We start from the raw sequence: 262,678 nt of genomic DNA on the forward strand, positions 1-262,678 counted from the left end.
GTGATCCAAAAGGTCAAAATTTTTAAAATTTGTAAATTCATAGTATTATGTGTATGGAGTGTCCCATTTGATCCAAATTTTGCACATCAGAATATTAGGCCCATCGGACATATCTTTGCCGTACATTTTCTCGCAACGTCAAACTTTTGACAAACTTCAAGCAAATAGGCTATTTGGATTAATTTGCAACTCATGTAAAAACTATTTTTTTTTTTTTGTTTTTAATTTTGCATTTTTAAATTTATCCGATTTTAACTGATACTGATTACATCTCCTTCAGTTACCATTTCTAAAGTATCAAATAACATTATTAAATATTTCATCGGTTACATTAGTAGATGAGCAAATTGTTGAAAACAAATTGAACCACTACTGTACATAGCGAACCTACCTATTCACCTTCCTACCACTGATCTTATCACTGCCGTAACAGCTTAATTATTCCCAACAAAATATCGACCAACATAACCTGGTTGTCGGTAGGTGGATGTGAGTTGCACACACGAAAATAGGTTACCCAATGAACTAAAGAAGAACGACAACGAAGCACACTCGTCCAGCCACTCACTCACTCGCTCGCTCACTCACTGCCACAATAAAACACTGACCGACGACAAACCATGCCATCAGAATTCTCTAATAAGGATGAGGGAGGGGTGAGTTATAGTAAATCGCAATAGCAACTCCGCACATCTCACCAGACGGCCGCAATGATTTTCTCATTTGCAATTGTGTTGGTGTTTGTGCAAGTGCATGTGTGTATGTGTGCAATGTGCTGTTACACTTGTAACGCAAAACAAAATAACTGAAAATAACAACAAATACAGAAAAAAAAACGTAGAAGGAAAAGAATCGCAAAAAAGGGAAAGAAGACGGCAACTGCAGCAGAGCAGAGCAGCTCAACAACGGCAATGTAGAAAAAAATGAAAACATTTCAATGCTGCTACAATATTTTATTGCACAATTTTACCGGACCGAATCAAGGAAACGAAATTGGAATGGTAAACGAAAATAAACCTTACAACTAACAGTCAATGCATGGCGGAATGAAACATTGAATTGCGTTGCACGATGAGGTACTGCAATTATTCGAATACATTTTGCAAATGTTACCCCAAATTTGTTTATGATTTCGAAGGCAGTTTGATGATCAACAATTTAAATGTCAACACCATTCGACATCAAAGTTGTATTGTTTTCTCTCCGCATAAATTAATTTCAGCGTAATATGCATCACTTTGCAAGGATGCGATGCTACAGAATTTTATTGGCAATGTTGCATCCTGCCGTGAACCAAAGGTGAATTGAAACACACACACATAATGCACTTCGTGTTCAAACTAGTTGCATGTTGGTTGCAAATATTATTATTTTTGTTCCTGACGCAACAATTGACAGGGTTGCCACATTACGATAATATCTTAAAAGCGTATATAACTGAAATGAATTGACATACATTGAAGTGGAGTTTTTTTTTTAATTCAGAATGCATGGAGTAATTATGGAATGCAGTCTCATATGAGAAATTGATAATAGCAACTTCTTTTTAATTTGTAACGCATCCATTAATTTCAAATAATATGAAAAATAAATTCCATAAAATTTTATGCATGTCGATTGGCATATTTTTAAATAAATTAAAAATGTATATTTTCCGAAGTATTTATGTATTTTATGATGATCAAATCTTTATATACTTGCATATAAGTATGGAATATGAAGTCAAATATTGTATCTGGTTATCTTTTACATTTTACGCGGGAATTTGTTTATTTGGATAGCCATCGTAGGAATTAGAGACGGAAGTCGCACAACGATTGCCCAGAAAAAAAATTAGTTCTTCACCATGCTGAAATAGACAAATTTTAACGGAAAATAGACACAAAAGCAGTGAAGTAACAAGCCAAAAACCAAATGATAAAAACCCACAAATAATAAGCTAAGTGCACCAAAACTCGTTGAAATCGCAGTGAAGTATCTGGAAAAGAAAGGTAACCCACAAATAAACAGCAGGATTTTGGTGATAGAATTGCATTGAAAAACAAAACATTCAAAAGGCAGAAAATCCGATTGGAGTTCGTTCAGGAACACGATAAAATGAGTTTTATTGTTGATGAAAGCTGTATGAGCGCTGCCGGAGTAGGAAATCTCATTTTTTATTATTTAAACATTCTAAAAGATAATTTGAAGCGTAGTGCTGAAAAATTGAGATCGGGGACAACTTAACAATTTTATCAAGGTAATGACCCCAAACACAAGTGCCAGTTCGTTCAAGAATGTATGCTTTATAATAGTCCAAAAGGTATTCAAACACTCCCTCAGTCCCCAGATTTGAATCAAATAGATATCTTATGGAGTATTTTGGAGAAAAAAATAGAAGCCTTAACATCTCAAACATATCAAGTCTCTAAAATGCTTTTGTTTAGAAACCCGTTTGTTAAAATTTTTTCTTGGTTACTTTTCACTGTGATGTTGCTATTGCTTTTCCTTAACAATCATATTTTATATCGAATTCATATACAGTTGTATTCATAAAAACAGTTGATCAAAACAGTTGATCAATTTACAAATGCATTCAAATATCGAAATAGAATACAATTTTGAAGAATGGAATCTGAATATCAAGAAAGTGAATAAAGTCCCGCGAAATTTGTTGTCGCATTCTTTAATTTCTCTAGTTTGGTGAAATTCATGAAAAATTAACTGTTCATTAAAATAGGAGTGATCGAAGTGAATTTTAATAAATCAAATAAATAAAGCCAAAATTAAGCAAAAGTAATTGTTTTATAAATAAATACTATATTGTCGTTTAATATTTAAATTAATTTCCATTAATTTATTTAATGCCCGACTGCGACAAGAGGGTTGATAATAAATGAAGGAAAAGGTACTAAGAAATATAAAATATCATTGGATACAATGCTATAAGGGTATGCAAGTCAATAACAGATAAGAAAAAGCTTGAAATTGTAGCACTAGAAATTTGGGTGATATGTGCCTAGTACCGTACAATAGGGTGAACCCTTCAGCGACCTCTGATATGATAAAAACTAATTTACATTTACAAATCCATGATATGACTGTACGCCGGAGATTGATCGAAAATAATGTATATGCCAGAGGTCCTACAAAGTTCTCTCTTTTGACATGGAAGAATGCCAACGCTAATTTTATTTTTGCAAAATCTCATAAAGGCTGGCCACAAGAAAATTGACGTAACATATTATGAAAAATTAAACAAAAATTGTCTGATATGGAAGAACAGGCTCCAGACAGTATGTTCGAATTCCCCCAAACACGGAATACCAACTTAAATACACAGCCAAAACTGTAGAGGATTATTGGTAAAATGGATAGAAAAGTGTTAATATATATGTTAATATCATAAAAATAGTATGTCAGTTAGGAAATGTCCATTAAAAGGACATTTCAACGGGATGATGAACCTAAACATACCAGCAAAATCGCAATGGAATGATTTGGAAGAATGCCAACGCTAATTTTATTTTTGCAAAATCTCATAAAGGCTGGGCACTAGAAAAGTGACGTAACATATTATGAAAAATTAAACAAAAATTGTCTGATATGGAAGAACAGGCTCCAGACAGTATGTTCGACTTTCCCCAAACACGGAATACCAACTTCAATACACAGCCAAAACTGTAAAGGATTATTGGTAAAATGGATAGAAAAGTGTTAATATATATGTTAATATTATAAAAATAGTATGTCAGTTAGGAAATGTCCATTAAAAGGACATTTCAACGGGATAATGAACCTAAACATACCAGCAAACTCGCAATGGAATGATTTGAATCCGAAAGAATTGATGTAATGCCACGGCGTGGGCAGTCACCGGATCTTAATTCGATTGAAAATTTGTTGGCAGATATAATACGATGTGTGATCAATGCCAAACCAACAACAAAAGCCGAACAGTGGGCTGTAGTTCAAGAAACATGGGTCCAGACAGCAGAACAGCGATACAGGGACCTTATCAACTATATGCGTGCCGTTGCGAGGCTGTAATTAAAAAAGCGGTTATGTGTATCGTGTATTGCTTTTATCCAAAATGTTTGTGTTATTTTCGTTTGAAGTTACTTACTACTATTTTTATAACAGCAAATTTGACTATTTTCTTTTATTTTTATTTTTTAATAGCAAAAATAATTTTCCGGAATAAATGTGTTAAAAATAATTAGAAGAAATAAAACTATTTATTTGTGTAATTTAATTAGAAAAAAAATGTCTTAGAACCAAACTTCACTACTATTTTGCATTAATTTTAAGTTAGATCTTCATGCTTACATATCAAAAATAATAAAATTTAATTCATTGATTTACATGCACTTATGGTATTCGACTCAATGTATATTTATAGAGCAAAGAGGCAGGGAACTTAAAAATATTAAAGAATATTAATAATTTGGTAATATTTGTCACTGAACACATGTTGTGCCTAGATTTATATAGCTTAATTGCTAATGCGGACATATTCTCACCAGAGATGGTTCGCCAGAAACTGTGACGTAAATGACATACATTTTCGGCGTATAATACATACGTCAGAAACGTCGGAAACCCACCCAAAACCATTAGGTTTTTGACAAAATAACTATTTCCATTAATGAATTTGGAAATTACGTATGCTTTACTGAAATCCATATCAAATTTCAAAAACTTTTTCTCCAAAAAGTTTCGAATTTTGTATTAGTTCTAGTAAGGAATAGACAGATATATGTAAAAATAATATATATTCTTGAAAATAACGGTATATGGTAATAATATTCGAATAAATGACGTTTTCTACATTTTATACAGGAATATGACGTTGTCGACGTTTACACCTTTTTGACAGTCGAAAACCTAAAAAATCTTCATACGGACCATCCCTGATTCTCACAAATTTCCATACGTCATAGTAAAAAATCGTTGAAAATAACGAAAGCTTAATATTGGGCTATGCCTTAAATATATCATATAATTACTATTTTTCTCAACCATTGATAACGCAAAATAGGAAACTAGACCCTCTTCGAGCGGAAACTACGGCAGTAACCATATATATAAGAATTTACATTTTATTTTTCCATAATTGGCAACCATGACAAAAGCTCTTCAATTAATTATCATCATACCACATAAACATTATTAATGTTCCAAACCAACATGTTGTACGTTGCAAATCGCCGATTACAAAAACCAAACAAGTTTGATACTGATACTGATTGTGGGGGAATAGAACATACGACACATTCAAATCAAACATAAAGCACACTACCGCCAGCATTCGCAAACACTCACACACCCTGCCAACAGTGTGACATTTCAACACTCGCACACACATTACCCAGAGAAATGAAAACAAAACAAAAAAGCACACAACCAACAACACACCAACGCCAAACACCGCAGTCAAACGACCACGACACCAACGATGGCGATGATGATGACGACGATGACGATGGTAACAACAACAACGCAACCATGAAACGGTATGAGTGGCATTGAAACGGGGGTTGGTTTTCGATTGCTCATGCACGGCGCGAACAGTTGTTGTGTATCCTTCGAAGGGTGAAAAGTTTTCGTTCATATGGAACTTTTGCACCGCATTTGTATTTGCCAGCGGCCGAACGTTTTTTAAAAACATTCAATTCATTCTCTTGTTCTTTGAATTAATTTCTTCCTTTCTGCCAGTGAGCGCGAGTTAACGTCTTTATTTGACTATCGAAAAGCCGCCGTTTAAGTTCTTCATCCCCCCTCGCCCGTTCCCCTGTCCATTGTTAAACAATATTTGTTTACATCGTTAACATTATTTTTGTGTCATCAACATCAAAGCTAAAAAATAACAACAAAAATTGAAAACATCACAAACCGCCACAAACAAACAAAAGAAGATCGCGCGAACAGTGAAGAACAAAACAGAAGAAAAATTAAAACAATTTGCAATTGTTAATCAATCAGCAAAGCGCCCAAAGAGCTGGGAAGCTAAGCGAAAAAAATGCATTGAAGCGAGCTCTTGCGCGGTGCAATTTGCAACAAAAAGTGAAAAGTAAAAACAACAACAGCATAAAATGATTGCAGCAATGACTGCGGAAAAAGTGCACTAAAGAATGCTAGCGAAAAACAACAGAAAGAGAGCAAATATACGAACAACGGAAATACAAAAAAATAAACGAGTGATAAGAGTACAAGAAAAATCCAATCTCAATAATTCCCAAAAAAATAAAAAAACAAGCAAACATAAAAACATACTTTAACAAATATATCCTTTGGTTGTTAACATTTTTTGTTACAACAGTTTTAGTTTTGTGTCTGTTTTGGAAATTGTCAATACCTGCGGCATTTTTGTTTGAATTCCCCCATTTGGATTATGAAAAAAATCTATTCAAAAATTTACGTTGGCTCAAAATTATTGGATTAATAAAAAATGAACAGATTCCGCATACAAATTTACAACGGTTAGTATTTTATCCATTTTTTTTAATCATATATGACATAAGAAAAAAGGTGATTATACATTTATACGATCAAATTGGGATATACCCGAAGTCGAAAACAGATTTTGAAACTAAATATAAAACATAAGTGCAATCTCAACCACAACAAAATGATCAGTTATTTTTGCATAAAATTGAATTGGCATTTTTAACTTGGAAATTATGATTTTCTTAATTTGGGACTATTTTAAAACAAATGATAATCGACATCCATATTAAAATACTTACAAATATCTATTTTTTTCATAGTAGGTTTTTTGCATAACATCACACATTTTATTTAAAATAATTACAAATGATTCAAAATTAAGATTTTGTAAAAAAAATAAAATAATAAGAACACTTGTTACAGAATTTACAGAATCGGGATAAAGGACTCAATCATAGAAGTTTCTAGATTGGATTTCGATGGAACGCTTTAACACGCATAACATTGCTTGATCTGTGATTACGATATATAAACGACGAAGCGAATGCCTTCTATTGGCAGCGTATTCCTGTTTTTTAAATAAAAAACAGTAAGGAAAGTCGGATTGGGCCGACTATATGATACCCTTCACCGCTTTGGGTATATTCAGATGAATACAATGACGATTTTTGACGGACCATTAACAAAATATGTATAAACAATTTGCGAAAAAATTTGGTCACATATATATATATATATATATATATATATATATATAAGCTATATCAAAATCTAAACCGATTTCAACGAAACTTGCCACAGGTTAAGTTATACTAATTTCAGTATGTTTTGTGCATATCGGCCACATTTTGAGTTCTTGGTGCATCATTTACTTAAAATTCGGAGAAAATATATATGGTATCTGAACCGATTTCAAAGCTTTCCACACGCTATGTTATATTAACTTCAGTGCGTTGTGCAATGTTTTGTGTAAATCAGCCTACCTTTGGGTCTTTGGTGAAATTTGGCAATCTAAAAACAAATGGGTATGCCACATTTGCATCACCTCCTTTACTAAAATCTGACGAAACTATATATAGGAGCTATATCTAAATCTAAACCGATTTCAACTAAACTTGCCACACGTAGTACGTAGTGCAAAATTTTGTGCCGATTGGACCCACCTTCAGTACGTTGTGCAAAATTTGTGTGAATATTGTGTAAAATCGGACGAAAATGTCTATGTAGAAGCTATATCAAAATCTGAATAATAATTAATAAACTTAATTTTGCATTAAATGACATTTTTCATAAATTGATGAATTTTTTCTGTTATTCTTCGATTTTATTAGAGTTTTGCAGTCATTTGGTGTGATAGAATTCCATATGTCACTAATTTTTCTTCCAGTTATTTAGCATTTATTTCCTAACCGCCTTTTTATTATAGCCCATGCATTTCAAGTGGATTTATATAGACACTTCCCTTTACAAGTGGATTTATAAAGACCAATAGGTCTGCAGAAAGACCACTGGTCTATATAAAGTTCAATTTGTCTGTATAGAGGCCAGCTCTGCAGAGTGACCCCAGGTCTGTACAGAAACCAAAGTTGTGTGCGGTTTATATAGTCGAATTAGTCTGTATAAAGATCACAGGTCTTACAAAGACCAATAGCTATATAAACAAACCAATCGAAACTGCATAGATACCACAGATCAGCGGAGAGGGCATATGACTGCATAAAACACAATTTGTCCGTATAAAGAGAACAGGAGTTTTTAAGTACCACTTGGTCTTTCTAAAGACATGAGGTATCTATACTTACCAATTGGCCCTTATAAACTCCTCTGTTCTCTAAACAGACTATACGGACTAATAGGTCTTTAATTTGGGCCATTTTTGTTGGAGTTACAGAGATTTGAACTTTTAATATTTTATTGACGAAAATTGTCGTATACGCATTTTTTGCTTGATTTGCGGAAATAAGAAGTCATTGGGTGCCTAGTCAGGGCTACACGGCGGATGACCTATGACCGGACCAGAAATCGATGGTGTGACTCGATATTAAAAAGCTCGCATAAAACTCTCCGAATACTTCAGGCAAACCAATTGTCGTATATAACTCAGAATTAATCGACCAACATTGCTCACTAGCAGTATTGCCAATTTAGCATTTTTTCAAATATAGATCTCATTGTAGCCATTGTAGATTTGGCAACACTGCTCACAGCGTAACAATCGAACTTCCTTTGAAGCAAAGTTATCGTATTTTTTTCAAGATGTCTTTGTAGCAGTATTTGTGAGCGATTATCAAATTGTTTATAATCTAACGTATTATTATGCAGATTTTAATATGTTTTATACGATCCTTTTTTTAAATTCACAAATTTCTACCGGGTTTTTATTGCTTCTTAAAATGTTATAAAATAACGCAGATTGTTTCCCACTCAAATTTGTCCGATCCGTTTTTTTAGTCTTTTATTTTTATTTTAAAGTGGAATTTTGTATTCTCCACACTACAGGAAAAACGTAAACCTTTCAGAATAGGTCAGCTCCAACGTGGCCGATAAATAGGTATTCAATAAAATACAAAATCTATAATTTCCTACAGAAAAAGTTTCATACAAAGAAGAGCAGTTCTGTCAGAACGTAGACCCATAACTGAGTTCTCTATTTTGAAAGTGGTTTAAGTCAATTGTTTCTTATATTGAGATATTTAAAGGCTTGGGTCATTTGAACAGGTCACACACAAAAAGTGCAAATTATCTAATTATACCCTTCACCACACTGTGGTACAGGGTATTATGTCTTTGTGCATATGTTTGTAACAGGCAAAAATAATCGAGATAGACCCATGGTTCCTTTTGAGATTATGCATAGAATCACTTTCTAAGTCGATTTATGCATGTCCGTCCGTCCGTCCGTCCGTCTGTCCGTCTGTCCGTCTGTCTGTCCATGTTAAATTGTAAACAAAGTACAGGTCGCATTTATGATCCGAATTGGATGAAATTTGGCATAGGTCACTTATTCGGCCCACGGACGAACCCTATTGAAATTGGGAAAAATCGGTTCAGATTTAGATATAGCTCCCATATATATATTTAACCGATTTAATGTAAACGGTCCCTATATATCTTTCGATTTGCACGAAATTTGGTACAGGCTAATCATTTAGGCCTATAATGATGCCTGCCAAGTTTCGTGAAAATCGGTCCAGATTTAGATATAGCTCCCATATATAGTTTCGTCCGATTTCAGGTAAATGGTGCCCCAAAGTCCCTATATATCTTTTGATTTGCACGAAATTTGGCATAACGTACTGAATGAGGCCTAGAGTGATGTCTGCCAAGTTTCGAGAAAATCGGTCCAGATGTAGATATAGCTCCCATATATAGGTTCGTCCGATTTCATGTAAATGGTGCCCCAAAATCCCTATATATCTTTTGATTTGCACGAAATTTGGCATAACGTACTGAATTAAGTCTAGAGTGATTTCTGCCAAGTTTCGAGAAAATCGGTCCAGATTTAGATATAGCTCCCATATATAGTTTCGTCCGATTTCACGTAAATGGTGCCCCAAAGTCCCTATATATCATCCGATTTCCACGAAATTTGGTACAACCTAATCATTTAGGTCTAGAATGATGTCTGCAAAGTTTCGTGAAAATCGGTCCAGATTTAGATATAGCTCCCATATATAGTGTCGTCCGATTTCATGTAAATGGTGCCCCAAAGTCCCTATATATCTTTCGATTTGCACGAAATTTGGCATAACGTGTTGAATTGAGTCTAGAATGATGTCTGCCAAGTTTCATGAAAATCGGTCCTGATTTAGATATATCTCCCATATATAGTTTCGTCCGATTTCATGTAAATGGTGCCCCAAAGTCCCTATATATCTTTCGATTTGCACGAAATTTGGTACAGCCTATTCATTTAGGTCTAGAATGATGTATGTAAAGTTTCGTGGAAATCGGTCCAGATTTAGATATAGCTCCCATATATAGTTTCGTCCGATTTCATGTAAATGGTACACCAAAGTCCCTATATATCTTTCGATTTGCACGAAATTTGGCATAACGTACTTAATTGAGCCTAGAAGGATGTCTGCCAAGTTTTATGAAAATCAGTCCAGATTTCTATATAGCTCCCACTTATATATAGCTCCCACTTATAGTTTCGTCCGATTTCATGTAAATGGTGCCCCAAAGTCCCTATATATCTTTCGATTTTCACGAAATTTGGTACAGCCTAATCAGTTAGGTCTAGAATGATGTATGTAAAGTTTCGTGAAAATCGGTCCAGATTTAGATATAGCTCCCATATATAGTTTCGTCCGATTTCATGTAAATGGTACCCCAAAGTCCTATATATCTTTCGATTTGCACGAAATTTGGCATAACGTACTGAATTGAGCCTAGATTGATGTCTGCGTTGTTTCGTGAAAATCGGTCCACATTTAGATATATCTCCCTTTTATTAAAGATTGATTTTAAGTACTTGACGCACCAAGGAACCAATAGGAACAATACGTTCTGAAATTAGTATAACGTATCCTGTGACAAGTTTGTTTTAAATCGCTTAATATTTGGCCCGATATCAAGTAAATTGTTAGTCAGTTTGACATCAAATTTTTCACAACGTACAAAATTGAGCATAGAATTATGTAGTTTCGTTTTCTAGAAGTACAGACATAGCCCAACGGATGACCTATTGATATTTGTTGGAAGTCGATTTACATACTTAATGGATAGATCTACGTAGATTCACATTTAGATAAATATCACATGTTTTATTTCATTCAAGTACATGCTAATAGTCCTGTTTAATATACCCATAGTGGTGAAGGGTATCATATAGTCGGCCCCGTCCGACTTTACTACTTTCCTTACTGGTTTTATTATCAAAATGCGTGGTCTGTTAAGTAAATTATCAATTGCTCGCAAATGGACATATGTTACTCAACAACGTTGCAAGATTTCTTGAATTTTTCGGAGTACGTTATAGTACGATTACATGGTACCGGATTTCGTTAACCCAGTGGGTTTAAATTTGTCAATTCCAATGTATAACCCATGGCCTATTAAATAAGGTCTACCGGGTAGTGAATTCATCACTTAGTCTTCTCTTCCTGTCAACATTTTAATCGCGAATTATCAACCAGAACAGGATAAAAACTCAAAATATATTTCAATAAAACGTAATGATAGTTATGTGCACAAATATTTTGGTTCGAATAATTTTATTTTGTTCATTAAATAAATTTGACAGTAAATGAAGACTTCGAATTCGCCTTCCTGTTAACCTTATGACCGTTTTATATGGTCTTTTTTGACTTTCGTATAGCTCTTAAAAATTCACCATTTATGAGAAATGTAAGTGTAAGAAAAGGATAACAAATTTAAAATTGAAAATAAGGTTGCCCGATCTTTTTTCAACCTCCACCGTGAAGTTGACTTGCAAAATACGTATAATTTATTAGGGACCTTATATGGAGGCTATGTCAAAACACGGACTTGCATTGTACATTGTCTTCTAGGAAGTTTTTCTTTATCCACGCAGAAAACTGAAATCAAATGCCACACCCCCCCGGTTGGACAAATTAGCTAGAGCCTTTAACAATAATGGGTAGGACATTTATATTTAAGCTGTAACATTGATCAACAACATACAAATTCTGCCAAAAAGTTTCTCACCAAAATCCTTACTTATTGCTTCGAAGATGCGCCTAGGAGGACCATTTGGTAAAAGAGGCTAGAACCATACGGAGGCTGTGTAAACATATAGAAATATGCGGAAGATTTCCTTCGAAGAAGTTTTTAACCCACCAAACAATCAGAATGACAATTTACAAGTACTTCGGCTGAAAAATTCGCCTATTTCCAGATGATGAAAATAGTACTAGCATGTTGACAAATGCACCTATGGCAGTAAAAGTGCTTGAAATATGCATCAATATTTTTACATAGAATTATTCCACTGCACTATAGGTAATTTGCCCTGTTTTTAAAAAGAAAAAATTAATAACAGCGGTTTTAAACGATTTTTTGACTTTTTAAATGATTTATATGTAGAAGAAAGGGAAACCGCAGATTTCTACAGTAGAAACCGGATATAACGAACAACGGTTAGACGCAACTACACATATAACGAACTAAGCTAATTCTTTCGCATATTATTCCATTAGTTTTCTTAAACATAACAAACGTTTGAAAACGATTGGGGTAGTAAGATAAAAATTTCGACCTCGCGATTAGATTTTTTTAAGGAAAAACTATTAAAAAGCTGTATGTTTTTGCAGAATGCATTAATTCAGTACCCAGTTATACTCTTTAAAGTTGTTAATATGTAAAAGAGTGATAAAACCATGCTTATTACAGGCGAACACAATTATAGTAAACACTGGATATAATGAACAACATTTTTTCTTTTTATTCTGAAGTTCCGTACAAAAAACTGGCAACTTGGCAACGATTTTCATCGCTTTTAAAACACTTTTACGCAAAAAATCTTACAGAATCATAAATTTTGACATGTTTTCTTTTTAATGCCATCAAAAAAGATTTCATTTTCCAAAATTGAAAAAATTACAAACTGTCAAAATTACCTATAGTGCACTGTTCGAGATCATGGAAAGCCAAAATATAAACCTAAATTAAATAGAAAATACGTCTGAAGGTTTAATTATTTCGGTAGCAATATATATGGAACGCTGAAAAGTTCTGAAAGGCGGATGCAGACAGACTGTTTTGAGAAAAACGAGAAAGCTTGTAACAGATCAGTAATATTTTTTTAATCAATGCTCATTTTTCTTTCTGTCAAGATCAATAATATTAAAAAAATATATATACTCAATTATATTTCTTAAATCGAACATTTACTATTGTTACGCATTTTCGCGCAAATAGCTAACTATTGTAACAATTGTATTGAACATATGTTGTTGTATCCCAGCCGAAGACTTGTTAACAAATAAATTATTGTTGTTTCTTTTTCTCGGAAATGTTGTTCTAAAATTTCTAAAATTATATTGAAGATAATTTAAATACTTCATAGAGTAGTAACACAATAAACAAACATGTGCCCGCTCTGTCCACGACGGAGTCATTCTGCGCTTCATTCATTTCGATTTGTGTGTTTGCCCCAAAACCGAGATAGGAAACCCAATAAACAGATGTAGTTGATCAAATAAATAAGAACATGAACATAAATAAAAGACAACCAAAATGAAGACAGAACGTCACACATATGAGTATTTAAACAAAATATTTTTGTTAAATTGAAGGATGGCTATTTAATGATAATCAGAAGTCAAATTTCAACAAGACACACACATTTTGGAGAAATATTTCATGTTGATGTTATACAAGAAAAAAATCGCACAAGGTTCTGGGAAAAAACATTTTGACATTCGTATTGTGATGATGATGGTACTCGAAACGGCGACCGTCGGCTTAACGCACTAAATTGAACAATGCAAAGGAACTTGCGGCGCTTTAGTTACTTAAATTCCAACAGCGTGTTCAACTCGACGGATATTGTGTGAGCGTATGTGTGTCGTGATTGGCGGATTTCTCAAAAAAAAAAAAAAATCACTAACAAATTATTAAACTAAATACTATCTACGAATTAATCACAAGCCAATTAGCCACAGGAATGTTTCCAAAGATGAGTTTTTAGGCGAGTGAACCAAATAATGGTGTACCGAAGTGTAACTTTTAAACTCCGACATGTATATATGTGTAAATTAGATAAAACAGCAAAGAACTGCAATAAAAAGAGTAGTTAACACACAAAATGTGTAACAACCCATCTAACAATTTGTTCCGAGTTTTTTTCTGAATTCGGAACGAAACTCTACTCAAGTTTCCGATTCTGATGCCTAATCCATATCGAAATCGGAACTAGGTGCCCACGAATTCGCAAAGTTTTGTCGAAAAAAATCACAAGAAACATTCGAGATTGTTTACAAATTCGTAGAATGAAAAAAGGGAAATTTTGACGGAATTTCGATTTTCTGCACAATTTGGGACAAAACTCTAAAGAAACCTTCAAAAATGGGCGGAAAATAGAGAGATTTTTGGACACTTTTTCAGAAGTTTAAATGCAATTCGAGCCTTTGATCCTAAAATTGGAAAATACTCTGAATACTTTGGTACGTTTTATTCGAACATTTTAAAAAATTCTAGTGATTTTTACGAATTCACATGTTTAAATAAAAAAAATCTAGATATTTTCGAAAGTATATAATTTTTACATAATTTCCATATTTTTTATTATTATACATAAATATTTATTTCAATATATGTATATATAAATCTTCCCATTAGCGTCATTTTTGACGGCTTACTAACAACTATGTTTCAATGTCGTTTTTGTTTTTTAAACAAAATACTCACATTTAAATTTCCATTCAGAGTATGTTCAGATTACTCGGGAAATAATCGGCAAAAAAACGTTAGAAGTTTCGGAAAGAATTCGGATATAAGAGCCCTGGGCAAAAATTGTTAGCGGGGAGTCTACCGAAATTGTAGGAGAAAAATTAAAAATATGTAAAACTATTTTTAAAATGATTGAGTAAATTTGTGTTAATTGATTGTTCTCATTTGATCTATAAACGTGCTGGCCTAATTATGAAAATTCAAATTTTTACGATCATAAATATTTGTATTATTTTTCGAAATATGTTTGTCAACAAATTTTCTGTCATCCCCCAAAAACAAAACCTCTAAAATGGGACGAGTCATTTACCCTCCGATAATTGCATTTGCATCCGAGGTTGACGTTCATCTATGCAGAAAATAATCAATACATTTGTATGTTTTGCATTGCCCCCAAATAAATGTTCCCCCAAATTTTGATATTTAACATTTCGGCGTTTTGAAGGCTGGCACAAATCTGTACAGACAATGATCATTAAATAGCTCCAAATAGAGGTCCCGCCCCGTTTGTGGTATTTTGCTGATTTTAGTCGGATATTCCAACTGAAAGGGCTGTAATTTTACATTCCAGGTTTTTATTAACGAAAACTCTTCTCGCCAGTGTAGATGTACTGTAAATTACCCAAGCACAAGAACGTGCTATCATCCAAAAAAGGATAATTACGATTTTTACTTAATCGAAAATCGTCGATATAATGGCTATATATTTCATATTCTTTTACGAATAACCAACTCAGTAAAACATATTTTGTTCACAAATATTTCCAAAACAACTCGAAAAATACTGTCAAATAAACTGAACACATTTTGTTCTTCTAAAGCTTTCATTTAAATCATTCGATTGAAATGAATTGTTCACGAAACGTGCAAAGAACGTGCTTGGCATCAAGCTACATTCTCATACAAACAAAAAGCAACAACACAAAACGTATGAATCTTTTGACAGTAGAAACTTTTGTTGTCGTTGGAGTAAATAACAGTACCGTGCGTACTATATACGATATTCTTCATGCTGTACACAATGGCGGTGGCAAGGGCATGGTATTTCTGGGAAGGCATCTTCGCATCATGTCATACCATTATATTGCTGCAAACAGACAAACAAACAACAAAAAAGAAAAACGAAGGCCAACATGGTTGGATATGATGATGGACGTCTTTGGTCCGTATATTTTCAATAAGGCGAACAACAAGGAAAAAATTGTATCCAGCCATATACTCACTCACTCACAAATACATATATACTTGTATTTACTTACTAAATAAAGTAAAAAATCTATAAAACATAAAGAAAATATCTAAAGATTTTGTTCTTGTTCCGTTTGGGAGACAAATGTCCACACATTGTTGTTTACCGCCGACAATCAGCAACAAACTGTCCTGTTACAAAAGATATTAAAAAAACTGAAAAATAGAGTTACCATATTTATAAAATTGTATTTTAAGAGTCTAAACGCAACCATAGAGTCTAGAGTCAGCGACAGTCGTTTGCCGTGTGTTTCTTATTGGCAACGGGAAATCGCGACGGCTGACGTTAGAATAGATTTTATTCAATTTTGCTCAGCGTCAACAAAATTTCTCTTTTTCAATTTTAGGTAAAAATCAACAGTGCTACCAAATTTCAATGACAATTTATATCAAAACATATGACAGTGCTGTTAAAAAACAAATATTTTCAAAGATTATGGATGTTTTTTAACGAATTAATAATAAAATGGAAGAAAAATAATTTTTTCAATATTTTTATCCAAGTTCCTTGAAATTGTTGTTTATTAAATAATAAATTGATTTTGGTTTGCACAACGTAAAATTTTCTGTCAGAAAATGAAAACAAATAATTGGCATTTTGTGCCGCTAACGCTAACTCTTTCGTTTGGTTTTCACGCCGGCGAAAAAGTATGACGCTGACTCGTGACTCTCTGGTTGCGTTTAGACTCTAAAGTATCTTCCCAGCTAACATTTTTCAAAAATTTTAATCACATTCGAGTCTTTTTTAATACTTCTGGAAGACTAAAATGTTCGAATATGCACGCGTTTTCTGATCGTAATTTACTCAGTCGTCGGGAGAAAAGTACGACCCGGAGTGAGCCCTCTATACCAATCCTCTATACCAATCATTAGATTCTAGTAATTTTTAACCTCTTTCTAATATTCTTAAGGGTCTTTTTCGAATCATGTTTTAAACACTTTTTATCCATTTGTTATTAATTTGAGACTCTATTTCGAGTTGTTTTTAAGTAATTTTTTAATCTATTACTAGTCGTAATTGTGTCATTTATGAGTCTTTTTATAATCGTATATAACTAATTCAAATATTCATTCAGGAGTCTTTTTTGACCCATTTATGTTTAAAATTCGAGCCGTTTATCTGTCATATATGAGAGTTTACGATTTTACAAATCACGTAGGTGATTTGCAAATATACGGGTGTCCGTAGAATAAAAAAATAATAAATTACGATTTTAATGTTTATTATTATAAATGTTTAAATAAAAATAATTACTTTAATTCATTTTATATAAATAAATAAAAATTAATTAATTTTGTATAACAAAATAAGCAAAAAAATCTTAATACTTAATATGACAAATATCGGAAACGAAATATATATTTTTCGTCTTGTTTTTGCATTATATGGTTAAAACATTATATGGTTAAAAAATGTGAACTTACTTTTGATTGTCCTTACTATAAAACATTTTCAGATCCGGTTCCCTTCCAGTTGTATTGCGTAGCTAAGTCATCTGTGAACACCATTCGAACTGCAGCTCCAACAAGTTGAGCACTTTTTGCAATAAAATCTTTCTTGAAATAGATGATAATGAATTGCGTTAGAACAAAACAAGCATTTTTAAATCACCCATCTATACAAATTGTGATCAGAGAATACACAATTCTAATAACTATTGAAACATCTGCATGCTCTTATTTTTATTAAGGCTTTTTCAATCTTCTGATGATCAAAATATGATGATAAACAACGGAAAAAATAATCATATTTTACACACATTGATGATTGTTTTGCGACTGCTATACATTTTGTTGTTGTAATTTAAATTAAACTCTTGTTGATCATAAGAAAGACTCATTTTCGAGTCCCTTTTTGGTCGTCAAACTAAGTCAATCAGTTTTTAATCACCAAAGGACTCTTTAAAGACTCCCTACGGTGATTTTTTCAAAAATGATCTTCCAAATATTAGCTGGATTAAGAGGATAGGCTAGTAACCATGGCATAATTACAGAAGGTAGTCTCATTTGATAATTTGACGATAGCAACTCTTTTTAATTTGGAATTCATATATCAAATTCAAATAAAATGAAAAATAAATTCCATAAAGTTCTGTGTATGTCTATTGGCAAATTTTAAATAAATTAAACAAAATATATTTTCTTAAGCTGAATATTGCTCACAAAATTTAACCATGCTTGTTGCAACTTATATTTATACGTTTTAGAGGCAGAGAACTTCAAAATATTTTAAATATAAATTATTTAGCAATTTTTGACATTGAAGAAATAATAAGCGTACATTTCGCTGGAAGATAGTTTCATTTAAATTTTGAAAGTTGAATACTGTCAAGGGCAAATTTATGAAAAAGTTGGAAACATACCTACCTTGTATAATTATGCCATGGCTAGTAACCTAGCCCAGCCAAAAATATAATATATGTCGAGAATAGCTTCAAAATGTTGACTATTTGGTGGAGAAGCTACCGAGAGGAATGGCTTGATATAGGTTTGGAAAACTATTATGATGTCTAGTTTGCACTAATTCTTAGAAGGAGTATTATGAAACACAAAGCTGGTATCAAAATCGGTTGTTTGGCGTAAGGGAAGCCAATGTCACTGATAAAGGGCATGACATAAAATAATTCTTTCCAGCAAACATTCGAAATATTTCATTAAAAATCCGTTGGATCTGCTTTAATTCAAAATCCGATTAGCGAAGAGATTAAAAAATACGATCACAATTCGCAAAAGAGCCCCAAACATAACAACAATCGACAGTATGGGTCTTCGAAGATGTGTCTAATCCATAGATTTTATGTGCACCATGACAATGTTAGCTCTCACACATCGGCTAAAACCAAAACGTGGAATTTATGGTTCATTCATCGTATGACAGAAATTCACAATAAAAAAGAACAAAACCTTTTTTATACCCTGGTGAAGAGTATATTAAATTTGTCGTTCCGTTTGCACCTCGTAATATCCGGAAAACCCCACAAAGTATATATTCTTGATCTATGTCAATTAACGCACGTCCATCTGTTGAAATCCCGATCGCAAAATTTTGGTATTTCAAACGGGATATATCGGTCCACGTTTTGATGTAGCCCCATATAACGATACTCCACAGTATTCGGTATTTTGGACAAGTTTTCCAACCAACTTGGATATATTTTTGTATTTTGAGTTCTCATTGTGAATCACATTCTAAACAAAAACATTCAATATTGGCACACGTTTAACTGTAGCCCCCATAATTTTGTAACCCCAATATGTAGATTTTTGACACATTATTCCATAAAATTGAATGTAATTTGGTATTTTGTATGATCGTTGGCTGTCAAATCTCGCTACATAAAAATATTAATATAGACCTGCCCTCATATGTATAAGGGCAGCCCCACCATTAGCTATTTTGAGAATTTCAACAATCTTCTTTTTCTCACTTATTTTTCGGTAGGACCTTGAACAGTTCTATCATATTATGAGTTTTCAGATATTTTGATTGCCATCCTCATGGTAGAGGATATAAAATGTTCGGTTGGACCAAACTTAACATCGTGTTTTCTTGTTGACAATAAATTTTCATATTTTCATTATTATCAGTAGCTCTCTAATAGATCTGATTTGGCCTTATCATATATTGAACCAGTATTTTTCAGCGTTTCATATTTTTTCGCTCTGCAAAACAAACTAGTTCGATCGTTTACTGGTTCAGTTAATTAGTTCGGTCAGTGAACGTAAAGAATTAGATGAACGATTGAATCAAACAGGAACAAGGTGAACGAGAACAAAAAATATCTAAACGAACCGGATCTAGTGCCGATTGTTCCTTGGAACTAGCTAGTTCTTAGACGAACCAATAATATACAACATATTAGCCATATTTTTAATTTGCGTGCACCTCTTTTATTTTTGGGCGTCCCATATTTACATTAACTTTTTATAAAGGTACAGTCCGATTATTGCAATTTTCGAAAGTGTTAGCCATACTTGATTTGGTATATTTTGACTTCGCAAATCTTCAAATAATAATTTCCCTCCTAATTTCAATCCCATCCCATGGAATTGGTAACCCTGCACACACCAACCATAAGACGCCATACGCGCGCCAAACCACCCATCTTACGAATCAAACAACACTAAAAAGAAATTAAAAGTTATTTACAAAGAAGAAAAAAAATCCTACAAAAAAAAGAAAACTGCACTTTGTGTGTACAAAAAAAAAGGCCCCCAATGAACAGAGCAGCACACCATCATAGAACACTAAAATCAAAATAAAAAAAAAGAAAAGGCGAAGAACGCCAAAAGAGAATAATCATGTTGAAGAAAACAAGGCAAAGTATAAAAGTGTAGACTGACACACACACACAAAAATAAGTACAAACATGTGTATATGAGACTACTTCTCCCACTGTACTACACCATCACCACCCAGTTCTTATGGCAAAAGCGCGCCAAATCTTAAGATGAGCCGACAAACATTCTTGTATGGCTCCGGTTTTTATAGCTTCTGTGTCAGATATGCTTCGCCAATGACTTGTGCCGTTGCCAGTAACGAAGCCAGTGACGGCTATATATGTTAGTATGGACATGTTCGGAATGGGTGTATGACTGCCTGGCTGGCTGACTGACTGATGTGAGTTTACACAAAATACAGTAATATTCACATGAACATCCAAAAACAACAACAACAACAGAAGAGCGCCAAGCAGCCCAGAGACATGCAACAAATATTAACAACCCAAAAAAATAAAGAAGTTCAAGTTCAGCATTTATTTGATAATAACGACGAAGAGGATGATTATGAGAATAGAATTGAAATAGTTTTTGTAGGCAATGGCAAACAAAGACACCCAGCCCACTGGGAAATGGGAGTATGTGGTAGTAATTGAACATGGAAATTAACAAATTGAGAGGTACATCCGTGTTGTAAAAGATAAATAAATATGTTTGAATGTATTCTTTTTCAAATTATTATATAGTTCTAAGTAAATTTTATTTGAAAATTAAAATTGCAGGTTATAATGAGCTATAAGCAAACGACATAACAGCCTAAAGTACTCCATTAATTCATTCAACATATGAGTCGTTTATTTAGAAAGTGTTTTAAGTCCATTTTAGGTTATGACACAAATTTGGATTACAAAATATATTACGTTACATATTCTATAATGTTATATAAGTCACAAGCAAAATTAATACCACTTAACAATAGTTTTGAAACAAATCGACCCCAAACATCAGTTTAAGATTTAAAATGCTCAACATAAGAAAAAAGGACTTAAAACACTTTCGAAATAAACGGCTTATATTAAGAACCCATTATTTTTGAGTTATATCGTGATTTATTTTTGCTAGTAACTTTAATGTTGATGAAGGAAATCTTTCTATCTTTTTTGCGGCTATTGCAGATCGAGTAAAAACAGTAGGAAACGAGATAAGCCCATGGTTACTTTTGAAAATATGCATATAATAACTTTCTGAATCGATGTATGCATGTTCGTCTGTCCATGTATTCTTGTGATCAAAGTAAAGGACGTATTTATGATCCGATTTGAATAAAATTTGGCACATGTCACTTATTTGGCCGATGGACGAACCTTTGGAAAAATGGGTTCAGATTAAGATATAGCTTCCATATATAAACTTCCTGATTAATGCATGCGAAGTTTTGTTGAAATGGGTTCAGATTTAGATATAGCTCTCATATATAGTTTTGTGCGATTTTATGTAAATGGTGCACCAAATTCACAAGTTTTTTCCGATCGAGACTAAATTTTGCTCAGCTCACTGAAAATACTACAGGTTGGCGTACGATAAGAAATCGGTTCAGATTTGCAGCATACCAAATATATGCCCCGGTTGCTCAAATAGGTCCAGATTTACATATACGTCCCATATATTAGGTTGGGGAAAAATAAATCCATTATTTTTATATGAACTATAAGACTTTATTTAACATGCTTCGGAATGTCCGATTTGGGCCAAATATGCACAGTTGTGTGATTTGTTGCCATTTTAAATAATGCCTCTCTCATAGAAGTTCTGCTTGTAAAAAAAACTCTAGTAGTCGTTTTTTACAATCCTCCCTAGATACCAATTTTTTTATCATTTAAGAAATTTTGCAATGCAAGATAAATATGATAATACCCTTGGTGCCAAGTCGGGACTGTATGGCGATGCATTAAAACTTCCCAAACAAGCTCCCGAAGTTTCTGGCGAGTCACTGTAGATGTGTGCGGCCTAGCGTTGTCCTGGTGGAACACGACCCTTTCTTTTTGGCAAATTCTGGCCATTTCTGGTTATTTGCTATCTTCAAAGGGCCCAGTTGATGACAGTAGATATCAGAATTTAGCTTTTGGCCATATGGAAGCAACTCATAATAAATAATTCCCTTCCAGCCCCACCAAATGCATAGCAGAACCTTCCTGGCCGTTAGTCCTGGTATGGCCACCGTTTGGCGTGCCTCACCGCTCTTTGACCACAATCGTTTTCACATAGAGTTATCGTATATGATCCATTTCTCATCTCCAGTCACCATTCCGTTTGGCCAAGGCTTTGCAGATGGAAATTCGATCCATCCTATCTTTTCTGTTAATTGCTGTGGCACACAAACATCGAATCCAGCTTTGTGTAAATGGTTTTAAACAGTTTTACGGAGGGTTTTTAACTCCTTTGCGATGTTACGACTGCTAACAAGCCGGTCAACTTCGATAATTTCTCCGATTTTATCGGCATTTTCGACGACCGGCCTAGTCCCCAACCTAGTATTTTTTAGCTTGATTTCATACAAATTATACACCAAATAACCGAAGTCTGATATGATTTCGTCCGATTCGATTTCAATTATCCTCCAAAGATACTATGTCTGTTATATATACAGGATATTGTACATATGAGCATCTCTAGTATGTACCCAAAGTGGTGAAGGGTATCCTGATTTTTTTTATATCACCACCAGAAGACGAAGAAAGGTTTAAATTTGCCGCCTTCATATACGTTTTGATTATTATGGGTTCTTGAAATATATAGGCTCCGCCAATTTGAAACCTTTAGACGAATTTTCGTACCGAAGGAGCTGTAATTTTATTCATTGGTCAGCCAAACCGTTAGATTCGTGAGTTTTTTTTTATCATTTTAATTGTTTTGGTATCTGACTTCTAAGCCTGGTTTTTTTATTTTTTTTAATTGTGGGACAGTAAGTATCATGGAATTATATAGATTCTGCAATTTTCACAGCTTTATACTATTTTTCTAACTTCCTAATTTTTCACTTTCAGAGAATTGGCGAAAATTACGATATTATTTCTGTATTGAATCTATTTTTCCATGACCAGATCATTAGCCAACCTCGACCAAATCGACCGTGTTTTATTTCATATCGAATACATTGGCTGTTGGTTGATGTTATTGCTGTTCCTGTTATTCGTTTGCACTTAGCAACTAAAATACTGGTGGACAGGCTGGCAGATGTAGGGACGCGGTATGATTGACTATTGATATCTACATGCCTACATACATACAGACGTACTTATTTCTACTCTCACTAGTTCAGTTGGTCCGTGGCGCGTATGTGTGATATATTTTTTGTTTGCATGATTTGCAACGTATGTACGTATGTAAGTTAGAATGTGTATAGCTTGGGCTTTGTATCACCCAGCAAATGTGGAATTGTTGCTGCAATTCTGCTTGTTCTGCTAGTTTTGTTGTTGTTGTTGTTGTTGCCACCAATAGAATATGGCATAGGTCCATGTGTTAGTTGTTCGCACATGTTTTCCTCGTTTTTCTTTCTTTGTTTTTGGTTTTGTTGCTACTGGAAGGGCAACAAATAAAAGTCTGCTGTGCTTTTTTGTCCCTGCATTATTTGCAAGCCGTTGCATTCGGTAATGGAAAATGGGCACAAGAAATAATACTTGCTGGGCTATTTTTAACCTTCATACCCCCAATGAATTGAAAAGTGTGTGTCGGCGCATCGTCATCAGCTTCCTCGTCACCATCACTTTCGTTGTTATTGTCGTGTGGTCGTCACCATGTGTAGCAGCAGCAAATGGCAACGTTCAAAAGTGTCGGCACGGGTGCAGGCAGGCGCATGTTTATTTCAATATCTTCATGGATATAAAAATTGTTTAAAAATAGTCTAAGCATTTAATGCTCTATGCAATTTATGTATGTGTAATATTGCAACGCCAGAGTTGCCATAGTATTGTTGATTTTATAGATTTTCTTCCTTTTTTCGATTTTCTTCAAATGGAAATTTGATTTGAACATTAAATCAATTAATTAAATAGTCGAAGCTTTGAATAATTTTCCTTCGCACATGATATAACTACATTAAAATCTACTTCCGGTAAAAACTTGGCGTTCTATGACGTATCCGTTATAAAGCGTTGATATTAGTTTGGGGAAAAAGAAATCCATTATTTTTTCGGCAAATGGCTGATAGATTTCTCGTAAAGTATCGATCAAACAATTTCAGATTTATGCTCTTTGAAACGGTGACATTGTGCATTAAAAAAATATTTTGCTGCTTTTGGTTTGGTGCATTCAGTTGTGAGTTACAGGGTGTTAAAAATGGAAGTGAACAAAGAGAAAATTCTGTACATTTTACAGTTTTTCTTTGACAAAGGCGAAAATGCAAGCCAAGCGTCTAAAATTGTGAATGGTGTTTATGGTTCCGATACTGTAACAGCCAATTATGTGCAATTTTGTTTTCGTGGATTCCGTTCAGGAATTTTTGATGTTAAAGATGCACCTCGCACAGGTAGGCCGGTCGTCGAAAATGGCGATAAAATCGGAGAAATGATCGGATTTGACCTGCATGTTATCAGTCGTAACATCGCCCAGGAGCTAAAAATCGACCATAAAACCGTTTTAAACCATTTACAATTGACCAGAAACGGCCAGAATTGGCCAACAGTTGAGGTATCGTGTTCCACCAGAACAACGCTAGGCCACACACAACTACAGTAACTCGCCAGAAACTTCGGGAGCTTGGTTGGGAGCTTGGCACGAAGCGATTATTATCTTCTTCTTCTTTCATTGCTAAATTTCTTTAATGATATAAAATTGGTATATAGGGAGGATTGTTAAAATCGGCTACTAGAGTTTTTTTTTGAAAATAGAGAGCAGGACTTCTATGAGAGAGGCATTATGAAGTTTCCTTTAAAATGGCAACAAATCATACAACAAAACGGTGCTTATTTTGCCCAAGCCGGACATTCCGAATCATGTTAAATAAAGTCCTACAATTCATATACAAACAATGCATTTATTTTCCCCAACCTAATATTTGTTGGAATATCATAGATATTTGTCTTTGGCGATTGGATCTTTTCTAGTACGGGTTTTTATAGATTATTTCCGATGTAGGTATTTAACCCTCAAAAGCATTCCAAAATAAATAAAATGTAGAATTCGGGGGGTTTTGGAGAAATGGCTCATACAAGGCAAAAAATATGAACATCAAAAATGGATTTATTGTTTTTTATAGTATTCTCCAGCATGATTTACAGACTTTCCCCTGTGCTGTAACCAGTGGTCGAAGAACTTTTTCCACTCCGATTGAAACACCACTAAAAAGTGGTTTTAAGCACTTCATCAGCATCTTCTGGTGACGAAAATCGTCAAACAAAATTTGGTATACCAATCGGTCCTGTGTTGCTCAAATGGAACAGTCGCTAAATGACCAGATTTGTCGAAGAAAATGGTGACAATTTCACACGAAGTGCTTCTTCCATAAATAACTTTCGTTTGATTGGGTTCGTCTTCAAAGACCCCACCACCATCGATATCAGTTTCATTTCTGCCTCAAATGCATTAATCCAATATTTGTCACATATGGCGATCTTCTAAATACATTTTACAGAATCGCGGTCGTATTTTTTTAAATTTTCTTGTACCAGTCGATGCCTTTGTCTGTTCGATTCCTTTGTACCCTCGGTTTTGGATGCTTGAGCTTTAATTCCGAATTGTATATTTACATTAATTGATTGATGGCTTTCCATCAATGGCTTATGGACCATCCTTTATCTGCACGAATCGTTGTCCTCTTGAGATTATTTAATTTATAGGGCAAACTTTGTAAGGACATCCCTTTTTAGTCATCTGCATATACCAACCCATATAATTTCTTACTTAAATTTTACTCTCATCATCGTTTCCCCTACATACATTCCTACACACATATGCAATCCTTCTTTACTCACCTATTAACACACGGAAATTCTATTGACTGAATTTTTAAAAATCCTGCCCAAATATTAATGACACACAAAATTCACTTCCCCTACACGTCACTAAATAACCTCCAGTGCTCCAACTCCCCACTCAAATCACGTTCACAGTTATTTGTATTGGTCCACTTTTCGTCGTCGTTGTTGTTGTTGTTGAAAATTGGTTTGTTAAATGTTTCGCCTAAACGTTTAGAATGAGAACTGGGCTAAATATCCTTTATTTGAATACATGTCTGTGACTCTACATGTGAGTGTGTGTTCACATTTGCTGCAGGATATTTAGCACATCACCATTTCATAAATGTCACACACCTACAGGCCTAACATATGACCATGTGTGTGTTTGTGGGTGTGTGTGTACATATGAATTATGTTTGCATTGCACATGATGATGATGTTGACGATGGTGTTCATGATGACGATGGAAAGTGCATTAAAGTAGAAGTTAAATAAATGCACAGAAAACTGCATGCACATGCCTCCATCGTTCGCCAGAAAGGGAAAGGGAGTTGCATGAACGATGGTTGCAAGGTCTGTTCGATGGTTTCTGCAGCTACTGCTGTTTCTGCTGTTTTTGTTCTTGTTGTTGTTGTTATTGTATGAAATGAATCCTTATGACAGTACCACACTGACACGATGCACCACTCTCTGGCATTCTACTATTTTACACATTTCCAGTGCCTTAGTAAGACAAAAGGGAGCCTAGAATCTGTGTGTGTGTGTGTGTGTGTGTGAGTGTGTAATGGAAATTCTCGGGGATTCTCATATTCCATGCCATGCATGCACACACATACACTGACACACGCAGAGTAGATGGCAACCCAACATATAAACCTATTAAAACAGCCAGGAATGACAAGCCAACGAATAAGTCTGGCAATGCAAATAATAAAGGCTCCTGCATACAGGATTCACTCGTTTGCAATATAGTCGGACGCACATACATACGTACATGTTTATGTTCATACTTGTACATGTTGATGCACTTGTATATATGTATACGATTATGTGTGGTGGTTGGTTGTATATTAGGTTTTTGTAAGCTGATGCGTTTCTGTACATTGCCAAGTTTTATGGCATGTTTGCATAAAAAAGGACCAGGGTTAATATACGCTCGAGTGCTTGTATTATTATGTTACACATCACAACTCTCGTTCTCTTCACAATGAAACAATACTTTAAATATGTAAAATATATGTGTATATGGTTCTATAGGCTAGATACACTCTATATTCAGTTGGAGATGGGGAAATGTGTATTTTTTCACAAAATTATTGTTGCTTTCTATTGGAATTTTATGTCGAGACAAATATCCTAAAATGCTTCAAAACACAGTTCTACATTGGAAATTTTTATTGCGACTTTAATGGGTTAATGATAAAAATTGAATTAACTGATATGTGCACTTTACTCGTGTATATGTATCACATATTGCAACTATTGAAACCTGAAACTCTATATATTATGAGTCGACAGGCTTTCGGATGAAATATAATGGGTTTTACATATATACATAAAATATGGCCTATAAGGCTTAGAGACTTAGGGCACATAACTATACTCGGCTGTTTCAGATTTTCGTCCAGTTCGGCAAATTACTATCCTTCGTAAAGGAATTGTATATAAAGCGATTTGGAAAAATCTCTCCAAGACTTCACTGCTTTAAAAAAACGTACGTAAAGGTTTTCCTATTGGAGAAAGTGTCTGAAATCTTCGAAATACCGATCGAAGGTGAGTACCAAATATCCAAGAAGTAATAGTTATATAAGCAATGCTTTAAAGCTTCATCTCAAATATCGCGAGCTTAATGTGATTGCGGACTGAATTAGAATGTTATCAAGTATATTTAAACCCCAAAAGGACAAATTTGTAATGGGTCAAGTTTTTGAATTATGGCGTGATGAATTGAATAAATACTACAAAACGAAATTTGTTGATATCAAGATATTCTGCAACAATTTCGCTCACAGGATTTTAAATAGAGCTCTCAAAGACAAAACTGATATCCGTATATATGTTTCTCCTAAAGCAAATACTAGGCTTGGATTTGAACCCTGGTTCCCATTCTATATAATATAACAAAAAATGTTGTAGTCTGTATGGAAAAAAGTCCGTCCCTACAAGAAACATCTGCTTTCAAAAGGGATGTTCTGGTTAGATGCCAAATGTCCGAACCTTGACAGGGTTGAATGGAATTCGTAGATTCACTTCCGCAACAATATTCGCCATAAATACAACAAATCAAGTAACGACATTTGAAAGCCACATTGCCAAATATGCCTGATGAGCTGAGGTGGGAATGTGGTATCTATCTGGCATTTATTTTCATTGCAACTTCGATCATGTAGCTCATCTCGGAAGAGAAATAAATAAAAAAAGGATATTTATTATCGAGTTTATCATTTTTCAAAGTTAACTATTTTATGCGCTCAAACCGATCATGGAAGCACTACTTTCATCCCGATATTATTCTCGGTGTGCGGAAATAAAAGAAGTCATTGGGTGCTAGGACAGCGCTGTGTTGCGAATGATCTCTCAATTTCACGTGGACCGGAGAAATAGCCGCTGGTTTGAGCTGATATGTAAAAGCTCACAAAATATTTACCACCCATAATTTACCATTAGACGTTGCTACAAAGTAGCAGTCTGCACTGCAAGGTTTCCTTCTTCGAAGGTCCACACGGTCGATTTTTGTTCTGTTTGGGGCATGTACGCATACAATTACGATTTGTCACCTGTGACGAGTCGTATAAATGAGTCATTTATTTTGAAAGTGGTTTAAGTCCATTTTAGATTCTGATACAAATCTTGGTTTACCAGAAAAGTTTACAAAACATATTACGTTATATATTCTGTCATGTTTAAGGGCATAAAGCCACAAACCAAATTAATACCACTTAACAATATTTTTGAAGCAAATCAAATCCAAGCCTTTAAATATGTCAATAAAAGAAAAAAAATGACTTTATTCACTTTTAAAGTAAACGAGTCAAATGTCTTTTGAGGAATGTCGATCTTATTTGTATTATCCTTAGCCTTATAGCTAATGAGCGTATATAGACTTTGCTACGCCAAAAATGTGCCTTATCGAAATATTGGTTTTAGTTCCCATGTTTCTTTGGGCCAAATCCGTTTCAGACAATTTTCTGATGATTAATTTTATAATACCAATAGAAGGGATTATTTTATTGGAACCAAACTATGCACAACCTATTATCTTTACAAAGCCTAGATCATGTCCGAAGATGAGACACATTGGTCCACTTCTTCTGGTACCTCCCCCACAACATTTGTATATTCAATATTGGACGAATGAAACTGTGCACTTCGTAATATTTCTTTCAAACTAAATTCAAATTTGAATATGGGTACCGTTTTGCTGAAAATTAATTTTATAATATCATGTGTACGAATTATCCGAAAAAATGTTGAATGATTATATTTATAGGCCCACTTCTTCCGACTCCTCCAAAAAGGGGTAAACTTTTTAAAAACTCGTAAATCTCATATGAAGCGAACTGAATATCCGATTTTATCGATACCTTGCAAATCGTAATACGTTGACCTTACGTCAAGGTCGAAGATGGGACCCGTCGGACCACTCTTTTGGTAACTCCATCACAATGTATCAACATTTGGAAAATTTGTTAATCCAAAACCAATCTAATAGAATGTCTGTTTTCAACAAAAAATTTGCAAATCGTAATATTTTTAGGTGGAAAGGCCAAGTAGAAGACAACATCTCGGAACGTGGTCTTTCAAGTTGGAGGAGACGCGCTTGAAAATCTTTTTTAAGCTGGGCTTAAGGAACAACCGTTCTGTAACAAGACAGCTAAGTAAGTGATATTTTTACCAAACCTAAAATATATCTGAAGATGGGACCCACCGGTTTACTCTTTGTGGGAAGGTACGATAAGGATATCGTACCTTCCCACAAAGAGGCAACAATTTAAAAACTTGCAAAATTTAATTTGAAGCCTACATGTCCCGAAGACGGGATCTGTGGGGTAACCTCTTCTAATATCAAGCATTAATTGACACACGACTCTATTGGGTGATTATTAAATTGTACGCGATCCAATGATATCAACCCGTTACGGATATGAAGAAATGGCCAAGAATATTATATTGAGCTTTAACTAGACTATGTTGAAATATTAGTTTTTGCAACAAAGTAATTGCATTTTGTTATCAGGCAAAGTTTTTTAGTGCCTTGTCAATGCAAAACTATTCAATCACTGTTACATATGTGAATATCCCATTACCTATATTATATCCACAAAATTTTATAGACAAAAAACGTGTAGATCTTATTTGAGCATTGTTCTTGTAAAACATGATTTAACGCATTAATATGTTCCTTAAATTTGAATTTTACGACAAGACTTTTTTCAATAATTGGCTTTTTTTTAGCATAAACAAATAATTCGTAGTGCTCTCGAAAAAACAAAATCTCTTTTATGCTATCACGTTCTTGTAAAAAAAATCTAAACATGCTTCATCTTCCGTTGCAGACACGGAACATTCAGAAAACAAAAGCAACACGCGTCCAAAATGTGTGTTCTCGTTTAATAAGCCCACTAAGGAGCAACCAGTAAACTGGAAATTTCTTCATTAGACCGGCTGCTATTGTTTTTGTTGTCGGTATTGTTCGGCTCGTATTTCACTTTTACCTTGTAACACACATTCCCCAAATTCGAGGGAATGTTGGCGGAGGGGGATTTCTATACGTTGTACGCATCTTTATAAATTCTGTACGAGTGTGTGTGTGTGTGCATTTTAACCGGTAGACAGTGTAAAATTTTATGAATGAATTGTCTCAGTTGCGTTGTAAGCAATGGATGGCTAACAATCCATTCCTTCTCATATTCCATTTGTGCACACTCGTACACACTCAAATCCCTGCCAAAATGTTTAAAGCTATCGTCTTCATTTTAATGGTGAATTTATTGAATTGTAGGTCGTTTGAAGCGACTGGGAGGAGGGTAATACATGTTGCTGTCGCAATTTACTTGAAAGTAATTCAAATCGTATTTTCATTCCGCACACACACTCACACACACACATAATTATTTATAATTTGCATTTAAGCATGCAATTAAATAAACATAAACATTGAATATTTATTTGCTGAAACATTTGCAAGGGAAGTCAAAGTTGCGGGCTTGGGAGAAAAGGTGTTTTGGATTATTCGTGGTAAATTAATGAAAAAAAAACAAAAGCTGGATAAACGTGTTGATTTTACCCTTTCATTATTCGGTATTTGGCTCTCCCGCAAATACCGAATAATGGGACGAACCATTAAATGGGGGCTATAAAAAGTGGACCAATATCGATAATTGTCAGTACACAAATCAGAACTCAAAATACCAAATTGCCGACAATTCAGTTGAGCAACGTCCCCTAAGATATCGAGTATTTGGGGTATATGGGGGCGTTACCAAAACGTGGAGCGATCATAAGATTTTGGATTGGGTCTCCAAAGGCAAGAAATCGATATTCAGAAAACCTTATCAACCGATTGAAATTATATGCATATCGGCAAACCGATCATGTGAAACCCTACACAACTATCACTGAATTCGAACATTCATATGTTTCGAGCCTAGACAACATTTAGCGATATTTGCACAGACTTGACCGATTAGATGTCAACAGTTCCACATTCTTTCCCAGACATCTTTTCCGAATCATCCTTTCTCGGAGTGAACATTTAAGATAAATATTGAATAACTTCTTTCCCGTGTAAAATTTGTGATGTAATTCAACGTCTCGGGTCTATGTCCTCCAGTAGTAAATATATACCCATAGAATGCAATTTTTTTAATTTTTCACACAAAAATCCATTTGGCGCCCTACATATTCACGGATCATTACCAAAAACAATTGGGGCCTTCTTTGGCAAGAACTGGTCCTACATGCAAAATTTCGTAACGATTGTTCCATGAATGTGGACAGTAACGTGTTTACAAATTATAAAGGACATACTAAAAGGTTGATATAGGACCAATATTTCGTGGAGTTATAATAGCTATAATATCCTGACAAAACCGTGGTCCAACGGCTCTCACCCCCTTTTTGGATTTTCCGCCACTAAAATCAACTTCATTCTCATTCGGGTATACAATATCAGAATTGATGTATCTGGACAATTTTTTATTTTCCATGAACATATTTTCGTTAATTTTTTATCATTCCACGAATTTCGCATTGGGAAACTATCGCGAAATTTGCACAAATCTGTTCACAAAAAGTTGTTCACACATTAGTATTTGTATCTTTGTATGTCCCTCTTTCCGATAAGCTCTCTGATAATGATAATGATTTTTATCGAACAGATTTTATGACATTGAAACTTTATTGATAAGATAACAATATTTTTGTATGCATGTTCAATAATAATAATTATATAATTCCATTCTGTAAGTAAATGAAGATGAATATGTTCACACTTAACAATTTGTTTTACAGACGTTTAGCAATGAATAGAACTCATTGTGTTCGGTTGAAGGATAAGTTGGTTTCGACAAATTAAATGCCAACTTATGGAATAACATACAGCTACATGATCTAGAGTGGGAATTGTGCTCTTCTAAGAACCCCAATAATTATGTGGTTGTTATGTAAATATTTGTTATGTTGGGTTAGACTAGGAAAACAAAATTGAATATTAATATTAAATGTGCTGCGTATTTCAATTGCTTTCAATAGCGACATACACCATTGATTAATAGCTGGCTTATTATAAAATAATATTTAATAATTTCATAGGGTATATGTTTTTATCAAAGAGGTCTCGGATTCAACCAAATCAATCGATTAATCAAATCGGTTATTCAAAATGGGATTTCAAGTTAAGACCCTACGTAATTTGTAGGACCAGTCATGGATAACAATTAACAGTACAAATTTTTATATAAATTATGCCCAACAACCTACATACGATCATATACTGGTGTATTCTTGTGCCACAAAAAAGGCTGCAAAAACCTTAGGCTTTTAGCCTAAATGTGAAAATAGTTGTCTAGACTGCCACGAGCAAATTTGTGTGTTGTAAAAAGAAAATTCCATGTTATTTGGAACACCAACGGATTGAAAATTTAAAATATATCCTAAAAAAGACTAAATATTTTGGTGGACGTTTTTAGAGTGTGTACCGGGTTCGTTGAAAATGTTTGTTTTTATTTGTTAGATTTTATTTGTTTATTTATTTTTTGCTTTTTTACACGTTTGTATGTATGCATGTAATACAATTCAGTAGAGGAAACACTAATTGCATATGTATGGAAACCAAATTGCATATGTGTATCGTACACGAGTATTTGTATACTCACATATATACTAAATAGAAAAAAACACAAAAAATATATATTCATACATATGTAGAAGAATATATGTACGTGATGGTTGGTTGCCCCGTTGTTTGGATATGTAGATGGATGGATGGATAGATGGATGGCTGCCTGCTTGAATAGATGAGTGATGTGCGATACATTTTTTCGGGGGCTGCTTAAAAGTGCTCATAATCTACTGTTATTTTGGCTGGGCTCTCATCTGCTTGCTACTGGTGTTGTTACTGCTGCTGATACTTCTGTTGTTTTGCATTTTTCTGCCCCTCTCCCACCATATTTTCCACCACTGACTAACTGTGTTTGTGTGTGTGTCTACAATATGATGATGGTATTTCGCTTCAGTTTTCAGCTTGTTGACCTAATTTTATAGCAAGAATCACAAAAAACAAAATCATAATAAAATGCCCCCATACTCTTGAACAGACTCATTTATACAAATTCATGTATTCATCCATCCAACTATCCAAGTTGGTGTAAGAGGTTCGAATTATAATTGGGGATATGAAGACGAAAACGCCCAATCAATTGACCGTTTATAAAACAATTGTTTTATACCCTCCACAACGAGATGGGGTGTAAAATAAATTTGTCATTCCATTGGCAATAACTCAAAACTTTCAATCAGAATATAATACATTTTGTCAGGTCCGCCTGCCTGAAGTACAATTAAAGCTCGCAATATTTAAGATAGAACTTTGAATTTTTGCACATGCATTGCTACTACTTATATGTATTAAAAATAGGTGCACTTTTTAGCGTAGGCTATCCTGAAGCCATATACAACAGTACCCTTAATATTCGGCATTTTTTGGTAACTTTTTTTCACCTAATCAGGTGTAATTTTGTATTTTGGGTTCTCACTGAGTAGAAAACGGTTCTACTTAAAATTATCAATATTGATCCACTTTTTAAAGTAGCCTCTAGTTTGGGCACGTGTTTCAACCAATTTGCCCGCAATTTTATATATCCGATTCCCATCGGGTAAAAATGTCGTTTAAAATCAATGTTGAAACAAGCTTTCCAAGCTCCATATAATAGTATCTCACAGTATTCGGTATTATGTGGAGTTTGGGCTCGTTTTTTAAACAGAAGTGGCTCTAATTTAATTTTTCAGATTTTCATGTGGTATTCTCAAATTTTCCTACGAAAAAATTTTCAATATCGGTTTCCATGGCTTCAGCCGCATTTCCCACCGTAATTATGGGTACCATCTCATTTTCAGTATTTTAAATGTTTAGCCGTATTTTCCTATTTTAGTGACTGTAAATTTGCATTGTGGAATATGGGAGTCTGTACAGGTCCACGTTTTGATATAGCCGCCATACAAAGTTCCTGCCCCGTTTTTATATCCTCAGCCTTATGGCTAATGAGGGTATATACACTTTCATACGACAAAAATGTGCCTCATCGAAATATTGGTTTTAGACCCCATGTTTCTTTGAACCAAATCCGTTTCAGCCAGGCCGGCTGGTGCACAACGAAGGGAGTAACCGATTTTCAATGATTTATAAATCCAATTTCAGGCGAATGGAATGTTCCATTTGAACCAAATATTACAAAACCTATTATCACCACCAAGACTAAATCATATCCGAAGATGGGACACATTGGTCCACTCCTTCTGATACCTCCCCCACAAAATGGTCAAAATTGTGCTAAAACCGAAATTTGTAAAACCTATTATCATTACAAAGCCTAGGTCAATTCCCAATGGGCCACCCCTTCTATTACTTCAAAAAAAAAATCAATATTTATAAATCCAATTTCATATAATCTTTACCAAACCTAGGTCAACTCCCACAAATGGTCAATATTTTATAAATTCGTAAATTTAAGTTGAAGCGAATTGAATAACCGATTTGATCAACATTATTCAGGTTGAAGTTACTACCTTAGTTTTCCAACTTGAGTATCTGTAATTTGGAAGATTATGTTTTCAGAGGATTTATAACTTACTGCCACATAATGCAATCAAAATGTCCTCATATAAAGGTCCTCATCTAATAAGGACATTTTGAATGCACACAATGTGTTGGAGTGTAGAAAAAGTTCGATAGAACTACGTTTTACGTGTTTATTTTGGAGCTAAGATTTTCGAGTTAATTATAAAGTAATGTGTGTAAATTTTTGTTGAAATCACTTCAGATTTCGATAAAGCTCCCATAAATAGTCCAACATCCGAATTCCTGGTAAACCCGATGCAGTTATAGACATAACTATCATATACAGATTCGTTTGATTTTCTTTAAGGGTCGCTTTCAATTTTTCAAGATTTTCAATGGGCTGGTACATCAATAGGAATGCTTGTTAAGGTTTGTAACTGTGCACATATATATTTGTTGATGGCGGGCATGATGACTCATCACTGGAACATCGGAATCCGAAAATTCCAACGGTGTTAGAAATAGTAGATGTTTGGCCCTCGTATGAACTAGGATTATTGACTTCGCACTAAATTAACAAAATGGTGGACCTTTGAACAAATATTTTTGGAAAATCGCCAATTTTTGACCAAAAACCAAGTTAAAAATAAAGAAGACCTTCACCGATTGGCTTTATCCTAGTTCATACAATAGCTATACACTCACAGAAAAACGTGTAACATTCTTGAATTAGTGTAGATGCGAATTAAATCAAAAACAAGTGAAAAAGCGTTAAGTTCGGCCGTGCCGAACTTTGGATACCCTCCACCATAATTATACTGACAGATACATGCAATGAAAATATAGGGATCATACCAAAGAGTGGGCATATACCGATAATTCTACAAACCGATTTATGTAAACCATTATGTACACCAAATACAAACTTCAGCTATTTTTAGTGGGGATTTTTCCTAAAATGTAAGATCGATATTGATATATACCAATTTTGATATCATTATATGAGGGCTATGCCTATAATGACAGGTATATACCAATTTTGAACCCAGGAGGTATCATATATTGAGGAGATGCCTATGTCTCGATATATTTCATGTTTGAGTTTTTTTATCACAATATTTTTAAAAGGCGGAATGCTTACAACAGATGGCTAAATAGTCTTTGTAGGGTCAAAATTGACTATTCCCCGTAACGACTACCCAACCGCAACACTCGGAATAAATCAGATAACTATTTTAATATAAAAAAGGGGGTTATATGGGGACTACCCCTAAAAAGGGGTTAATATTAATAATTTTTGGTGGGGAGATTTGTTACCATATACGACTACAAAATACACAATTTCAGCGAATTCGGTAGAAAAACGCGCTCAAGAACCTCAAAATAACGAAAATTGGGGGTACCCTTATATGGGGGCTACCCGAAAAAATTGACCTATATTTATAATTTTTTGTGGAGAGGTTTGCTACCCAATAAGAACTCAAATTACTAAATTACAGCCAATTCGGTGAAAAAATCTGGTCAAACCCCCCAAAAACTGGAAATTGGGAGGTACCCTTATATGGGGGCTATATTTATAATTTTTAGTGGGGCCATTTGGTACCCAATAAGAACCCCATGTACCAAATTTCAGCGAATTCGGTTGAAAACCGCGCTCATATGGGGGCTACCCGAAAACTTGACCTATATTTATAATTTCTAGTATAGAGATTTGCTACCCAATAAGAACTCAAAGTACCGAATTTCAGCGAATTCGGTCGAAAAATGCGATCAAACCCCCCAAAATACCGCAAAATTAGGGGTACCCTTATATGGGGGCTATCCGCATATTTATAATTTTCAGTGGAGAGATTTGCTACCCAATAAGAACTCAATATACCAAATTTCAGCGAATTCGGTTGAAAAATGCGCTCAAGAACCCCAAAATACCGCACATGACTAAACGTGGACCGATAAAGCCCTTCATCGAACTTGACCTGCCTGCAGACAAAAGACGACTCTATGCAAAATTTTGGCGATCTATCTCAATACGTTTAGACGCTAGAGTGATTACAACAGACAGACAGACGGACATGGCTATATCGTCATAGAATTTTACGCTGATCAAGAATATATATACTTTATAGGGTCGGAAATGATTATTTCGATGCGTTACAAACGGAAAAACAAAACTAATATACCCTCCATACTATGGTGGAGGGTATAAAAAAAATATTGGCCCTGAGAAAGGGGGGTCCCGTTAAATGCAATCTACAATTGGCTTTTACTCCACCTTTCATAACAACCTCGTTACAATGTATATATGTATGTATGCTTATGTATATAATACAGGTATTTATGTGCACTGCACTATCATACATCAGTAAACAGTTTGTTACTGTAGATTGTTCCTCTCTTCACTTGCATTTTTTTTTTATTTTTGACGTTCATATTTTCCGTTTTCGTTTTTAACTTTTATTTTGGTAATTTTTTTTGGAACCCCTGTTTACTTGCGTTTATTTTCGCAACCATGTGCAAAAAAGTTTGCACACAATTCATTAATTAATTTATATGCAGTGTTGTTATGAGATTTCTTTTTTTCCTCATCGTCGTCATCAGTTTCGTTGTCGACGTCGTCGTCCTCTTCTGCTTCTTCCTCTTCTGGGTTTCAAGTGCCGTAGTAAGAGTAGGTACTTTTCGTGATTGTCGAAATATGCATAAGTGCGCTGGCGTCTGTCCGCCTGTCCTTCCTTGGTAGGTTGGCTGGATTTTTTTCAGTTTGGTAGGGCTGAATGGATACATGGATGAATGGCTGACTGGCTGATTTTTGGTTGGTCCGCCGTTGCGTTATTTTCATTGGTAACTGTAAATAATACGAATGTGGTGGCATGGCATACATTTAGCTGGAGCAGCTGCAAAGTTTGGTCGTCTCCAGAAGCCCATATGTGTCAGTCATAGGGTACGCTAGGGTTAGGTCTTACACTTTTTTGTTGTGTCTTCAATTTATTTTCAAGTACTTGCAAATACAGCAACGGCTAACCAATTATTGTAATATTCGAGATTTTGTGCGATTCCAAAGTCACAGCAACAAAGAAAGTTTAATTGATTTTATTTTGTTTTTTTTTTTATTCCTGACATGCTAAGATTTGTTCTTTTCTTTTAGTTTGTTTTTTATTCTTTTGGCATTGTCATTTCCGTACAATTTATAATGTCAGTGTTAAAAATTGTTTAACTGTCAGTTTGTTTGGCCAAGTTTTTGTTTTTGTGTTGCTTACTCCAAAAGTAACTTCGATGTTGTTGTTGGTGGTGTCTTTAACTTACTTCTGCTGATTTGCACGTTTAGACCCAATTATTTTCTTATTTTATTTTTTTTTTTCTCTTCTTCCAAACCCTAGCCAAAAACTTTAAAATAACAATTTTTTAGCACGTAACTGCCTGTTGTACGAAAAAAACAACTTCTGCTCCCAATGAAATCGAAAAAGAACCAAAGGAAAGAAGTAGGGGATGAAGCGGCATAGGCTGAAAAATTACCTTTATGTTCTTGTTGTTGTTGTTTACACATTCTTAGCGTAATTTAGCGGCAATGACTTCTTGAAACCCTACAAGGATAGTCAGTGAATTTACAAAGCACACCTGTGACTTTAAGTTGCTGCCACAGTTTTACTCCGTGTTATAAAGCACAGGGACTTAAATTTAAAACATGTTCAATTCGAACTTTATTTTTTCTTCTTCTCCTTCTTTTGTAATAACATACACACACTCTCTTCTTCGTTGAGCCTATGACACACACATAAAGGTTTTTTTATGAAATTGCTTATTTTTCCTACATGTGTTTTGCAGATTTTTTGGGATATTTTTTAACGATGAATTTTGTATATTGAGTAATATTGGCCAGGGGTGTCATGCTGTACATTAATGATAAATGAACTTGCCGCAAATCTAGTTTTCAAAAGAGTTCATATGTTCAATATTCATATTTCAATATTCTAAAACCATCGTAACTTCTAGTGATCAGAGAAACATTATTTGTTGTAATTTCATAATCATCCAGAAAATTGCAATTGTGCCACCAAAGATTTTCGAAAATTTCCTATATCTGTCCATATCCCTATGGCTTTCGTTCACAAACTAAAAAACAAAAACAATTCCGTCCAGATACTCGGATATGGCCTCCGACCAAATGCTGCCACCTCAACAAATACATGTTTGTGTGCGTTATTTTTGTTATGGCAGCGTCATTATATCCGGAATACTTGCTCCGAACCCTACTGGTCCGTTCCGGGACCCCGAACCTTTGTTTTGTACCAACCTATGGACAACTAAATTTACGAAATTGTTGTTTGGTAAAAACTAAAGCAACTTTTTGATTTTTTCTTATAAATAAGCAAACTTTGCTAGTAGTCGATGGCATAACCATTATTTTTCATTACGGCAGCACACTTACGAGGCATTCAATCAATAAAATGTCCAATATGATGCTTAGGTATACTATTCCTTGAACCTGAACATAGCCTCCTGAAACTGTGGCAAGAGGCTATGTCTGCTTGTTTGTGAGACTCTTATGATTTTGCTATCCATGAAACTCCGAAGGTTTTTTATAGGGTAAAGATCTGATTATTGTGTTGGCCATTATAAAACCCTGATTTTTGACCACCGAAGATTATTGTAGAACACCCAAATCAGCGGTATATTTTCTTTAGCGAAGGGAAACATAGCGATTTCCAACACATTTGTATAAACAATCCGATTCGTTACTTCATAAATCTCGTAAATATATCGAACTACATAAAAAGAAAAACAGCCCAATGCCATTATTGATCCTCCTGCATGCTTCCCAGTATCCTTGTGATGCTGTGGCATGAGCCTTTCATATTTGGACTTTCTCACGGCAATTTTTTTCATCTCTGAGTCTTTAATATTTAACTTTTATTCATCCGAGAGCATAATATTTCTCCACTGACTCGATATCCAATTAATATGAGCTTTCGCAAAAGGCAATCTGGCTTTCCGATTCTTTTCAGAAATAAAAGAACTTTCTTCATAGTTTCCGGGCATGTAGGCATGCTACCATACATAACTCGTCCACGCTCTGTTCTTGAGGTTGTATCCAACGACAACCGTCTCACAAATTCCGTTGAACTCTTAAATGGTTATTATTTTACTACTATGAAAATTTGATGATCAGTACGAACTGATGTTCTTTTGCATCCTTCCTCCTTTTTGAACTGACACTACTGATATAGTTGCATAATACCAACTTATAATTCGAGAAATCACTGATTTATTCATGGAATATCCCTCCGAAATCATTTTCTGTGACAAATTATTTGCACAATCACTGGTAATTGGCAGTTCTATCGGAATACTGTAAAAAATCCATTTGAAAAACGTAGTTATTATTACGATAAAAATAACTACAATTTCAAAGTTCATCTGTTTTTACTATAGAGTTGCTTAAGTTTTGTCCAAGCAAAAATTGAGACAATTCCCTTATCCATAAATTATTATTTAATAGCTTCAAATGTTATTTTCAATGGAAATCTGGTTCCGTTGCAAAGTCGTGACATATTTATATTTCGACCCAGATTTATAACTCGACATATTGTTCAAATACCGAATACTGAAGCAGAATATTGTGCCATCTGTCGGACGAACTTAAAATTACGCAGAAACACTCCTCACGCCCATATATCATGTACATAAAGTTTGGTCAAAATCTGTGTAGTAGTTTTCGAGTTTAGCGATGCCGAACATACACGTAATATTTTATATATACATATACAGATTTCATAATAGATTTTGCATCAATATTTTTGTTTTTTTTTAGCAAATGAAGTACCCGATTCAAAACTGAAAACCCAAAATGATATCATTATTAAAAAAAGTTATATTGCATTTATTAACTTTGCAAGATTAGTTGCTTTAGTTTTTGCCTCCAGTGTATATGCAAAGTTACAAGTTTTAAATATATTCCACGTTTATTTGCCAGCCGTTTGAACATCGCCGAAATTTCAAATCGCAGTCCTTCAAGAAATTTATTATTGATTTAGATTTTACTTTCTTGAATAAGTTGTCCAGTTTCTACTTTCTTCTCTATCCTAATATTCCCTGAAATATGCAGCATATGGAAACACACATTTATAAGTACCCACTTAAAAATACACACAAAAACTATAAATTCCAAAAAGGGAGACGATTTGGAGAGGCTGTAATTCAATACAGTAGGCAGTGGGTTCAAAATATACATGTTGTAAACATATTTTATGCTTCTTATTGATATTACAAATATTAAGAAAATATATTTGTTTCTGGAATTCATGGAATAAAACATGGGCTAATAATTTTTTATTCAACAACAACTTAAATTTATTTGAAGGTAAAAATTAGAAAGTGGCCACAATAATTACAAAATCTCGCTTTAGAGTCTTTATCCTAATAATAATGGCTCATTTTAGCTCACATTGGAGAATATACAATATCGAATATCTTCTTCAAATTGTATAAAATCATGTATACTGTTATTTTTTATTATCCATATACAGTGGTGGTCACAGAATTAAAACATTTACTGTGGTAAACATTTTTTGATGATTCGTTTGAAGTATTTTTGAAATTTTTTTAATTCAGAACACTTCGATATACTGCAATTAAGAGAATTAGTGCAAAAATCGAAAATTATTGCATGCATTTTTCCATAAATAACGGTTTTTATGAAAATACATCGATTTTGAAGTGGCCATATAATTAAAACATTGTGTGATTTTTTACTTTACTGCATTTTTTTAAATATTTTTAAAAAATGCTCTTTAATTTAGTTAAATTATGTAAACTGAGCACTGATAGAATCACTTACAGATGAAAATATCTGAAAAAATCTGTAAAATCTATCAAAATTGCCAAAAGTTGGTACAGTACACCTAACATTCAGAAAACACCCTTATTATAGAAAATAAAGGTCCGAATGCACTAAAAATTGCTAGAATTAGTAAAAAACAATTAAAATTCTCAAAATGAATAAATATTTGAAATAAAAACTCAAAAAATGGGAATTAACCTAAAGGTACGATTCAATTTCAATAGCCTTTACTAAAGAATGCCGGAATATTTTTGCAGTATGTGAGAAAATATCGATTGATACAACATTTTATTATATCAAATCGATTGTTCGAGTAGTGCAGAATATATTTCATCAAAAAATATATCAGTCACAACAGAACGAACAGAGATCAACGCCTATGTTGACGAGTAAAGATTTCTGGCACACAGCAGAATGATTGATGGCCAACTCTTGACCCTTAAAATCTATTGAACATGACAATATTTTTCCAAAATAATATTTTATGAAGAGAATAACTTCCACTTAATCTATTTTAGTAACAAATTAGGAAAAAAATTACACTTTGACAAATATTTGAAGACTTGTGTTGAACATCAAAAATGCTGCTGTGTGCCAGAAACCTTTACTCGTCAACATAGGCCTTGATCTCTGTTCGTTCTGTTGTGACTGATATATTTTTTGATGAAATATATTCTGTACTACTCGAACAATCGATTTGATATAATAAATACCAATATCAATCGATATTTTCTCACATACTGCAAAAATATTCCGGCCTTCTTTAGTAAAGGCTATTGAAATTGAATCGTTCCTTTAGGTTAATTCCCATTTTTTGAGTTTTTATTTCAAATATTTATTCATTTTGAGAATTTTAATTGTTTTTTACTAATTCTAGCAATTTTTAGTGCATTCGGACCTTTATTTTCTATAATAAGGGTGTTTTCTGAATGTTAGGTGTACTGTACCAACTTTTGGCAATTTTGATAGATTTTACAGATTTTTTCAGATATTTTCATCTGTAAATGATTCTATCAGTGCTCCGTTTACATAATTTAACTAATTAAAGAGCTTTTTAAAAAATATTTTCAAAAAATGCAGTAAAGTAAAAAATCACACAATGTTTTAATTATATGGCCACTTCAAAATCGATATATTTTCATAAAAACAGTTATTTATGGAAAAATTGCATGCAATAATTTTCTATTTTCACACTAAATCTTTTAAGTGCAGTATATCAAAGTGTTCTGAATTAAAAAAAATTTCAAAAATACCTCCAACGAATAGAGGGCTGATCACAAAATGTTTACCACAGTAAATGTTTTAATTCTGTGACCACCACTGTATATGATTTCTTAAAAAATAGCAGTCTATAAAATGTGTCTTACTATAACAAATATGGGATTTTTCGCATTCTTAATCCTTTTACGACTTTTGTACGGAAACAGGTCATATATTTGAATTGTTTTCTCCGGAAAATGTGTTTTGTTGAGGACATGTGTCATCTACCTATCCTTGCACCTCACTCTCACTTTTTGCTAAGAATATTGATACAGCCTGGTGTCCTTTGGGAAATTACCTGATGTTGTTGTAATAGGGAGAGGCCGAAAGAGAGAGAGAGAAATTGGAATAGAGATTGTGGTAGGTTTTTATGATTCGGAGAGAAAAGAGAACACAGAACTGAATTGGGCGAGTTGGCTGAAGGGAGAGGGAGAGATCATAAGGGACTGTGTGGGGAGAGTTACCAATGAGAGCATAAAGGAAAAAGAGAATTGTTTAGCCATATGAGCAAACGCACATGCTGTTATTGTAGCACACAAGTTAGTCCTTTGTCGTTGGTACGGGCGTACATACCCAACACTAAATAGACTTTAAAGTGGAAAACAAAAGAAAAATTGTTTACGTTAGTTTGGTATGTAATGACTTTCGTAAGAAAGAAATTTCTTTTCCGGTCTTATATGTAATAATTTAGTTTATTTGCATTTTTATAAATTTTTTAATAATTTCTATTTTTCTTTCTTACAGATACCAACAAAAAATAAATGAAAATTTAAAGGAATACGAACCCCCAATTTATGGAATACAAATTTAATAACAAAAAACTGCATTGAACATCAGTTTAACAAAGCCAAAAACAAAACAATTAATTTTAAGAATATTCAATTTTAATAAATAATCTAAAAATTCCAAGCAAAACAAAACAACAAACAAAAAATGGAAGACAAAACCAGTGCATAAATTATTTAAAGCAATAAATATTATTAACCAACAACAACATCAAGCAACCAACCAACCAACAAAACATACAAATGCCACAACATTAATACAAAATAAAACAAAATAAAATAATTACAAAAAATCAAATACAAATTTACACCCAAAAGAAAAAAACAAAACAAAAAATTATTGTTTAAATAAACAAAATTTACCTAAACAATATATATGCATAAAATATATATACTTCTATAGCTAAAATAAAATATATATTTTTATAAAACAAAAATAACAACAAGGCGGAGAGCAGAAAAATTAATTACTAAAAACAAAAGTACAAAATACCAATTCAAACAAATAAAAATATTTAGCAAAGCAATAGTTAAAACAAAATAGAATTTTTAAAGAAAAACAAAATTAAAAAATACGCAGCATTACAAAATAACAAAGTCTGATTAATAATATTAAAGCAGTTTTGAAATGCAATTTGAAAACATACAAATTTTTTGAAAAATCAAAACAAAACCAAAATATCAAATTAAATAATCAACAACAAATTTTATGCAATATCCAAACAAACAAAACAAAAAAAAAAGTATTTTGAAAAACAAGCCAACAAAATATTGACGACAGCAACATTGTAAACAGTTTAAAGTACAAAATAACAAATGTTCTTCTTTTTTATAATAACATACATACATATATACAAATATTGAATATTGAAATTAATAAAAGCAAATATAGTCTGCACAGAAATACAAATTTTTTCCAATCATTAATCAATTTAATAATTATTCAGCCAGAGCGTTACAAAATATTAGTAATAATTAACATTTCTTCGCAAACAATTACAAAATAAATTAACAAATGAACAAACAAATATAAACGAAATACGTACAACAACAAATATTAATAAAAACAATTCTAGACTTGTAGTGTTAAAAAGAAAAACAAAACCCATGAATTTTAAGTGAGAAAAAAGAAAGAGAAGAAACAACAAAACAAAAATTGTTGCCAAATCCATTGCCCTTCCCAAACATAACTCTGGACCCAGTGATTTTGTACAACTGCAACAAATAATAAATATTGAACAACAAAAACAACAACATAAACAAACATTTTTTGAAAAACTACCTCAAAAGTGTAAAAACAAGTGTACAAATATTTTATAAAACAAAGACGAAGAAGAAACGAAAACAGAGTAATCACAAATTTTTGCAACCTCTTACCCCCCAACAAAAAACAAACAAAACTAAAGCACAAAAGTTAAGGTACAAATTTCATACAGATTCAAATTAACAAAAACATCAACAACAACAAATAGCATCTCTTTGATACAACTTTTATTTTGCCAAACAAATAAAAACGGATAAGGAATAATCTCACATAAATATTTAACGAAGGATACACACACACACATACCCCAACTACACTTTTCATTGAGCTACTAGTTTTACACGAACGAGAGCAACACATACTGTTGGACTCTCGCACAGACAACTGAACTTTTTTATTTGTTCACCGATCCTGTCAAGGCACTTGAGAAACGGCCATGCAACAGGATACGTTTAAATGGCGTCAACAGTAGTGGCACAAACAAGCGGCGGTCCACAAGAAACGTCTGCACACTCTTTGCATCATCATAGCCAGCAAAATCAGCAGCAACAACAGCACCAGCAACATTCTGCATCTAGCCAACAACAACATCACCACCTACAACAACATCATCAGTTGTCATCGTCGTCAGCGCTTGCCAGTCCACACTTGCACAACTCACATCTGCAACACTTGAGTAGTTTGAGTCACCATTACACGGCCCACGCCTATCAAACACCCACAACTACAGCATTCGTCCCCCCACACCATCAACAATATCAACATTACCCGGCAACAACACAACAGCAGCATTCGCAATCGTTGTACCACCCCCACCAGCATCAACAATATCACCAACAGGGTCAGCAGCAACACTGGGACTATTATGCTAGGCAACCACCACCCAGTCAACAGCAGCCTCAGTCACAACAACAACAAACAGCCAGTGAAACAACCGCCAGTCAGCAGCAACAACAGCCCTTGCAGTCCTCTACGCCCACAAGTACCACAAATAATAACAGCACCAGCAACAACAATGTGTCAACAACAACTTCTCAAACGTCAAATGGTACAACAGGTGATAACAACAATACAAACAACAACGGCAACAGTAGCAGCAACAGCAACAACAACACAAATACGACCAGCAATAATAACAACAACACCAATGATTCAGTAAGCTCTCAAACAAACGGATCAAACAACTATACCAGACCTTGGGAAATGGAGTCCAAAGATTCAAATTCCAACTCCAATTCCAATCCGCCAGCATCAGCTGCGACGCAACAACCAAAGAGTGGCTTTGAGCCATTTTCAAAATTGCCCTCCTTCTCAAGTCAGTTTTATGGCTTTAATGAACTAATGGCCGACGGTACACCAATACCGCCGCCAAACTCAGCCTCGGCAGCAGCAGCGGCTGCAGCTGCGTCGGCGCCCACAAATCCCTCATTGAACTCTCTACAAACAGTGGCCATGTCACCGGCCAGTATATCAGTAAGTTCACCGGGCATGGTGAGCGTGGGCTCGCCCCTAACCCAGTTGGCTAGTCTGCAAACGAGTATAACACCGCCCTCTAGTGGATTTGCGCCATTGGGGGCGCCGCCTCCGCCAGTGCCGCCCAATGCTTTTCATCCGCACCACAGAGCCGCAACCTATCCTCTGGTACCGGCAGCATTGCCACCCAGTACTAGCGGCTATACAGATCCATTGTTATATCAACCATTGACACCGTCTTATGCTCCCCCCACACCCAATTCCCTGGTACCGCCCTCACTGCAATCCTCATCGTCGTCCACCACCAGCACCACTTTTGGAGGTGCCAAGAAGGACAATTCGCTGTCGGCATTTGATCTCAACACAAATTCGAATGGCTCACTGTTGAGTGTGCCCACATCAAATACACCAAATACCCTGGGCACGCCCATGGGCATGCATACGCCCACACCGTCATACGATGGGGCCAGTAGTTCTTCAATGATGGATATTTCTAATCATGGCGTAGGTGGCGGTGGCAGCACAGCTGCCGGGTATCATACGCCGCATTCTTCCCACACCAGTACTGGATCTCATACTCCGCACACAACCCAACCCCATACGCCGACGCCCTCCACCACCACGCCCATTAAAACGGATAAAGTTCTAAATTCGCCAGTGGCCAGAGTGGATGCGCGTAAAAAAGAACGACGGAAAAATCGGGCCAACTCGCTGGAGTCCAGTGCCGAGTCCGAGGCTAGTGCCATGGATGTGGACCCCAGCAATCCCGGCCAAGTTGATGCTGTCTCGAGTACTGCGAACTTTAAGAGTCCCATTAGCTGTATGGGTGTCAGTGATAGCAATGACGGAGCCGGTGAAAAACAAGTAAGTTGCGAATGAAATTTGTTTAGAGATATTCATGGAAGGAGTGAGGAGTGGAGGAAATGAAAAGGAGTTTGAAATTTTGAAAATGGAAGTCACATCTAATTAATTACTGTATAAACGGAATGCTCGACGTCAGTTCCTCCACTACCACCCTCCCATTGAATGGCATAATTCCAAAGGCCAACGATCATAACACGATCAACATTCTTATAGATGTCTTCTAACATTTTCCAGTCGAAAAAGAAACGCAAACGATGTGGCGAATGTATCGGGTGTCAGCGTAAGGATAACTGCGGCGATTGTGCGCCATGTCGCAACGACAAAAGTCATCAAATCTGCAAACAACGACGCTGCGAGAAACTCACCGAGAAAAAGGTAAGTGGCAAAATCCACAAATTCATTCATGAAAATTTTGCGTGCGTATGTGTGTGTTTTTTTTATTGAATCGGCCCCCAAATGGCCAACATAATGAGGCAAAACAACCTGTCCGATCGAGGCAACAAAAAACCCGTTTGTATTTTTTGTTGTTGATGATGATGGGCTGACTGGCTGGTGGACGTAGCCTTTGTGTGTTTCTCATATTACGAAGAGAGCAAGAACCCTTGATGTCTTTCCATGGACCAAGTAGTGTGAGATTTCTTTTTTTTCGTTTGAGCTCCTTGTTTGTGTTGTAGTTGTTGTACACTTAAGGATTTATGTCAATTTCATGTGAATGTGCGTATAAAAACGCGTTTTGCGAGTATTTGATACGAATGAATGACTGGCTGCAGCAGTTTTTTTGGTTTTGTTCCACTGGTCATGCCGAACAAACAACAGATGTTTTTGGTGATTCGCTTGTCCGTCCGTACGTCCATCCATCCGTCCTTCCATCGGCCCATCTATCTGGTCATCATCTTTTAAAGATTGCTTATTTTATTGTCGCTCTTTGTTTTTGTATTTCACATTCGCTTTGGCATCGCTGATTTAATTGATGTCTCTACGGTTTGCTTGGTTCCTTTTTTTGTTGTTGTCGATTATTTTCTTGGCGCGATCTGTCAGCTATGCCGTCCTGTATTTTTTTGTGTTTTTTCTTTGCTTTTTTCAGTTTCAACCAGATTCCTTTGCACCAGCAGCCAAGGAAGAGAACAAATGAACATGTGTTGCATGTTTGGTGTACACATGCTTTTATTACATTAAACACGTTTTAGCCCGTTGAATAACCTAAATAATGTCTGTGTAAATTACAACAACTTCCACGCTCCCTGCCTCCTGCCCTTTGTCTTACTGCGCGGGCTCCACAAAATGACAGACCAAAAGAAAAAAACAGAAAATTATAAAAAAAAACTTTACAAAAAAGTACAGCTGATGCTGTGCAATTAGTAGCTGCGTTTTTTTACTTTGTGAGAGAAAAACTAAAATTACAACAACAACAAATCGTACTTGCAAGCATCCTTTGCTTAAATCTTTAAATTGCATTTAGCGAAAAATGCAACAGCAAAAATAAAAAAACGATGTAATACCACCTGAGAACCTGAGTCGCATGGTGCTGGTACCTTTAGTTTCCGTTTATTCAAAGCAACAGTGGTAATGAAATCCTTTGAGCAAAGGAAAACAAAATATTAAAGTTTTTATGAAGAAGGCATTTACGCCAATCCAATATTAAATTAAATACTTTTGGTAATTGAAGCATGACCTTTGAGAATTATTTTATGGATTTCAAAAAATTAAATTTTTAGAAAGGCATATACAAATTGGCGAAAATTTAGCTTTAGTGTATTGAGCTATAATTCTCAATCCTACAAACAGTCTTCATAAAACAATTATTTAACTTTGCAGTTTCAAAAACCTATCCTAATTCATGAAAATCCCTTTAAAATTCAAATCGGTTTCAAATTTTAAAAATTTGTAATTTAAAATAGACGACCGTCCCTCATTCGTCAATTTCTGTGTGAAGTTAATAATCCTAGGTCATATCAGAACCCGCTATGTAGTCTTGCGAATTCCGCTAGATGATTAAGGTTCAAATGTTCCAGTGACCAGAAATCCTGCTTTCCGTTGAAAATATGGGCTTTTTTAATTACAAAAACCAACAACAACGAAATTATTTCAATACATTTTCTGATCCTTTAAGTCTTAAAATACTACGAACTTTAAGATTGACCTCGATTTTTACATCGAATGCCATTAACAATATCCCTAGAATTGTATTTCAAATCCTAACATATTTTTGTAATGTTAAATACAGGAAACATAATCCTCTGGGTATCCTCATAAGTATGTCATTTGCTCCACTGTTCTTCATTATCGAATATCTTTGAAGGTCTACTTGGCTCCATCCTGTATTCCCTTTGTGTTTGTTTCTTGCTCTCTCTGTGCCGTCTCCCCTTCCCTCTTATGACAGTATGGATGCATTTCCGTTTGTAATTTGTTTAAGCAAGTGACATTAATTATAATTGTCAGCATCAGTTGGAAGCAATGAAGGAAAAAACAGAAAACTCAAAAAAGGAAGGAAACAGCAACAACAGCGACAAAATCAAGAAATAATCAGGACAGCAAAGACAGGCAGTAGCAGTGAGACCACATGAAAGAAAATGAATGAAGATCGTATTACGTTGATTCTTTGGACTAAAACAAGTTCTTTTTTTTTGAATTTGTTTTTGCTTTTTGTTTTGTTTTTTATAACCAAGCCATCCATACAGGATGAGTGCAACTTATAATTTAAGCTTTCATCTAGTTTGGAAACAACAAAATAAGCTATAAATAAATTTTTGATGAAGTAGGAGACCAGGAGCCGTGATCACGCAAGTCATTCAAAATGGTGTTCAAAATGCATTATTTAAAAACAACAACAATTAAATTCGTATTTTTGTGAATGATGAGTTTTTTTTTTAATTTGAAATGACAATGATGGGTCTTTCGCAGGTGTTAGGGAGTAGTTTTTGATAATATTACTGGACAAGGATTCTGGGGCTCCATGTATTCCCTCAATTCCACACTTTTTGCATATTAACTGTAAAAATTATTTTAATGATTGATACTACACATTTGCAAAAAAACATCATGAACATATTTGCAACTGTCATAAGCCCTGCGATCGACAACAGCAACAAAAACAATGCTTGGTCTACATTTATTCTGAGAATTGTAAACTCTTGTTGATTAGCAGCCCACCCCATACATTAGAGGTTATTGTTTGAAATTCTCATGAAGAGAGTATGGCAAAAGAAACGAAATGACGAAAAACCAGCGGCAAAGAGCAAAACAACAAACAAAGTTAACAACACATTTGGCTTGGCTGCAAGAGCAAAAAAAACAACAACAAACACTATAGCTAGAGATAACGAAGAAACAGATAGAGAGCAAGCCAGAGGAATTCACATAAAAATATCACACACAAGCAAACAGACACAGTTAGCAATGTGCACACACACATGGACATGTAAAGGCAAAAAGGAAATCATTGAGCAGATGTTCAGCCATAACAAAACAAAAAAAAATACTTCAAAATGAAATGTGCGATCAAAGTAACAGCAACAACAACAACACTAACGATGGCAATGACAACGCCAACAACAACAAAGACGCACACAGCAGAAACCTTCAATGACGATAACGACCAAACATTTACACACTGACAGCCAGCCAGGCAGACAGACACACACACATGAACGCATTCCATTTGTTGGTTGCTTTGAAATGGAAAACGGAAAGAATACATATTTGGTATGTCAGTTAGTATTGCCAACAACAACAATGGCCATGGATAACATTTCACACACACACACACACACACTCGCATACACATAGTGCGAACATACAGATGCAAACATTGTTGTTGTTGCTGCTTTGAAGTGATATTAACAAAAAAAAAACAGGAGACAGCTGGTAGTTCAAATGGACTTAAAACCAGGCAAATAACCTATACAACACGAACAACAACAACGAAGACAATGTCAATATCATTTGTTTTTAGTTTTGTTTTTGTAAAAGCGGCGGCAAAGAGCCACAATAAAGCAACAAATAAACACACATATTTGAAATAACTAAGAAATATGGCAACATTACACCACTAGCTTGGGAATTTTTGTTTTTGTGAATTGCTGCGTTTTTATTAATCTACCATTTGGGTGACAGACATCACATGAAAGATTAGCATATTTTGTAAAATTATATGACCTATTCTAAAAATAGAATATGTAGTTGCTACATATATCGAAGATTTGTATGATTACCAATTAAATGATTATTGAATTACTTAAAATGTGGTTACGATTTTTATGAGATCTACAACGGCATTTGCATTAGAACTTTTTACCGGGTTAAACTATTTTATTAGGATTTATTTAGCATATATTCAATGGAATTGGCAATTTTAAACAACTGGTTAAAGAAATCCTGAAGCTTCTAAAAAATAACTAATTTAGTAGTTTTGGTGTTTCTTCTTGAATCAGCCCGTGCTATGCAACAATTTAAAACATTATTTTGCGAAAAATATATTTTTAATATATATGTATCCTGTAATATAAATTAAAAACCTAATGTTCGGAGCTAGACTTTCCTATTTTGGAATATTGGTCTGAAATTAAATTTTACAAAAACAGAAAATTAGTCCAAAACTTTCGCATCAATACCTTCATTTGTTGAGATTAAACTGTATCCTTGGTTAATAGATATAAATCCGGAAAACATGACATATCTGCGGCCAAGCTTTAAACTAGGACATACATTTTTCGACCATTTTCTCCACTAGTAAACGATTTGTAGGGATTCAAAAACTACTTTGATATTCGATGGTAATCCACCTTCGATTTACATGCCAAATTGTTTGAAGTAGCCAGACCATTGCCGTGCGAAAAATTTTAAAACTTGGAAACAACGGTTTAGGTTTACTTTAAGGGGAGCCCACCTATTCTTGATTTCAAATTTCGATTAGTTTCAAACGGCCAAAAATCAACAATAAATTGACATTTGTTGTTGATTTTTGTAATTAAAAGAAAGTCCTTCTTTGCGACTACGGGCATGTTTTCCGATCACTGGAATAACCGAATCCCTAAATTACAACGCAAATAAAAATACTACATATCTGAATCTTGTATGATCTAAGATATTTACTTCGCTCGAAAATTAGCAAAAAGGTACGCCAAGAAAATTATTTTTTGTAGAATCACCTATTTTCGGTGAAAACCCAAGTTCGGAAATAAAGAAGTTTTTGACAGATTGAATTTATTGTAGTACATACGGTGGTTGTGCAGATCTAGAATTTAACACGTTATTCTGGACTTGATTTGAACCGATTGTATTTATAGTTTTTGAGTTATCGTGCCCGCCATTCGTAAAAATATTGTTTCGGGGAAAAAACTCGTTTAAAGTTTGGGAAGTACTCTTGGTTCAAAAACAATAAAACGGCTATATCTTCACTTGAAATTGTAATAAGACATTTTTGTATGTTTGAGGCGGATTTTCAAAAAAATATTTGATATGTGCCTAAAAACAATTAACAATTACAACGTTCTCATATTCCCTGTTTTACTGCAATCTTAGAGCTAAATTAAATATTTGTTATGCTTGATGGTTATACCTTTAGACCTTGGTGAAAATTTTTGTTGCATATGGTTGTTCCCTGAATTTTTATAATTTATATACTTTGTGTCGCCTAAATTTATTATTTATGACAATTAGTAGTAATTTTTCAATATTGTCTTTTTTAATAATTTTGTTTTTTTTTCTTCCTCTTGATTGGCCCCTTAGCAATACCTCGTATATGTCATTCTTTATGGATCATTGAACGCCAATTTTTGCTCCTTTCCTTCGTCCAATTCCCTTTGCTTTATTCGCTTCACTTGATTCGTTTTAGACCTGGCAATGTGTGAGAGACCGCGAGTATTGTTTATCGTTTAAGGTTATTTTATTTATGGCCTTTACATTTTGATCGTTATTCAATATGCCTGGCCGTTTGTGCTAAAGGAAGAAAGGGTTTTTTGGTTTTCCTTGGCTTATCAACATTCGTATAGTGATGGTTGTTGTAGTTGGTTTTGAAAACTGCAGATGTTTTATTTCTGATTGTAGTGAAGATATTTTTTTGAAACGAGCTTTTTTATGAATGAAGCGGAAAATGTTGTTTACAAAACAAAACAAAAAAACTTCAGGTTAACCTGAAGATGATACAAATTGAGGTTAATGACATGGTGTAGCGTATGTATTGGGGTCAAGGAACTAGTTGTCATTTGTAGTTGTTTATATATTGTTTTTCAATGTTTAGATATTTTAAAACAAGAAGCGAATTTAGCCATGTATTTTTTAAGAAACATTTTCAAAATGCGTTTAAAAAATGCATAGATTTATATAACTCAAAAAAAATATTTATCCTGACTTTAGCTACTTTATAAAACCATATTAAATGCCTGTAATAAAATAAAAATATGACATCTTTTTTAGACTTTTATTCATATTTTATTACAAAAGATTTAAAAATGTAAGAAAAATGGGTTTTCCTTAAATTCACATTTCTGTAAAAACACCTTACCAAAATTCTCTTTTTTAAAAAAATAATATCTATTTATTTTCTGTTTTCTTTCAAACATTTTTCCAAATTTCCCATTTGCCACAATATTTAAATTCCAATTATCTGTTTAATATGCATTTGTTGCGTATATCCAATATATCACCAATACATGCATACATACATATTGACCCTTTAAAAAAGAAGAAAAATTACACATTTCATTTATCTGCATTTCATGATGCAATTCCATAATCCGCATAGAGGGTGATTGCTCATGTGTATTGACTCGTTTTATTTTATTTTTGTTGTCTTGTTTTTTGAATATTCCACATTTGCCATTAAAATAATTGCTATCAATTTAATTTATATACGAGGATAGAGTGTGTCGCCTACAAAACGTGATCGTGGCATATTACAAAAGATTAAATTTCAATAGGTGGGACTAACAATGGTCGTCAATAGAACACATGCACGCACTACACTCACACACACACACACCCATAACATTGATGAGTTACCACATCCCTATATTAAATAAAACGTGTGTATGACTGACTGTCCTTAGCGTCCTTGTTAATGGAAAAATGTCAGGGCATACAACAGCAATCAAAGCACGGCTTGGGGATTAATTCACAATTTCAAATGGGTTTCAATGGGCCTAGCTGAAAAAACCCCGGCTCTAACAATTCGACTTCAATTCAGTTCGGTTCGGTGTTTTTGTCCTATTTGCATTGCGAGTTGGTCAATATCCATCCCCTCCATTATTGTATTCATCATTTCGTCCCCAAATTAATGTTTTATTTAAATGTTCCAATGTAATTAAAAATTAATTGACAAAGGTGGGAATGCAAAAAATATGTAATAAAAATGCAAACAACTACAACAAAAAAAAAAAAAACTGCATGCAAAAGAGGAGACACAGAAAATCAACCGCATGCAAGCAAGCTGGCGAACGAACCTATTTGCATTTTGGGTGCGGCTCGGACGGCATTGGCCAACAAATATGACAACTGTCTGCTGCTAGGCATGGTACAATGCCAAGTGAATATTTATGCATTTCACTCCGCTTAAATTGTCATTGTATTGCTGCTGCCATCTCCTGGCTTTCATAACACGGAGCAAGGATCAGCCAACCAGCTCTGGTGGGGGAAACGTTTTATGTGTGGCATCAGTTTGGAAAGTGGAATTGCATAAAATTGCACAACGAAAGAGCGATGAACAAAAAAAAAACGAAAAAACGAGAACAACAGCACAAAAATTATGGCACGTAATGGGGTTATTGTCTTACTAGTGGTAGTGCTGCTGCGGTACATATGGAGCTGGAGATTTGGCTACAACCAAATCCACCAAATGCAGATGTGAAAGACGTGATAATCAAATAATAAATCCTGACAAATAAAACAACAACAAAAAATCGCGAATTGCGCGTTCTTTTACAAAAACAAGGCTTAACGTTGCACCAGCAGCGCAGTATCATCAGCAGGAACAGTCACAGCAGCAGCATCATCATCAGTGGAGGAAAAAACCCAGAGCAGATGCAAAATGTAATAAAACATTCCATATGAATATCTGTCCGTCCAGGTGGTTGTTGAGTTGGGTTTTTGAGCTCTTTCGCTCTTTGTATAGACGTACGAACGTGCGTGTGTCTGTGTGTGTGTGCATGTGAAAATGCACATGTATGTAGAAGGATAATAACATTTTTTAAAGCAATTGCACAAAACAAAAACCGGCACAAATCCGCCACACAATGCTTTGTGTCTCAGGTTAAATGAATAACAAAAAATACAAAAAAACATAACAAGGATACAGGAAATCCCAATAGCGCGCTTTACCCAAAACCTGTCCACCGAGTGTACCTGTACACGCCTCTGATCTGATTTTCTCCGTTGCCTGTTGTATGGTTTTACGATTGACGATGCTGGGAATTTTTTTGCTGTGCAAAATTGCTTTGCCGAATGGATATGGATTTGTCCTGTGCACTCGTACAAAACAAGCAAACCAACAACAACAGCAACAACAACGAGATCAAAAGTATGTTAAAAACTAGCTGCAGTAGTAGTTATTCCTTTCGTTACCCTTCCTTTGAAATGGAAATGCAAAATACAAAAATTGGCAAGCTAAAACATTGGCAAACTGGTTAAATAGCTTAATAGTAGCAATTAAGAAGGAGTTTTGTTTTTTTTCTGGTGCAAATGGCTTTCAAAAGCCGGCAGCAGGCAGGCACACAAATTCAGGACATGTTAGTTTGAGTTTGGTTTCTATGTAAGGCAAGGCAAATTAGGAAAAAATCTAAATTAATGTAGATTGAAGACATTGAAATGTGTTTTGTTAGTTTTGTCGTAGAGCATGAGAGGAGCAGTAAGTTGTTAACAAATGATACTGGAGGTCTTGGAAGTTATTTTTTTAAAGAAAAACCTGAATAGACGTTAGGTTCAACCGAGCGGAAATGTTCATATCCTTCAACATAATGTAGGCATTCAAAATACCTAAAAATAGGCTCATGGTAGAGTTCTGCCAGAACTTTTTGGGCTAGGTTCTTAACATACCGAAATTGACAATTTTTGACACTAAAATTTCGGAATGTTAATTAAGGAGGTGGGCCGTTACATGGGGGATTTGTCAAACGTGAACCTATATTTTACAGTTGCGTCGCAAATTTTTTATTTTGATCAAATTTCGCATATAGACATTAGCATTTGTTCTGATCAAGAATGTAATTTATTATGTCTAAGGGGAAAATGTAAGATTTTCAAAATATCTTATTATTTTTTTTAATTTTTTAATGCCTATTTCAAATTAAAAAAAAAACATTTTGTGTCAATATTTTACAAAAACAAAAAATTCAATACAATATACCCACAACAACAAATACTTATAAAACCAATGCAATGACATTTCTTTTACTTTTAAATTCTGTTTAGGTTTCCTTTTTCCCAATTTGTTGTTATTTCATTTTCGCTTTTTTGTGTTTTGCTTTCATTCCTTGTGTTGTTTTTCTCCTCTTCTTCTTCTTTTTGGAGTGCATAATAATTTTTACACGTTTTTTTTAATCCTCTTCATATAAAGGACCATGACGATAAATGTGAACAAGGAATTGGAGGAGAGTGCAGTATGTCACGAACGACAGTTTTGAAGGAGCAATGCACTTAATATTATTCCTTCATATGTACGGTTGTGAGCAGGAATATAATACAAGACACAGGGAATGTGTTTGTGTGTGCGTTTCTAGAATACCTTACTATCCAGTCATCCATCTATCCATGGTATCCAGGCCTTATGAATACTACTGACAATAAACATCATCAGGATGTTTTCAGTTTATTTTTTTTTTCTTTTTCTTCTCGACGCTTTTTTGGTTTGCTTCTTTATATTACATTTCATGTGTATGCTTCGTGGATGTGATGTTGTTGCTGTCGAAATGAAATAAAGTGTTTGCATAGTAGTATGTACATATGCACATACATACACATATGTATGTTCGGTTGGTAGGGTAGTTAGTCGTCGCCGTAATGCTAGATGAAAGTATTCCCTAATACACACTCACACACAGAAAAACGCAAGGATGTTTGGCTCCTTGTTTGGGATACGCTCTACGTTCCATGTGTTTTTTTTTCGCATTGCAATGCAAATTGCACATGGTCCTAGTTCTTTGGCAGCAAGAACGACAACAACAACAGCAACAACGTTCATAGTAGTAATCGTAGTATGTAGTAAAATATGACTCCATTACCCACCCCGATCTCTTTTTGTAAGGTTGCCATTTCCCTATAATATAGAATATGGTGAAACAGGAATTTCGGGGACGAGGAAGGAGGGCTTTTGCTTTTCAACTTGAAACTGGTAGCATGGCACTACTACTACTGCTACCACCGTATGATGAGAATAAAAGTGTATTCTAGCTGAAGCATAATAACCATACTTGTATTGCCCAAGCATTACGTTTGCCTGGAAAAAACATAGCAATAGCAACAACAAGCATAGGCTTGGAAATGCTTATGCACAGCTTCATATTGAGTTATCAACTTTAAACAAGACTAGGAGTTTGGTGTACAGATGTGTGTGTGTGTCGCTGTGACTTGTATACCATTGTCCTTGCAATGCAATGTTCAGGACTTGTAGATAAATATTATTACAGGTGAGAGTAGATGTGTGTGAATGTATGTGTGAGTGTGTGTTTGTTTTAAGTATGTGCCTACCTACATACACATTGTAACGGAAAAAAATATAAGATTTCATATGCGGTAGATAGGTACATCATAATGTTAATGGCATAACATGTAAGTAGCATATTCTGTTTATGTTTTGTTTTGCAAATCCGCTTATTAAATGGAAAATTTAACTTCTCATTTTTTGTTTTTGTTGGATAACTTTATTATGCGTTTTCTTTTTTCCTTTTAAGTTTTAAATGTCATAATTTCTACTTTTTTGAAAAAAATAAAAGGCCTTTTAATGCATAAATCGGCCCATTTCTCTTACTTGAGGAAAATCCACATTTATATTTATTTATATTTTTAATTAATTGGAAAATATATTTTTATACTAATTTCTATGTTTTTTTATAAGAAAAGTAATTCTAATTTTTTATTTTTTTTTTATTTTCTTTACAGGAACCCAAAGCCAAACAAGTATGTATTACTTTTATATTTTTCATTGTTTATTAAAATTTATTTTTTTTTATAAAATATAAACAAAAATTAGATACGCCTTTAGTTTATATCCCAGTATATAATAACACAACAAAAACAATTAAAATATGACAGACATTTCAATATTTGCCAAGTATAAATTTTGTTTTATAACATACACCTTTATACACAGGACATGTATGAAATTCATATATGTATGTATGTTTGTATTTTGTTTTCGAGTTTAGTTGAATATCAAGTTGTTTATGGTAGTGATGGATTTATGTATCTGTATGTGTATGTTATGTTAGGGGCAGGTGTTTTTTCGGTTTTGCTAACCATCGCTCTATGGATTCAGCAAGCTAAAAAAGTTTCACTTTATGCTTTCCATTTGCCATGCTGGGCTTGTGTTTGCCTGGGTTTCGTTCGTTATGCTAAACTTGAAATCACACTTATAAGAGTGATACAATGAAAAAATATTTAAGAAGAAAAAGAAAAAGAGAGAAACACTTTAAGGAGCCAGTAAGCAAATATCTTTAGAAATTCTAAGTTCATTAAACTTTCTTTCAAGAGATCCTTTATTTAGATTTTAATATATAGAAATTGAAATAAAAATGTAACAGTGTCTTATTGGAAGTCCTGACATCTTGAAAATATTCTCGTTTAAGAAAATTAACATTTCATATCACTGCAACAAAAGTTTTGAGTAATTCAAAATAAATGCCTCTGTCATGACCATTATTGCAGTGGTGGCATTAGTAGATTAGCTCAATGTGGCCAAAATAAAATCATCAAAAAAACTTCATTCGAAGTACAATTCAATGTGCAAAATACTTCTCGAAACATTATTGTAAATTAAATAATGAACGAAATCTCTTGTGTCTGCATAAATTTGTACGTGTTTTGGATAATGCATGAACATTTCATTCTTTCATGTGTCATATATGTGCGTGTAAGTGTTTGCTGACGTATGAACAACAGATAGGTCTGGAAAAATACGTGGTTGCATTCTATACACAATTACAACACCGTGCAACACAAAAAATAATTATCGGGAATTTCCAAAAAATTATGATTGAAGGGCTAATTTAAAAATACGTGTCAATATTTGCCATTTCCAAGACATTCGAAAATATTCGGATTAAGATTTCTCGAAATCCTTGCATTTTAGATGTATTTGGCAATTAAATGTGAGGAATATTTTTGTCTAATACGTTAATCCTCTGTCGACTCTCTGATCTATCTATCTATCTATCTATCTATCTATCCACTTTTTTTAAATTTCTCGATAATTATCAAAAAAAAATTGTTCAATGTAATAAATAATAGCTATTCGGTTGAAAAACGTGTCAAAAAATGCACCTATATATTTCTTTTTCTATTCCAAAAATTCCTCACATTCGATTTTTCGATTTTTATTCGCTTTCAACCTCACAGACAAATCATGGAATTTGTCCCATCTTTTTTTCAACATTTCTTTTATGAATGCAATAATCACATATGACAACCAGTCATTATCAGTTCACTTACGACATCAGTATTACCCTTCAATGTTCGATGGAGCGGACGTCCCATATAACCTTCGCCTTTGGGTGGGTGTCGGCCACGATGGAATTCACTAAACCAGCTTGTTACAGTTTCGTCAAAGATTTTAATTCATCGGTGTACTCTTGTCGTATTAATCCTCGTCGAAAATTGTTACACATAATCCAAATAGATTTTTGCAACACAACACATGGTCGTACGTAAAACCACAATGAATACGTTTAGGCTAAGAATTTCAAACATTCCCATTTAAATGTCAGATGACACCAGAGGACACATAGTGTTGCTACAAAAATATTTAAAAAAAATAATCTGTTCAATTTTTTAACTCAACTAATTTTTGTTCGTGAACATTTGTTGCATTCCATTCTATCACACATATTAAATAGGGAAAATATTTTTCAATTTCATTTTAAATTTATATTTATTTGCATCTGCTTCCTTTATTTAAATTTAAATGAATAATTTATCCAATAAATTTTCACATTTCACCAATAAACAAAATGCATTTTTCAAATAGTCTCTGTATATGCTTCCGAATATTATTATTATTTTATATTTGGTGTTGTTGTTGTTGCACTGCTTCCGAATAAGTTCATGGTGCTTATTATTGTTATTGCTGCAGCCAATATGACAAAAACTACTACTGCTGCTGCTGGTACTGGCGGTGAGGATGATGTACTCGATAATGATGGTGATGATGTTGATGTTGACGACGATTATAGAATTCATTTAGAAGACTAGCTGTATATAAAACACAGTTCATAACTGTCAGTTATTTAAACAACGAAATGATTGGAGGATGGATGAATGGTTGGAGGTTTGGTTTGGGTTGAATACCAGAATGCATGAATGAATGGATTGTTGGTTTGAGGTTTTGTACATCGATGGTTGTGATGGTACTACATTCATTTAGTTGATGGCATGTCAGGCCTGCAACATCATCAGCAAATGAACTGTAACTGATTGTTATGCGTTCGTTAAATGATGATAATTTGTGACATCCTTTTTAAGTGAAAAAAAATACTCACTCACAGCCACAAATACAAAAAATATAAACACATAAAAAGAATGAAACAAAAATTTTGATTGAAAGTGTTAAATTGATAAAATAAAAAAAACTACAGTCACCACAACAACTGCTAGCTAAAGAACAAAATTATTTACAATTTACATGAGAATGCCATTTTATTTTACAAAAATTATTATTAAATTTAATACTGCAGACTGTTGCTTTTGCTGCTGCCGCCGCCACTAATGGCTCAATTGGGATACGAAAATGTAATATTATCACTCCATTATCTTTGAAGCGTAGAGAATGCAGCTTCCTTCCATTGCATTTCCCCCCACACAAATATAGATATGTAAATTTATTTATTTTTCTAACCTCTTATGAGCTAAACTATCCATAGTGCCTTAGTTGCAAATTTCAATTTTCTCTCAAGTTTGTATTAGACACACACACATACACATAATCATATATCCTTGATACCTTCATTTTCTATGGCACTATCATATCCTTTTCTTATAAGCATCTGCAATATTGGCACACAATGTTTCTTGATGATGATGGCGTTGACGACGACGTCGATGATTCCCTCTTTCACAAAAGCTATTTGAGAGAGTTTATTAAACACAAGAGGGTTAGTTTTCTTACCTTTAGGACAGTATTTCTATATGTATGTTGTGGTTAGGTTACACTGTGAGAAATATGATGATAAGATAAAATCGTAATAAAAACTTCCGCCTTATTTTAGGTATTTTCATGGTCCTAGGCGTATTTTCTAATTTTTTGCCAAAATCACAAATATAAAAATCGATACCATGTTCGGTATACTGAAGGACTTATCCTTTTTTCTAACTTGAATATGCATAGTTTATTATTTCGTTTTCTGGTGAAAAAAAATATAAAAACTAAAGGGGGGCAGTACGAAACAGTGTGCAAATTATTAAGAACTGTTAGATTTAAAATAATCGATGCTAATTTTCTGTAATAAAAAATTAGTAAAAAAAAACCTTAAAGCATTTCAATAGCGAAGGAAAATTGATATTATTATTTTCCGAAAGTGTATGTCCCGAGCGACTAACAATTTTGAATGTGCTAAAAAATTCCACAACACAACATTACTTTTAAATTTTGAATTTTTTTTATTTTTTCATTAGGAAAATTCTGAAATGATTCTGCTGTATAGCCGAGCTCATGATTTTTTTACCATGTATTAGTTTGCATTGCATTACAAGTTTTTATCATACTAAAACAAGGTCGTTATTTTCTCATGAGCTACATACACATATACATCGACATCGCCAGCATAGCAACATAACTTCCACCAAACTAGACAAGGAAAACAATTAGTAAATGTTACCTTTTTTGTTTGTTTGTCCCCCGTTTTAACGTTTTGTGTGATGAAAACAACAGCAACAACTGCAACAGACTTCATGGTTGGGCAACCAAAAGCGCCGTCCGCCCATAAATATGCACGAATTCCATAACAGGACAGGTTCAATTTAACCCTTTGACTTCTTTGTCATCGATGCATGAACAATTGGCCAAAAGGTGTAACATTGTCTTGGCAGCGAGTGTGAGCCAGTCCACAAAAAAATAAAAACAACAAAAACCTCTAGATTTCCATCCAATTCAGGGAAAATCAACCCTTCCCAGTTATGACATGAAAAATTGAAATAAAGTGCAGTTAGATCCAAATGGATCCACTTATGATGGCTCTGGGCAGTATGTCCGCATGTCTGGGGAAAAGCGAGCAAGCAAGCAATTTTCCATGCAGTTACATGTCATAAATGGAAATGGTATCGACAAAGGATCATAACTAACTGCATTCGATACAAATTTTCAATTTTCTTTTCATGTTTCAGAATCAAAAAAAGGGTTGGCGTTTTTTTGTTTATTCGCCATACCGTGCGTGTATCTGTCGTTTAATTAAAGAGGGTTTTATAGACTTCAATGCAAATTGACAATTTGTTTTCAGTTTTTGTTTGTTTTCTTTATTTGTAGCTGTTGTTGTTGTTGCACCTTTGTTACAAATATTGATTGTTATTTTTTTATTTGTATAAAATATGCAAATTCAAAATAAATAAACTGTTGGTGAAAACAACAACAACAAACAAGTGGGGAAACAAGAAAAGAAAATAATATTGTGTGAAATAAACTTTAATTGGAATTCATTTTTGTTAAATAAATGCAAATTGTTGCAGTTTATAGAATCAAAAATAAACGAAACGAAATTAAAATAATTTGACCTTGTTAGATGCTTTCAGATTTACTTTACAACACACAGAGAGTTTGGTCAAGGTTTCAGGGATTTGAAAACGTTCTTAACAAAATTTCAAAAGGTCTGAACATTGAGCTATTTTTATTTATATTTTAAATCTTTAGCTGTTTTCCAAGTTTTTTTTCAATTTGACATGTCTCCAATGTCTTATAAAATTTAACGACCTATCCATTTTTTATACAAATATTTTAAATTAAACAATCCACGCCTATTTTGAGACCTAAAAAAATTTTAAACAGTCCACGCCTATTTTGAGACCTATAAAATATTTTTAAAAAATTCACACCTATGTTGAGTCATAAAAAAATAAGTTTAAACAATTCACGCCTTTTTTGAGACTTAATTTTTTTTAAATCCACGCCTATGTTGAGTTCTTAAAAATATTTTTAAAAAATCCTCGCTTATGTTTAGACCTAAAAAATATGTTTAAAGAAGCCACGCCTAGTTTGAGACTTTTTAGATTTTCTTCACAATACACAGGGAGTTTGGTCACGGTTTCAGGGATTTGAAAGCGTTCTTAACAAAATTTCAAAAGATCTCAACATTGAGTTATTTTTTTATTTATATCTTAAATCTTTAGCTGTTTTTCCAATTTTTTTTTTTTCAAATTGACATGACTCTAAGGTTTTATCAAATTTAACGACATTTTTTATATAAATAATTGTTTTTAAATCGTAAAATATGTATTGTTTGTATGCAAAACCAATTGATTACCCCCTTGCAATTATATATGTATCTTCAATTTATAACACTTTCCAAAATTCGATTACAAATCAATTTTCTAAATCGATTTTTGGTCGATATTGTTTTTGAAATAAAATCAGATTTTTCCTCAATTGATGTTTTATTTTTGGTTTCTTTACAATGTCACCAGCTATTGCCAGCATATTATTTCTGGTACATGGCCAATAAAAATAACAAAAATATGATTTGATTTCCCCAACATCCACACAAAATGTATACACTTTTCAAAACTCGTTCGTTTCTTTTTTTGTTTTCGAGAATTTACGCGTTTCTTTTCTTTATTGATACCCCCATTTTACGCACTGAGATAAAGTACTATCTAAATCCAATTTAAATAAAACGAAATCTTAGGAATCTCTCAATATATTTTATCCTTGTTTTTGGCATTTTGTAAAAATTTAAAGGTTAAATTATAAATTATATTTCACAGCCTTTTTTCTCCAATAAATGTTCCCCATTTGTTTCCAGCTTGATTGTGTGTGTGTGCGAGTTCTCTTGCAAACACTTCAAGTCATTTCATTGCATTATCATCCCTTAAAGTTGTTGTAAATCGAGAAAAAAAAAACAGAAAAGAACTTATTTCACTTTTTTCCTTCTTTCCTGTTGCTGCGAACAAGAACAACAACACCAATATGAAATCTATTACAACAGCGCCGTCATCTTCTTCAGCCAACACCAACACCATCATAAACATCATACTCGCACCAATCCATAAGTCGTACGTTTTTGTTTAAGGGTAGTTTCGCTTGATGATGCCTTGTAGTGTTGTTCTTCTTGTTTTTTTCCTGTTCTGACGTTCAGCGAAAACAACATCATCAACTTAAAAATTTATATAGAAAATGCGCAAAAAAAGTTGAAAAAAAAACGAATTAAATACACGAAATAAGCGAAAAAAAGTGCAGAACGAACAAAAAACAAGTGAGAAACGAAAGTAGCAGTAAACAAAAAAAAAAACGAAATTCTGCTACTACTTACTTACTACTGGAATAGTTACTTGCTATCGTTGCTGTTATTATTGTTGTTGTTGTTTTAACATAAAAACACAGTTTTATGTTGTTGTAGCCAACGATATTGGTGGTGGTGGTGGCGACGTTGGCAATGGAGCAAAGCCAAAAGCCTTACAACCAACGCAAGTCACACAGCTAGCCTGCTAGCCAGCCATCAAGAAAGCAGGAAGCTCAACGGTAATAGGACCTTCGAATGTCGAAGAAACCCACAAAATATTTTCAACTTAAGGAGAAGGACTCACACCAAATTACGTTACTTAGCAAGGCAGGAAGGCAAGGGGGCGGGCGGACATTGAATGGCATGAACATGACTCAGAGACACCACAAAACTTTTTTGTTTGTTTGGTTTTTTTCCTGGCAGCACAACCCACATAAATGCACACACACACAACAAGGGCCAGTCACTAACACACATCACCAACACGTTACTGCAAAACAATCCAAAAACAAAAAGTAAAACTTATATCCTGCAAGGATGATGATGATGATGACGATGTGATGATTTTGTTTGGCAGCACTCTGTGCAATTGTTGGTAAACAAAAACTATTTAAAAACATTATTTTTGGGAGAAATTTGCAATTTCTAAATTGCATGGCATTGCAAGGATGTACACGGGGAGAAATAAGTAGGTACTATACTATGGAGTTGACAGATAATATAAAAAATTATTGTATGATTATTTTGATCAATTATTTTGGGATGGTAAGGCATTAAAAATATTTTAAAAAATCGAATTGAATAGTTGGACCTTAAAACTATTTTTAAAAAATCCAAACATATATTGAAGCTCTAAAAACTATTGTTAAAAAATCATCCACCTCAATATTCAGACCTTACAAATATTTTTAAAAATCCAACCCTTGTTGAAAGCTTAATTTTCCAAAAATTCAAGCCTATGTTGGGTCTTTTTTTTAATCCACGCCTATTTTTAAAAAATAAAAAAAGCTTATGTTGAGACCTAAAAAATATTTTTAAAAAATTCACGCCTATGTTAAGACCTTAAAAATCCACACCTAGGTTGGGACCTTAAAAATTCACACCTTAGATGGGACCTTAAAAACTATTTTTACTATTTTGAGACTTAAAACAATAGTCTTTAAAAAATTCTCGCCTATTTTGAGACTTAAAACAATAGTATTTAAAAAACCAGGCCTATGTTGAGACCTAAAAGATATTTTTTAAATATCCTCGCCTATATAGAGATCTAAACAAATATTTTTAAAATATCCACGCCTATGTTGAAGGCAATAAAAATATTTTTAAAAAATTTAAGCCCATGTTGAAACTTCAAAAAATATTTTAAAAAATCCATATTTAAAAAATCTACACTTATGAGGAGACCTCAACAAATATTTATAAAAAAATGCAAAATTATTAAAAAAATCCACGTCTATGTTAAGGTCATGAACAAATATTTAAAAATCCTGCGGTGATTCTTGAACAAATATTAAGAAAAATCCACCTGGACCTGTATTTAACATTCGATTTTTATGTTAAATTGGCTAAAAATCAACTAAATCCTATATAAAGCAAGATAAAAACTGCATTGGCAACACCATACATCCCCCTGATCGATCGAGCGAGCCCCTTAACAAAACAACTCAACACAATGTTTATAATTGAAAATAAAATAGTCATTTGTTGTTTAATTAAATAAACTTTTGTTTTTAATTTTATTACGAACAATTCCTCAACACATTTTCTTTATATGCAAGTACTTATGATTCTATTCTATATTACAAAATTTCCCCCCGAAAATAAAAATTTCCTCACAAGTATTTCATAATAATATTTCTTCGACCACAATCATTTGCTTTTTCCATTGGGGGAGCCTAAAGATGAAGTATTACAACATGCATTATTGCACAAATAACAAGAACTTAACGATTACTTAACAACAACCGAAATAAACCACAACAACAACAACAACAAATTCAAGAAAACTTAAGCAATCAAATGCGAACAACAGAAACAATTTGAAAACAGAATATCTAGGGCCAAAACACACAAAAAATCCCCCTTTTTTAATAATAATAAAAAATACAAATACAACAAATCTTCTTCAAGATGATAAATAGAAATTATAAGCTCAGCCCTATATATGTATTTACATATGGAATATTTATTCGTATTCTATTGTTTTGTAAAGTATGTGCATATTCAATTATATGAAGATGTATTTATTTAACAAAAATGGATTATAAACTTTAGAAGAATATCAAAAGAAAAAAAATGCAAGATATTGGGGGGACTAGAGAGTATTTTATATTTTTACAAATAAGACAATGGTATTATGACCTCTTATTGACATAAAAAATGTGTTTTAATGGCTCACAAAGTGTGTATACAAAACTATATTTTCACACACTCATATACTTTGCAGTCGAACTTCTTTAACAAGAATTTTGTCTTTAAATGGAAGCATCTGTAGTGACAGTAGCACTAAGGAGACAAATTGCAATTAATTACATACCTCAAAGTCTCAAATGGCGGTTTTTTTTCTTTTGGGGATAATGGCGGTTCGTACTGTATATTTGTATATAATTTTTCTAAATTTTTTTTTTCCAAAAAGAAACTTATTTTCTTTACAACTTCAATTTTATTTTTCTCTACATTTAAAAAATAAAATATTTCTTGAAAAAAAAACAAAATTTCGCCCCGCAATATTATCACAAGCAAGTGCATCAAAGCAGAAGAGTACATATACAATGAGGCATATGTATATGTATATATGTATTTACATATAGAATATGCAAGTTAGTAGCATAAATTCACACAAAAGCATACATGCATATGTAGAACTTGACAAATACATTCGATGGTGTGATTTGCAACTAAACAATAACGACATTGCCAACCACCGAAAACCACGCAACACGCAATTTTTACTATATTCAGTAAAGTTAGGTCTCTGCTAATACAGCAGGGTAATTTCATGACAATTACAACATCAATAACACGTATTAAGTATAAAAGCTGTATTTGATACAGATATTCACATTTAACCGACTTTGGACGAATTTTCGAATTAAATATGTACTCATAAACAAAGTGCAGAACAAGGTCAACTTCAGAAAATCTGAATATTGGTTTGATAATTTTCCACGTCTACTACTCTCCATACAAAAGTTGTCGAAGCTTCTGGAAAGAAATTGTATAAATTTATATTTTTGCATCTCTGAACCGTAAATCAGTAATAATCTAGGAGTTCGAGTGCAATTTTCTATATATATTTGGCCTACGCAACATTATACGCCATCGGTAATTTCCATTGGAAAGTTTGACATTTCTTGGCGTAAATATACTCAGTATGAATAGACGTACTACCTTGTGTTGTATTGTTTACGTTGACTTGAAAACTCAATTTGCCAAAAATTGAATTAAATCGTGGAGATTTTTTGGTGCGACTATTTTTTACGTGTTTCGACGCGGATTATTACGACAAGAATGCATCGGTATTTATAAGCAGCTTCCTGTCACACATGAAAACCTATAAAATAATAATAAATATTCACAGTTTCATTATAAGGCCAGAAATATTAGGTTGGGGAGAAGGAAATCCGTTGTTTTTATATGAACTGTCGGACTTTATTTAATATGCTTCAAAATGTCCGATTTGGCCAAATATGCACCGTTTTGTTGTTCGATTTGTTGTCATTTTAAAGGTAACTTCATAGAAGTCCTGCTCTCTATTTGCAAAAAACTCTAGTAGTCGATTTTCACAATCCTCCTTAGATACCACTTTTTTATCATTAAAAAAATTTTGCAATGCAAGAAAAATATGATAATCGCTAGGTGTCAAGTCCGGACTGTATGGCGGATGCATTAAAACTTCCCAACCAAGTTCCCGAAGTTTCTGGCGAGTCACTGTAGATGTGTGTGTGGCCTAGCATTATCCTGGTGGAACACGACACCTCTACTAATGGCAAATTCTGGCCGTTTTTGATTAATTGCCATCTTTAGCGTTTGGCTATATTAAAGCAACTCATAATAAATAATCCCCTTCCAGTACCACCAAATGCATAGCAAAACCTTCATGGCAGTTAGTTCTGCTTTGGCTACCGTTTAAAGTGCTTCACTCTTTGACCAATATCGTTTTCGCACAGGGTTATCGAAAGTGATCCATTTCTCATCTCCAGTCACCATCCGTTTAAGAAATGGGTCTATATCATTCCGTTTGGCCAAGGCTTCACAGATGGAAATTCGATCCATCCTATTATTTTCTGTTAATTGGTGTGGCACCCAAACATCGAGCTTCTGGATTCAAGCTTTGTGTAATGATTTAAAACAGTTTTATGATCGATGTTTAGTTGCTGGGCGAACTTACGACTGCCGGCCAACGATTTTACCGGAGAAGTGATGAAAAAATAATGGATTTCATTTTCCCCAACCTAATATATAGTAGCCCTTGTAATAATAATAATAAAAATAATAGTTGGTGTTGCACCGTGTGTGCCATGTGTGGAACACTACATTTCTCCTTTTTTATTTATTATATGCATATTTACATACATATATACATTTACACATACATCTACACACAGATGTGAATGCTAATACTTCACACCACATTCTACAATTGAAAATGCACCCCATTTTTATAAAGATATTGCAAAAGACAACTATCTGGCAAATAATGACTTTTGGCATAGAAGAGAATGTCTTCTCCTTGTTCCTGTATTTCTTCTATATATTTGTCAACTGTTTCAGGGTGCAGTGAAGTGTAACAACAGCAGCAGTGGCAGCGTGTGCATGTCTTAAGGAATTTTCAAACAAATATTTGTTAAACATTTTACATTCCTTTTCATTTTTTCAGTGAAACAAAAAAGAAGAGCTTTGGCAGCAGTTATTACAATTAGGTTCGTTGGTGTATATATTCCCTGTGAACTCAAAACAGTATAGCTAGTAAAAATGCTTTTGATGTGGCCAACACACGAACACACACATGTACATATATGTATGTTGCTTTTAGTCATCAAAATAGAAAGAAGGACTAGCAGCTGTTTTTAGCTCGTTTAATACTCTCTTAGCATTTTGGCGTCATATCAAACATGGCAACGTTTTTTTTTCTGCTGCTTCTGTTGTTGTTGTTCTTGTTGCTCGAGAATTGACAAAGTTACGTCGCAAATAGTAAAGCCAAAGCAATGCCAAAGGACATGGATATGGAAAATGATCCATCCACAAAAAAAAACAGCAAGAAACAAGGAAATCGTATAGAAAACAAGTAGTAAAGAAGAGAAAGAAAATACGCATAAAACGATTTCAAAGGAAAAAAAAACAGTGCCAACAGTTACAGTGGAATATACAGCCACATATTTATTCACATACATACATACTTACTCGTATATATGAATAGTATATGCAAGTACTCTAACGTTAAATGACCTCTTCATTTCTCCAACTCTTTGGAGATGTGTGACCAATACCATCAGTTCGCATTTCTTTTTTTAATGTGAAAAATGTTTGATTTAAAAATGAGAAAAAAAACTCCGACTTGCTTACTTAAGCTGCACCGCTGCTTTTGCTGCTTTCAACTTTGATGCGTAATAAAATGAATGTTTACCAAGAGCTTGTTTTCTTCTAATTTTTCAAGTCAAAACTTCAGACACTCACACTCACACAATCACAATCTTACGCACATTTAGACAAACAGATCCCATCCTTTTGAAAAACAAAAACAACAACAATATTTTGCGGCAAGTATATAAAGAACAAAGAAGCATACGCACTTTTCTTGGTCTTCTACATGGCTTTAGCTAGCTAGTCAGTCATCCCGGCCCAGCCCATCCTTGTTACCGTTCTTGTTCTTCTTATTCCTTGCACTTTTTTCCCGTATGACTGACTACGTTTCATGTGAGTTTTGTTCACGCACGTGAGAGTCTGTACACACAAGACGCACTTTAATCCTGAAGTGCGCAAAAAAAACCAAACTGAAATATTGGAATGAGATGCTGAGGTGTATGCGTCACTTGTCTAGTTTCTTGAATGTGTGTATGAGTGTGTGTTTTTTTCTATTTCTTGCTTAGCAACTGCAATGACTGCGTTTTTTATGCTCTTGTCTCTGTTGGTATGGGGAGACAAATATAGCAGAAGGAGTGGAAAAAATGCGTACGTGTGTCTTCAAAGGATGTTATTCTCATAAGAACTTGCTGATGGAATCAACTAACATGCCATAAACGTTTGATGTTAGTTAGTTTAGTTTTTGTTGTTGTAGCTGTTGTTTCTTCAAATCCTTGTTGACATCAAATGCCTTTTAGACATACTACACAGAAGTGGTTGTTAGTCAGTCACCCATCCGCCTTCTTTTTGCGTAGAAAAATTATTGATCGAAGGGAATATATAATTTTTTTTAGTTTTGATTAATAATTTAATAGAAGATATTCTTGGTAATAAATTTGGGAAAAATTTTGTGATAGTGGCACTTGCTCGGACTCCAATAACGTAGGAAAATTTCGATGTTATGAAGCATCTAAAAATTGTGTAATTTGTCTCCTACAAAGCTATGCCATTCAACAATTATGCAATTAGGTCAATCCTGAAATTGAATAAAATCAAATTTTCCATTAAATTTGTCATTCCGTTTGCAACACTTCCAAAGAATCGCCTGATACCCCAATAGAGTGCTAGATCTGAATAATATTTTACGGCTTTTGGAATTACGATAGAAATCCAAATATATTTATGAAAAGTTCTGACATTTTGTATAGACATTGCTAATACTTCTAGGATGATTGGTGTTACAACTTGGGATATATCGGTTCATATTTTGGTATAGCCGCCATATAGAGGAACCCCCATTATTCCTTTTTTGATGGATTTTTGTTTTTCAACCTAATTTTCTGTAATTTTGTTTTTTGGATTCAAATTGACACCACCAGATGTTCCAGTTTTCAATATAGTCGCCATATAATTTCCATATTTTGTTGACTTCTACACGCTTTTCAACCAAACTTCCGTGTAATTTTTATATTTTGAATTCTCATTATATGTCAAATCTCACTACCACAAATTATCAATATGGGTCCCCGCTTTGGTATAGCACTCACATATAACAATAAACTCACTATTATTAGGATTTTTAGAAATATTTTACAATCGTCATGTTTAATTTTCCATATATTCAAGATTATTAGGTTTAGAGGCAGATCTGCAACCTTGGGGACTGAGATCAAAATATTTCTAAAGGCTCGATTCTGATTTTGACCGAAGTAAAAAAAATTTACACCGAAACTCTAAGACGAATCAAAATACGCCTTAGAATCTGCATATTTAACTATTCACAGTAGGTGAATTTGAACAGCACAGGTATGAGATCGATATGTAGTAACAAAATAAACAAAAATCCAACAGAAGTAGGTCGTTTTAATTCAAAATATACGAGACCACCGGGCTTCAATAAATTCCAAAAAAAATATTTTTTTAGAACTTGTTTCAAAAATAGTCATCTAAAAATTCCCACAACTCTTGAGAAGTGAGTAACTTGCTCTCTTTAACATTTACCGTATATTTTATAATGCCAGAAGATCTTTAAAAGTATAATTTTTAAAAATATATTTTTTCTAAAAAAAATCTGCTATCCGATCAATATTTCACAATAAATCATTCGTATTATTGTATTGGAAATTAGAAGAAATATTCAAAACTTGAAATTGTCATTAACATCTTATAGCAAAAATCTGTATTTCTTGAAGTTTTTTTCTTCTATTTTTTTCAAACATTTTTTTGATAAAGATTTTTTTTTTAATTCTAAGCTGCTTAGCAACCAGAATCAATAAGAAAACTTCTAATAAGTCGGAGAAATAAAGTCAATTCGATTTGAAGGAAGGAAGGAAAAAACTTCTGTTTCCATAGTTTGTACGGTAAACAGGCTTAGAGGGGTGCAAAGGAAAACAATTCAAACAAAAATTAAAAAAAATAAACAGAAAAATTCGAAATTCACGTAAAGGACAAAACGAGGACGAACTGTCGTCTATCAGCTGCTGGTATATTTAAAAGACACTCAACTTGTTTTGAAAATGAAAGCCAGTAAGAAAAAAAAAACAAAACTTTAAACTACCAACAGCAATAAGAAAACAACAAAATCAGCATAAAACAGAAAATTAATAGAAACTTCAACAACAACTCTAAGTAGTTTAGGAGTAAAAGAAAGAAATTACAGAAAAAAGAACAATTACGATATTCTTCTAGTGCACAAATGTACTGATAGAAAGCAGCATATACACACACACAGAAACTACAACAACAAAAATGCCATGAAAAAAATAAGATAAAAAACAAAGTTTTTCCCAACTTCTTTTAATTTTTTCGAAGGGAGAATGTCAAATATACATACAGCAGTGTCATAAGGCGCAATATAATGTGCAGTATGTATGACTGTCATTGGTATGACGACACACACACACATACATATATAGGACACATATATATGTACTTGGTAACACCGCCAGCCAGGGAGTATTCCAAGGAGTTCGTTGCTAAAGATAAAGTTTTGTTCCAAGGGAAGGAAATGCCAGCCAAACAATACAACAACTAGAATTTCCGACTCAATTCAACTTGGTAAAGTTGTGTTTCTTCTTTCGTTGTCCATTTACTTTTTTCTTCTACTTCTTGCTTCTTTGCAATGGGTGTTTTTGGCACAAATAGAAGAAAATACAAAAATAAAGGAATACATATGTAAGACAGAGAAGAGAGAGAGAGAGAAAAAACGCAAACGTTGTCATTGTTGTCAAGATCTTAGTACAATCACATGGTTGGACAAACTTTTGCCTTTGTATGGATGTCGCGTGTAGTTGTGTTTGTGTGTGCCGAATAAGTAGCAGGACTAACTTTAAGTTCGTTCTCTTTTTGCTAAGACTGTGTATGCATGTGTGCACGTTGAATATTGTATGATTGTATTGAGATGAAGGTGCATACACCAAGACGACATTATCATAGGGTTATTGTTGTAGGATATTTTGAAATTTCTAGTCCCTTTGGATGTCTGTAAATATATATATGTATAAGAGGTGATGCAAATGTGGTATACCCATTTGTTTTTAGATTGCCAAATTTTTATTTTTTATCCGATTAAATAGAAATTTTACACTAAACACGCTACATGTGTTGTCTTTCCATGTATGAATTTGAGAATAATATTATTCTAACAATTTAAGAGATATTTGAGAAAATATTTGAAATTCCATTAAAAGTGATTTTAAAAAAAGTGTAGGTAATGTGGTATACCTTCCAATTGATATCTTATATAATTTATTGTTTTTAATGAATGTGAATTAGCTCGAGATTTATGTCTGTTAAGATTTTTAACGGATACGTTGAGTGGAACTTTAATTTTTATTATATAATAATGTCTACACATGGCAATATTTAATTTTTCTACGGAGAAGTAGTTAAAATGCCATAACCTTTGTTTTTCATCCATGTTATGATGCATGGTAGGCGCTCGTAGAGGACAAATGTTTCAAATAGTATTGAAATTTTGTCTTGTGCTGGAGGCCCAGGTATAAATACCTGCACTTGTGTTCACTGATTAACGCTAAATTGATATATGGTGCAGCATATTATTTGATGATTCTGATTATTTTAATGCTTTCATAATAAAGATTAAAATAAATCTCTTGTCAATTTCATGCTTTTTGAGTTAAATAAATTATATCTTCAGAACAGCAAACTATAAACAAAGTTTACAAAAAAAGTGACTATACCACATTACCAACCTATACCACATTTGCATCACTTCCTATATATATATATATGTACTTTTTGAAGATTACCATTAAGAATTGATTTATTGTCTTCACGGATAATCAAAAAGATATATACACTTTTTCATGCATTCAACCAATTGTCAATTAACCTTCATATGTTGATCGGTCGTCACCAATTGACCAGTTTTACCAAATAAATAGGAGACCATTTGAAGTGCTTCTTCCACGAACAATTTTCGTAGCATTTGGTTTGAAGATCTATGTGATCAACTGATGTTTTCTAATCATAATTCATGACCTGTGACGATCGACACAATAGGTTTTAAACTATTGAGAAATTGTTTGAGTTCGAACTAGAACAAACCTTTGATTTTTAGAGTCCCTATAAATGACACAACACATGCTGTACGTCAAATCGTACTGAATATTATTCAGTACATAAATAACAAAAAAATTGTCGATGTAAATGTCAGATGGCGCACAACAATATATCGTAACACAAGATTGCTATTAATATCCACTATCAAATATTTGAAAAAGATCTCCTTTAGAAGTAGCGATTGTACTCTTCCGAATTCTTCAACAACTTTTTGCGTACCCCTTTTCAATCCACAGAGAAACCCCTGTTCAAGTTTTAGCTAGAACTACTTCATTTTGCAATGTTTGGTTGAACTTTTTTTCCTTTCTCTCACTCACGAAAACCCACAGCCCTAATGATAATGGGCTGGTGAGATGGTACAGGAAGACAATCATAATAATGATGGTGATGATAATATGATGCCATGCTTACCCTGCTTACAATTCCTTTGGAGGTCCTCTTGCATATTTACATTAATTTCATTCCATTATCATTTGTTGTTGCTGGTGCTTCTTCCTATCTTTTCTTTTTTTTTGTTATTTTTGTTTTGCCTTTGTTGCCCGCTGCCTGGTTTCCTTAGGTATTGCAACATTTTGTGGCAGTTGTGTTAATGCCATGGCTGTTCTTATTGGTGTTGACTGACGTTGGTTTGGTGTGGTATGTACTGTTGCTGCACAGCAGTTTATGCCATTGCCAAAGGACATGCAACATTCAAATACAAATCAACGAAGCCAAATAACGAACCCAACGAACGTACCAGCCATCCAACCAACAACATACGCAAACCCTATTTTTGCGGAACGGTTCTGCTGGTTCCCTTTTTTTATTTGTTGTTGTATTTTTTTGGGCGTGTGAGTGTGTTGCTAGGTCAACGCACGTACAACAGCCACTTCTCCACTCGACTCCAGAATGGAAAAACTGCACACCGAAAAAAAGGAACCTAAAAAAAATAAAAGTGGAAAATGTTAGCAATGAGCAGTGGAAGAAGAAGAAAACTTTAACAAAACTACAAACTAAAATGAAATGCAAAAAACAACAATGCTGCCACTAAAGCAAGTCAAGCAGCGAAGCAGCAACAAATGCCAAACTCGACCAACAACAGCAGCAGCCAACAGCATTGCATTTAGAACACAACCCAAAAAACAACAGCAACAACAACAAAAAGAAAATTGCACCAAAAAGGATGGTAACTGTGGCAAAAGGAAACGCTCACATAATGGCAAAAACGAACTATAACAACAAGCTCCCTAACTGGCAGGAGACAGTGCGAGAGGTGGCAGAAAGGAAAGGAAGCAATGGTAGAAAAGAGGTTTTGCCATTTCCGTTGAAATTCGCTTTTGGCATTGCTCTGAATTCAGTCACTACGTTTCATTTCATTTCGCTTGCCTTATTTTAAACAGTTTTTTTCCCAACTAGTTTTCAACTTTTCCTTCCCTTCCTCCCGCACTAGACCCTTTATCATCACACACACACACACAAATTATATATTTCGAGAAAACAATTTTTGTTTGTTCCTTTGTGGCGGTAGAGGAGAAAACAAGGATGAAAATGAAATGAACTTCATTATTATTTCGTTTGCTATGGCTTTTCCCTTTCTTCTCAGTCTTCAGGCTATACGAGCAAAAAAACACCAACAACAACAATTGCAAAAAATATATCACTAAAACTTTTTCTTCTTTTCACAAAAAATGCACTGAATTTTTTTTTTTTTTTTTTTGGGTTTTTGAAACACAAAAACTTTTCCTTTATTTTCTCGCTTAACAATGGCTCATAGCTCAACGCCATGCCAAAGCCAACAGAAAACGAAAAAAAAACTGAAATGAAACAAAACTAGCCGGAATATTTTACATTTGCCTAACCAAAATAGAGAAAAAAATATTAATTCTCAAGGAAAAACCGCTTTTTGAGAAGTGTGATACTATTTGAAATGTTTCGTGATGAAAAAAAAATAATATTCGGTTATAACAAAGTCGTTTGTAAATTACAAAACTTTTTTTGTTGTTTTCCAAGGGTGATGACGATATAAATTCTAGATAGGGTGAATATTAAAAATCTTTTTTTAAATTTTTCACAGTATGAGCCAAATTTTGTTTGGGCCAGCCATTTACAGCTCCGATCACGAAACTTCTCAAAAATAAGTATGATTTTCCGATTCCTTCACAAATATTCTTATATTTATTAAAATTTCTGAAAAATAAAGAATACTTTGTAATATTTGTTGGCTCTTAAAAGATATTCTATTTAATGTGCGAAATCTTTCTAAAACCCCACGAATTAAGCTCAGTTAAGTCGTTTATTTTGAAAGTGGTTTAAGTCCATTTTAGGTTCTGATAAAAATCTTGGTTTTCTAAAAAAGTTTACAATACGTTACATATTCTATTTTACGTTACATATTCTATCATGTTTAAGGGCACAAACCCACAAACAAAATTAATACCACTTAAAAATATTTTTGAAACAAATCAAACCCAAACCTTTAAATATCTCAATATAAGAAAAAAATGACTTAAACCATTTTCAAAATAAACGACTCAGATAATCTTTAATAAAGAATTGTAAAATTATCACAAAAATATATCCATACGATACCCTACACAACTACAACAGAACTCCTATTTTGTGCGGATCTATATTCCGAGCCTGGTCATCATTTCAAATATTTTCAGGAACAGCTCATTTTTCTTCTCCTGGCATATTTTCCGAACCATTCTGCTCTTGGATATACTATCAACTTCTCCGGTCTATGTCATTTAAGAGTAAATATATACGCCATAAAATACAAATTTTGTATTTTTTTTTAATTTGACCCGCTAAATATTGATCCGTCTTCATCAAAACTGTTTTGCTTATTCTATGATCAATATCCATTCTCTGATGTTCGGGTCAGAAAAACAGACAATTTCGTGACGTTTGGTCTATAACTGTGGCTTGCATCGTGTTTACTAATTATAATTGACAGACGGACGGATATACTTGTCTAGATCGACTCAGCTAGTCGAGATATGACGATCGGTATACTAAAAGGCGAGTCTAGGACCAATATTTCGCGACATTACAAACACATGGGACCACGTAACGTAGTTGTGTAGGGTATAAAAAATCTGTTGGCATCTCTCTAAACTCAAAAAAAAAATGCGGCAACTCAATTTCATTTCATTCAATTATTTCATCTTCATTTATTTGGGATTTACAAATTGGAAATATTTTCTAGAGGTTAAAGCTAAGTTTGCAGAATTAAGGACAGATAGCAAATTTATATCTGTCCTCTATTTTTAAAAATTCGATTTATTTCAACATTTAAAGTTTCATTATAAATTCCCCGTTGAATTTAAAGCAAAAATTCTATCTCACATTCATGATGTTCGGTTTATTTCTGCTTTCTTTCTTTTTTGCGTTTTCACAGTTTAATAATATTCAAAGCACAAGGAAGCAAGAACAAAAATGCAATTTAAAATTTCATTTCTTGACATTTAATTGAGTTGAAATCAAATTAAAAATAATTTATTTTACCACCCCGTTTAGTTTTGTTGTATTTTTTTTTCTATTTTTTATTCATTCCATTATTTTTTTGCAAATGCAAGGAAAGAAATCCCTGGTTGTAGTCTCTACGTTGAACTTGTTATACATGTTGATGTTGTTGTTGTGTGAATGTTCGTTCTATCTACTCCGCATATAGCAAATATTTTTTTTTCGCATGTCCTTTTAACACTCCACTTTAACGCATTTTTTCCTCTGTGTGTTTGGAAGGAAGAAATGGGAAAGGACAAGTTGGCAGCCATACTCTCTGCCACCACCACCACTACCATTAAGACCATTTTGTATGTAATTCCATTTTCTATTTTACATTTTACGCAATTCCTCTTTGTTCGGTGCTTTGGCAAAACCGTCTAGCATGCACACAAACAATCGCACACACACATAGTAATGTGCGTAACGCATTATAAAATGGAAATTAAAAAAAGATGAATGCTTCAACACGCTTAGCATCTAGCAATGCGTCGGATTCATCGTGTGTTAACGTTTGCATTCTGTACGAAGAAAGAAAAAAAGAATGCGTGGCAGACCACCAGTTAGGATTTGCGTCCTTTCAATACAATTCGAAAAAAGTTGCGTATTTCAATTACTGTAAATGTACGTGTACGTGTATTAGAGAGAATGAATCTATGTGTGTGTGTTATTGAAAATGACTGCAAAGGATAAAAGGATATGTTTTTCTTTTGCTTTTGTATCTCATGTGTCAGCGGGCAAACATAGATTTCTATTCGCCTGTCTGTCTGTTTTTCTGTCAGCCGGCCTGCCTGTGTGCCAGTTGGGTGTGCTCATCTTTCAATCCTCCACAATATACGACTACCATTGTTCGCTCTATTCACACAGATGTTATCACACACACACACTCATAAATGGCTGCAGTTTTCAGTTCTATTCCATTTAGGTTTGGGTTTTTGCAATCTAAAATCACACAATGAAACAAAAACAACAACGAAAAATCTGCCAGAAAATCCTGTAGAAAAATTGAATTATAGCATTGCATATGGCTATTTTTGTTGTTGTTGTGATCCATCCTTTGTGGAACAGCAATTTGCCTGATGGGCTGCCTGGCTGACTGTTTGTCTGACTACCTAGCATTTCGATTGATTTTCAATTTTGTTTTTCATTGTTCTATTGGTGGTGTTCGTCCATGTGCATTAATTTTTTTTGTTCTGGGATTTAGTTTGTTCTATTTTCATGGATTTGAACGCAAAATCATGGACGATTAGACAGACTATGGATTTATTCTATTGATTACAAATTGTTGTAGTATTGGATTTATTATTATTCCATGGAAGTGTAAATATGATTTCGTTGTAAGTTTAGATTGATTTTTTTAAATCGCAGGATATGTGTAAAGGGGTTTTTGAGAGATACGTAGAGCAATACAAATCAGTCAACAGTTATTGTCTTTTATTTGCAAACCCTCAAATATCCCTTTAAATTATATGCATTCAAAGTGAAAGACTTTGGCTGGAATTAGTCCATTTGTTTGGGAAGGGGGTTCAGAATAGGGATATATCTATAAATAAATAGATAATATGAATATATAAAGTGAACAAAATTCGACTATCCGTTGATTTTTTTTGTGTTCAACGGATTATAGAATCGATTTATATGTTCCAATTTTGTGACATTCAATACTCTGACAATACACATCCCCCTCCTTCTTTAAGATGTTCTTGGGCCTTTAAAGAGTATTGTAGATTATATTCTCTCACATTTTTTGGGTAGTTGATATATCCTCTAAATTATTAGATCCAAACTCATGTGGTACGACTTGAAGACTCCCTGTCGCCCTCTTCCTTATTCAAATCTATATTAATTTGCTTGTTATTCTCAATTTTCATAAAGGTCCCCATAATTTCGCAGAATAAAAAATATGTTATATAAACTCCAATTGATATCACCTTAAAAATTTCTTCCATTGAGGATTTGTTCATCAATATTATTCATTCAAATCGCTATACCCCTTGATGCACAAACAAAGTTGAGAAGCAAAAAATAAATAAAAACAAAAAACACATAAGCCAAATTGTCTAAGGTCAATGTTTATTATTCATTTTCATCACAACAAATACCACAACAATAACAATAACAACAACATCATCATCCTTAAATTCCCCTAATATTGCAATGGAAATTAAGTTTCAAGGTTAAGTGGAAAAACATGAAATGAAACCTCCCCCTTCCCTCGACTTGTTGGTGGAATAGCTGATATTTTGGTTGATTATAGCCAACCGACAACCCCACCGTAGATAAACCTTCAATGTTGAATGGACAATTGGATTGATGTCCTTTATGCTGGTTAAATATGTGTGCTTTGCTTCCTCCCTCACGCACGCACATCGCACTCGTACTCACACACACATTCATACTCACCCTTCATAAAAAGGGACGTAAAGTTGCCCTTTTGTGCTTGCGTATGATAAACGACGACAAGTTCAACTGGGCTAGCTTAACCGCTCCAGACGCAAAAGGACAAATATGTGTTATTCAGGCAGGGTGATACTACGCTTAGTGTGTTATATAGCGTAGCCGTGTCCTTGGCTGACAATTTGTCACTATACATAGTGTGAATAAAATGCTTGTTTCTCTATTTTTTCTAATTTAATTTTAAACATGTTTAGAAGAAGTATTTGTTGCATATTTAACCATACAAGTGGGGTCCTTTCCAGTGGATGATGAGGGGAATATTAATAAAAAGAAAAAATTATTTTTTATTAAACTATAAAAATTTCCAATAGCTAAGGTGTCATTAAATCATTTTGATCAGTGTTTATCTATCTAAGAAAAAAATAAAAAATAATAATTTGCTCACCACCGAACTTATCCAAGTTTTATAATTTGATATTCGCAGTGATTGGAACACACTCCTTTGGATGGCCAATGCCTCGAACTCTCACACAAACCTAATCTCTACAAATTATATAATTGGCCATGTACGACGCTTTTTAAAAAAATTTGGAACCTTTGGATGAGATTTTGTTCTCGTATATATTACGTTGGGGGAAAATCCACTATTTTTATATGAACAGCAGGACTTTATTTAACATGTTTCGGAATGTCCAATTTGTACCGTTTTGTTGTATGATTTGTTGCCATTATAAAGGTAACTTGATAATACCTCTTTCATAGAAGTCCTGCTCTCTATTTGAAAAAAAAAACTCTAGTAGTCCATTTTCACAATCCTCCCTAGATACCAATTTTTTGTCATTTAAGAAATTTTGCAATGCCAGAAAAAGATGGTAATCACTTGGTCCGGACTGTATGGGGGATTCCCAACCAAGCTCCGAAATTTCTGTCGAGTCACTGTAGATGTGTGTGGCCTAGCGTTGTCCTGGTGGAACACGACACCTCTCCCGTTGGCCAATTCTGGCCGTTTCTGGTCAATTGCTATCTTCAAACGGTCCAGTTGTTGACAGTAGAGATCAGAATGTCGTGTTTGGCCATATGGAAGCAACTCATAATAAAAAAATCCCCTTCCAGTCCCACCAAATGCATAGCAGAACCTTCCTGGCCGTTAGTTCGTTTATCTCATTTTGTTTGGTCAAGGCTTCGCAGATGGAAATTCGATCTATTCTATTTCTTCTGCTAATAGGTGTGACACCCAAATATCGAGCTTCTTTTTGAATCCAGCTTTGTGTAAATGGTTTAAAAAAGTTTTATGGTCGATTTTCAGCTCCTGGGCTATGTTACGACTGATAAAATGCCGGCCAACTTCGACCATTTCTCCGATTTTATCGACATTTTCGACGACCGGCCTAATGGATTTCTTTTTCCCCAAACTAATATATTCAGCCATGTATGACGCTTGTTAAAAAGTTAGGAACCTTTGGAGGATATATGGTTCTTCACGTATATATACAGCTCAAAATTTTTCATTTTTTAATTTCCCCGCCAAATATTGGCCAACCAGATTATATCTCATTTTCAATACCGAACACTCCAGAAGTAGTAGGATACTGTGAGCAAAAAAATTAAAACCCGACCTAGTTTTAAATTCTTATACTAACTTGAACCTGTTCGAATACTTTAAAGCTCTATTGCACAAATACATTCCCACCTATACCTTTTAATTAAGCAACAACGTAGTTTCCCCCTCTCCGAAAAAAAACTTGCTAACCCTTATCACAAACTCATTCCGGACCATTAAGAAACAATCAAAATATGCCACCGTTTGCACGCAATTTGCATTGCCAAAATGCGTCGTTGCCGTTGCCGTCGTCGTTGTCTGATGTCGCCTGCGTATTTCTGATTCGGATAATAATGGATGTTGTGTTGCGTTATGATTCGATTCTCCCCATGGAGAGCGTCAAGAAAGTGTAACATCAACAACAACAATAAGAGGGTTATCTCTAACCCCCATCGCTTTTTCTTAAAATCCATGAAACTTTTGTTCAAAAATTAACACAACACCAGTGATGAAGATGAACAAAAACAGCAAAACGAAATACCAAGCAAAAATGTGTCATAAAAATATTTATTTGTGAGTGTGTGTGTGTGCGTAACCCAAAAGGAAATCAAGCCAAGGCATTTATTTATACGTCTGTCTCTGCTCTCCTTTGCTATAGGGTTTATTGTTGTTGCGTGCTGCGTAACACTCACACATACACACACACAAATTTGTTGCTGTTGCCTTTTCTGATGTTGTTGTGCTTTTGTTTTACGTACGTACGTTATTTAGGTTCTTCATTAGTACGTTTTGGGTTAACCTAGGTCAGGTCTTTGCCATGCCACTCGGATAGCATAAAGTTTACTTGATTTTGGTTTGGCTGGCAAACAAAAGAATCAACAAAAGGTGGCAAGTAAAGCAGAAAAAAGGGTACACACGAACATTGATGATGTTGACGACGACGACGTTGATGATGATGATGATGGCGAGGACACGAACGTCACAAAATAACGATAACATTGACTACAGGACTTGTGGTTTTGGCTTATTATGCCACTGGCCACTGCTAGGACCAAACAGAGTTGTACCCTTTTTTGCGGCTAGTGAATCAAAGAGGAAAAATGAAATTCCAAAAATAAAAGGGTCGGTCCATTTGCTGCTTCTTCATGTTGTAATTTACACTTTCTTGGCTTTAGGCGGCTATTCGTTGGCTTGACTTGCTTTTCGTGTTTGTTATCCTGTTTCTGTTTCGTTTTTTTTTTCATATTTTGCTCAAATATTAACCATTGTTGTCCTATACCAAATAAAAAATGGAAGTGTTGATTTTTGTTTGTCGTTGCGGTTGCACGTTTTTGCTTCTGGTTTTCAAGTTTTCTTTGTTGTTGTCATTTTGTTGTGCCATATTCCATCCATCCATCCATCAATTGACACAATTATCATAACAATGACATGATGCTAAAGAGCCCATGGCAAACAAGAAAAAAAGAAGAGTAAAAAACTGTCATTTATTCATCTGTAAAGTAACGAAAATTTTCACTTCAATTGAAATTAATGATAAGTTGAAAATTAAATTGACATCTGCCTAAAGTTATTAATAAGAGTGCCAGTTAATTATTATTATTATTATTATTTTTTTTTTTTTTTTGATGTGATAGTTCAAATAAGATTTTATTTTAAAATAATTATTTTGGTATATACAGACGATGATTTTCGGATTGAACTATATCCGCTAATGTAGAATAAATGTTCTATGTGGTCAACGGAGAATCCTCTACTTTGAATTTTTGAAATAGTCATTCCATTTGCAACATCACGAAATATTAGGTTGTTGAAAAAGAAATCCATTATTTTTATATAAACTATAGGACTTTATTCACAATCCTTCCGAATGTCCGATATGGACCAAATATGCACCGTTTTGTTGTATGAGTTGTTGCCATTTTAAAGGTGCCTCTCTCATAGAAATCTTGCTCTCTATTTGCAAAAAAACTCTAGTATTCAACTTTCAAAATCCTCCTTAGATACAAATTTTTTATCATTAAATTCGCTTGGTGCCAAGCCTGGACTGTATGGCGCATGCATTAAAACTTCCCAACCAAGCTGCGAAGTTTCTGGCGAGTCAATGTTGGTCAATTCTGGCCATTTGTGGTAAATTGCTATCTACAAACGGTCCATTTGTTGACAGTTAAGATCAAAATTTAGCGTTTGGTCATATGGAAGCAACTCATAATAAATAATCCACTTCCAGTCCCACCAAATGCATAGCAGAACCTTCCTGGCCGTTTATCCTGGTTTGGCCGCCTTTGAGGTGCTTCACCGCTATCGTTTTCGCACAGGGTTATCGTATCTGAGCCATTTCTCATCTCCAGTCACCATCCGTTTAAGAAATGGGCTTCGCAGATGGAAATTCGTTCCATCCCATTTTTCTGTTAAATGGTATGGCGCCCTAACATCGACCTTCTTTTTGAATTCAGCTTTGTGTAAATGGTTTAAAACAGTTTTATAGTTTTTTTATTTTATTATTTATTACATTTTTCGAATTTTTTACCATAAGGTCAAGTTTTTCCTTGGTGGATAATACAAAAAATATGTTTATCTCTGATTTAATGTAAGATTATATAATTTTTTCACTCCCAAGAGGCCATTTAGTAGGTTTTCAGTCAAAACATATTTCCCTTCCTTTTCGCGGAATTTTCGTAGGAAATCCAATCCACTTCCACATTTTTCCCCAAAGTACACTGACCCTATTTCATAGAATCGGTATTATAAAATAATATCTCAAATCGTCATAAGTTCAACAGCAACAACAACAAATATTCTTTGAGCATGCATTTTGCCGCCACAATTTTCGATTGCCTTGTAGAAAGGGCAAAAAACCCAAATAAAACCTCCCACCAGACAACACAACCTACAACACTGCGGATCCATTAACTCAAACTCGCTTTGCTTACCCGGCCAGACTGTGCCATAACTGCTGCTGCTGTTGTTGGCCCAGTTACAAAGAGGACTACAAAGAGAATGTGCTAGACACAGTTTTGTGGGTGGCTGGGTGTGTGTGTCTGTCTCGTCTGTCTCGTCTGCTCGTCTCCTCCGCCCTATAAACTCTCGTACACACAAATTGCCGGCTTTCAAGTTGTAAACGAAATGTTTGGGGCATGCCGGATTTGGGGGGAGGCGGAGGTGTGGCAGAGTGCGGCGTGTTACAGTAATATAGAATTTCTACAAATAATTTTTTGTTGTTGTTACTTTGACTAAAATTGTTACGTTTGTAGGACAATGTCAATGTCCTTAGCGCACACACCGACAAAGACACACACACACAATGGCACATGCAAATGGCAATGTGTGCAAAAGTTCCTATTTATTGTGTATTGGTGTGTGTGTATGTGTGAGCCTATATTTTTTCGGTATATAAATGTGTGCGTGATTTGAGTGTCTGTCTGGCAGTCGTTTCGTTTTTGTTCGGTTACTAAACTTCCTAGAGCCTGTTTATATCCTTATTTCTCATTCATTCGGTTCATTCATGGTAGCCGTTGTTGGCTTTGTCTACTACTACGTCCCTCTATGTTTGATGGTGTGAGTGTGTGCGTATGCTCCCACACTCATACATGTGTTTACAATATTTTGGAGTGTTGTTGTTACTTTCTGTCTGTGTACTGTTGCCTTAATGGCCTGTATGTGTGCGTGCGTGTGGAGCTGGGTGGTGGTTGGCTGTTGTTTGATTGTCTGAGAAATAGGTTCCATGTCTGCCATAACTTTGAGCAGTATGACGATGATGATGATATGCGTAAATTGAGTGTGTGAGTGAAACGTGTTGTGTGTGTGTGCGTTCCATTCGCCTGCAAGTGGGTGTTATTATGACGTTTAATGTTTGTTGTTGTTGTGTTATTTTGTTTTGATGGTGACTTTGAACTTGATACCTAAACTTTGAGGCGGAAGGAAAAATTACATAAATAAGAAGTCGTTAAGAGATTTGAGAATACAAGGACATTCGTCGCCAGATATATATTTGGGTTAATAAAAGTTCATTGTGCCCATTAAGAAAAACACAAACAAAACACAAATACACACTCACGTATACACTGATTGAATATTTGTTGTGTCGGCAGACATAGGAAATTTTGATGATGGTGTTGGCAATTTGTTCGCTTTAATAAATGTTTTGGGGGTTTGTTTATAATTAATTTTCTGTGATGCGGTTGTGACCTTGAGGGAAACCCCTTTTTTGTATGGAATGGTAAAGGCTTTAATAATTAAATTGTATGGCATAAATTTATAGCAAGGGAAGTGATTAAATTGTTGGGTTAGAATTATTATTAAGTTGTTATTAAGGATATGAATTGGGATTCAGGATTTTTTTACGATTGATTTTTTAAGGATTTTTTACGACTAGTAATCCCGACAAAAATGTTGTGACCTGACCCTTATATAAAAGTCTGGTGTTGTCCATATGGAGAAGCGAACCTCTTGACAAATGTCGTAAATATTATAAAATACTTACGCCAGATTTTTTGGTAGATCGCTATACAATATAGATCTAGGAGCAAAATGTTACAAACTATTGAATATTAGTATTCTAAGAGTGAGATTTTTTAGAAAAAATAAGTATTTTCAGATATTAAATCTATGACTTTAAATTTGATTTTGACAGAACTTTTTTACTCTGGAATATTATGAAATCCCTTTTTATTAGTGAAATATAATTATAAAAGTTTAAAAATATTAAATTTAAAAAAAATATTTTTTCATTAGAATTTATCAAAAATAAGATGAAATATACAAAATAAAATTTCTTAGTGTTGAAAAAAAAATTAATAAAATACAATATCTGTTTTTAAATTTTTTTTTTTAAATCATATTGACTTCTTAATTTTTTCCCACAATGACATCTAAATATATGAAACATACATCTGTACAAATTCCATGGATTCCCATTTTAAACGAAAAAACACAAAATTTCCCATCAATTGAACTAAGTGTTTCAACTTTCGAAAACATCAATAAATGACAATTTAAAGTAGCTTAAGTACTTCCTGGAAATTACTCTCTCTAAGATAGCCATAAATTCCGTAACAACAACATCTGCCTATCTCAAATTATAATTGAAATTTGTATTCTATGGAAGAGAATTGAAATTTTTGTAATTTGAAACTTTAAGGAAACACTTGAAACATAAAAATGTCACTTAAACTCCTTAACATTACACACACACACTTACGTTGGGAGACACATAAAACCGAGACAAGTGAAGACACCCAAAATGTGACATTTAAGTGAGAGACAATGTTGTAGTTCCTCCCCCCAAAAAACAGAACAGAATGGAAAACATTTGTAGCCGCCACCACCACCACCATTTGCTGCTCTTTGAGAGGGTTTAACTCTGAAACAGGGCTTCAGAAAGAAAAATGCATATTTCATGAAAACTGAAACTACAGATACGCGTCCAACGTAACGTCCCTCTTTTGCGTGAAGTGATTAAGACTTCGAGACGCACGAACATCCATAGTTAGCCATATGTGCGACATGGTTTAAATTTAGATCAGTTCCAGGCAAACATAAGATGACATTTAAAGTCTTTGCAGTCAGTCAGACGAAAAATCTACAACAGCCGCCTTTAAGACAATAACCGTGTACTTTTGTCGTTCTGAGTGTTTGTTCATTTGAAATTTAAAAATAAATGCATTAAGTTGGAATATTTACTTATTTGTATTCGTATATATATCACTCATATAACGGTATGTGTTTCAGGCATTTTTATCTCCCTCATTTTGCCGATCTGCATCGTGTGCATCGTTGGGGTTCTAGAAATATGCACATGTTTCGTGTGGTTCCTGTTTGGTTGTTCCATTTTTACAACAACACACACACTTCCTCCCCATGGACATTTGCGTGATGCGTTGCTGCACTTCATCATCATCACCATTCGCTGTAAAGAAAAAATGTCATTTAAATGTTTTGTATTTTTTTTCCTCTTATTCTTTGCTATAGATTTTTCATGTTGTTGAATATTCACAATTTTGGTCTATTTTTATAGCTGCTAGGAATCCTCTAGATTTTGTATGTCATTGTCGACATGTGCTCAGACAATTAAAATGACAGCCATATTTATATAGACTAAGATAAGTTTTTCTAGAAGAAAAGTTGAAGTGAATAATTTCAAAGGGGCACATGCGCACTATTTTGCAAATTGAGCTCACAGAAGGGAAAATAAATAACATTTTACATTTCTAATTTATATTAAATAAATTGGATGTAGTTTGAAACTGAATATTTTATTGTACATAAAATTTGAGAATTTCTTCTCCATTCTAAAAAAATACAAATATTGGCTTATGAAAGAACTGAGTTGTTTTCTAAAAAAAGAGGCATTTTATTCTCTAATATTAATCGGTAATCAGCAAATTTTGTGTTGTCCATATCGTGAAGCGAACCGCTTAACATATGTCGTAAATATTATTAAAGGGGGAAAATCTAATCACATGTAAGACCCTAATATGATATTTTTTTTATTATCGGTATACTAAAATGTGTATTCAGAACCAATATTTATGTTACAAAATCTTAAGCCAATGTCAGAATATGATATCTTTACACCATAGTTGTGACCGATGCAAAAATATTCTGATAGCTTAAAAGAGGAATTTGCATTGTATTTTACTTTCATATTTGAGTTGATTATATTAGCCATTGTTTATGATATATTATTTGAAGTGGTAATGTAAATGTTGTGTCCCCCCGCGTTTTAAAATCCCATCCAATAGTATCCTTCAAACATTCCAAATCTGGCCACACTGTAATTTGTTATTGTCTTCGAATTTGCTTGAATTGCTATGGTTAGTGACTTTGCTTGCTCTTAAATTCAACTTCACCATGGAGGGTATTGATTTATGTCTTGACTATACACAACACTACACTTAACATTCGCACATCTCAATTTCAAGTTGGCAAGGCCGTTTCCAATTTGAACCGTTAGTGGAGTCACAAACTATGTGCTCAGTGATTGGGCGCCATCTGGTATTATGTAGTCGAAATAATGTTATGTTGAGTTTAACAACTGTATTATCTACAATGGTTTATTGTGGTGAATATTTAATTGTGAACAGTATTATCGACTGTAAACACAATTTTTTAATTATATAACAGAAAATTTGGATTTTGAATTTAATTTTGGTGTTTGATGGTTTTGTTTAAATCAAAATGAATTCAAATAAACTAAAAAAATAACTATAATTTATTTATTTATATTTCTAAATTATTTTTAATATTAATACAATTGTTTTTTCATTGTTGCAGGTTGTTTATGGACCCGATGGCCAACCCGTGCGTCCAGAGTCAAAACGTGGTCGCGGCAAAGGAAAAACTCCAGCTGGTAGTACAACACCAACAACAGGGGTAAGTTGCAAAATTGATAATAAAATACTGAAATGTATTGAATACAAATATATTGCAATACCTCCATTTTTACCATAATTAGAGCAGTGGGTTTTATGAAATAAATAAATCACACATATAAGGGTTTCAAGGAAGCTGATTACGATTCTGCAAGAAATGGAATAAAATCAATAAGATGGGTCGAAAATAACCATCATATTTTTTAAATGTTAAATTAATCAAATTATTTTGAAAACTCGTTTTGTAGAGTTATGGTTTCAAATTACAAATTAAAAATAAAATATTGAAAATCAAATAAAATGAATCCATACTGGTGGCAAACATAAAAAACTAAATGTGTCTTTATAAACATCAGAATAGCATGAAATCGTATTTTTTATGTATTATGTTCTTGAAAGTATGGCATGCCTTAATTTAAATTTGAATTTAGTTGAAGAGCGTGGTGAAAATCTCCAAACTACCAAATAATGAGTGGTCCGTTTATGTGGGGCCTAACCCGAAACTTATGTCAAAATTGATAGTTTTACATACAATCAGAATTCAAAATACCAAATTACAACATTAGAGGTACCATTATATGGGGGCTACCGTAAATAGCATGTTATGTTAGTAAAAGCTAATTTTCATTTTTTAATTATTTAATTTTTTAAAAATAAATTATATTCACAAAAATATGAAATGTTGACTTTAACATGTCATCTCTAAGCCGTAACCCACAATGCTATAAAATGTTACTGGCGTAAAGCTCAAAGTCTCTAGATATGAAATATATAACATTTGATCGGCTCTACCTGAAATGCCCTTTTGTGCAAAAAAAAAAAAATAGTTTCCTACCCACTGTGCAACGTTGAGAATTAAATAAGTTTTGATAAAATAAATCTTATCGCAATTAAAGATTTTCTTTATACTGATAATTAAAAGCATTTCCATAGAGTTTGCTGTAAATTGCCATCAATATCTTCGAACAATCTTCCTTTACTTTTTCATTCGATTAATTTAGATTTCTTATCCACAACTTTGATATTATGTTTGAAGAATATTTCCTGCCTCAAATTCTATGATATTTTTTCTTTTTTTTCATCCTTGACCTTCTAATGACAACAAACTTCTGAACTTATTTTTAGTAAAAGAAGAAAAGGTCTTTTACCTTTACTTTGATAAAAAAAAACGACCAAACAAACATTTATGGGATCAAGTATCCTAAAATCCTGTTGACAGAGTCATTAACTTTTCGCCAGTTGCCTTGACAATGAATTTCCATGAAAATATATAACAAAACAACAAAAACCGACCCCACAAGGAAAAAAATATTGCATAATAATTTTTTACCACAAAAAAGAACAAAACAAAAAAAACGATTCAGGCCGTCAGCTAGTCACTCCATTCGTGTGATTCATCATGGATTTGTTTTGTTGCCACATTCTATTGTTGTTCAAAAGTTCATTGGTGGGTTTTTGTTGTTGTTTCTGCTGTTGCCCAGACTACTACTACTACTATTGGCGCTTTGTGTTGACGGAAAGTGAAAAAAAGATCCATACAAAACGCTTTTATGCCTTCATCGCATTGCGTTGTCGTCATCGTCGTTCGTAAGAATTAACATTGAGTCTAACTGCCTGTCTGGCAAATGTCTAACATCGAACACATCTAACGTAACTTCTGTCTGGTGTGTCACAAATTCATCAAAGTCATCAAAACATAGACACGATGCCGGCAAAAAAGAAAAACAGAAAGACGTTTGAACAAAAAAACACACGAAACATGCTAGACGTTATACTTAGGAAAATATCCACATTTTCCTCACAAGTGTGTGGTGCGGTTTGACTTCACCGGCTATTGAAACGAAGCTTAGAATGGCATGAATATGAATGGTTTTTTTCTTCGGTGTGTGTCGAACACTTAGAAAATTGAAATTAATGACAGTCAAGTTTTATGATAAATTATCGTATCACTTGTCAAAGAAGGAAAACAACTTTGTTGTGGGCTTAAATGATAAGCCAAAAAAAGAACATTTCTTTGTTCCGCTTTTTAGTTACTTTTGGGTAATTTAGTCGAAGATGACAAATTAACAAATAATCACTGTAAATATTAAATAAAAAGAAATAATGAGTCAATATTTCGTTTTTGAAATTTTATTATAACCTAAGCTAATCCATTCATTACATGCCACAAAACTAAGATGGGAGACTATAAAAAGGTTTTTTGATGACTCAGGAAGCATGGCTCCTATATCCAACCCTCTAAATATATTTCTTTATAAAATCTGTTTTTTAGATTCATTCCAATATTAAAAAAATATACACAAATAAAATCTAATCACCTTTAAAGATTGACAATGGTCATCTCTTTTCCTCTACCCAAGATAACCCATCCATCTCTATACCCCCTGATCCATCACTTAACTTTTCCAAAAGCAGTGTTCTTTAATGACAACGCCAAAGGTAAAACTTGTTGACATTTAATGTATTAATAATTGTCATAGGCCATGACGATTAAAAGAGCGATAGACATGTGTGACATGCTAACCCCCTCCACAATACATAACACTTCAGTCCAACATGAAATGATGACAACATTTAGACCCCCCTTCAGACCAAAAAAAAAAAACGACACTTATTCAAATACTTTGTTCGGAACGTAATGCTGTAAGAAACCAAACGCAACAAAAAACCCAGGCCATTAAAAATGACTTAAATGACCACAGACCGTTCGAGGTGACAGCCGGCAGGCAGACAGGCAGTATTAAAACAAAACGTAAACGTAACAGTTAAGCCAGACAATGTGGCGCCCAAATAACAACAACAAAAAAACCAAATGACGGCGGTTGGCGCTTTTTGATTATGAATTAGCCGGTGGTAACCAATACCAGGCAACAGTAGCAAGTAGTAGCACCTTGGACGAACACATACACACACCTAAAACGTACGATAAGTCAGGCAAGCAAACAGGCAGTCTGGCACTGACGACGGCCTTCTTAACGCAAAACGTCACATATTCAATATGAGAAATCTACTACATGGTGGCGTCAGCCATGCCTCTGCATATGTCGGCATCGGTCGGTATAAGTTTGTGGGGACTTCGTAGCAAGCGGCCACAGTAATGGAGCAAACGTAACGTTGTTTGTTATGGCATTTACACGAAATACTATAACAACAAGCAGCACATATCCACAACGCCCGGATAAGTCCAACAGATTGCCAGCGTGCCTGGCCGTATGTCTGTCCGTCTTTCGGTCTGCCTGCCAGGCCTTTATATTTATATCAATGTCGTTTCTTGTATTATTCATTCTTCTTGGAGTATGATGATGATTTGCTAGTTAGTTAGCTGGGTAGCAGCAAACCACTAACTACCGCAATGATTGAGGGAATTTCTTTGGCGTGCGTACACTCTCCCTGTGTCCGACTGTCTGTCTGTCCATCTTTCTCTGCATCATCATGCTACAATATAAATTGTTTTGTTTGTCAGATATTATAACGTCACCAGACTTTTAACATTCCCCAGCGGCATTTAGTTCATCGTGTTCGTGTTAATGTTACAAACATCAAAAGCAACCAAGACACGAACGCATTCAAGACATTGTGGTTTCGAATACGAACTGTGAAAGTGAGACAAGTAGTTAGCAGTTCCAATCCCAAAAGACCAGCAGCGGACAGACTATAAGGAAATGATCATACTTAAAACGGGTGGTAATTGAGAACGATAATTTTTTTTCAATACTCAAAAATTATTTGTGAAATTATTCTTGGTCGGAATTTTACAAAACTTAAAATTGTTACATAAATTAATGCTAAATTTTGGTAAATATTGGAAACCATCGATTGGCTTTTCATCTGATTATATGATGAGAGAATATCGAGGTCATGGACCTTGGTGAGTATATAGAAAAACTCCACATGGGAAAATTCGTCAAAGTTCGGAGATATGACGTGCTCAGTTTCTTTATTATCCGGTTCAAATTTCCGGTCAATATTGGATACCATCGTTTGGCTTCTCCTCTGATTATATGATGAGAGAAAATCGAGGCCATGGACCTTGGTGAGTATATGAAAACATCAAAGGAACAATTCGTCAAAATTTGGAGATCTTGGCTTATCAGTTTCATATCCGAAAATTAGAAAAACCGCTTCCTCCCCGGAATTTGCTTCTCTATATTTTTTAAATTAATAATTCGGACGAATCCGACATTTCTTCATAATAAAGAATGTAAACTGAATTTTTTGAAGAACATACATATAGGGTTTTAGTAACATGACACGGGTAAAATTGAAAAAGAATCATCAAAAAGGTAATGTATGGATTTCTCGTCTTTGACATCCCACCTAAAATCGTAACATTTTTCTCAATATTATGAGGAATATATTGTGATAACTGGAGTCCGGTTCCTTAATTAAAGACGAAAAGGACACACAAGGAATCGAGTTAGAAGGGCGAAAAGTAATCTCTAAAGATACGTACAATCAAGATATGAAGTTTAAAAATTATCACGCCATATCTTCGAACATTGACCATGAGATTTTTTTCTTCTGGGATTGATTTCATACCCAATAGGAATTTTCCACTTCCCAAAATTTTGTCGCACAGAGTTATATCTCTGACACAAATCCTGATATATGCGACAGAATAAACGTTTTATACCCTTCCACCCATAAGGTCTGTTGAGAGCACATTGCTAATATTAGGATGATTGGAATTAAAAATGGGATACATCGACACATTCTCCCTTATATAACCTATAATAAATATTCAAAAATTCTGATTTTTTAATTTAGAAAATATTTAAAAATATTTATAGGGCCCATGAAAGGAGATTTATAGCTTATATAACCTACCTTTGACAGCATGTTATAAATTTTTATATCAAAAATTCTGAATATCCAACTTTAAAAACTACTATAAATATTCATCCTGATTTTTATATAACGAACTCACCTATAAATTACCGATGAATAATAAATAAAATTGAATTTGCATATCCATAAAAAATTGTCACACCTCCATCGCTTTGCTGACATTACACGCAATCAAAACAAGTCCAAATAAAAACAACAACACCAAGCAGACAACAAATGATTTTATTTTCTTTGATTATTGGTCTTCAGACGTTCTCTAAAGCCGGCAGACAGAAGACATCTTTACACTCATCATCATTACTCCGGCATTGCCTTTGGATGTCGGTGTCATTAGCCATGCGCCAACAATGTTCGTTTAAGGAAAAAAGAGAAACGACAGTGCAGTGCGTTTGTGTGTGCAATGAAACGATTCCTTCTTTTCTACTTTCATCGCAAGTAGTCGAAAGCGCCAGCAAGCCAATATACCAACCAGCCAGCCAGCCATACAGCTCCGGTTAAGCTAATCCATAATGTCTGACATGAGTTAGTGGTAGCCACTTGCACCTCATACCTAACTACCTACATACACACACTGCACATTTGTCTCGTGCTCGAATAATACCATAGACTGCATTGGCACGTACATATTGGCTACTAAGAAAAGGAACAGATCACCGCCACCTCGTAACAAATCTGAAATCTTGGTCACACACACACACACGGTTTGGGGGAAAATGTTTGGTATGTAGACATGAGTGCGATTACCCACAGCGACAGCAAAACAAAATTGCTTAACGCCAGACGAAATGGCACGAAAAAAACAAGACATACAGATACAGTGATTGGCTTCCCGGTTTATGGAAGAATGGACAATTCATGTATGGGCTCGGTTTTGTTTTTAGTTTTTTTGTTTCTCTCACCCATCACAATGATGACATTGTAAGCTTGGCTTCCACTTTATTAAACTAAGGATGGATTCGTCCGGTCTGGCCACATACATATTAGTTGCAATAAGTAGTAGCAATTGCTTGCCTCACGTACCAACAACGGTGGCAGTAGCAGCACCGGCATTTAAACATCCATCCAACCATTCATTCATCCATATGCTCGCCGGTTTATATGGCTGGCCAAAGGTTTGCCGGGTTGCTGTTGCTTCGGTTTTTGTTTCACCTTGGCGTGATTCTTTACCCAAAGTGTGATCCTCTGTTCTGCTGCTGTGGTGTAGAATGCGAAGAGTGTGTCGGTATGTTTGACATAAGGGTCCTATGTGTTATTGTGTGCTGTGTGACATTTTTTCTCTTAGCTCAGATTGTAAACCAGTGCACATGCCCACAGCCGAAGAAAGCGCAAAAAAAACAAAATACCCATAAAGACCGCCACTGTCATCGCCATCAGTGTGTGTCCGGGATTCCCAACAGCGTTAATGTGAATACATGACTGCCGTTTGCTGCTTCTGGTGTCTGCTGGCTGGAGCTGGTAAAGTGTCTGAGTGTGCTCCTAGTAGCAATGAAGATAGCAGTCAATGGCACGTGATATGTTGGTTTAATAAGGCGAGATTACAATATAAGGCACATAAACCGTTTTGTGTCTGGACCCCCTTTTGGCCCTCTTACTCTTCTCACATCTTGTTGTTGTGTTGGCTTTCATCATTTGCCGGCTGTGCAGACAAGCGGTCTACTTATTACACAAAAGGTAATGACGACAAACGACATCATCCAATGGAGGCTATATGTATGTATCGGTATGTATGTATGTGAAAAAAAAACAACTTGTCTGTTAAGTGTTTGATTCACAGACGCCATATGCCGCCTGCTTCCTTGCCATTGACGACGACGTCGACGATGTTGATGAGATGGGAACTTTCGCAAACACACTTCCTTTGAGTTCATTCACAAAAGAACTTTTTTGTGCATGTGTGTGTCTGTTTGTTTGGCGGTTGAAAGCTATTACCACCAATAGTTGTTGATGTTGCTGTGCTGTTAGTTCCTCTTTTGTAGCCGGCTGCCATTGACTTTGACCTGTTGTGCTTTCACTGCTACCACTCCACTCCAATCCACCACTGCCACTGACATTGGCCATGAACATTGCATTGAATGTTTGAACGGCTGTGTTATTCTTTAAGCGATCCCTTTGATTGGTCTTGAATGTTTCCTACGTTTTACTATCACGGTATGATGTCGTTGTTGTTGTTGTTGGTCTTTTTATATCCCACATTTCGTCAAGGACGTCTTCATCTTTGGATTGTTCTGTGCTGGAGCGTATTCAATGGATTTGCACATATTCCAAGCTCTAAGTAGAAGAAAAGTAGAAGTAAAGTTATAGAAACAACAACAACGACAACAACAAAGGGAATACTAAAACTTGTCTGAAAATGATTACTTTCCCATGCTTAGGGAAGTCAAGTGAGTCTGGGTGTATTCGTGTGTGTGTCTTTGTGCGGGTTTTTATAACAGATTATAAAGATGCTGGTTTGTTTTTATAGCGGTGATGATAATATTCATGTACCATAAGCATTATTAGTACATGTGGGTATGTGTGAGTATTTGTTTTTTTTTTCGTATTCCTAGACGGAAATGTGAAAACATATAGTTGTGTTACCATTTGAAGAGTAAAGAAATTCCGAAAGGCACGCACATCCTCAAGGTTTACAAAAGTCCTTGCAAAGTATTCGACTTGTTGCTCAACGAAAATACCTTGTGTGGAAAATGTGTTGTTGTAGATGTTTGAGACATAATGTGTAAATTTTTGTTGTAAGTAGGGAATAATGTAATGTATATAACAAACTTTGTAATATTTGAAATAATGGTAATAATAGTTCACAGCTTATAGGGTTGAAAAATGAAACTTCTCTGCGATTTCTGATAATCAGAATAAATTTAGAATGTATTCTCCCAGTTAATCGTTGGAAAATTTTATAACTGTTAATAATGTTTAAAAAATGTGGGTATAGTAAAATAATTTGGAATGGAATATTGGTATGAGCCAACAGATATGACATAAATCATATAAGCTAAAAACATTAAAATTTACCCCAAACTGCTCAGTTGCCTTCAAAAAATCTTTGTTAGGTTTTGATTGATATGATTAGAAAATCTGACAAAAATAAAGTTTTGGGGTCATTGCACCCCCTAAATATCAACTCAACATCACCTAAAATTATAGGCGTCGTCCGGAACCTCATGCACCTCTTTAAGTATTTTCGTATAACTCCCACATCCGAATGTATACAACAATATAATTGCTATCAATTTAAAGATAAACCATTCCTCTTGGATATACTATCAACTTATCCGATCTATGTCCTTCAGGAGTAAAATATAATATTTTCACACAATAGTCTGGGCTCATTTAAACCGCTAAATATTGGCCAATCTTCATCAAACCAGTCATGCTTATTCTATGATCAGACCCCTTCTTCTGTGTATAATTTCGTGATGTTCGGGTCATAATTGTGGTCTCTAGAGCGACCAGAAAAACAGACACAAAAATATTTATTCTAATATAATGCGAACGGAATATCCGATTTGAAGCAATCCATTACTTAATACATTAACCAGGTCCACTCCTTTGGATTTTGTTTAATCTTGTGTAAAGCGAACTCGATATCCAATGGTACTATTTTTACAGGACATAATATTTTTTAAAGATCCCTTTCATACATATCGGTCGGCAACACTTCTTCGATTGACACTTCTTTACTTACTCTGAATAAAATGACAGCTCTTAAATCCCTTTAATGTTTCTCTTAGTCCAAAATACGCCATTTTTGGTTATCTACGTACGCCATTAGTCAAAATCGCTAAGCGCAATTCCAAACTATTTTTTTCATTCTGTCTGTTTCTGTGAAATTCGAGTTGAAATCAAACACTTTGTATTCGACAAAACAGATTATTCTTTTTGTAATTTATCCAATTTATGAATATCTTCCAATTTATGATATCTTCTATAGAAAATGTCCATTGGCCCTTTAAAAACAACTTGCAACAGGTGTCGGAAAATGGTTGCAACATTGCGCATACCAAAATGCATTGTTGCCACTAACGCCACGTGTTCCGTTTGTTGACATAAAACGGACTACAATTTTGCTTCATTGAAGCTTCTCAAAAATAGACCATCCTAAAACAGAATTCTACATTTTCCTCCCTATTGGCCTCGTTGATGAGTTCTTGCCTGTCAAATAAAAAAAAAAACTAAACACGGGTTTTTGTATTGCGTTAACCGTGATATACCACACTCTCTCGTTAGCTTGCTCTCCCTCTCTTTCTCCTTCGCATTCTTCACCAAGCGGCATAGTTTTCCACACCATTTCTGCCAGCCACTGTAGGGAACTTAGATTTTGTATTGCCATCCATATACATTGGTATGCCACAAACGTTTGTCTGTCTCTCGTCGGTCGGCTGGTCTGTACGGATGCAGGCATCCATGGTGTCACGGCTTTGATTCATGCATCGCACCAAGTTTTCAGACATCCTGAAACGGTTACACAAAATCCACACGGAGGGAGCCTCCACCATGCCGTTGCACTTGTTGAAATAACTTTACTAAGATTTTTTCCATTTTCCACTTCCATGTTTTGCCTTATAAATGATGATGGCATGTTGTCCATGGTTTCAACTCTTGGCTGGATGTCTAGATGGCTGGCTGGCTGGCTGGTAGGTTGACTTGAATGTTGAGGATGCATGTGGAACTGTTGGCATGACATTGAATGTCGGTTATTAGTGTCGCCGCCGCGTATTCAATTCAATTCACTTTGGCCAGTTGGTGTTGTAGCTCTGACACAGTTTATCTATCTGTGCCGAGTTCATTCCCTCGTTATATTCTAACCGTTTTGCCTTGACTAAAGTTGGAAAGTTAAATTCCAAAACAGCCTTTACAAAACTAGGTCCACCATCATCGGGCCAATATCAATGAGTTGAGTGTGGAACAAAAAAAAAGCGAACAGAGAGTTACTTTGCAATTTGGCACACGGACAAAATAACGCTTTGAGCTTTAGTTTCGTGTCGGGTGTCCCTTGCACACTCACTCTCTCTCTTCCTCTCTCTCCCTCTTTGTTATCCTCGTTAGGAGTTAAATGCCCAGAATGCAGTTAGTTTGTGGAGTTTTTGGTGGAAAAAACAAAGGTTTTTTGTCGTTTGCCGGTTGTTTTTTTTTTGCTGCTTCATCTGTCCCACTGAAACTTACCCATGAAGATTCGCTGCAATGTTTTTTTTGGTATTGTGGCACATATCGCTGGTTCTCCTGTGTGCCAGCACCACCAGTGCCTGTGCTGTGGTGCACAATCAGCGTTATCTGCATTTCGCCATTAGGATGGAACTCCAGTATATCAGTGAATCTGTGTTTGGTTAGCTGCAATGGATTGAGCCGTCCTGGCAATGGTGAAAGCAAAGTTTCCATTTGATCTACATTTCCATGGCAACTGTTTTAAGGTCGTTGTATTTGTCTGTCCTTTTTGTTTGGTGTAGCTCTAGAGTGTGGCATAGGTTTTTGTTATTGTTACTGCCCGTGTATCAGACACATTGACACAGATTTTAGTAACTTTTTTGTCGTTGTTGTTGTTGTTGTTCGACTTTACATAAATTCTAAACGTAGTGCATTTCTGATTGCTGCCATGTATTCCACATTTATTGGGGGCAGAGAGATACTGTGATATTGTTTTTTCTTCCTGGAAGTGAATATTATGTCATGGGAAGAGAAAAGGTAGTATCGTTCATTTGCTGCAAGACCGGCATAAATTAAAAAAAATGATTTCGCAAAAAATGTGTTTTAAGTTTTAAATCGACTCACACCTTACAAGGAACGGAGTAATTTCTTCAGCTTCTCAATCAGAGTGTGTGAGAGGTTCTATTTTTTTAGAAAAATAATAATAATATTCAGCAAGAAAAGTCCTTTAGCCTGCTAAATACTAGGTCTAATATTCCACAGACTTAAAGATAAGCACCTTAAAAAATATTTTAGGTTATCATCTGTTGAGTTTTCCCCCCATAATTTCCTTTATATTTGTTCACTTTTTGTATCAAAAAATCAGCAACAAAAGAAAAAATTAATTAATGGGTCAATAGCGCATGATGTCCTTGACCTCATCTATTAATTCTTTGTATCTCAGGTCATCATTAAGAGGTCAAACATCCAGAAAAAATACTTTACAAAGCAACCCCAGGAACCTGTTGCCACACTTTGTTGCAAAAATAAAATTTCATGTAACAAGGACAAAGCAAACTTCTTCTGTGAAAAAAGGACCAACATCTTATAAACAACATAAAGAGGGTAATGAAACTAAGGGATGCCATTGATTTCCATGGAAACCCTTAAAAGAGAATAAAATAACGTTAGACACTTGCCAGACAGAAAAAAACTCAACAAGAAGCAACAGTAAATGAAGGCATGAAGCAAAACAAGGATTTCCCTAAAATCCTGATATAAATATCAAAACATTTAAGTACACAAAAAATGGAATAAAATCATAAAAAAGGCAAAGGCATAAAATGCAACAACACACAATATAATTGAAAAGATACAAAGCACACCCCTCCTTGCTGTCTGCCTCTGACAAATCACAAACATCATGACAGCAGCATCAAGGACACCATACAATTGGCAGGGGAAGATTATATTTTCAATTGGTTTGCCTTTTTATGCCGAAAATAAAAAAGGGAAAACGACCCACAAAAATCACGTGTCCTTTCTTTGCAATGTTGATTCCTCGTTTTCTTGTCTATCGTAACAATCCATTATTAAGGGTTAAGAAAACTAAACTTTTACGCGTACATGGAAAAAGGGTCAAAACTGCGTTGGCATACCCCTGAGGGCAGAACACAGCAAAAAAAGAGTTGAATAAACTTTGTAATAAAAAAAACACGGAACACAAAAGTCAATGGCCAAGAAAACACCACAAAATGATGTTTTGGGTTAAACATGACATTGTAATTTTTTTAGGAAAACAAGGCAAAGACCTTGACCTTGAAAACACATCCTTTTTTATCATGAAAAGGGTCATGTTTTTCTTCCGTTTGCTTCTATGTAATGCTGGTGGCAAGGAAAGCCAATAATCATAAACAGCAACAAAATAAGGGTATTTTTGCCAAAACTTGATGGGTGACAGGCCCAATTGATAACTGTGTTGCCTTGGAAGCAACAGTTTAAGTGTAATTTAATAAGCCGTAAGGACGAACGATGAAGTGTTGGTGACATTGACCTTAAACCGAAAACCATGGGGATGTCAAGGATAAATATGAAACAAAGAAGAATGAATAAAACTCCAGTGAAACCCCAAACGGGCCTAGGCTAACTGCAAGACAACAAAACGCACAGACACACACAGACTGGCAAAGAGATTGCCAATGACACTTGGCTTTGGAGACAAACGGCAAAAACATAAACCATAAAAAAGCTACAAATGTTACCAAGTCACCAGAGCCCAACCTATTCACATGTTGCCGATTTTTTTCTTTTTGTTTGCCACTGCTTGTCTTTTGGCTACAAGCTAACAACTCAACTGTCAATGACAATTGATACATAAGTACGGATTGCTATGGGGAAGTGTGCGTGTGTATGTCACTGGCGTGTCACATACATGCACAAATGTGGCAAATCTGTCTTCTGTATGCGTATTAGACGACATCATGGCTGGCATGGCAGACGCTAGACAGCCGATAGACAGATAGTCTCAAAGCTACAATGCCACCAAACGAAATGTTTCAAACCAAGCAACCGACCAACAAAAAAGGGGCTCGGCTCGACTCAAGCACATCAACATTCGTTCATACACGCACACAACATCACAGCAGATTACGTATAAGCCGAAACTGATGTGGCCATTGAGTAGGTGCATTGCGTATTTTAGCCACTAAAGAGCCCCACCATCAAATTGCCAACTACAGCTGCTGTTGTCGTTGCTACAACAATTCAGCTAGGCATCAACGCGCTTTAGGTGGTGTTGTAAAACGATGACGGCTTACGGGGCTATAAAACGCAAACAAATGGTCATAGTTTTGATCATTGAAACTTGTGTGAAAAACACAATGGTCTGGTTTGGATTTTTCGAGGAAAGTTGTAAATTAGCTGAATACTAAACAATTTAAAGGAAGATATATTTTAGCATCGAAATATTCTGCATTTTTTGTTAGATTAATCAGGATATTTTATTGGACACTTCAATTCAGCTAAAAATATTCAGCATTTGAAATATTTTATTGGATACTTCAATTCAGCCAAGACCGGTTTGATTTTAAATTTCCGGAATTATTTGTATTTATTTTTTTTCAGTTTTGCTGAATACAGTTTTCTATGTCAAATATTCGTTTTTGTATTGTATATAATTCAGCTGTATAGAAATATATATTAAAAGATATATTATACACGTATTAAGTTTGTATTAAATTCTTAATATTCAGTTTAAAGAGAAATTTTATTGAAATATTTTAAAATCTCATTCAGTTCAGCTTTGCTGAATTGAAAAGATAATGTTGAAACTTTGCTTTAAAAAATAATAATTAATAAATTTTATTATAGCCGTTTATTAAGTAAATTTGGTTTAAAATTTAATACTGTAATTCAGCTTTGCTGAATTTAATATAACATGCTATAACTTTATAAAAGTGGTAGAACCTTGTTAATTTTCTCATTGACCTACAATTCAGCCCAGCTGAATGTAAAATTTATGGAATTGTTAAATTTTATTTCAATTTTAATATTGTAATTCAGCTTTGCTGAATTTAATATAACATGCCAAAACTTAATTAAGGTGTTAGTAGCTAGTTAATTTTTTCATTGGCCTATAATTCAGTTCATCTGAATGTCAGCTAAATATATTAAACCAACTAAATTAATTTAGAAATCTCCAACTAGATCGCAGCAGATCATCTAATTTTTGTTAAATCCACTATAATCTATATTTCCTATCATAAAACTGCAATTCAGCTTAGCTGAATACAATTTTATATACAAAAACTGTCATTTAGTGGAACATTTTTGTGAATCAACTACACTAAAGGTCAATTCAGCTCGGCTGAATATAAAATCTTTTGATGATTAGGATGTTAAACGTTCGTATGATAATTCAGCATCAGTTTTAAAACGTTATAAGAAAAAAATCCATTCAGCTGAATTTTAAGAAAATAACATTTTCGAATAATTAAAAATCAAAATCTGAATAAATCCCATGCCATTGTGCAACAAAGGTAGAGCGCCATAACTATGAAATTGATATCCATGAAATCACGCGGATACTTACGCACCGTTTCTGTAGTTAGGTGTTGATTATGAATAACAGCAAATTTAACAGCATATAAAATGGCATTAACACTACTGGGGCATAATTTTTGGTGCTTAGAATTACAACAGCAGCACCACCAACAACAACAACGACAATACAATTCGCATTTACTACAATTACCAGACACGATGCCGGCTGGCAACATTTGCGCTCAGCCCGGCTCAGAGCAAACTGAAATAGACAAACGACGTTTAAATGCCACTACCAATAACAATTTGACCATGGCTATGATATGATTTCAATTGAATTGTTTTTGGGGGGTGTGTACCGAGCCCCAAGTGTTACAAGCAAACACAAATTGCCATTCAATTATTGGACAAACGGATTGTCAGTAGACTAAAACGATTAACGGAGTGACTGACTGGAAGAATGGATGACTGGCTGAATGGTTGGTTGGTTGGCTGGCTAGTTGACTACCACTTGCATGGCCTGCAGTTATATTTCTTTTTGAATGTTATTTAACGACTATTTTTTTTGCGGACAAATGCGTGAAATTAATGTGTCTCCTGAACATGTTGAGGCAATCGACGTAACAGTTTTGACCCAGCTGAATACTATTTTCATGGTCAAGTTCTTGTTGCACTGCCAGTAATGGTAATTTTATAGCCAGTAGTCGTAATTATTTTTATTACAAGGAGGCCAATGATATTCTAATAACTTGATTTGGCAAATATTTTTTTTTCCTTTTGCCACTTTTGTATGGGTTCTATAGAGACTAAGAATATAAAATCTTTAGTATTGACTCGAGGGAAATGATACGTTGAAGAAAGAGATAGGGAGAAAAATTGTTGCAGAGACTTCATAGTATTCAATATAGAGAATTCGACTTTATATAGACATTTCAAACATTTAAAATTCGGTATCTCAAACATCCATCTGTCTTAAAATGTTTAATTATAACCAATTTATTTTATTTATTTTTTGTTAATGAGTATGTAAACTTTTAATTAATTTCCATCACCGAAAAAGAGAGTTTTATGATGACCACAAACGGGTCGAAGAGAAATTAAAACCCCCAACTAATTTATAAAAATCATTTTAAAGCTTAAAATTTTTCTTAAAACAAATGGAGGCCATTAATCACAGATTTACAGTGAAATCTAAAGCCATAAAAAATACGACACGACAACAGCAAGAATGAGGAAAACACAGCATCATTCTGAAATATACATATCAACTTTACAAATACACACAGCAGGACGAGTTACCAACACACATGCACACACACACATACATTCAAAGACAAATGTTCATTGCAAAGATAGATGAGTCTCTCATATGGCAAAAGTATTATTCATAAATAATTGCTTGTACTTGACATATTCGTCAACGGGTGTATGTGTGTGTGAGTGATGCAGTTGTGTTAGTAAAAACACAAATCTTATGAGTGTGTGTGTGTGTCTTTATGGCTATTCTACTGCTGTTTGAGTGATAAATAATATTCAGACATTGAAGGGTTGAATATCATTTACCACACCCAACCAAGGCCTGCTACGACCAAACAATTGGCCCTCCCACCACCAACAACAACAACAACAATGCAAAAAAATTCTAAAACAGTGTTAGGAACCGTGTCTCAAATCTGTCAGGCTATGTTGATAACAAGGAAGTCTTGGTTTATTGGGATTTTTAATTTAAGAAAATTTGTTTAAAAAATATTTGCAAGTTGGAGAATTCAAAATTTATCAGTTTTTTCGAATATTTATTTATTAGTTTTCTTCTAAATATTTTGAAAATTTAATACATTAAAAGTATTGAATAAAAGCAAAATTTCTGCATTTTAAATAAAATAAATTAATAAATTTAAATACTTTTTTTTAATTTTTGAAAAGAAAAAAATATTTTTAGTATTTTTTTCTTTATTTTATTAAATCAATCATGACATTATTGATTCGTCTAATATGTAATAAATAATATAATTTTAATAAATCCCAAATATTTTATTAAATTTTTTATTTATTTAATTTTAAAAAATAAACATATATTTCTTTATTATTTACAACAAAATATATAAATTAGCTCAATATTAAAAAATAAAATTTTCAAAAATCTGTAATAAAATTTTAATAAATTGCAATATAAATAAAACAAAAATTGTTAAATAATGTATGATACTAATAATATTATTTTTAATTTTTTATTCAACGTTCTAATAAAATAATTCAACAATTTATATGTTTTATAATTTTGTATTAAATTTTAATAAATTATAAATATTATATTATTTTACTGAATTCAAAATGTTTAAATTAAAATACAAAATTAATTATATTTATAAATTAAAAAAAAAAATGTACTAATTACATTTTTATATATAAATTTAGTACATTTAATACATTTCAATTTTAAATTTCAATAAACTATAAATATATTTGTTTTTTAAATTCAAAATTTTTAAATAAGAATAAATTATAATTAATAATAATTATAAATTAGAAAATTATAATTTATTCTTTATTAATAAAAATTGAATAACATAAAAATTAAATTTAATTCATAAATTTAAAAAAAATGCATTTTTTATTATAGATTTTGATTGAAACACATTAAGAGAAAAATAAATTCACAATTACATTTAGTTTCAATACAAACAATTTTCAATTAAAAAAATCATTTCCATTTAAACAATTTAATTTTGTTGTTGTTTTTTTTTCATATTAAATTATAAATCAAATCTATTTTATGTCCTTAGAATATAAACAATGCTAAAAGAAACTTGAAAATTACTACAACAACAACAGCAGCCAGATGAAAACAATAAAAAAGACATTGAACTTTTCAAATTGTAATGAAATGCTGCAGTAATTCCCATTTGAATTGTGAAAAACAACCCTCCAAGGACTCATCGTATGAAACATTTTTAATTTTACGGAAAACGAGGAAAAGCAATAAATATAGAATACACACAAACAGCAGGGAATATACAGATAGATAGTGTCTATGTATACATGCACACGTGTGTGTGTCTGTGTTGATAAACAGTGAAACTTAATATTTGAAAATTGAATTTTCGAAAAAAGACGTAACTTAACAACCCCAACACTGCCAGTTATCTGATATAAGCAGATGAATATGAAATGATTTGGAAAATTTCATTTAATGTCCAAGTCGATCCTTTAGTTTTTTTTTACAAATTTGAAATTGAATGCATTAAAAAATTATTTTTTCCCGATCTGACAACTGTTTACGTTTCCACTGTATTCTCTCAACATATACTAGTATACATACACAGCAGACAACAGCTACAACGAATCTCATTTTTGTTTTTGTTATGTTTTTGCAAAATGGAAGTTTTCATTGCTTTTCATCGGAAATGGGCAACCATCCACCCAATAACTGCCAGCCAACCAACCAACCCATCCACACCCAATCTAAAGATGGTGGCTGAAGAACGTTTAATTTACTTTTACAAATACAAGACACACACACACATGCATATATATGTATACAAATACATACAGAGAGAAATATTCGCATATAACGAATATATTACTCGTTTCAAACGGTGTGAAGATTGACGAATGTATGCACGTTACTAATTTTGTATCAGGGTTCATAATTCTGAAGAAATTGAATATTTTGATTTAAAATGTCTATAAAACTAAATTGGGATTCCATATCCCGCAATTCAAAGTTGGGAAAGATATTGTTTTTAGGGTTGATATTCATATCCTACAAGTTGTTTGCCATATGTCTTGGTGGCACGCCATTAGGGTTCTGCGATAAGAAGGAGGACCCATATCATTGGACTTAAATATAATTGGACTGCACACATTGAAGATCATACGATAGGTCTTCCCTGACTTCAGTGTATGTTCCCTAGGACGTATTTTAATTTAATACTCAACTAGTTCCGTTACCCAATTGGGCTAAGCATACATTGTAGATATCTTGTGTGTGTGTAGGTTTTTCATTGCACGTGTACATAAAATATGTGAAATGTATACCTCGAAATTCACTTACTTCTCTTTATGGCTAGCAGCCAAAAAAAACTTGGCGGTTTTAATGTTGGATCAAAAAAAATCTTTTAAATTGATTAATGCGAAGCAGCGCCAAACGCAGAAGGAAAATAAGGAAAATTCAGAATATTCATTTGCCTTTAAACAACATTTTTCATTTAAGGAGAGTTTCCATTAGGTTTTATTTTAGCAATATTGAAATGATTGAGGAATTTCAATTACAAAATAACAATCAATTATAAATATATTTTATTTTCACACAAAATAATATCATGTACAAAGTAATTTCTTTGTACCAAGGTGGAAATAACACAAATATTTTTTTACTCTCAAATATTTTTGAAGCATATTAAAAAATTCAATCAAATGGAAAAATATATCAAAATTGTTCAAATATCCTTTAATGTGATTTTCAAAAATTTAAACATAATTTATTTTTAGAAAATTTTTTTAATTAAATCTTTATTAACTTAAAGAATTCAGTGATTTTTCAAAATAAAATTTAGTGACAGTTATTTTTAAATTCAAATTCGTTTTAAAATTATTTTAGTTACTTTCAAAGATTTTAGCAAAATTAAAAAATTTATTTTATCAGTTACTGTTATCAATAAAGAATATTTTAGAATTCTTATTCAATAATATTTTATATATTTTATTTTAATATGTTTTTCGAAATTTTTAATTTTACTTATTTTTAGAAAATAATTTTAAATATTTTTTTCTTTTAAAAATAATTAACCTTTTTTAATTTTGAACTAAATTTTAGTGACAGCCACTTTCAAATTTATAACCATTTTAAATTGAATTTAAAATTTATAGCCATTGTAATTTGTGATTGTAATAAAATTCGGTGTGCTTGTGTATGTGTGCGCGTAACTACGCTTGTGTGCCTTTGTGATTTATGTTGTATGGCAGCGTTGTTGCGCCATTAAGGAAACGGAAATGTAGTCTTTTTCTCTGTAATTTTCGATTCGATGTTGTTGCTATATTTAAATTTTAACTGTTCTTACCGAGAATTGGTCTTTAACGAAAATCATTAAAATGAAGTTGTTGAAATTAAATTGAAGCACTTATTTGCTTTGTGGTATTTTAAAGATTTTTTTATCTCAATTTGATCGAATGATTTCAAAATTTATTCCCATTAATTTCAACTAACTAATCGTTTTTATTTATTTTTTTTTTCTTCTCTTTTTAGGTAAGTTTTTTACAGCCTTTCTTAAGAAATCACAAATTGTTATTGACGGTATGTAGTAAATTGTATTTTGAAACAATTAAATAAAATTTTTCTAACTAAAATTTTAAATATTCGATAAAAATATCGAAGATTTAATTAGAATTGAAGCAGGATTCAATGTAAGTTTAGGTGATACAAATTAGACTTAAGACAAATCATATTTACGAAGTTATTATCATAGTGGAGGGTGCGAAGGTTGTTCTCCTGGCTTTCCTTTTCATTGCAAAACTTCGATCATTAAGCTCGACTCGAAAGATAAAAAAAAAACTGATTCAAAACTCATTCAAATGGCCAACGCCCTTACATTCGAACAAATATTTTTTATTTAACATTTAAAATATTTATTGTTATTAAAACTACTTATTTTTGCTTTTATATTATATTATACCTTTTTATATCATGTCACATATTTATTATCTTTTATTTCTTCCCAGGATTTTATAATAAATTGTATAATAATACAATTATTATTAATATTTCAATTTTATCTTAAATTGCCATTGTCTTTATAGTTATTTCATAAATATTATAGTTTTCTTTGTTCTTTTTGGGGAAAATTTTCATTAATTGGCATTGTGAAATGAAAGAAGGTCAATAAACTGAAATATTCTCCAAACTCAAAGAGATTAAGTTTTTACACAAGCACACATACACACTCGCACTCACATATTCTCATACAAGGTTCATACAATATATTCAAAGTTTACTAACTAAAGAATGAACTTTGTAATAAGTGTGCATAGCTGTGTGTGTGTATTTCTCAATATCCACATGCTGAACCTACTCTATAAATATGTATAGATATATGTTTGGGATATTACATGATTTTCATTAATGAAAACTCATTACAACTGGAACAACACAGCACTTCGGTAGCAAGCAACAACGGACGGAAGGACCGACGGACGGACAATGTGGCTGACTGACTGACGAACAAACAACAAATGGCAACGATGGTAACCATACTGTTGTTCATTGTAACATGTACCGGATAGCTAGGGCAACCAAAAACAACCATCCAACCAACCAACCGAACGAACAACAACATCAGTAGCAGCAGCACAACAGCCAGCAACATGAAATATTTAAAGCACTTAAAATTCAAATAATGTTTTTAATAAGAAAATTTAAAATTAATTGCCAGACACAAAAGCAAAAGCTATTATTTTACAAAACTCACACACACACATACACAAGCACAACAACATACAAGTCTCCCTCACTCACACATGGGTCATTTAGCATGCAAATGTGCATTCAACCTATTTTATACTGTCAGCCAGCCACCCACCCACCGATCCACCTACTTCCTCACTCGCACTCTCATCTACATTGGCATTTTTCATTTGCCATAATATATGGGCGAAAACTACTACTGCAAACATACATACACATGCATTAATTTTATATGCAGCTATGTGTGTATGTACGTGTAACTAGCAAGCTAGTGAAGTGTACTGCTGATGATAGGAGAAAGGATATATATTTTTCAAAATTAAAAAGAAAAAAGTCGACTACACTGAAAAGAAAATTTTAAACTTTCACAGAGAAATGAAATTCTTTCCAGCTAAGAATTAAATGAAAATTGCGACACTAATTGATTCAAAAATTCCAGCATAATTTCATTTTTTTATTTTGATATGAAATGGTTTCAATAAAAAAACAGTTTCTCTGTGTGCATAAATATTATATAGAAAATTGGGTGGGTTGGGTGTGAACTTTGAATGATTCGCCGTTACTTCAACTACAACAATATAATAATAATGGCTAGCAATGACGTTAGATGTTGTTGTATCTATTTTGTAAGAGGGGCAGTAACAATAGAAATGACAACATTTTGCAGATGACATCTGAGAGAAGGAATTATATTTAAAACATAATTATAGAGACAAAATAGAAACGAAATTTGTTTATTAATTAAGGCCTTATTAAAAAATAGAAAAAGAATTGTAACAAGTAAAATCGATCTTAAGTTCGTCCCGGCCGAAATTTTTATATCCTCCACCATGAGGATGACAACCAAAATATCTAAAATTTATGGCGGCTTCAAGGTTATGATAGGACCTTGAATATACCGGAAAAAGATAATTGAAATTCTCAAAATACCTAATAGTGGGGCTACGGTTATATGGGGGTATAAAAAATCGGAGATCAATATTGATATTTTTGGTAATGAAATTTGACAGCAAATGGGAATACAAAACACCAAATTAAAGCCAATTCGGAAACGTGCCCAAAATTCTCAAAATTCCGACTTGGGTCTATATTAATAATTTTTAGTGCGGAGATGTGTTGGTCCCATTATGAGAACCCAAAATACCAAATTACACCAAATTTGAATGAAAAATGTGTAAAAAATCTCCATATTGGGGGGTACCGTTATATGGGGCTACCCTAAAAGTTGGCTGAATATTAATAATTTTTGGTACGCATATGTGTTATTCAATGGGAACCCAAAATACCAAATGACTGCTAATTCGTTTGGAAAATCTCTCCAAAATTCCCAAACTACCGAATATTTTGGGGTACCGTTATATAGAGGCTGGTGTATCAATTTGGACCGCTATATCACATTTGCAATACCAAACATCCTAGGAGTACTAGGACGGACAGACAGATGGACACCCATGAATCGACATAGAATTCTTTTCTGATCAAGAATATATAAACATTATGGGATCTCTGGTAAATATTTCGAGGTGTGACAAACGGAATGGCAAAATTAATTTAGACTCCATAGTATGGTGGAGGGTATAAAAATTGAAGTTGAATCGTGATAACCATTTTTAGACAAACAGAATAGTTCTTTCAGGAGGGTAGAAGATTCATGTAGCAAAAGATTTCGTAAACTAAAAAGCCTTTGATTTCAGATGACATGTGAGAGCACGCATTGTTGTGGTGCACTTTTATTAATCATTATTTGTTCGTTTTTTTGAATTCTTCCGAAGCTTACAGGCAAACAAGCGGAATAGCAGAAGAAAATGCCGACCGACCGATTTCCACCAAGATATCAAACCTTGCTCTGTACTTAAATTCTTAAAAAACGCACTCTTCGTTCACACTTGTAAAAACTTTGATTTTTTGGAAAAATATATTTTTAATATATAAAAAATTAAAAATGTAACTCTTCATTCCAAAAATGTAATCCCCTATTTATAATTTCATTATAGCCACACACACATCCAACCTTACATAGATTGTGGTAAAATGTTGCATGGTATATCGCATTGTTGTATTATGAGGCAAAAAGCCGGGTAAATGCAGAAAATTAAATTTAATAATTCATATAAAACATACTCACACATTACATATACAGCACACGAAATATACATACATACATATGCACATATATACATACTCATGAGATTATAAGAGTCTGATGATAGTCATTACAACAACCTACACTTTTAAGCTCATATTACATGAACGATTTTCATAGTTTATGGCCATAGTTGATGTGGTATGGCGCAAAGTTTCTTTATTTTCGTGGCGTTGTTGTTGTTGCTGTTGTTGTTACTTTGATAGCCATTACGAAAAGCGATTGTTTCTGGTATTTCAAGAAATATGCACGAAATTGAAAATATTTTCGTTCCTCTTTGGGGGCAGCGTTAAAACTAAAAACAGCTGCGCTCTATTGGATTGCCAAGACTACAATAACAACAACAAAAATATTCGATGTAAATATAAAGATAATTGGTAATAATTTATACCCGACACACCGCAATGTTAAACTTGTTTAATAATATTTTATATATTATTCTCCACAAATTATTTTTTGGACTTAAATTTATGGAGAAATAAAATATAGAAAAATAAAATTATTGTTGTTAAAAAAAATGTGGAAAATAAAATACCAATAGATTTTGTAAGATATTATGTAAATAAAATATTTTAGGGGGTGTAATTAAATTGGTCAACATATACCCAAGAAAATACACACATGTTTCTTTTTTACGAATTTCAAAAAAAGGTTTTCATATACGTACATTTATGCTCAATGTGTTTAGATTATGACTATTCTTTGTTTCCCTTGTTATTTTCCGAACTTTGTTTTCTTTTAACAATTTTCATCGTTCCATTATCTTTGTATTTGATAAATATTTATATCTCAAATATAAACACAAAATGATGAGAAAAAACTCCACCTTTTATCTATTTATACATATGGATTTTATTAGCCTATCGTAAGACATTAATGGCATGTAAATAAATAAAAGGAGAAAAAATTAAACTTAAAACATGCATCATAAAAAGGGCGTACAAACATATTCACTCTCATGCCAACACACCAACCAATATTTGCAACATTTCAGTTTTCATTTTCTCACAGTCCACAAAAATAAAGAAACAAAGTTATAAAAACAAGGAACAGCAACAGTTTTTTTTTTCAAAAATAAAACAAAATAAATAAAACGAAACCAATAACATCCCAGAGACACACCAATACACACACCAACTCATACACATACACAACAAACTTACAAACAGGATAAAAAAGGCATTAAAACCCATAAATAATAATGTAAAATGATAAATTGCAAACTGCACATAATTATGCAATTAAAGTTCGACGTTGTTGCTCACGAATCGTTGTTTCTCGTTGTCTGATGTTGATGTAAGATGCGGTTGTAGGTATACATGGACCTATGTTTGTTTGTCAGTCAGTCGGTCGGTCGGGCGGTTGTTTGCTTGGTTTGGTATTTATTTAGTTTGTTGTTGTTTGTTGGCAAATGCATCATGCTGCACGTAATTTTTATTCCAACAACAACAACAATGAAATACAGCGAATGTAAAACAAATTTTCCAAATCGATACTAAGACGAATTGTGTGTATGCTATGTCTTCTTCTTTTTTTTCAAAAAGGGCAATAATTCTTTAAATGTTGTTATAAGACGAAAATTAATTTATTGATTACGAATTCCAGGATAATACATTGTATAGAGTTGATATTCCATACAAGGAGATGATAATAATGCAGGATTTCTCAGTTATTCTGCCAAATTAAAACAAATCTATTCATCGACCTGTGGAATACTTCTATAGATGATAAAACCAAATGAAAGGTGTCCTTCGACAATTCTTCCATGACTCTATACGCATACTTCTACAGGTGGAAGAAGCTTCAAGAGCACTTCAGCAAATGGAGGACACAAATGAATATATTCAATAAATATACCTTTGGCGCATTTAACAGCCTTCCGGAGGTAGAGTTCTGTATAAATGCAAGATTAGGGTTGCAAAAGATAAAGGTCGCATTAAAAGGAACCTCGCTTCATATTAAGCTAAAGGAGTATCGGCTATATAAGCCGAATGGCGAATACTGCTGCTGCCTAAAGCCTGCCAGCTTTTAATATTTATACTAGCCATTGATTAAATTCAACTATCGGATATATTGGTCCATCATCTCTGATACCTCCTCCACAAAAGCTGGGATTAGTGTAGACTACATACGATATACGGCTGACACTTTTTTACTTCTTTAACTTCGATTAGAATCTTAACACTAGATTGCCGAAGGCGGTCATTTTGACCGTTTTTCGTTTGACACAGCTTTTTATAATTTGGTGACTTTTTTTATAATAAACGTAATTGTATGTGGTACAAAAAGTCACAAAATTTAAAAAAAAGTGTCATTATATGCACAGTTGTTTTTGTACTTGAAATTGAAAAACGGCCAAAATGACCGCCTTCGGCAATCTAGTGTTAACTATCCCACGAAAATGTTTTCGAGCTCTTAGATGCATTCTGTATATATTTATTTAAAGAAGTTATTTTCATTCTAAAATTACGCTGAAAAAATCATAAAGTCATAAACTCTTTAATTGTCACTAAAGCTTCCATGCATCAAATACACCGAATTAAGGGCTCCCAAAAGGTACTATTTTTTACGACAAACCATTAGGATATGTTTCTGTATATTTATGATCTGTAGGTATATTTCAAGATTGTATACTCTATCTGATTATTATGGACGAACACAGACTACAAGAAAACAAATTCTTGCCAATATTGATGTTAACAACACACAGGGTTATTAAATAGACGGAGTAAAATTTAAAACAAAATCAAGAAAATAAAAATTGATCTGCCTGCAAAAATTATTCTCACACCGATCTCTATAATATATGTACGAATTATTGTTTTACCTAAAATTTAATTTAATTTGTATTCCAAATTCTAGAATAATAACCCTTTACAAGTAAACGAGTTGTTTGTTGGCAGCAACATGTATGGCCTGTTCATATCGGCACGCATTATTGCTAATAACAAAAAATTGCAGAGATAATGGAAAACAAAGTTACTGCCAAGTTTAAAATTATGAAAATATTGGCCCCAAAATGATGTCTAGGAATTTCCTATTTTTCCATAAACAATATTATAAAAATATACAACGTATATATTTTTAAATAAGACATATAACATTATTACCCAACAAATTGAAACTTTTGTTGATTTTACAAAATATTTGTATCGACTGTTTGTGTCAATGAATTAAATCTCTAAGATTGACTTAAATTCCAGCATCATTCTTATTTAAATCCTTCAATAATACACACGATAATATATTACTGATGTTCTGAATTGTTTGATTTTTCCTTGACAAATTTCCATTTAAATTGAAATCATAATTCACAATAAATGATAGAAAGCTAAGAAAGCAATTTACTCTGATGATTACAGCCAATTTGTATTTCGAGGTATTTTCTTCATCTCCTTCTTCCTTCCTCACAGTCACAATTTTCATTTTCATATGTTGGGAAAACACATTTCGCTAATTTAATTACTGAGATAAGTGAATAAAATTGAGATTTATTTATTTTTTCTTCATCTTCGTATTTTTTTTTTTATTTTGTGAACGATTGTCGTTAATGGTGTATATTAAACATATGCATTGAAATCATTTTCAATAAACTCCAAGGTATATCAAACACACACTCACACACTCCAAGGAATATTGGATGACATAAACTTTCATTTCACATTTGACAAAAAAGAATGGCAAGAAAAAAATATAATCAACATCATCGTCATCTTCACCACCACCACTGTAAGTTATGACAATGTTTGAATATGTGTGTATGTGTATTTCTTCCTTTTTCACCTTCTCCCCCTCGATATACATTTAACTAAATGCTGATAATGGCTTTTTATCACTAATGCAAATACACACACATACTCACATTGTTGTGTTTGTGGGGTATTTTATATTTCAAATTAAATTGACGTCACTCATAATAACAGCAGCAACAACAACAAGAATAGCAATAATAATAAAAATATTTTTCAAGTCCATCAAAATTAATTGCTTGCCAAACATAGCATTTTGCCCATATCCTCGACGAACAATTTTTCCGTTAAGAGTTCTTTGCCTCCTTTTTTTGAGTCACATATACATACACAGACAAATGCATATATAAGTAACACTCATTTATATTTTATATACCTTAGCTCACCAAACAGAATATAATAGACCACTTAGGTTTTATGAAGTTTCGAAGCTGTTTTAATGATTTTGAATATCCTTTAGAAATGAAAGAATGAGTCCATAAATGTAAAAAATTGATTTCCTGGGTGTAAATAGAATGGAAACACACTTTACAGAAAGATACACATGTTCAATACATTTTTTTTTTTTCAAAATACTTTATATAGATTAATGGTAATCGGAATGCCTACCATAAGAAGAAACCTATAAGGGTTTTTTTCTAATTTCAAGATACATTTTTGTGAGAAGTCTATATCGAGGTTTTTCTGTATGCGAAACATTTCGGAGAAAGTATTCCGGAGTTGGAAGGCCCTTTAGGAATTTTACCATCGATAAAATTCCAGATCTGAAATATCTCCATACTTAGAAGTTTCTGAGAAGTATTTTATATATTGAAGGCTACTCTGGTGATAGAAGACTTTTGAAGAGGTACTCTTTAGCAGGTAAATGGTTTCTATATGCAGATATCATTATAATAGCCTTAAAATAGTCCTCCAAAACATGGAGGGCTATATGAGAGGTCTTATATATATTTAAGATTCTGTGAGAAGCCTTCTTTTCTCGAAACTTCTTTTAACCCCTCCCACATCTGTGGTTGTCGTTTTTACCCTGCAAAGAGCATCGTCATTGTCACTCCTTAGAAAACTTCACTACTGCTGTTGTACTAATTTCGAAATAATTTTTGTGATTCGGAATAGAATAAGGACGTGAGAGGAATTAATAGAGCACACAATAGCTCTTGTCTGGCAAGTCCAATCCCTCACATGGTATTCTATATGTAAGTAGGTGAACCTTGGGCCATTTAGAAGTTACGTTTTAACGTAACTTCTATGTAAATATATAAACTTCTTTGACATAACGACTTTTTAGGACGGGTTATTGTCTTATCAGTTACTATACCTAAATAATATGGAACTTTCACCAGTCAGAATTTTCTTCGATTTTTACCTGATAAAACTTCTTATTTCTGTTAAGTATTTAAAAAGGAAAACTTGAATAAAATGTATATAAAAATATACATTATACACATATAATATTCGACTACCTTGATTTTCTACCTTTGCTGTTGTTGTGCATGGTGTGATTGTTGTTGCTGCTGTTGTATATGCCTGCATATCGGCATAAATATGCAATATATTTAAATATCTTAGCAGTGCCTGTCATATACTTGATGATATAAATATTGTGCTATTTGCATAAAATTCTAATTTAAATGCTGCTACTAGAGGTTGCTGTTGTCGTTGCTGTTGCATTAGCCTTCGGCTGACGTTTTAGTTTGACTGACAGTAGCCATCCATGGTTGGCAAACACGAGCGCTGCCACAATTTCTATATAAAGAAAGTGGACAAGGATATTGAAGGAAATGAACGGTCGATATTTGTTAGGTATTTAAGAAATATTATATATATATATATTTTTTTTTTTGTAGTTATTTTTTTAAATCAAATACCCAGTATTTATTTTTAATTTATTTTCATTTTAAATATTAAAAAAACCAACAACAAACACCTGCCTCCCGTCATTTGCCATCCTCAATAACCTTGAATTGCAATATTAAATATATAGTAAGTTCAAATTTCCATAACCTATGACTTTAGTTTTCCCCAAATATATCTCTGACACTCTACCCCCATAGAAACGTCGTCTCTGGTTTAACTCTTTGGCCAGTTTTACTAGATGTACACAGGTCTTCTTCTTATTATTTGGTTGTTGTTTTTGTTGCCATTGCTACTAGCTCGCTCGGTCGCTCATACAACATTGATTTTTCTTTATTGTGCAATTTATTTTATTTTCCAACAAATTTCTTCTATTTTGAACAACAACAACAACTAGGATGACTACCTCTACCTATTGGCTATGCAACACAATACACACACATATATATATATATATATATATATATATATATAAATATATTCTACAGAGAGTGTATTGTTTGAGGAGTGTTTGGAGGGGAGTTGGAGTACATCCCTCCCTCACAGTTCCTGTAAATATCATCCTCTTGTCCCTCCCTCCGATTTCTTCTTCTTTGGCAATGTTGGTTTAGACTTTCCTAGGTCTCCACAACTTGTGCAAGTTCTCTGGGTTATTTTCCATGTTTTCGTTTTTTCTTCTTCTTTTTCTGGCTTTTAGATGGACGGCAACGTGTGCGCGCAATCAATTTTCTTCCTTTTCTTGTTGTGTTGTATTTGCCTTTGCCAGCCAGCCAGCTAGCTAGGCTAGCCTGCTATGTTGCTTTGGGAAGTACTTTCCAACTCCTCTGCTGTTCGCCAATATTTATTTAGCATTTTTCTTGGTCGTCGTAGTCGTCGCCACCACCACCGCCTGGCCTGTTTTCCTTGCTTTTTTTCGCTGTTGTCTTCTTTTCTCTCCTTCCCCAGATTTTAAAGAAAACGCTGATATTTTCCGTTGTTGTTGTTATTGTTTTTTTTTCTTTATTCTAGCAATTTTCTCTGTTTTTTTAATGGCTACACATTATTTATATTTATACGTTATTTTTTATAGTTTATTCATGCAAATTACAATAAGAATACAAATTATATAGGATGTACGCTGTGCTGTGCTATACATTCATATAAATATAAAAATGTATGCACATATATATATATATATATATATATAAATTTGTTGTTTGTACAATAATTTAATGAAAAAAAAAATAAATAAAAATCAAAAACAGAATTTAAAGAAGGGAGGGATTTTTAAAATTAAATTTTAGAAGAATAGTTATTGGGAATATCTCCGCAATGAATACAATTTTGTAAAATGACCCTATTTTTTTGCTTTTGTTATATAAAAATATAGGTAAGGATGTAAAATACTCCCATATATAAAATCTCTTTTATTATTAAAAAAAAATAATGGTGGTATTTTTTCTATTTTTTTTTATTAAAAATCTTTATAAAAATAATCTTCCTTTATATGAATTTTATTAAAAAAATCCTTTTACCAATTTTATTATTAATTAACAAAAATTGCAAAAAAAATATATATATATATATATATTTGAAACAAAATTTTTACAAATTAAACACTTCTGTAAAAAATTGTTTTAAAAAGAACTAAAATGTTTACTAAATGAAGTTTATTTAAAAAAAATCTGAACATTTTGAAACAACATTTTATACCTTATACGTATATTTTTTTAAATAAAAAATGCCAGTATGTTTTTTACTTATTTAAGAATGCTGAGAAGCTGAAACTATTTTATATAACAAAAAATAACTTATTTCACATTTACTTTTAACTTTTAATCGGCATTTCCACAACCTATAGTCTGCTAAGTTTTAGTTTTTCTTGTACTGGGCTGTCTTTGAAAACACCAACAAAATATGTTTTTTTAAACAAAAATTCATTTTTATTCCTTCGTTTGTTGTTATTGTTTTTAGTGATGTTTTCTTTCGATTTGTTTATTTTAGGATTCAATGTAAACGAAAATATATTTTTTTTAATTTGGTACAATTCAAATTTTGACAACTATTTTTTTAATTTAACTTTAAAATAAAATTTAAAAGCACTTAAAATTAGCTTTTAAATTTTATTTTGTTCTTAAAAAGGAACAATTATATAAAACATCTTTCTATTTTCTGTATTTCTTTAGTAATATAAACTATTTATTTTTTCACTATTTTCACTATCTCTATTTATTTTATATAGAGATTCGAAATTGCCTAATTTTATAATTTATTTTTTTATTATTATTATTTTTTATTTTATTTATTTGTTTGTTTGTTCAAACAAAACCTCCTTATATTAATTTTTATTAAATTACAATTTTATTTGTTCTTAAAAATTTGTCAACTTTAATCATGTTTCTTAAAGACACTCTAAACGAAAAATTTCCTCTTCATTTATTTCGATAACATTATCACAAGTTATAAAAAAATTTCCTCATTTGTAACTTAACTTACAGAAAAATATTTTATTAAAAGTATTGCCCGAATAATATATTTGCCACTTGGGATCTAACAAATTAGTTTGTCACATTATTTGTGCAGTCACATTCCCTGCAATCTGGTTGCTGACTGTCTGTCTGTCCCTTCATAGTCAGTTTCATTGTTTTATTTTAGCGAAATTGTTGTTTTTGTTTATAATTTTCATGTTTTCATCTTTGTTGTAGTTTTTTTAATTTGCACAGCAAATAACATCTTTTTGATGTTTTTGCTTTTGGATTAAAAAACATGTTCAAAGATGTCTTTTTACGTTTAGACATTCTTGTTGGTTCGAAAAAATAGGGTGACCAGATGGTAAAAAAATATTTAAAAATAAAATAAATAATTTGAATACATTTTATAATAAGAACTGTAATTTCTAGAAATTATTAAATATGTAATCACTTTTTGAAATTCAAATTTCGCATTTTGGACTCAGTACTAAGTTTCGAGATTTGCTTATATACGTCCCCAACCTATAGTCTGCTAATTTATAGCTTTTCTTGTACTGGGCTGCCTTTGAAAACACCAACAAAATATGTTTTTTAAAACAAAAAATCATTTTTATTCCTTCGTTTGTTTTTGTGATTGTTTTCAGTGATGTTTTCCTTCGATTTGTTTATTTTAGGATTCAATATTTTTATGTTCCATTTTTTCAAGTTTTGCAATATATGGAGTTTCGCCAAGTAAATATGTGCAAATAGGCTAAAAAGCCAAATGTTATAACTTACAAAATATATTTCACAAGATTTTAATAAATATTAAAGTAATTAATAAAAAGCAACCAAAAAAAATATTGAAAAAAATGATTATAATTAAAATTATTTTTGTTAGATAGTTCATTTTGTATTTCACATCCTTTTTCTTCCTTTTTTGCTGTTTGCTTCGCCTTTAACAACAGAAAATGTCTGAAAAGAAAAAAAAAGAGATGAGTGTGTTGGAGTTGTTAAGGAACAAAACAAAGAAACGAAACGACGAAAAAACATCACACACAGAGACAAAACAATCAGGGACCGAGGCGAGGTTACTCTCCCAAGCAAAAATGGCCAGCTAGGCCACGGCGGACATTCAAACATACAAATATACATATGTACGAAAGGACAGACTGGCGGACAGATGAACTTATAAACAAGCAGACTTGTTTAGACCACATTTTTGCATCTTACTTGTTGATTTTGTTGTTTATTTAAAAAAACAACAACAAAAACAAAAAGAGAACACACAGATTCCCTCGCACCCCTCTAGCCACGTTTGCCAATCCCCACTTTTGTTTTGCCGACTTTTAAGCTGATATAGTTTTCAATTTTGTTTCGGTTTTCTTCTTTCTGGCTTAACTCCCGGCCCGGCTTCACTTCAATATTGTTGTCGTTGTTGTTGTTCGTTTGTTTATACAGCGTGGATAAATAAATGTGTCTGTGTTATTTTATAATTTTTATCAAGAAATTGCCATTTTTCCTTGATGTGATGTTGCTGGTGTTGTTGTTGCTTGTTATTTGTTTTTTGCCTTGATTCATTTTAACGTCAACATAGATTTTTAATTAAGTTGGGTATGCGGCAACAACCAACCATCCATCGCCAATAGCTGCAACCCAGACAACGTCGATGACGACGACATTGTCTTGCATTGATATCGACATATTTGCACGACTCGTGTATCTATGCCGCAATTAAAATTGCAATTTGGTTTTGAATTTCATGTATTTTTTGTTGTTGTTCTTGCTGCTGTTTTGTGGATGTGTGTCCTCTTATTCAAGGAAGCGGCAAAGCTTTCTTTAGATTGTAAGCAATTTGAAATCGTTACTATCTCTCCACAAAAGAAATAATACGATAATAACTATCTTTGTTGTTCTTTCGTTCTTTTCACAAATATTCTAAATTGATTTATAATTGAATTCCGTCTTGGAATATTTATTAGTTTATTTTTATTATTTTTTTTTTTTTAATAAAAATAAAATATTGCTTTTGTGTTAATTATTTTCATAAAAATGCTCTTTACGGTTATTTCCTTCGACGAACAACAACTGTTGTTAACAAATATTATCGTAAAAATTTAATTAGTTTTTTGTTGTTGTTAACGTTGGATAAATTGCTATTTTTCATTTATTATATGTATTTGTGTGTTTGTGTGTGTGTGCGAGTGTGCTTAAAGTAGAATACAAACAAAGTAAACTGTACAACTACTTTCCATCTCGGCTATTTGGCATACTCGGCATGCCATTCCATCAGCCAGTCAGCCATCCAGCCAACCAATACAGACTCTGCAGTAGAATTTCATCAAGCCAACCAAATAGCCTACACTGACAGCCATGCCATGCCACCTTCATCTCCACCTCCGCTACCACAAACTACAACAGTCATCAACCTACAACAACCTTCAGATGATTACAATTCCTTGTTGTCCTCCTCCAAACACTCGAATGCAAGTATTCGAATTTGTACCAAATTGAATTTTTGTTTAATTTCAATTTGAAAGTTTTCAATTAGTCCAACGTTGCCGAATGACAATTGGCGAGTAGAAATTTATGAAAAATTTTAATTTTTGGAAATTAAATAGGGGCAATAATTGGGTTTGCAACCCTGACCAGAACGTCCATAATTTTTTTTTAACGGAATCAAAAGGCTCTCTGCAATGCTGGCAATATTTCATACTAGGTTCGGCATCGCATTCGAACTGGGCGATAAGAATTTTAAATGTAGAAGATCTTATTAGGGGTAGTGACTGGCCTATTCGGACTTATGTGTCAGAAGTAAAAAATCGAGAAAATCGGGGTATGTCGTAATAAATTCTCAGCGGGTAAGCAGTATATGCTTAAAAAACAAGTACAGGCTCTCAGGATGAAAAACTGGTCCGAAATGAAGACGATGATTTCATAGGGGGGGGTATGTAAAAACGTGTTCCTATATAAAACAATTATGAGAGGACAATTTTATTCTAAATAAAACCGGGCGACTCCATTGGGAAAATGCGACACTCAGGATGAATAACTGGGCTTGGACTTCATAATACTGAAATTAAGGCTACCATTTTCTATGTAAAGCGTGATCTTATATTAAAAATGCTGAGATGACATTTTTCTTCGAATTGTATCTGACGATCCGGGGTGGATCGCAGCAGCCAAATTCATTCGAAACATCGAAAATGTGTCGAAACCTTTATATGGGAGTTATTACAATACATTAACGCAAATCGACAGTATTTGCAAAGATATTTTTCACCCTTGAAGAATCCGCAATACCAAATAACACCCCTTTCGGGTGGATAGTTTGTCTATAACATTCAAATTACGAAATATGGGCGGGAATTTTATATATCTAGGTTATGTCAAATCATGGATCAATACCGAAATTTTCTGCCCTCTAAAACTCCGAAGCCTCTTCGGTTGGATGTAGTTTAAACTTTCCAATACAGAAAATTGGGCGATACCAATTTTAAACATTCTAGGAGCAGCAATATATGTGAAAAATCCCAAGGCTTTATTTTAAATATTCCGAACTCTACAGATCTCCAGAATATTTTATTTTTTATTTATAAAAAATAATGCTTTGTAATAATTATTTCACAAAAAAAAACGATCCAATTATTTATATAAAGTCTATAATTGTGCTTTTATTTTAATTTTCATATCTTACGAACATTTTTCCTCGAGTGTATTCCACGTTGTCTACCACTATGGCTAGCACAATTTCCTCTCAGCTCATTCTTTGTAAAGGTAATTTTGCTGAATTTTTGGTTTTTGTGCAAACTAAGGTGTTTATATACATACATTCATAGTTGATGTATATATATATATATATACCCTTTATATATACACATAAGCAACTATCTATATAGAATATACAATATCATATTAAAAAGAAGGCTACCAAAGTGTAATTGTATTTTTAATGAACTTTTTAAAATGAGTTTTTTTTCAACATTATGTTTATTCTGCAGCTTGCTGCAACAAAAGTAGCAACAACAACAAAATATGTAACGACCTCATTTTTTGAGGGGGGTATTAAACATTTCAATATGCATTTTAAAGTACTTTTTTATTTAATTTCATATATTGTTTGCCAAGATGGTTAATTTTAATGGCATTTGTTTTCAATACCATTTCACTTCGATAATTGCCTTTCCTACGCCTTTCACAAAATTTACAAAAGTTCAAATTTAAAGATTTAAAAAATTAATTAAAAACCCCTTTGCAGAAAATTCTATAAAAATGCAAATTTCAAAATATTCCCAACCGTTTATTATTTGTCTGAAGCTGAATAGCTAAGTTTAGGGAGATTGTTGCGAGCAAAAAAAAAAACAAAAAATATCGCGTTCAGAACATGGTCATATTTAATGAAGTTACGCCCCCCATTTGCCGGTATTTATATGTGAGTGAGACAGCGAGTGAGTCTGCCTGCAACAAAATGTTAATGTCGTGATTTTGAGATTAGTTATTTTTTATTTTTGCCATTTGTTTTCTTTAGAGCTGTCAGCCAGACAATAGGGTTTTCTTTAGGGGTTTAATATCACACACAATGCAAGCGGGGAAGGAGGGAAATATTTTTTCTATAATTTCTATTTTTTTATATATAAATCTGTATACTGAAATAATACAATTCCAATTTTTTCCATTTAGAAAAAGATGGCTGCAGATCCGATTTTTTTCTCACAAGGTGTAAAATTATAATTCAACCAAACCTAATTGTATATATGTTTATACAAAAGTAGGGAGGACTAAAAAACAAAAAATATAATTTTGTAGTTTCTATAATTTTGAGAGATAAGACTTCCATATTTAAGTTATTTTGTTAATTGTGTTATTTTTTTCTCGTTCCACCCTATTGCAAATAGCATTTATTTAGACACACATACGTACGCACGCATACAACACACACACCAAAATCAGACAATCACATTATTGAAATATCCCTGCAGCGAGCAGCTTTAGTAAAATTGTAGTGTTTTACTGGTGACATTGTCGCTAGTACTAGTGAAAAAGTATACCACAACCAATGTAATTTCCTATGGACATTTAACATAGGCTTGTCATAGGAGAAGTACCAGTAGACCTTGACTATATTGACTAAGTAGTTCTTTTGGGACTATATGGTGACATTTGAACCAAATAGTCACTAGAAAAAGATTATATCTTTTGAGATTATGTGATGACGTGTATACCAAATAATCACTACATTATATTGGGTTTCCTGAGCTATATGTAGACATTTGAACCAAATAATCACTAGAAAAAGATTAGATCTTTTAAGTTTATATGGTGACGTTTGAACCAAATAATCACTGCATTTTATTGGGTATCCTGAGCTATATGTAGACATTTGAACCAAATAAACACTAGAAGACCATTAGTCCTTTCGAGATCATATGGAGGCATTCGAACCAAATAGTCATTTGAGATTTTTAGGAAAATGCTTGTAATAGAATAAGTATTTAACAACGTTACATTTTTAACGCAGTTATTAAGTAACAAAAACAAAAGTAAAGCACAGTTCAATCTACACACAATATATTTAATTAATCTAAAACAGTCTGCGAATTTTAGGCAAGGTAATAAATTAAGAAATGGATTACATATATAGCTCACTTTTTTCAAGGCTGGCCAAACCTTGTCTTATTTTTAATAAAACTGAATAGTGTTAGAACTAGGATTTTAAAATTATATAGTATAACATAAAAACATTCAGTTAAATTTGTGGTTCTTCATCATTTTCATCTTGTTCCTTTTCTTCGGTGCGCCTGCTTCGTTTGTTGATCTTAAAATACTTTTTCTTTTGGCGTTGGAACGCTGCTCGTAAAGTCTTGTCAGGTAATTTATTAAATGTTGATATAACTTCTGTTTTATAAACTATATTTTAGCATTACTTATTTGAAACAAAAACAAACACGTTTTACCTATTATGGCGGCAAGTACATTACCAAAATCTCGTAGACCTTTTTTCCCGAAAGTTCCGTCAACATTAAAATCCATAATAATATTTCTTCCAAATACTTTATGCAAATTACGTTCAGCGTTACCTGCAATGAGATTTTTCATTTGTCGAGTCTGCAATTGTAAAAATTGTTTTAGTTATGAATTTGTTATTCCCAAAACGCAGATACGTACATATAGATCTGCTTGTGTTGCGAGAATTCGATCAAATTCTCGAAGTTTTTCTTCCGATTCAATTGGAAAAATTGTCATAATATTGTCCACAAATGCGTTCTGAGAAATAACACGATCCAGTAAAACTTTATGCTCCGCCAAAATATCAATAATCGTGTCTAGTTTTCTGGCATTTTCTTGGCAGGAAGAACATTTTGCATTAGCTATCAAAAATATGAACTCAATTTTGTTATACTGTTAAAAATTTAGTGATAATCTTTGGAGATTACCTTGTGGAGCAAAATATTTCATTTTTCCTTTGGAAGGGTTGGCATTTTCGTTCGACATGTTTATGTGCGGGAGTTGTGTACTTAGGAGGTAAAAATTTGTGCTTGATATTTCTCTGGAAAGCAGGAATGTAAAATGGGCACGATTACAAAATCAGAATCAATTGGCAAGCATACAAATTTGAACTGAATGTCTTTAATACAAAATGTCTCTTTTTCCCCTAGAGTCAGATTCGTTTTGAAAATACCAATCTCACAAGAATTCACCGGTTCTTCGTAGAAACTTTCTAATGCCAAAATTCGACTGCCTTCAATATATATTTCGCCCTTTTTCTTTATATTATCAATTTTTATTGGAATGCATGAATTCACCGCGCAAATATTATCTGGTTCTTTGCAGGATATGTAGCAATCATTTACAAAAGCTCCAACGATAACACCTTTTTCATATTTTAACCCATCCTGAATAGTGTTGACAATCATGCAATTTTTTTCCTTTTGAATAATTTGTTGAAAGATATGTGATGGTTTTCGAACATGTTTTTTCAGTGTTTGCAGTTTATTTTCAAATGCATATGCAGAAAACGAAATAAGGGGACCATACTTTTCTGCGCAAGAAGCCAAATGAAGCAGATTATGAACGTTAAAAGAAATGCTGTTCGAACCAAATACAGTTGAGAAGTTCTCGACAAATAATTGAAGCAAATTATTAGCTTGAACAATATTTTGATCCATATGTCGTGCATTGTTAAGAAGTCGATAAGCACAATGTAAAGTTAAAAATTCATAATAAATATCTTCGTGTACATTATTATAAAGAGCAATAATTCCTGTATAAGCAAGGAACTGGTGAAATTCAGTCGCTTTCCAATGACAAAGATCATCTAAAGGCCTGGGTTTTCTTGGGAATTCCCTTGGAATGTATTTTTTAAATTTCACCAATTCAGAAGATATTTTTGAAATATTTTGTTTTGAGGTTTTCTTTTCAGTTTTATTATGCATTATTCTGGTTAGCATTTTTTTGGTGACTCCGAGGTCAATGAGATGCATGCTATCTAAAGGAGTCTGATTTATCATACCAAATCCAATTTCTTCGAGAGGAGTTTTTTCTTCTTTGAACATTTGGGAATGGTGGCATGGATACTTTCGCACAGCAAAGTCCTCATCGGAGATTAGGGAACCACTCTCGCTACTATAAGTCAAGACATTGTTTACCTTCTTCGCAATTTGAGTACACTTGGTGCAGCCATGTGTTGATGTATGTCCAGGAACTCCACAAACGAAAGCTTTTGCTGGTGCGTCACATATTAAGCAACGAAACTTCAATTTTAAATGTTTTTGTTGTATGATAAACTGACCTTTTAGTAGAATCACTTCATCAATGAAGTCTTTCAAATACACATTCACACTACACGGCTTGGTGTTTCCCAAGTATAATCCAACAACAAACGGTTTTGTTTTCTCCTGAATATTAACGATTCTGCAAAGGATTGGCCACAATTGCACACGAGAGCTTTTGAACAGTGGAATTCCATCGATATTTATATCTAGTTCGACTTCCTCATACTTTTCCAAAATGTGACCAACTTTTCGTAGTTGTGTTTCTATGCCAATATGACAATAAATTCCAGGGGCAACATTTCTCGTTAACATATTTTTTGCTCTGCCCACCAAAGTCTCTCTAGTGAGCGGAACATCTAGACCTTCTTCCTTTAATATTGATAAAAGACTTTCCAAACATTTCTTTGAAGGATTCGTTTCCATGCACCACTTTTTAAGTTTGTCCCGCAACATTAATTTCGGAACTGCAAAATCTTCCATTCCATTTTCCACGAAATCATTTATAAAATCTCCACCGTTTGACACAAATTCACTTTCACTATTTTCTTGTTCACATTGCAAACTTCTGTTTTTATACAATATTTTTTGTTTTTTAATTAATCTTTTATAATTTCTTTTACTCATTTTGTTTATATATTTAATAAATAATCACCTTTTTAACAATAAAACACACAAAACAAATTAATTGCCGATAAAAACGCGTTGTTTCGATGCGATCTACAAAAAAATTACATAAAAATGTGTATATATTCAATATGTTTTAATGACAATAAAAGAAAAGCCAACTGTCGACATTGTCAGTAGAAATACACTACAATCAGTGTCCCAAACCAAACTCTACTCGTAAATTGTTGAAATTTGAACTAGTACAATTGTCTGTAGAAATAAAGTGGTAATATAAGATACACATGGATCTTTGCTCGCAGCAGGGATGTATGTTCCGAAATTGCAAATTGTATTCGAAGTAGTAGTAGTAGAAGAAGAACAAGAAGAAGAGGAGAATGAAATAAAAGCGATTTTAATTAAATGATATGAAAATCTACACAACAACAAACAAACAAAAACAACAAAAAGTAAATATAATTAAATGTTTTGCCTGGTGGGCGTTTTATAGGCGAATTGTGGTGTGTATGTGTATACGATACGTTTTGAAAACAAAAATGGAAGTGACTATTGTCGGCCTAGCACTAGAATGCAATACTAAATGTTTAGGCAATTAGTTCGTATTATTGATATATCTTATTCAATTCATATGGAAAAAAATTTAATTCCCGAAAAAATGAATTTTAAATAAAAAGTGACTTCCAGAATCTTTCAATTTTTTATATCATAAATTGTTTTCGCAGTAAATTTTATACATTCTTATGTGACGTGGAACAGACATTGAGTAATTTGGATAATAAACTAACCACTTACACTAACTAATAAACTAACCAGATACGTGTCTGTATGCTTCATCTAGTTCCATGCCCTATAGGGTATCCCAAACAATATAGGTATTTAGTTAAATATATACTTGTATGTTTGTACGTATGTATTTATTTGCTTACATTTATCGGTCTGCCTGCATTCATTTGTTTGTATTTTTTTTTCTACAAGATCCTCCTTCGCTATGTTTGCCGCTTTAAAGCTTAGCGCGCGTTTAAATGCCGCCCGCCATTGCCATCAGGATAAACAAAAGTAAAAAAGGAAACAAAAATGTACGTTAAGGCAAAGGCCTTAATGTATTATGTTAACTATTTCTAAATATGGTCATATGGATAAGGAATCTGCAAAAATATTTATAATATTAATTATATTTTCGGATACAGTTGGCAAAAGATTCTTTTAGAGCCACTTCAAAGCCTTATTGGGTAAAAATTTACTATTTTTTATCGATTAGTCACGAGGAAGAATACTAATTGTCTGTGATAAGGTCATATGAACTCAGAACAATTTCGAGGGCGATTAAGGCCTTCAGTGACCTTCCCGTGCTGCTGGAAGATGTTTGCGAGCTGTCATTGTCACAACGATTCGTCTTCGTCAATTTTCGAATTTTGTAGATTAGCACAGACGTAAATTTTTTTTAAAATATTTTCCCTACATTAGCACGGATTTTTTAAAAATATTTTTTCGTAGAGCAGCACAGGCGGGGATTTTTTAAACGTTTTTAAGGCTTTACCTTAGGCGTGGATTTTTTAAAAAAATATATTTAAAGTTTAAAAAATATTGTTAAGGCTTTACCTTAGGCGTGGATTTTTTAAAAATTGTTTTTAAGGCTTTACCCTAGGTTGGGATTAACGCTTGGCTTGGATTTATTTAAAATATTCTTTATTTTTTTTTACGCCTGAAAATGAAAAATCCACGCCTTTGCCATAGGCGTGGATTTTTCATCCTTTTTTAATAACATTTAAATAATTCAAAATAAATTCTTCCACCTGCTATTGCAGATTTTCAATATACATATATCATTTTCACATACAATGTAAGATACATGCCCTCAAGAAATTCCATTTTAATGGTTATTGAAGTAATAAATATTGAAATATTCATTGATTTCAAACAAACTCTTCTGCATAGAAATACTACAAGTCTGTGGTCAAGTTTAAAATCAACATTCAATGCCCTCCAAGAACAACACTTTCAAAGGCAAATAACCTGGACATTGAAAACACCACAACAACGACGACGACGACAACAACAACAAACCAACAATTCAAATAAACACTAACTAAAAGTAGTAATCAAATATAATTTCTGTGGAAAAACAATATTACACTTTAGAGCAACAGCTAGCAAAAACAGGAAAAAAAAACTACAACAACAACAATTCCCAAAGCCAAAGTTCCTTTGGGTCTCACTGCTTCAACGCCTATTGAAGAGGGCAAATAACAACAACGACAAGAACAACAAAAGAGTTAGGAAAACAAAAACAAAAATTGAAAGAAAATGGTCATTAAGACCAAAACAGAAGAACCTTTTTTGTGTGTCTTAGACAATAACAACAACAACAACAACAAGAGAAACAGAAAATGCACAGCAAATGCCGACAGCCACCTATCCATCCATCTGGAAGGCTTTAGCCACAACGCCAACACCAAACGGTCATGTTGTTATTGTTTTCGTCTTTTCTTCTTCTTCTTGTACTTCCAGTCAGTCTAGGCTTAATGATAATTATAATGATGCAAATGACGTGCAACAGCAGCAGTGGCAGCAGCTCCATATGGGACATGACGGCACGTTATACACATTACAGGATATGAATGAGTGCTGGTGCTGCCACATGGATGACTGCTCATTTTGTGGCTGTCAGCAGTTGTGTGTGTGTGTGTGTTAAGCAAAAATGACTTCTTGCCTAAGACCTATTGGCAAACAGAGAGGGAAACTGCAAAGGCATCAACAACAGCAGCAATTCCAATGAACAAATGAAAAGTGATTTTCAAAAACCCTTCATCAAAGTTGAAATATGAAAAGTTGTTAAGGGTTTTTGTAGTTGTCCACTGCCATCCGTCCGACATTTAGTCATTTTGGCGTTCGTGACTAAAACGTTTACATTTTTGTTTTTGTGTTTGAAAATGCAAAGCAAACAACATCAAAAACAACGTCACAATTAACACAAGACATTGTTTGTTTTGCAAAGTACAACTCCAACCACGAATTTCGTAAGAGGATTCTTTGTACTCAGAAACCGTGAACCCCAAGAAGAAGAATAAGAAGAATTTCTTACCTTTTTTTCAAATCTAATATCGTTAATTTTTTCTTTTCATTTTTTTTAGCGTAACATTTTGTTGTTATCTGCTAGCAATAAATCTTGCCTAACATCGAATATGTTGAACGTCATTGGAAATGTGTTGTTGTTGTCGTCGTTTTTTCTTATTTCAATAAAATTTGCATTTAATTAAAAAATTGTGAAACACACTCACACACACAAATGCAGTAACACATACATATGGTGTGTGACCATTCCAAATTGGCCATCATAAATATCTTAACGAAAAAATATCCCATGAAAGAAATAAAGGAACTTGAAATAAAAAAATATGGTTTATCGGTACAAAAAAAAAAAAAAAAATAAAAACGCCAAGCATCCAAACTTTAAATCATTATGCAGCAGAATGAAGACAACAATAAATAAAATCATATGTAGCAAAAAAAAACAGAAATAAAAAACAAACAAAAAAACGACCAACAACATGTGCAGTTGTACAATGAAAAAATATATATTGTTAATTAGTAGCAAATTACATATTTTTTATTATTTATTTTCTTTGAAACCTTTATTTTTGTCATCAATAATTTCTATATTATATTTTTTGTTTAATTTTTATATTATAATTTATTCGAAATCTAATAAATGGCTAGAATTAACCTATACGTCATGATCATTAATTTATTAAAAATTTTTGTAAATTAAAAAAATTATATTTACAGTTGATGATAATTATAATTTTTTGTCATTAACACTAGTTTTAGAACTTCGTCAAATTATTTCGTTTAATTTATTTTAATTTTCTATAAAATTTATTATAATAATTAAAATTTGGTTTTTGCAAAATAGTCCTTGAATATCGAACTTTAAATATAAACCCCAAATTCTGCCAGTGTATTATAGCCACGACAACAACAAGGAACGATCGAAAATAAAACTCTCGACAACAAAACAACAACAGCAAAAACACAGCTTAACTTCAATGATTTATCGCTTCTTCGTATATTTAATGGCTTTAGTTTCGACAAAAATAAAACGACCACAAAAAATGGGCTCAAACTCACACACACACACACAAATGCACACCATACCATAGCCAATTCAGGAAATGTGGCAGTAAAAATGTAGCGCACTTTATACACATATTTTTTTATTTTTTTGGAAAACATTAAACAATTTATGCACTACAGGATTGAATTTTTACATTAAATCCAGAGATTAGTTAAACAAATTTTGTGGAATTTTTTAAGATAATTAAATTTCTTCAATATATTTGAGGCGAGTTATATGTTTGATCAAACCTAAATTATCTCATACACATTACTTACATTAACACCTTTATTTTTGAAAAAAAAAAACAAAAAAACATAATTTTGCTGCAAAAAGGTCATAAGTTCAAATCCTGCCAAGAGCATAATCACATTTACAATGATGGGTTTTGAGAACATATCAGACTTGTTTGCACACCTTTCAAATCAGCAAACAACTAAGAGCTTGTATATAATCGGAACTTATTTTTTTCCAATTGAAGGCAATAGACAAGGACTGTCTCGAGGAGGAATACATTGCTATCTCTTATATTTGATCCACGAAGTAATGTATTGGATGCATTTTCCATGACTAGGAAAAAATTTTAACCTAAAAAAGTATCGAACACTTTCTAAATGGGTTTTCAAAGTATCCTGCTGCATGATTTAAGAGCTCAAACCAATAGTCGAAGTATGTTCCCCACTCCGATTGCAACTCCTCCAAAAACATGGTTTTCGAACATTTCAACTGCATCTTCTGGTGATGAAAATCGTTGAGCACGCATTTTTTCTATGAACGGGAAATAATAAATTTATGGGTTCCAAGTCAGCCCTGTACGCCATATGACCCATCAATTCCACTTTTTGACCGCTTAGGCGCCGACTTGAGCCGAATTTCTTCGAAGGCCTCAGTCTAATAAATTGGTGTGCCACTCTCATTCGACGGTCTTACCTCGCACAAACGATACAATTGGACGAATAATCAGGGAAAATTTTCCGCTAAGAGATTCCTTTCCTATCTCGTTTTCGAAGACCCACACGGTCTATTGTTATGTTGCTTCGGGCCCATACGCCTATGTCCATGTTTTGTTAACTGTAACGATCTCATAAACTTTTTTTAAATACGGCGAGTGTACTTATTCTTTGCACGAATCGACATCTGGTTTTTGACTCTTCGAATGTTGTAAAAATTGTCACACGAAAATGTTCACGATTTAATTCCAAATTTTTTGGCTAATGAATTTTTGAAGTCAAGGTAAACAACACAACACATGGTCACACGTTAAACCGTACTAAGTACGTTTATTCCAAAAAAATTAAACTGTCCAATGCAATGTCAGATTGCGCAGGACAAGGCTTAGTTTTGCCTATTCCAGATATATACATATAATATCCCTCATACAATTTTTTAAACAAAAACTGTGTGTTCCTTGTCCTGATCTCCTTTCCCATCTAAAATTGCATCGTTTTGGAACATAATTATGACTTTGTTTTTTATGATTTTAATACACACAGATTTTCACCAAGATGACATCCTAAGGACGGTATTGAATTTCTTGTAAAATTTCGTGAAAACTTTTTCATTAGTCGTAGAGGGAAATTTAATCACCGTTGTGTGGGACAACGGGCGTTTTTTTGACAACCACAAATTCCATTGTCTTTGAACGCGTATTGGTCAGATTTCATTGATATAAATTAATCGATAATCCGCGTCGAAAGTTGAAAAAATTATCTACATCAGTTATTAAATATTTGGCACAGTGATTTTTCAAGTCACTTTATATAAATAACACATAATGTGTACGACAACCCGTATTATAAAAATGGTATCCAACATGAAGTAATTTCCAAAATCCTAATTATAATTATTTTGCATATTTGACTTATTTGTATGGAAAAATTCCCAACCTGGGTAATGAACAAGATACTCTGAGGAAAAATTACGAAAATTTTTAATATGTGAAAAGTCATAAATAAAAACAAAATGTGTGTTTTCTTGAGGAAGTTTTTATGTACTAAAAAATCTGTTTGAAATTGAAAAGATAGATATTGTTTTAATTGGCGCCCAACGTGAAGTAACTGACAAAATCCGATTTAAAATGTTTTTTTATAGGCAACCCTTGTTCTAGTATTTCTTGCTATGCAATCAAAACTATATTTAAATGCTTCGTAACACTATTTTCTAAAATCCCATTAGTAAAACAAAAATATTAAATTTGAAAGTTACATAAAAATACGTGTAATTTAAATTTTAAGCAATTTTAAAATACTTTTCTTGGGCCATTTATTCTAGTGGAAATAATTGGTTATACACGTTTTTTTTTTTATTTTTTCTTTTAATGTACTTCCATTAGCCGGCTTGATAATGCATGCATGGTGGTTATATTTTGAGTTTAGCTTATATTCCACTTTTTTTATATCTTTACCCACGCCTACATTTTCGCTACGGAAGATATTACAAACACACATATTCTACACACATACGCCTACACAGACTTTTTATCCAAAGTATAGGTGAGTCAGACACAAAGAAGAAACAACAACAAAAATGAAAACAAAATAAAACGAAAAATGTATTGAAGACTGAGAATCTCATTTAAGTTTTCGTTTATTGTTGTTGAAAAATTGCCCTTTTTAGGATGGGCAGCAGCAGCAGCAACAACAAAAATAACAATGAACCAAAAAAAAAACAAAAAAATGAAGAGACACTCAACTGTAATAACAATAAAAAGACAAAGGGCTCATAAATTGTTATATCCTTTTTTTACATACCTACATATTCGAAGGTAATAAGCATCAAGCAGATGAGGATGATGATAATGAAAATTGAAAAAAGATTATTATTATGATTATATAGCAAAATATATGTAGAATATACATTGAATATAATATTAAAGCAATATTTGTGGATAGGAAATTTATATTTATTTATTTATTTGAAATGATTAAAAGTAGATAAATAACCAGTATTAATTAAAAAGTTTCGTAGAAATCGTATTATTTGTTTAATTTGCCTGAAAGTAGGCAACATTTGTAAACAATATCGTATTTGTGGATTATTTGTTTTGAAAAGCCTAAAATTAAACACAATACTTAAATCGAAATGCAGCCTTAAAGTAGGCACTATTACTTTGTTATATCGTTCTTTTTTATAAAAGAAAATAACAATCTTTAATTTATTTAAAATCCACTTAATTCTATTGTGTGAATGTTGGTTTTTTCATAATTTCCTCTTCATTGTCATTATTGTGTTCTCCTGTAATCCTTACCCTAGTTGCCATTTGCAGTTATTTATTGTTTACGTGTGTGTGGTCCCCTTCCTCCATTTCTCCCCCTTTTTGTAATACCCAGAGATTGCCCCACACATAAATACATGTGGCATGAAAATATACACCACTACACTCACATAAAGTTTAATTACTTTTTGCGAGCAATATTTTTTCCTCTTTTTTTTTTTGCAAGTCGCTATAATGGCATTACCGTGGAAGGTAATAATAAGTATGTATATATATTTTAATTTCGGTTTTTATTTTATGATGATATGCATTTTTTAATTAAAATTAACATTAACAAAGCTTAACCAACTTACACAAAAGGTCATTACGTACTTTTGGTTGGATTTGTTTTTCTGAGAAGAAAATCTAGGATAATTTTTAAAATTTAATATTATTTGAAGGAAAAAAATTAGTTTGAATTTTAATGAACCAATTTTCACTTTTTTTGTTAAGTGAATACAAACTACGGAATAGAAAATAAAAATTGAAATTTTAGAAAAAATCGTAATTGTCATAAATTCGTTGAAGTCCATAGTTGACCTTTTTAAAAGAAGTTATGAATAAGGCGATTTTAACCTTTCTTTAATTCTTTGTTTGTAATTGATTTCCTTGTAATGAAAAATTAAAAAAAAATGCAGAAAGGTTTCTAAGTCCTATTTCTGCCATTTTGAAATCGATTTCTGTAAAAGGTTTAAGTTTAATTCAAATGTTTTGTTGAATTCATTACATATTCTAAAAATAATAATATTAAAAATATTATAATTAAAAATATTAAGATTACTATTAGGGGTCAAATCCATCAGTTCATATTGGATTTTAAAACAAAAAAATAAATGCCAATACTAGTAAATATTCGAACACAACGAAATTATTTTCACCATTAATTTTAGGATATTTTCTTCTTTCTAAGAACCTAAATAAATTCTATACTTTTAATTACAAATCATCCATATAAACCCCAAAATATTTTATAAACACATATATTTATTAAAAGGTATTTAAAAAAACCATGCCTATTTTCAGACTTTAATTAAAATATAATGCAACTCAAAACAAGTTTCATCTAATTGGTATTCATATTCCATTAAAATAAATAAAATTCATATTTTTTATTTAATGAACAATTCATATATAGATTACAAAATAAAAAAGAAGCTGCAACCACCAACAATAATCATAAATATATACAACCATACACATATAGCATATGTAAGAGGTGTGTATCCCCTTTTCCATTTATGTTTTATATGTCTGGTAGTTGTTACCCTGGCCCAGCCTGGCCAGACTCATGGTTCAACACAATTTTTCAATGTCATCATTTAACATATAAATTCACTTTCATTTGTGTGTTACCCTGGACCAAGGAATGGAGTCCAGAGATATGGTAAAATTGGCTGCCGCAACTAGTTTCCTCCCAATTAATGGCTTAAAGGTACAAAACCAAGCCACAACAACAGCAACAATAAAAAATCTAGGCAAAACCAAAAACAAAAACAACAAAATTGCATGCCAAAACGTTAATGTCGAGTATAAAAATCGTATTGAGCGAAAGAGAGGCTCGACTGTGGGTATACATATACGTAACAGGCCGGTTAGTTGGCTGACTGCCTGGCATTCAATGCTACAGGGAAACAGCATTGTAACATCAGCTAACTTCATACTCCATACCCCATCACCTCACCCTCCTTGCTGCAGTCATATTTCAGCGAACGAATAAAAACAAATACAAAAGCAAATCTCGTAAAAAAAATGTTTGTTGTATTTTTTTTCAACAATATGAACATGAAAAATTCATTATTTTTCACTTAATTAAAAAAAATGTCGAATGTTGAGAATATCCATAAAAATTATGTTCGCAAGGCAGCTACTACAGACTTAAAATCAAAATTTAAACCAGTCATGGCGGCTAGTATTCATAAAACCAATGGTTTGCTGGTTTTTTATAGAAAACGACTTAAGTTTGTTTGCTTTCTTTAGGTAGGTGTGTGTGTATGTATATATGTATGTAGTTGAGAACATTTATGACTCTTTTTGTGCCTGCCTGCATACTACAATTGGCCCAGACTGCAATTTAGGGCCAACACAAAAAAGTGAAGATTTTATTACCAAACAGCAGCCGCCAGCAAAAAAAAAACCAAAGAAACAAAAATACATATAGACAAATATGCATATATATGGAAGATATCATTACCATTCTTAGGCTTATCCATAACTCTTAACATCTTTAAGATCATAATTCCCATAGTCTTGTATATCTTGTATAAGCCAACAAGGCATATTGAGGCTGTAAACGTATGGGATTTTTATGATTTTATTTTACATATAATATAGGAAGGAGGTTGAGAAAATATTTGAATAAACAAAGAAAAAACTAGAAAATTTAATTTAATACCAACAATGTCGCAATACATCATTTTAATTTTTTTTTTCAATAAAACCCTAAAAGTGTGCTATAATTAAATTAGCATGATTTGAAAAAAAAATCAATTGTCTTTGCTTTTATTGCGCGGAAATTGATTTTCTCTTCTTCGAATGTAAAAAAATCATAGTGAAGCGGATCAACTCCACTTTTATTCAATATTAATTACTATAGTATAAACACATACGTTTTATTGATCATTTGAATACTAAAATGCAACAATTATTTAAATATTTGAAATTAGCGGTAACTTATGTAAATAGTCCGTAAATAGTACCAAAACCTACATCTCTGATATTACTACATTTTTATACAATTAATCCTAGGTTAGAATCTCGCTTCTCAAATGTAGTACTTAAGCAAACCCAAATTTCAATAAAATCGCTTCACTCCGAGTCTAATTCGTTTAAGCGAACACTGAAGGCTTAAGATCATTACCCACGCTTGCCCAAGTTGATGGACTAGATCATAAGCTGGAAGTAGTTCCTAAACATGGAGTAGCCAACATTAGTGTAAATCTTGTTGTTTCGATTTCTTCACTGGCGCCAAACGTGGGGCCTGCTTTATTGACAGCCAAAGATGACTCTTCTTTAATAGTAGATATCTCGAATTTTAGAATATGAATTACACCTAAAAATATGCAAAATATTTGAATCAGAATTATAAAAAATAAAATGCTTGCTTTAATACGTTGTAGCCCCTTACAGTATACTATTTATTTATGGCTTACTATGTATTGGTCCAAGAGTCGTATTTAACAGCTATAAAGATTAAAGGGGATCAATTTTCGAGATTTGTATTCCATGATGGTTTTTCTTCCATGGTTATTGCTTTTCACATCTTCTTCGAATTGAGAAACAAATATTTTCTAGACATCCCCTATTTTAGAATATGAACAACACCTAAAAATATGCATAATATTTGAAGCAGAATTATATACAAATAAAACAGCTTGCTTCAATATGTATCTCCTGAAAGAATGTTATTTATTTATGGGTTTATAGGGTTTGGTATATGAAATCGAACTTTATAAATATAAAAATCTATAAATATATTTTTTATTTCTGAATTTTTATGATATCGAGCATCCTGAAAGTATGCAATATTATATTATGATTAGTATTATTCAGAAATTCTGAGATAGTACACGAGAAAATTATAGAAATATGGATGGCATACTTTTGAGCGGTTATTATATTTATATTACTTCTGATGAACCAAATCTGTCTTGTAGAGTCCATGAAAAAAGAAAGAGATTTAATCACCTTAAAAAAGTGATTTAATTTGTTAAGGTTTTATAAAATTGGAGATCTACGAAAAACCGCAATTATCAACATTTTCTTTATGAAAGTTTTTTTATTTAATGGTCTAAAAAAGCAACAAACAAAACAAAATTGGTATCTCAGAACCCCTGGAGTATTACAATATAATATTGAACCCCGGAAAGTATGCTATAAATATATCAATAATTTTGTTTTTTACTGTAATCATAAATGTTAGTCCATTAATAACGAAAAATAAATTTGTTAAAATATCTTTAGGGTGCATTACCCTAAAAATATGCAATAATTTTTTTTCTAAATACTCACACATTGAAATTTATCATATAAGCAAAATTATTAAAAATATATTTTTATGGTTTTATAAAAAATTAAAATGTATTATTTTTACTTTTTTACTTTTCTTTTACATCCTCGTTAAAAAAATGCCGGCATTTATGTTTTGTTATTATCGTATTTTTTTTTTGCTTTGCAAGACACTAAACTATGTACATAAACAAAACCATAACAACATGCATATATACATACATATGAATTCATGCAGGTATTTATGTATCTATAAATGACGTTTCATAGCAAACTCAGGGAAAAAAACAACAAACAAACATAGCATCCACCATGTTGTTGTCTGGCAATTTACAAAAACAAGTACGAGAGAAAAAAAAACAAAAAACATGTACATGGCACAGACACAGTATCTCGCTATACATGCAGATTTGATTGTTTTAAATCACTTCCTCGTCCCGACTGCCGCCTGCCCCACTGCGTTTTGCATAGTGCAACGAATACTACAAAACTATTGCCAACCGGCGAATAGTAAAAATCCTTTCGCTTTCAAGCATTAAAACGTCATGTTATGCATGTAAAAACCGACTTTTTATGACTCTAACAAAACAAACACATCCCGGGCAAATGGAAAAACAACAACACTACTGGCTGGCTGGTTGTGCCAAAAATATATGTGAATGGCGCGAAATCTATGTGAGAATGTGTGGCGTATAACATTGCCACATTTTGTATTTGAATGAATGAAAAAACAAAAATCCCAACACAATTCTGTGATTCCAATATTCAACATGTCAATAGTTTTTCCCACTCATCTGCTTCTGCTTCCAATGAAAAAAAAAAACGAAAACAACAACAAATAAATCTATCGACAGATATGTACATAGGCCAAAATGCAAATGACCATGTTGAAATGCTAAGCCAAAATAATTGGTCAATTTTATTATTTTTATTACTCAATTTTATGGCCTAGACACAAAAGCCGGTTGTAAAGCTGCACACACATACACCTACGTATGGGTTGGGTATACATGTATGGGAATAATCCGTACAATGTGACGAACAAGTGACAGTAAATATTGAATTATTGAAACATAGTTTTATGACCGACCAATGACGTGTTGCTCTGATGATAGCCAAATGTCAGTTATCATGATTCCTGTTGAATTTTGTTGTTATTGTTGCTTTTGTTGTGGTTAAATGGAAAGTAAAAGTTCAAATCCTCTTTGTTTTGCATAATGTTAAAAATATATGTATATGGGAAGTGAAACTCCCCCCGCTCATCGCCATTTGGTGTTAGTTGTGATAGGATATATAAATGTTGGCCATTTCATTGAAATTAAAATAATAAAAATATATATATGAAACTACAAACATGTGTCGATACATACATATGTATGTAGTTTATTTTATTTTTTTGAATGAATATATACATGTGTGTATCTGCGTGTAATTTTTTTATGCTTTTAAATGCAAACAAACATATGTGTGTGTGCGAACTAAACTAAAAATTAAAAAAAAAACACATGTATTTGTATAAAGCATAAAATATGAAAAAATAGTTATTTTTTTTTTGCATCCAGCATCAGCTGTTGAAAAGTGAAATTCTCACTTTCAATTTTGATGTGTGTATGTGTTTGTTTGTATTTGTTTATTTTCAACATAACCCTACGAGCATATTTCCCCCCTCTGATCTTACTAACATCCATAAATATGTTTTATTTTTTACTAAATATAATAAAAAAAACCTTGAAAGTATACTCTATTATTTGAATTTCAAACATTCCTAAAAGTATGCAAAACATTTACTGCGAACAAAAGTTCTAAATAACAATAAACACTTGAAAATTTGAGAAACAATTGAAAAAAAAAACAAAATTTCAAGGTTTTCTTCCTTTCAGACTCAGTGAAATTTTTAAGGGCAATTTAGATAACATGAGGATGTAAATTATTTCGCCAGGTTAGCTACTTAAAAAGCAGGGACGGTAATTAAAAATGTAGTCACTGGAAAGTCGTTATTTAGGAATTATGTTTTTATTATTCCTAATAAATATATCATGAAATTAATAGACATTGATAATATTTGAAATTATTTTTGAAATCCAACTTTCCATTTAAAATCTTTGAGATTTCAACAGACAAATGGATGCCAAATGAAGGCATTTCCCTTTTATTGTCATTGCACAAAAAGTCAATTGGTTTTGCTTTTATCTGATGGCTATTGTTTTTCACTTTTTCTTCGAATTGAGGTAAAAATATTTCCTGGACATTCCCTATCTTTGAATATGAACAACACCCAAAAATATGCAATATATTTGAAGCAAAATTATGGCAAAATTAAATGACTTGTTTTAGTATGTTGTAGAATTTTAAAGTATACTATTTATTCGTGGCTAACTATGTATTGGTCCAAGAGTTATATTTAACACTATTAAGAATTAAGGGCGTTAAATCTTTTGCATAATGGTTTTATTCCATGGCTATGTTTTAAAATTTTCTTCGAATTTGGAAAAAAATGTTTCCTAGATATTCCCAATTTTAGAAAATGAACAACTCCTAAAAATTTGCAAATTATAGCCCTAAAAGTATACTATTTATTTATAACTATGTATTTGCCCAAGAGTGATATTTAACAGCTTTTAGAATTAATGGTGTTCACTGTTCGGGATTTTTATACCATGATGGTTTTGATTCCATGGCAACTTTTCACTTTTTCTTTGAATTTAGAAAAAATATTTACTTGAAATCTCATATTTTTTAATATGAGCAATGCCTAAAAATCTGCATATAAATTAAAGCAAAATTATACCAAAATAAAATAGCTTCTTTTAATATGTTATAGCCCCTGAAAGTATACTATTTATTTAGGTCTGACTATTTATTGGACCAAGAGTCGTATTTAACAGCTATTAAGAATTAAGGGGGTTCACTTTTCGGGATTTTATGATAGCTTTAATTCCATTAATTTTTTTTCGAATTTAGAAAAAAATTCCTGGAGATCTTCAATTTTTGAATATGAACAACACCCAAAAATATTTACTTATGGCTAGCTTTGAATTGGCTCCAGATTCGTATTTAACAGCTAACTATTAAAAATTAAGAGGTTACAATTTCGGGTTTTTTTTACAAAAAACTATTAAGCTAGTTTAGATGATTTAGAAGAACAGATATATAACAGATCGAAATTCCGATCTTCCATTTTATTTTATTGGTGTAATATTTTAAATTTGCCATTATTTCCCATCCCCCTATTTATCTTTCTCCTTAAAGTATGCATTACTTTCTCAAGGCCCTTTTTGTCTTACCTTTGTATGGAAAATATTCCGTATTTTAATTTTTTTTTCAGTCTTTTTTCATTCAGTCTTTTACTGATGCCTATCAAACAAAACTTTGCCATCGTAAAAAAACAAAATTGTTACTTTTTCCCCTTGTGACCTTTCTCTCGCTCTCTTCACATACCCCATTTTTGGTTCACTTAACTTTTTCAATAAGTCAAGACAATGTATGTGTGTATATTATTTTTTTCCTTTTGCCACAACTACCAAAAATCCTGTGTACACATCGGCTTTCGAGCCGACACTATAATATTTGAGCATTGATTTTTCATAAATTTTAATGCACCATTAAACGTAAACAAAACTTATTTACAGCAGTAACACCGAAATGGCAATAATAATGGCAACAGCAACAACAACAACTAAAATTATAACAATAATAAAGGAAATGATGGAGATAAGGGCCAAATGGGTAGGGCAATTTATGGCAGGAGGGAAAAAATAAATGTAAGATATGGAAAGGCACTGAAAGGGAGAGAGCGGGCGGTTCTTAGTAAATATCAAACACATACAAACACTTTAACATAAGTTTAGCTTATAAAAGTTTTGTAATATTTTTTATTTAAAAAAAATAAATATTTAAGACAAAGCCTAAAAGTATGCAACAAAAATTTCAACTCGTAGTTTTTCATATATAAAAATTAATAATTTACGTATTACACATATACAATTTTATATTTCCACATATAAATATATAAAAATGTAGTTGAGACCAAAATAAGTTGAGACATAAATAAGAAATTTGCATTGAGGTTAAATTTTATGTAGTGTAAGTATTTTATTGCTTGCAAAGAAACAGAATATAAAAGTAGAACAGTAATGTACATGTAAATCGCAACAATTGATAAAATAAAAAGGGAAATGATGAGACGGAAATTATATCTATAGTAATGCCTCAATGTATGCAAAGGCATTAAAAATATACAACTTATAAAACTAATAAAAAACTTATTTAAAAAATTCCGATTTTTAAATTTTTTTTAAGATTTATAAAAAGTGTGTCACATAATATCCCAAATTGTATGCAAACAAATGTTATTCTTCTTCATTAAAATTAAACACATATTTATCTCAGTTCAAAAATAAAAACAACCTCATAGAATATTTTTAGGGGTACAAACGCATGTGTACAATTTTTTTCTTTGCCTTTCCCCATATACATACAAATATTTTTTTCCATCATTTGTTTGTTCCTTCCGTTGCTATTTTTGTTGTTGTTTTGTTCAACAAATTACAACATTAATTTTCATTTTACAAGGAAGGAAAGCGGTAATATTTTAAAACAATACAAATCACCACGTGCAGCCAAGCAACCAGACCAGGCCAGACCCACCGACCAACCATCATTCCAACCAGTCGACGTAATAAAAATACGATAAACAAAAACAACAACAGCAACAAAACCCACAACACATTCAGCACGCAGAATTGAGAATAACAAAATCGCGAATTCGCGTCATTACGAAAAACCATAGCGAGGACCATGCATCCATCCATCCATCCAACGAAAATTCTCACAACCAAGCAACATCCATCCATATTCAGGCAAACCACACACACACACATGCAGAAAAAGACAAGCGGCAAAAAATAAAAAATAAAACGAAAAACAAAAAGTAGAATTGACTGTAGAAATATTTTTGTCTGACATTGAAAAATGGCCGGTCACGTTTTATGGCTTTTTTTGAGTTAAAGTTTCATTTCGGTTTTTATTGCTCGCTCGCTGGCTTTGTTGTGCAGAGAGCTCTGGACCCTTTTTAGCCGACCAGATCAAGCTCAATTTTTACTGCAGCAATTCAGAGCTGAAACAAAGGTAAATACAAAGAACTGGCTTAGTGGCAATCGTTTGGCCCCAGCGACCTAGCTGGCAATACCAAAAGACCAGAGTCCACAATCTATCTCCATGCCTCCTCCTTCTTCTTCTTCTTCTTCACAAGGCTCCAAGTTTTATCGCATTACCTGGTGAACTTCCAAGGCCTTGTTTGCCCGAGAAGTGGAAGGAAGGTAATGTTGTTAATGATGATGCTGTCGTTGCTGTTGCTGCTGCTGCAACAACATTGGATCTTGTTGTTCTGATGTTGTTGTTTTCTGTTTCGTCTTCTTCTTCTTCATGTTTTGTTAAACATTTTTAAAAATTTATTTTATTTTTCGTTTTGTGCTCGTGTCTCGTGTTGTTATGTTCTCTGCTGTACTACGGCGTTGCAATGTTGTTTTTCACTTTTTTCGTGTGCGTGTGTGTGTGTTACTCCTCCCAAAACATTATTTCAATTTTGTTTTCGTTTATATCCTGTTTTTCGCGAAATTGAAAAGCAACTTGAAATGACTCAACAACGGCAGCAGCAGCAAGAACGTCGGTAGCAAAAAAAAATGCAAACCAGCAGCCCTTCATCTAGCAGCATGTTGTTTGTAAAAGTGACCTATGTCAAGAAGTTTCAAAAGATATTATCTTATGATGCAACAAATAAAATTATGAGAAGTACAATAAAATAATTTGTACGAAAAATTATTGTGTATTTTTTAAAATTTTGTGGGCTGAAGAAAATGACTAAATCTCTGAAACAACTAATTTAGTCTTTGAGAGAATTTCTGAGCTACTGCTGCAAAAAAAAAAAAATAAATAAACACTTTATTCTAAAATAAACAAATCGTAATATCTTTTCTCAGGAATCTCAAAGTAATATTAACTTTATATTTTTTTATATATCTGTTGTAATTATTGAATGTCCACGTTACGGACTTTCCAACACACAACATACATGCGTTGAGTAATTGCGTTGACTAATTGCGATGAGTTCGCCTAGTGTAACCTACACACCACCATGTAAATATTCGTAGTATTAAGATTTCATGTTTAGTGTGTAAGTTGTAAATAGTTTACTCTCAATAAAGCCGCCAGCCAGAGCACAAGTGTCTTTCCTTTAATCCACTAGGAGCAGAAGTAAAATAATTGTACAACAATATCATATATTTTTAATAATTTCGACTTAAGTTATTTCTGTTATCAATCCCATTAAATGAATTTTGTTTATTTTTATGTTATTGTTCTTCGCATAAAAACCCCGAAATATATTCCATTCCAATTTTCATGTTTCGCTTGATCATTATTGTTATTTCGGTTTTTTGTTGTTATTGCCATAAATATTTTATTGCTGTTGCTGTTGTTGTTATCGAAAGTTGTCAAATCTTTATAAATGTGTCTGTTTGCTATTAAAAAATTCGCAAAACGATATTTGGTGAGGACATCCGTGGAATCTGAAGGCGATTGCAAAACAATTGTCTTGCCTTCCAACGGCACTTTTATTCCGTTTTAATCCTAATTTTAATAACTTCAATTATTCCATAAATCTTTAGAGTGAATGATGGGGTTTGAAGTCTAATGGGCATAAATTTAAAAACCAGATTTTATATATAAAGAAAGATAAATCCATACGAACATTTCTTGTCTTTGAGAACCCTATCTAGTATTTGGAGGCCAAAATATCACGTTTGTGGTATTTAGATTACGGTTCAATAAAATAAGGACGAAAAAGTCCCACAAGGACATGAGGATATGTAATAAATATAAGAAGAATTATTGATACACTTCTGGATAAAAATTTATTATTATTATTATTTATTTACTAGATTTCATAAAATATCTCTTTCTTCTGAAAATGATGTAGATCAGTGCTGATTTTACTGTTCATTTCGAATTTTTTCTGTTGTTGTTGTATTCTTTTTCAATATACAATTTTATGTTTATGTTGTAACTTCCTTCCGCTATGGCGCTCTTGCTTTCTCTCTTCAGCTCCCTCTCTATCTTCATTCTGCTGCCTTTACTTTACATTTTTCCAATGTCCTTTATTTCCTTAATGTTTTGCTTTTCCCATTTTTCTGGTGTTCGTTGTAAATTGCTCGATGTTATTGTTATACAACGTCGACAAAAAAATATCAACCTCATTTCCAACCCCACACCCACCAATCTACAACAAAAACAACATCATCATCATCATCGGCATCCTTCTACGTCCAACAAACAAAATTACATTAGCTGTGTACCAAAAATAATGCCAACTTTACAATAAAATTGTTTAAAATGCACAATAACTGTATAACCTATGTACATCCTGGTGTGTGTGTGTGAGTGTGTTTGTCTGTATTTCATCACATAAATTAAATATAACAAAAATTTACATTATCATACCTGTCCACACAAAAAATGTAATGTGTTGTTGTACATCTGTAAATTGGGAATGTATGTGAGTGTGTGTGTTGTTTCTGGCCAACCACAATGCCATAGCCATACTGCAACACAACAAAACAAAACTCATTGTTGTCCTGCTTCCTTTTATTGCTGCTGTCGACGCTCTCGAAATTTACACAACATTACAACTCAACGCAAAGCAACGTCAAACATTAGAGCGGAGAACTGACGACGATAATTGAAAATTTAAATACAAATTATTTTGGCAGCATACTATTATGAAATGTGACATGTTTCTGAATTACATTAAACTTTGATACAAATTAAGTTTCTCGTATAAGAAAAAGTTTTCAAGCCTTCAATTGTATTTCCACATTTAATATTATGAATTATAAAAAATAATATAAAAATGTGGAAGCAACCAATACAAAAAAAAAACTGGTAAAAAAATATTAGAGTTTTAATTGCAATATTCCAATTAGATATACCCTAGGTCTGAGCGATCGCGAATATTTAAGAGTTTCTTAAATATATTTAATAATATTATTGACTATATTTAATAAGTATATGTAGTCATTTTTATATCTTGTTCCAGTACCTCCAAGGCACTAAAACTTTTTCATAGTTCAAAAACATTTTCTTAAAAAAATGTAAAATATTTTATGAAGGGAAAGCACATTATGAAAATTCATAAAAATGTAGATATCTGTCATCCCTAAAATTACTTTTTCAACACTGTACACTAATAAAAAGCCCTATAATTTAAACACTCACACACCCTAAAACAAAATTAAACCAGAGGTGTGGTTGGTATGCCGTTTACATACCACCACCATCCATCCACATCATAGCCACCATTGTCGTCCCCATATAACAAAGGCATGGTTATTAATATTATTAGTTGTAATAAATGTAATTATTTATATTGGTATTTTTCACATTCATATATACCATAAATATTACATTTATATATGGTACTAAAAATTTACATATTTATATATTTACGATACAAACATTTTATATTTGGAGATTACATTTTAATTTATTGGCATTATTATCGATTCGATTTGCTTTCGAATGAAATTGTCTTATTCGTTAATAAATAAAAATGACTCTCTCTCTCCCTCACTCATTTTACATATAAATATACAGTAATATCTCACTAATCCGCCTATATTATATATAGGCGATTTATTGTGACGGCAAGAGTGATTCTCAAAATTTAAACGCATTTTTCTCGAAGCAGTGTCTCTATGAATGACGGGCACGATAACTCAAAAACTAATAATCCAATCGGTTCCAAATTTTGAAACGTTTCTCTGGGAGTGTATAGCTATCGTATGAACTAGCCAATCGGTTAAGAACTTTCTCATTTTTTAACTTAGTTTGGGTAAAAAATAAGCGAATTTAAAAAAAAGGTCCGCCATTTTGTTAATTTTTGAGATAAATCTATAATTCTACTTCCCGGGCATGTACTCTTTCTAACACCGTTGGAATTTTTCGGATTCCGATGTTCCAATGAGGAGTTATCATGCCTTAAAAGTTACAAACCTTAACATGCATTGGTGTTCATTTACCAGCCCAATGAAAATCTTGAAAATTTAAAATCGAGAATGGAGAAGGTCCCCTTAAATTGGTTAATTTCGGGATAGCGGAAATAGTTTTTTTTCGAAGAATAAAGTTATTTAATGGAAATTTTTAGAGTCAAACAATCCGGATTATAGATTTATAGTTGAAAATTAGAAAAAATACAAATCTATATTAATTAAAAATAATTCTTAAAATTTGGTTCGCAGGCGTTGTCGAGAAACATCAATACATATTTCAAATTCCTGAAACGTTTTTATTTATTTTTTGTTTTATTAAATTAATAAATAAATTATTTATTTATTTATTTTTTTTTTTTTTTGTGAAAATTCTTTTTTATCTTATATAAACCATAATTCTTGTCTAAACAATTTACTAATTAAAATTTATTTTCTCTTTCTTTACATTCTAGGTAAGTTCCATACTTTACATTATGGCATCAGAATAAATTTTTATTTGTATGTAAGTATATACAGTTAATATATAATATAAATATGGCCATTTGTAAAAGCTTTTGCATACCTTCTGCTTATTTCAAACATACATATTTACATTAGATATTTATTTAGATTTATGGCAATATTCTACTCCCACCCTTCCTTTTCGGAATCTCCATTAATCTATAATGGAACTAAGGAGGAAGAGGGCTTTTGTTTTTTTTCTTTTTAATTAAAATTAAATATTTATAAACCGGTTTGTACATCATCCCTTAATTATTTAAAAGGGTATATGGGGGTATGGATGATTAATTTATTTCTAAATATAAAATTGTCAATATTTACGCACGGAGAAATGAAAATGGGCAACATGTTAGAGAGTTGTCCAACAGAGGCGAGGACGGACGATGAACTGAAAATAACAATATCTTACATCAAAATCTAGTTCTACTCTATAAAAAAAATACTTCATACAATATACAATTTTTTAATTTAAAATTATAAATATAAGTAAATGTTTTCGGGTAGCTCCCATATGCCCCCAATTTTCGGTATTTTAGAATACATGAACGCGTTTTTCAACCGAATTTTAATAGAAAACGAAAATCTTGGGTTCGAAATTGATCTATATCGTTCCTCAATTAGGCATAGCCCCTCATATAATGATAACTCCAAATGTTCGGCAATTCCTACACGATATTATCAATATTATTTCTAACACCCCTGAAAGTAGGCAACAAAAATTCATGTAGAAAATTTTAATTAAACATGGGTGTATTTGTGAGGCCGATTTTTTTCAAAATTTAAATAAATAAATTTTATTTAGTATTCCAACGAAATTCTATATAATTTACTGACGACAATACCGCACAAAGTATGCAACATATTTGCTTGAAAAAAAAAAATTAACACAATCCATACAATGTTTATTAAATATAAAGATAAAGAGAATCCTCTTTGTTTTTGTTACAGTTTCTTCGTTCCAGAGCCTGCAAGCATCTACTATTAATCGAACATTTGATGTTTCTTCTATATAAATTTGAATATTTCGTGTATGAATACAGACCAAAATTTCAATATTTAGTCAAAATATTTTTTTGAAACTACACCAAGAGAATGCTTAATTTTTCGTTTTCATTAAAAAAAAGAGAAAAAAACTACAAATTAAGGGCACTCAAATGAAGATAAATCACATTGAAAAGGTCACATTAATGTTAATGAAATTGAAAAGCGAATAAACACAAAAACAACGATAACGCGACTGGAGAACAGAACCTGCATTGGAAGGGAAGTAGTTCCTTTCTTTTTTAATTTAAATTTATGAAATATAAATAAGAATATAAAACAAAATGTTAAAGTGGAAAGAAAACACAACAATGCATGTAAGTGTGTGTGGGTATGGTAAATATTCTATATCAATACACAGACACAATGGCGAAAAAGCCTAAAGCTCCAACAAGAAAGGGGGAGGAGAATACACACACACATTCATACGTACGTTCGTTCGTATGTAGCCAGCCACAAATTTCAATTTCAGCGGACTATACGGAGGGGCAACAAGGGGGGAAGACACCAGAAATGGTGAGGATGTTGGGGAGAGGGCAGCTGGCGAAACAACAGCATCAGCAGAAATAAATAATAATAATGGTTAAATATTCACACGAAAATAAAAAGCAAAAGAGAAGAAGAGAAAATATATATATAGGAAAGCACTGTCATCCTCCAACCACCTTACATTTTCGAAATAACCCTCCACACCTCGCCCCCATCCACCACCTCTCCATTACCACCACAAAATAAACACAACAACAAAAATACATAGTACAAAACAATAACAACAGGGGTGAGGTCAAATAAATGTTGAACTTGTGTGTGTGTGTGAGAGATTTTTTTCCACTTTCAAATCAAATTTTGGGAGGTTGAGGAGGTGCGATTATTTTGTTAAAACAAAACAATTTTGAAATTATTTTATTGTGAAATTACATTTTCAATTTTCTAAAAAATTCTAAATATTTAATTTTACAAAATAAAATATTTCAAAAAAATGTTAACCTTTTTAGAACATTTGTTAATGGGATACGGAAAAATATTCCCATTGAACAGCAAATTCCAAGCATATTTTTGTTTTGCTCAACTAAAGGAGAAACAGAAACTCAGACATACTCACACTCAAGCTACGTTGGCAAATTCATTCATCAACATCGCGCCCATACTTCCCCGGTAAATTAGAAACCATTTCCTAAGTCCCTTGTTAGGTTGAGGTCTAACCCCACCCTTGACAAAATTGTTGTTGTTTTTCTTCCTCTACACACACACACATTCATGTTTACTTCTTAACCCCCGACACCTACACCCTACCATTCGTGGACGAATAACACAAGACATCACCTCCACCAACACCACCACCACCAACACCACCACCACCACTACCACCTAGCCTCAAGCCCCACATTCAATTAAGGCAAAATCAATAAAGACGCGCAAAAGAGAATAACGAAGAGTGTCTGGGCCTAGGCCTGCTGTGAGGGCTACGACAATGACAAGTTGGAGCAAGAGAAAGTGCAAGCAGGACATTCAAGAAAACTGCATTGTTGGAAAATTCCCCCTCCCCCCATATACACTCACACAGGCATTCAAGAAAAACCACAAATGCAGATATGTATGTGTGTTAGTGCAAGGAAATTAACAAACAAAAGAAATCTGATGAACGAGAACTTGAGCTTCTAGTTTCTGTTTCTGTTTTGACGACACGAACACTGCTGAAAAGAAAATCTCAATGCATTTCTTTTCTATCGCAAGAAAAAAAGAAAGAAATAATTGTAGCATACATATAGGCGGCTTGGCATTTGGTGATGACAAGTTTTACAGGGCATTTCTGCTGCATACCAGCGAAAGGAAATCCCATTTTACAACGACAACAATAGCGAATTTGTAAACGAAGTAATAAGGCAGACGATGACAACAGCGACGACGACAACGAAGAAGAAATGACGCAAAGTAAAACATGCAAAAGAATAATGCCAACATGGCAAAATATATACACAAAGCGGAAATGCTTTTGAAATTGTATGCACATTTTATACACACTCAATCACACGCACACACATACATATACAGTCAGCCAGCAAGCCAGACATTTCTCATTTTATTTGCACAACACTCATACTATGACAACAACGAAACTCTTTGGGAAAACTTTAGTACTTTTACCCTTGATGCGGTTTTCTGTCGTGTACGTGCGAGTGTGTGTCTCTGTCTGTATGCGGAAAATACACAAGCAAAACTCTTATGTCTATGTATGTGTATACACGACGCCTCAGCGACAACAGCAAGAGTGAGGAATTTTGTCTGAGAATTATTGATTTTTGTTAGAGTTCTGCGTATGTGTCTGTGGCCGAGTGCGCAGTAAAAATTGCCAACCTCAAAGCTCACACCAACAGAGACAGAAACAGCAATAGCAACAACAACTCGCATACATGTGCATGCATCAGTTGCATGTGAGTGTAGTTCTGTGTGTGTGTACGTGTGGCTTTCTATTCTTGTCTTTGTCGTGGTGTCTGTGTCTCTTACTCTGCCGTCCACTGCCACTGTCGCATATTTCCACCACTTTGCCTTTGTCTCAGTTCATGTCCTGGCCGTCACTGTCATTGTTGTTGTTGGTGGTGGCTGTGTTGCTTAAATTCTCTTGCTTCGTTTTGTGTCGAGTTTCACAGTTTTACCAACTAAAGTTGCCATTCTCCATTGTTGTTTTCCTTCTTCCATTCTTTCGTTCATTCTTTGCTTTACTTTACTTGGCAATGCTGACTGCAAACATTTTGTTGTATGCGCGCATCGAGTATTTTGACATTGTCTCTTGAAATGCTACAACTGGAGACAACAACGGGGTTCGAGTTCAACGCCGCAACTGTCGTCAATGCCGTCGTCATCGTCAACATCATCAACATCCTTGCCAAAATGGCCATAGTAACTAAAAGTAAGATTTCTTTTAGCGCATTTTCTTGTTGGCCCCCTTCTTCATTGGCATTCTCCAAAGTCGGTGTTGTAATGCGAGTAAGTGTGTGTGTGTGTGTAAAGAGAGGTGTGATGTGGTGGTGTGTGGTAAATGCATAACGACCACATATTATATCCTTCTTTTGTTGCTGACCACAACGTCAGACATTTTCTCAGAAATTTTCTTCGCCTTGCCAGAGGTGGTATGTGCCTGTATGGCATTCGATTTTCCGTGTATTGATATCACGAAAAAGGCGTTGTTATTTTCCTAAATTGCTTGTTTTTGCTGCTGTTGGCAAAGAGGACATTGGCAGGACATGTTTATAAATAAATCGATATTGTAGAAAAAAATTAAGTTTATTTATTGCTGAATAGAGTTTTAGGAAGAAAAATTAATTTATGTTTATTCAATTTTTATTTTTTAAATTAATTGGAAAGTAGTTACCTTCTATTTAGGACACAGTGGCGTATGAGTTTTGTCAAAACTTATACGCTCTCTTGCACGCTTAAAATTAGCCAAATAAAATGTACCTTATTTATAAACCTTTTATAATAATATTTCAAAATAAATTATAATTTAGAAAAATTCTTTCTTTATAGAATGTTAATAAATCACGAATATCGAACTGTGGGATATAGTAAGCTTATCACGTATATGCTCCACAGCCTTTTCGCTCATAAATATTTTTTTTTAATAAATATAATTAATTCTGAAATAAAGTAATTGGTCTGTTCCCGTACTAGTAACACTTTTTTTATTTTATAAAGAGAAAATCGAAAACTACTCTGAATAATCGAAGATCCTTGCAAGACTTCATCAGAGCAATTATGATTTCATCGTAAAAAGTTTGTTTGAAAATTTTGCATAGATTTCGGGTTCCGAACAAGATTTTTGGTGATTACAATTTTCAATGTAAACACATTGGCCTTCTTATAAAATTTTTATTTTGCCTTTTGTTAATTTCAAATTTTATAGCGGTCGTAGTCATGAATTTGGTGATTACAATTTTCATTCTCTTTACAAAATGTAAACACATTGGACTTTGATAAAATTTTTATTTTGCCTTTTGTTAAATTTCAAATTTTATGACAAACTGAACGGCGTTAATCAAGAATAATTTCATAGAAAATCTGTTAAATTTAAAAAAAGGTACGTGTAATAAAATGAGCACTCCGGTCTTATTTCATGAAATGCGGAGCTCAAAAGGCCAAATGCAAATACTGCTGTAGCTAGGAATAGTCAGTATATAAATTTAAGCAACATTTAAAAGCAAAGCAATATTTTTTTGTTGAACGATGTTTTCACTTTTAAAAAATAATTTTTATTTTTGAAAGTCGTTTTGGAAAGTAATTGGGAAAGGATAATTAATTTTTTTTTTGTTTTTTTTATAATTTTTATTTTTTTTTTGCAACATGTAAAATATTCAATATCATAATTTTAATATTTTTATTACTTATACGACCATAGTGACCACTAGCGTATGAGTACTTATGTGCAGCATACGCCCGTACGTACTGAATAACAGTTTCTATTTATACCGAAAATATATTTTATAAGTATCATAGGTCATGATTTCATATGCCGAGTACTAATATTAACTTGAAAATGTTCTGTAAATATAGCTTGATTCAGTTTTTCGACATCTTAACCTTTTTTTCATATTTTCTAATCAATTTAACAATTTAAATATGTATATTAATTATACAACCATAGTGACCTGAAGCGTATGAGTTCTTTTGTCCAGCATACACCCTTATTTACATAATAAATTTTTATATTTTCTAGAAAAAATAAATTTTACAGAATTTTTCAGATTACTGTTAACATTTTTTTTACTTTAATTCTTTTGTTAACTTTTTCCCATTTCACGTATGCCTATAGTTATCAATTCAACATATCATTGACCATGAATTTATATATCGAGTACTAATATTATTTTGAAAATGTTCTTTCAGTTTTTCGAGTATTAGAAAACATTTTCTTACTCAATATTTCTTGATATCGCACCTCATGTGTTTCCTTACTATCAAATCTATTTAAATATTTATATTACTTATACGACCATAGTGACCTGAAGCGTATGAGTATTGTTGTTAGTCATACGCGTTCACTTAAATAATTGGTAATATTAAAAAAAAAATCATTTATGGAGCATCGCCTTGTAAATCTTTATTTATTTATTTTATTTTATTTTTTTTAATTTAACTTTTCCATCAATTATACTCCCTAATATATATTAAAATTGCAAAGGCATCATGACCTATGAGGTGGTATAAGTGATATAAAACTTATGCCACCTCATAGGTCATGATTTTATTGTCGAGTTCTATACTTTTGAAAATATTCTATTTTGACAGTTCTGAAAATGTTTTTTATTTAAATAAATTTTCTTTAAATTTTTCGAGTATCAACAGATATTTCTTGCCTCAATATTTTTTGACATTTTATGCCATTTATTTCCTTTTTTCAGAAACAATTGTTGCTTCAAATAGACAAAACATTTTATTAAAAATGTCATTTATCCCCATAAGACAAATTTATATATTTAAATTATTCTAATCTCTCTGTATTCTCCTTAATTCCGATATACACTTCCTTTGAATTTAATTTCCTGATAAATTCAATAGAATTTCATTACAAAATAAAAAATGAGAACATTTAAATAAAATTCAATCAACGACAAAATTCCCATTTAAATTCCTTTATTCGTCATCATCATCATCAATTTCAACTCAAAACACACACACACACCCAACAAATCAAAATAATAAAAGAATACAAAACGGTTCAACAGACTTCTTAAAGTAGATCGAAAACTTTTGAACTGGAAAAAACCCTCAAGTTTATTGACCTCAATTTTCGGTTTGCCTTTTTGGAGAGCAAAAAAGTTAATCTGTAATCTATTTTTATTCATCGAAGCAAAAAATAACAACAACAACAATATTTATTGCAAACAAAATTGTATTACCCAAAAAGATGTTGAACACAATGAAAGAAAGGTCTCCCAAGGATAAGGAAATATATAATAACGGAAAGAAGAAGAAGAAGACGAAGAAAGGCAAAAGAATTTTTGCCTTTTTTTTTGAAGAATTTGTGGAAAACTTTCTATTTTTATCTTAGAGTTTGTGGAAAAAGTGTGGCATTTGTACGTTCGTTCGGTAGCTGGTTCATTCATTCTGCCATTCATCCATTCATTACTGACGACTTTTGCCCAGAGACAGACAGACATAGAGAGAGAAAAAAAGAAACAACTCAAACAGGTATTTAAGATTTTTGCCTTATTTTCATCGTCTGTTTGTTGTTGATGGTGATTTTTTTCCATTTCATTTTTCTTTTTGTTGTTGTTGCTCCTTTATACAATTGTCCTGCTGCTTGAACTTGGGAATTCCCTCAATGCCAGATGTTAGACTTTGTTAGACGGCAAAGGTTTCCAATTTCAATGTGATGGCAAGATGGCAAGTGAGTTAGTGTCTATATTATTCGCATGAATGTGTAAATGAATGTTGCTGTTTCTCTGTGTATGTTTGGGTTTTTTTCATCTTTTGCACAAAGTATCACTTCCGTTACGGCCCAGACACAGACTTTTTTCTCCAGCACCCAGCAACATGCTAACCGTCTGTATTCTTTTTTGTAGTTTTTCCTTCTTTTTTTTTTGTTCTTTGTCAACAGCAGTTCCTAACGCCGTTGTTGGGTAATGGAGACAAGAGTAGAAAAAAAGCAAAAGTTGCGTAGCAATGATATGCCAAATCATAGGGAAAAATATCCAAGTTAAATGGGGAGAAAGCAAACATTGCAAAAAAAATCATGTAAAAATGCCGGGAAATAGAAGGCCATCATCGTACAAATCGGGACATAGGGGGTCCATAGCCGTTCTGCAGCCATAAAAAGAAAATGAATACAAATATAACTTGAACTCGACACAGTCAGACTCCTTCAGCCATCCAACCAGCCAGCCAGCATTCATTGACTGAGTCGACTGGGCTATGCCATGCTATTTGTATTGTAAGCATGATACAGCAAACAACAACCTACAACATGTTGTTGGCGATGTCGTCTGCTAGGGGATCCTTGTGTTTTTACTCTTTCCCTTTTTTGCGCTTTACGCCTTGCTTTCACTTCCCGCTACAGTATAAATATGTATGTATCAGTGCGAGTGTGTGAAAAACTGTTTCCAGCTTTTTTCGCATTCACAATTTGTTTTGTCTCTTTGACGACGTCATCTTGTTTCCATTTTTTCTTCATTTAAGGATTCCAATTGCACTGCTTCAGACATGACGTGAAGTAGTCCTTCCGCCTTGTCTAGGAAAAATATAACAAAACCCCTCATTTGTTTTTCTTTATATGTGAAAATTCTTACCAAAACAAAAAAATAAATGTGAGTATTCATTTTTAGCATTATGTTTATGGGTGTGTGTGTGTGTGTGAACTGCCGCTTAACCAGAATTGTTGACATTATGAACTTGAAAAGGAAGCAAAACAAAACTGTAATCCTTGGAGAATTTTCTTTTTTTCTGGCATACACCCAGCGCGTCGCATTTACTCACACTGTTGCTTTAGATTTTGTCTGTTTTTTTGAATGCCAAAAAAAAAGACACAACAATGCGTGGTGTTTTTTCCGAAGGAGTGAAGCAGAACACTTTCTTTGAATCTTTGTTCTGGGTAACAGACAACACTTTCATTGTTAGCTACAACATATCAAAGTCAAAAGACGATAGAAAACCCGGAGATCCATAAGGGAGGCATAGAGGCGATAGAGATGTTACAATGACAACAAAATTCTAAAGAATTCCAAGAAATTAAATTCTCAAGATATTGACGAGCTGTGATGTCACAACAGCATATTAGAGGACGTGGATCCGTTTTTCGTTGTTTAATGTCAACAACCTACCTACAATGCCGGTGGTTTGATAATTGAGAATTTAATCTCAGGAAAGAAACAATTACGTTTCATTTTTGTTTTAATCCACGCCTCGTAGAGTCCCTGAAAAAATATTTTTGAAAAATTCAAGCTTGAAAAAAATATTTTTAAAAAACCCTTGAAAAAATAAATTTTAAAAAATCCACGCCTTGAAAAAATTATTTTTAAAAATTATTTTTTTAAAAATCCACGCCTTGAAAAAATAATTTTTAAAAATCCACGCCTTGATAGAATTATTTTTAAAATATCCTTGTAAAAACTTCACGCCTTGAAAAAAATATTTTTAAAAAATCCACGCATCGTAGATTCCTTGAAAAAAAAATATTTTTCAAAAAATCTACGTCCATAAAAAATATTTTTAAAATCATCCAAGACTCATGTAGAACACGAAAAAAATATTTTTAAAAAATCCAAGCCTTAAAAAAATAAAAAAATATTTTTTAAAGCATTGTTGTGACCCTTTACATTTTGTATAAAAGTGTTTGGTTTAAAAAATAATATTTGAAACAGACACTCGAAAATATTTTTTTTTAAATTGGCCTTGATGTGGCTGTTTTAAAAAGGGTCAGATGGTGCCATGCAACTCTTAGTATAGCCCTCGCGAGGTAATAATCTTATATTTCCTGTATCCACCAACACAAATTTCTTTACACAACAGAAAAAAGCACGTAAATCGTATCGCAAATATTTATCTGTTGCTTTCGCCCACACCCACATCAAACCGCACTTCAACTGGCATCCAACTCCATCCAAAGAATCGAAAGTGCGTGCACTTATGAAAAACAAATAAAAACTTTTTCGTCAACTACCCGGTTATGTTCTCTTCGAAGTGGTAGTGAGTGTACATTCTCTGAATGTAGGTCCTTTTTCTTGCTAAAATTTACGCGACACGTACTTCGCTTTTCCCACCGCAACGGATTCAAATATTTGCCATGTTTGGAAAAGAAAAGTGTTTTATTTTATAGTTCGCATTTTTTTGCTGCTGCTTCTTCTTCTTCAGCACAGCATAAGAAAAATTCTAACGAAAAAATATCAAGGTCAAAATTATGAAAAACTTTCTTTGGTTGTTGTTGTTGTTGTGCCTTACATACACCATGATCATCATCATCACCACATCACATCACATGAGCAGAATAGCTCATGCCACAATAAAAACTCAATGGAAACGAAATTATTTCACTTTCCTTTCCCCATACCAACAAACCCTACGCAACAGCATTTGTATGCAAAAATAACAACAACGAACATTCATGCATAGATGTGTTGTAGGTGTGAATGGCACGTCACTCGTCGTGACTGTTGCAATTACAAATACATTTCCGCATCCGTTTTCAAAAATTTCGGTGTGTGTAATGGAATCAAAGCCAAAAACGACCTCAGCTGCCACACACACACACAAACATTCACACAGGGTGTTCGTGTTGTTCACACGTTGTTTAATTGTTTTGTATTTTTCTTGTTGTTATTTTTGTTGGTGATGGTGGTTGTGTTGCACTGCTCCTTTCCAAATGATGGCAAGCAACAAATGGTTTCCACCGTTACTCATACGCCATGTGGTCCAAAACAATGTTTTTTTTTCTTGTCAGTCCTTATCAGTGCCCGTTGACTGGGCTCATTGTTTTGTTTGTTTTGTTTTTGAGGGTAAATTGACCAGCCTTAGCCGTCAGTCGGTCATTTTCCCAAAATACCTTCATCACCGTGCACTTGCTGCTGCTGCAGCCAGCCACATGATTGCATTTAGAGAGAAAGCGCGACTTTGTGCATGTCTGGCGCGTGAAATTCGTGATGCATAAAAAACAGCATAGAAATGAACATTCAGCCTAGATCTCGATGATGATGACGACGATGGCTATGGCTATGATGGGACCGCCAAGTGTTCCAAGTTTATGACTTTTTCCGCTGTTCGCCATGTTTGCCGTTTAACTCTGTCATAGAGAGTGTGAAAAAAGTGTTGGGTTCTGAGTTCTTTTTTTTCGGTTGCCGGTAGTCGTTCTTTGGATTCCTAAAATTTCTCTGTGCATTCCAATTTGTTTTTTTCGTTGGTGTGCCAAGGCAAAAGCTATTCGATTCGCATGTTGCTGCATGTACTCGTGTGTGTACATACATACATGCATACATATGTATGTACTTTTTTATTGCATTCATTCAACAGTAGTGCAGCGGTTTTTTGTGTTGCTGCTGGTCTTGTTATGTGTGCCTGCAACATTCAAATGTAAACCCTGATTCGCTGTACTACAACTACTGTTGATCTATGAGAGTGTGAGAAGGGTATGTGTGTGAGTGTGTCTATGGGATTTTTTGCCAATAGAACTTTTTCACATGGCGACCTATATTTTATGAATGGCTACATATGTGGCTGGATGAACAACTGATTGTATGTCTGTTTGTCTCTTGACGGTAGTTGGTGGTAGTTGTAGTGTTTACTTATATGCGTTATTATTATCAAACAACAGCATCAGAGAGGCAGACATACATACATACAGACATACTGGATAGCTGTCTGTCTGTCCGTTCTACGGTGTTTTGTTAGTTTGGGGAAAACCCTGTCTCTCACACAGTCAGTCAGTTAGTTAGTTCGTTTTTTCCCTCCAACCACAGCAAATGGCAAACTGCGGCATGTTGTTGACTGCCGGCTGATGCTGCCGCTGCCTTTGTAGAGTCACAAAACTCTATTTGCCATTGCCGCTAACTATTTAATGCGAGCACAACACTTCAACATCATCATCGTCGTCATCATAGTTTTTAAGTTCAGTTTTTATGTTATCCTCGTCGCTATCTGTGTCGTTGTTGTTGCCCTTACCATCCTGCCTTGTTACGTACAACAACCTGTTGTACTAGGAACTATTTTACAACTACAGGATATACTATTTTGCCAACTTTTTATTCTACGTCGTTTGCACACAACAACAAACCACAGAACAAAAAAAACACAGACTGAACAAATGGGAAATAGAAATGGAAATAAAATACGTAAACACACAATAAAAATCATCATTCAAAGTCACAAAAAAAGAGAAGTGAGGGCGAGTGAGAATGAAAGAGAGCGAGAGGATAAAATGGCATAGAATTATTTTTTGTTGTTCATGAATGAGTCATGTTTACGTTTCTGTTGTTAATTTCGTTGTAATCACAATAACTTGTTTCAAGTGATGTATGCACGAGGCATACTTTTAGGAGCTCAGACAGCTGATAAGTATAAAAATGAAATGAAATTGTAGAGTAACTTCTGGTAATGTAATAGAAGAAAATGCTTGAAATATGTCAATGCCGCCGTGATAAATGTTTTCCTAATTAGTGAAAACAAACATCAAACTTGGTTTTTAATAAATAATTGCAATGTTGAAAATTTAGTAGGTGAAAATGTAGCTCTGATTGTAAAAGTGTGATTTGAAAATTTTTTAGCACAATAGTCGAACGATTTTGTAAAATAGTCGAACATTTTGTTTTTCTCGAATATAAAGAGGTACTGTGGTTTTCTTGTTTTCTTTAACAAAAATACACGTTTATCTGTAATTACTTTCGGTTTTATGAGGACGAGTTCGAAACAAGGGCGTTTTTAATATGCGAGGAGGTATTCTATCCTCTGAAAACTCGATATCCGAAATTATAGGTGCCTCGGTTGGATAATGAAGCAAGGACCTACAAAATACCACAAATGGGGTGGTACCCATAAATCGGGGCTATTTCAAAACATTTTCCATATATTTTGCATTCACTGTTACCCAATTTCCAATAAATTGAAATTTATCACAATTAATCCACAACCTACCTTTAACCCACACATACTGGTCCACATTACCCGTCAAGTTATTTTTATTTGCAGTTTAGAGTTTTTTGAAATATAATGCAATAACATTTATATGGACAAATATATATAATTTTTGTGGAATATAATTAGCCAACAAATCTACCATGCTGTGAAAACAATTTGTTTTTATTTTTTACCGTTGTTACGCCCACAATATCAAAAAAAGAAAATGGTGGTCCACATTACCCGAAGTTACTCTAATAGAAGTGGATTTTGCGGTTTAAAAATCATTTTTCTAGAAAATTGTAAGGAAATGAGATTCTTAGGTCATGGGATTATTTCCTAGCACAATTTCAAGGAAACTAGATTTTCCATAGACAATATTGCAGATAAAACGATTTTCTGTATATTTAACCAATACGCATTTTTGATCAAACACATTTTCTTTATAAAAAAATCCATATCGAAACGATAGTGAAATATTTCTTATTGAAAATGTCGATATAATTCTTATCCTTTTATTAAAATGTCTTACAAATAATGCATTGTCTATGGAGTAGTACTTTTTAAGCACAAACTTTTCTATAGCAGTACTGGACCTCATAGACAGATGCCTTATCGAGGACCGATCAAGCCCTGAATAAAAAATTAGGCGTCAATGTGTTTGCTAGTCAATAACTATCTTGCCTCTTTATGTTCGAAACACGCCTGAAATTCTCTTTTTGCTACAGTCAACAGCTAATATTCCAAATTTTATTTTTTCTCCTAAATCGCAGCAAAGCGCTTTTCTTTCATCGGTGTCCACATTTTTGGGAAGAGAAAAATATCTGCGGGGCCATATTCGGTAATCACGATGGTTTAGGTTCTGTGTTGTTGTTATTGTTGTAGCAGCCCTATTGCTTTTACACAATGGACTGAGGTGACAGACGTTGGCCGTGCAGGACTCGGTTCGTTTCGGAACGTAGACCCCTCTGTCGTGTAAACGAGGTACTGTGTTGTGCATTATTCTGGTGCAAAATCCATGATCGGTTTCCACAATTCAATGTGTTCCTGATGAATTGCTTGGTGCAGATGGCGCCCAATTTAAATGTAGTATTCTTTATTGGCCATATGACAATGAGGTCCTGACTTTAGTCATGTAATGGCCGTAAAAAATCAACGCAAGAAGAGTTGGTTGTCCTTAATGCAATATTTTCTATACAAAATAGTATAGAGAAAATAATGAAAATGTCACCGATAAATGGAAATTAGCCACAACTTATTACAGTACTTTGATCAATTTTTTCGAAAAAGAAAAATTTTAAAATGCCAACAATACGTAAATCTCTCGTAAATTACAACTGTTGTAACTAACAAAATATTCCAATAGTTTTTTAAAGAGATCTTATAAATTTGATTTGATTTTAATCAAACGACGATTATAAAAAAGGACAAAATGAGAATTCAATAAAAAATAAAAATAAATAAATTTCAGATATTTATTTTTAAAATCAAATTAAAATTCCTTTCATATCGAATGACTTTAAATACAAAAAACAACAACAAAACACTCTCACAACGACACACGCATACACAAGAAATTACACTTTTGCACAAAGGCCGGGTTTCTGAATCAAGGAGATATGGTGGGTTGCGGGGTGGTGTGTCAAACAATCATTTTTTTCAATATATATATATTTTTAAATTTGTTATCACAAACACAGCGACACACTTCACATCGGCAGATGAGGATGATGATGAGAACGATGATAACAAAACAAAACAAAAAGAAATATTTTTGTTATTTAAAAATCTTGTTTACTTAACATCAATGATGTTGGAGGAGAAGGAAGAAGGACGAGGGGTGGTTGCAAAAGCAAGCATTAAAATTTATGTTATCTCCTGGCTTTCGAACAAGCTATTAGCTGGCAGGATGGATGGACGCTTTAGGCCAGGGGAGGCAATTTAAAATTAAACAAAGCAACATACTAAAACATGGCACCATCATTCCCCCCATCCCAACTCCCACAATTGCCACAAAACTTTAAGAATCGAAAATAAAAGTTACACGACAATGAACAAATGGTGGTTATTGTGTGGGTACAGGGAGGGAGGAAGATATACCGACACAATTTCAAGAAGAAGACGACGAAGGCGACGCACCAACATAAAACGGCCACACAATGTGAAAAACTTAAAATAGTAATACCACCACAGCCGAACCAGGAGTATGGCACAGAAAAATCACCTTGCCGAACGATATTTCGAGTAAAGTTCAAAGTGTAATGTGGCTCGGCAGCAGCAACAACAGCATCGCATCATCATCCGCATGTGAGACAGGAGCAAGAATGATGAAAAGGACAACACATTGATGCTGGTGATGATGGCAATATTGGTGTTGCTGTTGTTGTAGCTGTGTGTGGAGGTGATTGCTGGGACATTTTGCCGTAACAAATGATAGCAATTTAATAAGAAAATGCCAGAGGTATGCAAATTTATTGCCGGAAATGTAATTTACACAAAAATGCCTCTGGCCATGGACATGCGGCAACACGTTCCTTCATTTGTTCAAGTCGCTTGCTCGCTCGTTCGTTCGTTTGTTCTTCAACCATTCGTCCATCCATATATTCGTGCAACATGAAGCCTTGAGCAGCATTGTGAGGCGCCACACAACAGAGTGTTGAAGTATACAATTACTTTAAACCAAGAGATTGCTGGAAAATTATAACGCAAAATGCTGAAATTTTTATTGGAACAAAAAAAGATAATCAAAATTGAGTGAATTCAATGAAAGATGAATCCATGTAAAATCAATGATATTAATAACAATTAAGATAATCATTATTATTATCATCATATGACAGTTTTTTTGATGACAAATCCCACTGTACCACAACTCACCATTCGTCGTTGTCCTCTTCTTCTTCCACCATCTCCTTATGGCCAGCTGCTTATATAAAATTTACAACAGCCAACAACAAGAAGATGTAATGCCAACCTAGCCTGATGTCTCGACCCGGATTGATAATGCTGCTCTTGTGACAAATACACTACACATACATATATTTGTGTGTGTGTGTGTGTGCCACTCTATCATGCAGTGTAGTCGTATATTTTTTGCCTTGATTTAATTATAGCGTTCTTGAATAAATTACATTAATTGCATGAAGATGAAAAGACATTTGATAATTTAATAATATTCCATTGTATCTTTAATGCAATTACTTTGCCTCTCACTCGCCCGCCCGTCCTCTCTCCACAACTAGCCCAAAATGCCTAGCTGGATTGTTATTAAAGTTCCCTTTGACAATGCTAATAATTAACATCGTTTGACGTTGATGAAAATTCGAATATATAGAAAAATAAAAATTAAGAGACTATTTGCTGGATTTTTTAAAAATAAAAATATATTTCAAATATAAAAATTCAATGCAAGATTTGTTGGTTTTTTCCTAATAGAATATTTTCCATACAAAAATTCCACCAAAAGTTTAGAGAAAATAATGAAAATGTCACCGATAATTGGAAGTTCTTAACCATAGCAACAATATAGTCTTTAGAAATTTACACCGTTAAGAATTGTTGTGTTCCGGAAAGCTATAAATCTCAACTATATTTGCCGGTTATCGAAGTAAGGGAAAGTTTTTCTTGCAACATTGCATTTTAAAATTTTGATGGAATAAATAACATAAAAATCCATGTTTGGTATTGCAAATGTGATATATCGGTCCAGGTTTTAGTGTAGCTCCCATTTAACGGTAGCCCCCAATATTCGGGATTTTGGACTCGTTTTCCAACCGATTTGGTTGTAATTTGGTATTTTGGGTTCCCATTGTATAGCAGATCCTTGTACTAACAATGATTAATTACGATACCACCACATCTCTTTACTAAAAATTAAAAAAAAAACATGCCTTTGGTAGATGCTTAAAAATATTTTTTTAAAAAAGCATGCTTAAAAAAGTTTAAAAAAAATCCACGTCTTAGGTAAATGCGTAAAAAATATTTAAAACAAAATCCACGCATTGAGTAAGTAATTGAAAAAATATTTGTTATTTTTAGAAAATCATACAGTATGCATATTTTTTATTGGAAAATAGTCAGGCGGAATCCCAGTTTTATAAAAATAATTCTCCATGAAATTAATATTTTTCTGTCATGAAACCCTTGCAAATAAAACCAATAATTACATACATATGTAGATAAAATATTTTCCTTTGGCAATCTTGTCACTAACAATAGCTTTCATATATTGCCGATAGTTAAATTTAAAATTTATTAATATATTTTAAAGTTTTTTTTTTATTGATTTTTTGAGATTTGCATTTCTATTACAGATACATTGTAATGCTTGTATATTTATTCAATTATATTCCAAAAAACAAAAACTAACTAATAATAAAATTTTAAACTTGAAAGCAAACAAATGGCAAATAAGAAACAACATTTCGGAAAAATACCAAAGTAATACAACAAAAATTATTCCAGCACTTTTGGCCTCTAAAATATTTATCATATGACAAAAACTACAATATAGCTTGGGAGATGAAATTCCCCGGTCTCCGGCTCACTACCCCATGGAGTCTTCGGTATTTTTTTCTTTTTTAATTGCAGCATGTCGTATCTTATGTTACTCTAAAAACTAAATTTTTGCAAAATACTCTCTGACTCTCCGATGTAAATTTATTACATGTAAGGAACACTTAACAGCAACAACGGCATGGCCAAGATTGTAGTGGTGTAAGTTTTCAAAAATTACCTTTATTACTAGAAAACTGGACAAAACTATATCACAGCTACATGCTTAGTTTTCTCTCATAGATTCCAACTTATCACACGTACTCAATTGGTTTTGGTGTTCTCTCGCTCTCTTGTGACTCTCTTGCGCATTTTGTGTGCACTTTTCATTGTTGTTGTTCTTGTTGTCGCTGTGTTTGTTTGCATTGCCCTTTCGTTGTTGCTGTGTAAGGATTTTCTTTCTTCCTTCCTTATACGTATTACTGCACCAGGCCAAAATGCAATTTTCTTTTTCTCTCTCTTATTTTGTGTGCATTATCAATTTGCTGTGCCCATCAACGGCATCATCATCGGTGTCGTTTTTCATTGTCATTCGTTATTAAGGGATTACTTTGTAATATAAGTGGATTTTGTGAAAATAATCACATTTTGTATTGGCCTTAATAAAATTGGGAACAAGTATTGTTTATTGCAGATTAGATTGTTGTTTTGTGGTATTTTTTATGGGTTATAAATAATTACAGTATTTCTAATCAATATTGGTCAAAACATTCTAATAACCTTTTCTTATGTGAAAATCAAAGGTATTTTCTTGAAGTCGAATCATAACAATACAGATATTCTGAAGTCTTTATTAATTCAATTTTGGAATACGAACTTTCCTCTAAAGATGTTCCTGATATCTTCGAAATAGGGGTTTTGAATTTACCCCTGGGAAGATTTTTAAATAAAAACCGAACATTGCTTATGTGTAGTGTAATAAAATTCAATACTAATTGGAGCATGGTATGGGGTACCTAATTTCCGGGTGTCATGAAAAAAGCTCTAAATGTACTACAAAAAAATTTTTGAAGCCTTTAAAACCCCTTTATTATTATTTTCAAATATCACCGAAAATTTAGACATCCAAAGGGACCTACAGTCGAAGCCTTCAATTGTCAGAAGAGGTCTCCAGCGAAACCAAAAACCATATTAGATCACTCGTATAAAATCTCTTCTTATCGTCAATCGCAAATCATAGATTATGGCCCCGTGATTTATGGTCTCATCAAATTGTCTCCCACTAAAACGAAAAAAATATGAACAACAATTTTGAATTTCTATGAAAAGCCCGAAATCCTGAAACAAAGACAATGAAAAAATCAGAAAAACAGACATATAAAAGAAGTTTTACAGCTTCCAAATGGCAATTTAGAGACCACGAATATTGCAAAGCTTAGAATACAGCTGCTGTACAACGATACACAGGAACAACGCCAGCAATGCAACTTCAAAATACAAAAAAGTAACAACAACAACAAAGGAAGAAGTAATAAATGGGGGTTCTCTCAGTTACAGAAACAAAAACAATCCTCACTTACATCGCCCCCTACAACCAGAAAAGCTGCAGCAACAACAACAACACCAACAGCAGCATTTATTCTTGTCTACCAGGCAGTTGGAGGTTGATTTTGTTGTTGGCGTTGTTATTCTACTTCGTCTATTTTTTCGTCGTTCGTCTCTCATGCTGCTTAGCCAGCCAGCCAACCAACCAACCAGTCCCAACGAACAAAAGATGTCGACGACGACGAAACAAAGTGCAAGACGTACTAGAGAATAATTGAATTTTATTACATTGTTTGTGGAGAGCTTCATTTGGCTCATCAGCTCAGCAGCAGCAACAACAATGACACACACACAAAGTAGCTGCAGCCTCATTTGGGGCGCGAGCGCAGATGAATGGCTGGTGGAGCCACTGATGTGGAGGGAAGTGGTTGGGCAATGTAAAAGAGTGAGCAACACCAAGGAAGAGAGATATAATGTTGGCGGCGGCGGTGGTGGTGATGGTGGAATTGGCGATGCTGATAATAATGTTGGTGGGTAGGAGTCCCAAACAACCAACCATCCAGCCAACCAACCAACAACGAAAACTCTGTGTACACATTAACGTCGAAGAGAATAATGACCCCAAGCTTTTGTTGTCGTTGCTTGCTGACTGCTGCAGTCTTCATTGTTGTTATTTTTTTGTTGTTAATGTTGCTGTCGTTGCCGTTCCTGCTGCTGCTGGTGGTTTAATCACACACACACTCAAGCAATCACTGAATGCTATACTGGCCAGCATTAAAGTGTGTTGGTGTTGTTTCATTTGGCTTTTTTAAATGTGTTCGTTGTGTAGTGTGTTGTCGTTGTTGCTGCTGCCAAAGAAGAAGCCGGCATAAATGAAACGAACAAAATAAACGAACGAAAACACCAAAACAACGAGAGCTTCGCCAATATGGTGGGTGTTTAATATAAATGTGCTCACCAATACAGCTACACAAAATTTCCCCCTCCCCAACAAATTCCTTGCTTCTCACCTTGTGTGCGTGCGTGTGTGTGTATGGGAGAGCTGTATGATGGTATATTTTGAAATTTTATACATATTTAAAGGCAAACTTTGCAAAAAATATAAATAACTACAACTACAGCAAAAACAACACGAAACCAAGAATTAAACTAACAACGAAATAAAAGAGAATAATGATAATAAGAAAAACACAAAAAAGAGCAATGAAACACACGACAAATAAAAACACAACAACGACAACAAGCAGCGTTGGCTGCAAGAAATATCATCGTCACAACTATACAAACAGCTGCAACAACATTGCTGGTCGTATTTTTTTTTTTGTTTTGTTGCTCGTTGATGTTATCGTCGTCGCCGTTGCTGGCTTCGTTATTTTGTAGTTGTTGGTATTGTTGTTACTGCCGCCGTCACTGTTGTGCATCTTTACAGAAAAGAAAATGAATAGCAAGTCGTGGGTACTGACTGCAACTCTTCGAACAACAACAACAACAACTAAACAATGAAGCTTCATTTGAAAAGAAAAATTAATTCTTTGTTTTCACTTAAAACAGTTTTTTTTTTGGTTTTGTTTTTCAGGTTGAGAATTTTCAATGTCTCAAAAACTTAAAGTTCCGCCATGACACTTTTTTCCCTTCAATCAGTGGCATCCAGTTTTTTTATTATTTACTCAAATTATGATTCATCGATTCTCAGGTTTAAATTTATATTGAAAATCAATATCGTTGTGTGGTAAATTCTAAAAAAATATAAAGGGGGAACACATAAGAGGATTCAGTCCTGACGTCTCCTTTATTCTTTACAATAAAAGAAGCCAAAATTAACATGACAATCCTGAAGTGCTGTAATGTTTTGCCACCTTAAGAATTTTTAAGTTCAGGACGCAATTTTAATTTGTATTTTTTCCAAATATGAATTAATACCAGAAAATTGTTTTTAGAATTACTAGATCACAAAGGCATCACCAGAAAATATCTGGAATGTACTTCTGTCGAAATCGCTTATAATTACGATGATAGGGAGTGTTGGAATTGGTTGCTATGTATAAACAATATCAAATAAGGAAGGAGGTTGAGGTTTTTCGTTTTCTGGGTCTTTCCTGTAGATGCCAAAAAAAATTCGTGAATAACTGATCCCTTATAAATTGTTAAAAATAATAATAATATTAAATAATTTTTAAAGTAATGGGCGTTCTAGAATCCTTGAAATATTCTCCATTGTATTTTTAAAATTAATAATGAAAATATTAAAAAAATATAGGTCCGAGAGCTTTCGAATAAATATTAGGTTAGGGAAAAAGAAATCCATTCGGCCGGCCGTCGAAAATATCGATAAAATCGGAGAAATAATCGAAGTTGACAGGCATGTTAGCAGTCATAACATCGCCCAGGAGCCAACAATCGACCATAAAACTGTTTTAAACCATTTACACAAAGCTGGATTTGGGTGCAACACCAAGTAACAGAAAAAAATACGATGGATAGAATTTCCATCTGCGAAGCCTTGGCCAAACGAAATGAGATAGACCCATTTCTTAAACGCATGGTGACTGGAGATGTGAAATGGATCACATACGATAACCCAGTGCGAAAACGATCGTGGTCAGGACTAACGGCCAAGAAGGTTCTGCTATGCATTTGGTGGGACTCGAAGGGGATTATTTATTATGAGTTGCTTCTATACGGCCAAACGTTAAATTCAACAACTGAACCCTTAAAAAATAGCAATTGACCAGAAACGGCCAGAATTGGGCAACAGGAGAGGTGTCGTGTTTCACCAGGACAACGCTAGGCCACACAAATCTACAGTGACTCGCAAAAACTTCGGGAGCTTGGTTGGGAAGTCTTAATGCATCCTCCATACAGTCCGGACTTGGTACCAAGCGATTATCATATTGTTCTTGCATTGCAAAATTTCTTTAATGATAAAAAAATTTTATGTAGGGAGGATTGTCAAAATCGACTACTAGAGATTTTTACAAATAGACAATAGGACTTCTATGAGAGAGGCATTATGAAGTTACCTTTAAAATGGCAACAATCTCGAATTTTAATAACTACAATCTACACTTCGACCAGATATTATTTTTCCGGGTTGGGTTCCGTAGATGATATTAATGGGTGATTTTTAAAAGCTATAGGAAAGCTATCGGAAAAATCTTGCGGTAGGTCTCTCGGCTTCTATTCTTATATCAGCTATATTTTGAAAGTCTTTTAATTCTGAATAATTGTAAAATATTGCAGAATATTGTAACCTCTTCGTAATATTTGAATATAATTATAGCTTTGATAGGCCTTAGAAAATATAGATAAGAAATTCTCTCTCCAAGAGCAGAACAATAATTTAGCATGTTATTTAAAAATATAAAAATAATAAAAATTTAAATTACTGAAAAGTATTTTTAATTTTAACTCCAAGATTTCCCCCTTTTTGAATATTCCAATTCATCAAAAAGGGATTTTCAATATAAGCTTTTATAACCAGAAATTATGATTGATTGCCTGATAATAATTTTCTATTTTATATCTTCTTCTCTTTTCGTTTCTTTTCAGGTAAGTTTCAAGCTATTTAAATGCTCGTACATAAGTATAGAAATAAAAAAAACAACTACAAATTGTAAGTACCTATCTACATACCTAGCTAATACTCTTTACTGATCATGCGTATACCTACAGTCTATATGTATGTAAATTATAGACACAATCGTGATCAAAAACAAATATCTGATCTTTTCCAAGTCTTTTGAATAATGAGCAATATTTATTTTTTGTTTTTTTTCATTTATTCATAATTTATCAATCATTTTCTTGTTGTTGTTGTCGCTGCCCTTCAATGCGCAACCCTTCCATCGGTGTCTTCATCTTGCCGAGGCAATAATGTGAAATGAAACTATTCTTGCCTTTGTCTTTGGCTTTGCCACACACAAATATTTGTACATCACTATCGCAGCGTTGCTTTGCTTTGCTTTGCATTGCTTCCTCTCTTTCACCAATTTCTATGCTATGATATTTCTTTCTCTGTCTTGGCATATTATCTTATTATTATTATTTTCATTTTTTCTCTGTGTTTACCTTCTTTTTTGTTCCTGTTCTTATTTTCCAACGAGTTTTGATCGTTGTATTGTTTTTTTTTTTTCATTTTGTGCCACAGAAAACTGGTAAAGAATGTTTCTGTGTTGTTGGTATTGTAGTGGGGGGTAGAGAAAAAAAGTAAAAACAAAGAATTATTGTAAAGTGAAAATGTTGATAGATAAAGACAATAAAAATTGAGAAGAAGCAGAAGAAGATTGTAAATACGAAAAAATGTTCATTGTCCAGATGTAGTTAGGAATGCTCTGTTGTTGTACACGTACCAAAAAGAGAAGCACACCCAAAATGCCAATACTCAGGCTTTCATTATCTTCTCTCTTTTCTTTTTTCTTTGAATATCTTACGGATATTTTAATATATTTTTTGGTATATCCTTTTTGTGTTATCTTCCTTTTTGGCGTTGAATGTGTATGAGACACACCAAACAAAACAAATAAATCGAGAAAAATGTTGAACAGAGAGAGAGAGAAGGAAGGAGAGATTACCAATTGATACCTTTAGTAATGGAAAATGTAATGGATAGTAATTTCTAATGCAATAAAATCCCATCTCTCTGAGAATTTTACATTGTAAAGTCCATTATCCCCTGTCCCCCCTTCTCCCACATAATGGCGCCCAATGTTAGTGCAGAACCGGGGTTGTTGGTTTAACAAAATTTTATTGCTATTCCCTTGAAAATGTTGGGTTCAAAATATTCTGACGTCGTTATTGTTTCGTGGCCACTTGAATGCCTGGCAAAAATATTATTCCATTAGGTGGCTGTGGCAGACGAGGACGATGATGATGGTGGCAGTAGCGGCGTACGTTGCCACTTTGTTGTTTTGTTTATTTTTGCAATGCATGCATCTTGGAGATAAACTAGCCACATTCGCTCTTCGTTCGTTCGTTCGTTCATTCGTTGGTTGGTTGGTTTGGCTCTTCTCCCCAAATTACTCTCATATCGTGTATGTGTGATAAACTCTCTCTCCCTGTGTTTGTCTCTCGTCATAATGTTGGTGGTGGTGGTGTGTGTGGTGGCATTGTGTGTATCTGGAGATGTTTTGTTTTGCTTTTTTCCAACATGGTGTTGGTGTGTATCTGTGTGTGTGCGTTGACTCGGATAAGTTTTTGCTCTCGCTCTTTTATTTTTAATCGAAAGTAACTCTCCTGTCTTCTCATTGTGCTCATTTTTTTGTATGAATTTCTTTGATTTTACGTTTTATGTGTTGTCTTTTTGTTGCCGCCGCTACTTGTGCTGCCGCTGCCGCTGCCGCCGCCGCTGAGGCTTGCTTGATACCTTGGCTATGTGTGTGTGAGTTTGTGCGAACATGTTTTTGTACTCAAGTATCTGTGTGTGGTGTTTAGTTTTCGTTGCTGCTGCTGCCTTTCGTGTTGTTATTGTTGTTGCTACAATATTTCGTTGATTCGCCTTTGAGCGTTATACACAACGTCGTTGCCAGAGATACACTTTACGCTTACACACCACGTTCAGATTCATTCTGTAATCGCGATTCCTCGAGGACGTAGCATTAACGTAAACACGTCGGCTGTATTGTTCGCATTGTATAACGCGCGCTTTGGAACAAGCCAACCAACCAACAGCCATCATACTCATATTACAACAATAACAACAACAATCTCCTTTACATTATTATTTTTTTATATATTATTTCTATCTTCGTCTTCTGTGCAACAACAAACGAGGAACGAAGAAGAGGAAGCATAATAACATTCAACCAAACCCCATGGAAAAATGTCATAATTACGCGAAAAAAATAAAATGAAATAAAATGATTCGCATTAAAAGGCAAGAAATGAAAACAAGTGAGCAAACAACAACAACAAATATAAAGAAGGAAATCCCATAACACCAACAACAACAGCAACATTAAACAATGTCAACAACATTGAATTTGTGAATTGACCGTGTAATGAGAATAAGAAACAGCAATTATTTTTTTAATCTGCAAATAAGAAAAAAAATATTTTGAAAAAAAAAATAAATGTATTCTCATTAAGAAATGTGAAGTGAAAAAATATTTTTATTGGAATGAAATCAAATATCCCCAATACGAATAAAGATAATTGGATTGTTTACATCCGTTTCCGTTGAAAAAAATAGAAACTATTATATCCCAACAAACCTTTTTACAACCAATTAGACAAATAAGTTATTCCCCTCCCCATGTTCTGATTTTCGGCGTGCGTGTTTACCTCAAAATAAATCATAAAAAAATATTTGCAAAAAAACAAGTCAACAGCTGTTAAAAAACAACAACATTGCTACGCACATGCACAATTTTTTCTCCCACTTTGATTCATTCATCATTTCTGGTCGTAAAAATTCTCAGGTATTTGAATAAAAAACGCCCTCAACAAACATAACAACCACAAGCAAAAAAAAAAATAAATAAAAACATGCAGTTGTCAACGTAACCTACAAACAAAAAAAATATATATATTAAATAAAAAAATAAATGTTTACTTTAACTATAAATTAAAACAACAATAACAACAACAAGTACTGCTGATGCGACGCTTACTCGCTCATATTTAATAAAATATACAAATAACAACAACAATAATAATATTGTTATTATTAATAGTGACAACCCAGTTATGTGCAACAACAACAGCAGCAAAAGTTGAAATGAAAGCAAAAAATCTACTCAATCAACATTAACAGCCAACCAACATTCATGTCAGTCTCAGGCTGTATTAAAGTGGGACAATTTGTTTAAATTGTTAATGAAAATCTCAGCAATCAAAAGCGTTTAACAAAAACCACGACAACAACAAAAATCGAAATAAAGAAAAATAGGCCACAGCCAATTAACACCAAAATCCCAATAGAAAGTCTATTTGGCTGTTGGTCTGTTATTTTACTTCGTATTTTTTTTTTAACTAAATTTATTTAATTGTGATTTGTTTTTCTCTCTGTTCCTCCCCCCTCTCTTCATCTAGTGTTGTGAAATATAGTAAATTAAAAGAAACAAAATAAAAAAATATTGAAAATATTTTTGTAAAAAAAAAACAAAAGATTATCGAATAAACAACTTCATTCAATAATGTGCAATTTATTTTTAAAATATCCATATGGGAAACTAAGTTTTCAAATTTAGTTCAAAAGAATAAAAAAAAAACTGAAACTAAGAATTCAAAACGTAAAAACTCTCAAAGAAATAAGCATAAGCAAAAAAAAAGACAAATAAATAATCAACAACAACAACATTGGAATAAAACACACAAAATTTAAATATAGAAATATTTTAAAAAGTAAGTTTTGAAAAAAAAAATTAGTTGAAAATAAATAAAATTATTATTAAAAATTTGTTAACTTTTGAAATATTTCAATGTATTACAATCAATCAAAAATAAGATATTTAATGTTCTGAAAATAATACAGATATTTTTATTAAATTCAAAAAATACGAATCGTTGATATTGAAAAACACTGCACCATCTATAACAGATAAATTTAAAACCAATTAATTCCATTTTGTGATACATAAACAACTTCCGCTGTGGACATAGAACATATGAATGTTCTCCATAATTTTGAGGAAATCCAAAATTTTAACTTACCCTGGATAATTCCAATCAAACAAAAACATCGAAATATTTTCCATATTTTCAAAGGGTCCTATATTGTGTTTTCTATGTCATACAAAAATTATATTTTATGTCCTGAAATTTTTTTTATATTCCGTATATTCGATTCTTATATATGATTCTCACATTCTCAATAATTTATGTATACAAATAAAATTAATTTCTTATGTGAGGTTTACATAGGATAACAAATGTCTACGAATACAACTCTCTGCTTAGCTTTGATTTTAACTCAAACTAATAGTACGTTTACATTGTACCGGATTTCTTATATTCAGTTGATCTAAATTGTCAATTTCACTACATATAAGTCAACCCGGCAAAATTTTCTAATGTAAATGCCATTTAAGTTTTCCCAATTATGATTTAGATAGATGTCCGAAAAGAGCTTTATATCGATGTGCAAAATTCAATTATAAAATATAGAAACGAGAAAAAATCGCTAGGTGAAATAGTTAAATTACTAAATTTTAATATATCAAAAATTGGAGAGACGTCAGCTCTAAAAGAAATGGGTAAATATTTCGAAAGAGAATAGCACAAATCTAGACGATAAACTTGAAATAAGGTCTGGAACAGTTGTACATCTACGAACCATACAAAGAACTTTGAATGATAAAGATTAGGGATACCTAGTCGAACGCTAAAGACGACTTTTAGTCTTGTCGATTTTTTCCTCTGATAAAAAAGTCGATTCTTAAACTTTTCGATTTTTGCATTGGACTAAAAAGTCGACTTTTGGATCTTTCGGTTTTGTCAAACCTGTTCAAAGCCGATTTTCTACATTTACCGACTAATGCAAAATCGACTAAAAATTGGATTTTTGTCGATTTGTTGTCAGCAAATAATATAAAGTTCTAGAATATATAATTTTTGAGCAATTTGGGTTTTATGACAATCAAAATCAAAAGTCTACTTCGACTTTTCAATACAAAAAGTCAATTAATCGATTACATATCACTAAATAACGATATTCACAGTCGATCCAAACCCAATGTTCGCAATTAAAATTTGTCATTAATTTGACTTAAAGTATGACTTATCATCGCATATAAATGTAAATGTATCCTAGAATAGTAACATATAGCACGTTTATATTTTTCTGGGTTATAAGGTATATTCCGGTTTAAATAGTCCTGGAAAACAGGTTCACAATTTATAATTTGAGAATATCACAATTATATCTCCGACGGTTAAGAATGTTTTCAAAAGATCTAAACGTTTTTGAACGTTTAGATTTACACTGCTTCAGATTGTATTGGATTTAGAACATACAGTGGTTTTAAATTGTCAATTCCATGGAATATATGTCAAATTAATTATCATAACTGCAAAAAGTTGTAATGCACATGTCGATTTTTATAGTATGTTTACACTGTAGCGGCCTTCGTTAACCCAATTGGTTTAAATTGTCAATTTCATTGCATATATGCCAAATAAATAACCCGGTAAAAAGTTATAATATCAATGCAGCTTCAGCATGTTCTAAAGTTACGTATAAATGTTTTATTGGGTAAATTTCACCAATACATGATTATAACAATTTCCTAGCTGAACTTTATAAAATATAAATTTATTATTTAAATAAGTTCTGTATTAAAACACAACCCTCCACACCTTTTTTACAATTTGTATAAAATATTAGTTAATGCTATTTCGGGTTTTACCAATAGAAAATTCCATAAAACACTAATTAAAATAAATTCATATATTTCATTTATAATGTGTTCCCATTATAGTAATTAATGTACAAAAATTAAAAATAAAATTTCTATGTAATTATCAAACTAAGTTGAAGCCAAATATTTAACGAAGCTAAGGACTCCGACAGGACAGGAATAACATCATTCCAAGTTTTACTCATTCAATTCAAGGAATATTCAAATGAAGGTTCATTTATCAACCCACTTTCCCCTAAAACTAGTTATCTTGTGCGTGTGTTTGTGCGTTTATATTTATTATTTATTTATATTTCGTAGATAGTTATAGACCAAATAGAATTTTATTATAATGACTTGGTTGTTGTTGTTGGTGTTGCTGTCGTTTTAGTGGTGGTGGTAGAATGGGTATTTCTGCTGCTGTAGTGCAAAACACACAAATGTATGCAAATGTATTTATGTAAACAACCCTTATGGCAATTTATTCAAATTAGAAACGGCGAAAAAATAAAATAAAATACAATATACAACACGGCACTGAAATTGACGACGACGACGTCGACCACCACCACCATCATAAAACTTGCAAATGGGAAAGTAGAAGCCGACTGAAAACAACAACAATGTTTTAACGCAACGACGGACATAGCAAAAGAACAAGAAGAAGAGGAGAAAAATACAAAATAGAATTCCATTAAAATTCATTTGATTTCAAAATAATCAAATGCAAAATAAAACGACACTTTCGACAAAAACACTTAAACAAAATAGAAAAAAAAAATAAATAATAAGAACATTTACACTTTGTGGAGGGACAACAGTGTCATATGATTAACGTAAATGTTTAACATTTCCGCTTTAGCGGGAAAAATGAAATCAAATTTTTGACTCTCTGTCGAAAATATTTTATAATTATAAAAAAAATATTTGATTCTCTTTCAGACTGCCAAATATTATAGTTTTATAAATTATAACCAATCATTTGATGTAAACAGAGCTTAATCATCCGATGTATGAAAATACATTCATGACACAAGAAATAGGTACTCCATTTAGCCCAGCTGACTATGCGATTAACAGTTTTTGTTTTACTTGAATTTGACGTGCAATGTTGCCAACCATGAAAAACATTACTAAATAAAATTTGACAGATGGTCATAAGAAACATATGTTTTTGTTTTAATATATCACTTTATTAATGCATCATTTTTTAATAAGTATCAAGATCTATTAATAAGGTCTCCCAGCTGGTGAATGTCAGCTATTTTTTCTCAAGTCTAATGTCAAAATTGTGGACTTTGTTTACGTTTTTATAATTGAAGTCAATTCACAATAATGGATTTTGACAGCAAACTTGAGAGTCAGCTGATATCCAGCTGGTCTCTCTGGATGACTTGATTAGTATTTATAAAGTCCTATTTATGAAGTTACCCAGTGAGTTCAGCTGATTCCCATGTATGAAAACGTATATAAGTTCCAACTTTTAGCGAATAACGCAAATAGATTTTTTCGACTAACGAAAAGTTTATTATTTTGTATTTAACATATGATAGATTCGATCTTGTTTCAATATGGAAACAAAACATCATATGATAGAAATCAAAAATTTTTAAAGAAAGTAGGCCATAAAAAGTCACTTTCGTCCATGATCAAAAGTTTACTTCGAAAATCCCGCTTAAAACGCCTTCATTGAGTTTATGCGTTATTTTTACTAAAATATGCTATTATTTCTAAAATGTATCACTACGAAACATTCATTGTTATATTTATTTCATATATTATTTATTTTTTGCCACCAAATTCGTGTCATTACGAAAACATTTCGTTTTTTTTCACTAGCCGATCTTCAACATGTTATTGGAATTTCATTTCATGTCTTCTTGGTCTAAATGCTTTATTGTATTCTTTGGTTGGTTGGCTGGTTGTTTATCTCATCATGGTGCAGATTTTACAACATTCTTGGCATTTTTTAAATTGAAGAAAAATACCAAGAACAATAGCAGCAACAACAATAGCAAAAATTTTATGTCTGAAAGCAAAAAATACCAAAACAAAATAAATTTTTTCTGCGACAATTCCACAATGTATAGTCATCCGACACGAATACGTTCGTTTGCTCACTTGGTGATGGTGCCCACTCTCCCGAAAGAAAATAATGCAAGTTTGTTTGCTTCGCTTGCGTACTCACTACGCCATACGCGCGGATGCATTCAATTGCTTGCAATGCAAGCTTATGGTGCAGAATAATGTGACGATCATGGTATGGGTTCTATCTGCTTGACGCATCCCCAAATGTGCAACGTACGTCACTGCACTAAGGAGAACCAGAAGAAGGCACCACAGAGCGCGAACGTCATTCGGATAGGAACGGATAGATAGATAACATAACAAACCAAAAGAGAATTTTTCAAACTAATGTTTGCCATATTCTTAATATAATGTGGTCATTTATTTATTTTATTTTTTCCCCTTTTTGTTTTCTTATTCTATTTCGTTGTTGTTGTTTTCCACTACTACTACATTCGCTTAGTAGAAATTAGAGATGATTCGCCATTACCGACACCAACTCCTGTAGCCTCTCTATGCCACTCCAAAGTATCTACAAAATTCAATTTTATTGTATATCGTACGCGTACGTTTTTCTGAGTGTATGTGTGGATTCATCTATCTACTCCACAGCAACATTACTCACACTGAAACTACAAACATACATACATACATACCATATTAAGTAGCAACCAGCATTTGCCAGACAATCCCCATGCTCCTGGCTCAGTTTGTATATTCGCGGAACGCAAGCAAACTCTTTTAGCGTAAAAATGAACAAACATGCGAAAAGCAAAGAGAAGACAATTAGCTTTTATTATATTTTACAACATTTTTCGCTATAAGCAGGAAACCGATATAAATATATTCACACACACACACACAAAATTCTCTTTTCTGCTTAATATACTCTCATTCAACTGAGTTGGAAATTATGAAAAGTTGAAAGTAATATAAATAAACATAAATTAAAAATATATATTCTATGTATTGAGAAAAAATTAAGAAATTGCGGGGAAAAAGAAATGCAATATTTTTTATATACACTAAAAAGTTTTTTATTTAAAAAATTAAGTCTATTTTAGAACATCGATCTATATAACCCTATAACGTGTATTGATTGTTCCGTATTTTTTAATAGCAAAGCCAAAGCCTATTAAGAATGTCAGGCGGGGAGACCAGCTGGATCGTAACTGCTTCCCATGGCACAATGAATAGGTAGTCCATTTAGAGCAGCTGATGTCTTGAATAACTGTCAAAGTGGTAAATTTTACTTGAATTCGATGTTCAATGCTGCCAAATTTTTGAAATATTAAAAGGAAAAATTTGACAGATAACCGAGACAAAAAAATGTTTTTGTTTTGATACATCACGTTATTATTGCATCATGCTGCTTCCCAAGTTTGCTGTCAAATGTCATTATTGTGATTTGAGTTCCATTATTGAAACGTAAACAAAGTCCAAATTTAAGACATTAGACTTGAGAAAAAAGTTTACTTTCGCTTAATGGGGAACCTTGTTAATAGATCTTGAGCAAAGCAAGCAAAATACCAAATTGTCCAAGGCCTATTAATAAAATCAGACAAGAAAATCGGCTGTTTTTAAATTTTCTTTCAAAAATCCATTATTGTGAATTGATTTCATATCAAAAAAACATAAATAACATTTTTGTCTATCGTGAGAACCCTTGTTTTTTCGCGTCCTGGGTGATATAAAATGTCAAAGATAGATGGCAATTATTTATAAACAGCCAAATATTCAATCAGAATTTGTTATCCCTGTTCAAGGCTCATCATCTGTTCTCATATTTGCTGTCAAAATGCATTATTGTGAATTGACTTCCATTATGAAAACGTAAAAAAGTTAAAATAAAAATAAATCCTCATAATGTAGGTTAACCCGGTAAAAATTTATAATGGCTTTCACTAAGTTTTGCTACAACTTGTGTGCGTTGGAAAATCAAGATGTATTAATAAGGTCACCCAGCAAGCGAAAGACAGCTATTTTTTCTCAAGTTTAATGTCAAAGAATCAATTGAAAAATTTGAAAACATTTTTACGTGAATATTAAAGGATTTTAAAACAACGCATGTTTATATCCATATCTCACCCTAATGTGATTAATTCCAATTGGAATTATACAAATACTGGTCAACTACTATCAGCTGACTGGCTTTACACCATGTTATTGCTAGTCTAAAAATCAAGTCGATTTAAAAAGGCTTACTCTAACGCTCTTTACAACTTCTTATTGTAGTTATTCGAATAAGATGTTGTAAAGACTATTTATAGTTAGCTATTCCAAACATAACGCACAATTGTTTCTTTTAAAATTAGTGTCACGTATTGTATTGCAGACCCTACCCAAAATTCTTCTTCAATTAACATTTCAAAATCCAAATGAAATTTTGAACAATAATTTCTCGGTATATTTCTTAGATCGCATTATGTGAAACAATTTCTAAATGTCAAATGAGATTTACATTATATAAAAAAGTATTATGGCAATTTATCTTTGTCTTGTGACAGCAAGACTTGGCTATAGAATTTTATGCCAAGAAAATAAATTCACAAAAAAAAAATTTGTAAAATTTACAAAAAAACAACAAGTTGTTTCTAATTTATATTAAATTTGTTGCTGTATTTGTTGGTCGGTAAAAGAAAATTTTCAAAATCATATTAAAAATTAAATTGTCTATGACAGCATTGTAAAGAAAAGAAATATATTAAGACATTTATTTACATGTCATGTGGTGGTAAAGCGTTGTAATCGGTTTATTTATTATTTTTTGTTTTTTTACAAAATTTGTGTGTGATTTTATAAGAAAAATCAAATAAACAAATTTTGACAGGAAAAAAAAATAAATTGAATTTTCTTTAACATAGAAATTTTATTATGTTTTTAAATACAATGTGTGGCAAAGGAATGACAACAAATTTAATCTAACATAAATATTATTACAAAAATATAATAAATAAAATTCATTCAATCTAATCCAACAAACAATTTTCTCATCAACCACTAGTATGGCAAAAAAATGAAAAAAGATGAAAGAATAGCCACAGGACTTAACTTTTTAACAAAGAGTGTATTTTTTATTGTTGTATGTTTTTAATTAGCATAGCAAATGCATAAACTAAAAAAAAATTATGCACAGACTGACTTACTTCGTTCCACACTGGCTGGCGTAACAACATGCACATTCAACCATTTCCTTATGCATATACATGTATGTGTTTAAGATTGTTGTTGTGGTAGTTATTTTCCAAAATAATTTCTTTTGTATGCAAAATAATGCAAATTTTGCGCATAATCAAACACCAGCGAAGTAAATAAAGTTTTTGTTGGTGTTGTTATTATTCGGTTACTACTACTGCATTTCGACAATGTGCTGTCGGATGATATGGGTCGTAACGTTATTTTGTTTATTCGTTGGCGGTTGAATGTAAAAAAAACTTTACGAAAAGGAATTATTCCTGCCGCAAAGACAACAACAACAAACTGCTTAAATATGGAAGTTCCAAAAGGCAAGAAGATATTCCAAAAATGAAATGTAAAAAACAACAATCAATAAATGACGTTAATTCACCAAAAACCCCAATTCAAATGTTGAAAATTAACGGTTGCTTGATTATAATCGTTTCCGGTAAAATTTACCAAATAAAATATTTTTGGGTCAAATGACTGGGTAAATTTATGAAAAAATTTGCAAGAGTTGGTAATCAGAGATGCATTAATGATATAATTTATCGAATTGAAATACTACGTTTGAAGGCTCGAAATATGATCAGCTGTTCTGCTTGGACGACCAAACAGAAGAGCTGCTTGTTAGTTAGTTATTCCAAACGTAACGCACAATTCTATTAATAATAACGTCACGCATTGTATTGCAGACCTTACCCAAAATTCCTCTTCAAATAACATTTCAAAATCCAAATGATAATTTTGAGAACAATTTCTGTTTACATATCTTAGATCGCATTATGTGAAACAATTTCTAAATGTCAAATGGCATTTACATTATAAAAAAATATATTTGAAGGCTTGATCAGCTGTTTTGCTTGGACAACAATTTCTAAATGTCAAATGGCATTTACATTATAAAAAATAGATTTAAAGGCTTGAAATATGATCAGCTGTTTTGATTGGACGACCAAGACCAATTAATAAGGTCACCCAACTAGCGAAAGTCACCTGTTAATTCTCTAGTCTAATGTCAAAAATTTGGAATTTATTTACTTTTTTAGACTGTAAGTCAATTCACTATAATGGATTTTGACAGCAAAATTAAAGCAGCTGATATCCAGCTGGTCTCCCTGCTTGACCTTATTAATAGATTTTGTTGGACGAACTTTTGAAAATTAAACCATGTTCACACCTAAATTGAAAACAATCGATTCTGGTCATTAAAATACTGTAGTCTCAAGTCTTGCTTACTAAATCGAGAAACAAAATCATTTTTATACTTGTATTAAAATAATATAAAGTTGGCAGACACTTTCATTGTTTCGTTTTTCATTGTTTTCAAAATTTCTGTGGCAATTTGACAACTAATATTTTCATAATTCTTATAAGAATTGTCATTTTGGTACTATTAGCAGAAGTGATGCATTTTTTGATGCAAAGGCAAAGGCGAGTTTACTTGCGGCAAGTCATTGTTTGCAGGAGAGAGGGGCAAGGGGAATAGAAATTGAAAAAATTACCCGTACCGACAATTTTCTGGCAATTCGTTTTGTGTATTTTGTTTGTAGTGTCAGTAATTTGAAATACCAATCAGAACATTGTGACAAAACGTAAAAAAAAATATATATTTTTGAAACCGAATTGCCTTGTATAGACGCATGAAGCAAGTTCAAAAGAGTATGGTATTTCAATCATCTGAAGGCGCGTGGAAACGGTTTGGTTGTATTTTTGGATTTCGTTAATAAAGTTTATTTAAAATCATATATGTAAATGTAGTTTAACTTCAATGAAGTGAAAACACTGAATCTGTACTCTGCAGTTTCTAAAGGTATCTGGCCACACATTAAATTTATTTGTTGTACCTTTTTTGTTAATAAATCGACAATAAATAAAACATTTTTCCCTAATCCACAGGGTATTACAATTGTGGTCCCACTTCAGTCATCCATCCATTGTGGCGATTATGTTGCATGTGTGTGTGTGTGTGCCTTGCAAGGAAATTGTGTGAAAAGTTTGCTCCGTTTTTTCTCTAATAAATTTATTAAAAACTTTTGCATATAAATTATAGTTTATTCTTTACACAACAAATGAAGCTAAAAAATAAATAAATAAAAAAGAGAGAGCAAGAGATAGAGAAAAGGAAAACTCAAAAAAAAAATCCATGTAACATTTATCTATGATTGAACAGGGCAAGACAAGAAAATGCACAAGTTTTGATAAATTTTGTAAATAAATTTTACTTTTTTCTATGAATCATTTTTTTATTACACAAAAAAAAAACAAGTTTTGGATTATGAGAAAGTATGTATATTTTATAGTACAAGCAAAAAAAATGTAAATTTTCCCACAATATTTAAAGGCCACAATACACCATTGTGTGAACCAAACATTAAATTGGATTCAATATCAATTACAAATGTCATTTTAAGAAATTTGGTTGTTAGTATTTTTTTTTTATTTTCTTCCGTGAAATAAAATTATTACATATTTCATTTAGTTATAAATTAAAAAAAAAAAACTTTAAAAATGGTGTTGAGTTTGTTTCGCAAAACAAACAAAAAAACAAACAAATCCCACAACACTTTAACCTTTGGGGAGGTTTCACTTGTTTTCTTAATTGCCAGCTACCGTTGTTGCCACTGATACTTATCGCCACCTGTTCACAAAACAACAAATACTTAACAACAACAAAACAATCATTTGCTTAAATTGTTAATGTTTAACGTACAAATATAGCAGCAGCACCTGTGTGTGCTAAATAAAATTACAAAGATTTATTTTAAAGATTTTCCAAAATTCATTGCAGTTAGATTTTTTTTGTTTTCCATTTTCCCTCTCTTCCGAAAATTTGGAAACTACACAGCTTTTCTTTTAGCACATTTAATATTTTATATGGACGAAACAAGAAAAACGTTTTATTTTATTTACATTTTATTTTGGACGTTCAGTCAGCATTTCTTCCATTTACCTTTGGGTTTATGGAACTCGGTCGTTACTTATTTTCGATTTATCTTAGATTGTGAATGTAAATATAATTTAAGATGTATTTACATTCGGTATAATAGTAAAAGAAAAAAATACTGAACCCAAACCACCCTCTCATACACCGAACAAATTGTAGTTAGTTTAAATGAAAATGGGGAAATTATTTTTTTCTAAATAAAAAAAAATAAATTGAATTTACTACAAATATTATATCCAATTTCTAATAAATTTTAATACAATTTGAGTGTGTTTTCAACATTTTAATTCGATCAGCTGTTTCATTGGTCAGCTGTTCACATAAAAACAATATTATCCCCCCTAATTATGTGTGTAGTGTAATAACGCCCACATGTTGTATAGAACTGTTCACACGCCGTAATTCTTCTACAACTTTATATGGCTAAATTTAATTAATTCATTGTTTTTTCTTTTAATTACACCCCAAATGATGATAGTAATAATTTTTAATTAAACCCAACCATGGGTCATTGATATTTGATCTCTCTCCCTATCTCGTTTTTATAAATCACGACCAACATTACTGCCAGCAAAAATCTTCTTATTATCCCCACCAAAAGCCAATAAATTCCAATCAATTCATGCATAACAATTCTAATCCTCTTAAAATTTATTTTTATTGAAATCAACATCAAGGCAGACATTCCTTCTAGTAGTGACAACATTTCTTTGGGTTTAAATCCAGTAACGAAGTTTTATCAGTGGCACAGGCAACTACAGCAACAACAACACCAATAGTAGAAAAGCAGAACGGAAAGAGGAAAACGAACTTAAACCAATACGCTTAAATAAATGACATTTTCTTGCAATGACTTTAATTTGCCTTGCCAATATTTATTTTCGTTTTACTGAAAGACGCCATAGAGAAAAAAGAAAGAAAAAGGAAATAGAAGAATAAGAAAATCGCAAAGGAGGCAGGCAGTCGACTGAAGGAAGGGCATAATATGCCAACAGTAATAAATGGGGTGTGGAAGTGAATATATGTATGTAGGTATGTGCTGTGTATGTATATATTTAAAAATGTTATGCAGGGATAAACTTTAGGTACAGCGGATATGAATTTCTACAGCTAGTAATTTGTTTTTTGCTTTTGTTCCTTTTCACATCAATTTTAATAAGAAAAAACAGAACGTATAAAATATTAAATAGTTAGAATTGATAAAGAACAAACAGCTGATTGATTACAACAGCTGATTTAATTGTTGTCAAGTAATGCCAAATTTTATTATGCCTATTATTTGCCAGAAATTAACGAACAACTTTCATTTCACCCTAATAATTTAGTTCATAACTATTTATGTTTATTAACAAGGAAGTGCAAATTATAGAAAGTTGTTGTAACTAGTTTTTTTTACTTGCATTGTGCAAAATAAATAGAAACTCTAAAAGAAAACACGTGTATAGAAAATGTAAAGAAAATTCACGCTTTTTGCCATTTCAGCACAAAATTGAGTCATACAATTTTCTTTAGACAATATTTTGTTTTATGTAATGGTAAATTATTGTGGGCAGTTACAAAACAGTTTTTCTTGTTTTTCTTTGCTTTTTTTATTGAAGTATTTCCATTTCAAAAATCTACGGCCTTTAACAGGGTAAACCATAAACACAGAAAAATGTTTAAAACAGAGTATCAAAAACATGAAAATGGAAAATAATTAAATAGTAAAAGAGTAGTAACAAATTTTGTAGAAGACATAAATAGTAAATTTATGTTTCAACTTCTTCGCCATCTTCTTTTTCCGTTGAAACGCAAAATAAACTCAATTACAGTAATGCCACTCAACCGAATAGAAATTGAATTAAGTTCAAAAACAGAGTAAAAAAAACAATGTTTGTATGTATACTTCTCGTTGTAATTAGGGTGAAATATGTATATAAATAAGGCGTGTTTAGACTATAGCTTTTATCGTGATAATGTACTTTTTACTCCAAACAAAATAAAACCCACTCAAAATTTCGATTTGCCCGAAATCCTATACTAAATATACATAATTTCGAATAGTAATGTAAATATGCCAGCAGCCGATCTAATGAAGAGGAATTGAAAAATTACTACAGAACTTTTAAAACCATTGAAATGTGTATGTAAACAGAAAACAGCTGACTATTAACTTTATATCATTTTAATGCTTGTCTAAACAGCTTAAGAAGGAAATAAAAATTATTACTAGAAATGTTTAGCAGAAGTATTTCAATTGATATAATTTTTCTTTCCTTTTTCAAACTTCAAATATTTTTGAAGGAAATTAGTCATGATCTACGGTATGTGTAAACAGTTAAGGAGTATTTCAGGGTTTTGTAGTCGAATCGATATAAAATCGAATATATTTAAATTATAATCGCCTTTGTATATATGTCAAATAAATTACTACCATTAAAGTGCTTTTAGATTTCCGAAATCTACTCAATCTCAAATGTCAATTCCATAGCTTATACGTCACATATAACCAACAGGATTTGTGAACACAATTAACGTGACGTATACGCTATGGAATTGACATTTGAGATTGAGTAGATTTCGGAAATCTAAACGCACTTTATATTCCATCAACTGATAAGGTACTAAACAGCTGATCAATATTAGGGCTCGTTAGATTAACAAATAACAACGCTTGTTCTGCAAATTTAAAGCTGTTTGGCCACATATCAATTTTGGTTAGCCCAATTCATTCATTGCCAACAAACGTACATCAATGGCTGTGTATTATTTCAATAACACTTACCACTCTTGTAAATTTATTGTATATGTTTTTTTTCTCTCCTTTTACACGTCTGTACTTAAAGATATATTGTTAGTAGTTATGTGAATGGGAATTTACCGCCCCTCACATACATTCTATATGATATGGGTATAGTGTATTAATTCCACAGACCATAGCCGTAAGGTATAATGGGTAATTATTTTAAATTTATTACATTCAAGGATTTCCTTTTTTTCTGCCATTTGCAGTGTGAGTGTGTCTGAGCGTTACCAGCATTTGGGTTATTATTTTTTCTTTCCTTCTTTCTTTTGCCGTTACCGTTCCTTGTTTTGGTATATTTCCTTCCTCTGTGCTGTGCTCAATTGTATTATGACTGTACCGGAGTGGTTTTTGTTTTTTTTTTATATGTTTACGATGTGAAATTGTGCGAACATAAATATTGAATTTCTTCTTCTTCCTATGGTCTTTAATTTGTTCCAGGCAATTTTCATTTTATTGCCTAACATGAGAGTGAACAACAAAGCGCATAGCATTTGGAAAAATTAGAAAATATTCAACAACATCGAGTAATAAGATATCATCTATCAATGGCCCATAGTGGTAATATTTCAAAATGTCCAATGTAGACATTCTATTTTTAAAATATAATTTTTGTGTTTTTATTGTAGCTTCCCAACTTTAACCACTTTATGTAAACTACTTGCCATTCAAGTTGTTGTAGTTTTTTTTTCTGTTGTTGCTGTTGTTCGTTTCGTTAAGTTTCTTTGTCTTCAATGCATTATATTTTATTTAGCGTAATGCACTTTTTAACTTAACGTCAATATGTCAAATTGATAAAAACAAACAAAACTGCAAAAAATAACAACAGCAACAACAACAACAAATAAATAAATAGCCAAAGAAATAATGATTGTAAAGTGGCTCTGAAAAATGCATGGGGTTACGTATTCAACAAAAAAAAAGCCAAGAGATCAGGGTTGCCATTAAAATACATAAAAAATACATTTCCATTCAATTGTCAATTCCTTTGCATATATGTCAAATAAATCCTCATAAATTAGGTTAACCCGGTAAAAAGTTCAAATGTGCATGCCGTTTTACTATCACTCGTATTTATTTTTTTTATAATATTTCAATTTCTGTTATTTCCAAATGGTGGCAACCCATTTCTTACCCACAGCCATAACCACTTAAAAGCAAAAAAAAAAAAATATTCATTCAGTACCTTGGTATTTATTAAAAAAAATACTTGGATACGACAACCATCTGATATTATGAGACTTGCATTTTTTCTCACCGCTGTTCGGCATGAATTCCTTATGCAAATACTAATAATAATAACAAACAAACAAAAAAAAAACATCTCAAACTAAACAGAAAATAAAAATAAATACTTATAATTTGCATAATGTTAAATGTTAACTAAATTATTTTTCCATTTTCAATATTTCTTGTTTTGCCTGTGATTTACAATATTAGCAATAATTTTCGAAGCAATTTTATTTACATGACAATTCGTAGAAATCAATTTGTTTCTATGCAGATTTATGAATCTCCGATGTAAACGTACATCTTATAATTTATTGGTGTTCGGAAATGTATTAAAAAAAACTATTTATATCATATGGTGGGATTTTAATATGCAATTGTAATGTGTAAACTAGATATTAATATAAATCAGCTGTTATACTTCGGATTTGTTAACGAAAATATGTCATTTGATTTAACATATGTTAAATGACGTTTATTTTATGTTTGTTAAAACATTCATACATAGTAGATTCTTGCAGTTCGGGAACATACCAATAATGTTATGTCAATTCACAATAGGAGAATTTCAACAGCAAACCAAAAAACAGCTGATACGCATGTGATCTTACTTGATGACCAAAAAACAAAAAACATAGGACTTGTTAATTTGTATTCCAATGCCTATTAATAAGATCAACCAGGGAGACAAGCTGCATATCAGCTACTTCTCAAATTTGCTGTCAAAATCCATTATTGTGAATATGAAAAAGTAAACAAAGTCCAAATTGTTGACATTATACTTGAGAAAAAAGCAGCTGACTAACGTTTGGTGGGTGACCTTATTAATAGCCCTTGTTGCATTCCAATATAATATTTTATTATATATCTACTTTTATATCTACTCGATTTCTAAATCGATATATAAAGTCCTAGCCTTTCAGAATAATATTAAAATGTGATAACGTTGTCAGTCAGCTGTTATTTGTTTACACATTTCACTGTCTTAATAATTTCTGTTTCAATTTGTATTTGCCAAATTTTTTATAATTCTATATTTAAATATTCAGTAACATTTCATAAAAAAATAAAATTTTTTCAACTATTTAAGCAACTTTTTTGAAGTTTTTTAGTTTTATTTTATTTTAGTATTTAGGAGAAGTGATGATTTTTTTTAAGCAAAAGCAGTTTTGTATTTGAAATTGTCTCGGTTTAGTATGCAGATAATGAGTGGATATATTTTTGTGTGTGTTAAATCGAAGTAAATTAAGCTCGATTTAGCAATATCACAATTAAAGCTATAATGTAAACACACATTAAATGTTTTAAAATAAAGCACGTGATTATATATGTCATTTCAATTATAAAAGTACATTTACATATAAGATTTTAAATAGAATCGATTAACGAAATCCTTTAATTAAGATCTAAATGCCAATCAGCTGATTTTTTGTACGTGTGAAAGATGTAATTTTTTTCGTACAAAACTCGCGTTGCATCTCATTAGTATCATGATCTCCTTCATGATTTAAAATAAATACTGCCGCATGATGATTTAAATTTGTATAATAAATCATGGTAATAAAAATGCATTTACATTATAACTTTTTACCAGATTAACCTACTCTATGAGGATTTATTTGGCATATGTGTAATGGAATTGACAATTTAAACCATATCGGTTAACGAAATCCATTACAGTGTAAACGTATGATATACCTTGATTCAGCATTTAAACATGATCAAATGTTACATGTAAATCCGCTTTAAGAAACAGTTAACATCTGAACTGTTCACACTGCTATTTCTCTTGATTTTACCTCAAATAAATGATACATTTTCGAAAATCATTATTCAGTTTCGACCTTAATTTAAAAAATAAATACCACATCAAATTGATAAGTTAAATAAAAAAACAAAAACGAATATTTAGTGCAACAAATTGATTATTGCCCTATGTTATTCTTTGACAATCTTTGATCTTAATTTTGGCAAAATACATTTTTCATTATCTTATTTATTTTTTGTTTCCTTGAGAATTTGTTGCAGACATTCATATTTCGTTTGATGGCATTAAATTAAATTTATTTCGCATCAACGTGTTTTATGTTTTGAAATATATTTTATTACTGTTTTTGTTGTGTTTCTGAAAAAAAAATTAAATTGTTTACACGCAGCCTGTGACAACGAACATAAAAATCAATGGGGACAGCCAGACAGACATACAGACCGGGGGCACTTTGGCACAGCCATAAAACTCAATTTCTCGTGCAAAGTGCACGAGATCCACTTTTTATGATATTAAATATGTGTGGGGACATATAGAAGAGGTGAGATGGCGGCGGAAGAAACCAAAAAACAAAAAACATAACATTCATCGTGCCAAACATCTTTTTGGATGCAGTGAATCTAAGGAATGAATCAAATGAGGTACTAAGACAGACAGACAAAAAAGTCGAGACATGCTTTTTTGTCATCTATGTTCGTTTGTTCGTTCGCTTGTCGACTAGGAAAACAAAACTCATGCGTCGAATTTAAGCAGTATTTTTACTTTCAAATATAATTGCAATGCAAAAAAAAATAAAAAGAAACAGAAACAACAACAACAGCATAAATATAGCATTAACAATAAAACTGAAGGAAAGAAAAAAAACTCATTACAAAAACAAACATGTGTTTCCTCGGAGCATACTTAAGTGTATGTCTGTCTGTCTTTATGTATGTACGAACATAAAACAAGCGCATAAGCTCAAAAAGTGTCAATTAATTTTGATATCTGAACCATTTGACACATGCAGGGTAAATTATTGCATTCACACATACTCTATGGACGGACGAACATACAGGCCGACACACACACTCACAGAACCCAGAGAACCTTGCCTGCTGTCTTGTTTTGATTGTTACATACATACGTGCACACTTACTTTTGATAAGTGAGAGGAGGTTAAGTTTTTACTGGTGTTGTTGTTGCTGTTATTCTTGGCAGATTTTATTTCGTTGCCGTTAAGATCTGCTAACGAAGATCAAGAATTACAAATGAAATTATTCATAGGCACACACAAACACTTTGCTGGTCTGACTCTACAATCGACAGAACTTCGAAGGGATGTCAGTGTTCACGTTGCCATTGTCATACGCATGCATAATTGTGAATTGTGAGAAGGCCCTAGGTATTCTCTTGAATTTAAATTGTGGGTGATGAAGAGCAGAAAAAATTATCACACACACAAAACATGGGAAATATTAGGAAAAAGGGCAGGGGATTGAAAGAATGATAGACAGTTATCACTTGTGTGACATTTCCAGAATTTGATGTTAAAAATTACCGGAAATGACGTTAATTCAATCAAATTTAATTTCCGGGTGTCAAAAAATCATGACAACACATCTATGTGGGTCATTTCAGTGTTAAGTAGTTAATCAAAATAGATTATATGGTTAAATTGTGTAAATATTAAAACATCCGTAACACAAATGTCAAATAATTGACGTATACTGAAAGGAAATGACAATCTAAGGGCACATTTACACCGAACATATTTTTTGAGATTTGACATATATACAAAATCTTATCCTAAATTATGATTAATCATAAAAGTATTTCGGTGTAAATTTGGCCTAAATGTTGTGTTTTATTAAGTTTTAAAGTAGATTATGCACAAGTCAATATATTTTTTAAATATATGATAAATCAGTTTTGTCAATGCAATGTTTACATTAATAGTTTTTAATAGACAATGCGTTATCTTAGCGAAGTCTTTAACATTTTTGTAGTTGAAATCTAATTTCGCTCCTAAAATTGGAAGAAAAATGCCAATTCACTGTTCAACTTCAAGTAGTAGATCTCTAATCTCCACAATTTTATTTTTTTTATTATTATTTACATTTTTTGACTTAATTAACAACTGCAATAAAAAAACGCCGACATTTCTATTAATGGAAATAAGTAAACTTTATAATATTTGAAAAGAAAACAAAACGAAAAAAATAAAAACTGCTGGCAATTAGTTTTGTGTTTACATGTTGATAACCTCTAGTTTATTATGTTGATTATTATTATTATTTTCTGTTTTGTTTTGTTTAATTTTCTAATTGTTTACAAAAGTGCATTTTATGTTCAACAGAGCAAAACGTAAAAAAAATGATGCCAACAATGGCGGCGATGGCAATGACAACAACGACAACATGTTTTATAGGTTTCTTGTAATTAATTACGACAAAAAAATGTACACATTTGATAAATTGCAATTGCTGCTATACATACATACTCATAATTGTGTATATATACACAAATGTTGCAATAATTATTAAACCTTAAAATTTGTCAACAATATAATACATTTTTATAAAAAAAAAATTAAATTTTTTAAAGAGAAAAGTCAAACTTTTAAGTTTTTGTATTATTTTGAACAGAGCAATTATTGCATCATTCATTTATTGGTTTAAACGGTGTACATCGATCACTTTTGTATGACAGTTTAGGCCAAATTTTGCTGAGTAGATTGTGTGAACGTAGTGTATACTCCCCTTTATTTTATAAAAGAGTGGTGCCCAACGTAGCCTAACTTTTTCAATACCAAATTAATATAAATCAGATTTATTACGACGTTTTAACCTATTGTGTTTTACTTATAACAAATGAAAACTAAATGGTGTGTTCATGGACACATTTACACCCAATGTGTTTTATGATATATCAAATAAATTACATAAAACACGTTTACACGATCTTATTTATTTATTTGACATTTCTCAGCAAAATAATAAAGTAGGTATTTTAGTTAGTTTAATGTAAATACATAAATTAATTTAAAGCTTATCTTTTAAAACGCTCAAATTTAAGTGATATCTAATCGGATTTAATATAAACAGTAATATTTGTTAACATTTTATTCAATTGTAAAATGAACAACAATGTTTATGTATAAATGTTTATTAATAAAAATTTGTATAACTGCATTATTTGAACACTACTTGGCAACTTCAGTTCATCCGTAGTTCACTCAACTTGAAGAGTAGCAGAACATTTTGTAGTGCATTGAAATGAACAATTTATTTATTGAATGAATATAATAATAACATTATTAACATATACAATTAAATATATTATCTGTCAATATGTATTTGTCATTCATACAATTTTTATAATAGGTCTGTTTTTTTATTTAACTTTTCGATTCATATTTTAGTGTTGTTTTAAACTCCCAGTGTAAACCAGAGGAAAAACAGCTGATTGATTGATGATTTTCATATCATCTGCCAACATTTTTTAAATCTATAATTATAATCAAATTATTAATGGAAATTAAAGGATTTTAAAAATATTTACATTTGCTACTATTCGTTCGATTAGAATTTACAAATTTCTAAACATTTACCTTTACTTAGAAATGATATCAATAAAACATAATAATCAGCTGACAATAAATCATCTATTTAGATTAAATATTTCACATCAATTTTTGCACAGTGTTTTCTTTTTTAGTATAACTGTCAAGATGGCTTTCATAGGTCGAATTTACACTGAGCGTATTTTATGATAAATCACAATTTTAATCTTCATTTCCATTGTATTTATCAATATCTATTTATAAGGTTACCGAGCTAGCGAAAATTAACTTTTTTTCTCAAGTCTAATTTCAAAAATGTGGACTCTTTTTACGTTTTCATAATAGAAGTCAATTCACAATAATGGATTCTGACAGCAAATTTGAGAGGCAGCTGATAACCAGCTGGCCTACCTGAATGACCTTATTAATAGGCCTTTGTATTTATGTCAAATTAAAACAAGTTTTTTTAATAAAGCATTTTACAGAACTATACCGTTTATATTATAAACACCAAACATACATTAAATCCATATTTTATGCAATTTTTGTAGATGGTACTCTTATTTTAATTCCGATTGTTATTCTTTTACTGCTTTAAGATACTGAAATCCACCTGAATTTAATTTCTTAACCAAAAAAACAATAAAATATTGTTCCACATAATATTTGTCTTTACCACCTACAGCTTAATTAGGTATTTATGAATGCTGGCAGCAGTGTTTTTGATTGAAATTAAACAATGTTTTTTTATCACTGTCATAAACCCAAACAAAGAATTACTACAGATATTAAAAAAATTAATAAAATTCCGAAGAGAGATTTCAAATGTTTTTTATTGCCCACAAAAGAAAACGAGGTGAAGTATATAAACAGAATCGTGGATATGACCTAATATTTTTTAAAGCTGTAATTTTGAATTAATTAAATTCTGTTTTGAACAGATTTAATTTTGTCCATTTGGTTCTTAAATATATCGCATTAATTAGATGGTGGGGGTGGTGATGGTGTAGGTGGACAAATAAAAAACAATTGATTTAAATTATTTGCCTGAGTTAGTTTCGAATAAAAAAAAACAAAAGACAAATGTTTAATTTAATGCATAAATTAAGCAAAACAACAACAATAAAAAAGCGCAAATTTTACTAAAAAAAAAAAATACTGGTTCAACAACTAACGACAGAAAACAACAGAAACCCCTGAAATAATTACATTTAATTATAGTGATTTTATATTGAGATTATTTTCAGTTTCAGTTTTTCTTCCACGAATCCGGGGTGAATCACTAGCTACTATCTATCTACAATGATGATGATGATGGTGGTATTCATTTTTGTAACATCAGACAACAATACGGCATACAGCTACAACAAAAATAACCGAGAGTGACAGATAGAGAAAGAGAGTAACAAGGCAACAACGGTGCTGAAAGGAAATGCCTCATTAACATGACAATGGACGGCACGGCGTATAGATAGATAGCTGCATAAAAATTGGATGTTATTTTTTTTTTATTTTCACATCTTGTTTTGATTTCATTCATTATTTACTTTTGTTCTTCTTCCACATCTTTGATAAATATTTGAATAGAAGGAAAACAGTAGGAACTTAAAGATTTAATATAATTTAAGCAATTTGTAGATTCATTTAAAAAAATCAATATTTTTTTTATTTTTTCTTTATGGGAATTTATAATTACCAGCAATTTCGAACATACATAAAAAAAAATAATATTTATAAGATATTATAGAAATATGTTTAAAATGATAGCATTTATCTGCCTGCAATCACATCGGTATGTTGTTATATTGAAGATGCGCGCATTCTTCGTCTTCTTCCGTCGACTTAGTTTGTAGACGCGTGCGTGCTCCGCGTCATCGTATATTAACTGCTGCGATTCTTGCTGTTGCACACACAGAGAGCAATAAATAACGATTATTTCAATAATTGCATTCAATTTATTATTATGGCAAAGATAATTTAATATAAATGGATGTACGTGACCTCAGCTTAATGTTATGTTATGTGTCGGTTTGTACATCAATATCGACGCCTGTATCTATCTGCTGCTGAACTCTCTGGAATACGGAATACACCAGTGGTTGGCATTTCTTTTTCGTTTTTTGTAACTTGCATTGCAGCAAAGATATAGCCATTTGATGTTATGTCGCATTCTCCAACAATACCAATAACTACAAAATAACGAAGAAGAAAAAACTTTTTAATGTTTTCAGATTGAAGAGAAGAAAAAAAACAGAATGAAACGTAATTGAAAAAAAATCTATACTTACTTTCATGTGGCAAAAACGTAAAGCTACGCGTCACATTATATCTGTAGCTGTTTAATCAAGCTTAAACAAAACACAAATAGTTTAATATGGCTAGGTAAACTCGTAAAGGCAATAAAAAATAAATAAAATGTAATTAAATACAATAAAGATATAATACGTAAATGTCATTTAATGTCAGAAAGTCTTTTAGAGAAAAAGATGAGACCATTACAGCATTTGTTTTCTGTCAAGATTACAAAGGCAAGTCATTTATATGCCATGTTTACATTGGGCATCAATATAAATTTCACTATCAAGATCTATTTAACGCAAAAATGTGTGAAATCAATAGAAAATAATGTCTAAAAATAATTCATTTTAGATTTAAGTTGCTGGCGAGACATAAAGTGCTAATTTTATTAAAGCATATTTACATATGACATTTAATCATGATTAAAGTCTGATGGTTTATTTTCTTAATCAAGCTTTATTTGACACATATGCAAAGGAATTGACAATTGAAACCCACTGGGTTAACGAAATCTGGTTAAATGTAAACGTACGATAACTCATCGTGTGGCAGGGTTTATTTTAAATCATGATACTAATGAGATGCATTCTGGTTTTGAGTACGAAAAAACGCAACTCTCCCACAACGTACCAAAATTTCACATGTTTGTTTTGATGCCAATCGAAGGAAAAGAAAAGTATTTATATAATTTTTGTGCTTTAGGTGACCTTTTTTTACTTTCCATTGTATTTCTGGCGCAAATTAATAATTTTGAATGTATACAAACAAACATCATGATTTATCATGATTAAAGGTATATGTAAACAATTAGTGTGTATTTCTGGTTTTCGTTAATCGAGTCGATTTAAAATGTTATATGTACTTTATGCAGTATCTCGCATATTTGACGCATAAACCAAGAAAATGATAACCTAAATGAAGTGTAGTAAAAACTATTAGGAATATAAAACAATATTCTATTTTGAAATATTTTTTTAATTCATTTCCACTATTGTTTTATTTTTTCTTCAATTGTAAGTAAATATCAGCTTGCAATCAGCTGATATTGACTTTTATTTATCTTATATCTTTTATACGGGTTCTTCGAAAATTTTCTTAGTTTTCTTTCCAACATTTCAATAAAATAATTTATATAAATAATATATATTATAGCATAACAACAACTTCTGTTGTAATATGTAATTGAAAATACAAAAAAAAAATAATTGACAATAATTTATAAATAATGGTTATTTGCTGTTTTTTTTTACAAAAAAAAAAAAAAATAACATACCAATGGTATAATTAACAAAATACCAAAAGTCAAACCACTTTGCAATAAACACAAACATAGACATACAGACGACATTTATTATTATAAAGTTGTTGAAATTCGATATAAAACATTTTAAAATTTAATATATTTAATCACGACAATTTATTGTACATAATTACATATGAAGACATATACAACTTCTATCTTTTTTTTGTGGTACGTTGAATTAAATATTTTTTTTTTTGCATTCAATTCAAATATTATGTCACATAAACGGCATATTGTCGTATAAATGTAGCTTAAGTCTAAATTAAATTGTTTACAAAGTCCTTAAATATGAACGTATATCGGTTGACTTAAGCGTAGTACACACTATCACTTTTGTCAAAAACAATGAATATTTTTGTGGTTGCCTGATGAATGGCAAATGGCCACACTATCAAACAAGCAAAATTTGGGCATTTAAAAGTGCTAGTATGTACACCGCTTTAAAGCTGCCATGAATGTGCGTTTAGACTATGCCTTTAAAATCAAGGTACAAAATCCTGGATGATATAAAGTTGACAATCAGAAATATATATATATATATATATTTCTCAGCTGCTGTCAGGCATCTATTTTAAATATAAATGTATTTTGTATCGTAAAGATTTCCCATTTTTGGTGCATTTAAGAGAAGGGATAAATTTTTTCCGTGTAAAACAGTGTTGTATTTGACATCTCGACATATAAATGAATTTCGAGCCAATTGAGATATTGAATGGATTTAATTTTATATGGTAAATCAAGATAAAGCGTTTTAAGGGGAAAACACATACAAGGATTCAGGCCTGGCCTGTTAAGTTGGCTTTGTATGAAATGTCAATTTATAAAGGAATATCAGAGTCAAACCTGGTCTTGGACATCGTTATCATTTACAATAAAATGAGCCAACTTAACATGCCAAGCCTGAAGTCATCTTATGTGTTTGCGCCTTAAAGCTTTTCATATCATACATATATTTGAATTACTTTGATCTGATTTTATTTATTTTTTATTAACTATTTTCCATTATTCATTTCCTCTACATAAAGATATAAATGAAATAAAAATGATAACAACAAAACGTACAATCAAATATCCTTTTTTGTTCAAAATGACTTTGAACAAAACAAGTTTTACATTCCCAGGGTCATCGTACAATTTACATTGATTTATTGCCTAGCAGACTGTTGCAATTTTTGCAATCTGTTTAATATAAATGAAAAAAAAAAGAAGTCCTAAGATGAAACTGGTATTAACCAGCCGATATGCTATTATCATTATTTATGAGTATTGCAGCGAACAACGAAAATGATCTCCCGCGCTTTTTAATAAATGCAATGTCGTCATTAACAGCATTAATAACGCAATCAAAATAACATAAATTAATACCTCTGTCCAGGGACCAGTGCTATTTATGCTCAATTGCAGTACAAAGAAATATTGTAGTAAGCTCCCCCTACCCTTCCGTCTATGGTATAAAATCATGGGGCTAAATACTATATATATTTTTCGTTATTCTGTCTTGAATGAATAAAAGGCCATAATTACAGTTTATTGTTGTTGTTGCTTTTTTCGTTGACTTAATTGTTTACTATTTATAAAAGTGTCCGAGGGACCTTGAAATAGTGCAACGCCTGCAGTCACAGCCAATATGCAATAATAAAAAAACAACAACAACAACGACGACGATGGCCACGAATGCCATCAGTGGAGGAGCCCCTACAATAATCAGATATAATAATGAACGAATGTAACAACAACAACAACAGCAATACTGGGCTGGGAGAACGAACAGAATTCATAAAATAAAACGAATATTAAAAAAAAACAAAGAAAGGAGAAGTGGAACAAAAAATAATAAAAAAGCAACAAAGTAAATAAAAAAAACTGCATTCAAGAGATAAAACAAAGAACTACACAGCCACACACACACGCACTCAACTATTCATTACCAACACCAACGCCATTAACCTTATCTTTGGAAATTGGCATCTGCCTTTAAGATTGTTGTCGGTCGTAGAAAAAAAAATAACGTAAAGCGTAAAAAAAATAAATTACACTAAAAACAGTAACAAAAACAAAGGAGAAAACGACAAAATTCGATTAACATAACATTAATTTTAAAATCGACACGCCAGATGCAATCAAGACTAAGACAATGGATATTGTTTTTTTATTTTTAGTTTTTATTCCGATTTTTTAAGGACTGTTCCAACACTTTTTACTGATTTTATAAATTAAAAGTGATAAAGAGTAGTGGGGTACACACGCTTTAAAAAAGGTTCAATGACAAATAAGATAAAGGCACATTTAGATCATATAAATCGAGCTGAATTTACTTTTATTTACCATACAAAATTAAATCCACTCAATATTTCGAATTGCTCGAAATCCTATGCTAAATCGAGATAATTTAAAATACAATACTGTTTTTGCACCAAAAACACATGACAACAGTTAAAAATTTGTTTATATCTAATATTACTGGAATTTAAAACCACATATATTTTTATACAATTATTACTATTAGAATTATAAAAATAATGGTGGAAAAATTGCCACAGAAATTATAAAATCACTGATATCTATATGTATAGGTAAAGAAATAACAGCTGATTGTCATATTTATATCATTTTAATACTAGTCTAAACACGCTATAATGGAATGAGCGAATTCACCTCCCATAAGCGAGAGAAGCAACAAAAATTATGCTTCTCTCTTAAATAGTAGTAAAAAATATTTATTTATGTTTGTTGTTTTAAATTCGAAGCATTGTCGTCTTGTTTACCGCGATCTATGCCCATCCTTAGCCGGGCTATCAAAATTATTGGTTTTTTAATTAATCGTATGAAGCAAGGTCACCCAGGAAAATTAAATGCAAATCAGATGATTCTCAAATTTGCTGTCAAAATCCGTTCCACATTATGAAAACATAAACTTCAAAATGTTTGAACTTTAGCTTGAGGAATAACAGCTGTTTTTCGCTTTCTTGTATCATTTTTTTATACATCACCTTATTACTGCATCTATGGCACAATAAATTGTCAATTTGTATAATTTCTACTCTAATTCGATGTGCAATATTGCCAATCATGTGAAATATTATAAAGAAAATTTTGACAGATGGTCGAGACAAAAACAAATGTTTTGGTTTTGATACATTTTACAGCTGTTCTCATAAATGAGACTTGGCAGCACCTTTGTTATTATTTGCGCCAATGCTATGTTTATACATGACTATATTTTTGGTACATTTTTTATGGAGTTTATTGGATATATTTTATTTCATTTCGATTAAATTATATTATAATCGCAATTTCAAGACAGTCCTTAAATTTTTAATAAATAACATTCTTTGTGTTTCTGATTTTTGGAACAACGTTTCTTTGTTTCGATATTTTACGAATAAAACTCTTTGCAATTTAAAATAATAAAATTTACGCTTAATGTTCTTTATATGTGTATGAACGCATCATTTGTGAAATCCTTAATTCCATTTCCGACTTTGTGTCATGGCCTTTGGTTATGGAACACAAGAAGCACAAATGTTGCTGAAAGATTTTCCATTCAGCCGTAACTTTTTTTAATAAATCATGAGAATTTAAATTTAAAATTCTTAACAAATGACCGTAACAAATTTTTTAAATTTAAAAATAAATTAGATATACATTAAAATATTTACCGACAGAAAAAATATTAATGTTTTTTCTCATTCTTTTTTGTTCTCTTTTTAGGTAAGTTCAATGCTTGATAATTATTATTCAACAAAAATACTTGAATAGCCACAGCAGAAAACCAAAAACAAAAACAAACAAAGCGCGCTTTACAAACTGTTGAAATTACGGGTAAGCCATTGACATTCAAAGAAATGGGTTAAGACAACAAAAAACCGCTTAATTAAGACAAATTATGTTAAAAGCGTTTTTACTCAATACCTCCCCAAAATGAAAAAAAAATGAATGACAACAACAACAGCAGCAGCTGTAAAATACCTACCATAACAAATTATGATTCATCTAATTCAAGTCTTGAATTAACAATTTATTCACAAAGGCAAAAAAACAACAGCAAACACGCCGTTTTGAGTTTTGTATTTATGTATGCGAATTTGTACTCCACGTTAATCTTTATTTCATGTATTTTTATTTATTTATATTTTTCGTTGTTGTTTTTGTTGTTTGGTTTGTTTTTGTTCCGTCTTTATTTTTAAACGGAATTCTTTTGGTAATTCATCAAAAGTTCATTGCTCTTCTTTGGATTGTTTTTGTTAGTTATGAAAATAAAACTTTTTTTAAAGAGGGTGTGTTTGGGTATTGAATAAAAATATTGTATTTGGGAGAAGTGGAAAAAATATTAAATTTTAATTTTTAAATGTATTTCTAATTTAAATATTATTTTGCAGTTAAAATTTTATTTTCTCTTAATTTAATATAAATCATTCCCTACATTTATTTACATACCATTTGTACTGTTTATTTATCATTTGCATGCCATTTTCTGTGATCATTGTTGATTTAATTAAAGACTTTTGTGTTAATTAAACTTATTTCTTATGCGATTTAAGAAGGAAAATTAAAATCCATTGTTAATGTTGAGCGTATTCTTTAATTATGTGTATGCATATAAAATCTCACAGCCTCCTCCTCCTCTTCTACATGTGTTGTAGGGAAACGTTGGCTAACTAACCATATATATGTGCGGAGAGCTTCTCATATCCAATTGGATAAAATCAACATCTTCTTGTCGTTGTTATTCTGGCAATTCACTTACAATCCCACTTAGCTTTCCCCCCTTCCTTCCCTCTTTAGCTCTTCATGGTCACCCAGAATGCATTTTCTTTCCCTGCTTGAGAGATGTTGATTTACGGTTTATATTTTTTCTTGGATTCCGTCTTTGGTTGTATTTCGTTTCTTCCTCCCTCCTTCTTTGGCTGTGTACATCTTGTTGCTTGGTTAATTATTTAAAGTGGCATACAATGTCTTGGAAGAATAAAAATGCCAACATTTCTTCTTCTTCTTCTGCTACTTGCCTTATATTTTTTTCCATCTCACATGCAGCCTTCTTTTGTTATGTTTTTGTTGGTATGCGATTGGACATTGCAGGTGGCCATTTTCGTAAAAATTCCAGTGTTGCAAAAAATTGCATGCAAATCCACTCTGTGTGACATATTTTATGTTGAGGGTGGATATAATTTGGAGATTATCAGGGAAATATTTTAATGACGATACATGTGTCAAAAAAGGGGTTATCCATGCAGCATCTGATAAGGCCACTTAAATATTTAAATTATTTTAATGTTATGGTGTCATTAAAATTGTATAAAATAAAACCTAATATATGTCATGACATTTTATTCAGATGTCAATGAACAATCAAGAAATACATAAACGTCGCACACATACCCTATTACCTAAATTTTAGATTTTACGTAAATAAAATCAACAATATAAACGCGTTTTGTTAAAACAGCGTTGATATCAGTGAACCTTCACTTTAGAGAGAGGGAGGGAGAGAGAGAGAGAATAAGTAAAAGTACATTTAAACAATGCTTTTTAATACGCCTCGATATGTAAACTGATACACTAAATCCTACTGGTTTAGAATGATATTAATATCATAAAAATGTATCAATCAGCTGATATTTGTTTACATATAAATATGTGTTTAATAGGTTTCAAAACCTATTGAGAATGTCATGCAGGTTGGCGTGGTGGATATCAGCTGCATCTCAAGTTTTTCTGGCAAAATCAATTATTGTGAATTGATTTCCATTAAATTTTTGACATTAGACTTGAGAAAAACATCTGACTTATGCGTGCTGGATAACATCATTAATATATCTTGATAGGTTTCACTTTTCCGTAAAAATATAAGCTACTCAATAGTTTTATAATTCAATTGGAATTGCACAAAAAAAACATGTGTTTTAGAAAATAGTTAACAACATATAATTTAATGTTTATCGACATTCCCACGCCTCTCTTTACCATGTTTAATTAAATGTTTATCTAATATTTTCTCTATTTTTTTAATTCTCCAATGTCGAGTAGTGGATTTAAATTTATAAATATCGGTTCAGCAAAATCGAGATAAAATGGCATTTCCATTAGAACGTTTTTTCGGAGGTTAAACCTCTATGATAATTTATTTGACATATATACCTTATATACCAATTTAGAACCACTGGATTTAATAAATCCGGTACAATGTAAACGTAATGTAATGCATATTATCACATGGTTATTTAGAATATTTATTTATTTTTTTGCATAAACACATTTTATTATTGTCTATTATAAAATATTATCGAAAATAACAAATTTTATTATAATATTTATTATTAATTTATTTTATATTAGAGGAAAAATTATGTATGTGTTTATCTAGATACCAGCGGCGGCATTACAGCAAAACTAAATTTCCAATTTTAATTATTCATTCATTAAAAAAAGCAACAGCAATAACAACATACAACAACATACAACAACAGTTCCTGTGGTAAATTAATAGTAACTAAATGAATTCCCTGTCATAAATTTTAATTATTATTATTATTTTGTTTTTCGCCACAAGAATGTTACATTTTAATTTAGTTTCGACGGCAACAACAACACCGTAGTAACATCACTAACCTCAACGTCATTATTCTCATCAACCATTATTGCCATCGCAATCGCCGTCATCACCATCATCGTCGCCGCCGTCGTCGTTCGTTCGTCGTTGTCATGTAAATAAACTTTGTAGCTAATGACAGCAGCCGAACGTCAATTAAAATAATAACGTAGCAGTAGCAACAACAACAACTACATGAAAATTGCAAAAAAAAAAAAACAAGTAACATGGAAAAGTAGTAACATGCAGCAGTACTTGTTTTTATTTTTACATACATACATATTTACCTACAAGTTGTGGTATTTATAATTAATGTTTATTTAGCATGTTTTTTAATTTAAAATATCCTCAATATTTTCTTGTTTATTTTTTTCACATCACTTACTTTCTCAAGTAGTCCAAACGTTTTACCTCGAATGACTGAAAGAAGCAACCAAAAATGAATATAAACGGGTTGGTAAAACTTTAGTTTTGCTTATAAAAATAGTTTCTATGCCAGAAAAATTGTAAAAATGAAAAAAATAGTAAAAATGAAAAATGAACAGATATATACATTAGAGTGATAAGAAGTTTATGATTTAATTGCAATTTTATTAGTCCATAATTTTGAATTTATTTTTTGCATTATTTTTTTTATTTTTTTCTATATTTTTATATTATAATTAATAAAATATATGTTCACAGGGAGGAGTGTAGTCAATATCAGCTGACACACTATAAAACTGCAAGACCCTTCAATTAATAGAAATAGCTTTAAATTGTTTGCCTTCCTTTGAATTTGAAAAGTTTTATAACTTTCCTTTCCCTAATTCGAAAATTCATAAAAACGTATATAAATCATTTTCAGTTGAAATTGAACTAAAATCCATGACACTCTAATATCTATACAACATATTTTTGAGATAGTATTTTTCTAAACCGATTGACAAACTGTATACATTAAGTAGGTCATCGCATAACATCTTGTTTAAAAATTATGATATAAATCATCATAAAAGATGTGAATATTTTTATCTAAAAAGCTGTCAACATCTAATTGTCCATTGATTTATAATTTGGCAACAATGTTGCCACATAAAACGTCTTGTGTTTTATTACAAGAAAAGTTAATTAAAAAAATACATAACCTTAAAAATAATACAAACGTACACCTTTCTCTCCCTCTCACATAAAAGCTTTTTGTCAATACATTTTACTCACTTATCTTGGTATATATAAACGTATGCTAAGGTTACTACTAAAATGGTTTGGCATCACTTTTAAATATTATTTGTATAAGTGTCGTTTTTTCTAAGATAATTCTTTATAATTTTGTTGGATGGCCTCATTTAAAGTCTATTAACAAGGTAATCCAGAGAGAACAGCTGGATATCAGCTGCTTCTCAAATGTGATGTCAAAATCCATTATTGTGAATTGAATTCTTTTATGAGATCGTAAACAAAGTCAAAATTTTTGACATTAGACTTGAGCAAAAACAGTTGACTTTCACTAGCTGGGTGATCGTATTAATAGATCTTGAACGTATTATGCCTTGGTTAATAGCATGGCACAATAAATAGGTAGCCCATTTAGCGCAGCTGTTGTCTCGATTAACAGTCTAAGTGCGTAATTTCTACTTGAATTCGATGTGCAATGTTGCCAACCATGTGTAATATTATAAGGAAAATGTTGACATATTGTCGAGACAAAAACAAAGGTTTTTATTTTGATAAATCACCTTATTATTGCATCATGGTTAATAGCTCACTTAAAGGCCTATTAATAAGCTCAGCCAGAAAGATCAGATGTTCTTCAAGTTTTCTGTCAATATTCATTAAATTAAATCCAAATTTTTTACATTTAAACTGAAAAATATAGAGTTGTTCTCTACTTCGGTCTCTGAGTTTTATTTTGAATCGATCGCATGAAAACGCAAACAAAAACTTTGACAATATCCCAGGAAGATACGCTTGAAAAATAACAGTTTTCCCAATTCCGATTGTTTCCTGATTAAACTTTTATACATTGTCCCTCAAATTGTGAAGACGTTATTTTTTATTTATTTGTTTATTTTTTAATGAAAATTACGTTTTCTTTTAATAATAATAAGACAATTGCTATTCTTTCCTGAGTATAGAATAAGAACAGCATTTACTCCCACAATTAAAATGCCGCCAAACCAAACAGCTGTTTTATCTATCATTGCTATTAGAGATATTCGCATCTGTGACAGAAGCACCACCCACACTATGTTCAATTAAATGTAGCAAATAAAAACTAGAGAGTTCCACGTTCACATGGGTTGTCCTTGATGGGCTCAACATACTTATCAAAATAAAGGTGTGGGGCGCTAGCACATCACCACTACTACAAACTACACACATACCAACAAAACATGCATTATATGATGCAAAAATATATATTTTTGCAACGAAAACAAAAATTTTGGTGCTGGCCAAACAAATGCAGGCCTGCTCTGACAAATACCCACTCACATACACACACACTTACATACATATGTATATTGTTCATCATCATGTTGATGACGAAGCCAACAAGCAACGTTGTTGTTGTTGTTGTTGTTTTTGCTGATGATGTCGATGACGACGATGAGAAGGAAAACTTTGTAATTAACTTTTGTCACGTTTTTCCATGTGTTGTGGTTGGTTGCCATCATCATCATCGTCGTTGTTGTTTTTGTTCCGAATGGATTTTGTTTTTGGAATTTTCTTCTGTGTGGAAAACGGCATACATAGGGGTGTTCCATTCCCACCGCCATTTTCTCATCATCAAGGAAAGGATTTATAATTTAATTCTGTGGCATTTATTTTTAATAAAGTTAAATATAAAATTTAAGTGATTATATATACTCTTTCGAGTCGAGCTTGATGATCTGAATTTTGCAATGAAAAGGAAAGCCAGGGGAAGAACCTACGTACCCACCATTATGCGACGCGTTTCGCCGTTGGTTAAGCGGCTCATCAGGCATATTGGGCTATGTGGCTTTACAAAGGTCGTACGTTGATAACTTGTATTTATTCCGCCCTGATAATGGTGGGTACGTAGGTTCTTCCCCTGGCTTTCCTTTTCATTGCAAAATTCAGATCATCAAGCTCGACTCGAAAGAGTATATATAATCACTTAAATCACTTTCAAATGATCACAAAAATTCAAAATAACAAAAGTTAAATATAAAATTTAATTTTTTCTTTGTACCTATATACAAATAGATAATTTGTTATATTATATACAAACTTATGTATTCTTGTGTTTATGTGTGTGTGTGTGTGTGAAAATTGATGAATTGCTTAGTGTAAAATGTCGAACAAGCATTTTGTTCTCCATAACATAAAATACATATTTTAAGACCAAAAACATCTAATTTGTGCCTGAGTGAGTGTATGTATATATCTATGTATGTGCTGGCGTGCATGGTATGTCTGCTTGTATTTGTGTCTAAGAAAAACTAATTAAAATTTAAATTGAGTACACGAGTACACAAATTTCAGTTCATGAAATTAATTAAAGATTTATTCGAAAAGATAATAAGTTTTTGTTCTGCCGTTCCGTCCGTCGTTTGGTCGTTCGCTCGTTTGTTCACATCCATTCATTTGTTCTTATTTTGAGTTGTATTTTTGCCAATGGATAAAGAGGGGGATTTTCAAAATGCAAGCAATCGAAGCTGAACTCATTGCCCCAGCTTATGGGCAAATGACCCTGAATTTTATTTTATTTTTTTTTTCAATGGAAGTTGAATTTGTTTTCAATTCGATTTCAAAATGAGAACTTGTTTTGGGTATAGTTTTTGAAGCATACTTTTGGGCAAAATTAGAATAGAAATACAAATTGAGGGTGATTTACGTTGATTTTAAGAAATTGCTAGGTTTATACGACGTCTACACCCTTGACCCTAAAAAACATCGCCTGTTTGAAGTCGCCAACGAATTTCAGACATTTTAAATAATAACAGACCCAGTCGTCTATGTGTAATCCTTGACAAATAAGTCTTCCATTCATTCACACTTAAGATATATCATTATTTTTAATTTAAAAAAAAAATTTACATTATTTAAATTGCCTTTATTTATTTGTTTAACTATTATTTATTGCGTTGCTTTTGTGTTCAGTTTTTTTTCTTCTACATTTTAAGCACGAGGTCAATTAACGCCACACTCAGAGTTCAATATCCGCATAAATGTACTATGTATGTATGTAGCATTCAGGCGGTCGGTCACACACACACACACACATCGAAACATTTACAGAAAACAATTTCAAAACGTACAACAAAAAGACTAAACTAAATGAACAACAGAGTAACAAACTACAACAACACGATAGAGTTCATGCAATTTACATACATACATACAGATCGACATAAATTTACATGCAAAATTTCTAGGTATATGATGGAAATCCTACACATATATTTCTGTTATAGATATACATATATAGGTATATGTGCAATATTGTCTATATAACCGGCAAGTAACTCAAAGTATCTCGCGCACACACACACACACACATCATAACACTAAAGAATTCGGAACAATGACAGTCATTGCATGTTTATTAGAACAACGAGAGTGATATACTTACTGCATGTACTACATACATAGTATGTATGTGCAACCTGGCAACACTTGCAATGACAGTGACTATTATTATGATGATGATGATGGCGATGACGTTGATAATAACGCAAACAAAAATTACTATGACAGCAGAAAATAACCGAAAAAATAATAAATATTTTTAAGAGCTCTTTAGTTTGTATGTATGTGAGTGAGCTGGATCCACTTAGTCTTGTTGAATATACAAAAAAAAAAAAACAATTAACATATATTTTTGTTGTTGATGAAAAACAAAACCTAATTTAATATAACAATTAAGTAAATATTTTATAGGGCAATTTAATTACTATATATTTAGAGTATGAAATGAATTATGGGAATATAAATTGGTTGCACGTTGGTAACAATAAATGCAGACACTTCAAACTGGCTGATGAAATGTCAAAATCGATCTTAAGGTGCGTATAGACGCCATAATGTGTATTATCTCGATTTAATTGCTTTACCATACAAAACTACAGCCACACATTGTCTCGATTTGTTCGAAATTCTATGCTAAATCGAGATTATTTCAAATACAACACTGTTTTAGCACCAAAAAATGCATCACTTCTCCAAAACGCACAAAAATGGTATTAATAAAGTCACACAGCAAGCAATCAGCTGTTTCTTCTCAAGTATAATATCATAATGGAAGTCAATTCACAATAATGGATTTTGACATCAAACTTGAGAAGAAGCTGATATCCAACTGGTCTTTCTGGATTGCCTTATTAATAGGCCTTTGTTTACTTCAAAATTCAAAATAGTTACTGAACAAAAAAATTTCAGCATTTTAAAACAACATATGTTTTTATGCATTTTTCACCTATTAGAGAACAATTCCTATTAAAATTATGGAAAATTTAGCAACAAAAATTGCCACAGAAATTATGCACCGAGCAATAACATGAACAACTGACTGTCAACTAATACTAATTCGCATGGTTGGCAACATTGCAAATCAAATTTTAGTAGAATGTATGCACTTTGACAATTAATCGAGTCATCAGCTGCGCTAAATGGACTACATATTTATTGTGCCATGGTAGAAACTATGCACTTTGACAGTTTATTGAATAGTAAGCTGCTCTAAATGGACCACCTATGATGTATGATATAAATGACTGTTTATGTTTGTACCACAAGATTCAGTTGTCTGACAATAGAGAGTTGGGCAAAACCCTGATTATTTGTCATACAATTTTAATACATAATATCAGTTGTTTTGTAAAAAAGTTTATTCCTGCTAACAGCAAAACTTTTTAAACGATAAAACAGATTCATTATTATTGAATTCAAGTGGAATTGTCAACAAATTTGTTTACATTTTCATACGATTAATTTTAATTTGACATCACTTTGACAACTCAAAGAAAGATCAGCTAATCTTCATGGTTGATTTTTTTATTCTATGTTTAACTTTTTCTGATATTTTTATTCGAAAAGTAATTTCTCCAGCTGGCGTAGTATCGGCAATTATGCAACGAACATAACAACATGTACATTTGAACTTTTTGTAGGGTTATTGTACGTTTACATTATACTGAACCTAGTAGGTTTAAATTGTCAATTACTTTAAATATATGTGAAACTTCACAGGATTTACTAAATCTAGTACAATGTAAATGTACTATAATTATATAAATTTTCAAAATTTTTGCTGGAAAAAGTAATCCAGTACTCAGTTTGATGATGATATATTCATTATAATGTCGGATAATTTCTCTCTAACTACTTTTTGACCCAAATTTGGGAGGGTTAATAGTAGTACTAGGAATAGCCAAATTTTATTTGACAGTTGCTTATTTATAAGATATTGTCATTAAGAATTATGAATTATTTTAAACTTATTTTTCATTTAAAAAAATTGCAATTAAATTCTCCTTCTACAAACTAGTGGAGGTTCTTAGAAACCAGACATTAATTATAAAGCTTACTCATTTGTTGTTGTTGTCTGATGCGATGCAAAAACAAAACCACATTCACACGATCATATTTTTTTTTTTTTTTTGCTGTTTAAGTTCATGTAGATCAAAATGATGAAATGTTGCACATGTGCAACAGCAGCAGCATCAACATCTACTTAAGCTGTATGATGTCCAATTCGGATGCACTTGACACAAAGCTGCAACATTACATTACGGAATACTGAGGCAGGCTGGCTGGCAATAAACAAATGCATCTTTGTGTGTTGCTGATGTTTGTTGTGGTTTCTTGCTGTTATGGACATGGACATGTAGGCCCCCCACTTGTTAAGGCCGCTTGCTGTCTGTGTTAAGTGCATATCCAGATGTATGTGTTTGTGTGTGTGCTGAGCGATGTTGTCTACATGGCGGTCTGTGTACGGACGACGGCCTTCCCTCGTTAGTTGTTTCATTTTCAATTTTATTTCATTGTTTACGATGTTGCTGATGTTGTGTTGTTGTTGGTATCTGGTTGGTAGGTTGCTTGCTTTTATGTCACACAGTCCTCCATGTACAAAGTACTGCAACACAAACAGCAACAACAGCTACAACATCAAGAAAAAATGCATCCAAATTGCATTCACAGTTTGCACGTCGCCACACAGAATGCAAGCAGAATGCACATGTTCACATGTCAATTTACTTGTATCAGCTCGTTTTTTGTTGGTGGGTCTTATTTTTTGTGTGGCGCACAGAGCAGAGCATAAGATTATTTATTATTTTTATATGTTGTTGTCATTGGTATCACTGTTGTTGTTGCCTTGTTGTTGTACGCTGTCGTGCGATATATTTTATTTGTTTATTATTTTTAATTAATTCCCCAACTGCTGAATTCCGAACAAAAGCAAATGATAATTTATCAGGCAAACGAATCAGCTCGGCCGACACAACAACAGCAACAAAAAAAATTAAATAAAATAAAATAAAAAACAAAGTGATTTATAATTTATAATAAATGTGTCGTCGATCGATGTTACACGTTACGTGTTTCTTAAGTCGAAATTAAACGGCCATAAAATTCTATTGCATTACCCAATACCCAGGCAGGTTGCCAACGATCCAACCAACCTGCGCCGGTCGAATTCATTTCACTGCTGTAAACGTTGTTCGAGTATGCATGTCGTCACTGAAAAGGCACAGGTGTTCAAAACGAGATTTCAGATTTGTGTTTTTTTGCGCTCTTTTCATTTACAGCTAATGTTGTTTGCAAAATTATTATTAAACGTTTTAATCAACTGTCGATAAATTTAAATTTCCATTACAAATACATTTACAGCATTGTCATTGGTTGATCGGTCGTTGGTTCGGTTCGTTATTCGTATGTAGGATGATGGCGGTTTGAAGTTGGGTTTATACAAAATGCAATGACGCTGCATCATTGTCTTCAATTCCGGTTCATGATTAACTTTTAAATGTGAATCATGATGATTGCTTTGTTAAAATTCAATTTATTTAATTGCTTTCATTTTTTTTCTTTGGTTTTTTTATTTTTTAATTTTATTTTGTGGGTTAAATTTCAAGTCATCAATTTTACATCTGCTGGCTGGCCTCAAAGTGAAAATAATAATCATTTCACAATCCAGTTCTTTTCGAAAAACAAAAAAACTCAAATAAAAAACAAAAACCACATTAACACTTCCCACATCGTCAATCAAAATTCCATTTGAAGGCATGACTTTGAGATTATAAACCGAGTCAAGCCAGCATTGAACTCAAACCATTTTTTCTTTCTGGGAAAAACAAATACATCAAATATCAACTGCTATAATTATGACAATCATAACGAAATACCACACCTTGATGATAATCATAAAGCCAGCCTTTAACATACAAACAAGAAAAAAATGGAAAGAATTGAAAAATAAATATACGATTTTTTTATTTTCATTATTTTTTGATATCGGCCCGCATTCAGTTGAAAGTTGTTACTTTTTTGTTTGTTCTTTGCTCAAGAATTTCTAGTTTTTAAATAAAGGACATAATATTTAAGTACAGTATGTTTTATTGGTTGTGTAGACCACCTAATTTTTATGAACAAACGTCGATCTTACACGATCTGCCAAATAAATCCCTGTGAAAATTAAGTCAAAATGGAATTGACAATTTTAAACGTCAATTCCATAGTGTATGTGTCACGTTAATTCTGTTCACAAATCCACTGGATTATATTTTATGTATACGCTATAGAATTGACATTTGAGATCGAGTCGTTCTTTTTAATCTAAACGCACATTAAAATCCCTGGTTATATGGCATAACTATAACCTCTCATTTAAATTGTCAATTTTATTTGGTATATGTCAAAATACAGAAGGCATTTTTATTTTCTTTTCTATTTCTTTTAATATTTCAAAGATATGAGCCCACTGTACCCCACTATCTACACATAAATCATAATAATTTCTCCTACCTACTTTTAGTTCAGTGCACTGTAATTATTTATAATTAACATTATTAACATACTATGCATAATTATTATTATATATATATTTTTTTACGATGTCTTTGCTTAAAGAAGTGAAACGAAGCAAAAAGAAATACATAATAGTGTTTCTAAAAAAACATTTCCATAGTTTGTGAAAATAAATAAATCGTGCCTCCTTTAAGGTGTAATATTTAGAAACTACACACATACTTCGGCATGCGAACACCATTTGTATTGATAATTTTGCAGCACATGGGCGCACCCTGTTGTGTGGCCTGTCATTAAAGAGGAGATACACAAAAAAAAAAAAAAATGAAATAATGGCAAGTTATGATAACGGAAGTAATAAATATAATGTGTGTTCTCTTGGAAAAACAAAAAACTTATTTGGCGTTTCAAAGAAGACTATTTTAAAAATTGCAGTTTCCAATACAGGGAAATAATTTATTATTTAATTATAGTTCTATTCAGAACTTATTATTTTTAAAGTTTTTGCATGTTTTTATTGGAGCAAAACTCTAAGAGTTATTTCAGTGTTTTTGGTACTTAAAAGGTACTGCTTCATTTCCAGATATCAGAAATTACACTTAGAAAAAACAGCTGACATTCGCTTACTGGGTGACCCTATTAAAATATTTTGTTCCAGAGAGAATGACATTAAGACTGCTGATCATGTTGACTTTTAAATTGTCATTTCTTTTAAGTAAAGAAAGCTACTTTCCACATTCTTACCATCAATTGAACTGAAATAGCCGTCATCCAGTTACAGTTTTATAATTTTTAACAAATGTCAAGTATTTTATGTAAAAATCAAATCTCCAATAATTGCTTACTAATTGTTTGTACAAAAAAATGTTAATTACATTTTATGACAAAAATCTAATTTTAATTGAGGCTATCAGTCTTACTTACCTACCTCTTGTCTCATACCATTTTGAGAATATTTTACAATAGAAAAACGTGGGTTACTTGATATCGCCATAAAAATCGTGTCTTGTTTCTTATTGGTGTTGTTGCTGTTCCCAGCAAATTTACAATTTAATTATTAATTAATTGGATTTTGTATAAATTTTCTTTACTTTTTGTATTGTACATATTGTTGTTATTGTATTTTTTGTTGTTGTTATTGTTGTTATTATTAGCTAACAAATTGAATTTGCATGATTTCTCAAATTGTGGAATTTATAATTAAATTCAATGTTGTGTTGTTGTAATAATAAGACAAATTGACATTTGTATGCATACATTAATCAAAACAAAAAAAGGAAATTAAAAAAAAAAATCCCCTTACAAACCTTGTGTAAATATTCTTGGGAATGAAAGTGTAAATATTGATATTTAATTTTGGAAAACCACAATTTTAATAAATTCCAAACAATGTTAATTTGTGTATATACATGTATGTATGTATGTATCTATGTATGTATGTGTAAAATACATACAAGCCAATATTTGTAGTCCTTTTCTTCTTGTAAATTGCCAATTATGGCCATAATAAATTTATGTTCACTTTTTCTCTTTCACATTTTGTTGTTGTTTTTATTGTGGCAAAATAAACAAAAATCCCTGGCCAATACAATTAAAAATTCCATATATAATTTGCTTAATAATTCATAATAAAATAAATGCATAAGGCATATGTTATGGAAGAGTTAGCAAAATGCTTGTAACAAATATTTACATAAATAAATTAAAGGATAACAAAGAACATAAAAACGTATTGAATTTGTTCTTCTACTTCTTCCCTGGGATCTTGGAAACTTTTGGACATGTTGTTGTTGAGTGTATATGTACATGTAAATATATATGTTTATTTACAATCAATTTATGCACAAATCAAGCCTAAAATTTTGTCAAAATATTTTATATATGTGAAAAGTGTTCGATGTCAAATGTAATGTGTTGGCTTGTATAGGAGAGGGGACAATTGTTTTCTCAGGTGTTGATTATATTTTCTTTAAAGAATCTCAGGGCAGACACATTTGAGATATTTTAAAAGGAAGTGATTGTTTAAATGTAGCTAAATATCCTCAATGTAAACATATCATAATACTGAGATATATTAAGTCATGTTTTTACCATGAGGCAATAAATGGGTATTCCATTTAGCACAGCTGACTATTCGAATAATTGTCAAAATGCATAATTTCTTCTTGAATTCGACGTGCAATGTTGCCAACCATGAGAAATATTACTAAATACAATTTGACGGATGGTCGAGTAAAAATCAGATGTTTTTGTTTTGATACATAGTCTTATTATTAGGTTCGTTCGTTTACTCAATAATTTGTACGAATTTGTACAAATTATTACAAAATGTTGTTCGTTTACCCAAAAGTTCAGTAAAAGAGAGTGAATTGAGAGAGAGCAGATTTGACAGTTGTGTTACTGAGATTTGCAAATTCTTACAAGGAAAATTTACTCAGTAAGAATTTTCTTGTACCATCAGCTGATATTTAATCAGCTGTTTTGTAAACAAACAAAAAATTGTTCTCAAGAAAATTGTTTGTTTTGTGAATTTTATTTTGATTTTGTATCATTAAATAGTTAAAACTTACCGGTCACAACCCTTTTAAATGTTTGTGGGGAACAAACAACATCAATTTTCCGCTTGTTATCCATTTTTCTAATAAAAATGCTTTTTTTAGTTTGCGCCAATTTGTTTGTTGTTTTAATCAGCTGTGTCGAAACAATCTTTTTACTGGATGTTGTTCGTTTACTTTTTGCAGTTTTCTCTCTTGAGAAGGAAAAATTCGTATTTACTCTCTGCAAATTCTTACTGAGTAAATATTACTGGGAAAGTAAACGATCGAACCTATTGCAACATAGTTTAGACTATTCACATTTTATGCTAAGAAAATTCTATGATTTTATAATATTTTTGAAAAACTTCTTAAAAACCATGTTTGTACCTTTGTAAAAATGTCATCTCCTTTGAATATATTCATAAGCAACCAAATACATACAACAAAAATAAAAAACCTTCCCGAAAGCATACAATTTCATAAATACAATGCACTTTTAATTGAATTTTTTCCCTTCAAACTTGCATTACATGTCTGTTGCAATAAATATGTATGGTATGTTTATACGCTGTGTCATATCTTCCAATAGGAGATTCAATGAATTTACCACCTACATAATTGAATTTTAAATATAAAATAAATAATTTAATAATAATAATTATTATTGTATGCATCCTTGTGACATGAACGATGCCAGCCACCAGATGCTATTATAGTAAAATATTTCAAAAAAACAGAATGAAAACTCAATAATTATATTTATGTGCTGCACTATGGCTGATTTTTTAAAAGCATCATTAAGTAAAACTTCTGATTTCATTAATTTTCATTTCACTGTAAACTCATAATGACAAATTGCATTATGGTTAATGGAGACAAGTTTGCTTTATACGCTTTGATGGTGTTGTGTTCTTGCCGTTCGGTTCGGATTGGCTGGGATGGGATGGGCTTGTTGGCTGGATTTTTGTTATTTATGTGCAGCTTCCAACATTGAGGCGACCAAACCATACCATCAAGTGGTAGATGGAGAGAGAGTGAGAGAATATATACACACACTCTGTGTACATATATTGGTCTTTTTTTATAATTTCATTAAAAAAATTTATTAAGCAGAAGTTATTCGAAAAAAAGTTAAAAAATTAAAATTGAAAAAGTTTTTGTTTTTTATGGTTATTTGTTGTTACTTTTAATCTGCTTAGACATATTCCCGTTGTGAGGAAATTAAACCAACTTGAAATAAATTGAACATTATTTCTTTCTTGCTTCCGTTGAATTTTGTTAATCTGAAGCCTGTTTGAATAAAACGCCACATTAAATACTTCAAATAAATGACGCTTTACGAAAAGCAATTAATATAGGTGTGTAGTGCGTGAAGATACCAAAATGATCAAAGGATGATTATTTCAGGAAAACTAAAAAGAATGTTAGGTACATTATCAGAAATAACGCTCTAGTTTTAATTTGTATTGAAAGTAAAAACCAAATCAATCAGCTGATTTGGATCTGTCATGAAAAAACAACTACTTTATATGACATGTACATTAATTGGCATTTACATTAGAACTTTTTAACGGGTTACCTCATCTATGAGGATTTACTTGGGATAACGAAATCCGGTACAATGTAAACGTACTATTAGAATATTTTACTGGCTTAAACGATTTATTTGACATATACAATGCAAATGACAATTTATCTACTACTGGATTTACTAAATAAAGTACAATGTAAATAGACTTTAAAAAAGTTTCGCCTATAAAATTTTTACTGAATTCGAAAAAAAATTTGGGAAGTAGTATTTATTATTTAAAATATCTAATTATAATAAAAGTATGCTCGAAAAACATTTTAAAGAGAACACCACTTAGAACTTGTTTCCATTTCTTGGCAAACTAGCTGGCCGTGTTTTTTTTCGTTTCGTTCATTTCAACGAAATAAAGACATCCCTCACTGTTGGTATAGTTTCTTGTTCTTTATTCCTGGCTATGGCTTTTAAGCTTGTTATATATTGTATATGTGTTTAGTTGTTGCTTGAATAAAACTACAAAATTCTATATTGTGTTTGTATTTCTGGAGCCTTGAGAGTAGTTGCCGCAACCATCCATCCATCCGTCCATTTAAACTGCCAGCCAGCCAGTCAGCCAAACAACATCAAAACGTTCTTTTGTTGTTTAATTATTGTCAGACATGCCATTAATTTTGGCATGTCAAGTCGTTAACGAATTCCTTTTTTTTTTTTTTTTGTTATTGTTGTTTTTATTAAATGTTGTTGTTGTAATTATTAGTTTTGTTTTCTGTTCCCTTTACGTTTATAATTTACAATAAGAAATAAAAATGGTGAACTTAACAGAAATAAATAATAATTTCTTATTAATAATAAAGCTTGCTGTATAGAAATTGTATACGATGAAAATGACAACATAAAGTACATTTTTTAATGTAAATGTAGCATTAATGTCATTTAAATCCACGTTTTCATAATCATGATTTAGCACTCACTACAGCTATAGCATGTTTACACTGTACCAGATTTATTAAATCCTGTTGATCTAAATTTTCAACCCCGTAATATCGATGTCAAATAAATCCCCATAGAGGAGATTAATATGGTAAAAAGTTCTAATGTAAATGCCGTTTTCATGGTAAACAGACATGACCTGTCATATTGACATTGTATTGAACAAGGCCTATAAATAAAGTCGTTCAGGGAGACCAGGTGATTATCGGCTGCCTCTTAGGTTTGTTGTCAAAATCCATTATTTTGAATTGACTTCCATTATGAACGTAAACAAAAGACGAATTTTTGACATTAGACTTTTTCGCTAGCTGGGTGACCTTATTAATAGATAATGTAAAAGAATATTGGAGAACGCCATTCACACTTAAATCTGACTCTGATATTCCTTTATAAATTTTTAATATGACAATTATTAGTCTGTTTTCGTACTGCCAGAATCTACCACTTTTTACTGCAATAACGAATTTTCTTTTATAATATCGATGAAAATTGGACAAAAAGATATAAAATTCTTTTGTCTGTATCTATAGTTTAGCGACTAATTTCTTCTACTTCAATATGTACAACAATCAATTGTTTTATATTTCAAATATTCTCCATCCATTAAATCCCACGCTTTGCATTCACCAATTAAAATTAAGCAAATAAAAGTTAATTAATCATTTTCAATCTCTTTTTTGGGGGGTATTTAGTAGTATAAACAAATGTTCAAATTAAGCTTGCAACATTTTGGTGTATACATTCCCACCAATACACATTAACATTATTTCAATGACACAAATATTTTATTTGTTAGATAAACGTGAAAATATTTACATACAATTTTGTAAATTGCTAACAAAAAAAAAAAACAAAAAAATGAGGGTGTGTTCCGATGTTAATTTGTATACATAAAAGCTAGCATAGATGTGAATGTGTAAGTAACTTTATATTAAACCCGCATTGACATTGTTAAATCTACAACTATGAAATAGTGTCAAAGCGTTAAAAGGCCAAGGCACAATCAGCGCGTTATGCGTTACTTTATGTAGCGTTAATGCTTTGTATTGGTACTGTATTCTTATTGATTTATAAATAAACGACATAAATACTAGTTATTTAGAAAAAAACATCCATGTCGTATACGTCAAATATGATCCACTGGATTTGAGTAAATTTTGTAATCTAAACTCGCTTTATACTTTTGGTATACTTAGGTCGCAAAAACAGTGTTGTATTTTCTATATATCTCGATTTAGTATGTATTTTATTTCGAGACGTTTATTAAATGTTACACCCTAATATCGAGCCCCACATGCGTTTACATTGAAAAGTAAACTCAACTGTTAAAACAAATATAACAGAAATACAAAAATTAAATATAAATTGTTCAATGTCGTCAAAGCAAAAAAAAAAAACAAAAAAAAATTACTCTAGCAAATATTTAGAAAAAGGAAACAAAATATTCAACGACCGTTCTACAACAACAGAAACAAAAAAGTGAAAACTTTTATTTAACTTTGCAAAAAAAAAAACAAATAAAACAAGATGTGAAAATAACAGATTTTGGTCGTTGACGTTTTCTTGTGTGTAAAAGTTTTTTTTTTATAAAATATGTATGTGTACTAAACAACTACACATAAAATATTTTATAAAACGCATGGACTTGACAAAAATAAATTTCAATGTTTACATTTCTCTTCTAATTAAAATTGAAGCTTCCAAAACATACTTGTTAGGGTAAAATAATAATTTTTTTTTTTTAATTTGTCAACAGATTTTATGCAAAAATACAAAATCGAATGTTTGTTATAGAATTTCCCCTCTTGACTTATTTACGTATTCTTAACAGTAATATTTACTTAATTACGTTTTATTTAATTTAATTTTCCTTTACTTAATGTATGTCTACGTACTTCCGTTATTGCGCATTTTATCATGTTTCCGGTGTTTGTTTTTGATTAAATATTTTCCAGCAAATTGAATTGCAAATTGTGTTTTTCTGTTTTTTGCCATCTTTCTCAGACTCCCTTTTATATTTGTATGTAGATATATTTATTTTTAGAATTCTTATTTCTTAGAATTCCATCTTCCCTTTCAAACCAAAAAAAAACTACATATTTTAATTTCAGCGAAAGGATGTTTTATGATTTTGGGCATAGTCAATTATTTTTACGGCGCATTATATTAGAGCTACAATTACATCGAACATGTAAAATTTGACAGATGCTCGGGTAAAATACGAATGTTTTTGTTTTGATACCTCACCTTATTATGGCATCATGATTTATATGTAGAACTATGAAAGAATTTGGCATCACTTTTCACGACCACTAATAGCACATTTACATTGCTAAGGCATATCGCAATTCGTTCGACCAGCAATTAACTTATCACAAAAGGAGTATTCTAAATTATTATTTTTTCGCTTCGATGATTTATAAATTGAGTCGATTTAAATTGAAATCTGTTTTAAATAATAATAAAAAATAATTTAATTTTATACCAATCATATTAACTTTAATTATTTTCAATGTATATTTGCTATGACATTTAACATTTTTTATTTTAAACAATACTTAATACAAATAATAAATTTCACTAACTAAACAAAAAGTCCCTCGAGTTATCTTTTCGTTAATGAGAAATTCCTATCCTTTCCCTTGCCAACAAAACAAAGCAAATAAATATCTTTAATAAAACTTGTCTGTAAATTAATTTTATTTTTTATTTAATTTTCTCTACAAACATTACTTGTATTTGTTTATAATCAAAGGTGGTATATCTCTATGTGTGTGTGTGCGTTGTAAATTTTCTATATCTAAGATAAATATTAATCAAAAAATTTGTTTTCTCTGTGTTGCTGTGCTGTAGAAAGAGTTCGAATAAGTAAATATTTGTTTTCATTTAATTTGTACAAATTTACTTTATTGTATGGATGTGTGCACACACAAACACACACACACACATACATCATCTGTCTGTGTTCAAGAGGATTTATGAATTTATCGTAAAACATATCTATCTTCAGACATTAACTAATGTCAAATGAAATGAAAGAAACTAAGAAAAGTACACAGTAACAGACAAAAGTGTTCGTCAACGTACACAAAAATATGCAGTATCTACAATGGAAACAAGTACAATACGATGGATACATACTTGTGTATTGTTAGTAACTTCTTGCAGAGGTAATGGTGTAACTATTATTTGTTTGTTGGTCGGTTGGTTGTTTCGTTCGTTTGTACGTTCATACGAGCATTTTGTATTCGTACAATTTATGCCTGACAGCTGTCATTTATGAGAATTTATTTGTATTTATTTAGTTGCTGTTGTTGTTTTCCTTGTTGTGGTTATGTTTTCTTTTTATTACTGACGTTGTCGTCGTTCGTTGTTCTTTGTCCATGTTATCTGTTGTTGTTGTTGTATTTAGTATTACTGTCTTCCTTGTAATTTGTTTGTGCGAATGTATTTGTTTTAGTTTTGTTTTTGTTATATTTTTTATCAGTCACACACATCCCGACAAAATTATATATTCTCCCTTTGGGTTTCTGTTCCCCTGCCGCATCGAGAAATGCAGTTTCATCAATGTGCTGTGAATGTATGTGTGTGTGTGTTTTGTCTTTTCTTTCTTTTGGGGAGGTACTAATAGAGACTGCAGGACATGTAAACAATTTCTGTAAAATATAAGATAACCAAAAAGTTTTAAACTTGACAAACCAACAAATGAAAAAAAAAATACAAACAATAAATAACATGTAGAAAAAAATACGAAAACATGCTTAAGAAAATTAACAAAACCGAACTGGAGACTAATTTGCATTAAATTTATGAATTAAATATAAAAAAAAAATATTTATATCCTAAAAGTTGTTGAGATTAATGTTTTTTTATGGAATTAGAAATAGGTTTTGATTTTACTTAAAATGAAAATGCAAATTTGAGAGAGAGGCACATAGCGTATACGTCAAATATGAAGGACTCTATTTGTAAATCGAGATACCGAATCCCAAGACTACGTTTAGACTACTAAATCCACTCGATATCAAATATCAATTCCATAGCGTATACGTCGCGATATGGAATTGACATTAGAGATCAAGTGGAGTTCGTAAATATAAGCCCACTTTTACTGTTTAGAAATGATGTGGATTAGTCAGCTGTTATTTGTTTACGTATACATATACATTTTATTGCTTTCCGATTTTTGTGGTAATTTTTTAAGCAATGCTTTTATAGTTGTTTTAAGAATTGCTTTCCGAAAGGTCAGAAACGTATATAAAAATTACTTTGTTGTTCTAAATTATAGTAATATTTATTATAAATGCAAAAATAATAACTTTTCATCAGCTGACATATTTTTGTTAGGCAATTATTTTTATTATTAACTAATTTTAAAGCATACTTTATGGAGAAACGATTATTTTATTGGGACAATTGATTGTATTTGAAATTATCTTGATTTAGCATAGGATTTCGAGTAAATTGAGACATTGATTGAATTTAATTCTGTATGGCAAATCGAGGTAAAGTCAGCTCCATTGAGTAATTAAATCGAGATAATGCACTTTATCACGCTCCTAATCTAAAACCGAAACCATATGCACAAATCAGCTGTTTACAATTGACCGGGATAAAGAAGTTGTAATGTAAACACGCCATTTAAATTGCCATTTTCTTTAAAGGAAGTTCTCTGTATGTTATAAATATTTATTTGTTTAATAAAAATTATTATATTTTTATTGAAACTAAATTGAAAAATATATTTTTTTGTTGCTAAAATAACACGACCAATTTTTGTTATTTATTCCGTCTACATAATAAAGTTTCATTGTTTTCTTCTTATTGTACTATTTTTGTTTTGATCACACACACAAACACACCGTATGTGTTACATACACACACATTCATTAGTCAAACATAGTGCAAAAAATTTAAATTTATGATGCTAATTTATTGCTTTTCTTAAATGTGTTTGTTTTTGTCGTTGTTGTTAGTGTTTCCTACAACAACAATATAAAATTCACATTTACAACAACAGCTGCTGCAATTTTATTCTGAAAAGAAAATGTCTGCATATTAAAGTTTGAAAAGAACTTTACATATACATAAAGTACATCCACACACATGCAAGATGATACTAATACAGCCACCCATCCACCATACCTTTGCAGAAAAATTTATCCTCCCATCAGTTGCTTCTATTAAAATATATGTATGCGGGGTGTGTGTGTGTGTGAGTTTGGATCTTCTTCGAAGTAAATCCTTATATCACTCCCAATTTAACTTTAATGTCTTTTCTTGCTTTATTTTAATTGGCTTTAGTTTTTCAGCGTTTTATTTTTTTCTTTGCTACTTTCAATTATATTTTCAGTGCCCTCCACAGTGGGCGAAATAACATATGTTTTTGTCCTTTAATTTGCAACACTTAAAATTTGGATATTGACGAAGCAAATTGTTTTCCGTTTTTGAAGTCATTGTTATTTGATTTTTTTATAAAATATTTATTTTTTTCCGTTTGTTAAACTACATTTCCTTCTCAAACATTATTACGTATCCCCCTGTTGCAGGGTATCCAGTATTCGACCATTTTTATTCGTTTTATCCCCCTCTTGCCGCCCCCAATGCCAAACAGGCTAAGAGGAAATTGCATGGTTTCGGTTAAGGAATTCTCTTTTTTGTTTTTCTCATTCCACTTTACGAGCAAGCGAGCGCACATGCATTATTAATAAAATTGCCAAGAAAAATAACAACAACAGCAGCAGCAAACAACAAGAAAGAGGAAGAAAGAAGTAAAACAAAAAAATTAAAATTTATGGCTTTTTTATTTTGTATGCATAATATCCTCGGAGCTGATTTATGAGTTCAATTTGAACATATTTTTAGTTGTTTTTATTTTTCTCTCTCGTCTTTCTCTTTAATTAAAATTAAAAACCCATATAAAAACTACAATAATAATTACGTTTTTAGAAAATAATTGAAAGCTAACAAAAAAAAAACATATCATTTCAAAATTAAAACCGCATGTAAACGTTTTTGGCTTCAAAAATTAAAAGCAAAAATCTAAACGTTAATAAAGATTTAGAGTATGGCAATCATGAATTGCTGCTGCTGAACGACAAACGAACAGACACACACACGTGATGTTCAATTATGACAATATTATGACAGACGGAAACGTGATCGTACAAATTGCAAAATGGCAACATCAAGTATTATGACAAATATGTACATACATATATTTTTATATTCAAATTGAATTTATATAATAAAACGTATTCATCATAATTATTCTTATTCAATACTCTGTGTGAATGAACACACACATACACATGTTCTACCACACACGTACATTTTCTCTAATGAATGTTTATTGTGAATATTTATTTATTTTGTCTATACATTTCTTCTCATTTTTCAGACGCCATCCCGCGGCCGTAAACCTTCTGCCAAAGCTGCAAAACTAAATGCTGGCGCCACTGCAACAGCAACTGCGCACTCACCACGACAGGTTGTTGCCAATTCAACGATAAGTCCAGTTGGTGCTGCCGCAACAGGAACGGTCGGAGCATCGCATCCTTCGCCAAATACAAATACAACAAATCCCAATAGCCACAGCAACAACAACGCCGGCAATACTAATTTGCTAGCAGCAGGCCAGCAACAACAACAATTGGGAGGTAGTATACATCATCAGGCGGCGACAGGCCAACAACAGCATTTGCAACAACATCAACTGACAAGTAGTCAACAGTTGCAACAACAACAGCAGCAACATCACACCCAATCATCAAGCCATTTACATACTCAACAACAACAACAACAGCAGCAGTCACAACATCACCTTAATAATTTACACAGCCAACAGCAGCAACAACAGTCACAACAGTTGTCACAACAACAACTACAGCAGCAACATCATCAACAACTAGGACAAAATACCAGTGGGCAGCAACAACAGCAGCAATCATTGGTGCATCATCAACAACAGCAGCAGCAACAACATCAACATCATCAATTGCAACCACAACAACATCAAATTACAGCACAAATCCAAACAATGAAGGACCAACCGCAACAACCAATGGTGAGTATATTTTTTATCATTTTTTCAATTTCGGAGTAGAGATCTAGCAAGATCTATTAATTTGTGTGAGAAAGTCAGCTATAATGTCAGAAATTTAGACATTGTTTTTTTTTTATAATGGAAGTCTATTCACAATAAGGGATTTTGACAGGAAACTGAAGAAGCAGCCGATCTTCCTGGATGATTTTATTTATAGGTAGTAGCTGATCAAGGTCTATTTATAAGGCCATCCTGGAAGACCAGGTGGTATATCAAGATTGCAGAATTCACTTCCATTATAAAAACTTAAAAAAGTTCAAATTTTTGACATTAGACTTAATGTCTGGGCTCTAGCTTATAAAGGTCTATTAATAAGGTCATTCAGGAAGATCAGCTGCTTCTGAAGTTTCTGGTCAAAATCCGCTATTGTGAATTGTCTTCATTATCAAAACGTAAACAAAGTCAAACTATTTCAAAAAGAGTTGAGAAAAAAAACAGCTGACTTTCGCGCCACTCAAGTTTGCTGTCAAAATGCTTTATTGTGAATTGACTTCCATTATAAAACCGTAAACAAAGTTCAAATTTTTGACATTAGACTTCAGAAAAACAACTGTTTTCCGATTTCGATTGCTACTTGGGTGACGTTATTTATAGATCTTGGACATAATTTAGAGTAAATTGAGAGAGGAAATTTGATTGTTGTGTTACAGAGTATTCTTACTAGAAAAGAATTTTTCAGTAACATCAGCTGATATTTTATTTCCTGTTTTGTAAATATGAAAATTTTGTATTTACTCTCTGCAAATTCTTACTGAGTAAATGTTACTGGGAAAGTAAATGAACAAACCTCTTGTAACATAATGAAAAACTCCAATAAAATAATGTGGATTGCTAGGGAATCTCTTACATTTGTGTAAATAAGAATTTACTGGTTATTGCAATAGACTATCTTTGTTGTTTAGTGGATTTTGAACAGCCAATTTTATTCCATAATCCTAAAAAATATACCTATATCCAAATTTAAAACAACAAATATTGTGTAGACCGGAAACTATATGTAGATATAATCAAAGGTCTTCCATAAACACCATTATGCCGAACCGAAAAAAATAAGCAAATCCTTTTTGATTTATTTATAGAAGACTCGTATAACTTTCAATCAGGACTAATTTGCATAACAATCCCTCCACATTACCACTCTCTGCCCACCCTCCCCACATGTACAGATATTTGAATGTACATTTAAAATGTAAATCCTTATCAAAATTTGTTAATGCCGCTAGGAATTTCAAATACAATAAGCAGCAACAACAACAACAACTTTGTATTCATTAAAAACGAAAATCCCCACGGCAAATTTTCAAACACACCCCGACGAAATTTAAACACATAAATTAAAGTCAGGTGATTATATTTTTTGGAACAATGATGATTATGGTGGTAGTCGTAGTAGTGGCGTTGATGGTGGTGGTGGTAGTTTAGATACAAATCCTCTATTGAATTATGTACACGTACAATATTTGCACTCCAAGGAATGAATGGCGGTTAATGGCAGTTAAATAAATCTTAATGACACATTTAAAATCCACCTTCCCCCTCTCGGATGATGCCTGCCAATAATGTGTGAAAGAAGATAGGAAAAGATTTCAAATATTATATTCTAGATAATGTTTGAATGTATGTATACAACGAGTAGATTAAAATATTTCTAATCTATTAAGATATATAAGAAATATAGGCATCGCATTTCTCCTTTCCTAGTGACACACAGCACACTCCTCCAGCTCCCATTGCATTTAATCGAATTTATTGTGACAAAGATTTAGTTGAAATGGAAATTGCGGAATTGTAAATGCCATGGCGTACATAATTACAAACACGTGTTGTATTGTGGATAATTTATACGAATTTCCGAAAATTCTGCTGTTGCCACGATTTTATTACAAAGGGGGTGGTATTTCAATTACAATATAATAATTTATTGTATTGAAAATTAATAAAAAAACGTATATCAACATATTTCACATCCACCTTTCTGTTCCATTTTTCAAAACATCATGCAGGACATTTTTTAAAGAATACAATCTAATTGGCTACCTCAAAAATTTCAAATTACTATTTTTGTATTTCTTACTATTATTTCTTTGAATAGAAATATTGAATGGCCACAAAAAGTATGCAACGAAAATTGCAATATCAAAACTAAATAAAAATACGACAACAACCCCATCGCAGTGTAACGAATCGCTTTGAATGGCAAGAAACACTTTCACTTTTTTATTGTTTGCATAAATAATAAAACGAAATAAAATGTATGCAATAAATTAAATTTTCACATGTACATACTATATGAATATTGTATGTACTTCGTACAGGAATACCGGATATATGTGCATACATATGTATATAAATCTATGCATGTTTGATAGCAGCACAACCATCCAGGTTGCCTAATGGCTGAGCAGCAGCAGCAGCAACAACAATAATAATAAAAAAATATATTTTTTCATATTACGTTCATTCATTGATAAATTCAAAAATTGTTTTAAAACGATAGTTGTGGTCGCTTTTGCTGATGTTGTCATAGATGACGATATAAATAAACTACTGGCGGAACAACGTACTTTTTAATATTTGTTATTGTTGTTGTTGGCAAAATGTTATTTTTTTTTATTTTTTAAAATGCATACTTCCAACAAGCAGATCATTCACTTATATGTATGTATATATAACAAATAACAGTAAAAAACAATCTGATTGACTACTTCATAGATTTCATTCATCAATGAATGCAAATCCCTTCCAACTCCACCCCACACTAGGAAATGTAGCTAAATTGGAAGCTGGCTGATATGGACTGACACTCAAAATATATCTCACATTTGGTAATAAAAGTTTTGGACCTATTTTCCTACAACTACTACACAATTATGAATCCGAAATATAATTCCCCCCGAATACTTGCATCTCTACTAAGAAATAGAATAAAAACGATTTACATACCAACAAACCCTTATCTCCACAGCATTAAGTTCAACTCTATACAAACATATGGTTCTGTTTTTTTTTTAATTTTAGAAAATTTATTGCCAAATATTCTAAACAATAAAATGATATATAGGCTGTCGTCCGGAGCCGCCGAAATAAAAGGTGTAGGGAAAATAAATTTAACCATGTGTGCGTATTTAATTACTGCTAAAAATTGAATTGAAACATATGAGAAAGGATATTGGGCTCAAACAACCCCATAATAACTTTTAGGGGATGAACAATTTGGCACACATAAATCTTCCTCCGTTTTTTTTTTAACAAATATTTTCCAATTCAAAAAACAAACTGGTTTCAGTCACTCTCTCGCAAACGCGTTATTTGTAAACACAACTGTTGAAAATGCATATTTTCTAATTTTGTTAATGCTATCCCTTCTGTTTGTTTGTTTCTTTCAGGCACCCATGGCCTTTTATCCCACATGGCAAGCTGATCCCTCGCAGGGTTGGCAAAACCAATTCATCCAACAAATACCACAGAATACACCCGGCATCACATCCTTGGACTTTCAGACACAGTCATACGGCTATCCATCAAATGGATATGTACAGACAGGTTTAGGATTTGATCCCAACTACGGACGTTCACCATATGGAGCCCCGGTCCAGCGTTATGATTTCCAGAGTCAACAGCTATCTAGTGCGCCCATCAATCAGGTTGGCCTACAGGGTGTGGGCTTTGCCCCCTCATCGGTAGCCTATGCCGGTCAAGTGTCGACGGGGCCTAGTGCGTCCAGTTTGCAGCAGCAACAGCATTTGGGCAGTGTCACCGATCTCAATAAGACGATGTCGGGAAACGACACGCCTGGATATCCGCGAGTGAGCAGCGTGCCGCCGCGCTCACTCAACTGTAACGGATATTCAGGCGACTATAGCGGCAGTGCTACACAACAACAACAACAACAGACTTCGAACAACACAAGTACGGCTGCTTCGACAGCAGCAGGTTCGGCTGGTAACTCTTCGATTGCCAGCGTAAATGGAGGTCACCAAACAATTGCTCATAATACGGCAGCTTCACAGCCGGCAGCTTCCCCCATGCAAACACCCAATAATCAAACAGTGCCACAGTCTCCTACACGCAGCGTCATGCAGCAACCCCAAACGCAGGCCATGGGCCAGCAGAATCGTCATGTCTCACAATCGCCGAATCAAGTGGCTCAATCGCCCAATGCAAACTTATCCGCTCCGCAAGGCACTCAGCAGCAATATGGCGGCACCACAATACCCAGTGGCCAGTCTCAAACCCAGGCTCAGAATAATATCGCTTCGCCCCCACAGCACCCGCAGCCTATGCAACAAGACTGGAATTGGAACACTCAGCCGCAGGCAGTGTCGGACCCCTATCAGCAAACCACTACTGGTCCTGGGGGAGAGCGTGTCAACTTAAATACTCGCATCAAGTCCATGATAATGCGCAAGAATGATCCCAAGGACCCACTGTCGGCTCCACCAGATATACATGGTATGTCTGGAGCTCCTCCACCACCACTGGGTGTCGGTGGACCAAATGGTAGCCAGCAACAACAACAGACCGGTCATTTTTTATCGTATAGCCACCATCTCCGAGGCGATTCAGCAATGAATGCCAATGGTTCGAATGGGAGTAATGCACCAACGGCCCAGCAGCCACAAACTCCGCAGCAAAATCAGACTCCTCTGAATTCTGGCTTGGCAAGCGGCGGTGCATCTCTAGCCCCCGAACCAATCGGAGGTGGTGGCGATCACATTTGGAAGCCACACCATACGAATTCGTTTAAGAAGCCGGTGGCGTCTGGTTTTCCAAATGCCGAACATCATCATCATCATCAACAACACAATCAGCAGTCTTTAGCACAAACTCCGCCTCAGCAGCACACAACAACGGCACACAACCCCGATCCTCCAAAAAAGTCAAGTCGTCGTAGTCGCAGCAATCGGTCGTCATCTTCGTCGTCGGCAGCTGCAGCCAATGCGGCCTCGGTCAATGCCAATAGTGCCGACAACTCGGATATCGATAAGAACAGTAACGATCCGGGCGGTGGTCACCATCTCGCCCACCTGGCGAACATAAAAATGGAAAAAGGCGTCACATATCCTCCGCCACCCTCTTCGCACTATCCTCCCCAGCATCCGGATTATCATCATGCTCCTTACATTAAAACCGAGCCAGGACTTATCCCCGGACAACACAACAAAATGGAAGGCTATGAGCGGAATTACCAGAACTTTGTCCAGTACGCTGACTTCTGCCAGAACGAAGTACAGGGCCAACCAGGAGCCAGTGGTGCACAACAGCCCCCACCTCCCCATCATCAGAATCAACAAGACTATGCAGCTGGATATCATCACAATTCCTCGTACTACGGTTCGTCGACAACTTTTCAGCAGAGTTACCAACAGAACTTTGTGCCCAATTACCAGCATTCGGCATCCGCGTTTGGAAACGCGCACGGGATGCATCCGCATTCAAATGCTCTCTCCTCATCTGGTCACTCGAAGTCGTTAAATGGTCCCCTGGCGAAACACCATCCCAGTAGTCTGCATCATCACAGCAGTCACATGATGGACATTGATCGCAAACCGGAAACCAGCAGCATTATTCCCTTGCCAACCAACTACGAAAAGGATATTCCAGCTCACGCTTACCCCATTCCACCGCATCGCTATCCCCTCGGACATGGTTCCACGGCTCATCCTCACTTGGGCTCAGGTCTACTTGAACCAAAAGTGGAAGACATGAGTGGGGCCTATGGGCCGGGCGGGTCTGGTTATGTGTTCCATGGCGAAGGCGGTCCGGCAGCAATCAAGAACAGCACAGGATTCTCTTGCTGTCGCCAGGGGGGAACTCGCGCTCCAACCGCCGAACATCTGAAAGATGGTTCATGTATTGGCATGCAAACCAAAGACGAAATAATGGACGAGGAAGAAGCCCAGCCTGCTAATCAAAATGGTGCAAAGCCAAAGAAAAAGGCCATCAAGCAAGAGGAGCCCAACGAAGTGACGGTGAAGCATGAAAAAATCAATCCGATGTTTGACACATCAGATCGTTTAGAAAAGGGTAACAAGACTGAGGTGCCCGAATGTGACTGTTTCCAATCGGACAAGAGTCCTCCCGAGCCCGGAACGTATTACACTCATCTAGGTAGGGTGTCTTCAAATCTCACAAACAAGAAAACAAATTAACATTTCTATTGGATCTTACAGGTACAGCTTCAAATTTAGCCGATCTACGTAGAGAGTTTGAGGAGCGATGCCAAGTTTCGGGGCGTCAGTTACGCATCGAAAAAATTCTATACACTGGTAAGGAGGGTAAAACGTCGACGGGTTGCCCTTTGGCAAAATGGATTATACGACGGGCCGATCCAGAGGAGAAAATTTTGGTTGTTGTGAAGAAACGTCCAGGCCATAGGTAAGTGTCAACATTTCCTTTGTCATCTTGGATATGTGTGTGTGTAATTACTTATACAATCCATTCCCGTGTGCAGATGTATAGCGGCATTCATTGTAGTCTGTATGGTTGTATGGGATGGCATGCCACGCCAGGATGCTGACAATGCGTATACGAATCTGATACCGAAATTAAACAAGTTCGGATTGCCCACAACACGTCGATGTGCGACAAACGAAAACCGAACGTGCGCCTGTCAAGGTAAGTTCCACTTCTGCGACAATTCTCCTTCACCTTGTAATTCTCCCTTCCCATCACTTCAATTTAGGTTTGGATCCTGAAACCTCGGGAGCCTCTTACAGCTTTGGGTGTTCATGGTCTATGTACTACAACGGCTGCAAGTATGCTCGATCGAAAACCGTACGAAAATTCCGCCTGTCCGTAAAGAGCGAAGAGGCGGCCATTGAAGAGCACATGAACATGTTGGCGACCATCTTGGCGCCACTGTTCAAGCAAATGTGTCCACGTTCCTATGACAATCAAACTCGCTACGAGAAAGAAGCTCAAGACTGTCGCCTCGGCAATAAGGAGGGAAAACCCTTCTCGGGAGTAAGTGCATGTTTGGACTTTTGCGCCCATGCACATCGCGACCTGCACAACATGCAGGACGGCTGCACCGTTCAAGTGGCCCTCTTGAAGCCATGCAACCGAGATATAAGCAATCCGGACGACGAACAGCTCCACGTCCTACCACTGTACACCATGGACACGACGGACGAGTTCGAAAGCGCCGAAGGCCAAAGGGAAAAGCACCGCACCGGTGCTGTTCAGGTGTTGGACAAGTGAGTGTAGTGTTGACATTTCATATTGGCTTCAATTTGGAAATTCATCCATGGGATTACTAATTGAAATTCACTGATCTCTTCTATGTTTCAGATTTCCATGCGAAGTTCGAGTGAGATCAACTCCCCTGATACCCTGTCGCAGGCACGGGAAGAAACGCAAAGAAGACGAACCGGCCGCCATAGAAGGAGCAGAAACAAATGCAGCAACGCCCGCACCGACTGCCTCAAGCGATGGCAATGCCCCGAGCACCCAGACCGCCACAACGGCCGCTAGTGCAGTTAAAAAGGAATCCAGCAATGGCAGCAATTCAAATGCCAGCTCCAACACTGGCACTGCGTCAACTTCGAAATCTAAATCGAAGGGTAAAAATCAACAGTCCTCCGCCACAACTCCAGCGCCACCCCCAACGACACCTTCTCCGCGTTGTCAGACACCTGTGACGAATAACCCCAGTCCAGCCGGTAGTGCATTCTCAACGCCTCCCGTTAGTAATAATCCGAACAACACCAACAACAGCGGTAACAATCATTCCAATTCAGGCTCAAGCAATGGCAGTTCGGCCGCCGGAGGTAATACCAATCAACTTATGTCGTCTAATTCGAGTTTAATGAATATGGCGACCATGATCGATACCTTCACAGATGCCCAGCTGCAATCCAATCAGATTTCGAGCACGGTTTTGGACTCTCCCTATTCGTACGACTATCAGACGGGTTCCTATATAGACTCACGGAACTACTATGGCAATTGGCCACCACCGCCGCATCCGCACAATCCTCATGCCGCCACAGCCCACAACGTGACCGCCATGGGAGGAAGCAGTGTACCACCAAGTGGGACAACTGCCACCGCTGCCAGCAATCCGAATCCAAGCCCCATGCCAACAACGCCAAATGCTGCCGCCGGCCATCAAACTGTCGCCCAGCAAGCTCCTGCCGGGACACAGCTCGATTCCAATGGTTACAACACCGCTTGTTATAATCAATTGCCCACGGCCGGTAGTAATCAGCTGACACAGGTGCACGATGTGCGTGGCGAAGTTAAAAGTCGAGGCAGCGAAGAGAATCCCGACTCAACGACATTGGTAAATAATAGCTTGACCACAGAAAGTAAGTTAACCACTCTTACTCCTATGGCACCAATGACTAATCTAACAACTCAACATCACTCTCACCACGCTCCTCCTCCTCCACATTCGCATGCACCTCCACTTGAAGAAGGATTTGTAAAGCCAAAGCCACCGACCGATTACTCGCAGTACTCTCAGTATCCGAACAACTACCAAATGTACCCACCACCACACTCGGCGTACTCTGCCTATGACGCCTACCAGAACATGAACTACAACTACGGCTATCACCAGGCATACTCGCCGTATGGCATGTATCCCCAGCAAACACCACCACCAACACCGCCGCCACCATCTCCCAACTGGAATATGTACGGACATCATCAGCAGACTTCAGGGGCAACGCCGACGCCATATTCCGCAACACCTCTGCCGCCATCGGCCACAGGACCCATACACCAGACGACGTCGTTAACGGGTCCCACTATGAATTCATCATCGTCGTCGTTGTCATCACTTCCACCGGGCCAGACAACGTTACCCAACGGAGGTGGTGGCATTGCGCCAAACCCCAATTTGAAGCCTGGCAATGATGGAAGTTTGCCGCCTGCATCTAACACCACTCCATCTCTTTGTGGCCCTGGAACCACCCTTTTGAATAGCAATACCCAAAACACGCCCATGACAGATCTCAGCCAAGCAACGGGCGCCACAAACATAACACCGGACGATACACAAGCGGGAAATTCTAATTCGAGCCTTACATCGCCAGACATGAATACGACAAACAACTCGACGACCGCAGCGTTGACTACAGCGGCCAACAATCCCGGTGAGAATGCGAACTCGGCCACGACACCATCGCCAGTATCTGCCGCCAATGAAGCATCCAATCCGGCTTCGACGACTAGCAGTAGTGCATCCAACAAAATCGAGCCGATTGGTGAAATTTCCGATTTCAGTGAAAACCTCGAGGCATTCCAAGATCCGCAAATGGGGGGAGTTGCCATAGCACTCAATCATGGCAGTGTCATGATTGAATGTGCCAAACATGAAATGCATTCCACAACTGCCCTCAAGAATCCCAATCGGCACGAACCCACACGTATGACGCTTATCTTCTACCAGCATCGTAACCTAAATCGCCATCATCACGGCATCGATGAGTGGGAGGAAAAGATGCGTGTCAAGAAAATCAACACGGATCTGGACAACAAGGCCAAAGAGGAAAAGGAGAAAATCAAGAAAGAACAAATGGGCGAAAACGATGAAGACGAGGATGGCGAAGAGGAGAAACCACCCGATGTTACGACGACGCCCACTAATACAACCAGCAAAACAACTTCAGCCAAGAAGGAAAGCAATCAGACCGGTACCAACACCAAATCGACCGGTGGATCATCAGGTGGCAAGAAAAAGAAGGAATCTTCCGCCAAGAAGAATGCCCAAAACAATAACAACAACAACAACAGCAACTCGACCGATCCAAAAAACGAGAAAGTTGCCCTCCGAGCACCCACACTAACAACAACTTCGTGGACAACCCTGTTCCCTATGCACCCATGTGTAGTTACAGGGCCATATCAGGAGGGCAACAGTAGTCCAACGTCCACGACCGTTCAACCGGGGCAGCAGCAACCACAATCTCAACAGCCGCAGCAGCAGCAGCAGCCACCGCCATTAACTGAACAACAACAACCACAGCCACAACCAATGCAGACCTAAATCAAAGCAGGGATTGTGCAACATGTAAAACAAATTTTTTGTAAAGAAAAGGCAACACGAAGGATCAGCCGCCACCGCCTATCTTCCTACAACAACAACTACTAAAGAGTGATTTCTGAGCTATTGTTTTCTGCAAAGCTTCCATACGAAGACCCATTGACGATGACTGAATTTTGTTCATAAATCATATTCTATTCTCCTTAGGATTTTGTGCCATATTTTATTTTGTTTCCATTTTTTTAATTTTTGTTGATCGCCTTATAAGATTCTCATTTGTTGTTTCCCACAAATAGATGATGGAAACTATTTTTTTTTTTTCTAATATTATTGAATAACGACTGCAGACATCAAATTAAGAATTGCTGGCAAATTTACACCAACCGACGAAGTGTTGTTGACCTTCCTCAAATGGGAGGAAAAAACAAATCACAGATTCCGATAAAAAAAAACCAACTATAATCTCATCTCACGCAAATAGATTTTGATTCATTCTAATGCTTTATCAACCAAAAATGCTTAACGACTATTTAATTGAAACTACACACACACATTTTTAAACAAACATACATACTTACATACGTACATTTAATATTTTTGTGTTATTTTTTGTCAAAAAGAAAAAAGTAAAAATAGTAGAAAACCAAAACAGCTAAACAATTTTTAAATCAAGATTACAAAACTTAAGAGTGATTTACAAAAACAAAAACAGATCCCAAAAAATAAAATAATTAAAAAAACTAAACGAAAAAGCTCACATACAAACAAAAAACTAAGAGAAAATAATAAAATATAGAAATACTGTTAGAAAAAGATCATTGCCAAAAGTACAAAAAGAAATTAATATAAAACAAAACAAAAAAGAAATGAAAACAAATTTAACACAAAATGCAAAATGAAATACTATAATTTTTGTTTTCTTCAAGCAAACTATCATCACTTTTTGCAATATAAAATAGAACGGTATGTTTTTGTTTTGGATCGTATGTTTTTTTTTGTCTGGTCTACAGTTCAAAAAAGAAAAAAAGGACAATTTTTTGCATAATAATCGAATCCAATCCGCAAATATATTTTATATTTTTGGTACACTTACAGTTGACATTCATAACACAAATTCCCCCAAATTTCAGTTTTGAAAATCTACATATAAAACACTTGTTCTTATTTTATTTTCTTAAAAATATTTCCGAAATGAAATGGAAACTCTTGTTTAATTTCTAAAAAAAAAAAAAATATTGAAAAAGTACAACATGCATAAACAACAACAATTTCTCTCTTCCCCCAAAAAATATGTTGTTCTAACGGAACAAATGACAAGCTCTGAATGCTTAAAAAGAGTATATTCTAAAATCTCTCAAATGTTAAATACAAATTCAAAATGTAAGGTTATGACTTTAATAGAAATATTTATTGAACAAAAAAAAATAAATTTTATTTTAAATGATGTTGCATTGCCATAATTAAAAAATATATCCTTTTTGATATACATAACCTCATCTTTTGAAAGTGTATTTGAAATGCACAACTGCATTGACATATAGAACAGGAATTTTAAACGTTTGTTTTTATAATTTGTTTATGTTTGTTGCATTTGAAATCACATTTGATTACTAATTTGAAAATCCTTTTCAAGATTTTTTATCGGCTATTGCCCAAATACCAACATTTCAATTCGCCAGTCACACAACAGAAATCAACCTTATAAGGCATAAAACCTTTTGTTATTGTAAAAAATGCGTGTAAAAATCAATTAATTTTCTAAAAAAAATTATATACGAAAAGAAAGAGAAAAATGAAAACAACACAAATACTGAACGAAATTAAAAGAACAAAACCAATTGAAAACAACTCATATTGAATATGAAAGTGGATAAATTTGAACAAATATTATTTATAAATAAAGAAATTAATAAAAAACAAAAACAGAACAAAACATGTTGAAAACAAAAGACAAAGACATTTAGGCACAGCAAACAACCAATTTAAGTACGATGTGAAGGTGACACTTTTTATAGTTTTTAAGGAATATACATTAGTGAATAGAACAGAACAGAATAACAAACAGAAAAGATGAAAAGAAAATCAAGCAAAACAAACAAACCAACCAACAACCAACCATTTAAGACATTTTATTATTACTATTATTTTATTTTATATTATTATTATTTTCTAATTTATATACAACATATATTCATAACATATATACTGGGAGACACAAACCAACAAATACCACACACACCCACACATATTAAAGATAAAACAAAAAACTAAAATGACATGGAAATAAGACGAAGACAAGGAAGAAGAAAAATAAACTATAATAATAATTATTATTATGCCTATGCATTGCAGCATGCATACATACATAAATACAATACTTTATTACGTATATATATATATACATACATACATTTATTTTAAGAAACAATTATGCTCTAATGGAACATCAGATTAAGACACATTCAGATTTACAAATAAAAAAATCCAACACATGTACGAAAAGAAAACATAACGACACACAAATACTTGTAATTAAAAAAATAATAAATAAATAAAAAATGTTATATTTTTGTTTAAAATATGTAAAACCAATCTAGAAGATATACATTTTTTTACATTGTGTATGTAAATATGCAAGGTATACATGCATACATATATGTTAGTCGCATTATGTTTATTTTGTTTTGAATTAAAAAAAAAGAAAACAAGCAAATAAATAACTAATACTGAATTGATAAAAGACTCAAAACCATGCAAGTATTAAAAATGCAAAAATAAAACAAGCGAAAGACAAGAACAGTAATCCCATTTTTTTGTAACAATTTTTTGTTTTGTGAAATAAAAACAATTTACTGGAATCACTCACTCAAACACTCATCAAATAAACAAACAAAAAAAAAACAAAAAATAATAATAAATTCTGCCATCCATTTCATAAGTGAAGAACAAAGCGATGAATTAAGCATAAACACATAAAGAAAACAAAACAAATAAAATAAAAATATAATTAAGTTATATCCTTATACATATATACTTATTATTTTTTTGTTTAGATTGCTTCACGTAAACCATTTTAAATAAATATTTGATTTTCATTTAATTTACTCGTACATATATAACAAATAAATCAAAATAGTTTTAAAATCCTTTTTGAGCATTTTCTAAATAATTTCATTATTTTCTTTTATTTTATTTTTTAAGATTATACATAATTGTCATAACACACAATATCATGTGAAATTATAGATTTGTCTCTGAATATAAATACATATATCAATAATTTTAATCATAGGTTTTTTACATTTTTGTACATTGCTTAATAATTTAGCAATACGAACACAATACTTTTTTTAATTTTTTTCTTTTCGTTCGTTCGTTCATTTTTTTCTTTTTGCGCTTTTATATTCTCATAACTTTTAAGTCACCACATGGTTCTTTTTTTACATTTAGCTATAGTGAAATAAATTAAATCTTATTTTTCAATTATTTATAAATTATTTTTTACTATTATTACTATTTCTAATTAAAGGCGTTATTATTATATATAAATAACATTATTAGAAACCCATACACACATATTTTTATTATACATAAGAAATGCCCACAAAACAAACAAAAAAAGAAACAAAAATCAACATAAAAATTACATAAATAAATTTTAATTTTTATCAAAAAAAAAACGGTATTTGTTGTTTTATTTTTTATTGTTTCCACTTAATGATTTTTTTCTGGCAACACCATACCAAAATCATACTATACGTACATACATATTAAAAGGATCACACAGAAATATTTGCTATATATATTTAAAAAAAAATCAAGACATACAAATATTTATTATAATTGATAATGAGGAAACCATCCCCCTCCAAAAAAACAAAATTATCTGATCTGATAAATTTACATTACAAAACAATATTAACAAAACACAAAACATGAACAAGTAAAACAAAAAAGAAAGAAATAGTGATGAACATTGCTACAGATGCAAATGAAAAATAAAATAAAAAAATGTGAAATAATTTAATTGTAAAACATTTGAATGAAAGACAAATTACCACATAATGAAAAGAAGATGAAAAAAAAAACAAAAACAAAAGAAAACCATAAATTATATTTATTTAACATATGGATAATAAAAATTAATAATAATAATAATAAAAACAAAACAAATAAATATCTTATTATTTTGTGTGCTCATCGTTTCAACATCAAGGTTGGGATAGGACGACATTCCACTATGTACCTTTAAATGCAGGAATCAACTTGTCAAATTCATTTTACTCAAAAATGCATTTTGTCAAATTTGGAGAGGGCCTATAAAAAATACTTTCTATTAGAACTGTTTCTCGACAAATTTAACCGTTGCTTTCCTCGAATGAAATTTCTACTTCAGATTAGCTGTTGTATTAGTACAGTCGAAATCGGTCAAGCGACCGTAGAATTTGGTCGTTATAAGCGATATAATTAATATATATATATATATATATGTAATTAGTACTTCTACGTGTTATATACATACGTAGAAAGAATATAAAATATACGTATACTAGCGGACCCGACGAACTCCGCATCGCCCCAATAAAGTTCATTGACATAAACTCTACTATGATAACGATTGAGATTTATTAATTGACATCGCAAAAATCAGCCGAACGGGAAACTGAATCCGCTTGAATGGAAGATCTGTTGGAATAATTAGAATTAGGATAAGGACGTCCTGTCTTTTGAATTTGCTCTTTATAATTATTGCTTGAATTACAACCGCGTACAAATTCAACTACATGATTACTACCGTTCCCACTTTCATCTGTACATTGTGGAGCGGAGTTCCAGATACATCAAGAGATTACAAAAATTCGTTTGGATAGGTTTGATTTTGAATAATCATATTCAAGCTACCGCCGTCCTTATTCTTCGCTGCTAGTATTCCTCGTTCACTAATCCACTCTTGATTTATATATTGTGATGAGTTTCTACTTATGACGATGTGCACTTACAAAACTTTGCTTGAAAATATATTAATCCTGTCGAGACATCTGTAGGAATTTGGTCATTTCCAAGCGCTAGCAGTTGTGGAGAATTCAGCAGCCGACGGATCGTTCTACAACGCAAATCTAATTTTCGATATCAATATCAGCCTCTTAACTCGCCGCCACAACGCTGTCGTCTAATTCTTGGGCATTGTGCAAGTTGGTTCGTCAACCGTAAGCTGAATGTGCAGTCCGATCTGTTTAGTATGAGTCCATTTGTACCTAAACAACAAAAGAAGAGTCCAATTGCAATATTTTGGATTAACATATTCTCACTTTTCCCCTACAGAGGTGTCTACTATCCGAAACGATCTGAGTCTTAAGGGGGAAACACATAGGAGGAATTCAGGCTTAGCATCATTGTATAATAATGGAAGGTAACAACAAACGATACAACAACCACATGGAAATTTGTTCTTGTAAGTTATATTAGTGCCAACGAAATTTGACAGAAAAATGTAAACAAACAAACAAATGATCAACAAATTATATTTATTTATTTTTATTTATTTTTATTTTTTTTTTGAAAATGTAATATTTTCGAATCCTCAAAATAAAATCGAAAACCAGTAAGGAAAGTTCAAAAGTCGGACGGGGCCGACTATGTGATACCCTTCACCACTTTGGGTACATACAAGAGATGCTCATATGTACAATATCCTTATGAAAAACTGAATTGAAAACTTTATAAGGGGGCTATATCTGATCTAAATCGGACAAGCATAGACAGTATGGTGCCCATTTACATAAAATCGGAGAAACTATATATGGGAGCTATATCTAAATCTGAACCGATTCCAGCAAAACTTCGCATACAGCGGACCTCCCCTGCCCTGCTCCCTGGTTTCTCGTATCGCATATTTAGATTTAGCACAAGTTGATTTTTGTAAAGTCGGCATCTTATTTTGTAATAAAGGAGGGTGTGGAAGAGGCAACCACCAAGTACCAAAATTACTTCAGTCGCACCCTCTTACAAATTGGAAAGATGCTCTTGAATGCTTCACCGACCACGAAAAATGACTTTATATCGAGAATGAAGGATGTTTCAAAACGCATAAAACATGTTACGGTCAAACAACCTTCAGATATATTGAATGAACAAATGTATACAGTTAAAGTGGTCACTGAGGCAATTTTATTGCGTTAAAGGAAAGACATCGCCTTGAGGGAAAGTAAAGCCTCCTGAATAATGCTGTTAATGTCGTAAACTTAGAAAATGTTTGGAGAGTGCAACATACCTGAGTCCCTGAATAGAGAACGAATTAATAAAACTAATTGGAGAAGAAGTATATTGTCAAAGAAATGAAAAGTGCTGTATTCTTTTCGGTTTTAGCGAATGAAAGTATATATAAAAGATTTTTGCTACGTAAGAGATAGTGGAATCGTTGGAAGAAATAGGGGAAATGGTAGGGAAAGTGAAAAAAAATAGTTAAAACATTATCGAGGATTATAAAATTTTAATGTTAAGATTTTTAATAAATCATACAATTTTATGAAAAATATCTGAAAGTGGATCTGTGGATCACTATGTGGAAAGCGAAAGATCCACGGCCTAATTTTAATCCACTTGATGCGATTGTAGTATGTGACGAAAATATATTTCCAAATATAAATATATTGTTACAAATTTTAATAGCAATACCTGTAACCACAGCATCAGCTGTTAGAAGGTTTTTTTCTAGCTGAAAAATCAAATACAAAGCCCATGTTCTTCTATCTTCTATCTATCTATAGTAAATACTGATCTAAAAATAGAAGACTTGATTTGAAATATACTGTTTAAGCAAGAATAGCTATTTAAAATCGTTAAATAATTAGCCTTTAATGTTGGTCGTAGCCGTTGAAATCTGTCTACTCCTCATTATTACACCCTTGACAGATTTCAACGGACTTTTGTTTACATTTTGAGTTTGCGCCACCTTTAGGCATCTTTGTTATTATTATTTGAAACTTTCGTTGTAACCTCTCGACTGGTCACACATATAGTTGTGATCACTAACGCTTAAATTTTAAGCTACGCACATATAGTCGTGCTAATAAGGTAATATTGTTTACCAATAAATATATATCGGCATTGGTCGAACCTTTTATTAATAAAACTATCGTGTTTTGTTTCTATTTCTTTTTTGCTCACGAGTACGCATTGGGCGTACTGACTCTATTGGGAGACTCTCGATTGCACTGTACCTGCCAACCACCCAAGTCCCTATAGTGCGGACTTAACATATACATTCTTTTTTTAATATGCAAAACATTTAATATATACGCAACAAAGACATACAAGTATAAAGATAGGACAATCGATATGTAAACAATTCCCAACAGATGGCTTTTCCTCTGTTGTTACGATATCATAACAACAGAGCGAACACTATTAAACGTTTTTAGTGCTATATCTTAAGCTTATTTTGAGTGCAGACCTGTGATTTCTTTACATTTTATGCAGACATTTTCGCGTATTAGCGTTTTTATTCTTAACTGTTATGCCTGATTCCTTCTGGATATGTTTTCATAAACTATTTTGTCAAAATGCATTTTGTCGAGTCTTTACGGTTTCTATGTCTTTGTACGCAATACATTAAGAGTAATGAAGTTATATATTTTTGTGAGCTTAATGAATATAAAATATTGACTTTAGTTTTAATACATTTTCACGATTAGTAATGCTTTTCATGGTATTTTCTATTAAACATATAACAATTTATCGTGCGTACAAATGATCTATATTAAAATAATACATTTTTTAACTTAATCATCTACTCATCTCATATTTAAGGAAGCCAAATTTGGAATCTTGTAAATAGATTTACAAAGTATTCTGGTACCTGTTTCTTGAAAAATTTTTAAAGAAGGAGGAACATTCTCAGTTTAAAAAAATCATAAAATTTGGAATCTTAAAAATCAATAACAAAAAGGGGGTACATGCTGCCAACTTTTTAGTAAATATACAAACATTACCACTCTATTAAATACAACTTGAAGCTTTTTAAGAACATATCCAAATGTTCCTGAAAAGACTTCTAAGCAGTACAAGATTAACGGCATATTCAGGGCATATACGACATATTTATTGGTATCAATTGAAAGACACCGCTCTGTGCTATAAAGTTTCCTTAACATAGAGTTAACTGTAGACACTAATGAACTAATATGAGCCTCAAAAGTAAGCCCACTATACACAATAACTCCAAGGCACTTTATACAATCAACAAATTCAATTTGTGCGTTATTATATTTAACCTCAATACAAGCGGCAACACAAAACCCAAATAAGGTAGCTTTCGTCTTATTTACATCGGCATAAGGTAGACAATTATCACAAGCTATTGCAACAAAAAAAATTACTGAAAACGTACTGATACCTATATCTACGATACGACTTAATTAAAGCATATGATGTAATAGAAGACCCGAAATAATTACAAAGCTTAAAGACTGGCAGTTCATGATCAATCCTTTAAAAAGCTTTCTCCAAATCAATAGACAGAAGAACACAGCAAGCATGATCACTTGTAATATTACGAATCTTGTCAATAAGACTTACAAGTAGAGAAGTTGTGCTTCTATTAAGCCTAAACCTAGATTGCGAATCATGAAGTAAAAAGGGAAGTATATGTGGTCTAAAATTTGGTTTTTTTACATCTCGAAAGTATAGGCATTATCGAAATGGGTCGCGGGGTAACAATTATACATTTTCAAATCAAAGAAATTGCAATGGAAGGTCGCTGCCCTTTGTTTTACAATTTCCTTCAATTTCCTAATTGGAAGATTTGAATCAGCAAATCCTTTTGCAACGAAAAATTGCCATTATCAATTTTTTAGCGTTTTTGTATGTGTTAACTCAATATATGCCAAAGATTCAATTGGAGTAAAAATCTGGAAGCAACAGAATTATACATTACATGCAAGGTTTATTTATAAAGGGCTCCATACACTATACATCATGCCGTCATGCCGATGAACCCCTTTTTGTATATCGTTAGCTAAAATGCAAAAAGGTGTAACTAACAAAAACATAATTGTGTAGGAGAAGCAAAACACAGTTTTGAATGAAAACTATAAGCATGTCATGTGAAATGAAAAAGTATGCCCGGCAGGGTGATATTGCATATGACGAATAATAGACTATAATTTTTTTAACAAATTTAGTTATTTAGTTTAATGGCAGTCATAACAATTAAGTAAAACCGTGAATTTTTTGTTAGTTACGCCTTTTTGCATTTATCAAATAAACTCACTTGTAGTTACGTCTTTTTGTTTTTTGTTAATAGAAGCTCCTTTTTTGACCGCAGACGTGTAAAACTTTGTCAACACATGTAGTTTATTGACATTCACAATATTCATTCAAAAAGTCAATTTTCAATTATTTGTTAGTTACGCCTTTTTGCATTTTAGCTGACGATATGTGAGATTGACTAGTGTATGGTAAACTCTTCAATCATTATTCCAAAAAATCGATTTTTGTCCAAAAAAATCACATTTTGAATCGTAAATTCAGTTCTTTTTTATTTCGTCACAATTTTATTATTTGTATACTCAAAATTATTTACTACCATCCAAGGCCTATATAAGATCGGCCAGTAAGCGAATTCATAGAAAAAAACTTAAGTTTAACGTCATTTTTTTTTTGTCGAGGCGAAAACTAATTGTTTCGCCTTTAAATGAAAAACACAACACAATCTATAATTTGTAGGATAATGTACTTGGAAATCTTCTTAAAACTCTTGAAATACTCCAAATGTTCTCTTGAAATACTCCAAATTAAAATTGAATTGAATATTGACAAAATATTAATATTTTCGTTTTGAAGTCTAAAGGGCCCCATACACTAGGTATACATCATGCCGTACAGCATTTATCATAGTATGTGTTATTATTTGAAAGTTTATTTATGTATGTGTGACACACACAATGCATGAAGAAAATCAAAATAGTTTTGATTTTGAAAATGAAACCCTATCAATCTGGTGAATAATATTCATTTTGAAAGTTGTCAGTAAATATTTTGCATAGAAAAATAATAAAATTGTGACGGAATAAAAAAACAACTGAATTTACGACTCAAAATGTATTTTTGGGACAAAAATCGATTTTTTTGAATAGTGATTGAAGAGTTTGCCATACACTAGTCAATCTAGTGTATGGCAAACTATACCAGAAATCCCAGCTACTCATAAAATCGATCAGATTATGTTAGCCTATATTGGAATCGGCCCCTTGGTGCTTGTCACAATTCTCGGCGGAGGTTAAATACGTCTATGGAAAGATTTTATGCGGTCAGCACAATTTCCATGATTTAGTCTTTGGCCGGGGATTTATGTCCTTTAATTTTCTTTAAGAAGCCACTCCATAGAAAACATAGATTGTTATCCACAATATAAACAACATCACAAGGAGTCATGGGCTACATGTGGAAACTTAAAATTAATCGCGACCAGGTCTTAAACTTTATTTTTCACTGACCTAAAACCTCCAATAACCTAAGAATACACAACAAAAATAAATTAATAATTGTTTTTGTTTATTTTTGTCAAAAACTTATTGTCAGCATGACAATTTAATTTCTATAACAACAATGTTGTTTTTGTAAAATATTTGTTGTTGTATCTGATGCACACCTTGATCATAAGGTTAACAGGCAGGCGAATTCATGTCTTAGTCTTCTCTTGCTGTCAACATTTTAATCGCGAAATACCAACCAGAACAGGATAAAAACTCATAATATCTTTCAGGAAAACGTAATGATAGTAATGTGCACATATATTTTGTTCGAATAAAAATATTTTTTGTTTATTTCTTCTTAAAACAATACATTTGACAGTAAATGAAGACTTCGAATTCGCCTCCTTGTTAACCTTATGAATAAACCCCGATTTCATGTTTTTCATTTTTTTCTGAAAATTCAAAAATATTATATTTTGAAAAAAAAAAATATTTAGTTCTTTATTTGCAACCTATTTAAATACAAAATAACAAGCAAATTTCTTAATGCATAAAAAATGGCAGTATTGTTAAAAAAATATTTACAGTGTTATCGATTGAGTGACTACATATTTATATTGTGTTCCTTCCACGTAAGTTAGGTTAGGGAGAGAAATAGTGAGAAAAAGGGAGCGGAGTCAATTTTTTGACAAAGCCTAGAATTTGGTTAGGGTCTATTTTGGAGAAGAAGACTAGATTATCAATTTCATAACATCCAAACTGTTTATGTCTTCTGCTGATCAGCGATGGACATTTGCAGAGGATGTGCTCAATTGTTTCCACTTCTTCTTCGTCCTCACATAGACGACAGTAATCCTCTCCACTGGAGTCCCACTTAGAAGTGAGAGATCTAACTTTGCAGTGACCAGTAATGATCCCCACAACGATTTTGAATTCCCTCTTGCTGTGATCCAGCAGCGAAGACGTTCTTTTACGAGAGAATTCTGGCCAGATAGATTTAGAGATTCTGCAAGCAGGTTCCCTCAGCCATCTGTTGCCGACTACCTCGCAATGGAACGCGCGGATTCTGCCAATGAAATAGCTAATAGGGGGTTTCACAGATCTCTCAATGAGAAGACTGGACGACTGTGACCCCCCTCGAGCAAGCTCGTCGGCTATCTCATTCCCTTCAATATCATTATGTCCTGGAACATAGCATAGCCCAACTATTTGTCGTATATCATTCAGAGCGGTCTTACAATCATGAACTGCTTTCGAGTTTATAGTATGCGACTTCACTGCTTTCAGGGCCGCCTGACTATCTACGTAGATAGTCACCGGTCCCGTAATGTCGGTATTAAGTGCTTTTACTATCTCGGCCGCTTTCGTGATTGCAAGAATCTCTGCTTGAAAAACGCTACAATCATTGTTGAGTTTATATGAGTTGTGTATACCTAATTCCCTGCAGTAGACGCCTGCGCCAGTGCCTTCCTCCATCTTGGACCCGTCTGTGAAGATTGACAGACCTGGTAGAGGTAGGGAGCCACTAGTCCAGGATTCCCTACTAGGAAATTCAACTTTTATGTCATTAAAGTCCCTATGAGGGGGAATATAATCACTGATATGACTATCCCCCCTAAAAAGGCCATAACCTGGCGTTATGTTTAGGATGCTGGCATGACCATAATTCAGCGATTTCAAGGCATCTGTTTCCCGGAGTCTCAGGGCACACCTGGCCGCCTGGAATTTGATCAGAATATCCAAAGGTTGGAGATTCAAGATTGCATTCAAGGCTGCCTGTGGTGTGCTTCTTAATGCTCCGGTGATCAGAATTGAAGCCGATCGCTGTACTAGGCTCAGTTTTGTCAGCAGCTTCTTTTTATTCACCCCCTGCCACCAGACAAGACATCCATAAGTAAGTATGGGTAAGACAATCGTCGTATACAGCCAGTGTATAATTCCGGGTCTCAATCCCCAACTCTTGCCTATGGAGTTCTTGCATGAATAGAGTGCCAGCAATCCCTTCTTGGAGCGTTCCTCGACATTCCTATTCCACAGTAACTGTCGGTCTAGGACAGTGCCAAGATATTTAGCTTCATCAGAAAGGGTTAAAGTCACTCCACCAAGTGATGGCAGGCGGAAACTAGGAATTTTGTATTTCCTAGTGAAGAGCACCAATTCGGTTTTAGTGGGGTTTACACCAAGACCTTTGGTGCAAGCCCAATTTGACAGGGTTGAAAGGGCAACCTCCAGGATGTCTGATATTGTCGTTATAAACTTACCCCCAACCAACAAGACTACATCATCGGCATAGGCTACAACCTTTATCCTGAGATGATTGAATTTCATAAGTATCTCATTTATCACCAGAAGCCACAAAAGGGGGGAAAGTACTCCTCCCTGAGGTGTGCCTCTGTTGACAGATTTCCTCACGGAACTCTCTCCTAAGTATGAGTTGATAATTCTGCTTTCCAGCATTCTATCAATCCATTCCGTAAGGAGTGAGGGGATACCTATGTCTACGAGAGCAGAATGGATTGCCTCTAGCTTCACATTGTTGAAAGCTCCTTCAATGTCGAGGAATGCTGCCAACGTGTAGCCAGAGGACTCCACATTCTTCTCGATGCATCCAACCACCTCATGCAGAGCTGTATCCACTGATCTGCCTTTGATGAAGGCATGCTGGGATTTACTAAGTTTATTACGGTCAATGGTATTTCTAATTTCTGAGTCTAGTAACCTTTCTAAAGTTTTTATTAGAAAGGAAGAAAGGCTAATCGGTCTATAGTCTTTAGGTAACTTATAACACGGCTTTCGGGATGAAGGTCACGGTAACCTCTTTCCATAGACTTGGTATGTACGACAGAAGTAAACAAGCCCTAAAAATGTCATCTGCGTGTTGCAGCATGGCCGGACCAGGAGATTTATAGGGTTGAAAACTGTTTATCGCCCATATCAGTTTTGGGTATCTTATAGTATCTTCTATCATCTTCTCCTCTTCCCTCGTCAGGGGGGTTACTCTGTATTGCGTTGCGAAAGCCAGTGCGATGCGAAAGCTAAATGCGTTAAGAGTGCAATTTGGTACTCTGTATCGCTCACGCAAACGCATTCGCAAAATAAATCGAAAATAGGGCAACACTAGCACCACAAAGTAAACAATAACGAAGAATGACAAAAGGAAACGTCAAAAAATTGTTAATAAAAACATATTTTTATGTGGTACGAGTGTTTTTTTTAAAAACAAAAATGATGAACCAACTAAAAAAAGAATTTTAAGAGATCGATCAAATATACTCTACCTAAGTGAACACGAGTATGAAAATAGAAGTACGAATAATGTGACAAACGTTTTCAAATATTTAATTTTTATAAATTTGTACAAAATGTTCGTCTCAATAAAGATGCGTTTATGTTTTTAATAAACGCTATTAAAAATGACCTCCACACCAAATGGATCCACAGCAATTCCAACTCCAATAAAAGTGGCCGCTGCTTTGAAATTGCTTGGACAAGGTGGTTATCAACACCAACCTGTAAATATGCACACATAGTTTCACATTTTATATATAAAATATAAAACATTACTTTTTTCCAACCAGCGACATCTCTTACAGGAGGTCCATCTGAATTAAGGTCATCATCCTGTTTTCTCTACAATTTTTTGGCGCGTCGTTTCGCATTTGAACTCTGCAACTGGCCCCTTGCCAAATCGCTGTGTTGCACCATAAAATCTACTAAAGTTTGGAACTGACGGTGCTGAGTCGTCAACTGTAACTTTTTTGGCTTTCTCCCAAAATAATTATCAATTTAGATATAAATAAAAACTTTAATTGTGCTTATTTACATGTTTCGCTTCATTTGCGTTTGCTATTTTGTTAACGCAAGATATTTGCGTTTAACGAACGAGTTTGACATGCGTTTTCGTATTACAGATTGCGGTGATGCCACATTTGCGTAAAGTAGATGCGAAAGGAGATACGAAAACGAATTAGAGAGTACCAATTACGCGATGCGATACAATTTTTCTTACGCATCGCAATACAGAGTAACCCCCCAGAACTGTAGGCTGATGCACGCACTGCGCATCTTCCCTATAGTCCTTACAACCAGGAAAGTGGGTTGATGATAGAAGATCGAGAGTCTCACTACCAGAGTTTGTCCACGTACCATCACTTCGCTTAATACTTCCTATGGATTTTGGATCCTTAGATAGTACTCTGCGGAATCTGGCCGCTTCGTTGACTCCTTCGATCGACTCACTATAGCAGACCCAAGACTCACGTTTAGCTTTCTTGATTTCGCCCTTGTACCTATTGAATTGTCTTTTATCCATCCCAATCTGTACTGAGCTTTGTCTTACTAGCTCTATTATAAGCTTTCCTTGCAGCCTTCCGCAAGGTTGCAAGGTCTTGTGACCACCATACCGGCTGAGATTTCTTCCCAGGGTATGTTAGAGGACAAGAAGCCTCATAGCTCTTCAGAAGAGTGGCCGTGACATTTTTCACAGCTAATTCAACATCCTCAGTCGTTTTGAGATCATTACGATCCCGAAAAGAGACTGCTGTTTTAGCTTTGAATTTGTCCCAGTTCGTCTTCCGAGGATTCCTATAGGGTTTCTGTTTAGCTCTAGAGGTAGGAATCTGGAAGGATATGAGTCTATGATCCGAAAAGGAACATTTCTCAGACACCTATCAGTTTACGACCCCAGAGTCGTCCATATTTGTGAGGGTTGTGTCGATGACTTCACCTCTCACCCTATTAACAAAAGTTGGTGTATTGCCTCTATTGCAAATTCTAAGATTATAGCTAAGTATAAACTCGAAAATGGACTCACCTCTTGTATTTGTGTTGCTGCTTCCCCAACGGAAGTGATGTGCGTTGGCGTCACATCCGATGATGATATAACCAACTCTGCCCATCTCCTCCAATAGGCGGCGTACCACAGTACCGGGCGGGTCAGGAGTCTCATAGGGAAGATAGACGGCAAAGACTATCAGTGGCTTCGTGGTACCTCTGTCTAGTCTTGCTGTCGTCATATCGAGCCATATTCGCCAAAAAAAACGTAACCCTCAAATTTGAAATTTTACAGGAGAAGGTTTGTTTTAGTAAAATCAGATTTAATAAAGCTTTTATTTTGAAATTTAGAACTACAGTTTTGTTATAAAATAGTTTTGTTTTAAACTATAGTTCTAAATTGCAAAATAGTATCTTTTTTAAATTTGAATTTATTAAAACAAACATTCTCCTGTAAAATTTCAAATTTGAGGGTTACGTTTTTTTGGCGAATATGGCTCGATATCTCCATTGCTGAAATTAGAAATAAGCATTAAATTTAACTCCTTAACTCCTTCCACGTAAGTCGGCGATCAATTCGGAATCCAAGGTATTTCACACAATGGGAAGTAGGAATTGTAACTCCATCTAAAGTAAGAGATGTGCAACTTTCTTTTCTAAGAGTATATGTGACATGTGTCGATTTGTCAGGATTAACTTTGATGTTCCATTTGTTAAACCACAACTGACGGCAATTTAGTGTTTTTGGACTATATTGAGGCTTCTGCAGGATTGGAACAACTTGCCAGGATAGCTGTATCGTCAGCATACGTAGCAATGGTAACATCAGAGTTTACAGGCATATCAGCAGTATATATCGTATAGAGAACTGGGCCCATTACTCTCCCTTGCGGTACCCCAGATTGTATATTTGCAATCTCAGAATCATCTCCGTTTACATAAAAGCGACGTTCATTTAGATATGATTTGAGCAATAAGTAAAATGGTGTCGGTAACTAATTTTTCAGTTTAAAAAGTAATCCGGCATGCCAGACTCTGTCAAACGCTTGCTTAACATCCAAAAACGCAGAGCAACAATACATTTTATTTTCTAGTGATTCTCTTTTTATTTTCACCACCCGGTGACATTGCTCTAGAGTTCCATGTCTATGCCTAAGCCCGAATTGATGATCAGGAACGATGTTCAGTTTTTCAATAATCGGTGACATACGCTTCTGAAATAATCTTTGACATTATTGGAAGCAAACTTATTATTTGGTTTCAGTACCATTTTGGCATGCTTCCACTGAGATAGAAAATCTCGTTATTGAGTTAAACAATGTGGTTAAACGAGATCCCCACCAGGTGTGTTCGGCGTTGAAATCCCCACCAACTATAAATTTATTCCCGATATTTTTTAAAAATCGGTCATATGTAACACAATCTAGGTGGATAGTATACCGAGTATATGGATGTGTTGTTATCGAATATTATCTTCACACCTGCAGCCTGTAGATAGTTTTCCGTATAAGTATAGCCGAACCGTCATGCGCTCTATCATCTGGATGGTTAGAAAGTATTGCATCGTATCCATTTTTTCGTAAAAATGATTTGGAAGTTAGATGTGTTTCACATACTAAAAATATATCTATTTTATACCGTTTTAAAAATAATGCTATTTTATTTAAATGATTAAATGAATGCATGTTTTAGACATCAACATAGACATTACATTGTTAAGGGCCCCATACACTATAAATCATGTCGTCATGCCGATGAACCCCTTTGTGTATATGCGAGATCGACTAGTGTATGGCAAACTCTTCAATCACTATTCCAAAAAATCGATTTTTGTCCCAAAAATTACATTTTGAGTCGTAAATTCAGTTGTTTTTTTTTTATTCCGTCACAATTCTATTATTTTTGTACACAAAATTATTTACTGACAACTTTCAAAATGAATATTATTCACCAGATTGATAGGGTTTCATTTTCAAAATCAAAACTATTTTGATTTTCTTCATGCATTCCCAGTTGTTCAAAAAATATCAATTATCTTCTATTACATAGTTATATAGCTAGTTACTTAGTGATCTAGTTACTTTATATCCAAAAATGGAACATAAAGTAGACTGTTGGATTTATTTGTCGATTGAAAAGCTTGTCTAAGTATATCATTCCAATTCAGTAGTTACTGGTAATGCAAAGAGTAATGAATGGACTTTCCAGGTTTTCTAAAGATTTCGACCATTCAGATTGAGAGAACACACAAAGGGTTAGAAGCGGTTCCTTCAAATTAAATTTTACATGTGTTCTGTTGATATTTAGTAACGATACAGGAAGAGGTATCGCTCCATAGATGTCCGAAACACATCAATAACTGCTCAAGAGATATTCTACCGATTTTCTAAAGGTGAGTTTTCTATGATAATATATAAATCTTCTAAGTTTTTTTTTTAATTTTCAATCTCAATCTTCTCTTCAGAGACTTCTATATTTCCTGGAAGACAGATTTGAAAAGCACTAGGGCGACAAAAGAGAAGCGAATTAGGGATTCACAAATGGATCAAACCGTATAATTGTATACAATACTCTATTATAATAAATATCAATAAATAAAGATATGTATACAGAATTAATTTTATAAAATATTTGAAATATTCCAAACTGTTATACAATCTACTTTGTTATATATACGTAACTAGGTAAATGTACTGCCATTTTGTACTACCGAAATGAATGTATACTGGTAACGCAGACAGGGGACAATTGACTTCCCCAATGACATACCCATGTTAAATTCACCAGTCTAGGGCATGATGTGGTAACTAGTGGTAGTTACAGGTAATTAGTAAAATAACTAGTTCATAACCAGTTACTCGAACTACTGCCCAGTTGTTCGAGTAACTGGTGATGAACTAGATATTTTACTAATTACCTGTAAGTACCACTAGTTACCACTTCATGCCCTAGACTGGTGAATTTAACATGGGTATGTCATTGGGGAAGTCAATTGTCCCCTGCCTGCGTTACCAGTATACAGTCATTTCGATAGTCAATTCATTACCCTTTGCATTACCAGTAACTACTGAATTGGTATGGTCTGCGTAGACAACTTTTTCAATTAAGGGGACCCCCCCATTCTCGGGGTCAAAAATTTTTTTGATTTAATTCGAATCTACACTAAATCAAGAATGTCTCTACAAAATTTCAAGTGAAAATCTCAAGAACTCTTGAAAATATAGCCGATTTATTGTGTCAGCATCAAGTGACGGCTAAAGGGATTCTCAGACTTTAAACGCGTTTTTCTCTTTTGCGAATGGCGGGCACGATAACTCAAAAACTAATAACCCAATCGATTCCAAATTTTTACACGTTTCTCTGTGAGTGTGTAGCTATCGTATGAACTAGGATAAAGCCAATCGGTGAAGATCTTCCTTATTTTTTAACTTGGTTTTTGGTCAAAAATCGGCGATTTTCCAAAAATATTTTTTCAAAGGTCCGCCATTTTGTTAATTTTAGATCGAAGTCAATAATCCTAGTTCATACGAGAGCCAGACATGTACTCTTTCTAACACCGTTGGAATTTTCGGATTCCGATGTTCCAGTGAGGAGTTATCATGCCCGCCATCAAAAATAAGGACTTTTCTTTAATTACAAAAAACAACAACAAAACAATAACAAAATTTTTTTGTAAATTATTTTTCTTCTCTTTTAAATCTTCAAATATATATGTGCAAAGTTACAAACCTTAACAAGCATTGGTATTGATTTACCAGCCCATTGAATATCTTGAAAAATTAAAATCGAGAATGGGTGGGGTCCCCTTAACAAAAAAATCCAACAGTCTATTTTGTGTTCCTTTTTGGAGTATGAAGTAACTAGATCACCAAGTAACTAGCTATATAACTATATAATAGCAGACAATTGATATTTTTTGAACAACTGGGTGGGTTGTGTGTGTCACACATACATAAATAAACTTTCAAAAAATAACACATACTATGATAAATGCTATACGGCATGATGTATAGTGTATGGGGCCCAAGGCCTATATAAGGTCGGCCAGTAAGCACATCTGAGTATAAAGTTTGCTGTCAAATCATATTTTGAAACCTATACATACGTAAAAAATTATGTTAGACGTCAAAACGAAAATATTAATATTTTGTGAACATTCAATTCAATTTTAATTTACATCGTCTTTGTGAAACACATTTGGACTATTTCAAGATTTTAAAGGCCAATTATCTTACAAAACTATAAATTGAGTTGTGTTTTGGTTGTATTTTTTATTTAAAGGCGAAACAATTTGTTTTCGCCTCGGCAAAAATATTTGACGTTAAACTTAAGTTTTCTTTATGAATTCGCTTACTGGCCGACCTTATATAGGCCTTGATGGGGCCCTTTACGAAATGTTGTCTGTTTACACAAAAATCCCGTAAAAGAGAGTCAAGTGTGAAAGCAAGTTTGACAGTTCAACAACAACAAACTTACAGGAGTTTACTGAAAGAATTTTATCCAGTAAGATTTTGCAAACTCAGCCATTTTTGGATCAGCTGTTTAACATCCCTTCCACGACCCCGTAAGTATAATATTGAGAATTTCAATATCCCTCCCCCTATATGTTATGGTGAATTTGAGCTAATGATGCAGAATTGTTCTCTATATTAGACTTCATGTTGTGTTAAAAAATCAGATTAATATAACTTACACACTCAGATTGAAAAGTCCTGTAGAAGTTCCTTTGTTCCCTGGTCGACTCCATTGTCTTGTTATGTTTTCAACAGCAGTATTGTAAAAAATGTGACTTACTCGGCCGATATTATTCACCACAAAATTGCATTTGAATGGATGTTATGTCTGAATATATTTTTTCCTAAAGGGGAATCATTTTATAATTTCTCAATGTGGTCCTTTGATTACGTTTATCACTTTAATACGGACTTATTACAAAATTTTACACCATGGATAAATTCATTATTTTTGTACGTCACGTCATATTATTGGTAACGCCATAATTTGTCAGATCGAATTTAATACATTAGAAAATGAATCCACTATGACAAAAATTCTCAACTCGAACTTTTCCATTAATCCATACCTGCAAATAATATTCAATTTCAATTGATTGATATAATGACATATAAATTCTATTGCTTTATTGAGACTTTTTATGTGTACACTATATAACAATATGATTAACTAATTGCACATGGCATATTTCCTTACATTTATTAGATAATGTAGTGGAATTTTGCAAAGACTTAAAATTAGGGAAAAAAAAGAAAATTGGCAATCATGGAAATGTTTAATAAAATACTTGGCATTTAAACGTGGCCTGTGTTACACTAGAAACGACGTTTACATTGTGCGTTAAAAAATATTTACATATATCGTATATGTATGTATGTATTTGCGTATACATGTATTCTAATATGATATACTAGACTAATATGGAGGAATCTGCGACATCCAGTTGAGCTATTAAGTACATTGGACATTATACTCGCAACCATCACGATGGATCTTTAGAGGGAGCTTGGAATATCATCCCAAAAACTGTCTAATGCTGTATTATTTACCACTCCGAAATTCCACTGCATATATAGGTTATCTTCGTCACAGATATTTACGTAAAGTTTTCGATCTTTAGGGGATGCTTCCAAACAGCGCTTGCTACTGCCGTGATTGCGTCCATGTACCAGCCATTTATGATCTCTGTCATAAGACCAAAATTGATTGCCACCCTGACCATGACAATCCCAAAGCCAAACTGGGGCATTTTTGTGTGTCTGTTGTACGTCCAAGCAGTCAAGTTTTCGTCTCAAACGCAGATCCCTATGCCAACTAAGAGCCAAATTTTGATTACGTTGCGGCCTTTCCAATTCTTCGTGGCATGGATATAAACCAATTTCTGAATGTCGAGGTTTTCCCAAAGTATCAACGCACAACGTAGGCGCACCCACGTTTTGAATTGCGCCATAAGCATAATCAGCCGGTTCAACAGGTGGATATACCTTTGTCAAATCAAATGCAACATTCTCCATAAACCACTTGAACGATTTGCAGTGAAGCTTTTCTCGTATAGCTTTCTGTTCGGTTAGATCGCCAGCATCGATCTTTTCATATATTCCCTGGCCATGTTCGTACAAATACTGTTTGTATTCGTCCATCCACACCTCTGCTACACGTTTATAGTTCTATTAAACAATGAAACCAATGATAAAATTTATTTTGAAAATATGTTTTCCGATTTACTTACTCTGTGAACATAGTCGCCTTTACGGGGACTTGGCATACTATTGCGAGGACCACGGTATATGTGAGCTATACGCGAACAAGGTGCATCGTACATCTCACCGCCACACATCCATATTTTGAAACTCAGCTCGTATTGCTCACCGCCCCATATATCCAGTCCCTCGTCATAGCCGCCGAGCTCGAAAAAGAATTCTCTGGAAATCGCGAAGAGACCACCTGCCATTACAGGGCTCTTAAACGGTTTGGTCCTATCCACGAGATCTTCGGGTAATAAAGGCAAGCGTTTATAGTAAAATTCCCAATCAAAGGCTCCGCGAGCACCTTCATCCTGGGCGCGATATTCAAAATTACTATGATCGATGACATCGATGAAGGGGCATACGGCAGTGCGTTTATTGAATTTAATAGGTTCCAGCAATGGTGGCAACCAATTATAGTTAGCTTCTATATGAGAATCCAAAAATATCAAAACATCGGCAGTAGCTTTACGAGCTCCGGCCATACGTGCCCCAATCAGGCCAGTGCGTTGCTTTAGACGTATAATTTGTACGAGATGTGGAAAATTTTCTTCCACATACTGATCAAGCTGCTTGAAAAGGTATTCCCGATCACTAAAATCGTCGACCAATATAATCTCCTTGAGCAACTCTGGTGGCGAGCGATTCACTAAACTGTGTATGGAACGGACTAGGACACTAAAGTGTTCGTTATAATATGGAATAACTACGCTAACAGTTAATAGCTCGCTGTCGTACAGTTTACTCCGACAACTGAAAGGAAACCTCGGTTGTTAATAATTCAGGATGAACAAGATAATCTATTTGTAAGACGACATACCCTTTATTGCGTATATCTGGCACTGAACGATTGACCGATATCATATCTGATAAATAGGCATTGAATCCGTTTTCAAGCGACATTTTCCTTTCTAAATCTTTAGTGGATTCGTCATTGTTATAGGCTCTCTTGCCCTGTTCCCCAAAACCGACACGTTTGGCATCACGTTCCATGGCAGTATAATCGTGCCAATCCTTCTTTGTGTGGCTAGGTGGCAACAATTGTGGCTGCTGTTGCTGCTGCATTTCGCCTTGTTGTTCCTGTCGCTCTTCTTCCAATATATCGTTGTTGGCAGCATCGTTGTCGTTGCTATTGTCATCACGTTTTATTTTCGGTTGCTCGACAGGAGCCACTTTTGGTGGTCTTTGCTCATCTGGAGCCGGTCCAACTGGTTGTTCCACTAAATCTGCCACAGGATGATGCCTGTCATTGTGACCCAAGGATTTCTGTGCTGCAGCATTTGGCTTTTGTATATATGAGGGTTTATTTGTATACGGACTGGCCGAAAGATATCCCGTTATAAGGATAAATAGCGTTCCGGCAATAATTAGTAGGCATGCCGTTTTAAACAGCCATTTAATATTTGGCCGTCTCATTATCTAAATTGTTTAGAGGGTTTTTTATTCAATATTACCGCCTCATTAATATCCTTTATTATTTACGTTAAAGCGGTTTCCTGCAATTACAAAAATGTAATGTAAAAGAACAAGAATTGAAATAAGAAAAACAAGCAACAAATTACTCCTTTAACACATTAAACAATTTTCCAACGTTTGAGAAATGAATGTAATTTAATGTTAACATCAAGCGTCAGACGAAGGAAAACAAAATATTTATGAAGTGAATATGAATATGTCGTATGTATTTATCAAGATTCGGGTATGCCGAATTGCATAGTTTTTATTGCATCAGCTCTTAATCGGTGTCGGCAATTTTTGATGCGATATTGTTATCGCAGTAAAAACTTGGTCATTCTTGCAGATTGTGGTTTGTTATGTCAAAGTCAGATACAAAATGTGTGACTTTGTATGTGATGTATTGAAAAATGTAGTAAAATATATTCTAAAATTCATTTATTTAAAGATGGATTTTGCAACATTGGTAAGAAGAAATCCATGATTTGTGAATAAATCAATATGAAAATCACATCCCTAACTCGATTAAAAAAAGGACGCGTTTTTGGTAAAATGTTACAATTAACCGCTTGTTGCATTTGTTTTTATTTATTCTAATATTTGTTGACAAAACCCTACCTTGTATAATCGCACCATGCTTATATCGATATGTTTTCAAAATTCTCTTATTCTAGACTGCCCAAGCATTCATTTTAAACAAATAAAATAAAAATTGTTTTTTAAAATAAATAATTTATCTGCTTTCGTCACTTAAAATCCATCTTAAAACCATATTTCATGTTACCCAAACCAGTCTATGGATAATCTAGATAATACAAAAAACCGTACTGCGGCGAAAAAACGCGCATTCACCTTAATACACATTGGACTGTTTTGCAAGTGGCATAGTTTAGTTTAATTTATGTAGGTTAAAACGTCACCAACAGTCATGTCTACATTTATAAATACACAGTGTGTTCAAGAAAAGCTAGTTGGAACATTTTGCATTAAAAAAAAATAGTTTGTTGATATTTGAGGAGTGGTTGAAATTTGTGTTCGGGCTCTTTTTGTACTGATATGATAAACATAGAACGTTCAATCAATAAATTTCAACTAATAATTAAATGGAACATGGCCCTATATGACAGATTCACATATTAATATTGAGTGTGCTTTATATAATACTTTTGTATCTGAAAAGTTAGGAAGCTACACTCTTTCGTTAAATTAAATTTGCAAAAGTTATATAATTTTGGATTAAAATATCATCCAGGATGTATATCTTTAAATACTCAACGCGAACTGACTGAAAATTGTAAATATGATGAACTTTTTGGAAGAAAAAACAAACAAAAAATTGGTATATATAATGGATATTTGGTATTAATAATGGTATATACAGAAAATAGAAATGTTATATAGATCCACGTTCCGGCATAGCCCCTATATTACGTTAATCCCAAATATTCCTTATTTTGGGATAATTGTCAGGGATTTTATCCGAATTAGCTGTAATTTGGTACCTTGTGTTCCCATTGGATAGGAAATCTCTCTACCAAAAATGATCGATAGCAGCCCACTTTTTAGGGTAGCCTCCATATAACGGTAGTTCTTATTATTCGGAATTTTGTGGAGTTTAGACACATCTTCAAAAAAAAAATTGACTATAATTTAGTACTATAAAATTCTTTTTTAGTAATTTAAATTAGCGCCCATATAACGGTACGCCCCATTATTCGATATTAACTGTAAGTGGGGCCAGGAGTTCTACTACGAGGTAGTCGGCAACAGATGGCTGAGAGAACCTGCTTGCAGAACATATCCTCTAACAGGTAAATGTCCATCGCTGTTTAGCAGAAGACTTGAACAATAGTTTGAAAGATATTTAATTTAATTGATAATCTAGCCTTCTTCTTCTCTAAAATAGACCCAATCCAGATCCTAGGCTTTGTCAAAAATTTGACATGGCTCAAATAACCTTTCTTCCTCTATTCTTCTCTCGCTTTCTTTTCTCCTTGCTCTTCCACTCTCTCTTTTCTTTTCCTTGCAGGTAAAAAAGGATGATCACAATGGACATAGTCTCCGAGTGGACGGTTGTTACTAACAACCGTACATCCCTAACCTAACTATAGGTCTACTTTTTCAGATAGCCCCATATAACTGAACTCTCCCCTATTCGATATTTTTGGGAGTTTGAACACGTTTTTAACTGAATTAGCTGTAATTTTTTACATTGAATTTCCATTGGCGAACTTTGCAGGGTGAATAAAATTAGTCACATAGGTATGTCACGATAGGATAATATTATTAATGATTACATGTGCGTTCATTAATGCAAATTAGTT

At 32.9% G+C, this 262,678-nt stretch overlaps 4 protein-coding genes across 4 annotated transcripts; 2 read left to right on the top strand and 2 right to left on the bottom strand.

The window, feature by feature from the left end:
• Window positions 1–46,147: 46,147 nt before the first annotated feature.
• LOC133324937 (methylcytosine dioxygenase TET-like) lies at window positions 46,148–227,018 on the top strand. Its single transcript, XM_061533760.1, has 6 exons — window positions 46,148–48,028; window positions 48,242–48,403; window positions 59,117–59,134; window positions 90,497–90,595; window positions 226,693–226,951; window positions 226,990–227,018. Exons 1-6 carry the CDS (start codon window positions 46,148–46,150, stop codon window positions 227,016–227,018), a joined length of 2,448 nt encoding a protein of 815 aa, XP_061389744.1.
• LOC133324933 (uncharacterized) lies at window positions 126,866–127,777 on the bottom strand. The gene is made up of 4 exons (XM_061533756.1): window positions 127,671–127,777; window positions 127,402–127,604; window positions 127,191–127,341; window positions 126,866–127,131 (listed from the first exon to the last, which is right to left on the bottom strand). Exons 1-4 carry the CDS (start codon window positions 127,726–127,728, stop codon window positions 126,983–126,985), a joined length of 561 nt encoding a protein of 186 aa, XP_061389740.1. The 5' UTR covers window positions 127,729–127,777; the 3' UTR covers window positions 126,866–126,982.
• An 82-nt stretch (window positions 227,019–227,100) lies between the features above and the next one.
• LOC133324934 (methylcytosine dioxygenase TET) lies at window positions 227,101–237,394 on the top strand. The gene is made up of 6 exons (XM_061533758.1): window positions 227,101–227,358; window positions 230,784–233,508; window positions 233,571–233,775; window positions 233,852–234,015; window positions 234,083–234,596; window positions 234,691–237,394. The coding sequence occupies exons 1-6, from the start codon at window positions 227,332–227,334 to the stop codon at window positions 237,392–237,394; spliced, it is 6,339 nt and encodes a 2,112-aa protein (XP_061389742.1). The 5' UTR covers window positions 227,101–227,331.
• Window positions 237,395–258,149: 20,755 nt separating this feature from the next.
• Window positions 258,150–260,315, bottom strand: LOC133324936 (N-acetylgalactosaminyltransferase 6-like). Its single transcript, XM_061533759.1, has 3 exons — window positions 259,720–260,315; window positions 258,884–259,652; window positions 258,150–258,821 (listed from the first exon to the last, which is right to left on the bottom strand). The coding sequence occupies exons 1-3, from the start codon at window positions 260,313–260,315 to the stop codon at window positions 258,150–258,152; spliced, it is 2,037 nt and encodes a 678-aa protein (XP_061389743.1).
• Window positions 260,316–262,678: the final 2,363 nt, after the last annotated feature.

This window comes from Musca vetustissima, unplaced genomic scaffold (genome assembly GCF_032173495.1).
Source record: "Musca vetustissima isolate MV318-11 ecotype Yass unplaced genomic scaffold, APGP_CSIRO_Mvet_v1 utg20894, whole genome shotgun sequence".
Classification (NCBI taxonomy): Eukaryota; Metazoa; Arthropoda; class Insecta; order Diptera; family Muscidae; genus Musca; species Musca vetustissima.

Bases quoted from the DNA above. Each gene is read 5' to 3' on its own strand.
- LOC133324937 (XM_061533760.1), top strand. From the start codon at position 46,148: ATGGCGTCAACAGTAGTGGCACAAACAAGCGGCGGTCCACAAGAAACG. The intron at 48,029-48,241 runs GTAAGTTGCGAA...ACATTCTTATAG, and splicing joins ACGGAGCCGGTGAAAAACAA to ATGTCTTCTAACATTTTCCA. The intron at 226,952-226,989 runs GTAGTATACATC...GGCCAACAACAG, and splicing joins GCAACAACAACAATTGGGAG to CATTTGCAACAACATCAACT.
- LOC133324933 (XM_061533756.1), bottom strand. From the start codon at position 127,728: ATGTCGAACGAAAATGCCAACCCTTCCAAAGGAAAAATGAAATATTTT. The intron at 127,605-127,670 runs GTAATCTCCAAA...TATTTTTGATAG, and splicing joins GAAATATTTTGCTCCACAAG to CTAATGCAAAATGTTCTTCC. The intron at 127,342-127,401 runs GTACGTATCTGC...TTACAATTGCAG, and splicing joins CAACACAAGCAGATCTATAT to ACTCGACAAATGAAAAATCT.
- LOC133324934 (XM_061533758.1), top strand. From the start codon at position 227,332: ATGAAGGACCAACCGCAACAACCAATG. The intron at 233,509-233,570 runs GTAGGGTGTCTT...TGGATCTTACAG, and splicing joins AACGTATTACACTCATCTAG to GTACAGCTTCAAATTTAGCC. The intron at 234,597-234,690 runs GTGAGTGTAGTG...TCTATGTTTCAG, and splicing joins GCTGTTCAGGTGTTGGACAA to ATTTCCATGCGAAGTTCGAG.
- LOC133324936 (XM_061533759.1), bottom strand. From the start codon at position 260,315: ATGAGACGGCCAAATATTAAATGGCTGTTTAAAACGGCATGCCTACTA. The intron at 259,653-259,719 runs GTATGTCGTCTT...GTTTCCTTTCAG, and splicing joins CCAGATATACGCAATAAAGG to TTGTCGGAGTAAACTGTACG. The intron at 258,822-258,883 runs GTAAGTAAATCG...ATTGTTTAATAG, and splicing joins AAGGCGACTATGTTCACAGA to AACTATAAACGTGTAGCAGA.